General features: G+C 50.5%; 1 protein-coding gene and 5 long non-coding RNA genes across 19 annotated transcripts; 2 read left to right on the top strand and 4 right to left on the bottom strand.

Moving 5' to 3' along the window:
• The first annotated feature begins 19,878 nt into the window (after positions 1-19,878).
• LOC111771446 (uncharacterized) lies at positions 19,879-39,243 on the top strand. 2 transcript variants are annotated; one of them, XR_011439674.1, is made up of 4 exons: positions 19,879-20,001; positions 34,417-34,519; positions 36,984-37,044; positions 37,249-39,243. It is a non-coding gene; the product is annotated as an uncharacterized lncRNA (long non-coding RNA). The 2 variants fall into 2 exon arrangements; XR_002805307.2 differs by lacking the exon at positions 19,879-20,001 and having other exon boundaries at positions 34,405-34,519; positions 37,249-37,387.
• LOC138924647 (uncharacterized) lies at positions 20,935-35,532 on the bottom strand. The gene is made up of 5 exons (XR_011439675.1): positions 35,364-35,532; positions 31,442-31,537; positions 30,284-30,391; positions 24,283-24,445; positions 20,935-23,864 (listed from the first exon to the last, which is right to left on the bottom strand). It is a non-coding gene; the product is annotated as an uncharacterized lncRNA (long non-coding RNA).
• Positions 39,244-99,319: 60,076 nt separating the features above from the next.
• Positions 99,320-102,249, bottom strand: LOC138924643 (uncharacterized). Its single transcript, XR_011439672.1, has 2 exons — positions 101,860-102,249; positions 99,320-101,126 (listed from the first exon to the last, which is right to left on the bottom strand). It is a non-coding gene; the product is annotated as an uncharacterized lncRNA (long non-coding RNA).
• CORO2B (coronin 2B) lies at positions 101,306-239,206 on the top strand. 10 transcript variants are annotated; one of them, XM_070269795.1, is made up of 12 exons: positions 101,306-101,439; positions 170,934-171,134; positions 212,194-212,310; positions 224,984-225,133; positions 225,812-225,976; positions 228,194-228,310; positions 228,446-228,550; positions 229,116-229,212; positions 232,676-232,788; positions 233,141-233,231; positions 233,436-233,575; positions 237,205-239,206. In XM_070269795.1, exons 2-12 carry the CDS (start codon positions 170,934-170,936, stop codon positions 237,334-237,336), a joined length of 1,428 nt encoding a protein of 475 aa, XP_070125896.1. In that variant the 5' UTR covers positions 101,306-101,439; the 3' UTR covers positions 237,337-239,206. The 10 variants fall into 10 exon arrangements, with proteins under 10 accessions (XP_070125896.1, XP_023510630.1, XP_070125873.1 ...); XM_023654862.2 differs by lacking the exon at positions 101,306-101,439 and adding an exon at positions 102,473-102,691; XM_070269772.1 differs by lacking the exon at positions 101,306-101,439 and adding an exon at positions 102,984-103,151.
• On the bottom strand, positions 174,001-178,905 carry LOC138924646 (uncharacterized). Its single transcript, XR_011439673.1, has 3 exons — positions 178,806-178,905; positions 178,533-178,614; positions 174,001-174,114 (listed from the first exon to the last, which is right to left on the bottom strand). It is a non-coding gene; the product is annotated as an uncharacterized lncRNA (long non-coding RNA).
• Positions 205,158-217,616, bottom strand: LOC138924642 (uncharacterized). 4 transcript variants are annotated; one of them, XR_011439668.1, is made up of 4 exons: positions 217,165-217,559; positions 216,770-216,865; positions 205,807-205,858; positions 205,333-205,458 (listed from the first exon to the last, which is right to left on the bottom strand). It is a non-coding gene; the product is annotated as an uncharacterized lncRNA (long non-coding RNA). The 4 variants fall into 4 exon arrangements; XR_011439666.1 differs by lacking the exon at positions 205,807-205,858 and having other exon boundaries at positions 205,158-205,458; XR_011439667.1 differs by lacking the exon at positions 205,333-205,458 and having other exon boundaries at positions 205,722-205,858.
• Positions 239,207-266,791: the final 27,585 nt, after the last annotated feature.

Here is a 266,791-nt window from a genome sequence, read left to right as displayed (position 1 = left end):
CCTATTCCACGTGCTGCCCGGCCTTACCAGGCAGAAGTGGGGATTCTGGGCCACGGGCAGTGAGGAGCTGTCAATCTGCAGAGGAGGCAGCCGGGGCAAGGTCCTTGCAAATACTCAGAGGGATCAGAGAGTGGGGAGGCAAGGAGGGAGGAAAGAAAAGGAAGGAATTCTACAGCCAGTCAACCAAGGAAATTTTAGAGCACTGGATGGAAGGAGCCCACCTGCTCTGCTACTGTGTAAAGAGACTCTTGTGTTCTGGGATGTGGAAAACCATCTAGTGGAGGGGCCAGGCTGACTTAAGTCTGCCCGTTTCTCAGCAGCATGGAGTCCTTCTCTGGCAAGTGAGGTGAGGATGGTCTTTTCTGGGAGCCAACTCTGCCTATTTCTCCAGGAGCCAAGGAGAGTGAGATGAGCTGGCATTTACCTGTTTTTCCCTTGAGAGGTCACAGTCTCGCTGGTCAGACGGGACTGACCATGGGAAGTGGTTACCAATGAGACAGGGTGTAAGGAGCTGCCAGGATGGGTGTTAGAGACCGAATGAGCTGCAGGGTATGCCAATGGTTAGAGCAAGGCTCCAGGCTCACACAGTCAGCTCTACCACTGACAAGCCATGTAACCTTGAGCAAGTTGCTTAAACTCCACACCCTTGTATCCTCCTTCCCTTCAAAATAGGCAAAAGATAGTACCCGCTGGGGAGCGATACTGCACCTAGGATTTACACGAGGTGATCTCTTCCCATAGCACTTGGCTTGTACTAAACCTCGATAAATGTTAGTTACTATAATAATAAACATTATTAGCATCCTTCTTCAGAGAAGGGAGAGAGGGCTGGAAAAGCCTAGATAAGCTTCATGGAGCAGGCAGGATTACTCCCTCAAAAGAAGAGTAAAAATTGGGTACATGGAAAGGATGGTGGCAGTGGGGAAAACTGAGGCAGGCAATAGAGGAGTGGGTGGAGCTGGTGGTGAGGAGCCCTCTGGGCTGGAGCACAGAGATGGAGCTGGGGAGTCTCGAGGGGTAAGGAAGGAGAGTGGGTGGGACCTGTTGGGGGTGAGCGTGGGCCTTGAACCTCCGTCGACGGAGCTCTTAGCACCTTAAGAGAGGCAAGGACCCTGTGACCTGCTGAAGGGCTCCCTGGAAGTGGCACCCCTCGCTTCCTGAGGTCACCTAGTCACCTGCGATGAATTCAGGAGGCAGCTGCTATTTTGGAAAGACCAAAATATTTTGGAAATATTTTGGAAAGACCTGGTTCATGTGGAGAACAAGGAGACTCAAGTTCAGGTCCTACCTCTGTCTCTAACCGGAGGAGAAAGAAGAGACGATACCGTGCTGGTCACCCCCTCCCTGCGTCCTCAGTTTCCTTATTTGCAAGATGGTGATGGGGGAAATACCTGATCTCTGAAGTTCCTGCTTCTTTGTGATCTCTGCAAAAAACCCACCCAACTCTAAGCTTGTATTGCTGTTTCAAAGATTTGGGGGACAAACCTCCAGATATTTTATTTGGTTGGAGTTCGTGGAGAGGCTGCTGTGAGCTGACACTTACAGTCTCGCTTACTCGTAAGTCTGGAAATCAGCAAGCAACTGTTGTCTCTGGTTCTGAATTTCAGGACTAATGTTATTTTAAAAACCTCTTTAAATGCAAATTGGCTCCTGCCGAACCCACACGGCCAGCCGGCAGTGGGGTGGTGGAAGAAACCTCCGTCCTGGGGTTGCGGATGTGGCTGGGGCGCTGGCTCAGCCGCTCACCATCTACTTGGTCTTAGTCAGAATCTTAACCTCCCTGGGCCTCTGCCTTCTTGTGTCTCAAATAGGGTTGCGGGTCCCTTTCTCACAAGGTGAAGGCCCATGGGATGTCCTCATCCGCATTGTATCCTTGTCTTGTTTTTCTTCAAAATGTGGAACTTTGGCCACCACAATAGTCTTGCGAGGCAGAGCAGATACTATTGTCTCCATTTCCAGGTTGGGAAACTGAGGCTCAGAAAAGGGAAGTGGATTTTCCAAAGCCACACAGCAATGGCAGAGCTAGAGTTAGAAAGCCATTTCTTGTTTCCTTTGTACTGTGGCAGCACCCACAATTTCACGGCCCCTTTGAATGAATTGTAAGTCTCCATTCACAGTGGTCGTGAAAATCCTTGTCTTGTCGACCCAGGGGAGGCCAGGCTAATCTTGGCAGTGGGTCGCAGAAGAAATGTTCTCTGACATCTGCGCGGCTGGGGCAACCCTGGCAGGGCCTTCCTGAGAGCATCTCTCCAGCCTGGGCAGGGGCAAGAGCCCTCCCCAAATCAGAGATGACCATGACCCAGGGAGGAGAGGCAGGACCATGTGGCTGTCAACCACAATCACCAGCAGGGCCCTGATTCCAGTAGCTGTCCCGGAAGCTGCAACCCATGCCTATAATTTCCAGGCTGGGCCTGGACCAAGACCAACCCCACTGCTGAATCAGTCACTCGATCATCCTATCTTATTATTTCTTGGCTCTCTGGTGGAGCAGCTTTGCCTCCAGGGAGTGGCACCCAGGAGCCTGCCTTCTGCTTGGCTTGCCTGGGGCTCTGGCCCGCTTCATTCTGGCCTCCTCGCCATCTCTGTCCTGCTCCTAAGAGCTCTCTAGCCTGGAGGAATCCATGCTCCCCACTCCTCACCCCTCACCCCCCAGTCTGCCTCTGGCCTCCCTCATCCATCGCAAACCTTTCTGGCTCCATCCTACTGGCTGAATCATGCATTTCTTCTCCCCAAAGGGCCCCAGCTGGGATTTCTTCCAGACAATCTGACAATCTGTGCAGATAACTGCAGGGCACTTTCCCACAAAAAATGGGAAAATGGCCCAGAAATTAGAGAACTTGCCTCCTTTCTTCACCCTCCCCCATGCCTCCACCATTTTGCAAAATGCCTGAGTTAAGCTGAAGAGGAGACGGTTCTTCGGAGGACAAAGCAGGGACTTCTTGCTACCTCCAGGTGCCTGTTTTGTTCTCTGGACCCCAATGCCCTGCAGAGGAAGCTGAGGACTCGGGCTGGTACAGGCCTGGTATTCGTTCCTAAAAGACCTTGGCGTCTGTCACCATCACCTCTGATGGTGATGGCTCTGGACCGTGCCCTCACCTCTCAGCAGGGTTCGCTGCAAAAAGGTAGGGTCAGCGGAAACAACAAACTGTGGAAACAGATCCTCAAAGACTCCACGTGCTGGCATTAGTAGACAGAAAAACTAGGTTTAATACGTTTAAAGAAATAGAAAATATCTTATAAATATGAACAAGAAACAAGCAGGTTTGAAACAGAGTCAAGTAGATTGAGAACTGCTAGCCATTAGCTGCTAAGCTCCGGGGTCTGGAGGAGGGGAGCCGAGAGAATCTGGGTGGGGCTGGTCAGCCTTCATCTCTTTCCCACAAGGCAGCCAGACTCCCTTCTCTGAAATGTAAAGTGCTATGACTTCTCTGTGTCTATCGATGCTCCGTACTGCTTTTGGGGAATTGTCACTGTCACACCTCTGAATCCCTGCCTGGTCAGCCTGCTTATCCTCCAGTTTCTCTCAGGCCTCATTTTGCCTCCATCACTACCCAGGCCACGCTCTCTCTCACCACAGGACCCTCGTACATGCTGTTCCTTCTGCCTGAGTGCTCCGTCACCTGACAACACCTGCTTATCCTCAGACTTCAGTCCATGTGTCCCCAAGGCCAGCTCAATCGCAGTCCTTCAGGGTCCCCCCTCACCATACCATGGGTCTCCTCAGCACAGCAGAGTCATGGTACAATTGCACGTTTGTCTTTGAGGTGATTTGGTCTGTGTCTGTTTCTTCCATGAGAGCAGGGAACTCACCTACTTTTGCTCACTCCTGCATCCCCAGTGCCTAGCACCCTGATTGGCACAGGGCAAGTGCCCATCAATATTTGCAGAGTTGGGGAAGCAAGTGCTCAGTCTTTCTGGTGCCAAACTCCTGTGGCCCGGGAGCTCTTGACGGAGGTCACACAGGGCTCGGGGAAAAAGACACAGCAGAGTTGAGGGCTATGGATGGTTTAGCCCCTTTGTAAGTGTGGAAAGATGTGTGTGCATCCTTAGAAAGTGTGTGTGTGCGTTCACATCCAGTGTAGTTGTGTGTAGGCATAACCCTGTGGCCCAAACTCCTATCAGGGCAGAAGTCCCTCTACCACATGGCTGACAGAGGGTCACCAGCCTCAGACTGGACGTTCCTGTGACAGGCGCAAGTCATATTTAAAAACATAGACCCTGAGGTCAGACAGGCCTGGGTTGGAATCTCAGCTTCCTCACTGAAAAAGCCATTTAACAATTGGGAGCCTTGGTTTCCTTCCTTGAAAAACAGATGATGACTTCCACCTTATAGGAGTGCGGTGAAAATTAAACGTAATACTGCATTTACTGTACTTACCACAGTGCTTGCCACACAGTAGGAGCTTCCTCGCGTGTAGCTATTGGTATCGCTAAACCTGCATTTGGCTCTTCTCCTGTGAACAATCCTTGGTTTTATATCCGGTCAGTCTTGATCAGGAATCAAGACTTTATCATGTCTCTCAAACGTGAGTTCACTGCCCAGAGCATTGGTGAAAACCACAAAGCTTAATGGAGAGTTTGAGGAGGGACGAAAGTGGGTTGTGTGTCATACTCCGGCACGCAACAGTGAAAGCCCCCAGACATCTTCCCGTCAGGTTCGCTCTCCTCAAGGCTGCCATCCCCCATTCTGCAGGGCTGCCCTTCCTCCACCTTCTCCTTACGCACTCAGCTACGCTGTCCAGCAGTTCAGCTCCGGCCCAAACTCGCCTTCGCCACGCAGGAAGATGAAAGCTCATGGTTTCACAGACCTGCCCCCACCAGCAGTGATTTAACAGTGGGATCCCATACTGGGATGGAAGCTTTCCCTTTGGTGGTTCATTCCTCTCTTAAGCCCAGCTGCTGTTCACTATTCCTCTTTCTAGCCTCACAGTGCGCTTTCTCTAAGAGGGAATTATCGTAAATATAATATTCTCTAATTTTTAAGCAAATCACGAGCCCAGTCCACTGCAGGGTGAGTCTGTGATAAAGTTCTTTCTTATGCTGAGCTGGGGTCCATCTCCCTGTACCTTCTACACCCAGGAACAGCTCCTCTGAAGTCCACACTCTCCTTCAGAGGGCAAGTCCTCAAATCCTCACACAATTTCCTCTAAGAAACGTCCCTCAGTTTATTCTGGTCTTCAGCTCTGTCAAGAATTCCACATGGCGCCTTTGCATTTGTTCTTGCCTGTATGTCTGTCTGTCCTCTCAGCTTTCATCTATGCCCTTTTCCAGCTGTGGCTCATGGAGGGTCTGATGCCGCCATATTGGGTTTGTTGACCAACTCCCTTTAACCTCCTTTGCATCAGGTCCTATCTGACCACATTCAGCTGAATTTTTTATTTCCTGTAATAAACTCTAAGATACATTCTCTCAAAATGAGATGTGAGAGCCACTTGCCTCCGGGCTGTCTGCGGAGATTATTAAAAATGCAGATTCTGGGCTTCATCCCAGACCTACTAAAACCAAGCCTCTGGGGATAGGGTCCAGGAATAGCGTTTTAAACAAACTCCCCAGGAGTTATGATGCACAGTCAAAATTGCAAACCACAACTCTAAAGAAACCAGAGATGCACCTAGCAAAATTGGGACCCTTGCACATTCTATTGCTGTTACTCCCCAAGTAGGTTTGTCTAAAAAAGGATGGAATTCTTGATGGAGCTGGTGGTGAGGAGGAGAGAAGTGGGTTTTTCTTCTTTAATGAGGGGAGGTTGTTTACCATGTAATAGAATGTTCCCTTCCTGGGGCTTTAATAAGATCATTTCTGGAACTACTAGGGTTTCCAAAAATGCTCTAGAAGCTGATGAATTGAGCTGGTTCCAAATCCATTGGCTAGTTGCTCAACCATATTTTGCAGTTATTTGTGTTCAGTAATATTTGTTGAGTGCCTACCTCGTGCCTGGCACTGGGGATACTTTGGTGAACAAAATAGACAAATATCCTAGCCTCATAGAGCTTACTTTCTAGTGGAGAAGGAACAAACCCACGGGGACAAAGAAGAAGAAAGGAGACAACAGCAGCAGGTGAGTGATGTTAGCTCTCCTTTGGGGGAAGAAAATGCAATGAGCTGTGGGGTTGAGACATACCTGATAGAGGTGACCCGTGAGGAGGACATAAAGGAGATACCCAGCAGTAGAGGAGGGATGGGGGAAGTGAGGCACTCTGAAGGTGATCAGAAACTGTTCCAAGATGATACTGGATCTTATGCCAGCTAGAAGGGGCCAGGGCCTATGCAGTAGACTGACAACCTATAGACAGGTAGTAGCCATAGCTGGGGAGCTGGGAAGGCAGAGAGGGAAGGGACTGTCAGAGTGAAGAGGTGTGAGCCTGATGTTCAGGAAAGTGAGCCATAAAGCTGGGTATACAGGGGAGACAAGGTTTCAGTATGGGTGCAGGCAACCTGGACAGGGCTGGGGATCCTCCAAGCAGATAGTTTGTAGGTTTGGCTCATCCTTATGTAGTTCTGTATCTACTGAACATGGTGCACTGGCCCCTTTCCTGACATATGGGACAGGACAGAGGGGAGGGCCTGGCTCCAGGGCTCACCAAAGGCACAAGTGAAATGTGCATTCTGAACACCTGTCAGGGGAAAGGGACGTCGCACAGACTCACAGGTGTGTGCACACACACTCATGCACAACATGTGTACACAGTCACCCTCCTTCCTTTGTCACACTGAGATTGTTAAGTACGGGGTGGGGATTAGATCCGGGCTAGAAAGGCGGCTGGTGGGGTTGGTTGGGACAGCTGAAGTGCAGAGGTTAAAGGAGGGAAGAGTATGGGCTGTTTTCTGACCTCTGAGCAGAAGATCTTTGACGATCTCATTCCAGTCCAGCTCTCCACTCCTCCTAGTCTGCAATCGAACTTTTCACAGTGAGTCAGTAATGACAGCATCAACAAAGGAGAGAGCTCTTCAAGTAGCACCAAACTGGCGTTTGTCCTCCTGAAGAGTGGAAAACACATTTTTGAGGTCAGATTTTTTATAGTTGGGAAGTTGTTTTAACCAAAGCAACTAGCTTAGTGATGTGTCATTTTCACAATACAATTTTATGTTAATTATATTTACACAGTATCTTCTTTCCCTCCACCCTTCAATAAATATTGATCTTGTACTATGATGTCCCAGGCATGGTCCTAAACGCTCAATGGGAATGAGGACCAGCCCCGACCCTCCTGGAGTTCATCCCCTGATCTAAGATCAGACCTGGGGAGCACAGAGGCTTTGAGGTGTCCAGAAGGGCTAGAAGCCTGTGCTGAGCCCTCTGTGGACTTTCTGAATGTGCAGCCTTCCCTCTGCCCTCCCAGGAGATGCTGCTGGGCCGGTGCCATCATCACTCGCAGAGAATGAGGTCCTGACAATGCTGGGTCAGGGAGGCCCCAGGGCTGCTGAGAGGTGAGCTGTGTGACAGAGCTTGGAGTCCAACGCCGTCTGCTCCTAAAGACCAGACAATGCTGCTTCCCTCACCCACTCTCTCTCCTCGGGAGAGTTCTCTCTGCTTCCTCCACTCTGATTCCCAATAGTCCTGGGGGCAGAGTGGAGAGAGATCCACTTTGGCTGTGGCCAGCTTCCTGTGGAGCCTCAGAAACCACAGTCACAGGAGTCTGGGTGTGTCTCTAAGGTGAATGCTGCAGTCTCCATTCTACCTCCTTCACAGGCTCCTTCAGAACACAGCCTCTCAGTCTGCCTGCCCTGGGTTCTTCTGCTCACCCAGCTCCGCTCAACGCTGACTCCAGCTGTGTGCTGAGCAGTGTGATGGGCACTGGGGACACAGAAACAGATGTACCAACATGCCCAGTGTGCATAGAACAGACACTTGATGGTTTGATGGAGTAAGAGCAGGGGCCCGAGGAGGCCAAGGTCAGGGACACTGAACTCTGAGAGGAGATGTGCCCAGACTTACACTGATGCCATCTTCCCTCTGAGGAAGCTCCCCCAGGGCAGGTCCATTATGTACCCCATTGCCTAGCACAGAGCCTGGCACATAGAAGATGCTTGATAACTATTTATTGAGTAAATGATTAAATACAGCCAGGCAGTAAATGTGAGTGAGACCATTGGTCTTGCCGCTCTCTCGTGCCCGGGTTATATGATCAAGCTGTAGTTTCCCCTCCAGAGGGAGCTCCCGAGAGGTGCAGCAACTGCCTCTGGCTCTGTGTGAAGGATCTCATTGTCAGTGACCTCAGAGGAGCAGAAGGGATTACTCACGAGCCTGGGTTCCAGAGATGGAGCTGGTGAGGCTGAAGCTTCAGGGCCTTTCTCTTGTACTGGCCCTTCCAAGGCTGGGCATTCCCTGTGGGGGTGCAGGGCCTCTGTATTAACCTATGCCCCAGTGGTGTCAGCACCACCCCACAACCGCAGAGCTCCCCAACCCCTGGGGGATGTCACTGAGCGTGCAGGCCTGCCTTTAAAGCCCACGGAGAAGAATCTGAAGGCGACACCACTAAGATCCAGGCTGTACCGTCATGCTGCTCCTCGGGACCTGTCTGGCAGGTGCAGCTGAGCTGGGCCAGGTGCCCAGGTATGACCCCTGGGCACAAAGCACTCGCTGAGCAAGAAACTGCAGGGGAAGTTACGTGTGTGATATTACCGGAAACAAGCCGCGGAGCCGACTTTTTCCAACTATCAACTACACAGAACACATTTTGATCACCCATGCCCAAGGGAAGACTGAATTCTCTCTTTCTTTGTTATCTCTCTAACTCCCTCTTTCTTGAGGATTTTATAAAAGTCCTTCTTATGTAAAGGGGTGATCAAAAAAGATGCAGTTAGAAATGTTAAAATATAGGGAGAAAAAAGTATCAGTATGATTGTGGTCTGTTAGGTTGTCAATTATTAATAATAAAAATATTTTGGTAATCTGGATTTTGTGATGTTTGTGTTATTTGTCGTATTTTTTTAATTTTGCAATTTGAATTTAAATTTTGCAAATTAGAATTTCTAATTCTAAATAAATATTCACTTTTACACCTGATTTTATATTTATATTTTATATATTTTTTTCTTGGAGGGTCTCCCCTCCCCAAAATTGTACAACATGGGACCTGCACAGCATGGATATGTCTGTATGGTTCATGACAGACATTCATCATTGCTGTGGTCACTGCTTATTTTTTAGTGTAGGTATTTAATAAACACCCTTGAACCCACCACTCAATACCAAGAAACAGAACCCTGGGAAATTATTTCTCCCATCCCATCTTCCTGCCTCCTTCTGCTGAGATAACCACTGTCCTGAATCTTCTGTTCATCATTCCGCTACTTTAAAAACATGCTTGCCAAATACGCGCATTTAGTTTCAGCGTGTTTTTGTTTTTAATCTTTATAAAAGTGGCATTGTGCCATTTGTGTATCTGTGTTTGTGTTTGTGGATTGAAGACTCAACACGGTAAAGATGTTAATTCTCCCAAGATCGACATATATGTTTAACGCAATTCCTATCAAAATCCCAGTAAGATACTTTGCAGATATAGGCAAGATCATTCTAAACTTTATGTGGACAGACAAAAGAACTAGAATACTAAAATCATCTTGACAAAGAACAATAAATTGGGGGCAATCAATCCACCAATTTCAAGACTTACTAAATAGCTACAGCAATCAAGATTATGGTACGTGTTGGTGACAGGATAGACGCGCAGAACAATAGCACAGAATAGAGAACTCAGAAACAGACCCACACAAATATGCCAAACATTTTTGACAAAGGCGAAAAAGCAATTCAAGAGAGAAAGGATAGTGTTTTCAACAAATGGTGCTGGAGTAACGGAACAACCACAGGCAGGAAAATGAACCTCCATCCAAATCTCTCACCTTAGAGAAAAATTAATTCAAAATGAAATTACAGACTTAAATGTAAAGCACAAAACTATAAAACTTTTGGAAAAAAACATATGGGAAAATCTTTGTGATCTAGGGCTGGGCCAGCAGTTCTGAGACTCGACTCCAAAAGCATGAGTCATAAAAGGAAACGTGTAAGTTGGACCTCATCAAAATTAAAACTTTATTCTGAAAAATACCTTGCTTCACCATATGGTGAAAAACAAGCTACAGACTGAGGGAAAATATTTGCAAGCCGCATGACTGATAAAGGACTAGTATTTAGAATATCTAAAGAGTTCTCAAAACTCAACAGTAAAAAATCCAAACAATCCAGTTAGGAAAAAGACAAAGGATGTGCACAGACATTTCACCAGAGAAGATATGCAGAGGGCAAATAAGGACACAAAGAGATGTCCATCATCCTCAGCCATTGAGGTAGCACGAATTCAAACTACAATGAGATATCACTGCTCTTGGGGTGGCTGAAATAAAAAACAGCGACAGTGTGGAGAGACCGGATCACTCATGTATTGCCAGTGAGAACGTCAAATGGTACAGCTTCTCTGGAAAACAGTTTGGCCATTTCTTTTAAAACTAAACATGCAACTACCATATGACCCAGCAATTGCACTCCTGGGCACTGATTCCAGAGAAAGGAAGACTTACGCTCACACGGAAATCTGTACATGAATGCTTACAACAATTTTATTTGTGATAGCCAAAAACTGGAAACAATTCAGATGTCCTTTAACAGGTAAATGGTTAAACAAACTGCGGTACCTCCACACCATGGAATGCTATTCAGCAATAAAAAGGAATAAACTATTGACACATGCAACAACTGCGCTGAATTTCCAGAGAACTAGGCTGAGTGAAAAATGCCAATTCCAAAAGGTTACACGTCGTATGATTCCATTTATCTAACATTCTTTAAATGACAAAGTTACAGAAATAGAGAACATGTGTCTCCCCTGCGGTTGTCAGGGGTTAAGGAGGAGATGGGGACAGGAAAGAAGTAGATGTGGCTATAAAAGGGCGTTGTGGGAGATCCTGGTGGTTGGAAACGTTGTGTCTTCCCGGCTGTATCAATGTCAGTATCCTGGTTGTGATACTGTACTAGAGTTTTACAAGATGTTACCACTGGCGGAAACTAGGTGAAAGACAGGTGGGATCTCTATGTTGTTTCTCACAAGCGCTTGTGAATCTACAACTAAACTACATGTCTCTCACTTTTCTGGGGATAAGGGAAAAGAGAGCATTAGTCGAAGTAATTTGAAAAGTCAATGGTGTTCTACAGATATAACAGCTGCTATGGCTGCTGATGTTGACCATGCTGGTACCTCTAGTGTGACTAAAGACTGTGGATCACAGCTCTGCTTTAAAGTAAGCAACCCTCAGCGTCAAGATGGGAGATTGGGTTCAAATCCCAACCTTACTCTTACTAAGCCCTTGACCTCTGGCAAGTCGCTCATGGCTCAGTTTCTTGGTCTACCGTCATCCTCTTCTACATTCCCTTTGGTTCAGATGGGGCTGAAGTGTCCTTCTGGCCAGGCGTAGGCACAGAGCTGAGGTCTGGCCATTCAAAGATTCATCAACCTAGCCAAAATGGTTGGTTCTGGGATTAGACTGTGATCAAGGCAGGACAAATTAGAGTCTTTCTCAAGCCTTGTTTTTCTTCTTCCTCCTCCTCCTCCCCTTTTCTTCTTCTTCCTTCCCCTTCTCCTTCCCCAAGAGCTATCAGAAAGGTCATTCTCTTTCTCCTCTGGGACCATGAGTGTAAGAATGACATGAGAACTACTTGAGATCTTCTTCCCAGCCACATGGAAGAAGCAAAAAGTTGATATTATCAGAGTTCCCAGACCTAGCCAGGCAATAAATATCTGTTTTTACTGATGCTAGTTTGATCAAGGCTTCTGTCACTGGCACTTGGTACTATGATTATTATTTCCTTTAACTACTTTGAGCCTGTTTTATTATCTCTAAAATAGATATAATAATAATAATCTCATTGGATTATTGTACTCAAATAGATCACACATATAAATCTTTGTTCCTTCCTCCTCCCCCCAACAGTTGATTAACTTGGGCCCAGGTGCAGGGAAGATGACGGCACAAAAGACTAACAGGTTGGAGGGGCTTAAAGATCATCTAGAGCACGCATCCAATACTTGACTCTTTCCTACTCTCCCATTCAGCTTTCTTGAGTCTTATTTTTTTATAATGAGGATAATAACCACTTTTTTATAGCACATGGTATGGTTTGGAGGATCAAACGGCTTGATGCGTATCAAAGCATTTTGCATAAAATGTAAGAAAATAGTTATCATCTTACGAGGAGCTTGCAGTCTGGCAACAGAGATAAGTAATACTCCAAGAACCCTGCAGGCAGAGGTTCTTAAAATACAGTGTGCATATGAATAACTTGAGGAGTACGGCAGGCTTTCGAGATGCACATCTCTTCCTTCTTACAAACACCCAGGTCATTCTGGTGTCACACTCTGAGAATCTTGCCCTAGTGACTAGAAAATAGGACAAGAACATGTGGAAAGGGAGCATTAAATGCTTGCTGCAGACAATCAGAGCAAGGTTCATCAGGAAAGTGCAGAAAAGGCAGCTGGTCTGGAGTTAGGATGGGCTCCTGGAGGGCTGCATAGGTAGGATTCTCCCAGAAGCAGACCCGGAGCCAAGGAGTCAAGTGCAGTGGATTGGTTAAGGGCGTGCTCTGACAGAAAACTGGAAAGGAGTGGGTGAAGCAGGACACGCCAGGGGAAGAAGCCAAGCCGGTGCACCTGCAGGTGAAGTGCCCCACTCAGCCTGATCCCAGGGGAGCTCTGAAGTGTGAATGACAACCCCATCCTTCCACGTGGCCAGTCATCAGCTGTAGGGTGGATGGGTGGGGAGCAATTCCTGCCATGTCCAGCTTTCCCTGCAGAGAGGCTGTTCTAGTGTCCAAGAGCAATGCACTGAGAGTCACGGGTACCAGCCATTAGCAACAGAGGCCCTAGAAGCTGGAGGACCGGAGCTGAGAGAATCTGGGCGGAGTATGGATGTGTCTGTTACTGAAGCCTGGGATAGCACCTTGAGGCTGGATGCACGAGCTAGGAAAGAGGAGGACATTTCAGCATCCAGGACTGATGGCACTGTTGGGTGGATTCAATGTGGCCAGGCTGCCACTCTTCTGTTTTTAAGTCTGGTATTCCCAGCAAAACACAGATAAAAATCCAGAGCCTTTGGGAATGTGTCTCAGCTTCCCACAGCTCCCCACCCCTTTGCCCCCCACCACACACATGAAAATGAAATATTTTTAGCCGTGCTCATTTGCTGTCTGTCTCTCCAGACAGGGTTACATAAGAAGGGGCTGTTTTCCTCCCGGCGGGCTTGCAAGGGGATGGTTAAGCTGCTCATGGATGGTAAAGCCATTTACACGTGGAGAAGCAGCCAGTGTGGCTTTGAGGGGTTGGCAGGTCTCAAACCTCTCAGTACATAAAGAGAAAACCTGACAAATGCCAGGGGGGTGAGGTGACTTCATACAGGAACTGATTTACCGCAACGATTGACACACAAGCCCTCCCACTGCCCCTGCCTGTTTGAATTTTGGGGATCAGAAAATGTTATAGCTGTGCAAGCACGTGATGTGGCCAGAACTGGTCATTCTAAAGACAAGAAAACTGCGGCCTCAGAGTGGGAAGGGAAGGGGACGAATACTTGTGACATAGAGTCACCATGGAGCCCAGGCACTGTGTTGGACACTTTTCTGGATTGTTCTGTCTTAGCCTGGGAAAGGCACTGTAGGGTAGGACTATGAACATCAGTTTAATAAGCAGCATACAAACTCAGAGCAACAGCATAGACTTCCCTAAGTCTCACAGCTAAGCGGGGAGGTGAGCTTAGAACCCAGGCCCGCCTGGTGCCCAGACAGGGCCCTTGTTTGTTTTTCTCAATCTTCAGGGGCAGTTGGGGACCGACTTCCTAGCCAGCCGTGAAAGAGCCTGTGCCTGCAGCTTCTCACTCAGCTGTCAGTACCACAACGCAGGGCCGCCATCTCTTCTGTTTACTTCTACATCCCAGTGCCTAGAACGGGGCCTGTAGGTGCTCAGGAAACATCCATTAAACGAGCCAACGAAGCGAACAAGCATTTCTTGCACACCCCCTTCATGCAGCTACCTGTCCCGTGAGAGAAGAAATAGCGCTGGCCCTTGGGGTACTCATGCTACAGTTGATAGGACAAGATGTCCACATGGAAAATGCTAGACACAGACGCACATAGGAGGTGATGTTGTTCAGATGGATCTGAGTTCATGGCAGCTTGTAGGGGGGCGAGGTGTATTTCACCACTGCTCTACCGTCCTCCACTCCACCTATGCTCTGGCCAAAAGGAGCTATTCCTCATGCCTTCCCAACCAGGGCCTTGGCCTGAAATAGGACCCCTTGATTCCCCATGTCCAGGTCCCACCAGCCTTCAAAGCTTGGTCATCTCCCACAGGGGGCCTTTCCTGATATTTCCAGTCAGAGAGGATTTCTCCCATCTCTGAGTTCCCATGACACTTGGCCAGTTCCTCCCTTGTGGCACATGCCTTATCTCCTCTACTGACCCACAAGACGGGTGTCAGGTTCTCTACCATAGCCTCAAACACCTAACAAAGAGCCTGCACACACTGGTGCTCCCCAGGTGTATGATGAGTAAGCAAACAGAGGAAAGGATGGAGAGATGGGTACCGGGCAGACAGGGGGCCTGATGCGTTTTGGAGAAGACAGTTGTCTCCATGGTATGATTCGAGGAGTGAAGGATCCAGCTCCCCTGGATCAAACCCACCCCCTGCCCCTGCCAGCCTGAGGCTGCCCTTCACATCCACCATTAGCCATTTCCGGCTTTGAGTTAGGATAGAGGTAGGAAGCCCCTCTCCCCTGGCTAAATGAAGCCCTTGGCTTCATTTCAACTCACGTATGGAGCAAGTAGCAACAAGTGACGACCCTACTGGATGCTTAGAGTTGCAAAAAAGGCAACATGGTTGTAAACATCCTTGGTATAATATCCTGGAGAAGTGGTTCTCAAACTGTGCTCTGAGCTACCCCTGGGACTCCATAAACAGCTTGCTTCTTATTGGTTCTTATCTCTCTCATTAGTTTTATGTTTCTCCCATTCCAGTTGTTTGAATGAATTTCACATTAAGAAGTCTACAGATCCATAAGACGGAACTATCACACCCTGTGTCTCATCCGCCTGTCTTTCTCTGTGTGTGTGGGTTCCCCAGCCGCCATGGGTGCCGGACCTGCACAGTGCTCAGAAAGCTGCCTCAAAGCGCGCACTTGCTTCTCACCAGACTGCAAGCTCTGAGGACAGGGACTGTCCTTGCTCACTGCATGTCCCCCAGCATCTAGCCCACTGCCTGCTCCCAGTAGGGGTTGAGTATTTCTTCTTTAGTTTTTTCACACAAGATGGGGAAAAGTAGAATGGATGGATTAGAGAGTTTGAGGAATTGGAGCATTTGGTAAAATTATTGATGAACATTTGACAGGTATCTTGGAACACTGTGGGGAAATGACTATGGGAATATAGAAAAGCAAGTAAATGGAGGTATTTGGGGGGACAGGAAGAAAGCCGTTATTAAGTCTAATCCTGCTCCTGGCAAGAGGACAAGTCCAGCTCCCTGGCTGAGGCCTGCCCTGCATCCTGCCACAAGGGGGGCCTTGTGCACATGTGTGTGGCCACGCCAGCCTTCATGTCCAAGTTCCAGCCACACTCCTTCAGAGACCATCCACCTCTTGGCCACCCCTAGGGCCTAGGGGTGTGCACTTGGCAGTGTGGACGCTCCTTGGGAGAGATGGTTCTAGAGAGGACTCCCTGGACATGGTTTTGGGGCCATTTGACCAGGGAATTCTGGGGTGCCAGGATCGCACAGCATGGTCAAGAAGGGAAGGGTGTAGGCCCAGAAAGGGACATCCCTTTGGCCTTGTGAAGTCCTCAGTCCTTCCAGAGAGATGCAGTCAGCAGAGGGCCAGTGTGGGGCCCACGGCAGGAACCTCAGGTCTAATGGGGGTGAACTTCAGGAGGAAAACAGAGTTAGGTGCCAAAGGGAGCAAACACAGTCCCCACATGACCCATCAGGAACAATTTCTTTCTTTCTTTTGTTTTTTTGAGGAAGATTAGCCCTGAGCTAACTACTGCCAATCCTCCTCTTTTTGCTGAGGAAGAGTGGCCCTGAGCTCACATCCATGCCCATCTTCCTCTACTTTATATGTGGGACACCTACCACAGCATGGCTTGTCAAGCGGTGTCATGTCCGCACCTGAGATCCGAACTGGCGAACCCCGGGCCACCGAAGCAGAACGTGTGCACTTAACCACTGCACCACCAGGCCAGCTCCAGGAACAATTTCTCCATAGGTATAATAACATGAACCCTGCTGACTGATTAACTGAAAGTCGTGCTTTGGGAAACAGGGGAGTAAGGAAGCGGGAGGTTCGTCGGTAAACGTGTTAGATCTCAAACTCTCATGACAGGAAGCCAAGAGATTCTGCCAAAAGCCCACAGGCCAAGAAACAGCAGTATAAACACATATATATTTCTTTTTAAAAATCTGAAAGTCAAAACCAGAAGGAAGAGCTAAAAGAATTGAAAGTTGGTGGCACTAGGGAGAGGACTCAAGGGTAAGGGGCAGAGGACTACAGTTTCTCATCAGTTTTTAGCACTATTTTTAAAAGTAATGTGTATGTGGTACTTTGATTAAATACAAATTGAAAAATAAAAGATGGCTTTGGTGGCCCTGTTGAGTATGGATGCAGGCAATGAGACTAGAGGCAAGGAGGCCTGGAGGCCGGGTGGGAGGGGCACAGGACAGGGCCTGGGGAGGCAGCTTTCCAGGGGAGGGGTGCCAGGGCGGGGCCCGAGTGAGCAGCTGCAGGTGTGGGGCCCCAGAAGGCTCCAGCGTTGGGGGACCCAGGGTCAGCTGAGGACAGGAATACCACAGGGCCGGCGAGGCAGGCGTCCTGGGCTGGCCTCGGAGTGAGGCGTGGAGTGTGGAATCTCAGTCCTGCGCTGGCTGCGGCTGCGGCGGGGGCCTTTGAGCCCCTCCGTCACCTCCCTGACTGTCATGCAGGCACTTTCATAACAGCTGGGAGGGGGCTTAGGGTTCCCACGGCAACGGGCCAAAGAATCCCAAGAAGGGAGAAGGAAAATGATGAAATCGAATCTGGCTCTGAAATAAAAATAGCCAGTAGTTGAGATTTTTAAGAAAGAGAAAAAACAAAAACAGCGTTTGGTACATGAGTCACCCCAGCTTCTTCCAATTACCAGCTTTTAGGCTCCAAAGAAAGCTTCCAACGGAGGAGCCTTGGAATGTCGGTGGTGGCAAGGACGTGAGCTCCGATCCCGCCTGCCGACTCTATGTTCGGCTCTTTGCAGTGAAATCGTCAGCCTGCCTGCCCAGAGCCGAACGCCTCCTCTGGCAGCTGGGTGCCCGAGAAAGACCAGTAGACAGGCTGCCAGGAGAACTGGTGCAAGTCACACCCCTCTTGGGGCCTCAGTTTCCCCCTCTGCAAGTGAGGAGGCGGGACTGAGTGGTCTCAAGGCCCTGTCCGGCTGGATATGCTCTGCTGCGCTTCCGTGTGGCACAAGCAGCAGGGGTTGTGGTGACCATGCCCCCGGCCCTCAGACCATTCTGCTACATTCTAGGGGTGTATTCTTTGTCAACAGACCACAGAGACAAGGCTGATCCCTGGCAGGGGCTCCTATTCAAAACACTGCATGGAACTTTGGGGAAAAACCCATCCTTCCTCTGAGTTTGGAGCAGGGAGAGAAAACAGTCAGTGGGCTCAGGTGGGCTGGCCAGGGAGCCTTCTTGAGGCGGTTTCAAGCTTGGAGAATCAGATGGATGACCACTTGCTTGGGCTGGTTCAGGAAGGGAACCCAGATGCAGGGGGACGGACCAGACGACCTCTACAGAACTCCCTGCCCCACCCATGACTTCAAGGCGAGCCTGGTATGGCGTAATCTTCCCTTGCCCCGAGGTCTGCGCCATCTTGCTACGTCAACACACACCCTCTCCCTATAAAGCTCGGTCTTCATAACTTTTCCGGGGATTAAAGGCACCCACACTCCCAAGACTGGGGGTGGGAGAGAGTTCAAGTGGTGCAGGCTTTGAGTCCTGGCTCTGCTTCTTGCTAGATGAGTGACCCTGAGCAGGGCCTCGCAGGAAACAGCTCCTCACAGGGTTCAACTGAGCAGAATTTGCAGAAGGAGTTATTCACAGAGGTGCACACAGGGGTGAGGGGTCCCTCAAAGGCTGGGGCAGCCCCGGGGATTCCTACACAGGAGGTCGCCCTGCTCCTGGGCCTCACCCCTGGGGTAAGAAGAGGGAGTGTGTGACGGGAAGTGGTGAGAGCTGTGGCCCTGGGATAGGCGCTGAGGTCTGGAGACGCGGCCAGAAGAGGAAACCATGCCCTGCAGAGAAGGAGCTGGGCAAGCACGTCGACCCCCCTGTCCTCCTGCCAGGGCCCCCACTGGCCGAACGCAACTAGAAGCCAGAGGACAAGGGAGCGAGAGAAGCTGACTGTGAATCAGCCTCTCAGGGCACAGAGCAGCGGGGCAAAAGCTGGAGGGTGGATCTGGAGGAGCAAAGGCCAGCACCCAGGACCACCGTCATTTGTAAAACGGTGATGATAATGACATCTGTGTCATAGGGCTGTTGTCAGAACTAAAGGAATAAATCTCTACGTCTATATCTAGTGCTTAGAACAGTGCCTGGCACATAATACATGCTGTGTGTTTACTATTCCCATATTGTTACCAGGCCCCCCCCAAACATGCTCCCATCCTCTAGGCACCCAAGTTTCCGTCCTCCCTTTTACCAAATCTGTTCCCTGCCAGCTGGCTCTGGAGAGGGCCTATGAATGGTTCCTACTAAGGTGTACACAGCTGCTCACAGCTCCAGGAGTCACCTCTGCCTGGGGGCACTGCATGTTACTAGGAACCATTGCACCTGCCTGAGTGTGAAGCTACGATAGTGGGGCCTTAGGTCTTCTGCTGCTGCTGCAATTGCAGGTGAGTGGTCTCCTCTTCCTACGCTAAACCGCAGTAACCAGCGGGAGACGCTGGGGAGGATGGAGGCTTCTTGTGGCCCCTTCCCTGGGGACTGAGCTCTGAGAATCTGACAGGCGGAGGTGGTTGAGCTCCACCTGTTGGCCACTTGCCAACACCCGAGAAGTCAGCCCTGACCCTGAGCTGGCAGAGTCCTCTGAGTGAGGCCCTTCAAAGCTGGGAGAGCACCTCCAGTGCCCAGAAAGGGGTGACCTACCCCCATCGCCCTGGAGGCTGATGGTGAGGCAGGATTTGAACCACGAGTCCTGACCCCCAGGCTTAGGTCCTTCCTTCACACCCACTGTGGGCTTTCAAGTCCACGCCCTGGAGTGGCTGGAGACATCCCTAGGCGCCGTCTGAACTCACCAGTTGGCCCTTGAACAGCTCAGACTTTCAGCCAGAGGGGAATGTGTGACCCAGAGATACTTCAAGTGTGACTCAAGCTGAGAGTGTAGACTCTTCGGGGTGCTGAAGGCCCCCTGTTCTCAGCTCTATCTGGCAGTTGTGACCTCTATCCTGGGCATGTGGCCTTGGCAAAGACTCTCTCCCTGTTCTCACCTATAGAGGTGCCCCCCAAGTGAGGCTCCTATTGACCCCAAAATGCCCCTCCTTCCACCACCTCCATCCAGGCCATGGGTCACATGCTCTGGGACGATGTGAGCTGATTGTTTATGCAGTGTTTGCTCACAATAGCAACAAGCACCCCTTCTTCTGCATCCCTTTGATAGCAAAATGCCGTCACACTAGGAGGGGCTAGAAAGTAGCTGGCAGCAGATAGCATCCAAAAAACAAGCCTAGGCTCATGAAAGCATCTGGAAAACAAGCTCGCACTCAAGAGAGCATCCAAGAAAACCCAACTTGGGCTTGAGCTCTCTCCCCAGCTCCTGACTCATTTGCACCGCCCTGCGCCTTGCTCCGTGGTGACAGGGTTGGTCTTCCTCTTCTGCATTTCAGCGCTGTGAACCTTCACGACCCCTGAGCCAGCATCATTCACATCCAGACTCCAAGGCTGAGAAGAGGAGGCCATGCGTCATCAAGGGTCTTAGAAGATGAAATCTCAAGGCATTAAGGTTGGAAGGTTCTTAATTTTGCGTGTATGTGCAGTTTTCTTGTGGTCCAAGCTTTCATCAGATCCCCAAAGGGGCCCCGTATTAGTCAGGATAGACTAGGTAACGCCATGGTAACAAATAATCCCCAAATCTCAGTGGCTGACGCCCACAGCAAATTTTCAGAGAGCTCTGAGTGGAGGCTATTTCCTGTCCCTAATCTCCTTCCCTAACATCCAGCTGCCCACCTGTGTGAGAACAAATGAAACAACAAAAGACAAACCGTAACCAAATTGTTTTGCTAGATTATCCTTCGTGTGGGAGGCATACAAGGGACCAGTGTTTTATGGAGTGCTACCTCATTTGATCTTAGAAGGCAAAGGAGGAAACAGGCTCACAGAGGGGAAGTGACTTGTCCTAGGTCACCAGCTAGTTGTCTAGCCCAAAGCTGGACTGAGATTTGAACCCAAGCCCACCCTAGTAGCTACAGCAACTGAATCCAACCACGTGTAGCCCTCCCAACCACAATGCTACGAGTCTTGGCATCTGTATTGTGCTCTCAAGTTTATGTTGCATCTCCCTTCGTTTGGAGAATATCTACTGAGTACCTCCATGAGCTGGGCACTGTTCTAGGTGCTAGGGTTCTGGGGGTGAATAACTTTGACACAGGGCACAGGCAAGGGGAGAGAATGGATTGGGACTGGTAGGGAGAGAGAAACAACCAGTGACTGATTTGGAGACAAAGACTGGAAGGGATGGTGCCCAGTGGGGGATTCAGGCTCTGTACATATTGGCCAGAGCATTCACCAGCCTTCCACAGTAAACCATCACCCTGCCTCCAGCACAGGGGTGCAGCTGTCTGGAAGGAATTCTAGGGACATCCCTGCACCACTGCACTTCTTTCTTTTAATTGTGAAATCACATTCATCATTTTGTCTCCAACAGCAAGGGATCTGGTTTAGAGAAGATGTTCCCCAAATGTTTATTGAATGAATGAATGACAAGTGAATGAATGAATGATGACTTACAGTAGGCAAGCACCTTCTATTCTCTGAGCTTCAGTTTCCCCATCTGTCCACCAAGATGTTGTCTAAGGGCCCCTTCACTGCCAGCATCTGATGACTAATGTGACAGCAGCATGCCTGTGTGGTTGGAAGACTGTTTTGCCGTATCTGCCCAAATGGGGCCTGTGTGGCAGTCCCCAAAGCTATGGCTGGGTGATTTTGCCCCAGAGACAGCTGCTTACGCTGTTAATATGGGGCTAAGGTCCAGCGGCGCTGTTGTGCAGTCAGTGAGGATTCCCCAGGGCCAGGGGAGGTGGACTCAAGGACCCTGTGGCCAGGGTTCACAGCCAGATGGGTGTGACTCCAGAGCACAGACAGAAATTGTCTTTCCCAAATACCTCTTCTGCTGGTGCCTGAAATGCTACCATTTGTGATTTATTTCACTGGATTCAGGATTGTTCTGTGTGTGTGTGGGGGGGGGGGGGGGTCCTCTTTATAAACGCTAAAAACCTTGGCAGCATGAGGGAGCTTTTAAAAAAATTTAATTCTGATTGCCTTTTATGTGCTAGCCTCTAGGGGGGTGGGATTGGGGTGGATACACAGGTAATAATCGTGACATTAATGTGACTACTGTTTATTGAGCATTTACTATCTGACACGCTCTGCGTGTATTCCTTACTTAAGCCCTTACTCCAATCCTGTGAACATGAATTTTTGGCCTCATTTTAATAAGGGATATAAGATAAGGGAATTTAGTCACCGAGAGGCTAAGACATTGTCTAACGTAACATAACTGGGTTGGTCCTGCCTGTTTAACTGCTACACTACAAACCGCCTGGCTTGTGGGGGTCATATGCAGTGGGGAGAAAGATGTGGAAGTTGGGCAGAATCAATGTTAAGTAGAGGGACAGATAGTGTGCCACGGAGGGAGCCATGCAAGGGTGATGAAAAAGGCTGAGGAGGTTTTGTTCCACATGGTTCTTGAAGGATAAGAAGGGTTTTCAAAGGCTGAGAAGGAAAAGAGGGCAATGAAGCCTTGGAGAGTTGCAAGGCCCTCTGCCCACCCACTGAAGGGGGCGTCGGTCTCCTGCCGTCCGACTGACCTCACAGCGCTGGTTGTCCTGGTCCTCAGGCTTTCAGATTTGGACAGCTGAGCCACACCCAGGGCTGTCTGTTGGTTGGCAGTGGGATGGTTGGAGAATACAATGGATGGAATAGGAGGGTGAGTAGTGTGGGCCAGGTCATGGAAGGCCGTGGAATTTGGCAATGGGGAGCCATTGAAGGTTTTTGCAGAGCGAGATTGCATGAGGTCTGCTTTAAAATACTCTCTTTCCTGAGAAACTATCACAGACCAGAGGGTGCTAAGGAGGCCTGATACCTAAATGCAATGAGGCATCCTGGATGGGCACCTGGAACAGAAGAAGAACATTAGGGACAAACTAACGACATCCAAATGTGCGTGGAGTTTAGTGAAGAGCAACGTACCAGCGTTGGTTCATTAGTTGTGAGAAGTGTATCATAGGATGTTAACATAGGGGAAACTGGGTGAGAGGTATAAGGGAACTCTTTATACTACCTTTGCAACTTTTCTGTAAATCTAAAACTATTCTCAAAAAGTTTATTTAAAGGGGCCGGCCCCATGGCCGAGTGGTTGGGTTCGCGCGCTCTGCTGCAGGCGGCCCAGTGTTTCATTGGTTCGAATCCTGGGTGCAGATATGGCACTGCTCATCAAGCCACGCTGAGGCGGCGTCCCACATGCCACAACTAGAAGGACCCACAATGAAGAATATACAACTATGTACTGGGGGGCTTTGGGGAGAAAAAAGAAAAAAATAAAATCTCTAAAAAAAAAAGTTTATTTAAATAAATTAAAAACAACTCCCCTGCAGGCAGCGTGGAGGATGGAGTTGAGTGGGGAGGGCCAAGGCATCCTTGTGGTGGTGAGATCTGTACTTTGCTGGTGGCAGAGGGGCCTGAGGGAAGGCGGCAGGAACAAGGGACACACAGGTGGTAGCTGAGACAGGGCTTGACAACTGGTTGGACGTGAGGGCTGAGCTGGAGGCAGAGTCAGAGGTGACGACCCAGTCCTGAGCCCAGTGCCAGGCATGGAGGAGACCTCAGGAAAGGCAGGGTGAGGTTGCAATAGGCCGACCTGGGCGTCTGAGGACAGGGGAGGTACACTGACCCCAATGCCACTCTGAACATCTCCGTGTTCTGATCATGATGTTGGGTTCTGGGTAGCTAAATTCTTTACAACAGTGCTCCCCAAACTACTGGTGGTGAAGGACCATCAGTTTGAAGCCAGGTTTTTGGCGTTTGGTTTTTGTTTTTTAAACGTATTTCCAGTTCAACTAAGATCAATATTTTGGTCTACACTCTGCTTACATGCTTGGATGTCAGGAAATTTCAAAGTGCTATAAATGTTTCTGAACACTTGCCCTCTGTTTCTATTTTTATCTTGCTGCAGACTAGTAAAAACGTAGTTTATGAATGGGTGCTGTCCACTTAAAACCTCACAACAACCCAACCGTTGGGCACTTTGATTCTCCATTTACAGATGAGAAAACTGAGACTCAAAGAGGTTTATAACCTACCCGGGCCCACACCAAACTAGCAGGTTGCAGACAGCAGAGGTTCACTCTGTCTCTAAAAGCAATGTCCCATCTCGCTCGTGTCATATGACCTCATCAGTTACTCCGGCAGCCTTGTTGCCCTGCGTCTTTTCCTTGTGCCCTTCAGGCTGTTTTCAATGCTCTTCTCCACTCCTCTTCCCTGGAGGCCAGATCACTGGTTGCTTTGACTCGAGGAAAGGAGGATGTGGACGGGAGTGCCTTTGCCGGAGGTGACCTCACAGACAGCTCCCCAGGGCCCAGCAGCCGGAGCCTGCAGAGAGCTCAGAGCCAGTGCAGAACTCGCTTTCGTGGCCGGGTGCACCGACCCTGACACGGGCATCATTCTCAGGGCTCTGCTGCCAGCTGGCTGGAAAGGAGGGAAAGTCCTACCTCGTCCCACCCAAGGACGGCCTGTTTAGTGACCCCAGGTGGCACTGGGCAGCGGCTACTAATACCAACAGGAAGGTTGGAGCACCCGTTGCGTGCCCCGCACAGGGCTGAGTGCAGAGATGTTACTTTTGCTCTGTGGAAGAATCGGGAGAATGAGATCTCCTTGGGATTTTAGATCTTTCCCACTCGGAGGCTGGAGCTGGGCTTTGGGCCCCCCTCCCCAGAGATGTCTGCAGGGAGAAAGAGAAGTGAATCTGAAATAGTGTTCTTTGCAGGCTTCTGAGAAAGCCCAAGCTTACCGAGGAGATGGTGCCAGAAAAGAGGACAGGCAGCGACGATGGGGCAGCGAGGCGGCAGCAGATGGTGGAGACTCCCATCTCTCTGGGAAGGGCTGGAAGTCGGTGGGTTTGCCGGCAGGGGGACCCGAGGTCCACTCCCCGGGGCAACGGCTGGACTACAGGCCTAGGGAGATTAATTCATTCACTCACGAGATATTCCCCGAAACCCACCATGTCCACGCCCATCTAGGTTCCAGGGACACTGTGGTAAATAAGACAGACTTTAAGAAAATAACGACACACTCCATTTTGTAGAGTGAGAGTCTCTCCTCCAGCTCCTGGCCCTGATTCTTCCCCCTCCCTGAGTTCCCTGCTCCTGCCTCTGCTTGCTCATCCTGTCCAACAGCAGAGCGATGCTCTCTTGCTCAAAACCTTGATATCCGGTGGCTTCATTTCAGCAAAAGCTAAAGTACATACTCGCTGGCAGAGCGTGCCATTACAGTGGGATAAATGAGGTCTCCTTGGGACCACCGGTCCCACACACTCCTTGGCACCCACACGTGCACATTTCCCTCACCCTCTGTATCCGGGCTAGGCTCCTTCCCTCCCAGCCTCATTCCCAGCACATCCTTTCCATATGGTTCATGCTCTGGCAACACACAACCACTCCTTACAATTCACTTTCAGGTCTCTGCTCCCTTCCTTATACTGTTTCCTCTGCCCCAAATGATTTGGGGATTTTCCATTCCTCAGTGTATTGAAATTTTATCCATTTCCCAAGGCCCAGCTCACATGCCACCTCCACTGGGAAGCTTTCTTTGATGAGAATGGTCAGAATGAATGCTGACTGCTCTCTGTTCCTGGGCAGCCTGAGTCACACACCTCATTACGCCCGCCTCACTTTCCAGCCAACACCTTCCATTCTCCTGCAGAGCGTGCCACAGTAGGCTGCTCTCTAGTTGGTTCTCGCACTGGGCTCCCAGCAGTGTGGACTCCACTCACCAAGTGAGTTGTTCTCCAACCTGTTCACCTCACTTATTCTTCTCATTTCCCAGGATGACAGATCTACCCAGGCTCAGGGAGTAACCAGCTAGGACTGGAGCAGGAGGACAGGGGTTCCAAAAGGGATGGCTCAGAAAGGAAGAGCCTAGGCTCACAAAGGGGATTGAACTCACTGGAGAAATAGTTTCAACCAAAAGTTAAGGGCTGAATTAATCATAGGTTCATGGAAAATAAACAGACGAGAGGGGAAAAGCAATTGTCAACTCCAGGAAGAGAACAAAAGCTACTCAAAAGAAAATGTAATCATAGTACACTATATGTGCTGTGTGTATTAGTCACATAATTATAATCGTGTCAACATTGAATAGAGATTTGAGTAAAAATTGTGATACCACAGTATTGAAAGGATGGGAGTTTGGGAAGTGTGTGTGCACATGTGTGTGTGTTAGAGCTGGGAGAGAAGTATAAGACAGCTCAGCTGCCATCTTTGACGGTTAATGGCTAATGTCTAAAATTGAAAAATCAGGAATCAGAATTATAAGCTTGTTCTACAGAAACACACAAGTAAATGCACTCCAGAAAGTGTTGGAAACAGTCCCCTCATATTCAAAATCAGGATACTGTGTTTTTGTTATAAATTTATGGTACTTATTGACTTTTTAAAGCTAAGCACATATATTGCTTCAACTAGAATTACAATCTCAATTAAAAACATTTGAAGGTAGGTAGAAGACAAGTCGACTGCTGTTACTCCCGCAGAGCAGACACTGACCTCCACACCCCCTAGTCCTGGGAGCAGCGGTGGAGCAGGGCTGGAGGGAGCCGCCTGCCCTCCGCCCCCTGGGGCCGTCCATCCCTCGGGAAGGGTGTCAGGGGAATCTGCCAGGACACAGCTGCTGAGTCTGGTCGAGCGTTATGTTCACGCCTCAGAAGCACAGGGTAAACCAGACCCTCATTCAACGGCGCGCCTCCTGTTAGGTGGGGCATGGTGGGCAGCATTAGGGGCAAGGATGTTCAGGAAACACTTGCAAGCCAGGGTTAGGGTGTTTGTTTTCCCTTTGAGACCCAGACACTTCTGGTAACCATTGTTCCCAAGTGTGGTTTTTTGAAAACTTATTCTTTTCAAATTCCATGGGCAACCCAGACTGATTCGTCCGTCTAGGAATTTGAGGAGCCAAAAGCAGAAATAACATTTTATGGGAGAAGGGGGATCAAAGCCAGCAGGCTTTCTGCAGAATCCACCCAGGTCTCGCACTTTCAGGATCACACCTCATCAATGTCCCCCCACCCCGCCGCCTCACCGGGTTGGTTTTTAACAAGCTGCCCTTCAGCGTGCTCTGGCGTTTTGTCAACATTTTCCAGGCAAACTGGTGTTTCTCCTGGTGCTAGGAGAAGTCTCCAGTGATCCTGAAGCAGGACCCAGACCCCACCATACAAGGGATCTTGTGCTTTGTCTGTCAATATATAGGTCTTCTTTCTCAATGTTCTTTTTGCCCTTAAAGCAACTGCTTAGATTTCTCTAATGCTTTATAGTGTATAAGGCACCTCAGCTGATCTGTGTAATATCAACATGGGATGGGCGAGGACTGTTTCCATTTTACAGTTACGGAAACAGAGGGCCAAGTTAAGGGACTTGTCTGTGATCACACAGCTAGAAAGGGCAGAGTTGGGAATTGAACCCAGGTCTCCTGAGGCCTCAGCCAGAACTCTGCCCAACACCAGGCGCCTCTGAAGGTGCCAGCTCCCAGCCCTGATGCATCGTCACCATGGCAGAGCACCTGGGCTAGCTCGCCTGCCTGCCTTCCTCAGGTAGATCCAAGGCCCCAGGCCTCTTGAGCTCCTGTCTCCTCCCCAGCCTTAACCTCTTTCCTGGAGCCGAGGTTTCAGCTATGACCAGCAGTTGGACAGTGTGAAGCTAACTCACTCTAAAGGGTGAATGGATGCCACTCAGTCCCTCCCAAATCAGAGCAGACAGAGCCCAGGATTTGACGTTAAGTACAAATCCCAGCTCTGCCACTCGACTGCTGTGGCCTTGAGCAACCTTAAAGCACTCTGGGCCTCGGGGTCCTCTTCTCTGAAATGGAGGCCGTAAATCCTACCCCTGTAGGGTGTTATAGGTCAGACAACCGAAACCATTTATCGACAGCACAAAAGAAAGGCATCATTAATATCAGCAATGATTATAACTGTCTTAGACCCAACACGTTTTCTAGGAATGGTGTGTCATTCTCCGCACTGCACAGATGGGAATACTAGCACCCAGAGACAGGACTGGACTCGTCCCCAGGGTCACACAGGGAGTTAGCAGGAGTGTCAGGTCTAGATCTTAGCTCTGCTCATTCCCAGTTCCGTGTTCTTCCACTCGCCAGAAGTCAAACATCTGCCTCCCCACGTAAACACCCATCTTGTGTCTGGGTCAGTCCACATGTCTCTGTTTTCAGAGGGTTGCTAAAAATTTCTTTCATTAAAAACTGTCTTGTGTATTAGGATACTTTTGGCAGCAAGTAATAATTCATAAATAAAATACAAGGAAAATATATGACATCACACAACCAGCAGCCCAGCGGCCCCAGAGCTGGTGAATTCGGGGCTCGATGCCACCACCAGCGAGTGGCAGGGCGGATGCAGCAGTTCCAGGGGCTGCACACAGGCAGGATGGAGCTCAGGGAAGGAGAGGGGTGTTTCCTGCCCAGGGTCTCTGCTTATCAGTAAGGAAGATTTTCCAGAAGCTTCCCCTTCTCCCGGAGCAGAATTCCCCTTATTTCTCATTGGTCAGGGCTGCATCACAGGCCCAGACTAAATGCATCACTGGCAAGGAATAGGGAATTACTGAGTGGCTTAGGCTCATCCACACCCACCCCTGGGTGGGCCTGGGCCTGGGTGTCACCTTCCAGAATACGTGGGAAGGTGAGCACCTAAGCAAAATCTGGGCTCTGGCAAGAACCTAGAGCGGTGCTATCCAGTAGAACATTCTGCAATAATGGAAATGTTCTCTGTCTGTGCTCCATGATTTGAAAGAGTATGCCTGCAGTATTGGGCTTGGCTGCTCCAGAGAGGGTACGTGAGTGTGCGGGTGTGCATGCGTGGGCGTGTGTGTGTCTGTCCATTGGCTAGGTAACCAAGGGGCTGCCACAGAGCTCTGCTTTCGTGGGAACACTTCTATTCTCTTTCCCCCAGAATGGAAAGAGAGGCTTATTACAGGCCATATACTGGTGGGTAGAGGTGGGAGATAAAAAGCCCCCAGCAGCCCCAGGTCAAATAGCAGATGAGGAGCGCCTCTGGCCCATAACTTTGGAGGAGAAGCCCCCACCCAGAGGCCGTGGATGCCCCCTGGGGCCCGCCACCAGGACCCCAGGACAGACGACAGGCCCAGACCCAGAAGACCCGCCCTCCCAGTGTTCTTTCGGGCTGCTCCCCCTCCGCCCCCATTCTCCCTTCTATTACTACCACCCCTCTCTCCGTCCTCTCCTTCTCCTTTCTCTTCCCTTCTTAGCCCATCTCCTTGTTCTCAGCCTCTCTGCCTTCTTCTTTCCCCTCACTTCTCATCCCTTCCTTCCTGCTCCCTTTCTTACTTCCACTCCCCTCTTCTTGACTTCTCATCATCCTGCTAGGCTTTAAAGTCTGGTCAGAAACTTTCTCCAAACCCTTTCTCTTTCCTGAGTGTGCCTCATCCTCCCAGGCCCTGTCTCCATTGCCGGGGTCCCTGCCCCTGCCTCTCCCCTCCCTTTCCTGACATGTCGTGCCTCCTTGGAAGGTGAGCCTTCTGGAGACAGTCCCTGAACCACAAGTTGTGAATCTGACTGTGGAAACACCTGGCCCCACAGCAGGCCCATGGCAGGGGGTGGGGTAACCGTTTGGGAAAGGAAAGAGGTCTCCTTCTCCTGGAGCCCCTCAAACCGCTCTGAGCAGTAGGAGGTGGACAGCTGGGGGCACGCCCTGGTGAGGACAGCATGCTGGAGATCTCCCATCTCTCTGCATTGCCTGGATTCTCGGGCAGCCTGTGGGCACACGAGATCAGCTGGGGCCTTAAATCCGGGCCTGGGTGGCAACCCATGGTTCTCAGTAAGGAGAGTAGAGGCTGCTTGACACTTCTGCATGTCCCACCCCTCGCTGGCCTGAAGGGGTTTCAGCAGAGGGCCCAGCGTCAACACAAGGCCTTAGAGCACGCCTGGCTCACCGGCATGTCCCCTCTGCAGCTGGAGCTCCTGGCCAGACAGGAGAGAGATGGGCCCGGCACGCGTGGGCAAGAGCCTGGAGGTCTTCTCCCCGCTTCCAACAGGCGGGCCTGGAGCCAGGGCGCCAGGGGCCCCCTGGCCTGGAGGGCGGCTGCTGCTCACTGGAATTGCCCCCTCTGGGGACTTCCTGAGTTTCAGAACCTGGGAGTCCCGTCAAGGCCCAGGCAGCTCTCCGCAAGGAGGAGTGACTTCATCAGAGTTCTTTCCAGGTTCTGGTCTTCCCTGTATTTTAGAGGGCAAAATGCCATCACCCAGACCCTTTCCAAAAGCTCAAATAGCTTTCAAATGGGACAGAAAGGGGCTTCTGCTCTCCAGGAAAATCCTCTATCCCAAGCTGTAAACAGCCTGGTAACCCTACCCCAGAGCCCCGGCTGTCAATGCTGGCTTTGTGCACGAAGGGGCCTGGGGGAGGTATGAGTCTGAGCGGAGTGATTGCTTTCCCTCCTGGGGTCTCTGTGGGCGGGGACGCCAGCGATCCTGTGCCAAGCAGCGCAGCCCACCCAGGTGGTGGTAGACAGGGCTGTGACTCCCATGGGCCCTGAACACACAGAGACGGGGTGGCGGGGACCATGGCCGAGGCGGCAGGGCTTTATTGTAAACACTGCCCGTTCAGCTACCAGGCAGCCCACCTCCCGGAGCAAACAGTTCCCCATTTCTGGGGGCTCCTGCCGGGCGCTCTGGGCTCCCCCCTCATTCCCTTCCTCTTCCCCCTCCCCCCAGGGCCTCTCTCCCTCCGTCCCAGCACTGACCCTCTGATCACATGCCCATTTCCCACCCCTCCTTACCTCCTTGTTTCTACTTAGAATGCCTCCTTCTCATCCGGCTACACAGTCCTGGGCTTCTATCAAGGTCCAGGTCAAAAGCTGCCTCTTCCTTGACGCTCTTCCAGATTTCTGCCAGAATTGAACAATTTCCTCTCTGTCTCTGGCCACATATGTGTGAGGTCCGTTAGCCAGAATCAGTCTGCCTTGCTTCAGCATTGATCGTACATATCTGTTATCCCACCCACATCTCTCGGGGTCTAACGCCCTTCCTGCACCCCCACCCAGTGCCAAGCACAGCGTCTCGTTTGAAGTGGGTTCTCAGTGTCCTTGTTGAAGATTGACTCTCTTTCAAGACTTTGCATCAGTGTAATACTAAGAGCTAGCATTTACTGAGTGCTTACTGTGTGCCTGGCCAAAGTCTAAGTATTTTATGAGCACTAACTCACGTACCCTTATAACAGCCCTATGAAGTAGGTACTAAGATTACCCCATTTTACAGATGAGCAAGCTAAGGCACAGAGATGTTAATTAACCTGCTCAGAGCCACACAGCCAGTAAGTGGCAAACCCCGGATTTAACTCTGGACAGTTTGGGTGCAGAGTCTGTGCCCTTCACCCTCCCGCTCCCCTTCTCAAAGTGGTTGTGAACATGGGGTCTGACTGGTGGGTTTGAAGCAGGGCTCCGCCTTGCCTAACTGTGTGACTTGGATGAGGTCACTTTCGTCTCCTCATGTGTGCAATAGGAGCCACAACAGTACCCATATCGCAGTGTCGTTATGAGAGGTCAGTGAAAAAACGTGTGCAAAAAGGGTCTGCACGGTACTTGACATATAAAGACTGTGCTCAGAAACGCTCACTGTGTTAACTACTCCTACTGTGACCACTTGGCTTAAAGAAAGATCCCGGCCAGCAGCTCGCAGGCCCAGGCACTGAGAGCCTGGCCCAGGGAAGTGCCTGGGGAAGGACCATGCGTAAGGGCCACCAGTGTCCAGGACCCTGGAAAGGCCTTTCTGTGTGGCACGGGCCTGGGGAAGGTCAGGGCCAGAGCTGCCACCTGGCACCTCCCAGTCACACCCGTCTCAGCACCCCAGAAACTCTCATCCTCATGGAGACACACAGCAAAATCCCAACATCAGAAAACAAATGAACCCAAAAGACACCCTGGAAACAGTAGGCTTGCCGTCAGAGGCCCAGAGTGACGAGATTCCTTTATACGGCTTATGGAAGGAGTCAGCCACAGCATCCCCAGGTTAACCGCCGTCTTTCAGGGTCGTCCCTGCAGACAAGAAAAGTGTGCTATTGGCTGTAACTGCCTCCTAAGACACATGGGTGAGGACAAGGCCTGGAGGGAACAAGCAAGAGTAAAAAGAGTTGTTTTGTTAGGTGTGGCATAGAGGGATATGTCTGTATTTCCAGATCATTCTCCAATGGCATTGTTATGTCCCCACACCCCCCATTAAAAAACACTGGAAGTAAATAATGTTGTTGCAGACACATTTGCTGTGTTTGCCTGGGTAGCACCTTTTCCACTGTCTTCCGGGCAAATAATATCCCTCTCCGCACTCCCAGGCCATGGAGTTCTGGGGTTCTGATTCCAGGCTGGGAGCCAACACTGGCCCTTTAGAGCATCAGACACTCTCAGCCACAGCGGGCGGCTCGGAGGTGAGCATATGACCCCAGGTAGCCCAGTGAGACTCATTTCCCGGGCTTTTGTTTGAACTGTGGGGCTGGGTAAGCCTCGAGCTGCTGGCGGCCACATGGAGACACCTGAGGCTGAGCCAGCACCAGGAGCCCGCTGAGAGCCAGCGAGGAGAGCGGGGTGCTGGTGAAGGCGCCGGAGCCTCTGGATGCAGGCGTACCTGAAGGGAAGGGAGTTCTTCTGGGATTTTCTGGGGTGGAGGCAGGGTGGGGGTTAAGGACGTGGGCTGTGGAGGCAGCCTGCCCAGGCCAGACCTTGGCTCTACCGCTCGCCAGCAGTGGGGCCTGGGGTGAGTCTGCTCCGCCTGGCAGTCCTCATCTGTTATGGGGATGAAATACCTACCTCCAGGTCACTGTGAGGATTACGTGAGTTAATCTACCTGAAGCAAGCGCACACTCTAGAGAAGCTTTGGTTATTATCCACATTGCGCTGGGTTTCTGTCACCTGCAGCTGAGAGTCCTCACTGCTTCGTGGTGCCATGGTGGGGAGTGTTTCCTAAGGCTGGCATGGGAGAAAGCCAGACAACTGGCCCCGCCGTGACGGAACTGTCCACAGGGCCGGACACTATGGCTCTCGGTCTCTTCTCTGCTCGAGCATAGCCCCACAGGCACCCCCACGCATAACGTGAGCCAGTTCTGACGAACAGTGTATCCTCCAGGACCCTCACTCACCGGGCAAGAACTGAAACTAGGCAACCTGGGCGTCCCAGGGGCCTGGCGAGCCTGGATGCAGATATGTCCATTGACCGGGCCTCAGCTTCTTTCTTTCCCGACCCATTGGTCTCGCTTGGAACAGGGGCCACTGACTCACTGTTCTGGCTGGCCCTGCAGTGCCCTGTGCTAGCAACACCTGCCCTCTCAGCCTGTGGCAGCCTCAGACTTAGTGATGGACTCTGTCCACACATACTAGGCTTGCTCCAAACAGCTGAACCTTCCGGAACTTGCAGAAACCTGACACCTTCTCACCAAAGAAAATCCCCAGCGGGGCCAAAACCAAGAAAATAGCACAGTCAGCTATAGCAACAGCCACTACTCATTGAGCATGGGACAAGGGTTCCTTGACCACACAGGGGTGACACAAAGCTGGGCCCTGGCCAGGGACACGCCCCACCAGCTCAGCCAGGGCCCTCCCTCTGCAGAGGCTGCTGCCCTTACCCAGAAGCAAGGGTCTCCCTCCTGCCAGTCGTGCCTACAGGCCTGTGAGTAAAGTCTCCCCCATCCCTGCCACCCTGGCTGGCAGCTGGCAGTGCTGTCCCAGAGCTCCCCATTGGCCCAGGAGCCCCTGTATTAGCTACCTATTGCTGCATGACAAATCACCCCAAAGCTTAGCAGCTTAAAACAACCAACATCTGTCGCCTCACACAGTTTCTGAGGGGCAGGAATCTGGGAGCAGCTTAGTGGTGGTTCTGGTTCAGGGTCTCATGAGGCTGCCGTCAAGCTGTCGGCCGGGGCTGGAGCCATCCGAGGCTTCACTGTGGCTGGAGGACCCACTTCCGGGTTCACTCTTATGGCTGCTGGAGGCCTCAGTTCCTCAGAGCTGCTCATGACATGGCAGCTGGCTTCCCCCAGAGTGAGTGATGAGAGAGAGAAAGAGCTAGCAGAGAGAAGGAGAAAGAGAAAGAGAGAGAGAGGAGCCCCCAAGGCAGAAGCTGTAGTGTCTCTTAGTCTTTTGAGACTGAATCCCGAAAGTGGCTTGCCCTCGCTTCTGCCATATTCTATTGTCCACACTGACCATCCCTGGCACCAAGTGGGAGGAGGCTACACAGATGTGAACACTAGGAGGCCATCTTGGAGGTGAACACTAGGAGGCCATCTTGGGGGATGGCTACTGTAGCCCCCCAGGTGGATTTGGAGTCAAAAAGGGGGGCAGGGGAAGAGTGCCATTCAGAGTTAAAGAGAAGTTGGAACTGAGGACAGTGACAGCAGTACTTCAGTTTGGCTGGGTACTCACCCAAGAGACTGAGACCCTAGGAACCTCACTGGATCACAGCACCCCTGAACTGGGCTAACATTTCGGCAGGAACAGGATGAAGAGAGCGATTCTGCAGAGGGAGGCGGGGGCTGTTTGAGGATTCGAATAAACAGAATCCACAGATTTGAGAATAAAGTGGGTTTGCCCCTGAGACGCCTCTGGGCTGGGTAAGTGCTCGCTGGGCTGAGCGCGGACCTGTGGGCTGCGTGTGGTGACCGGTCAGAGGGGCCGCTGAGGAGGGTCTGAGGAAAGACAGGTCTCGCCACCAAAGGGAAGATGTTGAGCAGTGCCTTGAAGGAGGGGAAGGGTTCTGTCAGACAGGGCAGCGAGGAGTTTTCATTTCTCTTTTCCAGGTAGATGCTAATGTCTGCTCTGAGCCTCTGGAGCCGGTCCAGACCTCAGAGGTCTCACCCCCCTCCCCCCCCACCACCCCAGCTCACTCTCCCTGAAGCAGCCTCTCACCAGCCCTTCTTCTTCATCCTCAGCTGCCCCACAGCTGGCCTGCTTCTGCTGGAAATTCCATCCACAAGGAAGCAGGGGGAGTGGGCTGCTCGAGAGCCAGCCAGCAAATTCCTGAAGCGTTAACAGGTTAGTTTTCATCAAAAGACTCAAAAGTTCTGGACAGCCAGACACGTCTCTTCAGGGTAATGACATTTGCAGGCCCCGAGGCCTGTCTTTCAGCTCCTGTGCACGGCAGCTCTGCCTCCTGACAGCCATCACTTTGGGGTCCCAGAATCCCCGAGCCAGTCTTTCTGAAGGCTTCTTCACCCTCCTAGAAACCTCTAGGGCCTGGGGTCTCACTGGATGGGGCAAATCCAATTATTATACACTAGGCAAAGACAGGAGGTAGCAGGGACCCCAGGCTCCAGCCCCGGCAAGTGCAGCCCAGCCCTGGGCTTGATCTCTGGCATGGCCAGCACCCTACTTCACTTTCTGCCCTTGGGGCTCCTGGGGTACCATTCCTGCCTTCCCACCCCACAAGGCTGCTGAGAAAATGAACTGATGAGATTATGTAATTGTCAGAGTCACACGCTGCTGTCCCCACTATTTGCAGGAGTCTGTGCTTCTTTGGTTCAAGGTTCCCCATGATCTCGTTTTTTCCTTTGTACAGAATTTGGTTCAGGCCACCCCCTCAGTACCTCCCACCAAGTAATTTAAAGGGAATGATGCTTCTAGATCCGGAGGAATAATCAGTTCTCCCTATGGTTATCTGCACTGACATTTGCAGTGCCATGGAGGAGTGCCAACGTCCTCAGGCAAACCCACGTGGGAAGTTGATGAGGGGGCAGGCCGGCTTCTCCCGTGTTCCCAATACCCCCTCACTCCCACAGGTGATGGCAATGGGACTAACTCATGGTTTCTAAATGAGAACCATGTCAAAGGGATTTGCTTTTCCCCCCTTTTCCCTCCCACCTCCTCCCGCCCACCTCACCTTTGACACTGCTGAGGAAGCTCTCGGACAAGGAGTCAGGTGACTGTCGCGGGGTGCTGGGGTGCAGCTCTTCCCCTCTCCTCTGAACGTAGGACCTGTGCAGACGGGATCGTTGGAGCTGGGTCTGCAGCACTGGCTGCAGCCTCCGGTGGATTTGCAGGAGGCCGATGTGGGGGCGAGCATGCAGCCTTCGCCTTGGCATCCTCTGCTCCTGGGTTGCTGCTGGGAAGGACTGGTTTGAAGTCACAGGAGAGGCTCTGTGACCACTACTGTCTCCTCCTTTCAAACTAAGACTCCTCCATGGTGCTAAATGGCTGTGATCTGGCAGACACTTTCAGATCCAGGCAGGTCACCAAGGCAAGAAGGAGCAAGCAGGTACAGATGGCGCAGGATCCATCAACTCATGACATCAGCCTTCATTCGTTCAAACACTATTTTATGCACTGTGTGCCACCCTGGGATGGAATGGTGAGTCTGCTGTTATGGTCCTGCTCCCGTGGAGCTCACATTCTGGTGGGGGAGTAGGCAGGTGGACCAGCACTGGCAACGCAGTGGACGAGTGCTGCTGTGCTGTGGGAGCCAATGAGAAGGCACTGCTATGGACTGAATTGTGCCCCCCAAAAAGGTATGTTAAAGTCCTAACTCCTGGTACCTGTGAATGTGCACTTACTTGGGAAGAGGGTCTTTGCAAATGCAACCAAGATGAGGTCATTAGAGAGGCCCTAGTCTGTTATGACTGGTGTCCTTAGAAGAAAAGAAGAGCCACAGACACAGAGACGCTTAGGGAGGACGCCATGTGACCAGGGAGGCAAAGACTGGATTGACGCTTCTACACCAAGAACTGCAGGCAACACCAGAGGCTAAATAAAAGGCATGAGATAGCTTCTTCCCGGAGCCTTCAAAGAGAGCGTGGCCCTGCTGACGCCTTGATTTCGGACGTCAAGCCTCCAGAACTGTGAGAGAGAAAATTGCTGTTCCTTAAAGCCACCTGGTTTATGGTCCTTTGTTACAGCAGCTCTAGGAAATGAACAGAGGCACATCACCTCTCTGGAGACACTAGTTTGGAAGTCTTTCACCTAGAAAGAGTAAGGGAAGCCATGGGCGTGATGCTCGGGGAGCATATGCTTAGAGGGAAATGAGAAAATGGCCTCGGACAGACCCTGAGGAGCATCGCGCTGGGAGGCCTGATGAGAGGAGAGAAATCTGTGGAGGGGACTGGGAAGCAGTGGCTGGAGAAGGAGGGGGGAAGCCGAGGGAGAGACGTCATGGAAGCCACGCAGAACATTCGACAAGGTGGAAATGGCCAGCAGTGTCAAATGCTGTCTAGAAGTCAAGAAAGATGAGGAAACAAATATATGCCCCCAATTTATTGACAAGGAAGTCATTGGCAATCTTGGCAGAAGCCGTTTCATCGCCAGAGGTGGGGGCAAACACCAGGTTGTGGTGGGGGCTGGGGGGTGAGCACTGTGCATGAGGGGACTCTCGCCAGAAATTGGGCTAGAGAGGGAACTGGGAGAGAGGGAGTTCCTAGATGGGGAGAATGGGGAATGGGGGGATGTCTAGTCGCTCCTTTCTCATCTCTGAGATGGGAATGACATCAACATGTTGCATCCCCAACAGAACAAAGAGGAGAGGTGGAGAAAGGAGGGCAGGATACGAGAAGTTGCCAGTCCTCACTAAGGTAAGAGGGGCCGGGACCCAGAGCCCACAGAGGAGGAGCCCACGGAGGAAGAAGGGGAGGAAGAGAGGGGGGCAAGGCGGTTCTGCTGGTCAAGGGACAGCCCCATGGCGGAACTGAGCGCAGGGCTGCGGGAGCACTGAGGTCTTAAAAGATGCTCAATACCAGCATCCCCCAGCTTTCTTCTTCCTCTTTCTCACCTTTTAGCCCTGCAGAATGTCACCTCATCCTTCAGAGATCTGCCCAAATGTCACATCTTCAGGAAAGCCATCCAAGCCTTCCGAGAGGGACACAGTACTGGCGACATACACTCTCCTAGCAATCCACACTTCTCCTTCCAAGCACTTTCCCATAAAAACTTAATTACAGAGAGTTGAGAAAATTATTCTCTTGGATTCATGGGATTCTGACATCATCATTCCATGCCAGGTCCCTGTGGTAGGCAGAATAATGGCCCCCCGAAGACGTCCATGCCCTGGTCCCAGGCACCTGTGAGTATGTCACCTCACATGGTGAAACAGACTTTGCAGATGTGATTAAGAAAAGGATTTTGAGATCAGGAGACAGTCCTGGATTATCTGGGAGGGCCCAGTGTAATCACAAGGGGCCACATAAGTGGGAGACATTTCTACCTGTCAAGGGCAGAGTCAGTGAAAGCGATGTGATGATGGCAGCAGTCGGTGAAGGAGATTTAAAGATGCTCGCTGCTGCTCTATGGATGGAGGAAGGGGCCATGAGTCAAGGAAGGTAGGCAGCCGGAAAGAAAACAGGCTCTGCCCAGGAGCCTCCAGAAGGAACATGCCCTGCGGGCACCCTGACTTTCGCTGTGAGACTGATTTTGGACTCCGGACCTTCAGCACTGTAAGATAAGAAACTTGCGTTGTTGTAAGCCACTACGTTTGCAGAAATGTGTTACCAGCAGTAGGAAATGAATACAACCCTGTTTTGTTTTACTTTTTGCTTTCATCCCCCAAACTAGTCTAGTTCCCCTCCCTCACGTTGGCCCCCGCTCCAATGTATGTCCTCTATGTCTTTAGATATGTGCGTATCTTGGGGAAACATACAGGGCTCTTTTATGTGTACATGTTTTGAATTTACATAAATATTATTGTGCTTTAGCTCTCACACTTCCTTACATTTTTTATGTCAATGCTGGTTTTCTGTGTGTATGAGAAAGACTCGCCCTGAGCTAACATCTGTGCAGTCTTCCTCTATTTTGTATGTGGAATGCTGCCACAGCATGGCTTGACGAGTGGTGTAGGTCCCCACCCAGGATCTGAACCTGCGAACCTCGGCTGCCAAAGCAGAGCACACAGACTTGACCACTGTGCCACAGTGCTGGCCCCTGTCAATGCTAAACTTTTAAAAACCTATCCCTATTGCTAAGTGTACGTGCAATGCATTGTGTCTGCCTATTACACAGGTTCCACAGTACACATGGACAACAATTGACTTGGAACACTAAGATTTCTGCCAAGGCTCTGCTGCTACCAGCATTTCTGGGGTGAACATCCTCACATCTTCTTCAGGGATCTGTGAGAGAGTTTCTCTGGTTTGTCTACTCAGTAGTGGGATTGTTGGTCCATGAGCAGCACACAAAGTCCATTCACTAGGTACAGCCAGGTTGCTCTTCAGAATAGATGCTCCCACCTGTGTAAGTGGCCCCTGCTCCCCCATCTCGCCAACACAATTTGGTGTTATTCAACTGTCTAATTTTTGCCAGGATTATGAGTGTAAGGAGGCATGTCATGGTGGTCTGAATTTGCATTTCTCTGAGGGTCATGAGCTTGTGTCTCCCTTCATATGCTTCTCAGTCATTTGGCATTTTTCTTCTGTGAATTGCTTATTTACCTCCTACGCCAATTTATCAATTGGCATTGGCTTGTATATCTTAACTTGTTGATTTGCAAGAGCTCGTTAAGTATCTTTCTGTATCCATCCTCTATTTTAGTCATTGAAAATATTTCCTCCCAGGTTATCATTTGTTTAACTTTGTGCATTGTATTCTTTATTGAACAAAAATTGTTAATTTTGATGTAGACAAATCATCACTTTTCCCTTTTAAGGTTTGTACATTTGGGGCCTTGCATAAGAAATCATTCTCTCCCCAGATGAAAGATACTGTTCTTACATGTCTTCTGTAAGTTTTTAGATTTACCTTTACATCCAGCTGGTGCTTACCTTTCTTAAAAAGTTTTACAATTTGATCCACAAATGTCTTACTAATTTTTCGCTTGGTTAATCCCTAGATGACTTGTAAATTTGTTGCTATCATGAATAGAGGTTTATTTTCTACTACATTTTCTAATGGGATTATTGGTATTTTAGAGGAATGTTCGTGAATTTTGTAGATTGATCTTATATCCAGCCATCTTGAAGAACTATTTATTTTTGTCCTATTAGTTTGCCTGCTGGATGTTACTTTTTATTTGAAGATAATCATGTTGTCTATAACTGATAGTTTCCTCTTTTCCATTACAGTAGTTGTATTATTATCCTCATTCCTTTTTCTTATTTTATTGCATTGGCCAGGCCTGCCAGTACTATACTGAATAATAGCTGTCAATGTGGGAATCCCTGTCTTGTGCCTTAACATAAGAAGAACGTATCTAAATTTTAAAAAAATTTCTTGTAAGTATATTTGCTGTAGGATTTTAGCAGAGAATCTTTCTAAAGTTAAAGAAGTTACCTTCTAATTTTAGTCTCTAAGAATTTTTATCATGATGAAATTTCCAAATACTTTTTATGCATCTGTTGAGACATCATGTGATTTTTCTCCCTTAGTTTATTAATGTGGTAGAATACATGGATAGATTTCCTGATATTGGACCATCCTTCCACTCCTGGGATGAACCCCTCTTAGTCACGGTGTGCTATTTTTAAAACAATTTGATGATGTTTTATGAGGAATTACAACTATGGCAATAAGTGAATGGTCTGTAATTTCTTTTTCTTGTGCTGTCCTTCTAACGTTTTGAAAGCAATATTATAGTGGCCTCATAAAAAGAGTTAGGCAGGTTTCTCTCTTTCTGTTGGGGTGGACTGTAGTGCTGCCCAGGCCTAGAGCTGGTGGCTGAGACAAGCTCCCCTTGTGTTTTCCTCAAATCAAGGTTTTTCCTCCAAGAATACTGGTTACATATGTGTTTATAGAGATGACCCTGTCCCCCCTCCCAGCCCTCCGGGAGTCGAAGTATTCTCCAGTGAAGACGTGCTGGGTGGCCCCACCTGCCCCTCTTACTTGCATGAGCAATGACATGGGCTCCAGATCTGGTTGTTCCAGGGTCAGGCTGGCCAGGGCGCAATAGGCCAGTCTGGAGCTGGGGTTAGAGGTCAGTCAGTGGTCAGTAAGTGGTTAGTTCATGGAAGTTAGGAGCAGCCCTTGAGGGTTGGGGTCAATATTTAAGTATGATTAATGCTCAGAGTCAGTTTCTAGGTGGGGTAACTCTGTGGCTGGGATCACAGTCAGCCTGTGACTGAGGTTTGGAGCCAGTTTGTGCCTGGCTTTAGGGGTCTGTGTGTGGCCAGGGTTGAGATCAGTCCTGGCTAGGGTTAGGAGTCAGTATGTGACTGGAGCCATGGACCAGAGAGCAGCCCCCATGGGGCCTGGGCTGACTTTGGCCCGTGAGCAGCTCTCATTACCCTATGCACTGCAGAAGCCCAGGCCTTACCCCTTTGACCAAACGGCCTCTGCTCTGGGCTGTACAGTGTGTGCTCTGGCCAGATCCTCCTTAGCCTCCTGGACCAGGGCCAATCTTGTCCCCTTCCCCTCACAGGAGCTCCACTCAGCCCTGGGGTGGCCTTTCACTCTGCTTCCAACACATCCAGGTAACACTGCTGTGAGATGGGCCTGCCCTGCTCCCCGAGCCAGGCCTCCAGCCCACCCTCCCCCAGAGAGGCTGTAGGCTAACCTAGAAAGGCAGGAACAGGCCTTGGAGGAAAATGCATCTGCTGAAGGCAAGCCTGAAGGTGCCCTAACGTGCTCCCCAGGGGCCCTGCTGTGTGGGTGGAAGGGTCCTGCTTCTCCCACCATGGAGTGAGCTATTTTGGGTAAGTCATCACTCTCTCCCAACTTCAGTTTTCTTGTTTGTAAAATGTGAATGGGAATTTCTGTGAGGATGAGGTGAGATAGAATGTTGAAATTGGTAGTCCAAACTGTAAAGTGCTATTGCAAAGTAGGGGATGGTGATGGTGATGATAATGACAACAGAGCATGAGAACTATTTATTCTCCTGGAGTCTCCTGGCAGGACACAGAGTGTTTGCTCCTGCAGATACAGAGAGAGAAGCACCAGCTTTGGAGGCACACAATCTTCAAGTCCAGGCTCGACCTCTTACTGGACTTGTGTCCACGGGCCAAGCCCGTTGCCTCTCTGAGCCTCATCGTCTGTAAAGGGAAACACTCAGAATGGCCAACATTTTTGGAGTATTTATTACGTGTTAAGTGCCACGCACGGAATCACTCATTCCAATCCTCACAACATTGCACAGGTGAGGATACTGAGGCCCAAAGAGGTCAATAAACCGTCCAAAGTCACACAGTCAGGAGACACATCCTGGTCAGATGGCCCCTGAGTCCTGGCTCCTGGCCTCCATACTCCACTGACCTCTAGGCTGCCCTCTCTACCCTCCATCACAGGGTCATCCTGGGGATTAGCGCCAGAGTGGATACCAAAGGAGCGCTGGGCAGGTGAAGTGCTGACAGGGATGGGTCCAGGAAAAGAGCAGCAGGAGGAGGCCCCTCGTGGTGTCATCCGATGCTGCCATCAGTATGCACCAGGAGAGCAGGTTATTTCACAGCCATGCAGCAAACGCTCCTGTCTTTTTATTAACCTCTGTGAACCTTTCTATTTATTTAAATCAAATTACAAATAAAAGCGAATTAAAGACAGGTATGTAAAAACAAAAAGCTCGTCACCCAGTATCTGGCACAGAGTGCATGCTCACTAAATGGCAGCTTTCTTCATTACTAGTATTTAAGCCTAAAGATCCCAGGAGAAATGTCAGTGGGATGTACGGGTTCGGGCTACTGAATCTGTGCCCCAGCCCTCTGTCCTGAAACAGCTGTCCACATTTGACAAAGCCCTGCTGCACACAAGATTGCATCTGCTCCTCACCGCCCCTCCCTGCTGGGAGGTATGTGAGCCAGGAGAAGCTGGAAATGCCAAGAGTACAAGTCATCCCCCTCACCTTGGCAATTTGTCACAGCAAAGGCTTTCTTCTCCCTCATGTCCGGTTCAACGCAGGTTGGGTGGTGTTGCTCTGGGTCATGCCTCAGGGACCCAGGCCCCGTCCACTCTGTCTCCTCAGAGGGAGAAAATAGGGCTGTGAGAACCCGTGAATGTTTTCAAGGCCCAGGGCTGGAAAAGCTTACATGACTTCCACCTACATTCCACTGGGAAGAACTGTTACCGGGCCCTCGATGGACCTGTGAAGAGCTGGGACATGTGGTTCCACTGTGAACCCGGCAAAGGAAATGGGATGGTGAACACAGAGCGTTGTCTCAGCCACGGAAGATACTGTATCCCCGTTTTACAGCTGAGGATTCTGAGCCCTGAAGATTACATGATCTACCCATGATCGAATGACTCAGGGGATCTCTGACTCCTGTTTTGGCGCTTGCACCATGACACGGGCTGCCTCAGCATGGCGTGTTCCTGAGGGCTGCCTCCTCGTCCTTCTCCAGCAACATTCCCCTGTGGTCTGTGTCCCACACAACGATAAATGAGAGCAACACTTGACCGAGTGCTTGCTGTTCACCAGGCTCTGCGCTAAATTCTTAGACACCTCATTTCCTTTCGTCCTCATGACGATCTTTAAAAGTGGGGTCTATTTAGGCCTAAAGATCCCGGGAGAAAATGTTATGGATGAAGAAACTGAGGCTCAGAGAGCAGGAGTGACTCGCCAGTAAGTGGCTGAACTTGGCCGGGTCTAGGAATCAGACATCTGCCTTCTGGACCTTACGTGGCCTGCCAGCAACACCTTTGTCTCACTTTGAAATTAAAAACTCCCACTAGGCCCACCTCTGGGGGAGTAGTTGAGGATCAAATGAACGGAAGAATATATTAAAAAGGTCAAATTGTTGCATAAGTGGAAGAGCTTTTTAATACCCTCCACGCTCTTTGCTTTTCTCCACTTCTCCTTTCCGATGTCTTCGTGACTCTTCAGTAGCAGAGTCAGGACAGAGTGATGATTATCTGGGGGCATAATCAGGGTCTGTCCCTTGGAAAAGCCTCTCCTCCCAGCCTCCTGGGGGTTTTCCAGTTTTCAGGCTGTTCCAACGACCCCAAGAAGACCGCCACCATCTCCCTCAGCAGTGATGGAAATAATGAGCTCCTTCTTCCTATTTGGACTGTCATGCCGAGTTGGGCTCCTAAATATGATCTTTGTTTGCAGTGCATTTTCAGCCCCTCACAGGTTCTATTTTTACTTCTCTAGCCAGAGGAGCTCTGAGAAGGCAATTCCGGCACAAAGGGCCCTAATTAATTTCCCCTGCCTTTAAATATTTTTTCAAAGTACGTGTTTGAAAAGGACATTTAAAAAAATTCCATGACTCTGGAGGCGGATTTCAGCATATTTCTCACCGCTTTCCACTTGGAAAGCAGCCTCCCCTGCCAGCGGTGGCCTGGCTGCCGGTTCTGTTTTGCAGCTGGTAGCGCTGCTCCTCCTCCTCACAGAATGGATGGACTGCCTTCTCCATTGATCTCTCCCACCGCTGAGGGCCCGTCTCTCAGGCCACAAGCCTCTTTCAGTTCCAGAGTCTGAGGGCCCGGGGAGGAGACGGGCCTGGCTAAGGGCCGGGCAGGGGCAAAGGGGGCCTCTGAGGGCCAGAGCACGAAAGCACAGCACCCGGCCTTTGGAAAAACCATTAGGGCAGATTCCTTCGCCCTGAATCCCCATTCCCAGAAGGGCCACCGAGCCAAACCATACATGTTGGACAGTGATTTATTATGGATCTTGCTGTCTCGGCTTTGAAATGACATTCCTCACGCTGCCTGTGTCCTCCGGCGGCCACGGGGAGACGGAGCACACGCTCCCGGGGGAGAGAGAAGTTCCTGTGATCTAGAACACGTCCTCCGCTTGGTGGGGAGGCCGTTTTATTCTTTGGGAGTGATTCTGGTTTTCAAGTTCCTCCCTGAAAAGAAGTTGTTTTGAAAGAGCAGAAACTTTTTGAAAACGCACAAGAAAAGCTTATCCCATTTCCAGCTCTCGGTCACCGGGTCAGGCTCCAGCTTCCTGGGATGAATCCTAAACCTAGACAGGGAATTAGGGGCCTCTGAGCCTGTGGGGAGTCTCCTGCGTTTGAGAGCCCTGAAATCCCACCGTGAGCGCTGCCTGCTTGGGATGGTAGGCACCATCGCTAGCAAAATGCAAAGCCTTTTTAGCCGGCACCTGAAAGGTGTGGGTGGCAGCGACCTAGGAACAGGCCCCTCTCCTCTGTGGTTCCTCTCCTCTCTGCCCTCTCCTGCTTCCCCTCAGCTTCTTTCCCCCCCTGGCCTCATTCCCTCCCGCTGACTTGCCCACTCACACCCCCATTTTCCGCTCTCTCCCCATTTCCTTGTCTCTTCTCTCCCCCTGCCTTGGGGCTCTCCTCCCCAGGAGGCGGCCTGCAGTCCCCTTTCCACAGGACTCCAATCGGCAGCATTGCAGTCGTGCTGCTAGAATCGGGACCCTCTGAGCCTGTACTTCAGCTGCAGCTGGAGAAACACACTCCGGGCTGCTCTCCACCCTAGGGCTTCCCGGGGGTTCCCTGGTGACCCTGTGATGGTCTTTCTTGCTCCCTTCAGATGGAGCGGGGGTGGGCGCTGGCTGAAGAAAACAGAGATCTTCTCTCTGGAGCTGTAAACACTGAAAGGTCAAGCGGCCTTATAGACACAGAGCAAGGCAGATGTGCCTGGTCCAGAGCCTTGATTCAGTGCCCCGGAAGGATCTCCAGTTTAGGAGGAGCTTGGGTGGGCTTCTGCTGATTTCAGGTCGCTGATTTCAGACAACATGACCCGGCTGTCCAGCTCCGGGCGCAAGCCTGCCAGTACAGGAAGAAAAGCAGAGCACACAGGGCCCCAGGAGCTCAACACACCTGGGGAGGCCCCGACCGGGCTGTGCATCGTGCATGTGTGCACAGAGGCCACTGCTGCAAGACAGCCTCAGCTGCGCCTGTGCCCCACCCCACCCACCCCAGGACAGAGGATGTGTCCCGCAGAGGGTAACTCGAGAGAACCCAATTCCAGAAGCCTGCAGAGAATGTGGCCAGGGCAGACAAGGCCAAGGAGATCTGACTCTTTAGAAAGTGTGCAAATGCACAAAAGCACACATTCATAAATGTGTGAGGTTGGAGTCTCAGAGAAAAATGAGGAAATGGGGCAAAAGCCATATTTGAACAGACAGTGGCCAAGAATTTTCCAAAATTGTCAGGCAGGTTAATTCTACCTTATTAACTCTACATTGTTAATTTATTCCATTTTCTTTTTTCTCAGGCTTATTGAGATATAATTGACATACAACATTGTGGAAGTTTAAGGTGCATAATGTGTTGATTTGGTACATTTATGTGTCGTAAAATGATTACCACCATAGCGTTAGCTAACACCTGCATCACATCCCATAATTCCCATTTCTTTTTTGTGGTGAGAACATTTAAGATTTACTCTCTCAGCAACATTCAAGTATAATAGGGTATTGTTAACTATGGCCACCACGCTGGACATTACATCCCCAGGACTTATGCATCTATAATGGAAGTTTGTCCCCTTTGACCAGCATCTCACTTCCCCCACCCTCTAGCCCTTGACAACCGCTATTCTAGTGTCTGCTTCTATGAGTTTGGCTTTTTTAGATTCCACTTATAAGTGATATCATACAGTTTCTGTCTTTCTCTGTTTGACTTAGCATAATGCCCTCAATGTCCATCCATGTTGTTGCAAATGGCAGGATGCTCCTTCTTCTCATGGCTGAAATATTCCATTGTAGCATATACACCTTCTTCTGTTATCCATTCATCTGTTGATGAACACTTACGTTGTTTCCATATCTTGGCTATTGTGAATAATTTTAATTCTATTTTATTTTTATTTATTATTATTATTTGATGAGGAAGATTGGCCCTGAGCTAACACTGTGCCAGTCTTCCTCTATTTTGTATGTGGGAGGCCACCACAGAATGGCTTGATGAGCAGTGCTAGGTCTGGGCCCAGGATCTGAACCTGCGAACCCTGGGCTGCTGAAGCAGAGCACGTGAACTTAACCACTACACCACTGGACTGGCCCCTTATTAATTCTATTTTAAACCCCAAAGACCTAAGGCAGTCTGGTTTTAGAGGCTGCACTCTTAACCTCTCTGTGATATGGTCGGCATAAATCCATTATGAATATTTCTCTTTTCATTACTGGTAGTGGTAGTTTGTGCCCTCTCTCTTTGTTCCTTGATTAGTCTTTCTAGAGGTTTATCAATTTCATTAGTCTTTCAGACAACCAAGTTTTGACTTTATTGATTTTCCTTTATTGTTTATATTCTATTTTTAATATTTGCTCTTATATCTATTATTTCCTTCCTACTATTTTTTTTGGAATATATTCTTTGGAATATAATTCTTTGGAAGAATTTATAATTCTTCTTCTGATTTCTTGAGATGGATGCTTACATAAGCGATTTTCAGCCTTTGTCCTTTTCTAATAAATGAATTTAAGGCTATACATTTCTCTCTAAGTATATCTTTAGGTGTATCTTCAGATGAATACTAGATAAATTGATTTCAGCCCTTCTTTTCTGACATGGACATAGTTAAGGTTACACATTTTCCTTTAAGCATAGCTTTAGCTTCATAAGCTTTGATATGTCATATTTATCATATCATTCAGTTGAAATTATTTTCTAATTTCTATTGTGATTTTTTCATCTGTGTATTACGTGAAATATAGTGTTCAGTTTTCAAACATCTAGGAACTTTCTGTTTATCTTTTTTCTTATTGATTTCTAGATTTAATCCACTATGATCCAAGAATACACTTTGAATCATTCCTGCCATTTGAAATTTGTTGAGACTTGCTTTATGGGCCAGCACGTGATCAACATCCATCAATGTTTCGTGTGCACTTGATATGAGCGTGCTTCCTACTAACGTTAGGTGCAGTTTCTGCGTATGCTGATTAGGTGAATTTTGTCAGTTGCATTGTTCAGATCTATAACCTTATAGATTTTTTGTTGCTTGTTTCATCAGTTACTAAAAGAGATGTATTAGAGTCTCTCCTTGTCTTTGTGATTTTGCCTATTTCTTCTGTCAGTTTTGTTGATTTTTGCTTTATATATTTTGAAACTATGCCATTAGGTGCATAAAAATTTAGGAGAGTTGTATCTTTTGATACATTGGCGCTTTTATCATTAAGAAATGTCTCTCTTTGACTCTAGAAATGCTTCTTGGCTTAAACTCTACTTTCTCTTGGTTACTGTTCATACAGCATATTTTTTCTTTTTATTTTCAGCTTCACTGTGCCATCATTTTAGGTTAAATAACGTGAAACTGCCATTTTCATAAGTCAAAAGTGGCTGAATATTGGCACTTTCATATGATTTAACTTAATATTTGAGGTGAGTCTCTTGTAAGCTGCATATAGATTTTTTAAATCTAGTCTGAAAATCTTTGTCTTTTTTTTTTTTTTTTTGAGGAAGATTAGCCCTGAGCTAACATCTGCTGCCAATCCTCCTCTTTTTGCTGAGGAAGACTGGCCCTGAGCTAATACCCATGCCCATCTTCCTCTCCTGAGCTAACATCCATGCCCGTCTTCCTCTACTTCATAGGTGGGATGCCTACCACAGCATGGCCTGACAGGTGGTGTGCAGGTCCACGCCCAGGATCTGAACCAGCAAACCCCGGGCTGCTGAAGCAGAACGTGTGAACTTAACCGCTGTACCACTAGGCTGGCCGCTGAAAATCTTTGCCTTTTAAATGGAGTATTTAGTCCATGCTCCATATGTCTTTTACCTCTTTTCAGTACTTTTCTTTTTTACATTTAATCAGAGTATTTAGTTTTTTGGCTGACACATTTGGTTTTCTATCTACTGTCTTTACTATCTGTTTTCTATCTTTCTACCTGTTTTATGTCTTGTTTTTCTTTTCTTGCCTTCTTTTATATTAATAAAATATTTCTCATTATTCCATCTACCCCATTAGCTTGTCAGTTTTACGTTGTTTTACTATCATTTTAGAGCTTGCCCCATGACTTACCTTCTTGGATTCCAATGTAAAGTGGTGCTTTTGTAAGTCTTTAGCTAACGCTAGAAGCTGGGAACACTTAGCTCCGTTTACTGCCCTCCTATTTGCATGTCAATTCTCTGTCTATTTGAAACTTCATGTTACATGTCATCGTAAAGTCAATGTTCATTTAGACTTGCTCGCACATTCGCCCTTTCTTTTGTCCTTCATTCCTTCTTACGTGTCCTTTTTTTCCATCTTGGATCTTTTTACTTCTGCCTGAAGAACTCGCTTCGGTGTTTATTTTAGTGCAAGTCTACTGGTGCTGGATTCCCCTGCTTCTTGTCTGTCTGGAAATAACCTTATTTTGCCTACATTTTTGGAAGATTTTTTCACTGGGTATAGAATTCTAATCTGTCTCTTCTTCTTATTATTATTTTAGCAATTTGAAGATATCATTCCATGTTCTCCTGCCTTTCATCTTATTATTGTGCTTTTGAAAATATGCATCTTTTTACCCTGAACACTTTTAAGACTATTCTCTTCATCTTTGATGTTCAGAGATCCATTATGATATTCCTGGGTGCAATTTTCTCTTCAGTTATCCTGCATGAATGTTGTGGTGCTTCTTGAATCTCTAGCTTGATAGCTTGTCATTTTGGAATATTCTTGGTCACTGTTTCTTTAAACACCACTCTTCTCTCTTCCACTTTTGGGACTTCAATCATATGTGTATTTGAATGTATATTTCAACTTTCCATCATGTCTCATATGCGTCTTATGCTCTTTGCAGTATTTTTTTGCTCTTGGACTTCTGACTGGCTATTTCTGATGACTTGCGTATGGCTTAGCTAACCTCCACCGCTGCTCCAATCTGCTGTTGGACCATCTATTGAATTCTTAATTTCATGAATTACATTTTTCAGTTTTAGCATTTGTTTGATTCCTTTTTTATAGATTGCATTCTCAAGTAAAATTCTCCATCTTGTTATATCTTTTTTTATGATCATTAGTCACAGTTCTTTTAAAGTTCGTGTCTATCACCCTAGTATCTAGGTTCTCTGTGGGTTTGTTTTTCCTGTCTGGTTTTCATCTCTTTTATCTCTTGGTCTCGTGACTTGGCACACCCAGCATTTTTCATAGGACACTGGAGAGCTTATACCAAAGTGTGTGGACACTTTGCATGATGCCATCTTCTTCTACAGAGGACTCCCCCTCTCCTCCGGCGAGCAGCTGCAGTCGGGGCTGTCTGTCCATCTCCTTCGGTGAAGGGCTGACCCGACTGGAGGCCCAGTTTCGGTCTTTGGAAGACTTGGCCTTCCTCTGGTTGATCTTTCCTCTCAGACTGTAGCTCTCCAGCAGTCCCAGCTGAGAACCTGAGGTAATTCTTGGATCCTTCATCCTTGGCAAAGCCTAAATTCAAAGTCTTGTCTCCCAAGGACTGTGGAAATTTTTCAGCCACCTTTACTTGGCTTCTTAGCTTCTTACCCTGCGTAGCTAAGAATCGGAAAATGTCTCAAGGAGAAAAATGGCCCCTGCCAGGCTGACTGCTCTGGGCTTCCATCGTCTCTGGGATCTTGACTCCTCAAGTACTGGCTGTCTTGGAAGCCCAGACCGGTGCTTTTTGTTTCTCTGCCCTGTGAAACAGCCTGAAGCTCTGCTGGGTAATTTCTGTCAGGCCCTCTGCCTCTCACCCTCCACCAAATGTCCCTAGGGAAAAAATGATGACCAAATGTTGGGATCTTTCCAAGAGCTTTCTCTTCTTCTCTGAAATCTTGGTCCCTTGAATAGTGGCCGCCTTGGGAGTCCAACAACTCTTCAAAGAAATTTAAAAAAACACTTTATCCAGCCCTTTCAGTTGATCTCAGTGACAACTTTGATCTGACACAAGCTCCTCCATCATAGCCAGAAGTAGAACTATACTTCTTCATCTTTTAAAATCGCTTCAATGATTTTCAGGTTAATTGAAACCATTATTTTCCCTAATCCCTTTTTGCTAATCTATGAGGACATAAACAAATAAATCATAAATATTTTTATGCAATTTTTTTGCTGAGTTGTCTAGGCTTCTCTCTCCAATCATGTTCTAGTAAACGAACTTTACAGTTTTATTGCATTTATATTTCATAAACTGACATTCTAAGCATTATCTTTTTTGAGCCTCACCCCAATCTTGTGGAGTAAATAGGGATACTTTTTCCTAAGTTGAAAATAATGACACTAAAGCTCACTAAAATTCATTTAACAAAGAAGTTTAAATGAATTCTTGAATGAATGATGCTAATTAAGTGGAGGAATCCTCACTAAAATCTAATTATCCTAGGGGCCAGCCCAGCGGCATAGTGGTTAAGTTCACACACTCTGCTTTGGCAGCCTGGAGTTCATAGGTTCAGATCCCGGGGGGGGAGTTACACGACTCATCAAGCCGTGCTGTGGTGGCAACCAACATACGAAATAGAGGAAGATTGGTACAGATGTTAGCTCAGGGTCAATCTTCCTCACGAAAAGAAAAAAAAAATTATTCTAGTTCAAAGTCTAGCTGCCATTCATGCTTCTTTTTGTTGTAGGCTTCCTGAAGCCAGAACCTTCTTCTGAATATTCCATCAGGCTCACCAAAGGTCTGAGCACACAACAGACACTCTAGAAATGCTTGCTGAGTTGATTTACATGGTGTCACAGCAGCTAATCAGAGGTGGAGGCTCCTCGCCTGACATTGGCCTTTAACTATTGCATCAGATTTTATTTGGAAAGGCTCTGAGAATAATAAATTAAATTCTGGTGCCAAAAGAAACCCACAGGAATTTATGAGAAATACAGCATAAATTCACTAAAACTCTTACTCAGTATTTATTCTCCTCTATCTTATATTTAGGCGCATCTGGGTATAACTAAATCAGACAAATCTGCCCCTTTCAGACAGGCAGCTTCACCCACAAAAAACCCACCAAAACCCCAAAATAAACAAACTGACATCATTTAACAGTTAATGGGACCTATTATGGTCCAAAATGACAAGCATGTAAATTGAAGCCATTTCTGAAATAAGTCATTCAAAATTCCGGGGGAGAAGGGAATACAGCCTTTATTTTCAAAGTAAATTCTGAAGCATTTTGAAAAGAAAAGAAGAGCTGTTTGTGAGACATTGCTGAGAAAGTCAGGAGGGACTGCAGATGTTCTGAAGCAAATTGCTGGTGAGCTTGTCAAAATTTCGAAAAGGACAGCTTCCCCCCATTCTGGGTCATGGGAGGATTCAGCAAGGCTTCAGGAGTTACCAAGCTGAAATGAACTTGACTCTCCACAGACGCCTTTTGCAGGGTTTGGGGGAAATACTTTTCATTCGTTAAAAAGTAGAAATGCAATTTCTGTTACTCACTCAGTGAAAATCTCCAAACTCCTGTCTCAAATTTAGCCTAATTCACATCTGTCCCAAGCACAGAAACCACAATCCATGAAGAAGGTCAAAATTGTAAACACTGTTTATAGAATGGGTTGCTGGGCTGAGAGTCAAATTTAGCTTGCTGGATTTTTGAAATTCTTTTAATCAACTTTATTGAGGTACTGTTTATATATGCACACACACATGTGGTGTCTACGTTGTATATACAGTAAAACGCACCCATTTAAAATGCACAGTGCAAAGAGTTTTAACGCGTGTATACATTCGTGTAAACAACATCAAAATAAAGATATAGAACACTTCTTTCACCCCTAAAAGCTCGCTGGTGCCCGGTCCCAGGCAATCACTCTGACAGGCAGCCCTAGGCAACCAACTGATCGGCTTTTTGTCACTGGAGCATAGATTTGCTGTTTCTAGAGTTTCCAGAGTTTCAAATGAACGGAATCCTAAGTATGGCTTCTTTCATGCAGCATAATTATTTTGAGGTTCATCCATGTGGTTGCGCGTATCAATAGTCATTCCTTTTTATTGTTGAGAAGTATGCTCTTGTATGCATGTACCACAATTTATTTATCCACTCACTAGTTTATGGACATTTTGGTTATTTTTAGCTTTTGGCTCTTATTAAGCTGCTAATAGACATTTATGTGTGGGTCTTTTGTGGACATATGTTTTCACCTCTCTTGGGCACATTTCTCTTGGCCTAGGAATAGAATTGCTGGGTCATATGATAAATGTCTATTTAATGTCATAAAAACTGCCAACATTTTCTGAAGGGGTTACACCATTTTACACTATCCCCAACAATGTTCCACATCCTCCCAATTCTTGGAATTGCCAGTTTTTAAATATTAACCATTCTAATAAGTGTGTAGTCATATTTCATTACGGTTTTTAATTTTTATTTCCCCGATGACTAATGATGTTGGGCATCTTTTCATGTGTTTATTATCCATTTACATGTCTTCTTTTGTGAAGTATCTCTTTGAATCTATTGAACATATTTTAGTTGGGTTTTCTGTTATTATTGAGTTCTAAGAGTTCTTCATATATTCAGGATATAAGTCCTTTGTCAGATATATGTAAAGTGAATATTTTCTCCCAGTCTATGGCTTGTCCTTTTATTTATTAAAATGTTTTTCAAAGGGCAGATGGGTTTTTTTTTGGTGAGGAAGATTGTCCCTGAGCTAACATCTGTGCCAATCTTCCTCTATTTTCTGTTTGTGGGACACTGCCACAGCATGGCTTGATGAGCAGCACGTAAGTCTGTGCCTGGGATCCAAACCTGTGAACTCTGGGCCACCAAAGCACAGAGCTTGAACTTAACCACTATGTTGCTGGGCCAGTGCCTCAAAGAGCAGAAGTTTTTAGTTTTGATGAAGACTGTTACGGACTGTGTGTCCCTGCTAAAATTCATAGGTTGAAGCCCTAGTCCCCAGTGTGACTGTATTTAGTGACAGGGCCTTTAAGGAGGTGATTAAGCTTAAATGAGGTCATAAGGGTGAGGCTCTAATCCAGTAGAAATGGTACCTTATAAAAAGAGGAGATGTGCGTGTGCAGAGAAAAGGCTGCGTGAGGACACTGTAAGAAGGCAGCCATCTGCAAGCCAAGGAGAGGTCTCACTAGAAACCAGCCTGCTGGCACCTTGGTCATGGATTCATAGTCTCCAGAACTGGTAGAAAATCAGTTTCTGTTGCTGGAGCCGCGCAGTCTGTAGTATGCTTTCATGGGAGCCCTCGCGGACTAATACAGAGAACAAGCTGTCAATTTTTCTTCTGAGGTCTTACTTTTTCTTTCCTAGCTAACAAATCCTTGCCCACCTCAAAGTTGCAAAGATTTTCTCCTATGTGTTTTCTATAGGTTTTATAGTTTTATCTTTTACCTTTAGGTCTCTTAGCTATTTTGAGTTCATTTTTATGTGTGGTGTTTGGTAGAGATGGAGGTTCATTTTTTTCCCATGTGGACATCTAGTTATTCTAGCACCATGTGTTAAAAGAATGTCCTTCCCTTTACTGAAATATGTCAAACATCAGTCGACCATGTCTGAGTTATTTTGGACTCTTTATTCTGTTCCGTTGATCTGTATGACTACTTTGATGCCAGTATCACACTGTCCTGTGCTTTATAGTAAGTATTGTTGAACTCAAGTAATATAAGTATTCCAACATTTTTTTAAAGATTTTTCTGGTTATTTTAAGTCTTTTGCATTTGCATATAAATTTTAGAACACAATTGTCAACTTCTTTTAAAAAAATGCCTTTTGGAATTTCATTGTGAGTGCTTTGAATCTGTTGGTCACTGCAGAGTGGATTAACATCTTAATGATATTCCAATCCACGAACATAGTATAGCTCTTCATTCATTTAGGTCTTCTTTAATTTTTCTCAGCAATGTTTTGTAGTTTTTAAAGTACACGTCTTGCATATATTTTGTCAAATGTATCCCTAAGTATTTCCTATTATTTGATACTACTGTAAAGGGCATTTCATTAAATTTTGATTTATAGTTGTTGTTGCTAACAGAAAAACAGTTGACTTTTGTGTACTGGGCTTGCATCCTATCACCTTGTTAAAGTCACTTATTAATGCTAGTAGATTTTTTAAAAAAATTTCTTAGTATTTTCTATGTGCACAATCACGCTGTCTGTGAATGAAGTCAGTTTTACTTCTTCCTTTCCGATTCAGATGCCTTTTATTTATTTTTCTTGCCTTATTGCACTGGGTAGGATCTCCAAGCAATGTTGCATAGAAGTGGTAAAAGCAGACACTTTTCTCGTTTCTCACCCTAGAAGGGAAACAAACAGTCTTCCATCATTAGCTGATCCTCTTTATTAGGTTGTAGATTTTCATGGATCCTCTTTATCAGATTGAGGAAGGTCCTTTGTAATCCTGGTTTATTGAGAATTTTTATCACAAATTCCTGTTGAATTTTCTCAAATACTTTCTTTGCATCTATTGAGGTGGTTATATGCCTTTTATTCTTCATTTTATTCATGTCGTGCTTTACATTGAGTGATTTTTGAGTATTAAAGCAGCCTTGTGTTCCTGGGATAAGTCCTACCTTTGTATCGTGTAGTATGCCTTAAAGCATTGCTAGTTCTATTTGCTTATATTTTGTAAGGATTTTTGAGAATGCATTCATGTGTAATATTGATCTGTAGTTTTCCTTCTTTCTTTTTTGATAATGTCTTGACATAATTTTAGTATTGGGGTATGATGGCCTTGTAAAGAGTTGGAACATATTTTCTCCTCCTTTTTCTGAATGTTTATCTCTTTCTTAAATGTTGGAATTCACTAGTGAAGCTATCTGGATTTGGGGTGTTTTGTTTCTGGAGGAACCTTTTAAATTGTTAATTTGATTTCTTTAATGAATATATGTTTTGTTTGAGTTTCCAATTTCAGTTTCAATTTTACTCAGATTTTAGCAAAAACTATATGCAGAAGAAGAACTAAGAAACCTTGAGCTTGAATAAATTTGAACAATTATTTCCTTTAAAAGCTAAGTGGCTAAAGCAAACTTAAAAAGTGCTTATGGGATAGACAGTCTGAATCCCTGAATTGGTCAGACTTTCTCTTTGCCTCCACTGCTATCAGGTGTCCTCTGATCTCCGGCATTCCCATATTTCTTGGAGAGACACAAGGAGCCAAGCACATGGGTTGCTCAATGAGAAGTAGCTTAATGATGGTGTGGCAGACGGGGGTTTTACTCCCTGCCCCTCTCTGGGTGTGCCCTTACTGTGACTGATCAGAAGATACCATATTTTTCATCAGTATGCTTCCATATTTAATGTTTTGGTAAGCAAAACTCTATTTACTGCTTTTTGCTCTATATGTCTTTATCAATTTACGAGTAACCAGCCAAAGCATTTTATTTGCTCATGTTCTTTAACGTTATGCAAGTCATATTAATCAAAGCAGATCACAATAGGTTATACAAACAACTCTGATAAGAGGATGGGGTATCATTCACAAGGTTCAAGAGACATATTCATAGCACATATAAGACTATTTAGGTTTTTAATTTCTTCTTAAGTAAATTATATCTTTAAGCAATCGGCCATTTCATCCAAGTTGTTGATCATATTGGAATAAAGTTATTCATTAAATTCCCTTACTGTGTGGTTGTTGTTTCTAGAATCTGTAGTTATACCTTCTCTTTCATTCATTATGTTAGTAATTTGTATCCCCCCCATGATGAATCTTGGCATAAGTTTTTGAATTTACTGATGTTTTCAAAGGTCAGCTTTTGGTTTTGTTGACTCTTCAATTATTTGTCCATTTTCTATTTCTGTTCCTTATTATTTCTTCCCACTGTCTTTGGGTGTAATTTGCTCTTCTTTCTCTAATTTATTTAAGAATGAAGCTAGAATGTCAATAAATACCTTTCTAAAATAAGAATTTAAAGCCAGAAATTTTTCATTGAGCAGTATCCCACAAATTTTATGTTGAGTTTTCATTTAGTTAAAATATTTTAAAAATATCCCTTGTGATTGACTCTAAGGAACCAAGGGTTATTTAGAAGTATGTTGTTTAGTTTCCACATATTTTGGGGTTTTAGATATGTCTCTGTTATTGAATTGTGGTTTAACTCCATTTTGATGGAATCAAACATACTTTGTTTTAAATCCTTCAAAATATATTGAGATTTTTTTTATGGCACAGAAAATGGTCTATCTTGATACATGTCCCATGTGCACTTGAAAAAAATTTAATTAAGTTTTAATTAATAAATGTCAATTAGGTCAAATTGGCTGAAAGTATTGTTCAAATCTACTACTTGTTCTACTTTCTAACTACTTGTTCCATCAATAATTGAGAGAAAAGTATTGAAATCTCCAACAATAATGTGGATCTGTCTATTTATCTTTGCAGTTCTAGAAGTTTTGCTTCATGCATCTTAAATCTGTACTAGTAGAAGTATACATATTTAGGATTTTGCGTCCTCCTGATGAATTGTGTTTTATTATAATTAAATATTCATTTTTATCTCTGGTAATATTCCTTTTTCTGATACTGATATCATCACGAGTTTTCTTATGCTTACTGTTTTCATGGTGTATCTGATTCTATCCTCTTACTTGGAAACTATCTCCGCCTTTATATTTAAAGTGGGCTTCTGGTAGACAGCATATGGTTGGATCTGCCTTTTTATTCTATCTGATAGTGTCTGATTTTTAAATTGGCGTGTGTAGACCATTTACAGTTAATGTAATTTTTGGTATGAATCTACCATCTTCCTGTTGGTTTCCTATTTGTTCCTTTGGCTCTTTGCTTCTTTTTTTTCCTGCCTTCTTTTGGATTAATTGAATTTTGTTTTAATTCCATTCAGTCTCCTCTATTGACTAATTAGGTACACCTGTTTGTTTTATTTTTTAGTCATTGTTCTACTACTTACAATATGCATCTTTAGCTCATCACAGTCCACCTTTGAATAAAATTCTATCCTTTCGTGCACAGTCTTTGACCCTCAAACGCTATACTTCTATTTCCTCCTCCTATCCTTCATACTGTTATGTCATGCATTTATTCAATTATCTTCTAAAGAACTTACAAAATGAGAAAAAATACTCACGTATTTACTATTTTTGATACTCTTTATTCCTGTAATAACATGATGTGGTGTCAGAACCTTAGTTTGTGTGAGGTGTGACTGTGAAACCTTGGTATATTAAAGATCACTGGCTGTCTTTTAATATTCTTCCTTGGTTTTAGACCACCTGAATTTTAGCTGGGCACATGGCCACCTGAAATAAAAACTAAATTTCTCATCCTCTCTTGCATTTAGATTTGTCATTGTGACTAAGCTCTGGCCAATGATATGTAAGCAGAAGTGGCACACACACTTTCAGGAAATGTTCATTTATGGAGGGGCTATGCCTTTCATCCACCCATCCTCCTTCCTGTGGCTGGAATACGGACTGGGCTCCAGTAGCCACCTTGAACCATAAAATGACCTTGGCAGGAAAGCCAGGAATGATGGAGCAACAAGATGGAAGGAGTCTGAGCTCCAGACACTAGGAGTGCCATCTTAACTTTACATGATATGAGAGAAAATTCAACTGCCTCATTTAAGCAAGCCAAATCCATTGTTTTATTCCAAAGAACAATACGTGATTCTGAAGGCTTGGTTTCTGTTATTCTGGCATCATGGCCTATAAGTATGATTCAGATACCTTGGTGTGCTGGATTATCTGTTGCCAACTGAGCATCATTGCCACCCTCTTGAAGAGGAGAAGCCAAGAATTATGTTTCCCAGAATTCCATTTAGTAGTTTCTGGATGAGAATTTGCCTGTGAGGGGCACTGACATGAGATTTGGAACGTGGAAGAGGAGAGACCATTAGTCTCCAGAGACAGTAATAAGCACCAGCATGGGTGGACTCTGGGATGCCTTAGAGCCAAGGTTAGCAAACTATAGCACACGGGCCAAACTGGCCCACTACTTGTTTTTGTAAATAAAGTTTTATCGGAACACAGCCATGTTTACATATTTACATATAGCTGCTTTTATACACAGCAGAGTTGAGCAGTTGCTGTAGGAACTATACACATGTGACCTGCCATGCCTAAAATATTTACTATCTGGCCCTGGAGAGAAAAAGTTTACCAATTCCTGCTATCTGGCGCATGGTTGTAGTTCAGTAACTTCAATTAAATAAGTATGTATTGAATATGAGATCTCTGCTGTGGGGAAGGGGAGAGTCTTGGTGATAGAATGGTTATCATTTAAGGGAGCAGTCAAGTATGTCAAGGTAGCAAGGCCTCAAACTTTCTTACGGTGCCTGCAGATGTTCAGAGAAAGGTATAAGTTTATTTTTCTTCTCCAATAATTGATCTGATCCGCTTTGAGTCTCCATCTGTTAGGTAACAGAGGCAAGAAACACTATGATTAGTCTTTAAAGCAATGCTTGGTTTCATCAGGTAAAATATACAGGATGTGGCAGTGGGGGAGAGATGGGTCTTTGGATTCATGAAGCATCCTCTGGAATTGCCCACCTCAGCAGCAGAGGGGCTGGTCCTGAGTACTCCCGGGGCTGGTGACTGTGAGGAGGTCCTGGGTGTGGCCCGGCGTCCACTGCTAAAGTCTCTGGTTGCTGTAACTTCTGAACCACGCTCCCTTTCCCTCTGCATGCTCAGAGCCCACATCGCTCCAGCTTATTTAGCCCCACTTTTGTTCCTGATGTCTGTTATTTCAAATAAAGCCTGGTCTTCAAGTTCTCTCTAAATGAATAGATCTTTACCTAGAGAAAGGAAACTCACGAGTTTATGACTACAACAAAAAGTCAGCTTTATTATCATCTCCCAACCTCCCTTCGACCCAGTGGGAGAGAAGAAGAGGGTTCTGGACACATTAGGGCTTCCAGCACTCTCGGCAGGGTATGGAGTCCCCCCAGGGAGGGGACTAGGAGTCATTTTGGCTGCCTGCAGGTTCTCACAGATCTGGGTCTCACCCTGTCTCTTCAGGGAAGGAGAGGTGGCTGGGGGTCCTCATTTCCGTGGGGTGAGCTGACAAAAGTCCTGAAGCATTGATGGTTTGTAAAACCATTAATCCTTTTAAATTATTGTATCATAGAATGGCAATCACTCATCTTTCACTTATAGTACGTACATTCAAATTTTGGCATTATTTTTGAATTGTATTATGCTATTTAACATCCATGCTTCTAGAACATGGGAGACAGTTCAGTATCAAAGAGAAAATTTCTCAAAGAGAAAGTTCAGTCACAGTGTAACAGAGCTGGGCATTACAGAAGCCTGAACCGCAGGAGGCTGCCAAGAGAACACTGAACCAGAGAGGAAGCCCCTTCCTCCCACAAGGTCTCTCTAGCACCCTCTACTGACAAAACTGAACACTGTGGAAGCTGGAAAAGAAAAAAATATTTAAAGGGCCCAGTTCCATTTTTGCAGAGCAGGCAGTGAAGGGTGAATTTAGAACTGAGAGTCAGTAAATTGATAACTGACACACATGGGCTATGTGTATCCACAATTATCATACTAGAAAAACTGAGAAATTTTAAAAATATTTATTAATTAAAAATTTTAAATAATAAACTCATTATGTATTAACATATAGCATTTTTATGAAACAACTGCATTTTCTAAAACAAATAAAATTAGTAAAGAGAGTGGCATCATTTTATATTTTTGGGGATCTCTTTGATGTTTGACTTAATAGAAGACAGCTGGATTCTCCTATTGGCTTAGGAAGTCAATCTATTGTGATATGTTGTTTTGGTTGAAATACATGAAGAAAATCTGCTTTTCACCACAGACACACACAAAATTCTAACTGTGTGATGTGATGGATATGTTAATTAGATTGATTGTAGTGATCTTTTCACAATGTATATATATATCAAAATATCAAGTTGTACACCTTAAGTATATACAATTTTTACATGTCAATGATGTCTCAATAAGCTGTTTTTAAAAGTTAAAAAAAAGGGAAAATCTGGGGCTAGCCCCATGGCCAAGGGGTTAAGTTTGTGTGCTCCACGTTGGTGGCCCAGTGTTTCACTGGTTCAGATCCTGGGCACAGATATGGCACCGCTCATCAAGCCATGCTGAGGCGGCGTCCCACACAGCACAATCAGAAGGATCTACAACTAGAATATACAACTACGTAATAGAAGGAAAAATAAACTCTTTAAAAAGAAATCTGGCTTCACACAGATGTGTAGTTGGAAAAGCGAGGAGTATTTTAATACTTTAAAAATACTAGTATTTTTAAAGATGACTGAGTGAGCGGTCTTCTTTGACAGTGCACGAAAGCTCACCAAGTGGTAGTTTCTTAAAGGTTAGTTGCTACTCTATCACATCAAAATCCGCTTGTCAACCTCGCACTTTAAATGGATCTTTTGCTTGTGCGTGATTTTGAAACATCAGACATGGATCATTTGGAAAATATTGGTCCACTGAGTTAGCTAGATCTTCCAAATGTTGATGCATTATATACAGTATAAAAAGATAACATGCCTTAATATCACAACCTGTCGCAATGTATTGGGAAGCTGTCCCTCTGACAGTGGCAAACACATGCTTTCCAAAATTCTGATTTACACTTGAAAGCTTGAATTTTTAATTGGCAACAATTATTGTCAACTATTTTTCCTTGAAGTGGTAGGCTCATTTCATTCATTTTCAAGATTCTATCTGCCAAATACCCAAGTCAGAAAACTATACTTTGTCTGTCTGTCAAGCAAAAGTGGGGTTCCATGATAAAAGTGCCTAGTTTAGCCGACAACTCAACCGCCCAAATGCTTCTCCTCAGATAACCCTCACACTTTGGTATGGAACAGAACTGCTGCATTTTCCTCATTTTGTCACACAGAGTCAGAAATTAAAAAGGCATGTACTCAAGGATCAGGATTGAATAAAATAATTTTTACTGCTTCATCAAAGACATTCTTAAGTGAAACTAGCTTTTTTTTTGTTTTTACTGCAAATGCGTGGTGGTGAAACACAGTCAGCGGCCACGAGGCCAGCCGGGTGCCGCTACCCCAAGTCATTCTAAAGTATCAGCAGTTTTACCCACTTTTGCTTTTCGCCATCAACGCAAATTTCAACACAGTAAAAGGGGAAAATAGTGTCTAAGTATTGTTATGAAAATAGTTTTGACTTTGTAGACCCCCCGAAAGTTCTCAGGAACCTCCACAGTTCTGTGGCCGACACTTTAAAAACCGTGGATCTACTTAAACATTTTATAACAAAGTATCATCACGTGATTTCAGAGCCCTAATTTCCGTTTGAATTAAGAGTCCCTGTTGCCACCTAGTAGTACTGTTTTATTTTTAAGAGCTAGTGAGACTAGGAGGAGGCGTAGCACACAGACGATGAATTCACACCAAGCAATGTCAAACTATGTGAACAAACGTTTTATAGTAGTTTGGAGACAGGAAAAAGTGATGGGAGAGTTGGCTCATTACACAGGAAAATGATATGCTGAACCCAAAGGAATCTGTGTCGTTGCAGTCAGTACCATAATCACAGTGCCAGTGGTGATTGACTTTCATCAAAATAACATCATGTAGAGCTAATTATCCCCACTACTGAAGCAAGACCCTTCACGGGCTTCGCCCGGGGCCCTGTGAATTACGAGGGTGTTCAGTCCGGCCCGAGAACAAGCGTTATTCCTGGCCCTGTGTCAGCCTCTGCCGCTGTTCCCTCTGATCCTTCCGGACGGTTCTTCTCCTGGCTCATGTGGTTTCCTCACACGTGTGTGCTTCTCCGTATTCTGCTGAAGACTTGAGGGGGCCTCTCTGTGGACCGCTGGAGTTCTTTCTCTGTGGGGCCCTCCCATCTCCAGGGCTGTGCCCCGTGATTTCTAGCCACCTTGGTCTCCCTGGATTCAGTTCTGCCTCCTCAACTCAGGAGGTCTGCTGGGCTCTGCCTGTGCTCCTTCTCACTGCCCTGCGGCCTGGAGACTCTCCAGGCAGCCGGAGGCAGCGATGGCAGGGCTCGTCTCATGGGTTTGTCTCCGGGATCACTGATCTTTGTTGCCTGAGGTCCAGTGTCTTGAACAGCCATTGTTTCATATTTTAAGTTGTTTCAGTTAGGCCAGTGAATCCAGTCCCTTACTTGTTCTTAGCTGGGATTGGAAGACCCCGAATGTCAGATCTCATCCTGTCATAGGCACCCATGTATTAGGCTGACCCATCCTTAACCACACACTTTCTGAGCTCATCCATTTTTTGCGGTACCTTGCCAACGACAGCCAACATAAAGCAAATCACATTATTAACTTTCTGTCTTCAAACTTCTTTCCCTAGGGTACATTCCAAGTAACCACAGGCAATAGTTTCACCAAATGCTTCTCCCCTGCATGGAACAGCATCTTGCCAGCCTCCAACAGCAGCGTCATCACTGCCTGCCACTGAACCTCGAAGAGAAGCCCACATCATTTAGTTTTTTGTTTCAATAGCACCCCACTTCCAAATACAAATGTCTGTGTTGGTCAGAATAGGATAGGCTAAGCTATGCTAGCAACCACCCCCAAATGAACAAGAGTTTATTTCTGGCTCACACTATGTGTCCACTGTGGACCAGAAGGAAGGGGACCTCACTCATGGTAGTCACTCAGCAACCAGGCCATCCAAGGTTGCATCTTGACACCTGCTTTCATAGTTGGTGAACAGGAAGGGGACATGGCCAAAATTGTGCACTGGCTCTTAAAGCTTCCCCAAAGTGTCATACATCACTTCTGCTCACGTTTCACAGATCAGGGCAAATCGTATGGCTTCACTGAACTTCCAAAGAGAGCAAAGACATGCAGTCCTACCATGTGCCGAGGAGGGAAAAGGAGATATTTTCAACCACCCTAATGCCTATTCATATGTTGCGTATGCGCCCTCTTTGATCGTCCATGGTCGATAAGTGATTTGTTGAATAACACTCTGCTACCAGGAATATTTAACAAGAACTCCTTTGTTCCAGACTTCTCCTGTGTTGTCAGAATTTGTTGTCGAACAAAGGAAACTCTTAACCGCCAAGGTGAGGCAAATCCAAAAGGCATCAGGCTGGACCAGAAGCCTTCCACCAGGCGGAGGCAGCATGAGCCAGGAATGCTCGCAATCGCAGTGACCCTGGGCTTAGGTCCCACGGAGGCATTCTCCAACACTGTCTCTGCCACTGACGGGCCATGTGACCTTGCACAAGTCATGTCCCCTCTGTAGCCCTCAGCTTTCTCCCCTCTACAAGGGGGATAATGTGAGTGGAAATTCCCAGAACAGTGGCTGGCTTGTTGCCTTCCTCCTGGCTGAGAAATCTCTCTCTCTTCTGGACCAGAGCCTGGCCTGATTCATAGTCATTATCGGCATCATTCTTTGGCCTGGGCCAGGTCAACGAGTTGTTTATCTTGGTGTCTGAGCCCATTCCTGATGGTGCAGAGACAGGGAGACTAAAGGCATCCGAGGGGCTGGTGGATCCCCGCCCCCACCCTTCCGCCCTCTCCCCTCCTTCCTCCACCACCCCAGGGGCTTGTGGGAATAGCTGAAATACGACTGGAAGGCCAGCAAGGCCAACTTCCCAGGGGCAGAATCGACGGCTCCTATGGCGACCTCCCGTTTGCTTTCAAGGAGCCTTCCCTTTTAATGACTGTTGAATTTAGGCCTCCTTGCCAGCCCCTGTGCCTGTCTCTGAACTCGGGGCTTCCATTCCTCCCCCTCAAAGACAGCTGTAGAAATCTCCCATCCGCCTCCTGACCTAGTCTCTCCCCACGTTCCTCATCCACCCAGCTTGTGACAGCCAATGCAGGCTTCCCAGCTTCACCTTTGCAGTGTCCTGCTCAGCGGCCTCCAACAGCTGCCCAGGTGAGGAGATGGAGCCCCACTGCGACTCTGGGTCCTTCCCTTACCTCTCCCAGCCATATTCAGACAACGAGTCTGCTGGACAAGCCACACGCTTTCCTCCTGGAATATCCTCCCCATCCCTTTCTCTGATTGTCTAAGAGGCATCTCAGACCCCACCTGGTGACCACACGCCCACCCCGAGCTCTTACGGCCCCCTCTGTAGACAGCCAACTGTGTAGGGTAGCGGTTGAGAGCAGAGGCACTGGCACCCGACTGCAGGATCCACATTCTGGCTCTACTTGTGCTGAGCAAGTGCCTATATCTCTCTGTGGCTCAATTTCCCCATCCGTAAAAGGGAGATGCTGGTACCTTCCTCAGAAGGTTACTGAGAGGAGTAACTGAGAGACAACATGGAACAATATGCAGTGTGTGTGTGTGTGTGTGTGTGTGTGTGTGTGTGTGAGTGTGACTAGCAGCCTGTGGCACTAGTCATCATTTAATCCATCTATTGACCCATCCATCTGGCACACATGTACTGAGTCTCTTGTTTGTGCCAGTCTCTGAGCTCACTGCTGGGGACACAGAGATGCCCAGGGCTCAGTCCATGCCCTCAAGGAGCTCTCCTTCAACGAGGGCAGCACAACCACGGAGGACATCCCGTCAGCCAACCGCGAACCTCAGACTTCACCAAGGGCCTGTTTTCCTCCAGCTGTTCCTGGAAGGCTCACAGAGGATGGACTCCCGGATGGGGAACTCGGGTGTCCCACCTTCAGCTCTGCCTTGCACCGTGGTCATCAACTTTCCTCAGATCAAGAGTGGGCAGTACAAGTAGTGAACGCACCACATGTGACCTCGACTGGTTTTTCTAAGTTATTTTGTACATTTTTCTGCAGCGAAACCCACTGAGCCTTCACCTTCACCCCATTTCTTGCAGGGAAAGAGCCTTTATACAATTGGAAACATTTTGGTTGTTTCCTCATTAAGAATTTTAACCATCTTCTGTATTATTTCTACAATAATTTGTAGAACATACTTATTGCTACAATATATTTCTTTTTCCTGCGGAGATAGCCGGGTGAACAGTTGTCTGTCCAGCACTGTGTCCATGCACTGGGGGCAGAGAACAGGGAGTGGTCCTTCTGCCTGGGGGAGAAGACCTGAGCCAGCATCAAGGTGGACAAGGGGGAGGGCTCCACACCCCGACTTGACCCTAAACTCTTAGAGGATGGGGACACACCCCGGACACCTCTGTGCTCCCCCAGTGCCTGGCCCCACACACTGCAGGAGTGGGGCCATGCTCAAGGTATGGGTAAGGCATGGAGAGGTTAAGTAACCTACTAGTTTTGTAACTGTTCTGTGCCTCATTTTCTTCATCTATGAAATGGTGGAAATGATGGTTCCTTCTCCGTGGGATTGTGAGGACTGAAGGAGTAATGATAAATAAAATTTAATATGCCTAGCACATACGGTTTACTCAACAAACGAGGAAGGTACAAATATATGAAAATCCTGCCTCTGAGCCTTCCTGGGTTGTTCCCTGACTTTTCAGTCTGGGGATTTGATTCCCTTATTTTCAATTTTTCAGTGCATTGCTATGGAAAGGCATCTGCTGCTGTAAATGTTAGGTCTCAGGTTTACATGACTCCACAGTTTGTGGCCTTCCTACCGCATACATTGGATGGTAAATTGAATTGTGTGAATTGAATTGCATCGCCTGTGTGTGTGGCTGCTCCCACATTACAAAGTTCTTGAGATAAAGAATGGCCTTTCCCACCGTTCCAGAATCTCCCTGAGGTGAAGGCCCAGTCACGTGCCCTCCCCTACTTGGAGTCCTGCCTGGAACAGGGAGAAGGGGTGGCAATACTGGGAGAGGGGCTCAGAGCAACAGTCAGGGTGGGTGTTCGAAGGAGCCAAAGAGGCTTCCCTTTCCGTAGGTCCTGGCAGAAACGTACTTTTCTGGAGAGAGAAAAATCCCACATCCAATGCAGTAGGGTAAAGAGCCAGGGTAAATGGGGCCTGTCTGGGAGGCTGCAGGCAGCCCTATGGCAGTGGTGGGCGCTGAGGTCACCTCCTGGGCCCAGGCCCAGATGTCCCCAGCCCCCAGCCCCAAGGTTGTGGTTAGGAAAGTGGCGCAGAGCTGTGCCAGGGCCCAGAAAGCCAGTCAGGGCCAGTGGCCACCCAGAGACTTGGCATTTCCTCCAAAAAGGTCTCATTTCCCCAGCACAGAGTCTCCTAAAGCCCCAGAGCTCACCCCACTCTGCTCTCCCTCTTTTGCCAACTCACGTCACTTACTTTCCGGGGCACAACACCAACTGCAAGTTGTGCCTGCCACCCTCAGTTCTCTGGGCAAAACATGGACCCGAGGCTCCCTCCTGAACACAGAGCCGCTCTCTTGTTGATTGTCCATTATACCCCAGGCCGCTCCCCCTCACTTTTCCTGCCAGGAGGCTGACCAGACAGGGAAGCGTTGTTCCTCTTGCAAATGAAGAAACCCATCTCAGAGACGTGGAATGATGTGCTCCGATACTCCCCAGCACCTGGTTGAAGAGTCTGCCATTCTGCACTGTTTCTGTTTCCTCATTTCCAACAGCATGCACGGCTGCGGGCTGCGTGCGGAAGGGGCTTCTGTAAACTGGACCCTGGCTCAGCTACCCCAAGGACTTCCAAGCTTTCCAGGGACCTGCAGGGAGTCCTGTTGGAGTGGGAGCGATCAGCTGCCTCAGCCCAGCTCCCCTGGCTGCCGGTGGTGTTTTGCCCAAGCTGGGTTTTGATAACTCTAGAGCCTGGGGTGTCTGGATGGGCCCCCAGGAGCTGCTGCCGGCCTCCCGCCTGGCCTGTTTACTGCCCGGTGCTGTGCGCTTTCTTCATCCCCTGCAGTCTGCCTGCCTTGGACTCAGTGCCTGGCGCCCAATAGTCATTGAATGAATGAATGAATGAATGAATGAGTGAATGAACAAACGAATGTTGTGTTGTTACATTCTTGATACTGCCTTGCTCCTGCCCCTCTCTGGTCTTATACTGACTTTCCCCTCCAGTGACTTGGGCCTTAGCTAGTATTTGAACTTAGCTAGTATTTGCAACCCTCTGTCCTCTCTATCCCCTGATCCCTAAGGTCAGGCCAAAAGAAAGCTACTAATATGAGCTAACATTTTAGGCAAGCACTCAGGATACTTTCTCCCTCTCTTGGATCCTGTCTTATCTATTTACTGGATTTCAAAGATAAATTAATTTATAACCAGCCTCATTCCAGAAACAACTCAAAGTGGTTTATAAATTTAAATATAAAATGAAATGAAGTAAATTATAAAACAAACAAATGCAGAAATCACAGCAAGGGGAAAGTGATGGTAAGAAAGAGAATGTAAAATAAAGAATGAGGTAAAGGCAAACTGGGAGGTCCAGTATAATTGCTAAAGATAGGCTGAATATCTGCTGCCGAGCTTCCTAGCAGCCAGTGCAAAGAGGGCAACCTGGTTAGTTACAGGATTCCTTAGTGTCTGTAAGATAAAGATAAATCAGGTAGAGAAACCCAGCTGTTCCTGGAATTATGCCTCTGCATAAACAGTCTGTGTGAATCAACTGCATCCATATTTACAGCCTCAGTAACCATAAATAGAGCAAGAAAGTTCACAGCACTGCTGCCTTTATTTTAAAAATATAGAAAATACAGAGACTGTCACAAACTTGTGCAGCCCCACCACCTACAAGGACAGTTGTGAATATTTTGTCCAAATTAATAAATAAAGGAAACAAAACACCTCCGATAAGCCGTCCAGCTCCTTCCTCTCACCTTCCTCTTCCCAAAGGCAGCTGCCATGATGAATTTGGTGTTTATCTTCCCAGTCCGCTTCAAATACAGACATAGGTTCCATAAATGATACCAAATATCGTTTTTAATCTACATAGCAGTATCCTACTAAACATTTCATTCAGTCACTTGGTTTTTCTAGATCACCAGTATGTTTTTAGATCAGTCTGTGTTGATATATAAATCTAATTCTTTTCTTTTGACCTCTGTACACTGTGTCGTAGAAGAAGCATACCACATCTCATTCATCTACTTTCCCGTTAATGGACATGTGATTAGCCAACGTCTTTCTATTAAAATCAAAGCTGCAAAAAACAAACTTGAGGGGTGAGCTGGTAAACGTCTAACCACCAGCTCTCTGATAAAAAGAGCCCCATAGGTCGTGTCTGCTTGTCCCCGTGGTATGAATGCTCCCACCATGACTGATGTCAAGCAACCAACTCGGTGTCACTGAATGCGAAGTTGGGGAGAGTTGAACCTCGTTGGGTCGTGCGTGCTGGCACCCGTTGGCCCCCGCACACCCCTGCAGAGAGGCCCCCCTGTGCGCATAGAGGAGCATTTCTCCAGGGCTATAGCTCAAAACGGAGCTGCTGCGGGCGTTCTCAAGTTCACCACTTATGGCCAAATTTCTCTCCGAAGTGGCCTCACTCATTTACACGCCTCCAGCGCCATAAGAGAGTATTTGTGTCTCCACAGCTTTACTGATACTCAAGACTTCCAGACTTTTCCATTTGACCAATAGAATGAATGAGAAATCGTACAACCGGTGAGGTTGAACAACTTCTCACATGTTTATTACGACTTGGATTTCCTCTTCTACAAATTGCTTATTCCTATTCTTAGCCCTTTTTTATCTTGGGTTATTTATCTTTTTCTTAACGATTGATAGGAGTCCTTCCTACATCATATTCTTGTCCCTTTTCTGGTACATGAACAGCAAATGTCTTTAGTCTAACCTACTAATCTTTTCCTTATTGGTTTATGCTTTTTGTAGTTTTCTTAGGAAATTCTTCCTCCCCTTCCTCAAATCACAAACATACTCTCTTCCTTGCTTCCTCTTTACAAATAACTTTTTTTCTTATTACAGAGCAATACAAATTCTTTGCAGAAAAATGAGAAAATACATATAATTGAGAAGCAGAAAAATCACTTACAATCCTACTACCCAGAAATAACCGCTGTCATTATGTTGACATATCACCTTCTGGTCTTTGTACGTATAGGACTGTTTGCACTGTCCTTCGAAGAAGGCAGGGATGTCACACCACTGAGGGCATCATGCCGTGTGGCATGCAGCTCTCTGAGAATTAGGTTTAGCACTTTTTAATCTGTCAGACTTCCTTCCTGGCATTTTAGATCTGGACCTTCTATCTTGGTTTTTGTCTTTTAATTGGTTGGTTGGTTGGTTGGTTGTTTTAATGTGTTTGCTCTTGTGGTCCCAAAACTGCTGTCTTGAGCAAAGACTTCCAGCTCCTTTCCTCCTTCTCACCCTCTGGCCCTTGGCTGGCCTCTGGCTGAACCAGCTCCGGGCATCTGGGGGCAGGGGGAAGGGGCCACAGGGAGCTGGAATGGGAAAAGCCCTGAGCTGGCCATGGGATGGCTCCATTCTAGTCCCAGCTCCTCCAGGAAGCAGCTGGTGACCACGTGCGGTCTTCGTGAGCTTCTTGCTTCCTGCTTCCTGGAGGGTGCAAACTACGCTCAGGAGGTTTTTCAGACCTGGGAGAAGGTAGAGTGGGCCAAGAGGGGGTAGGAGTGATGCCAGGCCCCAAGGAGTCCGGAAGCGGGGGGCTCTCTAGGGAGAAACCTGCTTGGCTGAGGCAGGTTTGAAGCTGCTCCCTTCTTGCCAGCTGCTCAGACAAGCCCCAGAAGCAAGCTCCGTGGAGGCCCCTGGGACGTAATGCTCCTTCAAGTTATTTAGGCCCTTTCCCAGCTTTGTCATTGACTTGCCATGTGGCCTTAGCAAGTCCCTCAGCCTGGGCCTCGGGACCCCTCATGAAAACTCCCCTTCAGAGGGCTAGTTAGTGACATGAGGGGCTATGGAGTCAGAATAGCAGCCTTGAATTTCACCTCCACTACTGACCAATTTAGGCCAGTCACTTAATCTCGCTGAAGCTCAGTGTCATAATCTGTAAAATTAGAACACAGTAGCACCTATCTCATATAGTTTATTGTAATATTTTAACGAAATGATCCAGGCGCAAATTAAGACTCATCAGTTACTTTTAACAATCATTTTCACGTCGCCGCGGAGTTTTGGGATTCTGGGGTCGCCCCAGAAAGGATGAGCGTCATTCTCAGAGTGGCCAGCAGGTGGTGCTGTCTCAGAACAAATCTCCCCGCCGCTCCGTGGGCAGGTTTTCTCCGGCGGCAGGGAGGTCCCTGCGGAGCCAGAGTGCGCTGAGATGGAAGTGCCTCTGGAGAGCCCAGCTCCCGCATTTCCCAGAGGGGGACCCTGACACTAAAGAGAGCATGCTGCTTTCCTGCACTCATGACAGAGCCAGGGCTCGAATCCAGGCCCCATGCCTCCCAGAGGGAAACACTTTACTTTCTCCACACCTGCAGCGTCCCTCCCACCTGCGGGCCACCCTCCCCCATGGGTGCCGGCTGTTTGGTGGGCAGAGGTTGCTCAAAGAGCTTGGGCCACCGGCTTCCCACAGCGTGCTGGGTGTGTGTCTGGATGGAGAGGCAGGTGCTGACTCCCCACGGGAGGGGGGCCCAGGCTGCCCACCCCTTGGATGACCTTGAATGGAGTTTCCTGCTCAACCTTTGCCAACTGTCATATCTGGAGGTGGGCAGAGAGGGTTGCAGTTGGGAGAAACTAAGGCATGACTCGAAAGAGGCAGCTGAGAGGACACAGAGCCAGGATGCTCTCGGGGGACTCATTCTGTGTGAGTGCCCAACCTCCAGTCCAGTGCACCCAGGTACCTCACTCTCAGGGGGCTGGGGGCTGGGAAAACCAGTGAATGGGCCCCAGGGATTCTCTCTGCAGGCTCAAGGTGTATCCTAGGGGTTGCTCAGCTCATCTTGGAGATCCTTAGCCCCCAGATCCCTACATGGGCTGTGCACAAGGCCATGTGGCTCGAGGCTCTTGTTCTCAGCAGCTCTCCAGGAGTAGAGGGAGCAGAGGTGGCCTGGGGTGCCCCTCCTCCAGCAATGCTTCCTTAGCCTCTTCTCCTTAACACTGGTCCCCTAGTGTCTCATTGACCGGCTACCTCATTCTCTCTGAAGGTCCTGTGTCCTCTCCCTTCTTCCACAGAAGGGCAGCCCAGACTCCCAGAGCCCCTGGAAGGGACACTGAGCAGCTAGGCCCCTGGGACCAGGGATCCAGGGCCCTCGTGGGTGGACAGACGTCTGGACCACTTCCATTTCTTTAGACCAAGGTATACTTGAAAAATGAAAAATGGAAAATAGAGTTACAAAGACTGCAGCTTATTTTAAATGTTTAAGATTATGGATTAATGCTTTTCACTTATAAAACATGATGGTGACTATAACTGTATGACATCTAAAGTCTAGATTTGGGGCCTTTCATGAATGTGAGGCCCAGCACCAAGTGGCCTTCCTTCTGCCTCCCCCTGGGGACCAAGGCCAGATGCTGTGGGCAGGGGGTGTAGAGTGCAGAGAGCTGGCTGGAACGTGGGGCCTGGGGTCTGCTCTGTCTTTGCCCCTGAGGTTCCGGAATCACAGAATGTCAGACCCAGAAGGGACCTTGGCCTTCAGCTTGCCCAAACCATCCTCTCACAGACGGGGAAACTGAGAACCAGGGGGGAGGACACTCAGCGAGTGAGAGGCAGATCCAGGACGTGCTCCAGGTCTCCGGACCCCCAGGCTGGTGCGCTTCCTGCTTCACGTAGTGAAATGGAAAAGGGAAACACTCAGGAAAGATTGAGGCTGAAACACCCCCTTGTTCCCCTCCTCTCACCTAGGCCACCTGCGCCCTCCTCTCTCCTGATGCCAAATCCACAACCCCGACCGCAACAATCACAAAGCAGCCCCTTTCATCTGCTACCCTTGGTGTTTGGCCACAGAGGGAACCTGGTTCCATCTAAACACTGGAGCAATCTGGAAAGGGCACGAAGCTCTTAAGGGGCAGAAATGGCCATAGGGGGAATGGGGGAGGCAGGGCCTTGTTGCTGGGCAACCAGCTCCATGTGTTGCCTCGGTGACAGCCCCATCAGAGGGAGGCTGCGTGCAAAGTGTGTGCCTATGAGTCTCCAGTCTTTTCAGCACCAGCTGGCTGGAGCCACCTCCTCCCCCATTGCATCCTGCCTCCTGCACACATTTGAGGCCCCCCAGACATGGTGAAGACCCTTTCCTGCCTCATTTCCTGCCTTCTCACCCACCCCAAGTTGTCAGTCTCTCCGATTGCAACATCCTCGATCTCACCTCCAGACTTTTGCTCAAGCAGTTTCCCCAACCTAGTGGCTTGCTGGGGTCACTGCCTCCTAGGGACAGACAGCAGGGAACAGGGAGGTTTGCCACCAGTCCAGGATGCTGGGCGGTTGCAGAGGCTACCCCTGAGCTGGGCTCCCTGCTGTCGGCCTTTGGGTGACTGAAGAAGCCAGAGAGGTAGCCATCCATTCATTGACCAATCATTCAGTGAGCACGTCTCACACGCCAGGCCCCATGTCAGGCCTCGGGAATGTGGGGGTGCATGGGACAGCACAGCTCCTGCAGCTCAGGTGCACAGGGGAGTCAGACAAGCAAACTAAGCGTTGAACGCAGGTGGAGGTGCTGCAGGCAAGAGGCCATCCCAGGAGCTGTGTGGGCAGAGGAGAACGACAGCTCATCCACGGCTGGTTGCGGGGGGTGGGCTGAAGAGTGGCCCCCAAAGATGTCTGTGTCCCAATCTCCAGAACCCGTGAACGTCACCTTATGTTGCAAATGTTTATAGATTGATGGAGTTAAGGCTCTTGAGATTGGAAGCTTCTCCTGGATTAGCTGAGTAGCCCAGTGTGATCACAGGCCCTTCTAAGAGGGTGACGGGAGGGTCAGAGGAGACATGAGGACAGAAGCAAGAGGCTGGAGGGATGCGAGGAAGGGGCCACAAAGCCAGGAAAGCAGGCAGCCTCAGAAGCCGAAACAGGCAGAGATCAGATCCTCCCCTGAACACTCCAGAAGGAACACAGCCCTGCCAACATCTAAGTTTTAGTCCTATAAGGCTCATTTTGGACTTCTGGCCTCCAGGACTGTAAGAGAGTAAATTTGTGTTGTTTTAATCTGCTAAGTTTGTGGTAATTTGTTAAGTCAGCCACAAGACTCTAATAGGAAGGTGAAGGCTGCTTGGAGGAGGTGATGTCTAGCAGAGTTTTAAAAAGTTAGTAGAAGTGAGTCCAGCAAAGGGGCAGGGGAATCAGCCTGGGCAAAGCCCAGAGAGCAAGAGAGAGCTCCTGGCACAAAAGTGGTGGCAGTGGTGCTGTGAGGATTGTGGGGGGAGCGGGCTGTCAGAGGTGAGGAGGGAAACCAGGGCAGCGGCCAGACCATGCAGGGCCTTGCAAGCCATGGAAAGGAGTTTGGACGTCTCCCTGAGAGCAATGGGGAGCCATTGAGGGTTCTAAGCAGGGGGTGTCTGGATCACATTGAAATCCTAGAAAGGTCACTCTGGCTTCCAAAGGGAGAAAGGATTGCAGGGGACAAAAGGATGTGGAGAGAGCAAGTTGAAAGCTGGGCAGTCATCCAGGGGGAAGACGAGCATGGCAGCGACAGACTGGAGAGGCAGTGCCAGGTGGAAGGAGCTCAGCAGGTGGACTGATCTGGCCTGCTGTGCTATCGGGATATGGGGAGAAGGAGAAAGAAGAGTCAAGTAACACAGAGATTTCAGCTTTGCCAGTAGGTGGTGCCATCGGTCACATTTGGGGAGCCTAGGTGAGCGCCTGGAGGAGGTCAAAGACACTGGACTCAGAGGCAACTGTTGGCAGGACCATCCAGGGGCTCGTGCCTTGGGACTTGGAGCAGGTAGATGCAATCCTGAGCAGAAATCCCATCTGAGCTCTGCCAAGGGCCCCAAGCAAAACGCTCAAGAGGCCAGGAGATGCCTCCCGGAGAACATGTGGCTGCCAGGGCCTGAACAGATCCTTACCGCCTCCCTCAGGCAGCCCTCCAGCCGAGGCCCCTCCCTCCTCGTACACCTAGAGGAAGAAGTGTGCCAGTTCTAAGATCCCACGGCTGCCACTGCTGCAGCTGGGGCGTTGGCTCAGTTCCTGGTGAAACGACCCTGCTCTTTTACCCCTTTATTCCAAATTCCCGTTCAAGCACATGCAGAGGCAGGCCTGGGCTTGCGGGAGGCAGGTGCTCTGAACTGCTGAATTCCCAGAGCGGTGGTGCCCCCACTGTCAGGAGGAGTTGGGGCTAGAGTGTCCCCTTCGCACCCTGTGTGACCCTGGCCTTGGGTTAGGGGCTATGAAGGCTCCAAAAACAAATGATAGGAACCAGATGGAAAATGACGCTCACCGTTATGAGAAATCAAAGAAATGACTATTAAACTGCGCAACATCCTCTTATCCACTGACGGCTAGTGTGTGCCAGACACTGGGGAGAGAGCGGGTCTCTCCACTGACGGCCAGTGTGTGCAGGACGCTGGGGAGAGAGCGGGTCAACAGGTCAGGAAAGCAACTTGAGAAACAGCTTACCAAATGCTCATACGCCTTCACCCAGTAATTTCTCTTCTGGGAATGCGCCCTGAGGAAACGAGCAGAGACATGACAAGGAAGATTTACGTACAAAGATGTATCTCATGGCAGGGTTTGTAATTGGGAAAATGGAAACAATCTTCAACAGGCAATGGTTATGGAATTTAGGGCCCGTCATAGAGAAGGAATATTCTGAGGCCTTAAAAAGAAGCTGTTTCAAAAAAAATTTAATGATGTGGGAAAATACTCATAAAATACTTATATCATGCAAAATTGTCTTAATGGTATAAACTCAACTCTGCCAAGAAAATCTCAAAGAAAGAAATTTAAAGGCAATATGCCACAGTGAAACCTTGACTGCCTATAAATTTGGTGCTTTGGGTTTTTTTGTTTTGTTTTTGTTATTTTGTTTTTTCTTTTTTTGCTTCTTTATAATTTTCTGAATTTTCTACATTTTCTGTGATATACAGATACCAATTTTTCAAATAGAAAAAAGCGTCATAAATGAAAAAATCTACTTGGAAGTCAGGAGCTGGTCTGCCTCACAAGGCTGGGGCTTTCCCCGAACAGATGGGTCTGCGCCTCCCCTGCCCCCCTGAGCCCCAGTGGGGGTGCGAGTGAGGGTGAGCTCCCGTGAGAAGACGGAGCACCTACACATCGGTCACCTGGGCGCTCCAGCCTCTGACCAGTGCCCCGAGTGAGAGCTGAAGTCCCGTCCTCCTCGTCTACGGACATCAGGGGCCACCAGCGGCCCGCCATTCGCTGCCAGCACTCCACCTGCAGCCCTCGGTCTGACCTTCTCATCCGCTCTATGAAAAAGGTGCTATTCCCCCTCTGTAGATGAGGAAACTGAGGCTCAGAGAGGCTAGTAAGCTGATAGATAAGTTGTCCAAAGTCCTAGAGCCAGGAAGGGGGCCCCAGTGTTTGGGGCCAAGGTCAGACAAGGTCACCCTTCACAGCCAGTCAATGGCAGAGCTGGGATTTGAACCCAGGCCTTTCTGACTCTGAAGCACATGATACCAAATCTAGGGGCATCTCCAGTGAAAGGATCGGATTGGATGACATGGCGCTTCCCAGCCTGGGTGCACATTAGAGTCACCTGGGAAGTTTTTTAAAAATACAGATGTTGAGACCTCTCCCCCAAGCCACTTAAAACAGGCTCTCTGGGGCAGGGCCTGGGCACCTGCATTTTAAGTCCCCAGGTGGTGTCACTGTGCACCCAGGAATGAGAACCATGGGGCTGGATTCTCTCTAAAGTCCCTTCCAACTTGAAGACTCCCGGGTGCTGTCTTGTCCCAGGTCCACAGCTAGTCGGAGGTGGCATGAGAAAGCGGGCCTGGAGCCCTGCCCTCCCAGCGCGGCTCTGTCTGCTCCCTGCCCACTCTGGGGCCGGCTCGGAGGAGCCAGAGCCCTATGCTGTTTCCAGAGCCATGGGGTGGCTGTCTGGGCTTGTCCTCCAGCAATTCCCAGGTGGGCCTCTGCCAGTGCCGGCCCCCCAGGCTATTGTTTCCCTCTGCTTCTCCACCCACGTGAAGTCCTGCAGGGCCCTGCTCCTCAGCTTCCCACTCCCCGTCCTGGCGGGCCACCCATTCCCTGAGCCCCAATCCACCATTTGGGAAACTGGGCCCTCCCACCAGCCCTGCTTCCTCCCTGGGTCGTTGGGGGCGGGGGTCAGAGTGCATGAAGTGCTTTGCAGAAATGCAACAGCCCTAAAAATAGATGTCATGCTCAGCTTGTAAGAACACCCGGAGGAGTCACTGAGAAGCAGAAAGAACGCACCTATCGGCCAAACAGAGCCCGAGTTTAACCCCAGCGGCAGGACCTCCAGGCTGGGCAACTAGACCCTGGAGTAGGAACACCTCCAGGTGCCAGGAGTCAGGCCTGAGGGAGGCTTGACCCTCCCATCTTGTCCCACCCCAGACCTGCTGTCCACAAACGCTGCTCCTTTCCTTCTCCCACCTTTCCCCTCCCTCCAGAACTGGAGAAGGTTCTAGTCCCGGCCCCTCTTTTTGCAAATGAACAAACTGAGAGACTGAGAGAAAGAGCTCCCTACTCGGGGTGACCCACGCCATTTAAAAACCATCAGGACAGAACTCACAGTTCCTAACTCCCAGATCAGGGCTGAGGGGCTGGGCAGGGGGGAGGGGAGGCAGTGGCAGCCCCGGGTGGTTCTGGAACTCACTCCCTCGACAGCCCCATCCTGCGACACCCCCATCCTGTGTCTGGGTGCAGGAGTCTGTGAGCACGATGTTGGGGGAGGGGCCCAGATTACTTGGTTGTGGGCCGAAGAGATTTTTGTTTTCCATCTTGATGAAATTTGTATGATATCACATTGCTACAGAAGAAAACAACTGTGCTCACGGTTTGGGTCACATTCCAGAGGATTTCTCCAGCTCTGAGAAGTCAGGGGAGGGGGACGTGGCCTTCCATCTCTGAGGCTTCTCTGATGACACGAGGCAGAGTCTGGGAGGGGGAGCTGGGTTCCCACACAAGGGTATGTGCTGGGAGCCAGGGTTTGTGGTGAGTCTGGTCAGGTTCATCGGGCCCCTCTGTCGGTGTGACCTGAGAGTTGGGGGGCAGAGGATCTGGAACTGTTATAAGTGGAAGGGTTAAAGGTTGGTGCGGAGGGGAGTGGGGTTCAGAAAAGGGAAGAGCAGAGCATACCCCTCTCTGAGCTCTGAGGGAATGAGGGTGGCAGGGCTCGCCCAGGCTTCCGGAAGCAGTGGGGAGGGGTCAGTGCTGGGAGGATGGCCCCCCTTCCCAAACTAAGCACTGGACCCTCCCCCCACCCCCGGCCTGTCAAGTGTTCCCTTTTTGACATAAGTGGAGTATTTAGGGGGGTCGGCTTTCCATCTAGAAGGACCACCATGCTCACGAAATCCCCAGATGTAAAGTGAATAAAACCAGGACCCACATGGCTCAGGCCAGAGATGGGGGGGTCAAAAGGACCCCAGAGCAGCCCCACAGAGCTCAGGTGCTTTGCCCGGGCAGCAGGGCGAACCCCAGTCCATAACCTTGGAGTGTCTGAATTGTACTTTATTCTCATAAAATCATCTTCACTCTGCAGAGAGCTCATCCCACCAGATTGTTGAGAAAGTCCACGTGGCTACAATTAGGGGTCTTCTCTCCCTCCCAGGATGGCACCAGAACCTGAAACATTTATTCTGTGGCAATGGCTGCTGACGTCCTCACTGTCCAAGCCCATGGGATCCTGGGAGCGAGCCGTCCCATGGAGACCTGCCCACGTCCTGGACTCCTCCTGGTGGGACCCATGGGCCTCTCTCTCATCTTGGTGGGGAGGGGATTCAGGAAAATCTTCTCCCCTTCTTTCTTCCTCTCAGAATCAGCCCTCTGCTGACGTCTCAAGGCCTCTTGTCATAGCTACTCCTTCTAACAGGCTTCCAGCTGTGGAGACAAAAGCCAGAGGCAGGTAGGCTCTTGCTGGCAAGTCTTGCTTGGTCTGGCTGTGAGCATGCCTGAGGGTGGGAGATGCAAGGCCTGCTGCTCACTGAAATGAGGCAATGGGACCACACAGCTCCACACACCATCTTGTCCCACTTACACTTTCTTCAACACTCTGAACGGGATACACAGAGAATGATAATACAGAGTCTAATCCTGGACAGAAACCTGGGAGGGTTGCAGATGAGGAAGCTGGGGTTCAGGGCTAATCTATCCAAGGGCAGACACCTGGGAAACGGCAATGCAGGGAGGGGAACTCAGACCCGCACTTTGCACGCAGCATCATAACCACAGCAGCATCTTCTCCGAGGGCTTTCGGCAGGCCAGGCCCTGGTCTAGGTTTTTACATGTAACCCTGTGACATAGGGACCATTATTTTCATTATCACTTTGAAGCACAGAAAAGTTAAGTAATTGTCCAAGGTCACAGAGCTGGCAGGTGGCAAGGCCGGGACTTGAACCCAAGTTCTGCTGGGCACTACCCAGCAGGCAGCCAGTCTGCCATCAGGGTCTGCACTGCCAACCAGGCCTCCACAGGCTCGAGTCCTGGTCGTCCAGGAGTTAAGCAAGGACAGGGGTGCAGTGAATGACGGCCGTGAAACACACGCCTCCCACGTAAGGTATTACCTCTGGAAGACCCCAAAGACACACCGCAAGGGGGGCATTTCAGCATTGTGGTGGCCCTTGGGGGGTGTCTTGGCAGTTGAGGGATGCCTTAACCCTGTGGCAGGCAGGGCAGCCCAATGGTGACTTGTGGGCACCTCCCGGAATGGAATGGTAGGGATGGGAGTGTGGGCGCAGGGGCTTCCACAGAGGCCAGTCAGCTGGGGCCGGCGAAGGCCTGAGGGAGGGCAGATGAGAAGCTAACGGGCCAGGGTGGCTCCTGACCCACCGGACCTGCTGCAAGGATACACTGTGGGGCTCCATGGGGACCCCCAATGCATAATGCATCTTTGGGCTAAACCCAGCCTCTCAGGAAGCTGTCTCCTGCTGCCACTGCTTGGCAGGCCCACAATCATGCTAGAACTCCATATGGCTGGGGGGGAGGGGGAGCAAACGTGCTTCCCCTGGACTCCAGACAGGATGTGGTCTGCAAGATAAAGGGGGAGGGCAGATATGGGGCCACCAGCCTCCTTCCTAGGTCCTGGTTGATAGCTGCAGGAGAAGTGCGAGGAGCGGGACACGGCTCTTTGAGCAAATCCCAGCTCTGTCTTGACCTGCTGTGTGACATTGGACAAGTTAATTCCCCTCTCTGAGCCCCAGTCCCCTTGTCTCCAGGTCTGGAAACTCACCCCATGGAGATGTGGTGAGGAATCAAATGAGATAAGGGATGAGGCAACCACGCGTGCAGGCCTCGTAGGAGTGAGCGTGGTTCTCTTTTGCTGCCTATCATCTTCAATTTTAATCAGTAAATATTTACGGAGCACGTGTTATGTAAAGGAGGGGCTGGGTAGCAGATGCGCATAAGACGTGACTGTGCTTTACCAGAAGAGCAGAGCACCACAGAGGCAAGGAGCGATTGTAATTCCGCAACATCAGCGCTAGTTCAAAGGGAAGGGTGTTTCATTAATACTTTAATGTAGAAATTATCCTGTGCTTTGTCTTGCCTGGAGCAACCGCAGAAGAAAAAATAACAAAGGCGTAAATTTCCCCTGCCCACTGGCAGGAGGAGGGGCAGCCTTCTGGGGAGTTTGGAACTCCTTTGCCTAGGGGCGAATCCACAGCCTTTGATGAACTCACTCACAGGCGTTCATTTTAGAAATTCTGGTCCATCTTTCTCAAAGTGTGGTCAGAAGACCACCTGAATCTGAATAACTCAAAGCGCTTATTTAAGCAGATTCCCAGCCCCCACTCCTGCTCTACTGAAGCAGTAACTCTGGGAACAGAGCCCAGAAACCTGCATTTTAGCAAGCTGCCCACAGGATTTGGAGCATACAGGGGTCTGCGCGGCCATCGGTGGGACTGGGTGGGGTTGCACAAACTGTGGGATTGGCCCTGTGGGCGTTGAGGGCTGGAATGGGCAGTAGCCCTGCCTGGGGAGGTCAGAGGTCAGGCCACACGGAGCCCCTGAGGAGCCAGGACCTCAGAGGGGGTGGCCTCAGTGAGCGCTGTGGGACAAGCCATGAGCCAGGAGGGCTCGCAGCCTGAGGGAGGGCCCCACTGTGGGGCCATGCCTGGGAGGGCGTCTCTGCTCTATGCAGCCCTTCACGGGAGTGGCAGTGCCCAGCCGGGAGCCAGGGGCAGCGCGAGGCAGTGACCGTCTACAGCTGAAGTCCTTTGTGAAGTGAGAGATGAAACGAAGAAAATTCCCCATCCTCGTATTAAACCATCCGCAGACCAAGCAAAAACGTCTTCCTTACTTGCCCCGGGAATGTTAATGTCACGGCACAAAGGGCGTTCTCTTGCCCGAGCGCATAAACAAGCCAACTAATTACAGCGACAGCCTTTGGGGAAAGAGATCCACTTTATTCTGCGAGATGGATCTGCAGGAGACAGGGGGCATGTGCCCTCAGATCTGTCTCCCTGATTCAGGATTTGGGGCAAAATTTAAGAGGTTAAGGAGAACACGCTGGCACGTGGAAATGCTGGCAGGACAGGCTTTGATTGGTGGCTGCAGGCATTTATAGTGAGGTTCCGAACATTTATAGTGAGGTTCTGAACTTTTACAATAGGGTTCTAAACATTGACGATGAGATGGGGGAGGAATTTTAACACTGGCCCTTCCTGAATGAGGGACCCCTCGCTTCTGATAAGAGTCCAACTTTTAGGTTCCGGTCGTGACCCATCCTTTGGTTCCGTGGGGAGGAGAATCTTTGGTTCCACAGTCATTTCAGGTCAAGATTTCTTCTTCTGTGCATGCTCTGGCTACATGACTTTGCAGATTTTCTTAATTACTCTGTTGATAAGATGGGGTCTGTTGAACTGGTCCTGGAGGGTTACATTAAGACTGTGGGCTCTAATCAACCGTTCACTTACAACCAGCTCGTCCAGTCTCACTTCCAGATCCTCACATGCCTGAGCCCTCCAACCCAAAGCTCTGTACGTTTCCCCAGTCCCACCCAGCTCCCCAGGCGTGGGCCCATCAGCCTCCTCCCTGATTTCCCGTTTTGAGACGTGGCTGAGAGCCTCTCCAGGTGCATGCTCCCTTCCTGCCAGAGGCCTCAGCGACTTTGCTGACTGGATCAGCAGTTTCCTGGCGTCTTTGGGGAGTCCGTGGGCAACTTCCCGCCAACAACCTTGGTTGGTGCCTTTGGTAATCAGAAATATATATGGTCTTGGTCCTGGATTTCTGGCACAGAGCTCCTAAAACCCTTGGAGTTTCCCAAGTATTAAGAGTGTCTCGTCATTCATTAGCAGTCCCCTTTGAGCACGCCTGAGTTTATGCTAATGAGGTGACTCTGGAGGGGGCTGGTCACCAGAAAGACCAAGTGATTAGAGGGTGGGAACTTCCAGACCCACCACCCCTCTCTGGGAAGGGGTGGGCGGGGGGGCCTACAGATTAAGCTCTATAAAAACCCTTCAACAACAAGAGTGGATGAGCTTCCTGGCTGGTGAACACGTGGCGACTCAGGCAGAGTGAGGCGCCCAGAGAGCTCGGAAGCTCTGCGCCCCTTCCCACGTCCCTTGCCCTGTGTGTCTCTTCCATCTGGCCGTTCCTGAGTTATATCCTTTTATAATAAACTGGTAAACGTAAGTAAATGTTTCTCTGAGTTCTGCCATCTGCTCTAGCAAATTAATCAGACCTGAGAAGGGGTCATGGGAACCTCGGATCTACCGCCAATTCCTTGGTCAGAAGCACAGGTGACAACCTGGACTTTGACTGGCCTCGGAAGGGTTGGGGGTGGCAATCTTGTAGGACTGGGCCCTTCCGCTGTGGGATCTGATGCCATCTCTAGGGAGATAATGTCAGAATTGAGTTAAATTTATGGGACGCCTGGTCACCATCTGCTGAGACTGGAGAGCTGCTTGGTGGTGTGGGGAAAAAATACAGATTGGAGGCCTCGATGGAGGTCAATTTGGCTTAGGAAAATAAAGCCCTGTCCCCTTTCGCACACTGTGAAAGCATGGATTGAACCTTACCTGCTGAAGAGTGGCCTGAATCGGTGGGCTGAATAAAGACCCACACCCCAGCCCCGCCCATCCAAAAATGTCCGAGTCCTGATCCCAGGAACTGTGGACACATTAGGTCGCAGGGTTGAAAAAGCCTTTGCAGATGGGATTAAATTAAGGATCTTGAGATGGGGAGATTGTTCTGGATTATCTGGGTGGGTCCAGAGTCCTCGTAAGGAGGCAGGAGGGTCAGAGGCAGGAAAAGCGCTATGATGATGGAGCAGAAGTCAGTGATCCTATCGTGGAGGAGGCCAGTGGAAGCAGGCGGCCTCCAGAAACTGGAAAAGGGAAGACTCTCCCTAGAGCCTCCGGCAGGAACCACCCCTGCTGACCCCTCAACGTAGCCCAGTGAGACTGAATCTGGCTGCTGGCCTCCAGCACCGGAAGATAATAAACGTGCATTGTTGATAAGCCACTAGGTTTGTGGTCACTTGTTACAGCAGCAACAAGAAATTTTGACACCTGCCATATGGGAGGCAAGCTCAGTCCACGTGGAAGAAATAGCCTCACCTGGGCTGGAGGATGTGGGACTTCTGCAGTTTTCGGGTGCTCGGCGACAACTGGGTGGGGAATGAGCCAGAAGGGAGGGTGGGTGGGCAGGGACCACAGTGCAGAGGGCCTTGCAGCCTGAGGTGCCATGTGGGCTCTAGGCCAGAAAGAAATGGGGTCTGACTTGTGCTTCAGGAAGGTCACCTGGCTGCGGAGAGGTGGATGGACCAAGGGGCTTGGGGACAGGCTGTCACAGTGGTCCTGGGGAGGGGGATGAAGGCCAGTGTAGGAAAGGATGCATGGGTGGGATCGGCTACCAGGGGAGGAGATAGGGGCAAGGTGGATAGTACCAGAGCTGGGGCCCACAAGAAGAGCTGAAGGGCTAGGATGCAGGGCAGAGGAAATAACCTTAGTGGTGACAAGATGTCCCCCAAGGGCTTTTCTGTTTTTAATCCTTGCCCTCTCTCGGCCTCAGTTTCCCCGTTGGCACAGTGATCTTTGAAGTTCTCACAGGGAACAGTCTATGAGCCTGAGTCGGCAAAGAGAACCTTTCCTCTTTCCCATCTCGGCCTCCCGTTTCGGAGGTGTCGTTCCACGGAGTGTCCACCAGAGGGCGAGGCGGCCCGCATCCTCCTCCATAACTCCAGGGCTCAAAGAGGAACCCAGGTTCCCCCAAACGCCACGCGCGCGCGCGCGCACGCACGGACGACTGTGGCTCTTGGCATCTGTGTCAGTTTGGGTCCTCTGTTAAGCAGACAATGAGACGGAATTAGGAGTGCAAGAGGCTTGTTGAAGCTCAAACTTGTGAAAGATAGGGAGGGAGGAAGCAGGACTGGCAGGGAAAGCCTCAGACCATGATGCAGATCCGCCAAAGTCTGTCCACCCCCTGCCCCCAGCAGGGAACTCTGGAGCTGGACTGCCTTCCGAGGAGTCCCGCGATGGGCTGCAACCCCAGCAGGCGGGGCCCTGAAACTCGCTGTGCTCAGTCACTGGCTGAGGACTGTTTGGGAAGATAGGGCTTCACGTTCCACGGACAGAAGGTGCTGGAAGCTGTCCGCTAACTGCGCTCCTTGCCGCTGATCTGCAAGTTCTTTCTTGATGAGGGAGCAGAGCAGCATGCAGCCTGCTCCCTCGCAAAGCACGGTCCTTCACAATCCATTTCCCTGTCTCTGCTTCCTGCTGGGCGGGGTCCTCTCTAGCTGCTTTCCCCAAACCCCTCCCGTTCAGGTCTGCCTTTTAGGACCCGAAGGGCAGGGCCAGGCGTACGCAGGGCCTCTTACTAATGGATTAGACGTGAGGGGAGAGCCCAGCCCTCCTCACCAAGCTGTGGGGTTTGCACACATTAGCAGCCGCTCTTCTGGGTTTCCCACGGCAGAGTAACCTTCCCCACCGGCCCCCAGGAAGAGGATCCTAAATGGGAGTGTGGGAAGGGCCACATTCCCCCAAAGGGATGGCACACAAAGGAGGCCAGAGCCTGGAGGGTTTTAAGGGGTTTGTGCCTCACCCACACCCCCAGCACAAGGCCATCCCTCAGTGCTGGTTGGGTTCCGGGAAAAGGAGCTTTGAGAGGAGTTTTCCGGAATCAGTCAGATCTGAGGGTGCTCAGGGAGATAAAGGGGGTGGGGGGCGGGGGGCGGTAGAGGTTCTCCTGCATATGGCACACTGGGCTGCCCCTCCTCCCAGTTCCTCTCAGGCACCGCGATGCCCATCTGCCGTTTTGGAGTACTTGGACAGTGCCTGCAGCTCACTCTCAGGTCCAGATGGTCATCCCACTCCTCCCCGCCCCCACTCTCCTCACTGCCCTCAGCCCCACTCAGAGCAAGGGACTGGGCAAAATCAACCGTGCCTCCCAGCACCTTCTCCTTCCAGGGCAGAGAGTGCCTGGTTGTCCTGGAGACCAGCCCTGCCCAACCTCCCTCAGCCTTCCTGCAGGGAGGGAGGCAGACAGCTGGGGTGTGAGAGTGGAGGAGGACGCTCATCCAGATAGAGGTAGCAGGGGAAAATGCTCACACACACACACACACACGCACACACACACATCCAGAGCCTGAGAGGACAAGCAGAGTACATGAGGTTTGTTGTGACTTTGGTCTGTGTTTCCTTATATGCAGGGTTGAGAGAGTGTAGACAAGTATGCAGATGCATGCAGGGCTATGTGTCTGTGTGAGTGGAGCATGTGCCAGTGGGTATGAGTGTACAAGACCATGTTTATCCCGCTAGTGTGATTGGTGGGCCTGTGTGTATGGTAATGCACGGGGATGGGTATAAAGGTGTGCCTGTGGGCGTGAACAGGAGTGCGTGTCATGAGTTTGTGCACACGCCTAGGAATGTGGATGACTGGAGGGGGTTGTGAGTGCCCTGTTCTCCCACAGACCTTGTCTCCAAAAGCAGGCTGGCTGAGACACCCCAGCTCCTACCCACTGGGTTTAAAGGTGGACTTTCGATGCTGGCACTGGGTGGACAGTGAAGTGTAGATGGGGGAAATTTGGGAGACCCAGGAGGAGCAGGGACGGTGACAGGAAGGCATGCGTGGCTCGCCCCCTTACCTTCATGGGAAGACCGTGCCATGTCTCCCCTTCTCCCTTCTCCTCAGATTGTAAGCTCCCTGTACAGGGATTGTGTTTCCTCCTTGAACTGGGAGCCTCTCCAGGGTGGGCCCTGATTTCCCCCTTAGATCAGAAGATCTCAGAGTGCAGGGCCTATGTCTTTATATTCTTATTAGAATAGGGTTCTAGGATAAACTATAGGATACCTAGTCAAATTTGAATTTCAGATGGAAAACAAATTTTTTTAGTATAAATGCACCTCAAATATTGCATGGAATATACTTACACTAAAAAAATTACTTATTGTGTCTTGAAATTCAAATCTAACTGGGTGTCCTATATTTTTATTTGCTAAATCTAGCAGTGCTATGCTGGAAGCCCCTGAAAACGCAAATAGGTTGAAAGTGAAAGGATGGAAAAAGATATTCCATGTAAGTAGTAACCAAAATAGAGCTGGGCTGGCTATACTAATATTGGACAAAAGAGATTTTAAGTCAAATGTTGTAAGAGACAAAGAAGGACATTGTATATTCATAGAAGGGTCAATTCATCAAGAAGATATACACAATTATAAACAAATATGAATCTAACAATAGAGTCCCAAAATATATGAAGACAGAACTGAAGGGAGAAATACACATTTCTACAATAGTAGTTGGCGATTTCAATACCCCACTTTCAGTAATGCATAGAACAACTAGGAAGAAGATCAGTAAGGAAATGGAGGACTTGAACAGAACCATAAACCAGCCTGTAAACTGAACTATAAACCGATAGGCACATACAGAACATTCCACCCAACAACAGAATAGATGTTCTTCTGGTGTGCACATGGAGCATTCTCCAGGATCGACCATATGTCAGCCACAAAGCAAGTCCCAATAAGTTTAAAAAATTAAAATCATCCAAAGTATCTTCTCTGACCACAACGGAATGAAACTAGAAACCAACAACAGAAGGAAAACTGGAAAATTCACAAATATTTGGAAATTAAACAGCACAAGCTTAAACCACCAATGGGTCAAAGAAGAAATCCCAAAGGAAATGAGAAAATTAGAAAATACTTTGAGACAATGACAACAGAAACACAATATACCAAACCTTCTAGGATTCAGCAAAAACAGTACTTAGAGGGAACTTTATAGCTGTAAATATTTGTATTATAAAAGAAGAAAGATCTCAAATCAATAGCCTAACTTTACATCTTAAGAAACCAGAAAAATAAGAAGAAACTGAACCCAAAGCTGGTAGAAGGAAGGAAATAATAACGATTAGAGCAGAGATCAATGGAATAAAGAATAGAAAAATAATAGAGAAAACAATGAAACCAAAAGTAGTTTCTTCAAAAAGATCAACAAAATTGACATACACCATTAGCTAGATTGAGTAAGAAAAAAAGAGTTAAGACTCACCTTACTAAAATCAGAAATGAAATTGGGGACATCACTACCAACTTTACAGAAATAAAAAAAAGACTGTAAGAATATGAACGTGCCACAAAACTGGATAACCTAAGTGAAATGGACAAATTCCTAGAAACACACAAACCACCAAAACTGACTCAAGAAGAAATAGAAAATCTGAACAGATTTACGAGAAGCGAAGAGATTGAATCAATAACGAAAAACCTCCCAACAAAGAAAAGCCCAGGACCCAATGGCTTCACTGGTGAATTCCACCAAACGTTTAAAGAAAAATCAACACCAATCCTTCTCAAACTCTCCCAAAAATAGAAGAGGAGAGAATACTTCCTAACTAATTCTGCGAGGGCGGCATTACTCTCATACCAAATCCGGACAAAGACGTTACAAGAAAAGAAAACTACAGGCCAAGGTCCCTTACGAACGTTAGGTGGTGTAGGTGCTAGGTAATTGCTGTGCTGTGTTTATTGTTGAATGTGTGTCGGGGGGAAGGCATGTGCTGTAAGTTACCACTTTTTATTACTTACCCTTTAATAAACATCGTTTCCAACAAGCAAGTCCATTTGGAGAACTCCCAATTATACAGCGGGCCTTGACACACCTAAACTAAGCTTCTATACAGAATTGTTTAGAGAACAATTTAATTACAGTGAAATCTTTCAGACTTTCTTCTGGCGTAGTTCGTGTCTCAGAAGATTCGAAATTATCAATGACTACAGAGCCATTGTAAAGATGGGGAATAGAATTTGAGTGCCTCCATTGTCATCCTTCTAAAGCAGTGGGTCAGATCACGTCGATGTTCTCTTTCAGCCATTTTTTCTATTTTTGGAGAAGAAAAACTTCAGAAGGTTTTACCAGAGCGAGTGAAAAAAATTTCTGGTGAAGATATTTTACTGTAAATTTTCGACTCTAAGAAACATTTGACAACCACTATAATCAATACTAAAGAAACAAAGATATAAACAAGCATTGCAATTTCTGGAATTTGTGTGAAATGGGATTTTTAGAATCTCTACTAAATCTATCCTTATGTTTAAGACTTTTCCTAACTATTTATTCATCTGTTACTTCTTGTGAAAGTAAGTTTTCAAAGTTGAAATTAATAAAAAGTGTATTTAATGAATTACAAGCAAAAATAGGTGGACAAATATGGCTTTACTGTCCAGTGAATATGAATTCGAGAAGATCAATTTGGACATTGTCATTCACAGATCTGCAGAAGCTGTAATGTCATTATTTGCCACTGTGACAGACTAATATAGAGATAGAAGTTTTTCTTGGTTTTCAAAAACACATTAATGTAATTAAAAAGTATTAATCCATTACTATTTTTCTTTTTTGTGTTATTATTTTTAGATTTTTTTTATTGGCATGAATATATATATGAAGTTACAAAAAAAGCATTTTCACTGTCTGATTTCTTTTCCAGCCATTTTTATGATTTCTTTCATTGCAGGACTATAACTGAAAGTGTCTGTCATATGGGGGAAGGGATGACCCCCACTCTGGATGTCAGATGCACAAGGAGGACCACCAAGTGGGAGAGGCATTTGTTCTGCCCTGAGGAGCAGGCCTGCCTCATGCTCCATGGCCGCCTCGCTCCTTTCTGGAGCCTTCTTGTGCAGCTAGAATAATACCCTCTCGGCCTCCGCTGGGGCACCCCAGCCTTAGCGGATGGTTCCACCACATCCCCCTCACCCCCCTGTCTGTCTGCTTCCCCTGCCATGTGGCTCCAGGCCCCCAGCCAGCAGGGAGGCAGAGCAGGGTGAGAGCAGAAGGGAGCCTCACAGTGTTAATTGGTGCTAACGAATTCCTGCAGCCCCATCCTTCCTCCACCTCTGTGGGGAGGCAGCTGAGAACAATGCCGGCTTTGCTCTTGGTATCCTAGAGTCAAGCCGCCCCCTCCTCATGCCCCAGGTGCCCTGCCTGGACAAGAAGGGGTCGGGAGAAAGAGGATGTTAACAATGAAGACGGTCAGCACTTTCTCGGGCCCAGGATCCTTCCTAAGCACTTTTCATGTATGTTACTCATTTAACCTTCATAACAAGGCAGGTACTATTAGAAATCTCATTTTACAGCTGAAAAGCAGCTAATGCGATCTGAGTCCTTACTCTGTGCCAGTTCCTGTCCCAGGCCAGGTAGAGACTTTGCCCTTTGAGGTGGCTGCCATCATTATCCCCATTTGACAGAGGAGGAAACTGGGTCCAAGAGAGGCTGAGTAATTCGACCAAGGCCACACAGCCAGGGAGCAGAGAGAAAGGATTTGGACTCAGATCTGGCTGGTTCTAAAGTCTTATGTTTCCGATAAGCACACCACACCTCTAAGAGGCTCCCACTTAAAACCAGGTCTCTGATCCTGTGGGTACCAAGAGGAGGTGGCTGCAGGGGTACTGGCCCCTCCTCTCCCTGGGTCACACCTGCTGGGAGGCAGGACAGAGGGGATGTACTTATGGGCCCTCCATGCTTTCCTTCCCTGGACTCCTGTCTGTCCCCTCCCCAGGCCCTGGCCCATTCCTGCTCCACAGGCCTCTTCCATGGGAAGGGGGAAATTAGACTCCATGCTCCTGACTTTCTTTCCCAAGCCTGGAATCTGGGAACAAAAAGTCCTTCTGGGTGTGGAAGAGGCCTGCACTGCCGGGTGCTCCTGGGGGGCACACAGCAGGAGACAGAGCTCTGAGGCCCAGGTGTGGCCTCCTTCTGCCGTTGATCTGGTGGGTCCCAAAAGGAAGGGTTGCAGCAACAGTATAGCACAGTGTGCATTACACACACACATACACTCACTTGCTCACTCACACCTGAGGTGACCCAGGGAGGAGGCAGAATGTCCAGTAAAGGAGTCGGGCCAGCTGGTCCCCACACTCCCACTTGGGTCTGACGTTTTCTGTTCCTTGAGTTCCATGCTTCAGTATACTCATCTGTGAGATGGGCACGATAATAGTACCTACTTGCGGAGTTATTGTAAGAATTAAGTGAGATAGTGCATGTCACAAGCTGAAGAATAGTCCTGGCTCATACAAGTCCTATAGAAATGTTGGCTGTGATCATCATTTGTTAATATGAAGCCAGGCCCCAGTGATCAGGCAATGGGACCACCCCCTGGGTTGCCCTCCAGGGTCAGCCTGGGAGGCACAAGGTGAAGCTGGAGGTTGAGTACAAGCACTGGGTCTTCCAAAACACACTGACCAGCTGTGTTACCCAGGGCAAGGTGCCTATCCCCACACCGCCTCCTGCTCCCCATGTCCCCCAGCCCCATGCTGCAATTTTCTCATCTGAAAACTCAGGATGGTTGCAAGGATTACATGAGATCGTGTGTAGAGAGTGCTTGACACAGTGCTAGACATAAATGGTGGCTCCCTTAGTCATCATTACTGCCACTCGCTCTCTGAGAGGTTGTCGTGGGGACGGGAACAAAGAGCAAGGATTATTGTCCCGGTTTGCAGGTGAGGACACTGGGACCCAAGAAATCAAAATCACCGACCTGAACTCCCAGATTGTGCAGATTGTTGGCACAACTGGGACTTAAAAACATAACAGTTCCGATGCCTGATATCAACAAACCAACTTGCCGTCTACAAACTGTCTCTACAGGCGTTAGCTTGTTTACCCCAGCCTGAGACCACTGGGTGGTTTTGCCCCCATTTTTTAAAATTTTATTTTTTAGAGCAGTTTTAGGTTCAGCAGAAAGTATAGAAGAGTTGCCATGTCCCCCTCCCCCACACAGACACAGCCTCCCCAACTCTCAGCATCTGGCACCAGAGGGGTACCTTTGCTACAATCTGTGAACCCTCACTGACACCTCATTATCACCCAAAGTCCATAGCGGACGTTAGGGTTCAGTCTTGGTGTCAGTAGGTTCCATGGGTTTTGACAAATGCATATTGTCTTGTATCCACCATTATAGTATCACACAGAATAATTTCACTGCCCCAAAAGCCTCTGGCTCTGCCTGTTCATCCCTCCCCTCCTCCTAACCCCTGGCAACCACTGATCTTTCTACTGTCTCCACAGCTTTGCCTTTTCCAGGATGTCTTATCGTTGGACTCATACAGTATGTAGCCTTTCCAGGTTGGCTTCTTTCACTTAGCCATGTGCATTAAGTTTCCCCCATGCCTATTCACGGCTTGATGGCTCATTTCTTTTTAATGCTGAGTAATATTCCATTATCTGGATGTGCCACAGGTTACTATCCACTCGCCTGCTGAAGGACATCTGGGTTGCTTCCAGGTTTTGGCCATTCTGAATAAGCTACCGCAGGTGAGGAAGACAAATCTTCGACCCTCTGTAGGTCCTTCTGGCTGGCCTACGAATTAGATCGATATGAGCCAGAATAACAGGAGAAAATCAACCAAAGCTCTATAACATGCATACCTGGGAGAAACCCAGGAAAGCTGAGTAACTCGCCAAAATGGCCAAAGCTGCCAGCTTAAATACCATCTTCAGCTAAAGACAAAGGAGGATGTTGGGAGTGGTGGTTTGGGGTTTCAAAGGGGAGCAAGGCAGTTTACATGGAAATGGGAGCAAATGTTTGGTAAACAGAACTTTGATAAGAAAGGGCTTAGCAAGGACCCTCCCAGTCTACCCATACCCAGAGTTATCCTAGGGACAGGGCTTTATCTTAAATTTCTTTTAGGCAGTTAGGTGGGGAGGTCAAAGTTTCTTTCAGAGTCTTTTGTTCTTAAAAATAATCAAGGTAAGGCAAAGAGACACATTTTGGGGTGGCCAATTCTGATCCCCCATACTACGATAAACCTCTGTGTGTAGGTTTTTGTGTGGACATAAGTTTTCAACTCATTCAGGTAAAGACCAAGGAGAGCAATTGCCAGACTACATGGTAAGAGCACGTTTGGTTTTGTAAGAAACCACCGGAACTGTCTTCCCAAGCGGCGGCACCATTTTGCATTCCCGCCAGCAGTGAACGAGAGCGCCCGTCGTCCACATCCTCCCCAGTGTTTGGTGTTGAGAATGTTTTGGAGTTTTGCCCTCATTTTGCAGATGAGAAGACTAAGGTGCAGAGAGTGAAGGCTCCCCCCAGGCATTGACAGACAGCCCTCTGGCTCTACCTTCTTCCTCCACACGTCACTCACAGTGTCCAGGCTGATGGGTATTCTTTGGCTGAGGAGTTGTTTTCCAGTGGGTCTGTCCTTCCCAGCAGGCTTTGGGAAGGGTCTCACCTACAGGAAGAGGCTACTCCGGTGAGACACCTGGACAAGAAGAGGTGGTACCGGAACAAGGGGGCAAACCTGCGGGGTCAGCTTTTTCTCTTTCCCTCTGCGGATGGCTGGGCAGTGTGGCAGAAGAGCCGTGCTTGGAATCCCAGCTCTGCCGCTCACGAGCTGTGATGCACAGAAATCACCTAGACTCTCCAAGCCGTAGCTTTCCCACCTGAAAAATGCGTGCAACTTCCTGGGGTTGTTGGAGGATCACAGAGGACTCTGCGTGTGAAGTGCCTGCATGCAAACGCAGCAGTTACCTGGAACTCAGACCATCTATATTCATAAGGGGTATTGGTCTGTAGTTTTCCTTTCTTAGGATGTCTTTGTCTGGATTGGGTGTCAGGGTAATTGTGGCCCCACAGAGTGAGTTGGGGGCTATTCTGCATCTTGATCATGATATTGTAAGCCATCGGGGGAAACTTCTGGGTGGTGCCCCATAAGCTGGTGTCTTCACATTGAGACAAGCCCGGGGGCTGAGATGTTGGGAACAAAAAAAGTGCCCCCAAAGGAGGGCTGATCTGAGGGCCTGGGGAACCGCCAGTAGGAAAGGAGGGGTGCTTTTGAGCTCTCCTTTTGTTCTCCCCCGGGCTCAGTGAAGACTGTGGGAGCTGCACTTGTCCCAGCTGTGCTGAGGGGAGCACAAGGGAGGGACCTATGTCCCCACAGGCAGAGATCCGTGTGGTGAGGCAGAAAGAGCCCAGGTTGGAGCCAGGCCGACCCAGGTCGAGTCTTGTCTCCATCACGGCCTCTTGGGATGACTTTGGGCTCTAGCTCTCTGTGCCTCAATTTCCTCATCTGTAAATGGGGATAAGGCCCCCGAGGACTGTGGTGAAGACGGATTCAGACAGTGGACCTACAGCAGCCAGCACAGGGAAGGCTCCCGAATTCTCAATCTTGGGTCCTGATTTCTGATGATGGCAGAAAACACTTAATCTTCCCACGTCGAGGGGTGCCCGGTAGGATTTTGTTCTTTTGGAAGGAAGTCTGAGGACGAGGAGGGGCGGTAATGGATAGCTGGCTTCTGAAAGCCGTGCCCAGGCTGTGGAAGAGTTTGAGGGTAGAGATCTGATGGCTCATGTCTCTCTGAAGAGCTGCCCAAGAATGTTTAAACTGGCTTCTTTGTAAGCTTCTGACGGATTGGTCGCAGAATCCTTCTCTCTCATTCTGTCCACCCACACGGGCCTCCACCAGGATATTTAGGCTCATACCATCCCTCCACCTGGGCTCCTTGTCCCCAGACCCCTGCAGGAACCCTGTCCTGTCCTCCTTAAGGCTCTGCCATGTCACTGTATTAATCAGGCCTCCCCTGACCACCCCAGAAATGCCCCCAGCCCATCTCTTTACCTCTCATCTTGCATCACACTTAGCACCCCTGACATGTATTTACTCGTAATTTGCTCATTGTCTGTATCCCAGGCCCGATACACCCCCACAGAACAAAAGCTTATGGGGGGCAAGAACTTGGCTTTGGTCCCACCTATATCCCCAGCCCCCAGCACAGTGGCTGGTACAGAGTAGGAGCCTGTTAAGTATTTGTCAAATGAATCATCTAATTAATGCTATTATCCTGGTGGAAGGAGCAGCAATGGAAGAGAGACAGCCCCAAGGGGAAGGGAAGATTCGGGGGGCAGGAGGCTAGGCCACATGGCCACATGGTCCAGCCGCCAGCGTCTTCCTGTCACAAGCCCTCCCAGGGCTAACCGTGGGTGGGGGGGACTCTTACACAAGCTCACGTGGCTGCTAAGTAGCTGGGGAGGCTCAGCTCCTCTCACCCACAGCCCCGCGTTCTCTCCACCACTCAAGTCACCCTCACTGTTCTTTCTGAAAGCAGGTGTCGCCTGCCTTGGAGGCAAGCCCAGACCTGAGGGGAGCTTTGCTGCTCCCTGTGGTCTGCAGACCAGTAGCGCCAGCAGCATCCGGGAGCTCTAAGAGATGCAGAGTGTGGGTCCAGTCCCAGCCCCACCGAATCAGAATCTGCACGGGAACAAGATGCCCAGGGGACTCATTAAACTTGAGAAGCGCTACCTCACAGCGTGGTTTGCAGGAGGAGACTCTGCAGCTGGCCTTTACCTGCGTGAGCCCGTCCACAAGTAATTATTGGGCACAGAAGGTCAAGGCAGGGAGGGATGGAAAGAAGTACAAAGCAAAGTCCTTCCTAGGAGGGTAAAGATCTCCAGGGTGATACTGCTCACACCTCATGGGCCCTCACAGTGGAGTGCCTTTTTCAAAACCTCTTAAGTTCCCCTCCAGTACTGGGACCTTCTGGGGCGTATAGTGCCACCTATGCAAGGTGCCTGGGAGCCTGGCCTGGATCCTGTCTGGGTCTCAGCCCCCCATTTCTCTCCTTTGGGTGCTCTCTGATCTTTACTCTAGGCAGGGGGTTGGCTAGATAATGCCCCACTAGGAGCTCGGGACTCACGCGTGGGGAGCTGTCCCAGAGCCGGGCGGCCAGGTCCCATTTCCAACACGTGGTCTGGGAGCAGATTGTTCCACATGCAGGCTGGGATCATATCACTTTCGCAGGATCGAGATCGTGAGAGACTGGGCCACCAGAATGGTGCTGACATGCTGATTTTGAGTGACTGCCACGTGGGACTCAGGACAAGTTCAGGCCTCTGAGCCACCATCAGTCCCCTGCTGACCCTTGGGCTTGAGCCCTGTGTGTGGGTCTGTGTGGTGGCTCTTGCCCATCCATGTCTGATCATGGTGTCACCTCTGGTCTAAGCACCAAGAGTGGTAGGAATGGCAGCAAGCATCTTTTACCCTGGTGCCAATCTCCATCGGCACCCAGGTGTCCCCCTTCCCCCCTGCGGTCTTCCATGGCCTAAAGTGTCTGCCATTTACACTCTAACATTCTGAATGGTCAATTTATGACCAGAAAACAAAGGATCCTTCTCATTCTCCTGCACACTGGGTAAGACTTGTGTTTATGCCCATCATCAGGGAAGCACACGAAAACCCTTTGAGAGAGTCACTGGAAGCCGGTATTCATGGGCGACACGATGGATGACGCAGCACCATGAGTAATGATGCGGCCAGCTTTAAATAAAAGGGGGACTGCAGAGGCAAGAAGACCCATATTGTTTCGATACAAACAGGTCCCTGTGAGCCATGGCATTGTGAATAACAGTGTTGTCACCTTTTTCTCTTGGTGGGAGATAAGAAATTAACCAGGGAGGCTGGCCCCGTGGCCAAGTGGTTAAGTTCGCGTGCTCCGCTGCAGGCGGCCCAGTGTTTCGTTGGTTCGAATCCTGGGCGCGGACATGGCACTGCTCATCAAACCACGCTGAGGCAGCATCCCACATGCCACAACTAGAAGGACCCACAATGAAGAATATACAACTATGTACTGGGGGGCTTTGGGGAGAAAAAGGAAAAAAATAAAATCTTTAAAAAAAATAAAGAAATTAACCAGGAATGACATATTTAACAATAAAGAACATGAAGAGATGGTTCCTGGACCTGAACAGGAAAAGATGGCTCTTGGACGCCACGAAGAATCTTCAGGCGCACTGTTTGGACAATGATCAAAAATGTGAGCGCCCTTTCTCCACCCACCTTACATCTTCATCAGTAAATCACAATACCTCATATAGGCTGAGTTTTGCATTGCATTTTAAAATCAAATTGTTTATGTAGACATGGGTCCCCCACACGCACAGATTTACCCAAGGCCCTGCACACACTAAGGGCAGCCCCGACTCAGGGAGACAAGCCTTGTTCTTGTGAACTAAGTTCGGAACATCTTGCAGCAGGCAGACAAGTCCTTGGCAACCATCTGGTCTAAAGCCTGCTCTTTACAGACGATAAGGGACTGAAACGCAGCAATGACAGATGCCTCGGGGTATTCAACATGGACAAGCCGGTAAGTGCCCGAGTGCAGTGGAGGGAGAGGACAGAGTGTCTGGGAGTTGGGAAGGGGTCTCCCTGGAATGAGAGGGTTTTCTGCTGAGCCCTGAAGTGTAGCCGGATCTGGCCAGCCTGGAGGAGAATGGAGCAGAGCATTCCTGGGGCGTGGGGGCTGGGCACAGAGGGACAGGAGCGATCAGGACCTGTGGGGGCACTGGCAGGGACTGGTCTGGTTGAGAGGCACCCGGAAAAGTCCACTGGGCTGTAAGTGGATCTTGGACACCTTTCTCCCAGTCTCTGAGGCCCCATCCTTGCTCTCCAAATTGAGAAGCGTTTGTCTCCCAGGAGGCGGTCAGGATACTGGCCACTCCCACTGCTGGGGGCATCTTGAGGTTCAGCCCCAGATTGGTGAGTGGGGCTAAACCAGGACAGTCCCTGGAACCGCTGAGTTCGTACACAATTTCAAGCCAAAGCAGGAACCGTCAAACCTGGGGCCCCTTGCCGGAGCTGTTTCAGGCCACCTCCCTTCATCCTTCTGCTCCCTGCCATGCTTGTAATCTGCCTGTCTTCAGAGGAAAGATTCTAAAATCCTCCGGTTAAGATATTGAAGCCCAAATTAAAATCCAACTACGCTACCTAGGAGAAGGACAGAGAAACAACTCCTTCCGATAGGTTTTGCATAGTCTATAAAGCACTTTCTCACCTGTTATCGCTCACCATACCTTCTGATGTAAATCAGTGGCTCTCACCATCCCCGAGAGGGCTCTTTAAACAGACTGCTGGACCCCACCTCCAGAGTTCTGAATCAATGAGCCTGGCGTGGGGCCCAAGCATCTGCATTTATGACAAGCTCCCAGGCGAAGCCGATGCTGGTTTGGGACCCACACTTGGAGAACCACTGACGTAGGTGTGACGCAGATGCTAAAGGATCTCAAGGTTCCCTGGTCCCAGTGGCTCTGTCCAAGGGACCGCTCACGCCCTCTGTTGAAGGTTGGCGGCATGGCAGGCTTTTTTTTCTTTTTTTCCCCAACGTTTTTCATCTTAAAATAAACAAAAAATTTCATCTTAAATAAAATGTTTACCAATCGATAGTTCTGTGGCCCCATTGTATACCGAGCGAACCATGGCTTGGCTAGGCTCTGGGGCTGTGGCAAGCTCCATGCTCATATGCAGCGAATGTCGAGCTGGACCTCAGGCGTCCTGCTGCCCTTCCCTGTGCCGGGAGGAGCCCTAATCCACAAGCCGCTCAGGCGGACGCTCGGCGTTATGGAAAGTGCAGGAGGGGTAGTCAGCCCTGGGCCCTGGGCCCACTCTGCTGCATGTTAGCCGTGAGCCTGGGCAAGCCGCATGGTCTTGCCCAGCCTCAGGTTCCTTTTCTGAGAGATGGGGATGACAACAGTTGTTCATTTTACCTTGACTAGAATATTATGAGGACCCAACAGAAAGCAGAGGATTGAATGATGGGAACGCTGTTGATTTCTAACAGTAACAGCAGGATTCGTGGAGTGGAAGCACTAGTTGAGTGCTTTCTCTCACTGAGATCTCATAACAGCTCTCAAGCAACTGTCCTGATCACACGGATAGCGTGTGGAGGAGCCGGGATTGGGATTCAGGTATTACAGCTCAAGAGCCGGGCACTCAACCACTGCACTATGTGACAGCAGACGATGCTTCTGGAGCACAGCTGTCATGTGCAGTGTCTGACAGGGCGCCCTACCAGGGCGTGCCTCTGCCCTCGCTGTGGCTGAACTTGCCTGTCTGCCGTCATGGCCGCAGAGAGAGCTGGGGGAGCAGACCTCTGGGAGAAGGCTGACCCGGGCTTCCCTCTCTGAATCCAGATCTGCGGCTCCCCACTCCATCATCCATTTGCATACATCCCACAGACTCGCAGCACACATACGGACACCCACAATCCCACATACACTCACGCAAGCTCACAGAGTGGGTCACGGACGGAGAGGCTGCTGCCCAGGTGATGGCATCTCTGGTTGAGGACACAGCTCTCAGAGGCCCAGATGTGCCTGCTCCCAGGCGGCTCACCCATCCACACCCCTCAGATATGGAAGGAAAGATGACACCCCCGGGGCAGGGTCCCACCTGGCCCAGCACTCCCTCATGCCCAAGTCAGCACTGTGTGCGCTGTACAGAGGCCACGGGGAAAGGGGGAGGGGGATGAAGGATGAGTGAGACAGAGAAGAGAGGCAGAGCCACAGAGACAGGCAGAAGGAGACGGAAACACACAGAGAGATGAGAAGGCAGGAGGAACAGAGAAGCAGACGCAGTGGGAGGACAGCTGGAAGAGAGAAACCATGAAAGTCAAGAGGAGAGAGGGGGAGAGGACCCAGGCATGAGGAGCAGTGGACATGGTGTGGGGAGGGGAGGGGGGCAGAGTGGGAAAGGCAGGCCGTAGGGGTGCCTGTTGGTGAAGACGTGTTGGGAGGACACAGACACGGAGATTCGAAGCACGGAAAGGTGGACACAACAGAGAAGCAGGGGTGGGGAGAAGCTGGGAGCGTAGACATGGGGGAGAGAGGTTGGGAAGACAATAAAAAGAGACAGAGAGGGAGAAATGGGAACCAGGAGAATTACAGAGCAGGAAGGGGGCTGAGCAAGGCACTTGCTGTGTGCTGGAACTGCCAAGAGAAAGAGTGGTCCCTATCCTCACGCAGCTCATCCTCCAGGAGGATGTCAAACCCACAAACAGGAAATGATAAAACAATGCACAAGGGCAGAGAGAAGGGGACTCAGGGAGTGGTGTAAAGTAGCACAGAGGCTGGGCATCTAAATCAGGCTGGTCATCGTCTAGGAGGGCTTCCTGGAGGAGGCAACATCCAAGGAAAGAATAAGGAAGAGTCTGGTAGGTGCTGAGGGGGAGAGAAGGGCAAGAGTGTGATGGGAAGGGAAACCTGGAGACTGAAGGCAGGTCTCCGACAACCATGTTTGGGCCTCACCCTGAAGGCAGCAGAGGGCCCCTGATGGGTTTCGAGGAGGCAGATCTGTGTGTGTTTGACAAGGGGTGCGTGAGCTGCTCAGTGGAGAACGGATTGGTGGGCACAAGATAGGAAGCAGGAGGGCCAGTCAGTCAGAGTGGCCTGTGCCAAATATAACGCTGCGTGAGGGCAGTATGAGTGGAGATGGACAAGAGGGGAGGGTTGGAGGGGCGGTGGGATCTGCGGGGCTTGAAGACTGAGTCCCTGAGGGCAGGTGGAATGGGGTGTGTGACCTGGGGTGGCATGAACGAGGCAGCCACGAGGACTGGAGGACCTCCCTCCCACGGGCTCCCTGGCTCTGGGACTCTCCCTCTGGCCCTGGCTACAGTGCAGCATCCACCCATGTCTGGGCATCTTTCCTAGGAGACGGCAGACTTCTTGCAGGCTGGGACCAAGCCCCCCTCACTCTGTACAGTGGCACCCGACAGAGGGCCTGGGCAGATGCTGGGCAAGTGAGCACACTAGGTGGGGCAAAGCTTAGTGTCGGGAGGCCCGATGCCTCATTATGCAGTGCTGGGACTTGAGCCAAGGAGTTACTAAAGTAGAAGCTAAAGGTGCCCATGGCAGCCTTATTGGATTGCTTGAGCATTACCCAGCATCTCCTATGCGTCAGCTACTCCTTGTGATCAAAAACAGAGAGAGTGAGAACACATGGTCACAGCCTATCAAAAGAGACAGGAGAGATATATTTAATCATGATAATTACAACACAGTGTGAATCAGGCCACTGTGGAGGTAGTGTCAGGAAAGCTACATAGAGGAGGGGACATTTGAGCTGGATTTTGAAGGATGAATAGGAGTTTGCCATGCAGAGAAAGAGGTGTAAAGGCATTCAAGTCAGAGGAGAGAGTGTGGTCTAAAGCACTGAGGCATGAAAGAGTCTAGAGGAAACCAGAGCTACTACTGCAAACTCTTATTTATTCCACAATTTATAGCACATTCCCTTGGCCTTCCCCTGGTTTCATCTGCGCCTCAGCGGATGGTCTGGGAGCTTAGACCTGAGCTGACAGCATCCCACTTCAAGTAAGAGCTGGGAGTCTTTCGGCTTTCTGCCCCAGGGCATTCTCCAAGCTGAAGTAATGCCCTCAGGGGCAGCTCTCCAACACTGGGGAAGAGGCGCTGAGGACGGATGCCTGGAGGCAATTCCGGACACAGCCCCGAGGTCTCGGGGAAAGCGGGCCCCTTGCCTTCAGCAGGGGCCCTGAGAACATGCGATAGAAAGTTCAGCTTTCCATGGGCTTCTCCTTCCTGATCTCACTGCTTACCTCCACCTGCTTATCCACTTCTGCCTCCTGGGATCTCCTTCCCACCAAACCACCTGCACCCAACTCTTTTCTCAGCTTCTGCTTCAGGGAGGATCCAGACTAAGATGGGCCACACTGCTGGGGACCCAGGCGGCAGGTGCTGTGGTGTAGACAACCACACCACAGAAAACACACACGTTTCTGAGCATCCCCTACGAGCTAAGCCCTGGACCTGACGAGGGGTGCAGAGTTCCTGCAGAGGGCCCTTGCTCTCCAGCCCTCCCCTCTGACGCGGGAGATGTGACAGAGGGCCCAGCCCACAGCGCGGGAGGGATAAAAAACGGTTTCTTTCTGCCTTTGGAGCACGTCACGTGGTTGTGGGCAGCAGATTGATGTTCCTAATTACATTTGGCTCAAGCTGATATTAAGTATTTGTCTCATTCCCAGAGTCCACAGCGCTGACGGATGGCGGGGAAGGTGCCAAGAGGCATGCTGGGTAGCTGAGGATGACAATCTGGGATCCCAAACATCCGTGAGAGATAAAAGTGGACAAGTCACAGCCATGGGGGAAGGGTGACTAGTGTTCTTGAGTTGCCCTTTAACGGCTTCCAAGGGCTGGAGGGGCCTTGGAAAGGTTTTGAGGTCCATGCTCCTGTCTTGAGGCTGACCTACCCGAGACAGTTCAGGCAGAACGTGACCCTTCTGCCGCTGTACAGCTCGCTGGGAGGATGTACTTTCGCCGGTCCACCATAAATTTCTTCTGCTTCAGGTTGAAGGTTTATTTTGCTTGATTTGTTCTTGGCAGCATTAAGTATTCGCTGAGCACCTGCTGCATGCCCGGGGTACACAGGAAGAGAAGGCACACCCTTTTTCTCAGGACGCTGGTCGGCTCACCGTCTACACCACAGGAAGCTCATGGAAGCAAGACCAGACACTCAGACCCAAATGCAATAGGGGGACCCGCGGGGGCCGGATGGGGCGTCAGGGACATGTGGAGGAGATCGGGCTGTGAGCGCAGGCAGGGTTTGCAGTAGCGCAGAATGAGGAGGGCGTTCTCGGCAGGCAAGCAGCGTGTCAGAGGCAGGAGGTCCAACCCAGGAACACGCCTATACGGGGCTGCACGAAGGAGATGCTTAGGCCTGCAGCCACAGCGATCTGCTCCTCAGGAGATGTAGTCAGTGACTCAAACTCCTGGCCTGTGAAACCAGGCCTGACAACCCTCCGTCTGCCTCCCAAGACAGGTGTGAAGCTCAAATAAGGCAGCAGGTACGAGGGGCCCTGGCATTCACAGATCCAAAGCACAGGGCTGTGCTTGATTCAAAAAGACTTCTGTTGAAGTTCTGACTCCGTCACTGTGTGATCTTGGGCGGGTCTCCTCTCTCTCTGAGTCTGTTCACGCATCAGCAAAGTGAGGATGGTAATTCCTTCCTCCTGCTGTTGCATTTAGGAGTGCAGGAGAAACTGTAAATCAGAATAGCATGATCATCCACAAAGCGCTCTCCAGACGCTGATTGCTCCATCATTATTGCTCTAAACAGCGGGCTCCTTGAAGGCAGGCGCCCCGTCTCCTCTCTATCCCCCAGCACAGGTGCTCACGTGCCACCCCGTCGGCGACGTGACCCTGGTTAATTGCACTGCGTATTCGCGGCGGAGCAGGAAGCCAGCACTTCCGGGCTAGCCGGGCTATGGCGTTGCGCGGCAGGTCCCTCCGCCTCCATCTCCGCTAACCCCACCCTCCTCAGTCTCAGCATCTGCCGAAACCGGTTCTGCTCAGGTACTCCCGAGGAGGACTCCCTTCTCGAGACTTGCGGGGTCACCTACAGGTGGACATCCCTCCAGTTTCGGCAGCAGCTCCAGGATATGGTGTGACCCGGGTCACGTTAGTGCACCACAGAGAATGCACCTGTGTTCCCTCCGGAGCAGCGCTGCGCCCACCGGCGGTGTAGACACACCTAGCGCGGGGCCCGTCAGGTCTCTAGAAGGCGGGTTTCATAAGGAGGGGTTCCTAGAGAGCTTGCGGCGACGTGGAAAGAGCGGGCGCCAGGAGGAACGCCTGGGGCCAGTACAGCTGGCTGTGTGCCCTTGGCTAAGTCACTCCCCACTCTGGTCCTCAGTTTCCTCCCCTGTAAAATGGACTACGATCCACTCTGGGCCAGCTAATCTCTGCGGGAATTAGAATTAAACGATTGCTTACACAACCCTGTGCCCAGGGGTCTGCGCGGGGCAGGGGAGCAGGCAGAACTCCGGGCTTGCGGCCGCCACGCTCCTCTCCGCCCGCCGCGCCGCACTCACGGCCCGCGGGCCGACTTTGCGAACCTCCAGGGGGCGAGCCCGCGGTCCTCTCGGCCTAACGCGGCGCCTGGGCCTCCAGCGTGTGACTTCACCAGCGTCCCAGGGCCAACAGGGCACCGAGAGCCCAAGTCGCCGCCCACTCCCCCGGCCGGCAGGTGCCAGGACCCAGCCTCGCCCAGCCGCGTGGCGCCCGCGGGCCCGAAGGGGTTAAGGCCGCGGGCCTGGGCGCCTGCCGGGGGCTCCGGGAGCGGCGGTGCCCGGCGGCCGGCCATCGAGCCCGGAGGCGAGGGGCACGGCGGCAGGCGGGCGTGCGCTTCCTCCTCCTCCTCCTCCTCCCCCCTGCGCCTCCTCCTTTGTAGCGAGTTCCCGGGCCCTCTTCCTCCCCCCGCCCGCAGCCCGGGCCCTCTCCCTCTCTCCCTTTCTTCCTGCCTCGCCTTCCTGCGGCGAAGGAGGCTCATCTATTATAAATGCACATTCGGGGCTGACATCAGCGCCGGGCGGCGGGCGAGCGCCAACGAGCGGTCCCCGCGCGCTGCCAGCCCGGAGCGCGGCCCCAGCTCGGCGGAGCCTCCCGCGGGGCGCGGGGCGCGGGGCGCGGGGAGCCCGCCGAGAGCCGCCCGGGCCGCGAGCGCGCCCGCCGCGCCGGACCCCTTCCCGCCGGACCCCGGCCGCCGCCCCGCACGCCGCGCCGCGCCCCCGCCCCGCCCCGGAGTTTCTGCATGACTGTCACAAAGGTAAGCGCCGCTCGCCCGCCGCTCCGGGGACCCGCCGGCACCGGCAGCCCCCCGCCTCGGCTGCGGGGGGCGCGGGAGTGTGGGTGTGGGAGGGGGCGCTGGGGCCGGGAAGGTGCGGCGGGCGCCTCTCTTGCTCCCCCAGTCGCTGGAGTCGCTCGGGCCCCCAAGGACTGCGGAGGGAACGGGGAGGATGCCGCTGTGATCTGGACAACATCCCTCCGCACCGGCCCAACCCCGGGACTGCATTTTTAACCCGTGTTTAGGATGCTGCATTTTTAACCCCTGGAGAGCAGCATCGGGCAGCTCCTTGGTGTCCCCCGTTGGAGCGCGCCGCGGGGACCGTCGCTGGCAGGGACTGGCCCTGGGCAGTGGGCTTGGGATGGGCTTGCCGCCCCGAGGAGGCCAGCTGAGGGAAAGCCCACCTCACCTGCCGGCTTCTCCCCGCTCATCACCCATTGCGGTAACTCTGGGGTCCTCTCCAGAGCCAGTCAGCGGAGAAGGCGCTCCCCAGTCCCGGGAGCTGCTACCAGGCATAGGAAAGGTCTGCGGTGACCGACTTGAAGATTTGGGGAGGGCAAGGGGCGGTGAGCGTTCTGACAGCCCGCATGTTGGAGGAGAGTTCTTGCACTTTGCCACGGGGGCGCAGGTTATCGGAGAGACTTGGGCCTTCCCTGTTAGGAGGAGGAAAGAGTTAAGAGGAAAGCGGCCGGGCTGGTGGAAAGTGTCCAGGACTGCGAGACCTGAGTTCACTCCCCTTCTCTACCCCACACGCCCTGGGTGACCTTGGCTGGGCCCTTTTGCTTTGGGCCTCAGTTTCCTCTTGTGGAGTCTGAGGAGAGTAGCCTGGATTCTGGGGATGGTGGTGGGCAGCTGAAGAACCTGTAAGATGTAGGGTGTGAACCCACACTTTCAGAGAGCTCTGTGGGTAAGAGCTCACAGCCTGGCCTGGGCCTTGGGTTTGGCGATCCACACACCCAGGGCCAGCCTCCACCAGCTGCCCAGCCAGCTCTCTGGATTGGAGCGTTGGAGGCCCAAGTGGGAAGGGCAGCCCGTTTGTGGTCAGAGCAGTGGGCCAGATGAAGGGTCACGGTGGAGGGGATGGGAGGGGCGGTTCTGGCTCCTTCCGCCAAGCCGGGGGCTTCCCATGCCCCCATGAAATCTGCCATAAGGCAGCGTGTTTGTTCAGGGTCTTTGGGCTCAATTCCAAAACTAGGGCTTGGAAACATTGGGGGAAGAAGAATTTGGGGGCTCAGGGCTACCTCAGTTCTGGCCACTGCCGGCAGGGCTGCTGTGACCCACAGAGGGGAGGAGGCTTAGTGTTTTGAGATGATGCAAATGCCATTCAGCTGGGAAGGATTATTTTCATTAAGGTTATTAATGTCAAAGACGCAAGCACGCCGGGGCAGAAGAGTAATGGATGAACCTGGATGAGAGATAAAGGATGTGGGATTTGTAATAATAATGCTGAGATTTGATTCAATGCCTCCCCTGTGTCTCCTTATGTACATGAGCCCAGGCAACCTTCCTTCCCAGGAGGCCTGCAAGGAAGGTGTGTTCAGTCCCCTTTAACAGAGGAAGAAACTGAGGCTCAGAGAGGTAAAGTGACTTGCCTAAGGTCACACAGTGAGGAAGTCGCAGAGCTGGGGTTTGCCCTCAGCACTGTCTCAGTCTATGGCCTGTGATCTTTCCATTGCTCTGCACTGTTGAGGACCCTGGAGACTGGGTTATTCCCATGGCAGAGGGGCGCTACTTGGAGGTCTGGGGCCCAGGGTAGGGAGTCCATGAAGGTGGGTACTTGTCTGTTAAACCCATTGGCAGGCCTGGCCCCTTGGGATCTAGTGATTATTCACTAATGCTCCCCCTTTCTCCCCTCCCCCTCCAAACCCCTCTGTGTCTCTGTCCTCCTCCTCTAACCAGTGTGGCATCAGTTTAAGCCAGCTCAGAGGATTACATGAAATCCCCATCTTAACCCTGTCTTCTCTCCCCTTGCCAGCCCTTCACCTACTAGTCGTGTTTCTGTAGGGGGAGCTGGAGGAGTGGGAGCAATGCGGGGTGGGGGGGGGGGCCTGGGCGCTGCTGCTGTCTGAAAGCCTGCTGGAAGAGGCTCCGTCACAAGTTCTAGAAGGAACCGCGGTGCTCTGGGAGTCTGAAGGCCTGGCCTCTAGTCCTAAGTCGGCCACTACCAGGCTGTGTGACCTTGGACCAGTCACTCCCATCTGTGAGATGCAGGAATTGGTTTTGATGATCTCTGGGGTCCCTTCCTCTGGGCCTCGGGAGAGCTTCAGCTCTGGCAAGGAGTCAGTTCTGATGGAGCCTGGGGCCTCTTTGTTCTCTGCAAGGGAGGTCTGGTTACAAGACAGATATGAAGAAGAACCCTAAAAGGAGCCACTGCTCACAAACTGGAGGTGGAGGTCTGGGGGCAGAGTCAGTGCTCACAAACCGGAGTTGTGTTGGGGGACAATAGATGAGACGGTGGACCCCAGGGCTTGCTGCTCCTCCTCCAGGCAAAGGGTCACCCCTTTCAGGCGAGCCCCAGCTTTCTGTCCCTTGGACACCTGCCCTGAGCCTTTGTGTCAGGCCCCCTGAGCGCGGAGTCCTTGGCCAGGGTCAGGGGTGAGTTGGCAGAGCTGCTCTGGTTAGCTCCAGAGCCTGGAAAGTGGAGAAGAGGAAGTCAGATGGCAAGTTGCTAGACGCTCAGTGGCAGTTCCTCTGAGGAGGTGGGCCTCAGTTTCCATCCATCACCCTCCCTCTCATGCACACCCGAGCCCCCTGCATGGGGGCTACCGCTGGTGCAGCTGCCTATGAAGCCTGGGGGTTCTGGAGGGACTCCTGCCCTGAGAGCCCTAGGGCTGGAGCCGTGCAGATCTCTGGATTGTAACCTTCCAGCCCGACGGCATCGTCCTCGTTATGACGTCTGAATCCCTATTTGATGGTGTGTATTTTAGTAGGCCGACTTCGTTTCTTTATGTAACGACGAGGAGAACAAAGGAATGAAAAAGGAAGAGAGAGCAGAGGGAAAGACCAGATGCAGCTTCCCAGACCGCAAACATCCCCGGGAGGTCAAGGCCCCTCCTCCTCCCAGTTTAGTCCAATATGCTCACATGGGGCAGGTCGGGGAGAGGGAGTGAAGGCTGCTTCCTAGCGACGAGATGATCTTATGCCAGATGACTTTGTTCTTGAAGTTCCCGCGCCTGCGTTTTGTACTCTTTCTCTGTCTCGTCCGTTTCAGTCGTGCGCCAGGCTGGCAGGGCTGCTCCACTTCTAAATATCCATTTCTAAACTGCCACCAACTGGGAACACAGAACAAAATACATTAGAATTGTGTGTCAAGTACAAGTCAATGGGGTATAAGAGAAGTCTTGAGCTTTCATGTTGGACTTTGCAACTCCTTTTTGCTGCTCAGAGGACTTTGCAGTGATTTCCTGGCTTTTGTCTGTGATGTGACCAGGGATGGGGCTCCTAAGGTAGGAAGGTGGTGGCTGACGGTGACTGGGCTTCCTCGTTCCCAGGCGTGCCTTGTCAGGTTAGGTGCCGGTGAGCTCAGTGCCATCCAAGTTCCCGAGGCTGCCCCAGAGGCCCTGCGGTCCAAGAACAGAGTACCTTCAGCAGCAGGAGTGGTACCTCAGAAGGACTTAAGAGGAGGAAGGTGGGCAGAGAAGACCCTGGATGTCAGCATCCTCTTCTCCACTGAGCAGTTGACGCCCTGTCTGCAAGCAGCATCGTCAGCCACGCCAGAGCCCCTCTTTTTGCAGGTCAGCTTTCTCTCTCCTGCTGCCCTCCCGGCAGAGCTCAGCTCACAATGGGAGCCCCTGGCTCCCGCTGAATGTGAAGGAGTGAGGATGGTGTTGCTCTGCCCAGGAAGTTAATACCAGTTAATTGTTTGGCAAAGATCACGTGTCTCTAGGGCCCCTATAGAGTGGCTCGTAGGAGAATAGAATGTTTGAACAGTCACGTCACTCAACCATCTTCCTTGACAAATGGGGGAAGTCAGGCCCAGGGAGCAGATCGTAACTTGCCTGAAGTCACTCAGGAAGTTGGAGGCTGGAGGGGCTGGAACTGGGTCCTCCTGACGGCTGGTCAGTGCTCTTCCCACCTGGCTGCCCTGTGGGGGCTCCTGAGCAGGGGCAGGTGTTTCAGCTCCGTTCTAGTTACTCCACTGCGTCACCCCAGCCTGTACTGTAGTATCTGGGTTTCCCTCTGCTGGGCAGCCTCTTCCATTTTGGGGTCGAGGTGTGTGGAAGCCCTTGCTACAACCAGGGTCAGGATGGAGAGGAGGGGGTTGCAAGGTCCCTCCGCCTCTGACTCACTGACCCAGCATCTGGACCCGTGGACATTCCTCTTCCCAGCACTTCTTTCCTGTCTGCCTCTTCCTGGGAGAAGAGATGAGAGAGCCAGAGTTAACAGAGCCTCAGTTAAAAGGCTGAGAGGTGCCTGCACACACCCAGCTCCCAGATACTAGGAGGTGGGTGAGGGTTCTGCCTTCTCGGCTCCACACCCTCATTACACCTCCTCCTTCCAGATGTTGAGCATTCTCGTGCAGAAGGGATGCGGCTAACATTCACTCACCCTCGGAGCTCCTCCTCTGGGCGGGGCCCCATGTTAGGCATTGGGGTCACAGAATGCATGAGCCACATCTCCTGCTGGCTAAGACTTTCAAGGAGATGCATGTGGAAGGTCCAGGGGACGCGAGCCAGGAGAGGTCTGTCTTGCCTGCGTACTCTAAGTGCTCAATAAATGCAGGCTCTTTCCTTCCTTACTGTGTCAAGGTGCTGGCACTCACTCGCAGGAGAGCTCTGGCGAGTTCCCTTCTTCCCGAGTGTGCCCAGATGCCCTGTGCTCTCTTGCCTGGGGGCATTGCCTCCTTGGCACTTATGGCAGCACTTAGAGGCATCTGGGCAGAATTGTGGGGCTCCTAGGGCTCCAGAATCACCCCACAACTGGCCTACCCTATGGAGTCAGCAAAGATGTGAGCTTGGCCGGTTTGGGAATGTGGACGCTGGCTGGACCAACGGCCTGGCAGCATCAGACCTTGGCAGCTCCGCAATAGAGTGAGTTTTTCCATTCTTCCAGGTTGGCTGGAGATGGAGCAGACATGGCCTCAGCCATCGCCGGCTTCTGGCACCGGGGCGGCCCAGATTCTGATTTGGATGTGCTGGCCACAGCATTTGTCTGGTGTCTAGGAGATGAGAAAATGTGCAGATTCCCTCTGTGCCCAGCTGCCTCTCCTTCCCTCCTCTCCTGATCAGCTTGTTTGTCCCCCTTCCTTTCTTTGCTTGTGGACCTGCAGGCTCAGGCCTGGGCCAGAGCCGCCTGCAGCCTGGGAAGCTGGGAGCAGCTGGCAGGGAGCGGGCCCTGCCAGAGAAGGACAGATGCAAATCCAGTGGCTTCCACATGAAAAGAAGCTGTTTAGAATGAGCCTCTCCTTTGTGGGCCTGGAGTGTGGGACCAGCTGCGAAGGAGGCTCAAGTGCGTGTGGAGAGGGAGTGGGGGAGGGGCCGCCACTGTCTTCCTCTCCTCCTCCCCTCCCCCCGCAGAGGCCCCTGGAGGGACTTTATAATTGGTTTCTGGCTGGCACCCTCCTTCCGATTAATTAACACAGCGATGGGAGGCACCCGGGTTTGCTCAGGACTGTCCCGTTTCCAGAACACAAACATGGGCTCCTGTGCTGAATCCCTTCCAGCATCCGAGGGTCTCTCGGTGGTGGAGCCGGTTCCCCCTCTTTGCAGATGAATAAACGGAGTCTCTGAGTGGAGAGAGGGCCACGCCCTAGTCACAGAGCTCGTGTGGGTCAGAGCTGGGGTGCACATCCAGATCTGTGACTTGGCGCCAGAACCTTCTCAATCCGATCACGTCGTGGCCCACGTCCTGTGAAGATTAATCATCGTCGTCCCGAGAATCACAGTTATTACGCAGGCACTGGGCGCGCATGATCAGCCATGAGGTCGGCTCTGTCATCAGAGGATCCCGCTTTCCAGAGGAGGAGATGGAGGCTCAGCGAGGGTAGGTAAGCTGCTCGAGGTTGCAGGTTTAGTGGATGGGGGAGCGAGCATCTGCCTGGGCTGGCTGACCCGAGCACATGTTCCTCTAATTCCCAGGCCTCTGGGGCTGGTGCTCCATCCTACTCTGCCCCTGCCCCCACCCCCAGGCGGAGGGCTCCTCTCTGTGTGTCTGCGGCCCTGGCACCAGGGTGTGCTGGGCAAATGCTGCTTGCCTTGAGGGTGACACTCGTGATGTATCCTGCTTAGACTTCCCTCTGGCCTTCACTGGAGCGGGGAGCCACGTAAATAATTTGGGGAAGGGTGCTGGGTGAGGAGGGCATCCTGCATGTGGTTTCTGACATCAGATAGGGCTACTTGAGCAGGGCAGCCAGCCCAGGGGTAGAACAAGTGTGACAGGAGTAGGACCACCGTCTCCGTTTCCGTGAAGCTAGCTTTGTGTAGGGAATGCAGGTCTGTGGTCCAGGCCTGCAACCCTTATCAGAAGTGGCTGTCTCTCGAGATGGCCCCTGATGACCACCAGGGTGCCAGCGGCTAAGAATGCCAGCTTCAGAGTCAGACAGATGGCACTGTATCATTTACTTGCTGTGTGTTCTTGGGCAAGTTGCCTAACCTCTCTGAACATCTGTTTCCCTATCCATTAATTGGGATTGATAATGGTAGTATTTAAAATGATTATTATAAAGATTAAATGAGCTGATCCGTGTGAAGCACTTGCCACATGCCTGGCAGTTAGTGTCAGCTATTAACATCGGGAAGACAGAAAATTAAACAAATGGTTACAATGAGTGTCCTGGGGGTTATGAAATGAGAAGCATAGGGAACTCTGGGAATAATCGCAGGGGGCCTGATCTAGCCAGGGGCGGTTAGGAAGTGACTTTTAAGCTGAATCACAAGGATGAGTGGGAGGTAGCAGGGGAGGGAGGGGAGCTGAGGAGAGGAGAATAGACAGAGGGAAGAGCATGGGCGAATGTCTGGAGACAAAAGCAGCTCACAGGATTGCTTCCTGCCGGCCAGCCTTGGGGAGAGCTCGGTATGTGTCTGGGCTCATTTAATCCTCCGAGTGATTTCACAGTGTAGGTTACTGTGGTTATCCCCACTTTATGGGTGAAGAAACAGGCACAGAGAGGCCAAGTAAGCTGCAAAAGGTTGCCCAGCGAGGCAGAGTAGAGGCTGGTCCAGACTGGAGCCTCCTGACTCCGGCACGCTTTCCTTCCTCCTTCCTGTGGCTTGACGCTCATAGGGAGGATGGCTTGTCCCTGGGCCACTTCTTAAACTGACCCCACCAAGAGGGGTGTGGAAGTGCCTCGTTCAGTTGTGCAGCCCTCTGCCGCCCCTCACAGAGCCTCCTGGGCTGCGGGAGGGAGGGCAGGGGCCCTCTTGGCTCCAAGGCAGCCCCAGGAAGGGGGCATGTATTTTTCCAAAAGGAAACTTTGCTCTGGCAGGAAAATTTCCGTCTTACATTCTTATTGAGCCCAATTATGACTATTTTTGTTCTTTAAATCTTTCTGATTCTTGGATTGGGCCTTGGTCTTGAAAGTAAAACTGCAGGGACATATAGGTGATTTTTAATGTCACGAGCCCATTAGGTGCCCGCCCTGCTCAAGCTTGAGTTTGACTCGGAGTCCACGCCACAGGCTTCAGCTTCCCAGCCCCTGCGTGAGGCCGACGGCAACACCGTTGGAGGCCTGGCTGCCCGCGGGGGGCACGTGGGGAGGCTGGCTCTGGCGGGTGCTCGCACTGATCCCTGGGGAGAAGCCCCCGTGTTCAGTGTTTGACTCTGGAGCCGTCTGGGGCTGGCTGGGCCAGCCCTCTGCCTCCTTGGCACTCCGCACTTTCCAGGAACACGAGAATGACTCCTGATCCTAACTTAGATTAGTTTAGTAAATACTGATTGATTAGTAGGCTGTCCCCAGCTTTGGACCAGGTATTAGGCCCCTGCTTTCAGGGGGCCGATGGCGTAATCGACAACAGCAACAGAAGCAGCCTACCCTTCCGGAGCGTTAGTCTGTGCCAGGCACCTAGGGAGTGTCTCACACGTATGTGCTCGTTCCTCTCGTGACCACCTATGAGGTAGGTCTGTGATCTGAGTGTGCCCTTTCTATAGTTGCAGGCCCAGAGGCCCAGAGAAGGAAGGGAGGTAACTTATTAAGGTCATAAAGCTGGTTAGGGGCTGAGCCTGCCTCCCAGGCCTTCTGTCTTACCAGTCTGTCAGGCTGGAATGACCTCGAAACGTGAGGCCAGAGAAGGGGTCCCGGAGGCAGAAGACCTAAGTCTTGCTCTTGCCTCTGCTCCTTACTGTGTGACCTTGGGCCAGTCTTCAAGGTCTCTGAGCCTCTCTTTTCTCATCTGTGAAAATGGAATTAGTTCTCAACCTCACGGGGTGCTGTGATGGTAAGTAAGGCACTTACAGCTGTCACGGAGAGAGTGGCTTGTTGTCATAGAGTCTAATTCACACCCTCCGGCCCCCTCCCGCCACTAGAGTTAGGCGCTTCCGTCCAACAGCCAACCCGCGTCCCCCGCTGTAGTCTTGACTTCAGAATTGGTTCATTCTCTGTTGGTGGAGGAGACGAGGTCGCCTCTTCCAAACAGCCTCGGTCTCTTTTTGCTCTGTCAGGCTAGTTTGGTGCAGATGAAAAGTTGCTTTTCTCTCTTCCCGTTCTGTCTATTTGGGCTGTTTTAATATGCTTGGGACAAATAACCTGGCTACAAAAATTGAGTGTCCTGCTTTCATTGGAAAAATGAGCCAAATAAAGCATCTAGGCCTTGCTCCTTATCTTCCTGGCTCCCCTCAGGCTCAGCTCCCAGTGGAAGGGGGCATGGGTCCCAGAGCACAGTCCCACCGGGTGGGTCTCTGAGACACCCGGCCCCACTGGCACATGGCCTTGACCTTTCTCCTGACACCCTGGGGGCTCAGACCTACTTTTCCTCTGGGTTCCCGGAAAGGAACATCCTCTACGAGCTTGAGGCATTTGTGGCAAACATTTCAGAACTAATAGCTTTATGATCTGGGATCTGGGGGAATTTCCAGGACGTGGAGCAACTGATGAAAAGAAAGGTGTTGGTGGAAGGGGACAAAAGAGTTTAATTCCTGAGTGTTTTGTTTGACTTCGTAAAGAAAATGCTGCTTATGCCTGCCCCGCTGACCTCCCGTGAAAGATGAGTTTGCAGGAATGCCTGGGGGAATTTGGGATTCTGAGAAATTTGGAATTCTGGGAATGGGGATTTCTGTGTACCTGAGGGTCCATCCGATAACTTTTTATTATCAAAACTGTCCTCCCAGGCGCTGGGCCTGCCTTGCTGCCATAGTCATTACCACATCTGAGAACAAACTCAAGTTGTTACGGATGGAGGCCATTTCAGGGCCCGAACTGCCCGGAGAAACTGGCCTTGTCAGGGTCCCATCAGTGGTAATTTCTCGGTCCTCAGAGCTCCTGTTGCCTCCAGGCTCCACTGTACCTGCCGCAGGTAAAGGCCGAGCTTGTCACGTTCCAGTTGTAAAGACACAAAATTGGGCAGGATTTGGAGCAAGCCTGAACTGTTCCCTGGCTGTTGCTGCTTGGGCCGAATCCTTACTCCTGTGGGTCCATGGCTGCTAGAGCTGCGAGGGACGCTAAGGAGATGTAGTGGCGTCCCTCCTTTTGCAGAGGAGAAACCTTGAGGCCCCAGAAGCTTTATCCAAGGGGGTACAAGCAGCGAACGGGAACCGGGGCCCCCTTCAGGTGGTGGCCGGATCACTTTGGGCGAGTTTCGGTTCAGTGGGTTTTTCTAGGCTTCCGGTAGAAATCAGGACTGATTCAAAAGTGGGGGTGGGGGAAAGTTCCAGAAAGGAGACTTTGAGGACTTAGCCTAGGCAGCTGGGGACCCCTGAATGGAGGGGCCTGGCTCCCCAGGTGACCAGCAAGGAGTGCCCCACCCTGGGGCCTGGACGTGGCCATGGCAGAGGCAGGAGGAGCGACTTCTGAGGCGCTGTCTGCTCGGCTGCGGGGCTGTGATTGCCGAGGTCTGGCAGCGCATGCCCTCCGTGCCAGGCCGCCACCCTGGCCTCCACCATGGCTTGCAAACCGCCCTCTCCCTCCTGGAAGCCGGCCCACCTGGCACCACGCGGGGCCGTGGGCAATCTTTCCCTGCTTTGTTTCTCAGAAACCATTAGAAGGGCCTCTGGGTTGGGAGCCTGGGTTGCTAAGAGCTTTCCTCTGGCCAGACCTTATCACTGGCTTGAGAAGTCTCCAGGCAGAGTTTTCCCTGGAACTCCGGCTTGGAGAGAAGGAGGGAGGGAGGAGGGAAGAGTGGGTGGAGAGGAGGAGAGGGGGGCTCCGGAGCCACAGAGAGGCCGCCCCCTGCAGTCCCTGGAGACCCAGGGCGCTGGAGCTGGCCGTGGGAGCTGCAGGCCCTCGGGCCTCTGCTTTAGGAAAGCAGCAGTCACACGGGCTCCCCTGAGCCTGCCCCCCACGCACCCCTACAACTCTGCTCTTATCCCTGCTTTATGGAGGGGGAACCTGAGCCAGCACTTGCCCGGGCACACACAGTGGGGAAGAGTGAACTGGGCCCTGCCCGGGGTGGGTCTCATGGCACAGTCTCAGGGACCTGCAGGAGCTCAGTATTCCTCTGGCCTGGCAGTGATGGCTGACCACACTGTGATTTATTTTTTAAGAATGCCCTCCCGATCAGGGTGCCCAGAACCCACCAGAGAATTTAGTTCCTTTGGGCCTTTTAGATGTTATTAAAATACATATTCTCGTGGGAGGGGTAAGGCCTTAAGTGGTTGCCGTTGACTGGGTCCAGCCTGCTGACAGCAAGCCCCTAGAATGATGGGGCTCAGGAGAGCTCCCTGAGGAGGAAGGGGAGCAGGAGGGGAGAGCTGGTGAGCGTGAGCCAGTTTTGCTAGGGAAATGGGGGTGGAGGGGCCGGCTATCGTGCAGAGTCCCTCTGCACCCTGGCTGCCTTGCTCTCCTGACCCTGACCACCTCTCCCCTCCCCACTCCCCACCGCCTCCCCTGCAAATAAAATGAGGCCCTAGATTCATTCAGAAAACCTTTGCCCAGCGCTTGCGTGCTGGGCCCAAAGCACGTGGCACTGAGTTGCAGGGCAGGACCCCAGCAGGCCCCTCCCCAGGGGCTCCCAGGCTAGGGAGTGAGACAGGCCGCTCAGAAGGATGCAGGGCTGCAGCCATGACGGGCGGGGAGGCTGCGAGCTGGGGTGTGGGAGGACAGTGACAGAGATGTGTGCACAGAACTCTGAAGCCTGGGGACGGGGTGGGGAGGCCAAGGGGGTCTCTGGAGGAAGAGATCTTGGCCCCGGCTTCATGGAGGAGTAGGCAGAGTTGGGTGAAGAGGAGGGAAAGGCATTCCAGGGAGACGGGTGTCGTGAGCAAAGGCGTGGCAGGGGGCCACGGTCTGGCTTATTCCAAGGAGGCAGGATTGCGGCTGCCGGCCGGGAGGGCTGGGACGGTGACTGGTGAATGAGGCTGGAAGGCAGGCAGGAGCCGGGGCCGTGGCTGGTCAAGGACCCTAGCTTCTCCCTGCAGAGGCGTGGGAGCGGGGGGATTTTAAGCAGAGGAGTGACACAGTCTAACTCGCACTGCACGTTGGCTGCCCCAGCCCCAGTGGCCCTAGAGGCCGAGATGTGAGCGGATGTTCCCAGTCTGGGTGCAGTGAGGTGGGAGCAGGGGCTTCAGGGCCCCCGGCCCGGACTTCCTGCAGACTCTCCCTGTGCCTGAAGGTGAACCCGTCCCCCAGGGAGAGCCCTGGTGGGACCACTGTGCCGTACTGCCTTTCCCACCTGCCTGATTGCCAGAAAGGTTGGATCTGGGCGTTGAGAAGACAGAAGGAGTGGGCAGAGGGCCATAAGTGTCCTTCTGGTGAGGCTTGGCCGTGGCATGCTGAGGAGACCACTGCCGCTGGGTTTGGAGGCTCCTGCCGAAACCCCACCTCTGACCCTGGGGGGCTGTGTGCTTGGGGTCAGTCCCCTCCCTCCTGGTTGGGACTCAGTTTCCTCAGCTGTCTTAGGATAATTTCACCCGTTCGAGGCTGGGTGCAGGAATGAGTTTATGGGCGTGCTTATGCCAAGAGCTTAAGCCCTGTTGCGGCCCAGCCTTGGATCCTGCCCAGCCTCCTCCCTCCCCCAGCTTCCCCAGACACTGCAGCGAGAGTCTCCTGAGCTGTGTCCTCCAGCACGTACACACTCACTGCAGACCACCAAGGCTGTGAAAAGTTCACGAAACTTGGAGGTTGGGGAGCAGAGTTCGAGTCTCGGCCCGGCCACCAGCGCTTCCTGTGACTCTGAGCACGGCAGTCCAGCCTGTCTGAGGCCTTCTGCCGTTTCCCTCCCATTTGGCATAAACGTCAGCCCTTCACACACGGAAGGGGATTTATGAGTCAGTCTCCTCCATACGCCCCCCGACCCCGATTCTGCCTCCTTCAGCCAGAGAGCCCTTCCTGGTGAAAATTCTAGCTAGTTTTCAATGGCGACCTGGGTTGGAGCTGGGATGTAGTGTTAACTGGGATGGGGCGCGAGAGAACCTTCTGGAGTGATGGTGGTAGGTGAATGTGTGCATGTGTAAAAATTTTTCAAGCTGAACACAAGATTCATGCACTATAGGCTTGTCAGATATATTTATATGTAGTAATATTAAAATAGTAATATTTTATTTTATTATATAAAATCTATTTATTAATAATAATATATTAATATTTAATATATCTATATTTGATTTTAAATACAAATGGGAAAAACATTCTTCCCAGCTTTCAGCTCAAGTTCCATCTCTCTCCGTCCACTCATGTATTCACTCTACAAATATTTGTTTGGGCTTCAGGCAGCCCAGGCATGCAGAGGTGAAGGAGACACAGATGCGTGTACTGTCGTGGGAGCTCCGTGGTGCAGAACCTTCGGTGGCTTCCCATTACCATTAGTGGTGGTTCTCAACTCCAGCTGCAAATCCCCTGGGGAGGTTTAAGTGCTTGTCTGCAGGGCCGGCTTCATGGGTGTGGAACCTGTGCAATGCTTGATTTAGTGTTCTGCTGACACTGTCTTGAAATTCTTCATAATTTTTGATCAAGGGGCCCTACAAATTATGTGGTTGGTCCTGCCTCCCCCGCTTCCTCCAGAGCAGTAGAATCATGATCTCCGGTAGGAGGGCCCAGGCACCAGCTCTTCTTCAAAGCTGAGCTCCGCTCTGGAGCAGCCCTGTCCAGACGCAGCTCTCATCCTTAGACACTGGGCTGCAACAGAAGCTGGAGCCTGGCGCTCTAGACGCTTGTAACTGAGTTGGAATGATAAGCCCTCACATGTGAGAGTGTTGCAGGAGCAGTTCCATGTGGCAGTGGTGGCAGCGGTCCATGAGGGAGCTCAGGGAGGAGAGGGGGATCGCTGTGGGGTGGGATGGTCAAGGAAGGCTTCATGGAGGCGGTGGTGCATGTGCCATCCTGAGAAGGGCAGGAGAAAAGAATGGGAGAGGAGAAAAGGCAAAGGCAGGCCAGCAATTAGGAAAGGGCAGGACTCGCGGGGTTAGGGGCGCAGGCTGACTGGAGTGCAGAGTGGGACTGGAGCAGAGAGATGTGGCTGGGAAGCTGGGGTGGGGCGAGATTGGAAGCACAGGAAATGACAGTCTGAGAAGGCAGAACCCTGTCGGCAATGGGGAGCCGCTGAATGTTCCGGATCCAAGAATAATGTGCTCCGTGAACATCTGATGAATAAACAAAAGGAATGTTTGTGGGAGACTTGGGGGAGTGGCCGGCTAAGCTGCCGAGGTTTCCAGCAGAACTCGGTCCACCTGCTCTTGGAGGCTCTGCGCCCTCTTCCCGTGGGCGCTGCCCGTCTGCAGGAGCCTCGAGTCCCCTGCCGGGTGGTCTCAGGCAGGAGTGATTGAAGTGTCCCCAAGAACGCTGAGCAGACCGTGCTCTCCCGTTTCTAGGAACGGCGAGCAGTGTGGGGAGGCTCTGATCTCCAGCTCCCCCAGGTTCCCAGCCCTGGTGAACAGCCCCTGCAAGAAGGTCGCCGTCCCTGCCATCTTGTATTTCCCTCGGCCTGGGGGACGCGGCAGCGCCTGGGGAGGGGGGAGAGGCCCGCCTGGGATGGAGGAGCCCCCATTTCTGAGTAGCCAGCAGCGGATCAAACTCAGATCTGTTTGCTTCTTAGTCTCCTGAAATATTTATGCAGGAAGATGAGAAAGGGGCTCTGTTTATTGAACGCATCCTCCAGGGAAGAAGCCACAGGGAACGGGCTGCTTCCCGTGTTGGGGAGCCAGTGCGCAGACATGGAATTTCTTTGGGTTTGAAGCCAGGCAGAGCCTGTGTGCTTGCAGAAGGAAGGGGGTGGGATATCTGGAGGGGGCAGAAAGCCCTCTAAACCTCCTGCTTCCAGTCCCAGGAAACCTTTTTAGCACATGCCTTCCTGGTGACTCCCAATAATAGCAACTGAAATCTCAGCCTAGTTTCTATTCTTGGCTCTGCCTCCAACATGCTGTGTGACCTCTGGCGAATTGCTTAACCTCTCTGGGTCTTTGTTTCCAACTCTGAAAAGAGGGAGGTATCAATCCAGTTCTGCCTGCCCCTTGATAGTGTTTGGAGTGTCAGATGAGCTGTGGCGTGGGTTTGCTCTGAAGCAGTGGAGGGGTAGGAAGAGGTGTAGGGAGCATTGTACCATGCAGAAGTCCCAGCTATGCAGTGTTTAAGTCCAGAGAACTGGCTGGAAGCAGGACTGAGTGGCCGGCCCAGCCGGCAGCCTCGACTGTGGCCTGTGGGGCCAGGCAGAGGGAGTGCTTCTGCGACCCAGGCCTACCCTGGGGCCCCTTCCCTCCTTCCTCCTTCAGCTGAGCCCCGCCCTCCCATGTCCCTGAGAACGCTGGCAGGATTTCCTCCCAGGAAGGGGCCGTGGGTGTCCGGTTTACATCCCCTGGGAGTTGCAGGCGCTGGGGAGCAAGGCAGCACTTCCCCCTGATGCTGGGACCGGCCTCGTCTGCAGATGTGAAAGTCTGGCTCCACGCCACCAGCCCGTGGCAGGCCTCAGATCACCTGCTATCCACGGCCAGGGGCCGGGACCCCCTGCCCTCAGCTTGGTCCCTGAGGCAGGGCTTCAGGGGCTCCTCCCAGGGCTGGGGTCCTGTTCCCCGCTCCATCACTGGCTTGCTGTCCCGGTCTCCCATAGTGGGCTCTGTAAGACGTAATAGTTCATGATGGTTGTTAGCATTAGAGCCATCTGAATCTTCATACAGACTACCGTGCGCCAAGCACCTGCTCCCTGCCAGGCACGGCGCTGGCTCAGGGGACACACAGGGAAACCCATTCCCCGACCTGTAAGGAAGTTGAGTTCTGTCTGGGAGGCAGACACAGACACCGATGAAGTGATGGAGCAGCGCTGACCCTAAAGGCCCCAAAGGCCCGGAGCACGGGGAGACGGGCCAGGCCTCCAAGGGGTGGGGGTGTTTGCCGCTGACTGTGAAGGGTGCGTGGGTTGGGACGGGGTGGAGCAGGGGTGCAGCGTGAGTAGAGGTGAGGGCAGCGGGCTCCTGGCGTGTCCCAGGGTTTCCAGGTTGACCAGGGAGGTTTGAATGTGGAGAGTCAGGGGCTGGGAAGGTGGGGAGGGGAATGGAGGGGGAGCCAGAGGGGCGGTGAAGACGGAGGCCAGGCTAGTCGTGCGTGAGTCAGTGAAGGGCTCTTTGCAGGAGACCTGGCTCATTCATTAGACTCCACGACAGTCAGTGTTCATTCAGCGCATGCAGTGCCAGCCCCTGTTCTAGGTGACGGGATGTGTCGACATCAGTGACCTGGACAGAAGCCCCTGTCCTCGGGAGACTGGCCCTGGAGGGTAGGCGACAGGATAGAACGCAAACACATAAACGTTAGCGTGTCAGGGTATGGTAAATGCCATGAAGAAAAGTGCAGCGGGGTCTAGGGGTAGAGCCGTGGGAGGAGCTGTTTCAGACAGGTTGGCTCTGAAAAGGGGACATCGGGGCCCAGAGTGGAATGAGGGGAGAGATGGAGCCACGTGGAATCTGGGAAGATCCTTCTGGCTGAGGGAGCAGCAAGCTGAAGACTCCTAGGAGGAGGCGGCCTCCCTTTCCAGGCACAGTGTGAGGCCCGGGTCTGCGGAGTGTGAGGGGAGAGGTCAGAAAGGAGGGGGAAGCTGGTCTGGGTCATAGTGAGTCCTTCTGCCTCCCATAAGCTGGCACTTGCTTCCCACTCACTAATGTTTGTTGACTGACTGTTTGAGAATGACCACTCAGGGAGCTCGGGGGAAGACAGACTGGAGAGGAAAGAGGCTGGAGGCCTGTAGCCCGGTGGCTACGTTGAGCTGGTGAGAGTCTGAGCCAGGGGAGAGGCAGTGGGCACAGGGAAAAGGAATCTCCAGGCCTTGGTGACTGGATGGGAAAAAAGGAGGACAACAGCTAGGGTGCTCCTGGAGCTCCCCGGAGCACAGCAGATCCTGGAATCCACGGGACGTTGCTGCAGCGGGCTTCCCACGCCCCCTCCACAGGCCACCTGAGCCGGTCCGGCCCCCACCCCACCTCCGCCTGCGGGGCAAAGCCAAGCCTCTGGTTCCTCTGCCCTCTCGAGGATGCTCCACCCTGGGCTGGGTCCCCCTGCTGGGCCGGCGGGGCTGGCGGAAGTCCCCAGGGGCCGCCCTGCCCTGCCAGCCTCACCTCGCGTCCAACCTCATTAGTATTTTGAGCAGAAGCATATTTCTTTTTTCCTGCAGGGAATCGGTGCCCTGCTCATTTCAAATTGAGTAAAACCAAAGAGCAATTAAGAGGCACAGCCTTCTCAGGTCAAGGAGAAATGACAGAGGGAAGCAATGTGGCTGCCTTGCTGGCTGCTGGCACATCTGTTCTGGGCTGGCTGGCGTTTGAGCGCCAAGGAGGGAGGTGCTGTAGGATTGGAATTCGCCAGTAACAAAATACTAACCATTACTGTGTATTGAGCGCTGACCGTGTTCCAGGGACTTGCTGTCTCGCATGCATCTCGAGGCGTTCTTTCAACAGCCTTGAGGCATGGGGGGGGCGGCGGGGAGGTGCTACTCTTATGTCCATTTTATGGATGAGGAAACTGAGGCTCAGAGGGGTTGGAACATGCCCAAGGTCACACAGCTGGTTAACTGAGATGGAGCCAGGCTTCTGTCCCAGCCCCGACACACTCTGAAGCCCGTGCCCTAATTGGCTGTTTTGTCCCTTAAAAGCAGTGCGTTCAACCAATAGCTTCTCCCTAATTTTTGTTTCCCTCCTGTCAAAAATAAAGACCAAACAAACGAAAAGCCCTCATTGCTGTGGAATGCAGAGGCTTCACCGGAGTTGCAGAGAGAAACCAGAGCAGAGAGGGCCACAGGCCAAAGTCCCGGGGGCTGTGAGCCATCCCTGTGCCTTTCCTGGGGGCCGGCACGGTCAGAGCACTGCTCTCGGTGGGCATAGGGGCAGCAAACCTGTTGGGGGCCATTGTGGTGGTCCAGGCAAGGGGCCTGAGTTGGCTGGGAGAAAACAGGATGCAGGGTGACGTTTTGGAGGTTGATGGGTTGATGAGAGGGGAGGCGAGTACTGGCGAAGAAGGCGTCTCTGGTCAGTGGCCGTGTTCCAGACCAGCCCCGCCCCCTCAGCCTGACCATCTGCTTCGTTCCACACACTTGGCTCTGAGTGCATTTTCAGTTTTGGAAATCAGATCCTGCAGAGGCTGAGGCTGGGTACCTTGGGCTCCGTAGGCCCCTGGAGAAGAGGGGTGACAGCCGACTGGAATCGGGGTGTCCTGGCTCCCGGGGAACTAAGCTGAGTTCCCCGCCTGAGAGAGAGAGAGAGAGAGAACATACGGGAAGTTTTACTGTCTCTGCTCCTCTATCACGCAGGGTCAGTGGTTTTTGTTAATAGCAACCTCCTGGAAAAAAATTGATCCAAGGATGGTAATCCAATTTTCTCAGTGGAGTAGGCTTGCCTTCTAAAAAGCCGAGACCTTGGAGAAGTCAGGGGGAGGGTGGTGCCCCGGAGAGGCCAGCCCTGTGCCGTTCTTCCCCGGGACCGCCAGGCCGGGTGTCCCCTCTGCAGCAGCCTTCTCTCCCCAGCTCCCGACTTCCCACTTTTAACTCTACACAAACCTTGGCTCTCCTCCTCCCGTCCCCTCCCTTCACCGGGATCTGTGCTGGGCACCAGCAGCTAATCTGTAAACTGGGCTGTGTTGGGACGCCTGGGGGTTTGTGCAGGAGCATTGCCAGCAGGAAGTTTCTATTCTGACAGGAACTTCTGGAAGAGTGATGTTACCCGAGGGAAGCTGGTGGGGCTGGGAGCTGGGCAGCTAGCCTGTCCTGGGCTCGGGCCCAAGGTGGGCCAGGGCTGCCCTCGGTTAGGGGAATTAGGGGGTGGGATCCTACCAGCGTGTACTCCTGGAGCCCATTGGCCACCTGGGTGGCCGTATTCTTTGGCTTCCCACTGTCCAGGCCACTTAGCTGGGCGTTCAAAGCCTTCCCTCTCTGGCCACCGTTTCCTTCCTTGGCCCCTGCCCAGACCCTGCCCTCCAGCCACACTGGTCTGCTTGCTGCCCCCAAACTCAACCTGTGCTTTTATGCTCCTTCTCTACTCCGAAGGCCTCCTGATCCCTGCTTTCAAGCCCAGCCCAAATGCCACCTCCTCCGTGGAGCCTTCTCTGATCTCTCCTGACTCCAAACTCCATCGTTCTCATGACACTGCTGTGTTGAGATGACTAAAGCTGAACATGTCCTGTCTCCCCTGCCAGAGGGCAAGCCCTGTGCCCTTCGTGGGAGGGAGTGTGCGATGCCACGGGTCCCATGGTGTGTTCCCTTGTTCCTGGCCCTGTGGATGTCCAAGTAGAGATTTTTGAATGACATATTTGTACTTTTTGCATGGAGAGAAGAATCTATTCTGTGTGTGCAGCATAGCTGAGATGCGTTTGCTGGAGAATTCATCCAAGGGTGCAGAATAAAGCCTCCGGACCCTGTCCCCAGCAGGGCCTGGGACAGATGGAGGGGGCTTATTCTCCCTTCCTCCCATCCCCCACGCTGCTCAGACAGAGGCCGTGCTGCCCTTGAAGAATTCTAAAGGAGGGGAAGTGCTCCCTAGGGCCTTCCAGACCTTCCGCCCAAGAGAGGCGGGTGGCCTGGTGACCTCGTGACAGCAGGGTACTCTCCCGGGGCTCTGCTGTCCCCTGGGAGGCTGCCATATGCATTCCGGATGTCCGGGTCTCATTATGCTCCAACTCAGAAATTCATCTTGTCTAATTGTGCTTGAGGCCTGAGTGAATTCAGGGACTATTAGCCGGCCCTGTGGGCCTGGAGTCTCCATGGCAACAGAGGATGCGTCCTGATGAACTGTGTCCTTGGAGACTGGCTTGGGGTTCCCCCGCCCACCCCTCCACGTGGACTGCTGCTGCTGTCCCTACTGCTTGGTGGAGGCCCCATCCAGGGGGACCTGGGGCTGGGGAGAGAGGATGGAGGCAGCCTCCACAGCAGCCACCAAGACCCCTGGGGTGTAGCTCACAATTCCTCCCAGCGCTGCAGCAATAAAAGATACTCACAGATGATCCCATAACCTCATTGCTGGCCGGGGAGTTTCCCTTCTGCCACAATCAATCCATCAAACAAACACCCCTTCGTCTAAAACACACACGCGCACACACCACCAAAATCCAGTGGTTTAAGTGCTATTTGTTTTGCAAATCTTTCTAAAATATGGAAGCTGCACTCTTCCTTGGAGGCCTGGCTCAAATGCCACCTCCTCTAGGAAGCCTTCCTGGAATGTTTGTCTCTCTTCCAGCTTCATTTTGCCACTGTGCTTGGTCTGTGCCTCGGGGATGTTTTTCAGCACAGTCTGCTCAGGAGTGGACTTTGCCAAGAGCATACCAGGTTTGCTTCACACCAGGTGACAAGCTCCTACAACACAGGTAGTCCCCTGCCTTCCTTTCTGGAGCCCCAGACCTAGGCTCCCATGGGGCTCAGTCAGAAGGGGAAAGCGGTCTTGGCTAAGCAGCCTCTCTCTGGGCCCAGACCTGGGAGCTTCTCCACCGACGTGGCTCCTGGGGCCTTCAGAGACACTCCTGCTTCCCATGACTGTGGGCGATGGCCAGGGCGCTGGCGCTTTGCCTTCTCCTCTTGAGGAAAAGGGGGTGCCCTAAAACCAGGCCTTTGGGGAAGGAGTGGAAAGGAAATGAAAACAGTAAGCTGGGGACAGCCCTGGCCCAGCCCCCAGCCTCCTGGTGGCCAGGCCCCCAGGCCCCTGGCCCTTCATTGCCTCAGCCTCGTCACCCACAGGAAGACGGTATAGCGTGGGAGGAGGGTTGGAAGGGAGAGATGCAACCCCAGCAATTTCTCCACATCCACCACACCTCCTTCTCAGCTGTCCTGCTGAGTCTCAGTTTCCAGAAATGACCTGGAGAGAGAGGAATGAGTAGGGAGGAGGCCGCCTTCGTGACTTTTAATTAGAAGGGACAGGATGCCTCCCGGCCAGCTTAACAGTGGCATTCTGAGACATGTGTGTCTCCACGGAGGGGTGGAGTGGTGTGCAGATGTTCAGGTGTGTGAATGGCTAACTGACAGAAGCAGAGATTTGAAAATCCATCCAGAAAGCTGAGTTCTCTGCTCGTTCCTTCACACCCCCTCCCGTTAATGCGGCAAACATTTCTCGAGCCCCCACTGTGCACCAGGCCCTGTGCCAGGAGATGCAGAGATGGAGGAGAGACTGCCCTGGCCGGCCTCCAGGGCAGGGGGCAGGGCAGGCCCTGAGTGGCTGAGGGTCCTGCCCGTCCCCAGGCCTTCTCCGAGCCGACATCCCCGGATAAAGTGGTGAGGGCGGCAGAGGTTCCTCTTGTGTGGAGCTTACAGCCGAGGGCCGCACCTGCTGCAGAGCTGCGCGAGGACGGTGCCAGGATGAGGGAGTGTGCGGGGCCCGGAGGAGGAGCAGCCCGCGCAGGCTCGGGGACGAGAAGGCTTGCCTGAGGAAGGGGCCCTGAAGCAGAGACCTGAAGGAAGAGGAGGGTTTGGCCAAGTGGACACTTGGGAAGAGAGACCGAGGTAGAGGAAACAGCAGCGTGTGCAAGTCCCGGAAAGGAGAAACAGACTTTGAGGAAGAGAAAGACGTTGAGCACACTGGGAGCACAGCTGTGCCGTGGTGGGGCTCAGGCCAAGGAGGGCCATCATTCTCCAGTGTGTAAGGACCACAGACAGGATCCTGAGGTCGGGGAGGGAACCGTTTAGTGGCTTTATGCAGGGGAATGACACTAGATTTAGGTTTTAAAAAGACCACTCTAGTATGGACTTTTTTATGATTAAAAAATAAAAATATTCTCAGGTTTTCATTTAAAAATCTGAGAACGTTTTCATTCCGCTGCTGGGGCTGTGGAAGGGAACAAGTGAGAGGCAAGGAGGGTGTTACAGAGATTGGGATATTTGGCCCAAATTAGGGTCTGGTCCTGGACATACACACACACATTTTACCTCGATGCTTTAATTCACCTTGATATGGAAACTTCAGGCCACTAGGAGAGAGATGAGCAAAGAGGCTCTCACTGCCCTTTATAATATGTGCCCTTAATGCCTATCTCTATCCCGTACCAAGTTACACAGGGTCTGGCTCTCATCTCCAGGCGCCCGGGGCTCTGATAGCCCTGGTTGGTGGGGGTCCCGTGGTTTTGCCTCCTCCTGTTGCCCTGCTCCTCGCCAGGGCAAGGACGGTAGCCGTGTGTTTTGTGCTTCTCTGCTTCTACGGAGGGAGGTTCAGGGAGATAAGCAGTGCTCACCTTCTTCCTCTCCGAGAACAGCGAGAGGCGGTTCTTTTCTGTTTTCTAATAGAAATATTTCCTGGAAGCAAACCTGTTTCCCAGGCACAAAGGGACTGCTTATACGAATTTTGCAAGCACACACTTGTTTCTCTTGTTGGGACATGCCTAATTTTATTTTCTGGGGGGCAATACACAGCTTTGTAATCCCTTGCCTAGATACAGCTGCCCCACTGGATTCACACCGTCTGTTTCCCTGAGCAGGAGGGTGATAAAGAGCCCCCTGCCAGGTGTGGGTTTGTCAAGGGTCTGTTAGGACGGGAGGTGAGAGACGGCAGGTGGCCCGGGGTTAGGGAGCGCATCAGGGAGACAGAAGTGGGCAGGTTGGCCATTAGGATGCAGAATCGTCACTGTGTTTTGTGCACTGTGGATGTCCCAGGGCTGACACCGTCCCTGGCTTCTAATAGGTGCTTACTAAACTGGTTGTTGGACAGCTGAGTGGCTGACCAAATGAATGAATGAGTTGAATGAATGAATTGGAGAGTATGCATAGATGAGTGAAAGTTGGCCTGTAGCTTCCAAATAATCATCATCTAGTAAGGAAAAGCATGCTTGTTGATAATGCTGATGTGAGGCCTGATGACAGAGGAGCTTTCTTGGAGGAGGAGCTGTGGGGACAGTGCAGGGTCATCTGGCAGATCCAGGAGTCTGCATTTCTCAGAGCAGAGTTAGGTTGACTCAGTGTTATGGACTGATTGCCCCCTCCATTCATATGTTGAAGCCTTAACCCCCAATGTATTTGGAGATAGGGCCTGTAAGGAGATAATTAAAGTTAAACTAGGTCATAAGGGTAGGGCCCTAATCCTATAGGACCAATGTCCCTGTGAGAAGAGGAAGAGAGCAGGAGTGTGCAGGACACAGGGAAAAGGCCGTGTGAGCACATGGCAAGAAGGGGCCATCTGCAAGCCAGGAAGAGAGGTCTCACCAGAAACCAGCCCTGCTGGCCCCTTGACCTTGAACTTCCAGCCTCCAGAACTGTGAGGTTGTATAAGCTGTCCAGTTATGGCAGCCCTAGCTGACTAGTGCACACGGGATGCTGGATCTCAGCGGGGAGTCAAGGTGGATGGACTGCAGGGGCAGGAGAGCCGAGTCATAGGATTCAGAAGGGCAGCTGGTCTCCTTCGGGGGCTCCTGCTAGGACACCTGCACCCAGGAGACTCAGAATCAGAGCCCGGGCTGTGGAGTCACACTGCCTGAGTCCAGATCCTGGCCCTTTCCACCCTGTAGCTGTGAGGTCCCAGGCAAGTTTAAACCCTCCGTTTCCTCACCTGTAAGTGGTGATAATAATATTAGTTACTGTTCTAACTCCTGGTCGTACAGGTAGCATTGTGAGCATTACATTGATTTTATATGTGGAAAGCGCTTAGCACAGACCCTGGCACATGGTAAGTCCTCAATAAACAGGAGCTCCATCGTCCTTCTTCATCTTTGTTGGTTTCCTGTCAGTGTCATCACTCTGGGGACCCCCTTCTCTCAACACATATTCTGGGGGCTCCGGCCATTGTTCAGGACATTTTGGGACCACCTTGAGAGCAGCTTTCAGTACCAGCTTCTAAGGTCAGGAAATCAGTTTGGTGCTTCTTGGCCAGAGTCCCCCCAACCCCCAAACCATTTTCCTGGCCTTGAAAGGAGCCAGGTTGTATCTGAATGACTCTGGGTTACGGCTAAAGAGAGGAACCCTCTTAATAAAGATATGCCCGCATTGAAGACATCCCTAGCCAGTCCTAAGTGGGATTTCACAAAAGGAGTTTAAAAAGTGATTTTTTTGGTTAAAAAAAAGAGGTGATTTAATCTCAACAATGACTAGAATATGTGCCTGTTCTTCCCAGAGGACTGCTCCAGAAAGGCCGGGGTCCTCTCTCTGTGTAAGTCGTAATTTAAAGCGATAGCCTCACTTCTGTGTAGATTCTGCCGGGGTCTTTATCCTAGCATTTTGACAGTCAGAAATCATGTCTCTGAGAACCCATGGAAAGGTGGCATTATAGGGGCTTTTGTGTTACTCGGTTATACACTTCTGTGTTTGCCTTTCTGTGTTATGCATTTATTACTTTGATAATTAAGAGAAAATTATGCAAACTTTTAAGAAGGCTTTTGAAAAAGAGAAAAACTCCAAACTCCCAGCTGCCAGCACTGTCTAAGGTCCCGTAGAGTCCTATTCTAACATTGTATAAGCCATTTATCAAAGACACATACAAATAAAAGAGTATCACCCTTTTGGAGTGCAATTTGGCAACGTGCATCACAAGCCATAAAAATGGCCATATCCTGTGACCTAGTAATCCCACTTCTGGGAATCTGTCCAAAGGAAATAATCCGAAGGCGGTGAAAGGCTCTATGCATCAAGATGCTCATCGCAGCATTATTTATAACAACTAAAAATTGGAAGCAAAATAAAGACCTAACAGTATGGGACTTGCTAAGTAAATTAGGCAGCATTCATTCAATGGAACACTCTGCAGCCGTTAAAAATTATAATACCAAAATGATACGGCAATGTGGAAACATGTGCGTGCTAAGTGAGGGAGGCAGATGCAAAGTTTTACACACGTCATGATTATAACTGTGCAAAAATTCTTTGGGTAATACAGATGTTCTGAGACTGAAAAGTGAGGGGAGAACTGACAGGACCCAGGGTGGGCTGGGGGAGAGAGAAAGGGGGATTTACAGATGCCTCTCAGGTTTGTGGGATGAGCAGCTGGGTGGATGAGAGTCCCGTTTCCTGGGAGTCACGGTGGTAGAGGAGGAGCAGATGGGGTGGGGAGGTCAGTAGTCCCCGATATATTAGGTCAGAGATGTCTGGGAGAATCCAAATGGATGGATCTGAAGCTCAGGAAAGAGGCGCTGGCCTGGGTGGAAATTTAGGAGCCATCAGTTTGTCCATTGGGCTTAAATCCCTGTGTGTGGAAGACCTCAGGCAGGGAGGAGTTGGGACAGTGGGTCTCATCCATGGATGCTGTTAGTGTCCCCTGGATCGCTCCAGGCAAGTAAGTCAGAATCTCTGGGGTTGGGTTGGCACCAGCATTTATTCGAAGCTCCTAGGTAATTTAACTGGTGGGAGCGGTTGGGTTAAATGAAAGAGCAGTGGCTGGGTTTGAACCTGGAGCTCTTCATGGCTGAGACTAAGGAGGGGAAGAGCCTTGGGAGGTGACTGAGAAGTTGTGGCCAAGGGACGAGGAGGAGGGAGTGGTCCTCTGCACCAAGTGCCGTCCAGAGGGCAAGCATGAGGAAGCCTTGGCCTCTGGATTTTGCAGTGTGGATGGGCCCTTCCAGCTCTGGGATTCCTGAATCGAGAACAGCAGCGATGGGCCCCGAAGTGCCCAGCACAGCGCCTTCCATACAGGCTGCAGGCTGTAAGCGTCCATTCTGTTGCACTGAACAAAACACTTGTTGGTCAGCAGCTCTCCTCAAAGTAAACATTTTCCATACCCTGAATTCTGGCATATGGTCTGCAAGATTTCTGAGCTGCTTCTGGGTGGAAGAGGTCATGTAGAAAATGCAATTTGGATATGGAAACATGGAAAGGACAGGGCTGTTTTGATAGCTCATGGGTCCAGCAGGGCAGAATATTTGAAACTGGGACAGGCACAGAAAAATCTGGAGCATAACTGAGCAGAGTTACATCTCCCCTCATGTCTCCAGTTAGCCTCTGAGGGCTCCAGATAGAGGGTAAGTTTCTTGAGCACAGAGGGCTGGGCATGGAAGGCATTGTTAGCATCCCCTGGAGCTGCTGGCGGGGGCCAGGTACTTTGTAAGTGCTCAGTACCTCCTGCATTAGCTGTGGATTGATTTGGAGCCGTGGAAGGGGTCTCCCAAGCTGGAAAGAAGCTGCCTGCGAAACCCCCAGTCTCCGCTGGCTTTCTCCCTGGCTCACCAGGGTGGAGACATGTGTCCAGCTTTTGGAGAAGGTGGAGGGGTTACTGGGGCCTCATGGATTCTGTGGGTCAGACATTCAGACAGGGCACACAGGCGTAGCTTGTCTCTGTTCTACAACGTCTGGGGTCTGGGCCAGCTGGGACTGGGGCCGGGAGCATCTACATATGACGTCTTGGTGTGGCTTGGGCTTCCTCCTGGCATGGCAGCATCAGAGTAGCCAGATTTCTTACATGACGACTCAGGGAGCCAGCGTTCCCGCAAACGAGACAGAAGATGCATGACCTCTTCTGACCCACTCAGAGTCGCACAGTGTCACTTCCATGCCCAGATTCAAGGGGAGAGGCCTTGGAACCTCCCTCGGAGTGCTTTTCAGAAAGAACTCTGGTTCTCACTTCTAGCCCCTCTCTAAGGTAGTGGGTGTCCGGGAACAGATGCCATCCCACGTTCATGTCCCCGGGTTTCCCAGACCCCAGGTCTTTATCACTTTTCAGTCAAAACCAGATGCCCTCAGGCATAGCACCTCATGAAGTGGGGGCTTGGGAGTGAGGGATCCCGTGTGCCCAGCTGCCGCCCCTGGGCTCAGCTGGGCCTCCTGGCCTACAGCTTTGTCGAGGCTTTGCAGACTGAAATGCTGCCCTTGAGAGAGGACTTACCGTGCTTTTCCTGAGACCCACCTCTGGGCAAGCATTTCCTTTCCCTTGGCCCTAGGCAACCAGAATGAGACCTGGTGGCCTCACCAGGGTCCCTGCAGGCCCAGAGCCGGAAATCAGAGGCTGTCTTCCTCTGACATCGGCTGGGCAGTGCCCGGGTGAAGTGATCAAGGTTGGGCCTCTTGTGGCTGGCTGCCCATAGCCAGACCCAAGGGGTGGTGGTTACGGTTCCCAGGCCTCCTGGGAAAAGAGCCAGCAAGGCAGTTTCTCCCCCCACCCCTCCATGCTCTGGCCCCCGCAGGGCTGCAGCCTTGAGAACAGCTCCCGTGGTCAGGCCAATCCGTGTAGGCTGACCTGCTGGCTGGCTGGGGGCCCAGCTCTCTCCACCTTCGTGTGAGTGTGTGTGTGTGTGTGTGTGTGTTGGGGGTGCATTTCTGTTTTTCAAGGATTTGACTCTTTGTGCAGTGAAGGGCTTTGTTGGAGAATGGTGGGAGAATGGATGTCAGGGACATACTCCCCTCTTCTTCCCGGTTCCTCCTCTCCTAGGGAGTGAGTGCCCCAAGGAACCAGAATTCCTGAATCTTCAGTGGCCGCAGCCTCAAGGCATTGTTCTCTGCCACTTCCTGCCAGACGCCCCAGTGCCCTTTCTCAGGCCCCTCGTAGCTGGACTGATGGGGCTCCAGGAGGGGACTTGGAATTCTTCATTGTCATTTTCTTTGTCATCATCATCTGCCTCCCCTGTGTCCACTATTCCAGCCCTCCATTCACCCATTCAACAAGTATTGGTGACAAGTATTTACCAAAACCCTATAAGTATTTACTAAAACTCTACTCAGTGCCAGGCGCAGAGAGAGAGAATCGAACTCAGACCTGTCCTTGAGGGGCAGCAAAGAGAAAGCTGATGTGCCCTAGCAGCTGTGCCCCGCCAGAAGTGCCCAGGGCCCCAGGGTGTAGGCACAGGGTGCCGGGCAAGCAGAGCAGCGTTCGTGGAGGAGCAGCATTGACCTGGGCCTCCAGGGGTGGCTGGGGTTCCAACCAGCAGGTGGGGCAGGGAGAGGGAGAGGGACTCCTGGTGACAGGAACGGCATGGGCGTGGGGCCTTGTCAGGACCGGGGGCAGCCGCACTGCAAGGGCTTGTTTACTACATCCAGAGAGTTTGTCCTCATCCTCCAGCATTCCCCCTCTCGAGCCTTTTCTGGCAGAGGGAAGAGGATCTGGTGAACTGGGTCACACCAGGGCCTTAGGAATGGTCTTCCCTCCTTCTCCTCTGGGGTCTGCGTTGAAGAGGGCCCTGGCTGTGTGGGCTTTGGACAGGGGCTCAGCTTGTGGCCCATTGCAGCATCTAGGTGTGCGGTAACGAGGGCCTGGACCAGAGCAGGGTCAGTGGAGAGGAAAAGGAAGGAAAGCCTCAGAACTCCAGCCGGGCCTTGCGTCCCACATGGCCTGCCTGACCCAGGAGGTGCTCAGTGGGCGCTTGCTGGGGTGTCTTTGTGGAAGGTTTCCTTGGAGTTCGGGGGGGGGGGTGACTGAGGTCTCCATCTTCTCTCTGCAGCTGGCCTCAGGCTCCTTCCTGTGCCAGGCCTGAGCTGTTCTCCTGGCCCTTGCTTCCTTCTCCTGTTCTTTTCCCAGAGAGTCCCATGACTTACCCGGAGGCATAAAAGCTACCGGTGGAAAGATGCTGCTCTGGCTGTGCAGGGGTGAGCCGGGGTCAGCCAGTGAGGACATGGGACTGGAGAGCTGCTTCTCACCACAAACCCATGTGGATGCGCCTTCTGGGCCCCGTCACTAGCTATGATGGCAGACAGGATGGAATGGGGTGGGGGAGGGCCAAGAGGTCTCCTTCAGTCCGCTGGCTTGACCTGGAACCAGCATGAATCATCCAGATTGGCCAGCTAGCCCATCCCCAGGGGCCCTGAAATTGTGCAACCAGCCTCTCCCCTCCACCCCCCAGTTCTCTTGGTAGAAACCTGGCCACAGACTCAGGCACAGAGAGAAAATGGATGTGGTAATAATTCCATTTGTTATTCAGAATTAACTGGGTGAATATTTCTTCAGCACCTCGTAGGAGGTGGGCATTGAAGGTCTGTGAGAAATGGGCCCTGTCCTCAGGGAGCCTGTCGTCCTCTGGCACCAGCTCCAGCAGTCCTCATTAAACGTGGATGGATGCAGCCTAGAAGCAGAACCAGGACTCCACAGGATGGCGTGGGGTCCCAAGTGCCTGGTTTACAAAGTGAGTGGTGAGCCACCACTCTGCCCTGAAGTCCGGCGTTTTCCTCATGCCCCATGGAGGAAGAGCTGGGGGCTGGCTGACGTCCTGGGTGCACCCCTTCACTACCTAATCTTGATTTAACATCCAAGACCCCTTGCTGCCTGGCCCCACCCATCTTCCCAGGCTTGCCTCCTGCACAGATCTCTAGACCCTCTTGTTCCAGCAACAACAGACTCTTTTCTCTTTCTCGAATGGCCCATGTACTTGACCCTCTCTCCATTCATGTCTCTATGCTGTTTCCTCTACCTGAAATGCCAATGCCATTTCTCCGGTCCCTTGCCCTTGGTTCTGCACTCCCAATCTGGAATCTGAGTCAAGCTGCAGGCGGATTCCCATGCCGGCTTTTCCTCGACTCCTTCCCCATTTCTCTGTTGAGGTCAATCAGGCATTGTTCTGCCTCCTGCTCGGTATTGCAGTTAGTTGTCTAACCCAGGCACTTATAGGATTGTGAGTTCTTTGAAGGCAAAAATGGTGCTTTTTTTCCTAGAGGGAAGATGAGGCATAGTGGGTTAACTTGGCTGAGGCTCTTAACTCAACCACCTACCATTTTGACCTTGGGCAGGCGATCTAACAGGTCTGAGCTTCAGTTTTGTTGTCTGTATAACGGGGGAAAATAATACCTGCCTCCTAGGATTGTCACTAATGGTAGGGTAGCTCGGTGCCTGATGAGTATGGTCTGTAAATGTGTTTCCCTCCTCCCATTCTGCTTTGCAGTTCCTGTGGTCCTAATCTGCGCCTTGCACAGATAATATGTTCATTGTTGGATGAATAAAATGAGTGAGTTGAGCTCAGAAATAAACCTGAGCATATATGGTTAACTGATTTTCTACAAGGGCGCCAAGAATGCACAATGGGGAAAGCATAGTGTGCTCAATAAATTGTGCTAGGGAAACTGGATATCCACGTGCAAAAGAATGAAATTGGACCCTTATCTTACAGCATACACAAAAACAACTCAAAATGGATTAAAGACTTAAATGTAAGACATGAAACCATAAAACTCTGAGAAGAAAACATAGGGGAAAATGCTCCTTAACACTGGTCTGGGTGATAATTTTTTGGATATGACTTCAAAAGCTCAGGCAACAAAAGCAAAAATAAACAAGTGAGACTATATCAAACTAGAAAGTTCTGCACAGCAAAGGAAACCAAGAAAATGAAAAGGCAACCTGTGATTTGGAGAAAATATTTGCAAAGCATATATCCAATAAGGGGTTAATAGTCAAAATATAAAAGGAACTCATACAATGCAATAGCAAAAAAGAAAAATTCCAATTAAAAAATGGGCAAAGTATCTGCTAGACATTTTCCATACAAATGGCCAACAGGCGCATGAAAAGATGCTCACCATCACTAATCATCAGGGAAACGCACATCAAAACCACATGAGATATCACCTCATGCCTGTTGGGATGGCTATCAAAAAGACGAGATAACAAGTGTTGGTGAGGATGTGGAGAAAAAGGAACACTTGTGCGCTGTGGGTGGGAATGTGAATTGGGGCGGCCATATGGAAAACAGTATGGAGATTCCTCAAAAAATTAAAAGTAGAACTACCATATAATCCAGCAATTCCTCTTCTGCATATATATCCAAAGGAAATGAAATCAGTACCTTGAAGAGATATCTGTACCACCATGTTCACTGCAAGATTATTCACAATAGCCAAGGTATGGAAACAACCTAAGTGTCCATTGAAGGATAAAGGGGTAAAGAAAATGTGGTATATAGAGACAATGGAATATTATTCGGCCTTAAAAAAGAGGAGATCCTGCCATTTGCAACAACATAGATGAAACTAGAGATGAAATTATGTTCGGTGAAATGAAGCAGACAGAGAAAGAAAAAAACATGACATCACTTATACTTTAAAAGCTGGATACGTAGAAGCAAAGAGCAGCAGGGCCGTTAGCAGGGACGGGAAGGTGGGGAGATGGGGAGACGTTGGTCAAAGGGGACGAAGTTGCAGCTCCGTAGGATGAGTAGGTCTGGAGGTCTGACGTGCAGCATGATGACGACCCTTAATAATACTGTACTGAAGACGGGAAACTTGCTGAGAGTAGATTTCAGGTGCTCTCACCACACACACACGAGGCGAGGAGCTGGATGTTAACTAGCTTGGCTGTAGTAATCATCTCACTATGTATATGTATATCAAGTCATCATGTTCACCTTAAATATAGACATTATTATTTTAAAAATAAAATAAAAATTTTTAAATGAGTGGCTTGACTGGGTTGCGTCTATTCTGGAATCATCAGATGTCCAAATCGCGAGGGACCTTAAAGATGACTTAGTTTAGGCTTCCATGTTCTATTTCCTGACCCTGAACACTGGAGGGCACGTGATGTACCACAGGTTACCTGAAAGAGTCACGATGCAAACCTCGGTCTCCTGGTCCTAGGCCAAGCTCCCGACCATTCCTGACATGTTGGCTGGCCCCTTGGGGCTGCTGGGCGTGGGCATGACCAGGGGACGGCCTGACGGGGATGAATTCTTTGTGAGAATCCTGCATCTTCATGTCCTTCTGCTCACTGCCTCCCCTTTTTCCTACTGCTACAAATACCCCTAGGGAGAGTGGCACGGCATCCAAAGATGGCCGAGACGCGTCATTTCCCTGGCCCTGCAGGACAGCAGGTGTCAACTCCAGCTCGCTGCTCTCCCTGGAGAAGCTTGTCTCCCACGCCCCAGGTCTCCTCATTTGTTCCCTTTCCTTTAGTGTCACATCCTTCTGCATTTTCCTTCAGGTCCCCTCTCCCGTACATCCGCTCCTACTCTCCCATCCCTTCCTTCCCCCTCCCCGCTGGACCTTTAAGTTCTGTTTGTGGAAACGTGGTCTCAGACTGGATCCTATGTCCACCTCTATAGCTGAGGGTACGTGTATCCCAGGGGCTCATCTCTTGAGGAACTGATGTCATTTCACTTATTAAATTGGCTTATCACCTTGCAGAGAACAATACTCTACCCCCCCATTGCATTTCAGCTTCTGTGAGGCAAGTTTGGGAGGCCAACAGGGCATCTGGCCAGTCCAGAAAGTTCACGTATAGAAACAGAGGATCAGAGTGAAAAATGGACCTTAGGCACCACCCTGTCCCTTGACTCCAACTCACAGAGACAACAACTAACCTCAGAGATGGCAGGTCACAACGTCCACTCCACACCCCGGAAGTGGCCAAGAAAGTAACCCGAGAGGGAGAATAAAAGAAGCACTTTGCACAAAGCTTTATTTGTGTTAGCAAAAGATTGGGAAACATTCCATGTACTGAACAACTACGCTAAGCCAAGTGCGCTTCTTCAGCTCGAGGGCACGCGCCCCGGCCACTGAGTGGGGCTCGTGGCACCGACTCTCCGTGTGGGCGTGCGCATGCTCACCGTGATTTTACTTGCCCATTGTATTCTTTTTTATACGTATTTTTAAAATAGTATCTTTGTCAGATTATAAAATGGTATATGTTCTTTCTGCAAATTTGGAAAATCAGAACAGTGTGAAAATGGAAGTAAACTCTCACCCTTTCTCCACCCTCCTAAGGGACCATCTTTTGCATTTTGTAGCTTTTCCTTTCCCTTGTTGTTTTTCCTAATATGAGTATATCTTACCTTTTGCCTTTAATATTATAACATTGTGTCAGGAGCAGTTCCCCATGCTACTATTTATGCTATATTTCATTGATTATAGTATTTTGCATTTTTGTGATCTCCGAAATTGGAATATACCTTCTTCACTTGATAGCATGTCATTGTTAATTACTACTTGGTTTTCTTTCTTAGAAGAACATAACATAATGCTCAGTCCTACAGTTAATTGAATTTGATTTGATGAAATGTGGTATATGCTTCAGAAGCATGATTTTTAATGCTTGTATGTTAGTCTGTCACTTGAACATAAACATAATTGATTTTATCAGCCTCTTAGTATCGGACATTTAGGTGGGTCTAGCTTTCTACTTTTAAGAAATATCCTGATACGTGAAATGTGTCCACATTGCTCGGTATTTATTGGAGTGAATTCCCAGGAATAGGTATAATGAGACAAAGTGAATGAGGGTCTTAAAGGCGCTTGATGCAGACACGTGGTGTTTGTTGACAAGGACCAAAAGTGATGTCGAGGAATGAAGTTGGGATTACACTTACAAGTTTTTATTATCTCTGAAGTTCTTTGTGCGTAGACTTTGAAATGATGATCATAAAGACAGATCAGCAGTGAGTAACTCCATTATTTACCAGGTTGTGTGTGTGTGTGACAGAGAGAGAGAACGGGAGAGACTGAGAAATGCCCAGCCCTGCAGGGGAACCCTCAGGTACTGGAATGGAAGATGTAGGAGTGAGCGCTCTGAGGTCTGGGTGGGCAGGAGAGCTGCTGGGGGAGGAAAGGTTGTTTGGTAAGATCTTGCATACCCCTAAGTTCCTGGGAGCAGGGCTGTTCCAGCAGTTGGAGCACAAAGTCTAGAAAGAGCATGGAACTGGCTGGGGTGGGAGACCTGGGTTCAAGCCTTGGCCTGCTGCTAACTTGCTCTCTGACTGACCTTGAACACATAACTTCCCCTCCTCACACCTCAGTTTTCTCCTCTCTAAATGAGGTAGTGGGATTAGATGATCTTTAGGATTCTTCCAGCTCTGCAGATCTATGGCTTGGGAGTTTCCACCATTTCATGAGAGACAGATGGCAGTGGCTGGTTTATAACTGATCCTAGCCCTCCTCCTCTTGGTTTTTTGGGACCTGGGCCCGTTTGCTCCCTGAGGCCTAGAAGAACTTTCTTGGCATCCCTTGCCCAGGTGGAACATCAGAGCCATCAACTGTCCCTGGGATTGCACAGGGATGGCCAGGTTAAGCATGACATGGGACTCCCTTCCCTAGCTTCACCAAAACTCCTGATGACCCTTCAGAGAAGCCGCCTACTTTCTCCTCTTCCCCAGGAGTTCCAGAAGGGGCAGGTGATAGAAGCCTTTAGTCTTAGCTTGTGTATTTTATCTTAACTGGCCTCTCAAAATCAGAGGTCAGATCCCTTCCCCGGGCCCTCCCCAGGGTCATGAAAGAGTGAGAAATGGGAGTTAGAAACAGTGCTTCAGTTAGGACATGGTTTGGGCTGCTCTACAAAAGACCCAAAGTGGCATAAACAAAACTGAAGTTTATTTTTCTCTCACATCAGTCTAGATGTAAGTGTTGAGGCTGTTAAGGTGGCTGTTCTTTTCAAAGTGGTCAGCGGCCCAGGTTCCTTCTCTCTTGTTGCTCTGTCATCTAAAATGGCTCACCCCCATGTCTGCATTTCTGCCTGCTAGATAAGGGAAGAGAGAGGATGGCTCCCACTTCCTTTACAGAGGATGGCCTGGAGCTGCCTCATGATACTTTTGTTCACATCCTATTGGCCAGAAGTTCATCACGTGACCACACACTCAGTTGCAAAGGTAGCTGGGAAATGTAGTTTTTTTCCCTGCTAAAAATTGAGACTGTCACTATGAGAATAGGAGGACAGAATCTGGGGGACGTGAGCAACCTCTGCAAAAAAACAGATCTTAAAGCTCAGAATTTCAGAGCTCCAAACAGCTGCATGATGGCAGTGGCAGCTTATTAAAATGGCTTACCAAATTGAGATTTATCAAAATAGACTGATCCTTTCTCTTCACAACCCTCACATGCCTTCCCTCCTTTCTCTCTCTGTGGCAAGTCTTGAAGAACCAGTCTTCAGTCCTCTGATGGATGGCAAGGCTCTCCCTGAAAGGTTGAGAACAGATTCAGAATTGCAAGCCCTTCCTTGGATTTAAGAGCCAATAAAGCACAATTCAGTAGATTTTATTTTATTATATACCAAAAACTGCTTACAGATAGCCTCCTGTATCAAACAAGGGTTATCAAACCATGGTATTTGTAAACCAAAATTAGTATACCCTTGGAGTTTGTTGGGCCCTTGAAATCAGTATTCTGTGAAGGTGGCCGGTGCCCTAGCAGTCCTTGGCAAAGCTCCTACTGTGTGCACCTGTATAGACAGCTGGAACTCCCAAAATTCTCAGGAAGGACATTTTGCCCTCATTGTCATCTTGAGTTGGCTCCAATGTCCAATTGCTGCTATTCCTGCTTTTTAATTATAAATTGCTGTGAGTTTAGCTCCATGATTATTGATTTAGTTTGTTGTGGGTTGTTTAGTGAACCACCAGCGTGTGGTACTTATTTGAGTGTTTGAAACCTATAATTTCTCATTAACCACTGTGTCTTAAAGTGTCACCTGTGGACCACCTGCGTTGGAATCTCTTAGGTGCTTGTCAAAATGCAGATTCCTTGGCTCTCACCCTGAATCTGTGCGAGTGGGCCCTAGGACAAGCTGTGCCCGCAAGAGCCTCTGAACACGCCTTTGGTGTGTTTGCATGATGAGTCAAAATGAATCTCTCCAACTCTTATTGCTAAAGCAGCTGTACATGCAATTCCCCAGTTCTGCTTATGTTGAGATGGGTTGCATGTGGATTTGTCTACCTAAATATTCTGCAAGAGAAAGGGTGCTATTTTAGCACATAAAATTGTGCATAGCCTCTTTTAGGAAGTGTGTTGGAGGTGATTCATAATGCCTCTCTCTTATTCTGTTATCTCCATGTTGTTTTCCCACTGACATGTAGGTGAGGGGCCTCTGGGCCAGCCAAGATCAAGGAGCCCAGGACCCCAAGGAGCATACTAGATCCTGATGGGTGGCATCACCTGCTGGGAAAACTCTTTTAAAAAAGTCACACGGGGCCCGAGACAAGGAGGGGCCTTGGATGGCTCTCTCTGGCTTGCACGGGGGAAACAGCTAAGCCTGTGAGTCGAGGATGTGGCTGGAGGGTGCACTGGAAAGTGGCTGGGAGGGTTTCAGGACACACGCGCACACACCCTCCCCAGGGCTTTCTGGGGACTGCCTTCCTCTCCACCCTGCAGAGTGCACTGGGGGAGGGGCCAGTTCCAGGGCCCCAGCAGGCCCTTTATCCACTGCCCTCAGCTCTGACTGGAGCGCATTGTGTCCTGGCTGTGCCCCTCACAGCCTCTTAGTGACGGGCTTGTTGTCCAAGATGGGCCCGAGGCTGGTCCGGGCCTGCGCCCATGTATTATGCATCAGCAGCTCAGACAAAGCTTCTGTGTGTGGGAGCCGGGTTGGGTAGGGGCTTGACCCCCCACAGAGTTCTGTTTACCAGGCACTGGATGCCCAGAAGCTGGGATGGGGGGGTTGCTGCATACAGGAGATGGGTTTTGCAGTGGGGCCTCTGAGAGGAGACAGGTGAGGCGTCATGGGTGCTGCTGCAGGCCTTCCTGGCTGAAGAGGGAGTGATGGCTAACTTCAAGCTCAGGGCAACCAGTGACACCGTCCCTCCACTTCCCAGGGCTCCCAGGCCTGCTCGGAATGCACTGTTTGGTCATTCACAGATGCTCTCTGGCCAGCTCTGGCCCCAAACAGCCAGGAATTCCCTGACGCACCTGTGGTGTGGCCTGAGACACTCAGGAGACAGGACTAATGTGGACCTTCCTACTCAGAGTGGACAGAGAATCAGCCACTCCCCCTGGACTGGGGGCCTTAGGAAGGGTGCAGGCGGGTCTTGCTCTTCTCTCTCTTCCCTAATTGGGGGCCTGGTGCAGGGCAGCCACACAGTAGATGTTTGTGGAATGAGGAAGGGTTTTTGAGCGTTTGCGATGGGTTCGTTCCTGAGCCAGGGGCTGGGGCTCAGGCTCAGAGAAGCAGAAGGAAGACGGGCAGCCCTCCCTCCTTGATGCTTACTGCCTGTGGAAGACATCAACTTCGCCGGGGGTGGCGGGGAACGGCTGCCGTTTATAGAGCCCCTCCTGCAGGCCAGACCTGCTGGGAGGTTGACCCACAGGACTCACTCCCCTCTCCCAGCAGCCCTGTCCAGGGAGCCCTTCTCTCCACCCTGTGCCGGAAGAGCCCTGTGTCCACCACCCTCAGCTCTGCCTGGAGCGCACGGTGTCCTGCCTCAGACTGGTGAAGCTCAGGTTGATTAAGCGTTGCATCCTGGCTTAGGGCGCTCGAGGAGTGATTCTACGGTTGTGCTTTGGTCGTGAAAAGTATACTGATGGGTAAAACTGGGCTGCTGTTGAGGACGTGACTAATCAGACTTCTCTTGGGAGCCTGTTCTAAATAAGACGCATGCCTCTTCTCTACCTCCCCAGATTCTGATAGACGTTTGTCAGAGGGAGGAGGGTTAAGAATCTTGGGCAGGATGCATGTAGCTGGAAAAAGCTCTCTGGTTGTCCTAGTTCCTTCTCAGACAGGTATTTAGCCTTATTTTTGGTCTTATTTATAGATTTCAGAGTTTTACTGTGACTCCAATGGAAAGGCAAAGCTTTGCTCAAGGTCACCCAGCCTCCACCAGGGTCTCTGGCCGCCTGGCCTGCTGGCCTGTCTGGCATGCCACACTCCCTTAAAAGCGGGCGGCTGCCCTGGATCCAGGTTCACACCACCTGCTGGCTGGCGTGGGCAATTGTGCGAGTCTTCCAGGCCGTGCGAATGATTCTAACAGGCCACAAGTGCGGCCGTGTCAGCACGCGGGCTGCAACACGTGTGGGGAATCCCACGTTCCAGTCATCGGTGAGGTCACCATGGGCCAGGGGCTGGCCCTACCCGGGGGCCTGCGATCTATGTCTTGCCTCCTGGGCACTCGCGGTCTCCCGGGAAAGATAGGCAGGCGTACCAGGAGTGATTACGTAGTGTGCTGAAGTGCATTTGGTTCCAGAACCAAACTCATACAGGCCGACGAATTCCAACTGCATGGGCCTGACAAAGCTTTCAGAATCGGGATTTTTGAAAGGTGGATATGAGGAAGGCAAGTCTGAGAGGAGAGTGCCCTGTGTGTGTGTGTGTGTGTGCATGCGTGTATATGTGTAGAAGTGTGTGCTTATGTGTGTGCATGCTCATTCTCAGCAAACTGTGATCCCAGGTGACAGGTGACTGGTCCATCCCATTGATGGACAAGAGGGCTAAAAGAGGTAAAGAAAAGGTCCCAGTCATGAAGGATTTTGAGAGCTGGGCTAGGAGTTTGGACTTGTAGGGACATTGAAGGTGTTAGAGCAGAAGAGGATATGGTCAGAAGTGTTTTGTTTTTACTTGGAAGAAATCTCTGAGGATGAAAATAAAGGGTTTCAAGGGAGAGAGAAGGGAGGGAACTAACGTTTGCACACACCTACCAGGTGCTTAACTGACCTGGTCTCGTTTAATCCTCCTGAGAACCTGAAGTAGAGAGCAGGAACAGTGGTTACCAAATGAGGAGCCAGGGCTCTGAGGGGTAGGAATAGGGCCCAGGGGTTGTTGGGACTGAGTTACAGCCGTCTGTCTGTCTCCAGGCCGGTGCTTTCCAGTGACATCAGCTCCCTCGGTTCTACAAAGCAGGACAGGGTGCTATCCTGGCACAGGTGGCCCTGGGGGACTGGCAGCTGGGGATGGGCAGGAACCTAGAGGCAGCGCAGGAGGAGACAGGCATGTCGGCCACTGTGGCCTCTAGCTCTGCAGATCCTGGAGCTGGACATGACATCACCTCTCACTCTGGGAAGGGACCTTCTGGGTTTTTCTAAGCATTTTCTGTTTAATGTATCATTTATTGTGTCTTCACTCTTGGTCTAGGAACCAAGAGACTTGGTTCTAGTCCCAGCTCTGCCACTAACCAGCTGTGTGACCTTGAGCAAGTCACTTGCCCTCACTGGGCCCCCACGTCCCCACCTATGAAATGAAGAGTAACATGTCTACATGTCTGTGAGTATATATGCGTGTATGTGTGTGAGTGTGCATGCATGTATGTGTGTGTAAGTGTGTGCTTGTGTCTGTTCCTTCTCAGCAAACTCTGGGCCTTTCTTCACCATGGTCTCTTCCGTGGGGTGGGAGACGAAGGTAGAGTCTTGGGAGTTGGGTAAGTGGGGACTAACCATATTGTTCTTTTCCACCCACACTCAACAACCTTGATTTTGGAATCCCCACTGGATGGCTGCCACCCTGCTGAGTGGGTCTTGTCATTGCGTGGGGTCCTCAGAAGTTGTGGCTGGACATGGGTGTTTGTACCTGAATCTTGGGCACCTGGAATGCCCTAGTAAACACACTCTCTGGTCCTAGATTTTCAGTTCACTTCACTAAGTGTTTTTTGAGTGCCTACTATGTGCAAGGCTCTGTTGCTAAGTGCTAGAGACACAGTGGCGGACCTGACTTGATCTGTGCCCTCCAGGAACCCACAGTTAATACTGTGGCTTTCAGACATATTTTGGCTGCAACTCCTAATAAGCAAATCATTTTATGTTGTGACCAAGCACATTCACAAATATATATTACGTATACAAAACCAAATCAAAAGTCATACCATGCACTGTGGTATTTTGTAGTCTTTTCTACTCTGTCTCTTTTTTTTAAGTGCTGGCAGCAGCCTACCACTTGGATTTCATCACCTCCTAGTAGGAGGTGACCCTCCAGGGTGAGAAACACCGGTTGAGTGTTGCATAGATTGCATAGATTGTATTGCACATAAATTATGTGCTGTGGGAAAAGAGAGCAAGGAATGGGTTCTTTTGATTGGGAGATCAGGGAAGGCCCCCTGTTCAAGTGGCACTTGAACTAGGTCTGGATGATCAGGATTTCAGTCAACAGAGAAAGGGAGGAGGAGCCAGGCTGAAGCATTGACACGAGCACAGGCCAGGAGAGATGAGAATGCGCTGCGGAAGAGCTCCCATTGATGCGCCTGGCAGGGGAGCAGCACTGCTCCTGGGTTGCCACATTCAGGTCTCATAATAATCCTAGGAGACAAGAACTTTTTATGTCTTCATGTTACAGATGAGCAAACTGAGACTCAGAGAAGTTTTGTAACTTGCCCAAGGTCACATGGCTACTACGTGGTAGAGCCAAGATTTGAACTCAGGCAGTTCCACTGAGATCTAAATATGAGGTACCAAGAGATGTGACCCTAAAGATATTTTGGGGCTAGTTCATAGAGATGCATGAATGCAAGCCTGAAATTTTTAATTTCATTTGGGAAGTAAAAGGAAAACATTATATATTTTTGTATATGATCAAAATTTTATTTTGGGGGAAGATCACGGTGGCATCAGCATAGGAGATGGGTTTTAGGAGAGGCAGGGACACCTGTCAGGAGACAAGAGCAGCATCTTTCTGCCCAGATCAGCAGCCCCAGAGACCCATTACATTATATTTATCTTAGGGATGTAGTTGAGGACTTTGTTCATGTATCAAATGCTGATGAGAACGAATCATGTTTTCCCTTTTTACTTTGGCTGCTAGGGAGCTCAGAGCTCCAATCTGTGGTACTCTTCCAGGGAGCATTTGAGAGTTCCAGTAAGGCTTTTATGCCTCATTTTGTCTTGCCTCATTTCTCCTACCCTCACTTTCCTTTAATCTGAATTTCATCACCCACTTAATTTTTCATCTTGCTGTAATATATACATTTTGGTACAATGCCTTAGAGCAAGTTTTAAATTAAATACAGGTAAAACACACTGAAGTAATTGGAGAGCATTTTTTCACAGACAAGATTGGAAGCTCCTGGAGAGTGAGGATTGTCTTACCATCTCCTGGGGCTCTGTCCCCGGGCTGGGTGCCAGATGAGTGCATCGTGTGAGTGTAAACCTTGGGCTGTTGGAGCTGGAAAGAGCCTGAAGGGTCTTCTCTCTTTCTCTCTGTTTCTCAAAGAATGGATGTGGATCAGCAGTGGCACACAGAATGGTTTCAGGGGGCCTGGAGGATTACGGTTTGGTTTAATCATCACGTATTTATTTGATGTGTATTAGAAAAAAAATGTAGCTAACACATCAAACCGGTTGTGTCGTGGTTAAAATTGCTTAGAATGAGGCTCAAGCAGATATTTAAATTTTAAAAAGAGTCCATTTAAACAAAATTTTAAGATAAATGTGGTTCAGGTGATTTGTAGCGATGGCAGCGTGTTGGCAGTGGTACACAGAGTATGGAGTTTGGAAAACACTGACCCGGTTCAACCCCTCAGCTGTCAAATGACAAAACTGAGGCCCAGAAAGCACCTTGTCCGTGCGGCTCGGAGGTGATTTTAAGCCACAGGAATGAAGAGAGCCCTCCTCTTCCAACCTCATCTGGCCCCGCCTCTTGCTTTTGAATGATTTTTATATTTCCAAGGCGCCTTCTGCCTTTTACTCACCTGTTCCCTTTTACTCCAGCCCTATAAGGCAGGCAGAGCTGGGGTTGCTGTTTCTCCTGTCTTGTGGATGAACGAACTGAGGCCCAGAGTCGGATGGGCCTGCCATCACCCAGCCAGCGGTGGCGGGACCAGGGTTAGAGCATTTCCAGTCCTTCCCACTGTGTGTGTTGGGCAGGGCCGAGCAAGGAGCCGGTGTCTGTGATGAAATCAGAGAGAGTCTGCTGGCCGGGCTCCGCCTGGGAGCTGCGTGAACAATGCATCGCTGACTCCACACCAGTCCACTTCCAGGAAGTTACTGCTTTCTGAAGGAGCCGCAGATGTTCTCCTCGCCGGCTTGCTAATGGGCTTGTCACTCGGCTCCGTGTGGACGGATGATGTCAGCGGTGAACGTTCCCAAGTATGTGACCCCCCACAAACTCTGCCAGCGCCGTGTATGGGGACCTTCCTGGGCATCAGGAATGAAATCACAGCATTCGTCGGGCATCTTTGGGTGCCCAGCCCTGTGCTCACAGATGGACTCTCACATTGAGTGAGACACTGCCTTGGCCCCAAGGGACTCAGTCTGGCGAGGGAGGCAGACACATAAACAACTAGTCAGAGGACAACGCAGTAAATGCTGGAATGGAGGAATGGACCACATGTTATGGAGGGAGCACGAGTTCTCCCTTGCAAGGATCAGAGAGGCTTCACGGAGCAGGAGACATCTGAGCTGTACTTGTGCTGTTGAGTAGGATTTGCTGGGAGAAGAGGAGAGGCGTTCCTGACAAGGGACTGGCTGAGCAAAGGCCCAGAGGTAACCAGGAAGGGTCCAGTTTGGCTGGGATGTAGGGTTTAGGCAGGAGGTAGGAAAAACGAGCTACAAAGGTGGGTTGGAACCACTTGCAAGCTGGGGTCCATGTGCTGCTCACGCCCAAGCAGGAGTCCACAGTTGGCTGGGGTTCCATCCTTGCATGAACCTGGAGACCAGCGCACATGCACCCAAGGGGAGATTGTGCCTTTTGCTTCACGACTCTGCCTTGCCCATGGAGCTGGTCGCCCAGGTGGCTCCACCATCCCTCAAGGTTGGGCTGATGGCTGGGCTGGACGCCGCCTTGTGAGACCCAGCTGGGCTCGCTTTGTCTGCTTGTCGGTTTGTGTTAGGGAGGCAGTGTGGCCCAAGAGGGCAGGCTCTAGAGTGAGACAGAGCTGGGTTCAAAGCCCAGCTCTGCTGCCACCAGCCATGTGACCTTGGGCAGTCATTTCACCTTCTGACCTTAGTTTTCCACCTTTAAGATGTGGATAATGAGCCCCTCCTCTTAGGAGTGAGAATTAAATGAGATCAAGTTGGAGGAGGGGTTGGCCCAAAGCCTGGTTTGTAGCAAGTGCTCAGTGCATTAGCTGCCACTGTTGTTAGTGATGATGGTGGCAGCTGCTCAGTGAGTGGCTGTGTATGCAAAGTGGGGTAAGTGTGCCTGGCCATGAGCATGTTTTTGAGACCAGCTGTCTGGGTGGAGTATGTGCCCGCAGTGTGAGGATGCGAGAGGGTTGGTTTTACATTCCCTTGAGCGTGAGGTGACCAGACTTGACTGAGGGCTGCTGGTGGCTGGAAGGAGTTGAGATGGGAGGGGTGAGCCTGTCATTCACCCTGAGCTGGAAAGGACTCTGGAGGCATCGTCTAGTTCAGCCTGAGCGTGATGTGTAAGACCATCTCTGACGCCTGTGCCAAGTGACCTTCCAGTTTCTTTGATTGCCTCCAGTGATGGGGAACTTGCTATTTCCCAACACAATCCATTCTGTCGTTGGACATCACCGATTACTCATTGGAAACAAGAGCAGCTCACCTCAATGGAATATCTTCAGTCACAAGAACATCCCCACACTCCACTCATTCCTTTGTTCATTCATTCACTCATTCATTCATTCATTCATAGACATTTGCTGAGCACCTACCATAGCCAGGAATTATTCTAGATCCTGGAGATGCATTAGGGGACAAGGCAGACATAGACTCTGTCCTCGTGGAGTTTGCAGTTTTGTTTTCCTTATCTCACTACAGCCCGGTGAGGTCGGCGTGGCAGGGATTAGGATTATTCCCTTTTAACGGACTGGGAAACTGAGGATGGTGGTGGCAATGGCGATAGCTAAAATTTATAGAGGCCTTTATGTACTTTATGGAGTCTAATCTTCACATCAACCCTATGAAGCAAGCACTGTTAATATCATCTCCATTTTATGGGTGGGGAAGCAGGCTCAGAGAAGTCATGTTACTTGCTTGGGGTGACACAGCGAGGGAGTGGCCCAGCTCTTTTCACCTCCACCCTGTATTGCCTCTGAAATTGAGGCCCTGGGACTTGCCAGAGCGGTAGAGCTGGGGCCAGAGCTGAAGCAGCTGGAGCGAGACTCTGGGCCCTTTGCACCACCACTGGAATGTCCTGCGGGAACCCTGGCAGTATCCAACATGTGCAAGCTGACATGAGTGACCTCCAGCCCTCCCCACCCACAGCCATGTTTACCCCATCTCCTCAGCCCCACCCTATCCCATCCCAAAGGGACAGAGTGGGTGAGGCCAGCCTCTCCCAGTGGCAATGTCAACTGAGGCCATCCTGGGCAATGTCCAGGAGTCATCTCAGGCAGTGCGGGTTACTTGGTGGGAGAAGGCAAGGGCGGTCTTCAGCTTCCTTTGCTCTGGAAATCCTGCCGGGCTTCTCCATGCCAGCACCCAGGAGCCTGGTCCCCTGGGGAGCGGCAGAGGTGGGTGAGTGGGCTGGGTGCGATTCCTGCGTGCTGGATCACAGCCCCCTGGTGAATCCAGTTTGTACCACTTGCTAGGCAAGTGAGATTGGAGGTGGGCGCCTTGAGCAGCCCCCACTCCCCAATGCTGACATGGATTCCAGCAGCCACTTGGAGACTGGGCACAGGGAGCACAAACAGGTTTCGTGATGGCTGGGTTGAGGAAACCCTTTCTGATTCCTCCCTCTCCCCAGCCCTCCTCAGTTCAGCCTCTAGTGGGAAGGAGAATTTCGAGCCCCAGGGGCAGGATGATGGACTCAAAGGATGGGGGCCGTGGATCCTGGCCCCTGCCCCATCTTGGCAGGTGACCTGACCTCTCTCTCTGATTCCGTTTCCTCCTCCAACCAACAAGGGTAACAAAAGCCCCCAGCTGCCTGGCTTCCATGGGGTATTCATGGCAGGGGGCTTTGCAAGCCTGAAGCGCCCCACCAAGGTTAGATATTAGAATCAACAGTGAACGCAGTTACTGACGCAGATAACAATAGTGATGTGCACATCATCGGTCTTTGAAAGGTACCATTCAGTGTTTTCCCCAGTCTGGAATTCATGTTTTGAACCACTATCTTTGGGCCTAAAACCAAGAGATGATGTATCTCCAATATTAATTGTGCATTGGAACCGCCTGAGGCGCTTTGCAAACATCACTCCGACAGGTTCCTGGGGTCCACCCCCAGAGATTCTGATTCCGTGGGTCGGGGATGGGGCCGGGGAAGGTCTCTGTTTTTAACTTCGATGCCGGTGAGGGAAGGCCACACCTGCCCACAGTGGGGACCTTAGGGGACGAGCGGCAGCATTCCCACAGACCTTTCCTCTACGCCACACTAAGGTTCCTTGCAGTGGGTGCCCAGAGCATGCCAGCGTGTGGGTGAAGGGACTCAGGTCTCCTCATCCATCAGACGAGGCCTCGAATCTCTGCTCTGGAAGCTCACCACAGTTTCTGGTGTGCAGCTTTCTGTACCAAGGACGAGGGCGAAAATTCCTTGAGGTGATTTGCTTAAAAGTCATGTTTCTTGAGGTATAACTGACATGCAGTAATAGTCATCCTTTTTAGCGTACAGTTCTGTGTGTTTCAAGAAGTGCCTACAGTTGTGTAACCACCGTGACAGTCACGATAGAGAACTTTTCCATCACTCCCCCACAGCAGTCCCTCCTGCCCCTTTGTGGTCGCCCCCTCCTCCCAGCACCAGGCCTGGCCACTGATCTGTTTCCTGCCTTTATAGTTTTGTCTTTTCCAGAATGTCGTATCAATGGAGTGATCCGTGCAGCCCTTCTGTCTGGCTCGCTTCACGCAGCATAATGTATCTGAGACTCGTCCGTGGTGTCGGGGGTTTCGGTAGTTTATCCCTTTTTGTTGCTGAGTTGTGTTCCATCGTATGGATGTGCCACAGTTGGTCTTCCTGGGGTAGTTTAATTGTCCCTAGCTTTCATCCAGAAATGCTATCTAGCAAGAAAGGCAGTTTGTTTGACTCGCATGTGGATCTTTCTGCACTGGCTGCTTCAAAAATTACCTACTGCGTGCCCCTCGCAGGGCACATAGTTCCAGTGTGTGCCAGACTCAGACAAGAGCCTCAATGAGGGAGGTGGCTGGGCCTTCCCTGGAGCAGCCCCTCCCCTCTGGGGTGCAGCAGTGGGAACGTGGGCCCAGATCTTCTGATTTCTGGTTTTTCAAGAAAAGAAAGAATTCTGGATTTTTATGTGAAGTATCCTGATTTTTTTAATGTTGGCAACTAATGCAGAACAGTTTTAATCACTGTGCCAGCCCTCACATCTGCAGGCCAGATTGAATCTGTGGATCTCTGTCTCATGGCCTGCAGCTGAAACTGCTCTAAGTGCTGGGGATGCAAAGAGGAAGGATTCGTGCCCCTGAGTTGGTCATATTCTAGTGGGAGGAACCAGCCTTGTAGAACAGAAACTGCACATGGGGTAAGGGCTCCCTGAGCCGTGCAAAACGGTATTTTGAGAAGATAGTACTATACCTCGTACCTAGGACTATCAGGAAAGGCTCCCCAGATGAGATGACCTTGAGGTGGGCCTTGACGCATGAGTAGGAGTTTGCCCATCAGACAGGACATTGCCATTCGGAAGGATCAGCATGAGCAAGGGATATGGGCGTGGAGGAGGCCGGACTCGGTGGAGAATGACGGGTCAGCGGGTCTGGGCGGGCACTTTGGGCACAGTGGTTGATTCATTATCAATTCCTTTCACGGACTTGACCCTGAGATGCTCTAGTTTCAGATTAGGAAGTCGGCACTGCCCCGGGATTGTTTTGTTCTCGTAATCTACTCTACCAAAGCCCTAACTCTCCCTCGTCCTAGGAGCCTTGCTACGCCCTTTGGGGGTCAAGTTGTGGCCCTGTCTCCAGCAGCTCACCTGTCCCTTGGGGGCCCAGGGCTCTGGGGCTCTCTGCCCTCACCATCAGATGTGCTTGGCGGACTGAATGTGCATAAGGGCCCTGCAAGTAAAATCATCAAAGCCGGCTCCCAAGAAGAATGGAAGACCGTTGCACAAACATATAAATAATGGAAAAACAGCACCCGTCACCAGGCAGTTGGGACTGTGTCATTAAGCCTTAAGGATGGAAATACTGAGAAGGGAACGTTCAGTGTCCTCGAGAAAGTGAAAGAAACTCTTGAGACTACTCCAGACCACATTCATACTCCCAGAGGCCCCCTCCGGCTGCATGTCAGTGGGTCTGGGGCCATGACTGGGTTGAGTTCTGCTCTTTTGGCCTGCTCTGGGCCTTCTGGGGAGGAGTGATGTGGACAGAAAGGAGAAGACAGCAGCCTGGATGACACCGCTGCAGAACTCCCAGCCTCTGAGTGAGGGGAGGAGGTAGCAAGTCAGAGCCAGGGAGCCCACGGGAATCACTGCCTTTAGAGCCACCATGGGGAGCTCTTCAAAATACTGATGCCCAGGCCTCGTCATCAATTCTGGCTCTTTGGCCGGGGTGGCCCAGGTGTCCGTACTTATGAAAAAAGATCCCTCCCGATCAATTTAAGGTGCTGCAAGGGCTGAGAACACGGCTTAAGAGAGTGGCCGGGACATGTGGCCAGAGGCGGGGCCCAGCCGCGCCTCTCCAGCCCTGCCTCCCTGCCAGCCTCCCTGCACAGAGTGTGGATTTGGAGAGCAGGTAAGAGACCACGTACCACTGAGCCACTGAGCAATTACTGACGGGGGTGCAGTGCCCGGCTCTGAGTGCAGACTCCCGAGTTTAGCTGCCAGTCCCACCACTGTTAACCGCAGGACCTTAGCAGGATACTTACGGTCTCTCTGCCTCCATTCTTGTATCTGCAAAATGGGCACGATAATGTCAGCCTCATAAGGATAATAAGGACTAAATTAGTTAATTCATGTAAACTGCTTCTAACAGTGCCTGGCACACAGTAGGCACTAAGTGTTATTTGTTAAATTACTTAGTACTTATTACGTTTCATTTTTGCATGGTTGTTTGTTTTACTTTAATTGTGTGTATTGATCATTTTCCCCTGGGTGGGTTTCGTAGGGGGGATTTGAAGATGACTGGGACATCATCCTAACCCACAGGGAATTCCTCCACGGGGAGGAAAGACCTGAATGTGGGAAAAGCAAGGCACCAAAGCAGGGCGACCACAGCCCTGTGAAGAGACCTTAAGTGTGTGCAGGCCCCAGGAGGAAGGAGCGTGTGGGTGGGGTTGCCTGGGAAGGTGTGTGTTGCGGGGAGGGCACTGGGGCTGTGCGGGAGAGACAGGTAGGATTCCAGGACCCCGAGAGGAGAGGGCAAGTGTCCCCTTGGACCATTTTGGAGTTGGGGGGGGAGGTGAGCAGCGCCTGAAACAACGAGCTGAGTCTGATTGCAGCACATGGAGTCAGTGAGAGAGGAGACCCAGGGTGATGATTGGCCGAGAAGCACTGTGACAAGTCTGGTCTTTGTCTGTGGGGCAGGGTAGGGTGACATGAGCAGGAGAGGCTCCTGGACAGACCTGGGCTGCGTTCCGGCCTGAGGGGATGACTGGGTGCTCGCCGAAGCCAGGGCCAGGGAAGGAACGGTGGCCTGGGGCGTGGTGCTACCCTCCTCCTGGTGAGGCAGAGCCCTCGTCCTCAGTGGGAAGGAGCCGCAGCCTCCCCCATGGTCTCTCCACATTCAGCTGAGCCCTCGTGGTGTTTACCTCCCAGGCCCACTCTGAGGTCTCACCAACCACATTGCAGCCCTGCAGTGATGAGGGCGCAGAAGAGAGAGGCCCGAAGTGGGCGGGAACTGTGCCTCATTCACTCACTATTTACTCAACAGGCATTCCCTAAGCCTCGACTGTTTGAAAGGCCCTGTAGGGGAGATAGGTAATGCAGATCTGGTCCCTGCTCTCCTGGAGCCTATAGTCAGAGTCATTTGGCCTCTTTGTGATGTGTATCTAAAATAAAGTAGGTATAATATAGGCAGGGCAGGGCTAGAAAGATAAAGTGTTCTGGGAGCAGAGGGGAAGAAGGGGTTGATGACTGGGAGATCTAGAAAGACTTCCTGGAGGAAGTGAGCCTCAGAGATGGTATTCGGTGGCTCAGTCATTTGCTGAGTTGAATCTTGCAGGACAGCCTGGTCTCTCTCCATCTGCTTCCTCACCCCGCAGACCCCCAGGCTCATGGGGATGGCTTCCTTTCTGCCCTGGGCCCCAGTGCTTACCCTCATCTCCCAGCCTCTCCCGACTGTCGCCAGCATGATTTGCTGTGTGTCAGATGTACCCCCAGTCCGCGAGGCTCTGTGCTGAGGGAGTTGTCTGCCCTCTCCTTTGTACCGGAAATCTTCTCTCCCTGCCCACACACTGGGACCCAGCAGGAAGCCTTCTACACAGAGGGCCAAGGCTCCTGCCCACCACCACAACGCAGACCATCAGCGCGGGAGGGAGGGAGAAAGAGAAAGAGGGGCAGCTTGATTTCGGTGGGCACTCTGCATATATTAGTAATAACGATGATGAACGTTCAACAATAACCAGGCATTAACATAACGACCACGTGTGGAATGTCTTCGTGTCAAACACTTTGCCTGCATTATCTCATTTAACCCCCACAACAGCCATTGAGGAGCCCCAGAGGCTGCTTGTCAAGGACACACCCAGTGGAGCTGGAAAGCCTGGCTTCAAATCCCTCCTCTGCCTCTTCCCTAGGTGACCTTAACCTCTGCACCTACCTCATTGGGTTGCTATGAGGATCAAGTTAATATTTTCAAGAAGCTTAGAACGGTACCTGACACACAGCAGGTACAACTCTAAGCGTCAAATACATTGAAGTATGCAATATATTGCTTTATCCATGTTATAAACAAGGAAACAAGAGGAGTGCAGTCAAAGACTTGACAGTAGCTACTGTATTAAGCACACAGCGTGCCAGGTGATGTCATGAGCATTTTACATGCATTTTCTCATTTACTCCCCACATCAAATCCATGACGAAGCACCACTCTTAGCCCCATTGGACAGACACGGCCCTGAGGAGTAAAGCAACTGTCCGAGACAGGAGCTGGTTAGTGGTAGAGAAAGGCCTCTAACCAGGGGATGAGAACATAGGAGGGAGGGTCCCCCGTGTCTCCAGGGACAGCTGTGTGATTCCCCTCCAGATGGGGCAGGGAAGAATGAATTGGAATTGGGCGGCAGAGGAGTTATGACTGTAACTAGGGTTAGCAGAGAAGAGCCCGGGAGATGAGACCTGCAAGGAGCTGCTGGGTGAGCCATGGGACTATGCTGAGGAGGACAAAGTAGGTCTTGGGGTTTTATAAAGTTGTTGCCCCTTGAGCTGGGCTGCTTCACATTGGAAGTTCCGGAGCAGTCAATAACCGAGAGTAGCATTTAGGTCAGAGATACAGGAGAGTAATTGGAAAGGCTCCCTGCATGGCCGCCATGTACAGTTGTACGAGTTGTGCCCTGTACAAGGGCGCCTGGCAGAGGAGCAAGTAGGGGCTGAAATCCAGCCCATGCTCCACTCACCAAGCTGTGGGCTCCGATCTGGAGCTGCATCTGCCCAGAGGAAGGGGCACCTTTTTCTGTGTTTACAAAAGTGCCCTACAGACTGGGGTGGTCCTGACTCTATGGAGGGGTTGAACAGAGAGACTTTACCTGCAGAGGTAAGCCTGCAGAGGTGAGTCTGCAGAGGCCAGATGATGCCAATGGGTTGGCACTTAGGGAACTGCAGCTTTGACTTTCACAGTGACCAGGGGGGCCTGAAGCAAGAGCACAGCCGGGACCAGGACTGGGATGCAATGATGTGTACGGAAAGGCTGAGCACTGAGCAACTTCAGGGCCTTCGCAATGCGCTTGTGAAATAGACAGGGGACCAGCAGAAGGGTGAGTGACAGGAGCAGCCTCTGTGGGGACCAGATCAGCAAGATTTGGATGGGCCTGAAGAAGATGCTAATTGAGAACCCTGGCCCCATGACCATGACCCCAGCTCACTAGAGTCAGGGGGGGTGGGCTCTTGAGTCAGCTGTGTGTGTGTGTGCATGTGTGTGTGTGTGTGTGTGTGTGTGTGAATACCATGAGGGAAGGGAGAAAGAGTACTCCAAAAAGCAAGAATCCCGGAAGGACCGTGGGAGGGTACCTGCAGAGGCACCGCCACCCTCCAGGAGCTGCCCAGCGGCCATGTTTTGTCACCTGCATTGCTGTTACATTGGAAGGGAAGAGGGAGGGTGTCTCTTTGCTCAGTGCCCACTAGGCACTGGGCCAGACATTTTACACGCATTACCTCGTTTCCATCTCCACCCCTCCTCCACGGTTTCCGTAGTAGTGACAGCATTCAGGGGAATCAATAAAGAGAGGGGGAATCTCCTTCCAAGTCTTGACGGTGTTGCTGGACCCTAGAGGGGCCATGTGGGTGGCTGTGTAGCAGCAGACAGTATGAATCTCATTATTGCTTTTTCCCCCAATGGTCATCATTATTACCCCCCGAGCTGTGCAACTTTTCCAGCAACCGCACAGGAGGCAGAGGCGGCCGTGTCAGCCCACCCTGAGGGACTCTGCTGAGAGACACCAGGAAAGCTGGGAAGGGAATGGAGGGGCCCTTGGTTTTCTTGGCCTTCTGGCGGGGGCAGGCTTGCTGGGCATGGGCAGGCCTGTGTGGGCTCTAGGCCTCCTCATGATGGCTGGGGTTTTGGCTGTGGGGGCAGGGCCTCTGAGACACGGAGACCTCGTGGACACAGGTCATGGGCAGTGTCCAAAGAGTCAGACGTTTGCCACCTCCTGCCCTCTCTTCTTCATCTCTCGTCAGTTGGGATGATTTTGGCTGCAAGTAACAAAAATGTCAACCAAGAATGACTCAAGCTGTGGGCATGTTTATGGCTTATTGGACAAGAGGCCCAAGGAGGAGCTCCTGGCGTTGGTTTTGTGGCTCAACAGTGTCATTAACGATGTAGGCTTTGTCTGTCCTTCTGTTTGCCTCTTCCTCATTTTGGCTTTTGATCATGGACTTATCATCTCATGGGCCCAAGATGCCACAGTTCCAGGCCTTACATTCTCAAACACAAACAAAGGCAGGAAGCAGTGCATCCACCGGTATATCAAGAAAGAGCTTTTTTTTTTTTTATGATTCTCTCTTCTTTTATTAATAAGAAAAAAGCTTTCTCAGAAGTCCCCCAGCACAAAACTGGGTCATAGGGCCTCTCCTAAGTGTGAGGGATGCTGGGAGAGTAAGCATCCTTCCTGCGGTGGGTGGAAGGGGGTGGGAAGGGCTGGCATGTAGCCAGTCAGCAGCATCTGCCACACCTCCCGTTTCCAGGCACTTGTCCCACTGCTCCCAGGGAACATCCAGATGGCAGAATCATGGAACAGTCCTGAAGCTGTGCTTGACTCCCTCCCCCACATCCCAAAAAAGCCAGTCGCTTACCCAACGATTGGCTGCTGAGTGTGTGTGCAGGGCACCCTGAGGGAGACCAAAAGGATGGGAACTGCCCTGAGAAGTAGGCACTGTTATCCTCCCTTTTTAAGATGAGAATGCAAGTTCCAAAAACCTGCTGAACTTGTCCAAAGTCTGGGTGGGACCTACCTAGTAAGTGGCGCCACTAGAATTTAAAGCTAGGTCTATCTGATTTCTTAGTTCCTGCTCTTTCCAACCTTCAGAACTTGCATGTGGGCCAGCTTAGAGCCTTCTAGAGCCTTCTCTGTACATGTGAACAGAGCCAGTCAAACCGTGAAGTGCACACCAGGTGCCCCCTGGAGCTGCAGCCAGGAAGCGCTGCAGGTGCTCAGGAAAGGCAAGTCCCCAGGGATAGGGTGGTCAGAGACCCATGGGGTCAGTGCATTAGCCTCTTGACACAAGCAACCACACGGAAGAAAGTCCTGACACACCTGCACGAGGAGAGCCCCTTCTCTTGAGCTGCCAGGGATCAGATGCTTCCACTTGCCAGTATAGACACTTGGCAGTGTAGACTGGCTGCTGGAATGGCTCAGGACTGCTGCCCAGGGAAGGCCACATGTCGTCCCTCCTCATCATTCAAGTGGGTTCTGTGTTGGTTGCTAGAAACAGACTCCGTCTGTCTACTGTTAGTAATGGGAGGCAGGAGAGTGGCCAGCGGGCAGGCTTCACGGGCTCCCGGGGGTAGCCACACGACCAGACATCAGAAGCCTGCAGTGATGTTTCAGAGCTCCCAGGGCTCGGGATCCCCCGGTTATCTTGTTGTCTGCTCAAGACGCTGCGATGGTAATGAGAGCTCTCTTACTCCACTCTTGCTTCTGCAGCCACTTCTTCCTTGTGATGGGATTTGCAGGGCCCATGCACACAGCCATCACGGCCTTACCTGGAGGCCCTGACAACTTGGATGTGCAAAGAAGATGCAGATTCTTTATTTTCCCCGAAGCTGGTGTGAGCTCATTAGGGAGCCCCACCTCGCAGGGTCACTCTGATACAACACGTGCGGCCCGCCCAGTGGCGTCAGTCTGATTCGGTAATTTCAACAGTCTTGTGATGTAAAGGTCAGCCTCTTTGGGATAATTTGCCTTCAGCTTGAATGACTGCAAGGGCTCATCTTTCAGAGCTCCTCCTCTGGCTTTTTTTCAAAATGGCATCTGGGGATATAGACAGCTGGGGCCTATGTGACCTCAGGTGTCCGTGGAAGGGAGACCTCTGGCTCTGAGCTGGTCCTTAGACATTCCTGGCTTACCTCCACTGATGTGTGGCTAGTCTCTTCCATCCCAGGGCATTCTTTGGGCATCTGCCACTGCAGTCTGCAGCTGACAAACTCATGGTCCATTTCTTCTTGGCCCCGATGGCGGGGTCCATCCCCAGCTGGGTCTTTGTCTCACTATCCATCTTGCCCCAGGCCTGGACTGTCTCCTCACAGCCTCTGATGCAGTTGGCTTGTCCTCACCATGGCAACCTCTTGGTGGCCTGTGGCTCTTGGGCTTTCCATGTCCTCCCTCGGGGCTGCGGGAACTGCCTGCTGGGTTCTCTCCACCAGTCTCAAGCGGGGGGAGGCTCAAGAGTGCCCGCCTGGCCCTCTGTCTGGCTGTCCTGTTGGCCATCTTCATTCTGTGAGGCCACATATTGTTTGGCCCAGGGCCATCCTGAATAGTGGTCTCTCTCCTTCCAGAATCCTAACCAAGTAGTTGGAGAGAAACCCCTCTACCCTCTGCCCTCGGCGCCACCCTCACCCTACCGAGCACATTTCCTGAGATTTTGCCCCAGAGTCTGGAAAGTCAGGACACACTTGTGAACATGCCCTTCCCTCCCTGCGCCCCCTCCTTCTCAGCCTTCCCGTCTGCACGGGTGGCATTCCCCTTACCCTGCTGTCTGCCCAGGACCTCTCTGGGGTCCAGTCAGCCAGGCGGGACTCCTCGTCTGCTAACAGGGGGAAATGAGAGGCCAGAAAAGCTTCGCAAGGCTGGCTCTTAAGACTGTTGCTTAGCTGCACAATCCTATTTTGGATGGCAGAGCCTGGATTTTTTGGATTCCTGCTTTCACAGTCCAAACTCTCGCCGGGTGAGTAGATGCGATGAAGAAGAAGAGAGGGAGGGTCGCAGTCAGGCAGCACAAAGGAGTAAGCACACCAACACACCTCAGAAGTGACCACGACCCTCTTCACACTTCCCTCTGTTCTCCTCTCCGTGCCTCCTCTCAGTGCAGGGCTGCTGCCTGTGCGGCCAGCGCTGCCTGCACCTGGCTCACATTTAAACCTCCCGAGGGAGGAGGGGGTGATTGAGCCAGTCACCACAGAGGGGGTCATCCCTACTGGTAGAGCTCCGGAGCGGAGCGGGATGTCACGTGGGACACAGCAGGGCCATCTAGATGAGGCTGCGTCCCTTGTGAGTTTAAGGAGCCGAGGCTGCCCTAGGGGAATTGTTGGCCAAAGATCCAGGAAGACCCTCCTTTCCTTGCTGGTCCTAAATTACCTGTAGACTCGTTTTATAGGCAGTGAGTGAAAGGTAGAGCACGTCAGGAGACAGCCACCAGCCAGGAGGCTTTTTAAACAAAGCCGTTGTATTTTCTCAGTAACATTAAGTTGAATCAAAAAGTTCCTGTCTAGTTTCTAGACCCTCAGCTGGTGAGGCCCCTTGAATTGTTTCCAAAGTCCAGGAGGAAATGGTGATTCCTATGCACGCATGCGCGCGCGCACGCGCGCACACACACACACACACACACACACACACCCCACAGAGACACAGGCACACACACACAGGCACCACACATAGACACACACGCACACATGCACCTACACCACGTAGACACATGCACACACCCCACACACATACACAGGTACCACACAAACACACACACATACCACACAGACACATGCACACACCCCCCCACACACAGGCACCACACATACACGCACACACACACTCCACACAGACACATGCACACACACAGGCACCACACATGCACACACACCACATAGACACATGCACACACGCCCCACACACAGGCACCACACATGCACACACACATACCACATAGACACATGCACACACACCCCACACACAGGCACCACACATGCACACACACCACATAGACACATGCACACACCCCACACACGTAGGCACCACACATGCACACACACCACATAGACACATGCACACACCCCACACACACAGACACCACACATACACGCACACATACCACATAGACACATGCACACAGCCCCCACACACAGGCACCACACATACACGCACACACGCACTCCACATAGACACATGCACACACCCCCATACACATACACAGGCACCACACACACACACACGTGCACAAACCACCCCCCACACACACATGCACACACACCCACACCACACATACACACACACCACATGCAGACACACCATACACCTATACACACGCAGACACACCATATGCACATACACACACCACACACACACACACACACATCTCTTGGGGGCAGTGGAGGGTAAGCAATGCAAGGAGTTTATTTCTGTGGGCAGGTCGATAACCGCACTCTCTTATACCCCAGATGATCACGGTAATGTAAGGATTTTCCTCCTTCCCTTTCTCAGCCGGGGCTCTGAGGGATGGGCCGGCTTCCTCTGGTCTCTGACAGAGACACTACACCAGCGCACAGGCCATGCTTCTCCTCCCTGCCGTCCCTGGTGGCCGTTTAGAGAAATTGTCTCTTGGGAAGAGGAAGGCCCTAGCCGCTTACCACGTTCCCCCAGGGACAGCTTATCAGCCCATCTTTTCCTGCAGTGCCAGGTGACAGGGAGCCAAGCTCTTGATCTGTAAGGCAGGTGGTCTGAGGGTTCCCTGGCTACCGTGTAGGGTCCCTCTGCAGGGCTGGGGGGAAGCCCATGGGACTCCACCCCACGGGCAGCTGTGTTCCCCCGTGCCCAGCAGGCATACGCAACACGTTGTTTTAGGAGCGTTAGTAGATGGGGAGCAGCGTCAGCCCGAGCTCGATCTGACTATAAACATGTGAACCCCAAACAGCCCTGGCTTGGGGGTGCCTGCACAGTAAGGCAGAGCTGGAGGACCCCTGCATCGAGGGCACGCCCGCCGTGTGCCGGGGCCTGGGCCGGGCGCTCTGAAGACGGGGTGCCCAGTCATCCCCGGAGTCAGGCGGGCATTTCACAGCTGAGGGGCCCTGGGGGTGCCCGGCATCTGCCAGCTCAGCCTTAGCCTCGGCTATCAAACAATCTTTTTTTAAAAAAGTTGCTTGGCCTGTCCTACCAAGAGGCCGAGGGGCCACGAAGGAGAGTGTGAGGAGTAGAGGCCGCAGTGGAAAGAGAATGGAGCTGAGATGAGAAATCCCGGGTTGCATTCCCGCAGCCCTTGTGGAGCACTTGCCGCACAGCCGGTCTTGTGCTCGGCAGTCCAGGAATGCAGAAGGCCCTCGAGGAACACATGAGGCCTGGCTCTTTGACTGACCTCACTGTACAGCAGGGTGGCTGTGACAGGCAAATGAGAGCACCTCAAAGACTTGTTAAGGTACAACTTGATTTTCATAATAGTGTCTTATAGCAGTCCACAAAGCACTTTCACACCCTTTATTTCATTGGAGCCTCACAGCTGTCCTAGGAAAAAGCTATGAATTATATCCATTGTACAGATGGAGAAACAAATTCAGAGAGGCCAGCGACTTATGAAAGGTCACGAGCTAGGGCTTCAGAGGACACAATGCTGCTTGCATTACAGCTCAGGGACTTAAGTAGCTTCAGCATCACCTGGCAACTCGTTAGAAATGCTCATTTTTGGGCCCTGCCCCAGACTTCCTGAGTCAGAAACCCAGGGTGTGGGCAGCCATCTGGGTTTTCACAAGCCCCCAGGTGGTTCGGATGCAAGCTCAAGTTTGAGAAGTGCTGAAGACTGGCCGTGCTCCCCAGCTTTAACACTCCTGCGAATCACCTGGGATCTTCTTCAATGGTAGATTCTGCTTCAGTCCCTGGTGGGCCTGCGATTCTGCATTTCTAACCAGTGTTCTTGGTTATCACCTGGGAGCTTGGTTCAAATGCAGATTCCCCAGCCCGCTCCCAGAGGGTGCGATCCTGCTGGCAGAGGTGGGGCCCAGGAACCTGAATTTCCACAAATCCTCCAGGTTGCCAGGGCCTCACACTCTGAGGATCTCTTCTCTAGAGTTCAGGCTTGCAGATACCCACCCTAGCCTCATTTTCAAAGGTTTTCCTCCTCCACACCCCATCTCCACTGGCCTTGAACCACCCATCTGATTTCCTGCCAAACTGTGGGTTAAGGGGTATGAGTGGGAGGCCATCCCTGAGCCAGTGGGGCCCTCAGTTCCTCAAAATAGGTCAGGAGTCTGGCACAGACCAGACTCGGTGGCTGCAAATAGAAACCATCTGTTGGGCCTGTGCTTTGAATTCCACCGCCCCTGCTGCACTGTGCAGAGAAACACAGAACTCAGAACCCCCGTGGGGGGTGGGTGCTTCCCAGGATGGGGCCTCCCTGCCTCAGACACTCCACTCTGGGTTGGCCTCAGGGAAGAGGTGGCAGCACCATGTCCCACCACCTCCCGGAAAGGAGGCTTGCAATGGGGACTGGTCATCAGGTGACCTTGCTGTGTGACCTTGGACAAGTCACTTCCCCTCTCTGGCCCTCAGTCTGTGAAATGAGAGGTTGGATTTTAGTGGACCCAAGGGTCCTTTTCAGATCCGGCAGGGTATGGTTCTGTGAAAGCCTTTTTGTTTCAAGACTACATGTAGGAAAAGTCAGGCCCATAGGGAGGCAGACATTTCCTTCTCCCGGCTTTCTGCCCAGGCCGCATCTTACAAGGATCTGGTCCTGCAGATAAGTGGATGGACGAGGTTTATATCTGGGAGTACCACAGGGGCTTTTAGAGACTTTGAGAGGAAGAGTCAGGGTCACGCTTCCTTATCCCTGTCCTGTTCCTTCACTCATTCGTGTATTCAGTAAACATTTACTCAGCCCAGTGGTAAGTCCTGGAAAAATAAGTCAGAGTGAGACTCAGTCCCTGCCCTCATAACATCCAGCGTGGCTGAGGACCTGGTGTCAGGTCTGAGCTCAGATCCCAGCTCGCCCACTTAAGTGATGTTGGGCAAGCCCATTTGCATCTGTAAATGGGAATAATGGTGGTCCTTGGGGTTGTCATAAGGATTACAGGATATAATGAATGTAAAATTCTTGGCTCACAGTGAGCACTCGATAAATGTTGGCTGTTGTTATTAGTGTGATGAGCCAGGAAAAGGGGATCACAGGACAGAATCTGGGGGCTTCAGGAAACACTTCCCAGCTCAGGGGCCATCTCAGGGGGAGGTGGCAAGCTCTCCGGAAGAGCGTGGAGCAGAGGAGGCCGGCAGCCTTCTCTTCACATGTCCGGTGCTCTCAGCAGAGCGGGAAAGGCAGCGGGGATTCAGGGCAGAGGCTGCTCCAGGAACAGACTCTGTGTCTGGCTGGACTTGTGTTGGGGGATGGGCAGAGTGCAGCATCCACACAGGCTGGATCTTACCCTCCCTTCAGCAGACTGTTGAGAAGGCGCCATCCCAGCCTTGTTCATTCCCACTTGACTTTGATCTGCTGCTTGATAGCGTAAGGGAGGCCGAACAGAGCTCGGTGGAGGGGAGGAATCTCCATTTCGTGGTTGAGAAGACTGAGGGCCCACCCGAGAGGCTCTGAGGGTTCTTAGGAGAGCTGCCCTGGAACCCGGGCAGTCCACATTTGCGGGGGATGGAGAGAAAGTCATTGGGGTGACTCCAGGTCATGGCTTTCCTTGGTCCATGTGCATCCCAGCCAGGAACTCCCAGGTGTGGAGGTTCAGTTTGGTTCTTTCTTCTAGGATGTGACCTTTGGGGGGCTAATTAATATTCTACCAGTGCTGTCCAATAGAATTGTTTGCAGTGATGGAAATGCTCTGTAATCTGTGCTGTTCAATATGGTAGCCACTAGTCACATGTGGCTAGTGAGCCCTCAAAATGTAACGCTTAGTCTGAGGAGCCGAATTTTTTATCTGGTTTAACTTCAGTGACTCTGAATGTAAACACTGGCATGTGGCTGGTAGCTGCCGTGTGGGACGGTCCAGCTTTGGCCTGTTCTTAGGTGGATGGGCTAGAGCAGATATTCTCTGACACTAGTGTCTACAGGTAGTGCCTTCCTAACATGCTCCTCAGTCGACTCCGATGCATAGCCAGGTTAGGGGATCACCAGACCAGGGCTCTGAGAGATGCTGTCCTGGGGGAAGTCGTAAAAACCATACAGTTCATGTGATCTTCCATTCGCTGTCTATCTCAGTGGCACCTACCTCTTTTCCTGTCATCTTATTTCCATTGCAGTTTAACTCTAGCCCAACGACACATGCAGTGATGCCACATGGGGACCTTGAAATAGCCGTGGTGAGAGTACTTACACCATGGAAATTGGCCAACACTGTATCAGGGCTCCCGTCTGCCTCAGAGAGCTGGTTGTTAACCACTCACCAGCACACCACTGCCCTAGACCCATGGCAGGTACGTTCTTCTAGCATTTACCATGCACCAAATACTGTTGGTAGGCCTTGCTGATACAGCAGGAAGCAGAAGAGACAGGAAGCCCTGCCCTCCTGGAGCTGACGTTCTGGGGGAGGAGGGCATGACCAGAGTAGTGAAATATGTCGCGTGTTGATAATGACATGCTCAGGGAAGGTCTCACTGAGAGGTCGCTTTTGAGCAAAGACCTGCAGGAAGTGAGAAAAGAAGAATTCCAAGAAGGGGGATGGCACCCTCGCGAGGAGGTCATGCTATGGATACAGCGAACTGAGTCTCAGGGAGGTCGGCCTGGGGGAGGTGGAGCAGGACTGGCACACGGGTCACTGGCCACGGAGTCCACTCTCCTGACCCTGCGAGCTCTTGGCCTGAAGGTGGGACGGGGTCAGTGAGGCAGCCTCCTCTGCCCTGCGCCCCTGCGAAAACTGGCCGTGCCGTAGGGTGCGGAGAACTCAGACAGAAGGTATGTGGCTTCTTCATGCTGGGGTTCTCCTGAGTTCTGGAAGCCAGTGAGAACCAGGAAGACCATGCAATGGCAGAGCTGGAGGGTAGGGTGATGGCCCAAACGCCTGTGGGGGAAGAACCGGGATCTGCCTGAGGGTCCCCAGCAAGTTAGTGGCTGAGCCAGCTGGAAGGCAGGTTTCTGGCATCTTTCCTCACACCAGAGGTTCTCAAATTGGGTTCCGTGTGGGCCCCGGGTTCCACAGGGCAGTCCCAGGACCATGGCTTGAAGGTGCTGCCAGCTTCCTGCTAGACTTGAACGCAAATAGCTCTGACTTTGCTCATTTTACCTTTGGAGTTCTGAGTAATATTTATTGCTAAAAAGGTAAGATCATAGCCTTTCATTTTACAGAGGAGGAAACTGAAGATTAGCGTCCATCTCCGTAGTTACCGCCTGGCCCTGGAGCTTCTCGGGCTGCGGCAGATTCACTGCTGCTCCCTCCAGTTTGGGATCATGCACTGTCCCTCCTGTGTGCCCAGCCCTGGGCTCGGGAAAGCAGAACTGGTTCAGAGATGCGGGAGGAACAAGTGACCGGCTGTCGCTCAGGGACCCAGAATGTCGAAGGCGAATGCGACGAAGATGTCGAGAGTATATCTGCCGTCCTGAGAGCCGCACACCATTTGCAAAGCCCCTCCCCCGGGTTCTCCTCTCCCATCTTCAGAGGGATTCCAGGACGCAGGTGCAGTTGATACCCACATTTCACCCAAGAGGACACTGAGCCTGGAGAGGGAAGGTGGCTTGTCCCGGGTCACACAGCTAGTGACCCAAACCAGACTGAAAACGCCAGCCCTTCTCCGACAGCAGTGGGACAAAGAGAGGTTCTGCCACAGATCCGGATGGGCAGCCGCCTGGGAACAAGTGCCCAGCAGTCGCCAGGGCAGATCCCGGGGGCTCCTGGGCTCCCTCAGCTGACAGCTCTCCCCCAAGTACATTGCCTTGAGCTGCCCCCTCACCTGAGCTGGAGACAAGAGAAAAACTGCCCTGGTACGTTTTTCCATTCCAGTTAAAGGACTGAATTTTAGCCATCATCGTCTAGAAACTGCGCCTGCTGGCCGCAATAAATCATTCTCGGGACCCGAGGACAGGATACAATTTGCTTCCATGTGTGAGTGTACGTAGTGATTATCTCAGAGGAGCAAAAAGCCAGCCTCCATTTCTTAAGAGTCTATAAGGGCCATTCAGCTGTGAAATGAATACTCTTCATTCCGACCCTCCCATCTCGAGGGAAACCAGGTTGGCCCTGGGCCTGGGGAGAGGCCGCCAGGGAGCGGGCCAGCAGCTGGGCACATCTGGAGGCCAGAGCCTGCCCTCCCTCCTCCTGACCCTTGGCCCAGCCCAGCCGGCCCCCTCCTCCTCCTGGCAGAGCCTGGCCTCCCCAAGTAAATACTTAATTCAGGTCAGAGCCTCTCCCTTGCAGGAGAAGGGGAGAGGGTGGAGCTAGTGGGTGGTACCCACCCTGGGCCAGACACCTTGCCAGGCACTTTGCATTTGGTCACTCCATTGCATCCAGTGAGCTGGGCAACGGACACTGTTCCCATTTTACAAGTAAAGAAACTGATGCTCAGAAAGGTTGAGTAACTAGTCTAAAGTCACACAGCTAACAAATGGCAGAAGCAAGATAGAAACCTTTGGATTCTTTCTGACTCTAAAAACCCTGACTACTATAGAGTTTCTTTACACTTCTGTGTAGTGTCCTTCAGTATATGGAGCAAGGGTGGAGGGTAAGAGTTTGAGTAGAGAGCCCAGAGGAGGAGAAGATGTGTATTAGATTGGAATAAACAGTAGATCAGGAGTCAGAAGTTCTTGGCTGAAGTCTTGGCTCTGCCGCTTTTACAGCTTGTGACTTTGGGCTAGTTTCTTAACCGCTCTGAGCCTCAAATTAGTCGTATATATAGGCTATATTTTCAATGGGATTATAGTGTCTGCCCAGCTCCGCCCACTGGTCAGCTGGGGGGTTGGTGAATGAGGTGGTGTCTGCAGAGGGTCACAGCTGTGGCTGTGGGTGGGCTTTTAGGGACAGTTCCACAGCCACTGGTCCCCTTACCGATTCTGTGCTGTCGGCCACAGAGACTCTCTCAGCCCCAGCCTGAGAGCTGTGCTGAATTCAGAGGCCTTGTGTCCTGGTGACAAGGAGCCCAAGGAGATGGGGCTGCATGATGAGAAGAACACACAATGGAGAGGAAGAGCTTTGACCCAGAAGCACTAATGGGGGGAGGCAGGGGACAGACCGCATCCTTTGGGCAGGGCTGGAGCATCCCCCTGAAAATGGACCTCAGCATCTCAGCAGGCTGAGTTACAGCCCTGGGTGAGCTCTGAGGGAGACCAGCCTGGCGTCCAGGGAAGCAGGCATGAACCTGACCTTGGCTCTTGCCCTCCTGCCGACCTGACAGAGTACTCAGGCAGAGCCACTCAGAGGCTCCTGCCAGACAGGAACCTGGACCCGGCCTGGGCCCGTGGGGCTGTGCAGGGCGGTGGGGCTGTGCAGGGCCAGAAGGAGTTGGATGATCTGATAACTTACAATCCGGTAACCAAAGAGAGAAAACATACAATACCTAAAGCTGGAAGCAAGTGGCAAAGCATAATCTCCTCTGTGGGATGCCCTAGGGGGAGATGGCACTTGTCACCGGAGCCCTTGTCTTTCAGGGTCACTGCTACCCAGTGGGAGTGGGAGGCATTATGATCCCTGTTTTACAGAGAAGCAAGGTCCCCGGCCAGGGTGGCAGACCCAGGATGGCTGCTGGTATGCTCCCACCCCAACGCTCCTCTCTGTTGCAACAAGGTGTCTTTAATAAAGTAGAGGAACTCTCTTATCTGGGGGCTGGGAGCCCATCTAGTCCCATCCTTTCTTCCCTGTTGCCCTTGACCAGAGGTCACTCACTGAAATCTTGAACGCCTCCAGTGTTGGGAAGCTCATTATCTGTCAAGGCAGCTTCTTTTTCCATCTCAGGCAGCTCTAACCATTAAGAAAGTCCTTCCTTTGGGGGAGCTCAAATGTGTCTCAATCTTGTGCTCATTGCTCTTGAAAGGTTCAGAGAGAGAGAGAGTGTCCTCCCCTCAGTAGAACTAGCTGGTGGGAAATCCACCAGGATCTAGGCTGGCCGTGGGGGTGAGGGGCAAAGGGCAAAGGGCCACATTTTCAGGTCCCCTCTTGGCTGCCCACTCTGACTTCCCTTGAGGCCTGGGCAGCTCCTCTAGTGCCAGCCTCGGTGTGGCCTCCTCCCCCGGGCGGCATAGGGAGGAGTCTTTTCTGCTTCCTGCCCGCGCCCCCAAGTGTGTGACCTCAGACTGAAGTCAGCCTCTTAGTAACCTCGGGCGGAAAGGTCAGACCTCCAGGGCCTGCAGACGCCCTGCTTTGGCCCACACTGTGCGCCTGTGCCTGATCTAGCCTCCCGAGCCTTCCAGGCTTCTGTGCACCAACCTCCAGAACAAACCCTCAGCACTGGCCAGCTGGGCCCCTCACTGCCGCCACCGAGAGCAGGCGCATGTTCACATGCTCTGCCCTCTCCTCCCTATCCTCACCCCCACCAAAGCCAAGCGAGTAGTAACAGGGGCATCCTTAACCCGAATCAAACCAAGGCTTTACACCTGACTCCTCAGGGTTACAGGGGATACAGGAATGACTTAGAAGATGTCACAGAGCAACGTGAGACAAATCACTGGAACATTTTATAAGAGAACGGACTTGATGTCTTCAAAAGATCAATGTCACTAAAAAAAAAAAGGTGAAGGGAGTGTTCTGGATTTAAAGGAGGCGCAAGAGGTGTCACAACCAAATGAAAACACTTGGGAGCAACGTGGCTCCCAATCCTAGTTCAAAATATGGAATAGCTGTAAAAGGCATTTTGGAGAATTTTGAGTATGGGCTAGGTATTGGATGGTATCAAGGAATTGTGAATTTTCTTAGGTGCGATCATGGTGCTGTCCTAACATAGGAAATTGGCTTCCTTTGTGGGAAATGCGTGCTGATGTAATGAGGGCAGGAGTCATGATGTTTGCAACTTCCTTTCAAATGATTGCACAAAAGAAAGAAAAGAAATAAGTAGCTACACACACACATGCACACAGAAAAAGAAATATGGTAAAATGTTAATGATAATTAACCTAGGTGGTGGGTGATGATTGTACCATTCTCCCAACTATTTTTATATGTTAAAATATTTCATAATAAAAAGTTGGAGAAGGGGCTGGCCTGGTAGCATAGTGGTTAAGTTTGTGCACTCCACTTTGGCGGCCCAGGGTTTGTGGGTTCCGATCCCAGGCACGAACCTGTACACCACTCATCAAGCCACGCTGTGGTGGCATCCCACATACAAAATAGAGGAAGATTGGAACAGATGTTAGCTCAAGGCCAATCTTCCTCACCAAAAAGACAAAAAAAACAGTTGGAAGGAACACAATATGGACTGCAGAGTCACGACAGGTTCAAGTCAACCCTGGGCTTGCTAACTGTCTGAACTTGGGCTGAGTCTGTTTCCCACCCTGTACAACAAGGATGGTCCAACCTTCTTGGGAGTTATGAGACTAACCATGTGTGCCCAGTGCCTGGTGCTGTCTCAGTTCATGGCCCCCTCCTCCATGAAGCCTGCCCTGATCCGCCCGCTTCCCTGACCTCTCATTCCTGTAGCACTCACTCTCTCTATAGTCTGCTTGCCACCAAGCCTCTGTCTGATTCCCGTAAACTTCTCAGGCATCGGTTTCATTCCCTGCAGTGGCCTGTAAGAGACTCGAAAGCAGGGTCTGCGTCTGGTGTTTTCCAGGGCGCCTCTCATTAGGCTGGGCCCACGGGAACAGCAGTGATATTTTATCTTGAATAGGGCCTTGCGCCTGAGTAATCTCATTTGATTCTTAAAACAACCACATAAAGTCAGAAATTATGGATCTCATTTTAGAGATGGAGCACCTCAGGGAGACGAAGTGTCTTCCCCAAGGTTAGTAGGAGTCCGAGCGGGTGTGGAAGCCCAGGACGCAGACTCCCGGTTCAGCGCTCGGCCCTGCAGGCTTGCTGGGGGTTCGTGTGGGGTGAAGCTGCAGGCCCAGTGACGAGGAACCACAGCTCATCAAGGGCCCCCTGGTCTCCCTCCCCCAGTCTTTCCAAAGGCCCAGCAAGAGAGTCTCTATCGGGACCCAGCCCCGGACTACCAGCCAATGGGGAGAGGCCAGTGCCCTGGATGCTGAGAACAAAGGTTTTGGGAAGACATTCTCCGTTTTTCCCAAGAGAGAGGACTATATCATCCTAGGCCCTGCCGGGAAGCCCCACTGCCACGCTCATGGGAAGAATGTGCCTGCTGAGTGCAGGCCCTGGTCCTCCAGGACGTAGCATCCAGCTCGGGAAAGCCAGATGGGCTGCGAGGGGCCACCGGACTGTGTGCAAGAAGGCTGCCAGGGTGCCCGCCAGGAGCCTCAGCCACCAGGGCCTCTTTGCTATGTCTGCTCCCCTAGGACTGGGGAGCTGGGGAGAGGACGGAGAGAGGGAGAAAGGGCCGAAAGAGCAAAAGGAGGAAGGAGGGAGAGGAGGAAGAGGTGAGGTCAGATGGGAAAACAGCCAGGGGTGGCTGGCTCCTCCCAGGCAACATGGGTACTGTGTGGAGGGCAGTGGAGAGCCAGCCGGGCCAGCTCACACAGATGTCTCGGAGCTCTGGGACAGCACGTTTCCCAGGAGGCCTGTGTCAATCCCTCAGCCATGTTGGACCCAGGCCCCTCCTCTCAGCCTGCAGGGCTTTGGAGGGTTCCACATGGACTGGGGGTGGGCAGCACAGAGCCCAGCCCTTCCTCTCCTGCCTCGTATTCTGCTCTGTTAAGTGATCATCCCGAGAGGGGCCAGGCCGTGCTGTACACATCTTGGCAGCTTGGGACTGACTCCTCCGCACACTTGGAGGTAGTGGGGATTATTAGCTTCCTTTGTATAAGAGCAGATGGAGGTGGCACAGAGAGGTCAAGCGGATTGCCCAAGTCACACAGCTAGGCAGCAGCAGAAGCAGCACTGGCGTCTAGGTCTGCGTGGCTCCCAGTCCAGTTCTTATTACCCTTCCCCTCACAGCCGCCCTGAGACCCTGCAGTGAAGTCTGCACCTGGGAAGAGCACAAAGCTGGGCCATTATCAACAGGCCTTGTTCGGCCCCTCCCAGGTACCCAGCCACGGGCTGTGCTGGGGGTGGAGAGAAATTGAGATCCTGCTCACGGATGTGGGCTAGGAAGCGACTCCCTGGGCCTTGTGTTCTGCTGGAGGCTGAACTGCTCCCGTCTGTCTCCCACCAGGCTGGGCTCCCTCCAAGGAGGGGCTGGCCGGTCACAGGACTGGGTGCCCAGCAGGGCTCCCCACGGCATCTGGGACCCATCTGAGGTGCCCAGGAAGATCACAGACCAGTCTGCAGTCCTGCTCAGAGGCCCTGGGGTCACTGCCTGCCTTCACAGAGCTGAGACCTGCCTTCGCGACGAGAGAGCCTCTGACAATGTCTAGACCAGGAGCCGAGGGAGATGTGCTGGCTCTCCAGTTCTGAGGAGGTCGCCGCGCGCTGTGCCGGCAGAGTTGAGTCCAGCCCCGAAGGCTGAGGTTGGGCTGGGCAGAGGAGGGGGGCAAAGGCATTCCAGGCCAGAGCTGTACCACCAAGGAACAACAGGTTGGAATGAGCAAGTGTGCCACCTCCTTTCTCTTCTGTGGGAACTGTGGGATCTGGAATCTTCTAGAATGTTCTAAAATGTTCTGGAAGAGACAGAGCGATTCCCAGCACTCCTGTATCAGATTGAATTTTTGCCAGGCCCATGAACCACCTATACTATATTTTTCATGCTGTATTTTTCTTTTAATTGATTCATTATTTTTTAACTTAGCCTTATTAGCAATAATATGTGTGAAATGATGGATTTTGCATGCAAGTTATATTTTTTCTGATGCAAAGTAAAATAAACACTAACTACTAAAATTTAAAACTTCATCTCTGTACCACGTAAAGGAACCGTGAATGACGCCCCCGGAGCTCCACTCTGGGGATCGATGATGTAATCCAGATGAGGAGTCAGAAACCAGAGAGCGGAAGGGGCTTGCCTGGGGTCACACAGCCAGGAGTGACCAGCCAGGCTCCCGGCCGGCCAGTGCGCGCCGCCCTCTCCAGCAGACTTTGTCCTGAACAGCCTTAGGCAGAACTTGGCAGAGAGAGGAGAAGGCAGGCGGGAATGGGGTACAGCGTGGGCAGGGGGGGCGGCGTAGGGAGGAGTGGAGAGTGACCTGGGGGAGAGGAGAAGAGCTCGGGGTGGGGGCCCCAGAGAGCTGGGGAAGAGGGGTTGCCTGAAGGTGAGGAGCCTTCCCTGGGATTCTCCTCATTGGAGCTGAACTTGTTCCTTCAAGAAAAGCCTTTGTAGCTGAGCTCTCGGCTTTATTTAAATCAAATGCAAAGTTTTGTTTTCAGTCAAATTCTCTCGGTGGGTTTCCTGATTCTGTGTGGTGGTGGCTCCTTTTGTTTTCTTCCCCTCGGAAATTTCATGTGAAGAAATGAGCTTGTCCCTTTCTGCCCTGAGATGGGGTGGGAGACTCAAGGCACATCAGGAGATTTGGCAGGAAGGAGAGAGGATAGATGATGGTGAAGCTGGGTCAGAAGCATGTTCGTTTTACAGAGCACTTATTGAGCGCCTGTTGTATGCCACACCCCTGGCTGGGGACATGCGTGTGGCTCGTTGCACTTGCATACGTGTCTGCCAGGAGAACACCTGTGGGGCTCCATGTGCCATGCTGCCCATCTTTGGGGCTTCCCCATAGGAAGGTGCCACCTTTCAGCGACGCTGGACTCCATTGTGGGCAGCCCATCCATTGTCCCCCACCCCCTCGTGCACACCCATGTTCTCTGCTGTGCATAGCATGGGACAGGCATGTGGTAGGAGCTGGTTTGTTGGTTGGTTTGAGCCTGAGTCACTGATGGTGGGTGGGGAAGGTTGGGGAGTGGACCACTCATTCCATTCGCTAGAACAGGGGCTCCCAAACTTCCGTGTGCTTCTGGCCCCCTGAGAGTGGAGGGGGGAAGCTGGATTAAGTGCTAATCTCTGGACCCCATCCCCAAATATTGGATTCAGGAGGTCTGGATTGGGACCCAGGAATCAGCATTTCTAACAAGTGATGTGGGAGGCTCAGAAACCTCTTCCACCCCAGACGATTTTGATACAGGTGATCTGTGGGCCACACACTGAGAAACCTGGCTACAAAGGGTAGTCTGGCATAGGAAAAAGTCTCAGATTTCCAGTCAGGAGACCTGTGTTCACGGCCCTACTCCTTAGCTGTGTGTCCTTGGAGAAGTCACTTACCCTCTCTGTGCCTAGTGATGATGATGATATATAGGACTAAGAGGTTTCTGAGGGTGCACTTGTGGATTAGAAGTCCTAGAGAGAACCAGAGGAGGGTATGACAATGGGTGGTCCTTTGCCTCCTTGCACATAGAGGGGCACATCTTCTTCCCCTGCCCCCTGGTCATCAGCAGTGTTCTCTCCATCTGTGAACACCCAGCTCCTCCCTCTGCCTCCCTACTGAATTGAGCAGTTTCTGGCATGCAGGAGGCAGCCCATGCATGTTGTTGGGTGGATGGTCTGCTCTATCAGGTGGTACCTCCCTTGGAAGGGAAAGGACCCCGCATCCTTTCTGGAAAGTGGGATGGGAGTGTGGACCAACAGCAGGAAATGTGTGAGTGCCCTCATGCCACTCTTTGCCCCTGTAGGACTTTATTGAAAGAGCACGTCCTCCAGCGCAGGACCGGGCACGCAATTCTTGGAGGCTCCTTGTCCTCTCCCTGCTCCCTGAGCGGGGTCACCAGGGCTCGCTCTCCTCCTGCATCCCTGGGGAGCAGCGTCCCCTCCCCAGTCTCCAGCCCAGCCCCTTCAGGAAGCAGTGACCAGCCTGACCCTTGTCCCTCCTGGCCCCTCACAGATGTCCTGGCGTCCGCAATACCGCAGCTCGAAGTTCCGGAACGTCTATGGGAAAGTGGCCAACCGGGAGCACTGCTTCGACGGGATCCCCATCACCAAGAATGTGCATGATAACCACTTCTGTGCTGTCAACGCCCGCTTCCTGGCCATCGTCACGGAGAGCGCGGGAGGAGGCTCCTTTCTCGTCATCCCCCTGGAGCAGGTAGGCACCTTGCACGTCCCTCGCCAGGGCTGCAGCCCCAGGGCGGGGAGAACCTCACTGTTGGGACTCTTGCCCCTATTTCTCTCTGCCCCTTCCCCCGTCTTTTACTTCCTCATCCTGTGTCAGTGGCTGTGCCTTCTCTACGGTTTTCCTGAGATTCACCAGAACAAGTGCAGGCCGGGATACAGGAGACCCGAGATCTGTTTCCAGAACTCCCCAAAAGTGTGCATTTGGACAAGTCCCTTCCCTCGGGGGACATGTGGTTCCTTAACCCGAGGAATTGGGACCTCTGATCTCCAAGGCCGGTTCAGCGCTACAGTTCTCAGTCCTGATGTCCTTTTGGTTTGGAGCTGGAAGGGATGAGCACCCAGCCATAGACACATTGGGCATGTGCAAAAATGACACGCATTAAAAAACCATGTGAGCTCTCCAATGAGAGGCTGGAAATAATCTACCTTCTCCCTCATCCCCCACCTCCTGTCTAAAGGTTTCCCCCTCTGTGGCTGCCTCCGTGAATATAGCAAATTAAATCTGCCAAGCCTGGATCATGAAATTTTGAAGCTCTGCCATTCAGGCAGAGTCCCCAAGGCCCCTGGGAGGTCACGCGCCTCAGGGAAAGTGCTTGCTGTCAGTCCCGCTTGTTTATGGCTGAGCTCTCCCTTCCCGGCCTGACTCATCTCCACTCCCAGCGTCCGCCAAGCCCCTCAGGGGAAGGAGGAGGCGCGTGCAGAAGGAAGCCGTGGTTCCTGAAATCCACTGTCAGCTAGTGGTGGAGGATGGATTTTTCCAGTCTCTCCTACCCACAATGAGGGAGCACAAATTTGGGAAAGGCTAGGTCAGATCCTCCCTTCCACTGAAGGGGGCAGCTGCACAGACACTGAGGACAGAGCCTGAGGCACAGAGAGGGGAGCCATGGACTTGGTGGCAGGAGGTCTGGGTTCTAGTTGGGCTCTGCCACTTGCCGGCTGTGTGACCTCAGGCATGTCATTTAACCTCCTTGCACCTTATTCTCCTGTGACAGTAAAATGGGCATCCTAAATTCTCCTCTCCCTGCATCTGTGATGTTGGTATCGAGTCAGGTAATGGACATAAAAGCTCCTGGTGAACCACACAGCATGTTAAGGGTGTTTTGGCATTTTCTTAGGTACGTCGTCAGCTCTGCTTGCTCACGTTGCAGATGCCCACCACAACTGTGACACACTCAGAAGGATTCTGAAATGTAGCTTGCTTCCCTTCCCAAACCAGATGGGCTCAGATATCTGTCTACCTCGGGGACCAGCCAAGCTCCTGCCATAGCAGACCTGCGGGTCCCCAGCACGTGTGGGCTGGTGCTTACTGGGGCTTGAGCCCATTGCTGGCACCCTGCCAGACCCCACTGATGGTTTACAAGGGTCAACAGTCAGCGCCTCACACTGCAACGAAATTAATTCCCCGTGGGTTAAAGATCTAAACATTAAAAAAAGAAGAAAAAGAAAAGGAAAGGAAAGCTACAAATGTATTAGCGGAAGACGGAGAGCATTTTAAAAATCATGTGATGGGGAAAGTCTTCCTAAGCAGGACGAGAATCCTCCAAGCCGTAAAGGAAACAATTAATAGATTAGAATAAATTTTTTAAAAAGGTAAAGTTTCTGTACTACAATGAGACACGTGAGCAAAATTAGAGGCAAGCCACGTAATTGAGTACAATATTTGCAAAGAGACAAAAGTCCGGAAAATATAAAGTTTCCAGAAAAATCAATAAGAAAAAGAACTCAGAAAATGGGCAAAGGATATGAATAAGCAATTCACAGAAGACAGAATGTTTCTTTTAACCTACTAAATAGGAAAAGATTCAAAACAGTAATTATCTTTGGTATTGCCAAAGGAGTGAGAGAGCAGGCACTCAAATACACTCTTGGTGCATTTGGTGAATTTACAGCTCACTCTTGGTGAAAGGTAGATAAAGGCGACTTTGCAATATCTCTTAAAGTTTAAAGATGCATGTCCACCTGCCCAGCAATTCCGCTTCTAGGATCTATCCCACAGAAATATTCTCAAGGATATATTTAGGAAAAAGGGTTTGCAGCATTTTTTACTACTCTATTTTTTTTTTTACAAACATCAATTTTTTATTATTTCCTGCAGAAATAAAATTTTTCTCTCAAACTGCTTAAAAGCTTCTAAATCTCCCTCTCAATTTCTGGTACCAAAGAGTTTTATACCATCAGTAGCACTGGTCTAGAGTATGCTCAGATTTTGTAAACACTTCATAAAAAACACTGCAGGAGAAAAAGTACTCTTTACAGAGTGTAAGTCCGTCTCTCTAAAATATACATTGTGTCTGTACATGTATATACATACTCAGTGTATGCATACCTTTCAACTTTCTTTGTTCACATTCTGTGATACCTTTTGTTTAAGTTGATTAATGATAGACTGATAGTGATGGCTCAGCCTACCAGTTGGTTTCTATTGTTGTCTCTAATTTCAAGAAGTTTTCACTTTATATAAGTACTTGATTTGTGCAGCACATTTCTAAGTGAAAATTGGAAGCAACTTGCAAGTCCATCAATAAAGAAATGGGGGAACAAAGTAGGAAACACCCAAGCATTCATTCTCAGTTGTTCAGCCTCAGAATCACTTTACACTCTTAAAAGTTATTGAGGACCCCCAAGGAGCTTTTGCTTATATTGGCTATCTCTATCAATATTTAGTGTATTCAAAATAAAAATGAAGGAATTTCAAAAATATGTATTTGTTAATTAACTTAAAATAACGATAATAAACCCATTCCATCTTCTCCTAAAAAACGTTTATGAAAAATAACTATATTTTCCAAAACAAAAAACATTAGATGAATGGCACTGTTTTACACCTTTGCAAATCTCTTTAAATTGGTCCAGATTAACAGAAGACATCTGACTTGGCAAACCTGGTTCTGCACTCAGCCTGTTGCCGTATCACACATCACGCAGCCTCTGGAAAACTCCACTGTATGCTCCTGAAAGAATGAGAGTGAAAAGGCAAATAATGCCTTAGCACTATTATGAAAATAGTTTTAACCCAACAGAGTCCCTGAAAAAGTCTTGGGGATCCTCCACCGATGCAGGGGGATATTTAACGAGAGAAAATGTTATGACATACTGTTAAGTGAAAAAAAAGATAAAATATGATTAATCCCATTAAAAAATATCCATCATGGCTGGCCCAGTGGTGTGGTGGTTAAATTCGTGCGCTCCATTTTAGCGGCCTGGGGTTCGCAGGTTTGGATCCCAGGCATGGAGATAGCACCACTCGTCAAGCCATGCTGTGGCAGTGTCGTCCCACGTTAAAAAAAAAATGGAGGAAGATGGGCACAGATGTTAGCTCAGCAACAATCTTCCTCAAGCAAAAGAAAAAAACCAACATCTATCTATCCATCTACCCATCTAGAAAAGACTGGGAGAATATACATCTAATGTTAAAAGTGGTTCTCTCTGAATATTGGAATCACGAGTGCTCTCATTTTCTTCTTTTTTCCTTAGCTATATTTTCTAAACTTTTTTTAGATGAACACAACATTTCGTGCTTTAGAGAAAAAAACAATAGAAGCAGTTTGTTGACGTGAAGAGGGAGCCCCTGAAGTTTCAGAGGCCGTGCCGCCCAGTGCTGGAGCTCAATTCTGCTCTCCTTTATGTGTGTTGCAAGTGTTTTCTCCCAGAGTAACATGCTGATGAGCTCGCTGGAGAAAATGCGAACAAGATGGAAGTACCTGTGCTGAGGGCCAGGGGTGGTGGCGGCAGGTGGCGGTGCCCGTGATCTAGGGGTCTCTGTGGTCTGAGGCAGGAGCCTGGGGTCTGAGACTTTGTGGAGCAGGGTCCTGCCCTGAAGACGGGCGGCTTAGCAGTGAGGGCAGCCTGCTTCCTGCCCTGCAGCCCCTGTGGAGGCCGTCAGTGTCCCACCCGCAGTGATCAGGGCTGAGCCCGCAGGCGAGGGCCGGGCTGGGCTGGGGCGACGGGGAGGCAGGGCTGACAACTAACAATGACAATAATGCCAAGTCCAGGACGCCTCGTGACGGGGCAGCAGTAGAGATGAGCTGCTCCACATCCGTCACTTTTCTAGGAAGGAGAAACTTATGTTATTTTAGCTCTGGGTTTTTCCCCTCAGTTTGATAGAAATCTCTTACAAACAGTTTCTTACATCATTCAATACCGACACAGAAAAGATTTTGGCCATTTCTCAGCGAATGCTAATCGTCGCCTGAGGCACTGAAGATGAGCTGTGCTCTCACGTGGCACGCTTTTGCCCCTCCACTGAAGGGCCCCAGACTTTTCCTGAGCAGCCAGAAGGCCGCAGACCGTCGTGTTTTTGCAGTTCTTCTCGGAAATTTTCCGGCGGCTGTCCGGTGTCCTTCCCGTTCCTGTCTTGCTTCTCTGAGAGGCTGCAGCCCGATGAGAAGAGAGCAGCGCTAACCGGGACCCCGAACCCCTCCCGAGGCCGCCCTGCCTTCTGAGGGGGGTGTGGGGGCCTCTCCCTTTGTTCAGATTCGCCCAGAGCCCGCTTGCTGGGGATGTCCATATTTGCGATTAAAAACGTTTCTCAGGGTTGGAAGCCACGTGCACAACAGCTACAAACAACAGCGATGACGACGCCTTGCCTCTGAGCAGCACCCTCGTCCAGCCGACAAACTGTCTTTGCCCGTCCTCTTGGGTGGGAGGCGGAGCCGGCCCCATCCTGCGGCTGGGGAGACGGAGGCTGCAGAGACGGCAGACGGCTGCTCAGGGCAGGAGCCGGCCCTGAAACCAGCTCGCTTACTTCTGAAGGCGCAACTCCCTCCACTGCCCAGAGCTTGGTGACCAGCGCAGTTCTGGGTGGCTGGCAGATCCCGAAGGAGCGGATTTGTCTCCCCGGCTCTTGTTCAGGCTGCTGTTGTGAAGGCCAGACCCTGTTTTTCCCTAGTTAACATTCAGCCGCCAGCTCTCCTTTCTGGAGTGGAATGTTAAGCTGCAGATGGGGGAGCGATCAGCACCCTGATTGCCTGGCACAGCTGGAGGGGCCTTATGAATATTCCAGAGACCGGGCACTGTGCCCAGCGGCCTGATTAATGGCTCGGGGCTCCCCAGGTGCGCTGCCCTTTCCTGCTGCTCTCCACAGGGGCCGCCTGCCGCCTCCACATCCAGGCCACAAGGAGGCCACGGCTGGAAGCAGAGTCCTACGAGCCCAAGCTTTAGCCACTTACCTGGCACCCCAACTGGCACCTGATAGAAAGGAAAGAAACCTGGCCTGGGCATGAGGAGTCTTGGTTCTCCCTGTAACCGGCAGTTCTCAGCCCTGGCTGCACGCTAGGACCACCTGGGGAGCCTTTGAGGGTCTGACATACCTGCTCTTTTTGAATCTCACCTCAAGTCCCATGATGAAAGTACAGTTATCCTCCCCATTTTACAGATGAAGAAACAGAGGCTCCCAGAAGTCAAGCAACTCCTTCAAGACTGCACAGCACACAAGTGGCAGAATTTAAACCCAGGGCTCTCCCAGCCACGTGCCTGCCCACCTCACAGAGGGTTGAGGAGAGGCATGTCTGTAGATGTGCCTTGTGTTATTATTACTGTCATTTGAATGTCTCCAGGGACTTCCTTGAGCATTAATTCAGCCAATACTTGATGAGCTCCTCTGACGTGCGACAACGCGTGCCCACGTCTTCTGGAAGCCAGGAGAGCAGGCATTTCCCAGACCCTTTGGGGAGCTTCCTTTCTGAAGGACTGAAGCAGCGATTTGGGGCGGCAAGGAGAGGCAGAGAGAGGAGTGCTGGAGCAGGGGACCAGACGAGGTGGTGTCATTCCTTTAGTCCTGGGGTGTGGACTGGACACTGGGCACCGTGCTGGGCACTGGGGGCCTAAGTAATGTCAGGCCTGGTCTCTGAGAGGCCTGGGGACATCCCGTTGGTGACCTGGCAGGTGGGGGTGTCCTGACAGGGTCCTGTCCACGTCCTGCTCAAGGACCCGTCTCCATGGTATGTGGAGGGAGCTCTTGAACACCTGCTTCTTACCTGCCCCGCCAGCAGGTAAAAATCACGGGGCACCGTCGCATTCTCCAGAAACTGGAGTCCCTGGTTAATTTACGTTCAGATTTAGCTGCATGTAATGAAAATAATCCGATTCTAGGATTGGGGCGCTGGGCTTTGTCTGCAGGTGGGGGTCATTCCTGCCCCTTGTCCAAGCCCTCTGGCCTCCCCTCCTCCCCCACACCTTGCTCAGTCTCAACGGCCTGGAGGCAGGACACTGCCCCCTTGTTCTCTGGGGCTGAGCTCTGGGTGCTGCATTCTCCTTCCCCAACCCACTCAGTGTGGCCTCCTCTTGCACACTCTTGCTTCTTCTCCTGTCTCCGCTGTTCAAGGGTGGGAGGCCTAACCAATTCCTCTGCTTCTCCCCAGCCCTGCAGGAGTGGGTGGTGGAGGTGGGCTGGGGCAGGAGAGGTAGCAAAAATCCACAGGGCATCTCAGTGAGGAGAGCAGAGCCCTGGAGCAGGAGAACAGCACAGGACAGGGCTAAAAGATCAGGCTCTAGAAGCAGACAGACCTTACTTGAATCCCTGCCTTGCCACTTAGTTGCTCTGTGACCTTAGGTGAGTTACTTAACCTTCCTGTGCCCTACTTTTCCCTTCTGCAAAATGATGGAGTTGGACCACATGATCTTTAGAGTTCAATTTAGCCCTCACATTCTGTTCCCTTCTAACATGTTTTTATTCAAATGTGTCCTCACGGGTGTCCTGGTAGGTATTGTGCAGAATACGAGAATGAATCTTTCTCACCCCTCAAGGCCCAACTCAAATGGGGCCAGCTCCATGAAGCTTTCTCCATCCCAGTACCCATCCAGAGGCGTTTTGTATCTATAGAGATTGGAGTACTTCCTACATGCCTCCTTATTATATAGGTGGTTAGTCCATCCATCCACCCATACATCCTTCCTTCTACCCATCCATCCATCCATCCATCCATCCCTCCGTCCATCCCCCAATTGGTCCACCTATCCATCCATTCATCCATCGACCACCCACCTATCCATCCAACAAGTGTTTATTGAGCACCTACTATGTTCTAGTCACACTTTCGGGACTAAGGATGCAGCAGTAAACAAGACCAGATCCCTGTCAGCATGGAGTTTGCAGTCCAGTTAACTGCTTCGATTGGACTGATAGCCCCCGGGAGTAGAGACCATGTCTGATTTGTACAGGGCCTGCACACAGTAGGTCCTCAGCAAGGGGGCATTGGACTGACCGGAGGCCAAGTCCCAGGGGCTCTGTGTCCCATCTCCCCCTGGCTCTTTGGTGGTCCTGGGACCCCCTCCCTGCCAGGCCCCCGGGAGAATGTGGTGCCCTGCAGGGGCTGCCCAGACCAAAGCGGGGCTCTGAGAGCTCCCCTTAAAGCTCTTAGAACAGTGTCACCTCATCCAGCTGCTCCTGCTCTGGAACTGAACGTGGAAGTTGGCAGACCAGTTCTCTCCATGGCTCACAGCATGTCTGAGGCCTAATATTAAAAGAAGGGGGAAGAAAAGTGCCCGGCTCAGTGCTGAAGACTGGAATAAAATCAGACCTTTTTGCTCACCCGAAGCCTTTGCTTCTGTTCCGATTTCTGTAACACTCCCCCGCCCCCCATCACTCCCCACAACCAGCATCGAGTCCTCCATCCTCCTTTCCCGGAAAACCCCAAATCTTCACCACTGGGCCTGTCTGCAGAGAGGTCTCCCCCTCCGGGAATTCAGACTGTTCCCCATCCATTTTTCAGATCTTTCCTCAATTGGTCTTTGTTCTTCAAGCTGCCTTCCGCAGGCTCGCTGTAATTTGCATCTCAAAGCATGTGACAGCCTGAATGCGCAGTGACTTTGGGGGGGAACTGTGCTGGAAGAGAGAGAGAGAAGTCGCAACTTTATTCCATTTGTCTGAGGCCCGAGATTGACAGCTGTGCTCTGTGTTTTTCCCTTTTTTGGAAGAATGACTGCTTATTTTCAGAAAAGTGCAGGCAAGCTCTGCAGAAATGGAAGGGTTGCTCCCTCACTTTATTTCACAGGTACGGGTTGGGGAACTCTCTGGATTTGAGGTGCAGGGGCCTGGATGCAGCCTGGCTGGTGGTGTCCGGGGAGGTCAAAGAACCCCTCCCTCTGCCTCGGGCCAGGGCCTCCACTGGCTGTCTTGGAGCTTCATTCCCCTCAGTCCTCACAGAGCCACTGAGGCAGGAATAATAGGGTCTGGTTAACCAGGACACTGTGAACTGGCCACGGGCCCTACCTGCCCAGAGGCACCGGCCTGGAGCATCCCACGCCTTTTGAAATCATAGCTTCATCCCTTAGCCATGAAACCCTAGATGCATAACCTCTCTGTGCCTCATTGTCTCTGTGTGTGAAATGATAACTGCGTGTCCTGGTTTCTCAAGGGCCATAATGATGAGTTAAGGTGCTGTATAAAGCTCTTAGCGTACAGCCGGGCACATGGTATCTGCTCAGTACTAGGAGCCATGTGATGCCAAGGGCTCTCCACCATCCAGTCGGCTTCCTCAGTCCCCCAGGCCCAAGGGCTCCCTGCCTGCAGCCAGCAAGTGGGAGGCTTGTCTTCAGCCTTCTCACTACTGTCTCGGTTGTCCGGTACTGTCCCTGAGCGTTCCTAGCAGTGAGGCCCACCCTACCTACGGGGCAAGGCACCCAGAGCCCAAAAGGGAACAGGCACCCAACAGGGAATGGGGGGGTGGTGCAGGGTCTCCAGGGGGCACGCCAAGGGCTGTACAGGCTGAGTGCTGGAGGGAGGGGGCTCTGGGGAGGCGCCTGGGCCTGCCCCTCTGACGTCAGCCTGCCTGCTTCTCCGGACTCTGCCTGCCTGCCAGGGTTATGGGAGGTCAGGCGTGTGAAGCTTTACCATAGTATCTGGTATACAGCAGGTGCTCAGTAACCTGAGCTATGCTGCCCCTTTTATTATAACTACTGTAATGAGCTCCAGGTTCAGGGGGGACAGGGTGCTGGGAATTGGGGACAAGGGCTCTCTGGAATCTGGCTGGCCCAGATCCGAGGCACGGGGTGGGGGTGGGGGGGCAGGTGGGAAGGGGGGTGGTGTGAGTTTGAGATTCTATGCTCTGAGCTGGCCCGAGGCCACGCAGCCCTCACAGCCCATAGCCCTCCCTAGCCCACCTCCCGGGTGCCCCAGTTCCAGTCTGACATTGACACAATGCCAGAGTCAGAGGGGACTCCAGCCATCACATGTTCCGAGCGACTTCTTGTACCCATAAGAAATCCTGGTCCCAAAGAGAAGTGTCTTATCCAAGGTGGCACACATGGCATGCCTGGACACCCTCTGTGTGTTTTCCCAGGAATCTTTGCAATCACCCACTTCTGAGTCCAAAATCAGACCTACTGAGGTGTTGGTGATGGTAGTGACTGCTCCTTCACGCGGGAATTTGCTCTTGGTTAAGGTTCGGGTGAGGCCCAAAGGAATGTTGCTAAGAGTGGGATTTCAGACCGAGGGTGATCCGCTCAGCGGGGCAGCCATCCCAAGCCCTCGGGAGACGAGAGACGCAGCTCCTGACACGCCCTCCTCTCCTGTCCATGGACTCCCAACACTGCAGGGGACAAAAGTGATACAGGGTGCAGGAGGGGCTGGGGAGTGGAACTTAGGTGGCCTGGCTTGAAACAGAGCATCGCCCTAGGGGCCAAGGGGGCCCTGAGGCTTTGGCCAAGACCCCTACTAACTGGCCCTTCTCACGCAGCTTCCAGAACAATGAGTATGTGTTTTTCTTGCCTGAGAATCTCCAGACTTGATTTAGTTCTTAGGGCAGTTTCCTTTTCAGGATGGCCCTTCCTCCTGTCCCTGTCCCCACCCCCATCCCAAGGCTCTTAAAGGGCCAGGTCACCCTGATTGCAGGGGTGAGGGGGTTGGTCACAGCATTCAGCCTCTTAAAACAAGAGACGTTGCTGTGGCATCAGTATTGCCTGGTGCTAGCCTGTCCTCCTCCCTTTCCATTCCACTCAGACGAGACCTTGATTTTAGTTGCTAAGCAACCTATGCCTAAGTTTCAGAGTGGGTCCTCAGGTGAACAAGGGAGGGAGAAGGCAGCGTTGGCAGTGCTTAGAACCCTGCATTTTATAGGTGGAGACACTGAAGCCCAGAGAAGGCAAGGGATTTGGTCAAGGTTGCTCAGCTAGTTAGTGCCCTATGTATCAGATAATTAGTTGGGCCGCAAACCCTTCAGGATCTCTTTCCCCCGACCTCACCTTAGGATCTTTCTGTAGGAGGCTTCCATCTACCCAGATAGGGAGGCAGGATGCCCAGTGATGAGGCACAAAGGCTCTGGCATCGGTTGGCCTGGATTCAAATCCCCCATCCACCATTTACTAGCCATGTGCTTTGAGCAAGTTACCTAACTCTTCTGTGCCTCAGTTTCCTCAGCTGCAAAATGGGAGAAATCCTAGTCCCAACGCCAAGGCTGTTCTGAGGATTCAGTGGGTGTTATGCAAAGCCTGGAGGGATGCCTGGTACAGGCGTGCGTGTGGGCTCCCCTCCTAGGGCACCAGCACCCACCCTGGTCCCCCGGGCTTACTTGTTCATCTCAAGGGAGTTCCACCCCAATCTTATCAGTCTTATGAGGTTACAGATGTAGTACACAAGTATTCAGACTTCAGTTTTTAACACTGGAACATGTTGTTCAAATAAAATAGGTTCCTAACTTTGGGGAGGTGGGGGGTAGACCCTTTTGGCAATCTGGAAAAGCTCATGGACCCCTTCAAAGAATAAAGTTTTTTAAGTACATAAAATAAAATAAGTAGGATTACAAAAGAAACCAATTATATTGAAATATAGTTATCAAAGCGTCTATCAGAATTGTGATATGGTAGCATCTGTGCTTTATATTAACGCATTCAATAACACGACCAGGTGGAAGGCCCGACAAGTGCATGAACCATGCTTTGAGATGGCAGTGACAGGGTCATGGGATCTGGAGGTGTCTGTGATGTCTATTGAAAAAGTTACAGGTTCAGCCAATACTACTGGGTTTTATAGCCTGCACTTATAAACAAAGGAAATATTAAATTTCAGTTAGAGGCTAGTGAAAATATAGATGCAATTTTTCTCCTCTCCAGGCTCACATACCTCCTACACGGTCTATGGACCCAGGTTAAAGACCCCTGAAACAGCATCGCAGACGGATTTTCACTGTGTAAAATCAGGCCAAGCAGAACCGCTCTGGCTGAACCCTGGTAGGCAGGGGGCCATGCCACCTGCATGAGCACCCTTCACCCCTGTGGGGCACCCCCAAATCCTAAGCTTTGCTGGCAGTGAGGAAGCCTGACTTCTCTGGTTCTTTGTGACCTTGGACAAGTCCCTTTGCCTTTTCAAGCCTCAGTTTCCCCAGCTGTAAAATGAGACGTTGGCCCCGTTGTCCTCTGAGGTCTTGTCCAGCTCTGATGTCTCAGGAGTCCGTGTTTCTCCTCCCCTGGAGACAAGGGCCTCAGAGCGTGGGTCTGCAGGAACCCTGGACCAAGGAGAGGGAACAGCTGGGGCCGGGCTGGCCAGCTCCCAATTGTTCAAGGAGGAGGAGGAGGAGTTGCGTGGTGCTCTCCAAAGTGACAGCTGGGGGAGCCTGGCTGGGGGCCTCGTCCTCGCCTGCCATCTGTGCCTCCTTCCTGCAGTCCACAGGCGGGGGCAGGTGGGGGCTGCCGGTGGGGCCCCGGGCCAGACAGCAACCTGGGTGGGGGGGGGAAGGGCTGCCGAGAAAGTGCCAGGGAAGAGCCTGGTTCACTGATGGTGGGTGCTTGACTCTTTCCACCACCTTTTCCCACCCCAGTCTTCCAGGGTTCTGGAGAGGGCAGGATACACAGCCCTGGGTCCAGCTAGGCTACTTAAAGGCTATGTGACCCTGGGCAAATTACGTAACCACTCTGAGCTTCACTTTCCTCCTCTGTCCAATAGACATCATTCCTAAGACAGCCCCTTGGGGTGGGAACAAGTGTAGATAAAGTAAGTACCCAACACAGTGCTGACAGTGGTAGGCACTTCCCCCGGCTCAGTGCTACAGGCCATCCCGAGAGGACTTACCCCTGGGACAGTGAAAGCCCCTGCTGGTTGGAATGGACACTGAGGCCGTGGTGAGACCCTGGACAAAGGCCTGTAAAATGCTCTCACTGCCCCCAGGCATGGGGGCCTTCCCCTCCTCCAAGCCTGAGCTCCAGCTCTCGTCTCCTCTGGACGGCCCTTAGTCGCTGATACCCAGGCGTAGAAAGTCTTCCCCATTTAGAATAACATCTATTTATAAGGAAGTATTTATCTTCAGATAGTAAAACTTTCACACAGTTTGAACTTTAAAAGCAATCAAAGGACACACAGTGAAAAGTCGGCCCCTCATACTAGCTTCTGGTGACTCAGTTCTTTTACCGGGAGGCAACCAGTGTTCAGAGTTCTCAAGTGTCTTCTCTGAAATTTTATATATATCCAAAGATAGATGTATCTCTCTACACAAGGATAGCACACTGCTTGCATTGTTCTCTCTGTATCTTGCTGTCTTCTGTGTAATTATAGATCTCGGAGATCTTTCCACATCAAATACAGAAAGTGTCCTCACCCTTGTTTACAGCTACACAGGATCCACCGTTTTGACAGACCATTATTCGTTGAGCCACATATTGCCTACCAACGGGCATCTAGATGGTTTCCAAACTTTCGCTATCACAAACGGTGCTGCAGAGAATAACTATGGACGTGCCTTGTTTCATGTATCTGTAGAAAAAATTCCTAGAAGTTGAACTGATGGTTCAAGAAGTACATGTTTTCTCCCAGGAGACACACACACCCAGAGGAGCATTTCTCCCTGACATTGTAGCAGGCAGATTGTTTAACAGGACACAGGAAACAATGATTATAAAAACAACAGACAAATTGGACTTTTTCAAAATTAAAAACTTTTGCTCATCAAAAGATAAACATTAAGAAGGTGAAACGACGACCCACAGACTGAGGCGACATTTGCGATGCCTCTATCGGACACAGGGCCGGCATCCACAATACACGACGGAGTTTTCAAATTGGCAAAAGTAAAAAGGCAAGATTTAAACTGGCATCTCGTAAAAGAGGATATCCCAGTGGCGAGTATGCCTATGAAGAGGTGCTGCTTTCTCAGCGTAGTTTCAGTTAGCAATTTTATTAAGACTAAGGCTAAAAAAATCTTTCTATGTTCAAGACCTCTTTGTACTTCATTTTTGTGTGAATTGTTTATCTACATGCTGTGCCCATGAATACTCACTAGGAAAATGAAATTAAAACCATGAGTCAGGGGCCAGCCCCGTGGCTGAGTGATTAAGTTTGCACGCTCCACTTCAGTGGCCTGGGGTTCACCAGTTCAGATCCTGGGAGCAGATCTACATACCGCTCATCAAGCCATGTTGTGGCAGCATCCCACATAGAAGAACTAGAATGATTTACAAGGAGGATATACAACTATGTCCTGGGGCTTTGGGGAGAGAAAAAAAGAGGAAGATAGGCAACAGATGGTAGCTCAGGGCCAAGCTTCCTCACCAAAAAGAAGAAGAAGAAGTACAGATTCCTGGCCCAATTAATTAAAGTCTCTGGAGTAAGACCCAGAAACCTGCTTATAAAAAAAACAAAAACCACGAGTTACTACTATACACCCACCAGAATGACCAAAATTTTAAAAACTGACAATCAAGTGTTGATGAGGATAAGGAGCAACTGGAACTCTCTTACTTTGCTGGTGGGAGTGTAAAATGTTACAGCCACTTAGGAAAACTGTTCTCCAGTGTCTAATAAAGTTAAACAAATGTCTATCCTATGACTGAACAATCCCACTCATAGGTTAATACCCAAGAAAAAGGAGTGTGTATATCCACCAAAAAGACTTGTAAAAGAATACACATACCAGCTTTATTCATAATAGCCCCAAAGTGGAAACAACCCAGACATCTCTCAGCAGTGTAAATACATTGTGGTACATTCATAAAATGGAATAGTATGCAGCAGTGAAAAAAGAATAACCACCCACACCCACAGCAGCATGAGGATCTTTAAAACACGTTGAGCAGAAGAATCCAGATGTAAAGTAGTACACACTATGTGATTCTACTTATTCGAAGTTCAAGAACGTGCAAAATTGATCTGTGGGGACAGAAGTCAGAATAGTCATTGTGTGTTGTATTGGCAGGAGAAAACCTTTAGGGTGATAGAAACGTTCTGTATCTGGAACATGGTAGTAGTTACATGACTGCATACATAGGTAAAAATTCAAGGAGCTGTGCAGCTAAGATCTCTGTATTTTATTGGCTAAAAATACACCTTAGTTAAAAATTTCAAATTAGAGAGGAAAGGGTATGTGCTTTTGATAGATATTGACAAAATCATCTTCCCTTGAAGTTATAATAATTTACATACCCACCGGCAAAGGATAAGTGGGGCTGTTTCTTTATCCCTCTGAAAATGGAGTGTTACCATACTTTCAAAATTTTTGCTAAGATGATGTGTGGGAAACTTTCTGAGTAGTTTCAAGTATCATTTTTATTAAAAGTGAGGTTGAGGGGCCAGCCCAGTGGAGTAGTGGTAGAGTTCATGCGCTCCACTTCAGTGGCCCAGGGTTCACTGGTTCGGATCCCGGGCATGGACCTACACACTGCTTATCAAGCCATGCTGTGGCAGTCATCCCACATATAAAATAGAGGAAGATGAACACAGATGTTAGCTCAGGGCCAGTCTTACTCAGCAAAAAGAGGAGGATTGGTGGTAGATGTTAGCACAGGGCTAATCTTCCTCAAAAGAAAAAAGAGGTTGAAATATCTTTATATGTTTAAAATCTATTTGCGTTTCCTTTTTGTGTGAATTGTCTATCCATATCTTTACCCATTTTTCTACAGGGTCATTAATTCTTTTCTTATTGGTTTAATCATTATATATTAGGGAAATTAGCCCTTTGTTTAGGATTTGAGTTGCAAATATACCTTTCAAATGGTTCTTTTTGCAATGCAGATGTCTTCTTTTAAATTTCAAGAAGTTTAATTTGCCTGTCTTTTCTTTTACGGCTCTGGATCCTGGGCCGAGGTTAGAAAAGCTGTCCCTTCTCCCTTGTTATGAACTAGCCCTTCCCACCAGGCTTCCAGTACTTTTATAATTTCAGTTTTATGTTTAAATCTTTTATATATTTGAAATTTGTCTTAGTGTAATGTATAAGGTATAGTTTCAACTTAATTTTTTTTCCAGCTGGCTGTCCGGTTGTCTTAACCACTTAGTGAGTGATCCATCTTTCCTCCTCTGATTTGAGATGCTGTTTCTGCTGCATGCTACATTTCTGTGTGGATTTGTGGACTGTCCATTCTTTTCCACCGATCTGTCTCTATGCACCTACCAGACCTCAGTGCTGTTACTACGGCTTTATCATATGTTTTAATATCAATACTAGTCATCATTCATCATTGTCTTTGCTCAAACGTTAGCTGCCTCTTCCTGCTTGTTTAGTGTTTAATTTCAGAACTGGGATTATATTAAATTCATGGAATAAATTAAAGAGAGTGGACAACCTGATGATGTTGAATCTATCTTTGAACATTGTTTACTTGTTCTTGCCTTTTGTGTCCTTTCGTAATGTGTCAAAAATTTCCTTCCCATAGGAACTTACACATTTCTCGTTACATGTATTTACCCTCTTTTGTTGCTATTGTATATAGAGACCTTTTCCCATTGTATCTGCTAATTGGTGATTATATATTTAAAAGCCATTGTTTTCTACAGGTTAACTTTTATCCCACCATGTTACTAAATTCACTGATTATTTGTAGTGGTTTTCAGTGCTTTCTTTTAGATTTTCCAAGGTTACTATCTTATCATTTGCAAGTAGTGATAATTTTACCTCTTTACTTAGAATTGTTGTACCTCTAGTATCTCTTTCTTTTCTCACTGCCTTGGATGGTACCTCGGGGAAAGTGGTGTCTTATCCCAACTCTGATGGCAATACGTCAAGTGTTTCCCCAATAACTACTTTGCATTGAGAAAGATAGCTTTTTTCCACCAACATTTCATTATGAAACTTTTCAAACATACCTCAGTGTTTAAATAGTTTTGCAGAGAATACCGCCTGGGTTCTACCGTTAACAGCTTACTGTACTTGCCAATAGTGGGCGCCCCATTTGACGTGGGGAAGGGGCTTCAGATGGAGAATTTCTTGGGGACACTCTGTGTAGCCGGCACAGGACCTGGCATGTGCTGAGTCATCAGATGATGCTCAGATGTACAAATACTGACAGTGAGGCTCCAGGCAGTTTAGCGCCCTGCCCAAGGTGTCACGTGGGTTTCAGAAGTAGAGGGAAGCTGAGATGTTGGGACATGATGTGAGTGGGGTGATGCTCCCATGAAAGGAGGCAAAGGATGACAGCCACCCCCACCCCTCAGTGTCCTGAACTTCTGCAGGACCCCGGGAGGGGATGATAGCGGCTCGGAGAGAGTCTCTTTCCTGACAGCTGGTGGGAATTTCCTCTCTTCCTTTCTCTCTCTGTCTTCTGCTCCTGCCCAGCCGGCCCCTCCTGGCAGAGCCCCATCAAAGAAAGGGAAGTGGCCTTCGAAGGTGCTTCCCTCCCCTGAATGAGCTCTTCCTGGACAGCTGGAGCAGGGCAGCAGGGCGGGGTGTGAGGAGTGCGAGCTGGGGGATGGGTAAGGATGGGGCCAGAGGAGCTCTGTGTCTCTCTCAACGCCGTGGTGGACAGGGGGCCTCTGCATTGTCATTTTTTATTTATGCTGTTGCAATCACCTCCTTGAGTTTAAAAAAAAAAAGATCTGAAAGAAGGTACACAGTTTGATAGTCAGGCAGACTTGGGTTCAAATCTTGGCGCTGCCAGAAACTAGCTGTGTGACCTTGGTCACGGCTCTCAACTCCTCCTTGGGTGGCGGGTGGATCTGCAATCGCATGGAAGCGCCAGTCTGCGCCAGTCAGAGGAAGGCCCTTGGCAAACGGGCCCTGGGTGTCCCTCTCCCCAGCCTCGCCCCTCCCGAATCTCCCCTCACTCTCCCAGGGCCCCCCTATTCTGAGTACTCCCCAGGCGTCCCCTCCCTTTCCCCTTTCCGGATGAAGTCCACGCCTACCCTGGCTCCATGAGTCTCCCACCCACCCCTCCTTGGGGAGTCACCCTGCCCTCCACCCCAGCCCTGAGCCAGTCCTGGTCCTCCCACCTCCTTGCCCTTCTCCCTCCTCTTTCACTGCCTTCCTCCCCCGCACAGCTCCAGCGCACCGCCTCAGGGGAGCCTCCTGGGGCCACCGGGCTTGTAGGTCTGCCACCAGGTTCTGCTCCCACCCATCCCCGCCATTGGCGGAGGTGGGGGGGTGAGGGAGGGCAGGTGTCTCTGTCTGTCTTCACACCTGTTCCTGCTACTACTTTCTGGCCTCCTTAAGGCCAGGGACGATGCCCACTCATCCTTCTACTCCCAACAGCCAGGGTTCTGCCAGGATGCTGGACCAGGGTCCCTTTGGATGGGGAAATGTTTTGAGGCTCAGGGTGGTGACGAGTCTTGGCCAAAGCCCCACCCACATCTGCCTGGCTGCAGAGCTTTGAAGTTAAGACTCTGGGTGAGGGATGCGATGGGCGAGGCCCCATGGACAAGACAGCGGCTTCCAGCACATGCCACCCAGCCGCTCGCAGCCGTTCCCCCATGTGGAGAAGCCGCCTGCTCGAGCGTCTGGGAGCAGTATCCGGGAAGCTTAGAGTCAAGAAACCAGGTTGGCTTCTCTCCTCACTCACCGGCCCTTCTCAGCCTCAGTTTCCCCCTCTGTGAGGCGGGAGAGTGTGTGAAGTCTGGGGCACTGTGGGTGTCGCCTCCCGCTCAGGAATACAGAAACAGTTAGTTCTGTATTAGTGGGGAGGGAGTTGCTGGAAAGGGAGAGAGCTTCAGACCCCTTGGCTCATCTCTGAAAAGAACTAGAATGTGTGTCTGTGAAGTCATGAGCTTCGGGGCTGAGAATCCTGATCAGCGACCTCCCAGCTGAGCTATTGGACCCTGCCTTGGTTTCCCTGTTTCCAGACGAGGTCGTAAAGCCTGCCTCTCAGGGCTGTTAGGACGACAGTGATCACTCACCCCTGTGGAGCACGTGCACTGGCCCGGGGACTGCTCCTTGCCTCACTGAATGCTCACGGCACCCCTGTGAGACAGGGGCTGCCCCATTTTACCAAGGAGGAAACTGAGGCACAGGAAAGTTAGGTAAAATTACCCAAGGTCACACAGCTGGAAAGTGGCAGAACCAGAAGAAAACTGGCTGATGTGGGCCAAGAGGGGACGGAGGACTCGGCACGTAGCTGGCCTCAGTCGGCAAGATGGCCTGGGTCGTCTGCGGTTGCCACTTGGCCATCTGGAGGCAGGATTGGGGAAGGGAGGGGGAGGGAGAGCAGCAAGGAGAGCTACAGGAGGTCAGAGAACATTCTAGATCATGTAGACAACACAGACAAGGTGTACAGACAAGGTCCCTGTTCTCAGGAGCCGTGTGGGCCAGTCAAGGAGATAAACGGTAAAGAAGCAAACAAACCGGTCATGAAGATTGTTTCAGATAGCGATAGAGCTGTGAAAAAAAACCCAACTCAGTAATGTAACAGAGGCTCCGGAGGGCTCTGTTAGATAAGATGGTCAAGAAAGATCTCTCTGGGGGCCAGCCCGGTGGCACAGCAGTTAAGTTCGCACACTCTGCTTCGGCGGCCTGGGGTTTCCCAGTTTTGATCCCAGGTGCAGATCTACACAATGTTTGTCAAGCCATGTTGTGGTAGGCGTCCCACATATAAAGTAGAGGAAGATGGGCACGGATGTTAGCTCAGGGCCAGTCTTCCTCAGCAAAAAAGAGGAGGATTGGTGGCAGATGTTAGCTCAGGGCTAATCTTCCTCAAAGAAAAAAAAGAAAAAAAAGAGAAAGACCTCTCTGAAAACTTAGATGGGAAGGAGGCAGTCATGTAAAGACCACAGGGAAGAGTGTCTTAGCAAGAGGGAACAGCATGTGCTAAGGCCGAGGCAAAAAAGAAGGCCAACATAGGGGAAGAACTGTGGGTGAGCAGGAGAGCAGTGGGAGAGGCAGTTGGAGAGACCAGCAGGGGCTAGATTACCCAGAAGTGTGGAGATCGTCCCAAGGAGCTTGAATTTTCACTAGTTGCTGTGGGAAGCCGCTGGAGGATTTCAAGCTCAAGAGTGCCTCTTACTGGAACTGAACAAAGAAATACACATCGTAATACATCCCTTAGAAAGCCTGAGACTGGATGGGCCTTGAGAAGCAGGGCACCTTGTTACACTTGGACTTGGCTTATTTGCATCTTTGCAATTTGCATATTTGAAATCTGCACGGGCGCCTTTGCCAGCCTGTGAGTGGGCAGGCTCCCCGCTGGGATCCAAACAGGGCCTCTCTCTGGCCACAGTAAAGTGGGTGTGGGTGTGAAGAGTGCAGCAGATCTTTCTGGCCCAGTGGGTAGGACATGTTCTCTGAAAGAAATTGCAATGCTTTGCATAAAGACAGGAGTGGGCCGGGGCCACGAGAGCCAACAAGAGGAACCCGTGCCCGAGACTGCCCTGACTTTTGGTGTATCACTGGGCGGCCCCACTTCCTCTGGGGGCAATGAGTGGGGCCATCCCTGAGCCAGCTCTGATTTTACGCCTTTGGGCCAGAAATAAATCTGAACTTTCTGAAGAAATCATTCCAAGGGTGGTTTTAGGGCTCGATGAAGAAATCCTTGACACTTTCCTGCTAATAAAAGGATTGTTTATAGATGACCAACTAATTGGAGAACTAGATAAGGACCAAGAAGCCAAAGTAGAAATATTTAGAGTCGTTAGTCTTTGTAGATGGATCAAAACTAAAAAGGGACAATAAATGTGGTAAAGAATTAATACAGAGAGTTAATATCTCTAATATACAGAGAGCTCTTATAAATCATTAAGAAAAAGATAAACATCTCATTAGAAAAAAATTGAGTACCTCATTTAATGAGCTAATTCACAAGCAAAGAAATGCAGATGTCCAATAAGTAAATGAGGACACAATCAGCCTTACTAGGCACCAAAGACTTGCAAATGAAAACAATAGGTCTTATTATGCATCTAAAAATAAGCAAATTAAAAATACTGTAGTATCCTGTGCTGTCGGGGGTGTGGGGAAATGGCCATTCTCTTGAGCTGCTGATGGGAATACAAATTAGTTCAACCTTTTTGAAGGGCATTTCAAAATTCATAACAAAAGCATTTTTTTAGTGCAGTCCTGTTAACCCAGCATTTTCACTTATAGGAATTTGTCCTTTAAAAAAAAAATCACAAATATGTGCAAAGATTCAGCTATATTTACCACAACCTTTTTAAAGTATTGGAAATTATAAACCACTTATGGGTCCAAAAGCAGGGGGTTGCATAATAGACCGTGAGAAGCCATCCTATGAAATACAATGCAGCCATTAAAAATTATGTCAATGAATATTTAATGGCACAGGAAAAACAAAGCAAACTCTCTCCAGCTGGGTGTAAAATGGAGCTGATATTCCCCAGGACATCGTAACAGTTATCCCTTCACTATATTTCTCAACTTTCCTATCCTTCTTTTTTTTACGACTTTTTTAAAAAGTGAGGAGGGAGCCTCTGAAATGTCAGGGGTTGGAGCCCATACTGGGGACCCAGAAAAGTTCACGCACCAGGTCCACTCCCCACCTGCTGTGGACCCACATGTAGGTGAAAGTCTCACCCGCAGGGCTTACCTGCTGTGGGCCTCAGTTTCTCACATCGAAATCTGACATATGCCTCTTCTGCCTCCCTCACAACAAATGGAAAATATGTCGGTATTAGTTTTCTATTGTTGCATAACAAATTACCCCAAAACTGAGCTGGGTAGTTCTGGCTCAGAATCTCTCGTGAGGTTGCTGTTAGACTGTCCCCTGGGGCTGCAGTCAGCTGAAGGCTCGACTAGGGGAACTTATACTTCCAGGCTCGCTGACATGGTGACTGGCAGGTGGCCTTGGTTCCCCACCTCCTGGGCCTCTCCGTAAGCTAAGCGTCCTCACTCATGGCAGCTGGTCTCCCCCGAGGGGCGATCCTAGAGAGGAAGGGAGCCCGTGGAAGAAGCCACAAGCTTTTATAGCTCTCGCCACGTTCTGTTAGCGTCACAGACCAGCCCCGGCACGATGTGGGAGGGGGCTACACAAGGGTGAAGATTGCAGGGGCCATCCTGGAGGCTGCCTGCCACCACATCCCAGGGGTCAGGTGCTTCACAGGGGGCAGTGGGGGCTGCGTCAGCTCACAAGATTCTAACTATGCTCGACTTTTTTGGAAGCCCTGGAGTTGGGGTGATGGGGAGCCCACAGGGATAGTGAACAGGAATGAAAGGACCCTACTCCACCTGTTCACTGAGTGCAGCTGAGGGAAGACTTAGACCAAAACTAATAGTATTATCCCTGGGGAGAGGGCTAAAACAACTTGGTAATTCGGAGTAGGGGTGTTTGTGTGTGTGTGTACTTTTTAGGTGTTTTTCAAATTGTCTTCTTTGCGTATGCCTAACTTTTGAAATTAAAACAAAAATGTCCGAGGACAGGGTGTTCATCTGACTCTCAAAAGAAACCACAGATGATGCAGTGGCCCAGCTCTGGAAGTGAGAAGAAAAGTCCCCACGAGAACCAGGAAGAATCCTGGTCCAGGACAGAGAGGCTGGGGGAGGTGGAAAGCAAATACGACCAATCAGGGCACCTCCAGGTTAGGAGGTGGGGGCCTGCCCCCATGACCCTCTCCTCCCCACTCCCCACCAGGAGGCCAGGCCCTATGGGACCACAGGTGCAAGGGCGCGAGCCAGGGGGTGAGCCAGGGGGTGACTGCGAGCACCCCCCCACAGGGCCCTGGGGACGGATGCACTTGGTGGAAGGTGTCATGGCGGCCTGGGCTGAGGACGGGCTCCAGCGGAAGTGAGTGTGAGCCTGCAGCAGCCAGGAGAACCCAAACCCCAGGGGAAAGGTCTAAGAACGGGCTTAGCTTGGAGGTGCCGTAAAGGAGGACCTGGGAGCTAGAACCCTGGGCCAAGAGTGAGGGGTGCAGAGTGTCCCCCCTTCTGCCCTCAGTGGTAACTGTGAAAGGGATGTCATTTGGAATGTCAGAGTGAGAAGGAGCTTAGAATTTATCAGGGTCCAGCCCATTGTCTTATAGGTAAGAAATAAAGACTGAGAGAAGCAAAGTGTCTTGCCCAAAGTCACACAGCACTATGGGTGGCCAACTAAGAAAGGGGTTCCAGCTCCCAACAGCTGGCAAATAAAAAAGGGGTTGACTTTTTCAGTGTGGCCCCAGGAGCAGAGCTAAGTGCTTATGGTGAGAATTACAAGGAGGCGGACTTCCATCTCCATGTACAGAATCTTCTAGTGAGTGGAGCACAGTCCTGAGCTGGAGTGGCCTGGAAGCGACCAAGCCAAGGCTGGAGCGTGCCTCAGGAACCCCAGCCTGGGAGGAGCTGGCCAGCTGTCTCCAGCCGCCTGGGCCACTGTCTGGACCTGCGGAGATCAGCGCAGCCGTCGCCCTCTGCTGGCGGAACGTGGGCAGCACGGCTCCCCTCCCTGGCCGCTATGCTGTCCTCCGCCGGGCCAGGCTTTCCAGAAGGGAGGCAACCCTTCCGGCTCTGAGAGCTCGCATGGTGGGCTTCAGAGAAGGGGGTGAGGGTATCCTCTGCACACATGTTGCAGGAAGGCAGGCGAGACCGGCGAAATGCCCCACCAGTGTCTGTAGACGGGAGTGAAGCCAGATGGGAACTGCCCTCTGGTGACTGGTGTGTGCCCTCTGTCCTCCAAGGTGACCTTACTGCCCCTTCCTGTGAGCAGGGCCTCCAGAACTGACAGGGCCAGCACTCGGCACTGACCTGGGTCTCTGCAAACCTGGGTGTGGCCCTGAGCATAGCCATCGACTCCTTGTTCACTGGGTGACCTTGAACAAGTGCCCTCCCCTCTCTGGTCCTCACATTGTTGGTGGGGTGGGGGTGCAGGAGCTCTGACTGCCAGAGAGGATCATGGGTAGGAGCTCCTCTGTGGGACAGTGTGCAGAACACCAAACTCAGTGACACCCAATGACTTCTTCAGGCACAGGCTGAAGCTGAGAGTTTGCACTGACCTCAGCCACCTATTCTTTTATTTTTGTTTTTGCTGAGGAAGATTTGCCCTGAGCTAACATCCACTGCCAGGCTTCCTCTATTTTGTATGTAGGCCACCACCACAGCACGGCCACTGACAGACAAGTAGTGTAGGTCCGCGCCGGGAAACTGGACCCAGGCCATTGAAGCACAGTGTGCCAAATTTAACCACTTGGCCCCTGGGGCTGGCCCTTAATCGCCTTATTCTTTCTTTCGTATTTTCCCCTCTCCACCCTTTCCACCAGTGCCCTCCTGCTCTGTCTCCTCAGATCCACCCCTAGGAGAGTTCCTAAAGCTCGTTCAGAAGGAGTGGCAGTGACCAACAACATTTTCCACCACTATGCCCTCCTCAGTAGTATGTACATTTTAAGAGCTGCAAGGTGTACCACCAAAGGAATGATGGAATCTCAGATATAAGTCAACTGGAGAGTCAGAGATCCTTCTATGAGGTGGCAAGATCTTAGAATCAGAAAGGAGGAAATCTTTCCCCTCCCTTTTGTGCGGGTCAGACCACAGGCTGGAAGTACAGTATTGTTCTCAGCTCCGTGAGCCATACTTTAATTGGGAAATAGGGCAGAAGGTAATCTGAAGAAGGAGCCATGATGGTGAAAATTCTTCTGATCCAGCGTGAATTAAGGTGATTGTCCCCGCTTCAGCGAGCTCTGGGGGTCCTCTTTCAGCGTGCATTTTCCGCTCTGCCGTCGGTCCTTTGCGTGGATTTCACGAGGGCTGTGGGGAAACAAGCTTGCGTTCACTTCCCTGCCTGAGTCAGTTCAGCCTCCGCTTGGGCCTGCAGATCAGTCCCTTCTTCTTCACAGGAAAAGCGTAAGCTGCTGCAGGCAGGAACAGCATCTTCTAGACACAGGAGGGGTAGCCTGGGGTCTGGAAAGAATGGGGACGTCAGGGGAAGGTGTGAAGTCCTAGGTTCTAGTTTCAGGTCTGTCACTTTTTTGCTGTGTGACCTTGAGCAAGTCAATTCACCCTTCTGAGCCTCAGTTCTTTCATCTCTAAAATTAGGGAAATAATATCTGGGGAGTGGTGGAGCGGGGAGTGGTGAGACTCAAGAAAGATGTTTATAAACATGTTTGTAAACCATAAAAGTAAGGTCACTAATAGAGTATACACACTGCCAGGCCCTGCGAGACAGCTTTGAACTGCCTCTCCCCGATGTGACCTTGGGCAAGTCATAAAATGGAGATAATAATAGGTTAATACATATTTAAAGTGCTTAGAAAACACTAACACATAGTAGGTTCTCAGTAAATATTAGCCATTATCACATCACCTGGGAGAGAGACTTCATTCACTCACCAGTTTTTACTGAGCACCGCCTATGGGCCAGGCACTGTGGGGAGCACTGGGGACCCAGCAGAGAACAAAACAGGCAAATATCCTGGCCTTCGGGGGGCCTACATTCTAGTATGGGAGACAGACAATTAAGTAAATCACAGAGTATAACAGAAGCTAGTTAATGCTGGGAAGAGAAAAATTAGGGAAGGGGACAGGGATGTGGGAGGAGAGAGGGTAGTTACAACTTTAAACAGGTTGTCAGGGAATCTGACTGGCTTACATGTGAATTAGATGCTCATCCTGGTCCAATGGGCTGTGTGTATGTGTGTGGGACCGAGGATCAGGAATCTGATTGGCTCAGCTTGAATTCGACGTTCGTTCTGATCCAATCAGCTTAACATGTGCGTCGGGGTGGTTACCTTGGCTGTCAGCCTGGCGACTGTGGGTCAGAGCCGTAGTTAGGGAGTCGTTGTGAGCTGCGCAGACACTGGAAGGCACCCTGAATTCAGGCAGACCCTCCCTCCTCCTCCTGGCCCACCTTGGCCTTCAACTTCCCAGGACCATTCCAGCCAAAGGTCGTTTTCTTCACCTGTCAGGACTGAGGCGACAGAGGGTGGGGGGCTGCACTGACAGCGAGGAGAACCCACTGACTAAACCCACCAGATGCCGGCACATCCACACACTGTCTCTGGTTCCTTGCAAGACGGGCTATATTCCCAGAGAGCCGCAGAGGCAGGCCTCGAACCCAGGGCCATGAGACTCCTGAGCTGGTGCTCAGGCCGCTGCAGCAGTGGCTCCCACAGCCTGCTGCCGCCTCGGTGCTGGTCTGGGACATCGGAGCCACTTGGGGAGCGTGTTTAAAATGCTGCTTCCCCAGAGACCCTGACTCGGTAGATGTGGAGGAGGCCCGGATCTGTCTTTGGACAGTGCCTCTGGGGCCGCCATCCCGGCCAGGCCTGGAGCCCTGCGCGCACACCCTCCCGCTCTTCTGGGCCACCTGTCAGGGTCCCGCCCCTGCTACGCCTCAGCCCTGCTGCCCGTGTCCCCTCACTTCTGATCCCGCTGCTGTATTTACCCACGCGTCACTGTTCACCTCCACTGAATCTGAGTCCACGAGTCAGAAAATTCCAGAACCTCAGAGGTCTCCCAGCGCAAAGCCCCATTGTACAGATGGTACACATGAGGCCCAGCCAGGGACAGGGTGGCTCAAGGCCGCACAGCAGTGGGGGCGCTGAGACCTTCCTGCCAGGGGACGCGGAGGAGCAGGGCTCTTTCTGCTGCAGAGAAGGCATTTCCTTGGGCGGCTGGGAGGTGGGTTTTCCAGGTGGCCCAGCAGGATGGGATGAGGCTGTGACCAGAGGTTTCAAGGGTTTGCTTGGAGAGGCAAAGGTTATTTGGGAGCTGGAAGTCAAGGCCTCCATGAGCAGAAAGGAAATAGCTGCTCTTGCTACCCACAGGCCTCGGTCGGTGACTGTGTGTTGGGAGATTGCCCGCTTGGGCCACCCCATCCCCCTCGCTAGTGAAACAGACCTGCTGGGTCAGAGGCATCACTCTCCCGCTGCCCAGCCCCCTTCCGTGCGTGTCCTTCCCCCTCCCCCACCACCTCTCTCTCCTCTCTCCTGCACCAGCGGCTGGGTGGGCAGGTTCCCTCTACTGTCCTGTCAAGAACAGATCCGCATCCCCTGGCTCAGCTGGCCACAGGTTCTCCACACCTGCAGAAAGATGGGAGGCTGGATGGGGCTGGGGGCTGCCTTCCCCTCCCAAGCGGAGACCAGGCCTCAGGGAGATGCCCTGCCTGCCCTCCCGTAATTGACAACAGAAGAGGCTGACCCTGCCCTCTGTAATTGACAGCAGCCCCTTTGTGCACCTAAGGCTACAGTCCTTTTCTAAGGCCTAAGGTGCACTTAGCATCCCAGGAGAGCGGCTCAGCACCCCTGCCGCTGGCTGCCAGCTCATCCTGCAACCGCGGGTGGGTTAAGAGCCCCCGCCCCAACCCAGACTGGGGAAACCGCTGAGCCTGGTGCTGCCCTGGCGAGGAGCCAGGCAGAATGGCGGGGCTCTACGGCTTGGAGTATGGGCTCTGGAACACGAGGAAGCCCCAGTTTCCATGCACATGGAAGCCCTGTCTGCCCTCTCTCGACAGAGCCTCCAGAAGGTGGCTGCGGGGCTACGGGGCAGGAGGGGAAGAGGCAGCGGCTGCGTGGTCCCAGGGATGGACAGGTGGGGCAGGCAGGGCCCGCTCGGAGGAGCTGCCCACATTGTCTCCCGTGCGGAGCGATGGATGCACAGGCGCTGCCCAAGCAACCTCCAGCCTTCAGGGCTGCATCCCCCAGTGCTCAACGTGGGCTCACGTCTGGTTTATCGGTGGAGGATTAGAGTGGCCCCAGGTCACTGAAAGATAATGGATCTGCCTGGAGGCCAGGTGACAGGGTCTGAGGGAGGCGTTCCCCTCCCTGCCCTCTCTGACAGCCCAGCTCTGCCTGACAGTGGGAGCCAGTCCTGCCCTGGCCCTGGGCGGGTGAGGGAGGGTGTGGGATGCCTGGAAATGTCACCTGCTTCTCACCCACGCACTCATTAGATAGACATTTATTAAGAGTTTCCTGTGCGCCTGGCCCTGTGTAGGTGTCGGGGATACAGCAGGGACCAGACAGACAGATTGTCATGGAGCTGACTTTGAAGGAGGGGTTCATCTCTAGGGGCCAACTCCCAGCCCAGAGAGGGTCCTTGTCTGCGTTTGGTAGGCGGAGGGGTGGAGGGTCAGTGTATAACCACAGGCTGTCAGAGCCAGAGGGGCCCTGGTGTTTCGCTTCTGTTCGGCAGAGGCTTCTGAGCACGTGTGCCAGGGGCTGCGCTGGGTGTGGGGGAGCGAAGATGGGTAGATGCATGCCCGAGAGCTCACCGTCAGGTAAGGGACGGAGCCGCGAGACACTGAGCACGGCAAGGGGAGGGCGTGTGCGGAGCACAGGGCAGAGGGGACCGAACCCTCATTTTGCAACGAGAATGATGACTGCCATTTGCTCAGCTTGTTTGGCGCCAGGCGCCGTGTGGAGTGAGCGTCCGTTTATTGTCTCACGAGGAGACTGAAGCCCAGGCAGCAGGGAGCTCGCTCATCACCCAGCCGTGTGAGCAGAGCCAAAACTGGAGCCCAGATCCTAGGAGCTTGGAGGGCACCAGGTTCCTTCTCCGGGCCCCAGCCCCTGAGCAGCACCCCCAGCAGGTTGAGCAGGGGGACGGCTTGGGGCAGGTACAGCATCCAAGGACTGAGCTGCTCTTTTTCCATTTAAAGGGCGTTTTCAAGGCCATTGAGGTCCCAGGGCCATTGCCTGGGAGGTGGGGCAGCCCCTTCTCTGGCCTCTTAGATGTCCCTGATGGAGCAGGGCTGGGGGTCGGAGCCACAGGTCCTCTGCCCTGCCCACTGATTCCACAGCTTCCATGTGGGCAGTGGCGGCCCAGGGCTGAGTCTTGGTGGTGTCTAGTCAGGGATTATGGCAGGCAGTGGGCCCCTGCAGAGTCTGCATGCTCCTGATGGATGGTGGGTTCTATCAGTGGATAATCCCAAAGAGGCAAGGCAGAGGAGTGGCCCCGCTCGGGGGAGCCTGGATAGTGCCCTGTGATCCACTCCCACGGCTGAGCAAAGCAGCATCTGTGTGACTGGCGCCATGTGGTTGGGGGATCATTAGATCCTGAATATAGACTTGACATTGTGTTTGGAGCCAGAGGGCATAAGAAGCATGTCTTATGCTTCTTAGATTTCACTTGCATCCCATTCTGCTGGGAATCCTGCATGATTATCTTATTTAAGATGAAGGTGCTGATAATCTCTTGGGGAAGGCAACCAAGAGCCTGAAATAAGGCAAACAATACAAGGCAATGCTAAGTTGAGAAGCAGGGCAGCATCCTGGTTATGCCCAGAGCACCAAAGAAGGCTGCATACCATGTGACTGGTACCCCTCTTCCTTGAGTTGTGCAGTGTACAACCCTTGCAACTGTACAGGGGATCTGATTATGTCTACAGTTTATGGCATCATTAATTCCTTCAACAAAAATGTGCTGAGAGCCTACCATCACTCAGGCATGATTCCACACACTGGGATTACAGCAGAACAAGACAAAGCACCACCCCTTATGTAGCTGACATTCTAGTTCAGAAGTCAGACTGAGGCTTGAGTCCTGGCTTTGCCGCTGTATTAACTGATATCGCTGAGCTTCAGTATCCTCATCTATAAAATGGACACAATGACATGTAGTTCGTAAGGTGATTGTAGTGAGTCATTGAAATAACACTTGGTTTCAGGTCTGACACATGGGCCCGTAGCAAGTGATAGCCAGTGTTATCACAGATGGTGGGTTATGGGGAGACAGGCTTGTGAAAGTTGGAGGAAAAGGGAGATCACAAGACGTGGAGGAGGAGGAGACGTCTGAGCAGGAGCAGGTGCCGGGGGCTCTTGAATGACGGCTATGCTTGCAGAGGCCTGGAGGAGCAGGTCCTTCCGAGGATGGGTGTCGTGAGGAAGGTGGGGAGGGGGAGGATGCTGTCGGGGACGATGAGGAACACCCTGATTTGAGGACCATATTTTCCGAAACCAAGGGTTAGGACACACGTGATCTGGCAGAGAAGTTCTGTGTTTCTTCTGGATGTGAGGAGCAGTCTGAGAAACTGTGTGGTCAGCAAAGTATTAGGATTTGGGGAGATTTGAGTATTTATTAGGACCTGAGGCATAACAGTTAAAATTGGGTCTGTCTCTTGACAGTCTAAGAAGTGTGGCCCCAATAGGGTGAGCAAACTGACCGGTGGGGCTGGAGCAGTTGGGGGCGGAAACAGGGTGTGTGGGCCCGCGCAAGGCCAAGAAGACGAGCTGGATCTGCGGAGGTGGGGACAAGGGAGCTCCTCCATCAGGGTTCTGGGTTGCCAACAACAGCAGCAGCAGTCACCGAGGCCTCTTAAGCAGAGAGGGATGGGGGCCTTCACAGATTCCAGGGGCTGGGGGCAGTGGAGAGCCCGAGTCAGAACGCAGGTGAGCACCGGGTCAGCTCCTGGGGGCCGGAGCAGGAAGGTAAGTCAGTCTGTGGCCGCGCTGCGTGGGAGGGTCTGATTGGTCAAGTTCCATGCACGTGTGCCCCTCCTCAGCCAGCAGAGGACCCCAGGTGGGAGGAGCCCCTGCCCTAGCTCTGGTGATGGAAGGTGACGCCCTGCATCCCATCAGGACAGCAGACAGTCCCCCAAATCAGGAAGGAGGCTTGATTGCCCAACCACCAAAACCCCTACAAATGGTTACAACCACGGAAGATTCTGGAGGAGCTGCACAGTGAAAGTGCTAATTATGGAATGCCAGTCTCTCCCTGGTGTTTGAGAACAGACGAGCACCGAGCCCACCAGTTGGAGCGCTGGGGTGGGGGCGGGTGGGCCTGGAGAGGAGGGGCAGCTGTGAAGGCATTTGTGAGGATTAACTTACCGGAGGCTTCTGGGAATCCGCTCTGAATGTGGAGACATCGCGGAGTCTCTGAGGCTTAGCAAACAGCTGTCAGAGCTCTCGGGGCTCACGTGGCCCCGGGCAGCCTGTCAGCCTCCATCTCATTTGCTCACTCTGATCTTTGGGAAGGATTGTGGGATGCAGTGAGTGACCGGCCGTGCCTGGTGTAGAGAGGGAGACCCGAGGGTGGCAGGTGTACCCCATGTTTGGTATCTCCGTCCCTCTAGAATGTCTCCACTTTCCAGAGGGAGAGACTGAGGCCCAGAGAGGCAGAGACTTGTCCCAGGCCGTCCAGCCAGGGAGCCGCAGGGCTGAGAAGAGCCAGGTGCCCTGACTCTGGGGCTGTTGCCTTGTCCACTGGAACAGAAGTTTGGTGATGCTCCGGGAACCCCCGGCGGGCGGGGCAGAAGTAGCCCAGAACGAGTTCCTTTCACCTGCAGGAGGCCTGAAGGGCTTCTGGGGGCGGGTCCCCCTTCCTCCCTCCTTCCCTGGGCCAGTCAGCAAACGGAAGGAGGGATTTTTTATACTCTAGGCAGCAGCCCCTGAAAAACACGACAGGGTCTGCTGGGGCCTCTCTTAAGATGGCCCTTAATACAGCAGAGGTCCAGACCTCTGGGCCAAAAAACAGAGGGCTGACCTGTGTTGACGAAAATAATCCATAACCAACCTATAAATGAAAATTTGGGTGAGTTGATTGAGCTAAAATGTGAGGACCATGGCCCAGGAAGAAAAGGCACCCAAGAAGTGGGGTGCACAGAGTGGTTATATACCCCCAAAGAGGATATTTCACTTAGGATTGAAATGTCCCTTTTACAATAGTCGGGAGACTGCTCTGTCAGCACAGTGATTGATGGACACGGCAGGTAGGTCTGCTGTCTCTGTGGACACAGCAGGGTGGCAGGTCTGTTGTCTCGAGCTGGGTGGTCCACAGGTAAGCTAGGTGGTCAAAGGTGAGCACAGAAATCAGTTCCTAGCCTAGGGAGAGATGCTTATCCTTAAGGAAATGCCAATGTGGGGGGAAGTTGCACCTTTATCTTAAGGGCATTTGTTCTTGCCACAGTAAATGTTTAAAGCAGATACACAATGCGTGCTCAACAGCCATGTCAGGCCCTTTTGGAAAAAACAAAGTCAGGCCGAATTAGTTTTACCAAATGGCTTCCTCATGTACTCCAGTATATCCAATCGCTTGCCATTTCTGTTTGTCACCTGGGAACTGCTCCTGACCTTGACCTGGTTCCACCTCAGGGTCACGCATGCCTCCGTCCCCCCCTGGGTCACCCACATTTGGGGTGGGTTTCCACTGGGCCCTCTCCGGGACAGGGCCTCAGGGAGAAGCACCGGGCTCTGGGGGGAGCATGAAGGACAAGGCCTGCTTGGGGCCCAGAAACGGGGAGACACTGGAGAGCACTGGGACCCCATGTCCCCCGCGCTGCCCGCCTCCTGGGAGGCCTTGCTCTGTGGCAGGAGGAGGCCAGTGCTGGTGTGGACGGCCCATGGTGGTGCAAGCACTCTCTTTTTCTTCTGATTTTCTGCCTGAACCAGAAATTTGCTTTTCTGCTCGTTATAGAACAAACGAAACTAAGGCTTTCCCCACAATTTGCATAGATGCTGTCATGTATTTTTTGCCAATTCTTTCACGTTTCCAACAGTTACAGATTTTTGCCCACCCCCCCTCCTTCCTTCTGCTGGTCTCCCCCTTCATCATACTCAGGCCTCTGATGCCCGGAAACCTGCTCCCTGGGTTGGGGCCCCTCCTGCCCTCCCTCAGGCCCCTGGGTTCCCTGAACATCATTCTCACAGTGTAGTAATTGCCTGGTGCAATTATGGATCCCACTGCAGTCCATTCCCCTGCATTAAACCATCAGTGGCTCCCCATTGCCATGGGGTATAAAGCCTAGACTCCTTCACGAGGCCAGTGAGTTCCTGAACCGTCTGGTCTGGGCCTTCCTCTGTGGCCTCGTCTCTCTCCGCGTACTTGGTTTTCCCAAATGCGCCTGGGCCTCTGCAGGTGCAGATCCTGTTGTCTCAGGCACTCCCCGTGCCATCCCTGGCTGCGTGCTATCACGAGCCCCCGGCACCTCCCCCGGGGAGGTGCTGCCTGATTTCAGAATCTGCAGTACTTGCCTCCCCTCTGTGCTCCCACAGCCCCCACCGTGCGCTTCAATTGTCTGGCTCTTTGTCTGGCTCCCCCGCTAGACTGTCAGCAGCCGGGGTGGAGGTTCACACTTCCAGGACACCCCGTCAGAAACCCCACCCCAGGCAGCTCTGTCAGGCCCGGGTTTGGAGTTCCTTTCTTGTATGTGTTTCACGGGGTTTTATAGAAAGGGCCAGTAATCAGGAAACCTGAGGTCCCAGGCAGCCCCTCCCTAACACACACACACACACACACGCCCCCAACTGTCACTCAACATCTTCCCATGTCTGGCTCAGGGAGCCTCTTATCTCTCCTCCTGGGGCCTAGGACCAAGGACAAGGTGGTCCGTGCCCTCTCTTCCTGGAGCCTGGAGAACCAGTTCCTCTCCAAGAAATAGAATTCCTTACTGCTCTTCCCCAGACAAAGCCCCCTCCCCAGCACAGGCACTGCCAGGGGCTCTAACCTGAAAAACCAGCAAACCCTTTCCATCTGAAAGACACAAAGACGAAGAAGGAGCGAGGGGAAGTCAAAACAGGAAGTGAGGAGGCTTGCTGAGGTCTCACCTGAACTTCTCTCAAACTTCAGTGTGTTCGCCAGCTTTATTACACTCTGCCCTCTGACTGCCCTCCACCCCCATCAGCCCAGATCTAGAATTTCTCAAGCCAGAAGAGCAGGATCCAGAATCATCTCCCAGCAAGGAGAAGGGAGAGAGCGTCTGTCTGTTCGCTGGATGATGTTTCCTGGGTGCTGAGGATGGATGTGCACAGAGAAGGGAAGAGGGGTCTGAGCTGGAGGAGCTGTGTCAGCAAAGGCCCAGAGGTGGGGACAGGGTGACATTTGTTCACCCAGCTTGAGATCTTCCTGTGAGCTGGGCACTGAAGGAGGCCCCTGGAGACGCCTTGGTCAAGGTCACCATCCTGATGGTGCTTAGCCTAGGGCAGGGACGAACCAGGAACCAAAGCTCATCCAGGCGGTGGGAGCATTGCAGGCTGGGGTGTGGAGGGGAGTGTGTAGTCATGTGTATGGCACAGGCAGTGGGGTGAGGGATGGTGTCAGCAGGATCAAGCCAGTACTACAACAGCTCTGATGTCTGGACAAGGAGTTTGGCTTTTAAAGTCTCGGCAGTAGGGAGCCATTGAAGATTTGGGAGGGAGAGAGTTATTGCAGCAGAGCTGTACTCTAGAAAAATTAGGCAACAGTATGTAAGATGGATTGGAGAGAGAATTGAAGAGGGCAGACACAGAGGCTCGGTGACAGACCAGCAGACCTGCTTTGGAAATCCTGCAGAACAGTCCCGTGAGCCCCTCCAGCCAAGAGAGCCCTCCCAGCAGACTGCCCGAGAGCCTGCACAGCCAGGAGGGCCCGCCTCGGGGCCAAAAGGCTCCCTCGAAAAGGCGCCTGTCCCCATGGACACAGATGACCTGCGAGGAGAAAGGGACTTGCCGGTTATCCCCTGCCGGTTATCCCCTGGCGGCCTCCTTAGCAGGGTTCTTTTGTTGGATTAACTGGCTGAAAAGAACAGGGTCCCGCACTATGGGACGTGAGACCAGTAAGTTATGGGACGGAGGAAGGGAACACAGAGCCAGCGGCGTGGGCAGGAATGGCCATGGAGAGGAGCTGGCATAGGGGGGTGGTGTATAAATGTGTGAGTGTGTGTGCAAGAGTGTGGGGGACAGTCACTGGCAAATGGGGCACACTCAGGGGTGGGGGCACCCGCACTGTGGATGAAGGGCACACAATTTTTAGGAGCATGAGACCTGGCCCCCACCCCTGCCGAGAAGGCCATGGTTGGACCCAGAGCTCTGAACCTGCACAACCTCTGGCTGTTGCTGCCAGGTGGGCTGGCCAGAGGCAAGTTTCCTGGTCTCTTGACTCACACCTTCCCTGGGCAATATCAATTAAGATTGTGTATGTGTAAGAGCTTTGTGAAGTGTCGAGTGCTGTGAGTTGGCGGCAAGGTCTCCTTCAGGCCCAGGAGGCTGAGACTCCAGGGGCCTGACCTTTGCCCAGGGCTCTGGGGAGAAGGACTACGGTGCCCATTTTATAATGACTCTCATTTAATACCAACTTCCATCCAGAGAAGAGAGGGCAGAGAAGACTGCACGCAGGCTGACCAGATGGTCTAGGGTGCGGGGGGCAGGACGTGGAGGAGGGAGTCTGATGACCCGGGTGGCCCATCCAAAAAGGTCTCCCCCACTGAAGCTTGGGATTCCAGCATTAGACACCCATCTCCTGGCTCAACATTCTCCATTGCCCCGGGTCTTCCTTTCAATCGTGCATCACCTGATGATGTGACTGTTATCTTGCTCTTCTCTTTATCTGTGGTCTCCACAAATGAGCCTGTATTAAATGTGCAATAAGGTTCTTTGCTGTCTCACTGCCCCCCACGCCCGCATCAGCCCTCTTGGACCCTGTCTCAGGATGCATGTGCACTGCAGGTGCTTCCCTGAGCCCCTAGCAGAAGATGGAGCTTCGAGGGTAGCAGGTCCCAAACTTCACTGCCTTTGGAGTCACTTGGGGATCTTTAAAAAATACAGATGCCTGGCTCCCTGCTCGCAGACATTGTGATTAAATTGGTACAGAGTGTGGGCCAGCCCCGTGGCCGAGTAGTTAAGTTCGCGCGCTCGCCCTTCAGCAGCCCAGCGTTTCCCCGGTTCGGATCCTGGGCACGGACATGGCATTGCTCACCAAGCCATGGTGAGGGGGTGTCCCACACAGCACAACCATGAAGGACCTGCAACTAGAATATACAGCTGTGTATTAAATGGGCGCTTTAGGAAGCAGAAGAAGAAAAAGATTTAAAAAGTTGATACGGAGTGCAACCCGGGCGCTGGGATTTTTTTAAACATCCTACGTGATTCTAAAATGTTGCAGTTTGGGAACCACTGGAGGGAGGGGAGAGTCTCCAAGAGAAGGTTAAGGGGCTCCACAACGGAGGTGCCAGCTGGCTCCTTTGAGAACCCCACTAGAAATTCTGAGGTCCTACTTCTGATTTGTGACAACTTTCCCCCTAATTTAGCAAGTGTCCCACCTACATTCAGAAGTAGGAGGCGGCATAGCCGAGGTGCCTCGCAGCCAGATGGCGCCCAGTCCACACGGCAGCTCCTCACTGCCAGCTGCATCACCCTTCACAGGTCATGTCCCAGAGCTCAGTTTTCTCATCCATAAAATGGATTGTTACAGGAGAGTTATAAACACTTAATACAATTTTATAGGGTTGTTTCAAGAATTAAATGAAGTATATAAATTGCTTAGCAGAAGGACTAGCGCTTTGTAAGCTCTTGTCAAATGGTCTCTGATTACCGTCCTTGTCTTTTCCATTGTCATCATTAGTATTGCCATCCCATGACTTGACGTGGATCCCCGCATTCTGAGCTGGGAGGCCACAAGCAAGGCACTCTGGTTGCTGGCGTGCCTTGTTTCATCAAATAAAAAGCGGAGCCACAAAGAAGCAGAAAGGGCTTTATCCCAGGGTCTGGGAATCTGGGAAACCCAGAGAGGCCGGGGGCCATGTTCAAAGTCACTCAGCTGGTGACATGACTGCCAGGACTGAGCTTAGAAACCCTGCCTCCTGCTCAAAGTCTGTTCCTTCTGCCTCGCTAAGCTGATTCCCCAGGTGAGAAAACATTGTGCTTCTCTCTACAAAACTCAGCTTTGCAGCAATGGGAGGTTCTAGGACGCTGAAGCTGCAATGCGGGTTGTTTTGAAAATATCTTGTCCTCAGTCAGTTCACTGGGTTCAGATAAAGCCTGGACTGAGGCCTGAGCACCCGCCACTCCCCGGGGCAGCCTGCTGGGTGAGCTGCACCCGCCAGCCTTTCCAAGGGCGGGCCTGGGCTCTGCTGCCTGCATGGACGCCTCACACACATGCACACACACACACACACACTCTGAAACCCACTTTCAATTAATTATACAATTTTATTCAATTTCAAGGATCTTATTTTCCCCCAAACCATGCGTGTGGTAACAGGGGAGTAGAGAAGCCTGTATAGCAAACACATTTACGTTCCACAAAAGCTTCTGAGATGTGTGAATCTGGTAGACAGCAGCTGCATCTCATTTCCTTAAGGTCTTTTTGACCAAAACCAGAGAGGAATGGTTTTCGATCAAATCTATGGGGGGGGTGGGGGGGGGGTGTAGGGTGTTGTTAATAACATCTGCCTTTTTAATAGAAATCTTAAATGTTCATTGCGGAAGAATTGGAAACCAGAGAGTGCCACTATTAACATTTTGATGTTTTTTCTTACCAACTGGGTATTTTTTAATAGATTGGCATCATTTTAATGTGTATATAAGTTGATTCTGTTTCGCTAAACATTAGGTCTTGAGAAATTCCCATGACATTGGATATTCTTTGGAAATATGATTTTAGACAGCTTCCCAGTGTCCCCTCACATTGGTGGCCTGTAACGCCCTCTGGCAATACCGTCCGGGCATGTGCTCCATTCTTCCCTCTTCGAAACCACCCAGCAGTGAGTGCTCTGTGCTCCTCTGTTTTCCCTGGGGCAGAGTCCCAAAGCACAGTTACTGGTCGCAGGCTCTGAGCCTTTCACAAGTCTCTGAGAGACCCTTTCAAAGGGGCCTGCGGGGAGAGTTGCCCTCCTCCATGCTCCCCCGCCCTGGAGAGGCCTGCCTGCGTCCCAGCGCCTCCCAGCTCTGTCTTTGGGCAGGTGGGGTGCATCTGAGATACAGCCTGGTCCTCAGCGCCGGGCTCCGCCTTGAGGAGACGCAGCGCCTGCAGCAGCTGCCCTCCAACATTTGATGCTGAAGGTCCACCCAGTGAAGGGGGCTGGATGGTCCTTTGAGGCCTCAGGATAAGGCCACACGGACTGCAACCTTGTGAAGGACTCCCTAGTGACTACAGACTCCAAGTAACAGGCTCCCCCACCCCGCCCCGTGCAGCGGGGGCTCTGCCCCAGCCCTGTTGATGCTGGGGCTCTCTTTGCAGTTCAAGGACCAGATGGCAGGTTAGACCCCAGGACCCCTGGGAACCCTACCATCAGGACACTTCTGTGAGCTGACCATCTGAATGTTATTCTACGGTTAGGAAATGTCGCAAAACCTCGACTCCGCTCCGGAGAAGCTCTCTAAACCTCTGTGTTCTCAGCTGTTAGATGGGCTGTTAGGAGGACTGAGTTGATTGTTTTCATATAATGTTATGTTAATAGTAGCTATTAGTGTTGGTGTGGGTTGGTAGGAGTGTGAGTACGAGTATGAGAAGGCAGTATTGTGTAGCAGGTAGGAATCGGATCTGGGGCTGGTCTCCAGCCACACCCCCTCGCAGAACTTGGAACAGAAAACAGAGGCATTTGTGGGGTCCGAGGAGAGGATTATTCACATTTTTAAAAAATTCAGGTCAAGCATCCTTTAGAACACTTGGCACATGCATTTTAGTTGTTTGTTCTTTAATTTTTATGTCTGTCCAAGTAATAATTGAGCAGAGTTCATAAAGGCTAATAGGGCCGCGAGGCCCGTGGCACTGCAAGTGACGCGCTGGAGCCGGCCGGCGCTGGCTCGTGAGAGCCTATGGTTAAATTTTTAGGAGTTTTGCAAACCAGTTGTTAAACATGGCCATTATTAAAAATTAAGTTATGCAAACTTTTGATTAAGTAAATTATATTAAAAACAGAGGTAGTAAATATTAAAAACTCAATGCTTCCTGCTTATTGGATTACTCTCCGTGTTCTTGCAATTATTTGTATCTATTATATGTGTATGGTAGAAATATTATATAATGATGGTGAGTCGCTAACTCTACTTTTGGTGATTTCACCTCGGTAACTTGAAGTCAGCCATGGTGGGAATATTACACCTTGGAAATTGGTGAATGCTAAACGAGGGCCTTTTTTACCTGGAGAACCAGTTGTTAAGCATTTACCAGCATACCACCACCTATAACCTTCCTCCCTGTCCCACTTTGATACAACCCCCCATTTCCTACCCCCTAAATGTAGCTGCTTTCATTGCTTTTAGCTATTTCTTTTTGCACTTATCCCTGTATTTCTTAATTACATGCTTTTACTACCATGGCTAGATTTTTTAAATCTTAGACATTGTCTGCTGACTTCCTATTATGGACGATGAGGATCTCGCTTTCTTCCAGCTCTGTCTCCCCTCTTACCACACACACACACACACACACACACGCCTTTCCCTACCTCTGTCCTGCCAGTCAGTGTATTATGGCACAACTCTTGTTTAAATAAATATGCAGGATTTACATTATTATAACTATGTAAATATTGTGCATAAATCATTATCACTATGATTACATTAGCTTTCTTATACAAGTTTTCCTAGAGTTAATAATTGTATTTTAATTTGCTTGATTTCTCCATAGAACAATGGTTTTCAAATTTTTCTTCTTAGCAATGGAACTTGTCTTTCAAACAAAATTTTGGAACCCTACTATATACGACAGAAAAATCAGAGCTGCCAGGTTGAAAGGGGGTCCCTCCCTCCAGGGCTGTTGGGTCTAGCCAAGCAGGTTGTGCACTGCACAACCCTAGGGCTCACTGTTCACGCAAACAACAATGTGATTCAGTCACGAAAATCATACTCACCCGCTGCATTGGGGATGCATCCATTGTGTAAAGAGAGGTCCACCTGGCAGGATACCTGACTTGGGGATCACACTCTGCTTGAGAAGGACTTACTCCCTTCCCGGCGCACGGCTCTGACCTCTCCCCGTCTGACTAGGTTCCAGTGGTGTTGCTGCATTGTCCCTCCACTGCACCCCCCACAGGCTGCTGGCCGGAAGCTGCTGGTAGCTGAGGGCCACCTACTGACTGACTTGGCACCCCTCAGCTTTGCCTGGGCTGGGCTGGGTGCCAGAAGTTCAGTGCAGACTGCTTTGCTCAGGGGTGGCTCCAGTGCAGCCTTTGGGATCAGACGTAAGGAATGGCTCTGTCAGAGAGTAAGTGAGCCGTGGAAGCAGACAATGCAGGGCCTGTCTGCGTGGCAGTCAGAGCTGGAGGGGGGAGCTGGCCAACAATGAGCAGTGGGGTTCAGAAAGCTCAGCTTTGAGAGTCACCCCTGAGTGGGAATCCCAGCTTTGCTTTCAGCTGGGTAACCTTGAGCAACTTGCTTAGCCTTTCTGGGCCTTAATTTCCTCCTGCCTAATCCACAAGGTGGTTGTGAGAATTAGGGAAGATCAGGTGTAACCCTGCTAAATCCCAGGGTCACATGTGGCTCAGTCTCTGCTCAGAGGCTCATTTAAAGAAACATAATCTGACAGCCCAAAAGTAACTGGAAAAGATATTCCAATTGGAATGGCCTCCCTCATAGAATGTTGAAGGGGATTCCATTTCTACCTGGTAGCAATACTCCCCAAGCCCTTTTCCTCCATTCTTTAGTTTCCCCACAACATACAGTGCCAGTGAAGTTCTCCTGGGTGCAACCTCGGAGGCAGTTGCCCCTCTTTCTTTCTCTGCCTCGTTCCTCACCCTCCACACCACTGCCATTTTCTCTAGGTCTCTTTTTTCTCTACTTATCTCACCATTGCTGTGTCACAAAAAATCAAAGGCTCTGGAAATGAGCTGGTAGAGACGCAGGCAGGAAGTGGGTGGGAAAGAGGTCGGACAGGACACACCCTCTGAAACAGCTCTTGCCCATCACGCTGGTGAACTCTACAGCGTGTAGCAAGGGTTTGGCAGAAACTGGTTCTCTTCCTTCTTATTCTGTCAAGGAACCAAAAGGAGAGTGAGGGGTGACCTGCCCAAGGTGCCTCTGACCCCCAGCACTATTAGCAGATGGCAGTGACCGGAAAACCTTGTTCCCCCCACACCCACCAAAAGCTGGCATCAGAAAGACTTTGGGATGGAGACACAGCTTCTGCCTACAATCTTCCTTCCCTTTCCTGCCACCTTTATAGGCACCAAACATGGGCCTACCCTTCCCTCCTCACACCCTCACCTCCCTTGTTCCATCTTTTGGGGACTCCGTTCCCCTCACAGGATGTCTTTCAGATCATGTGCTGAGCACCTACTGTGTGCCAGGCTTGTAAGGAGCTGGAGGTTCAGAGATGAGGAAGATGCAGACGCTGTCCTCAGTTGCTCACAGACAAATAAAAACAGACTGCAATTCCGCATAGTGATGCCTGTACTAGAGTGAAGCACAGAATGCTGTGAGAGCACAGAGGAGGAGCTCTTAACCCACTGAGGGATCAGGAAGACTTCCTGGAGGAGATGTCACCTAGCATGTACCATAATAATAACTACTGTCTATACTGAGTGTTCACTATGATGATCATCTGCACATTAAGCACTTTGCTAAGCACATTAGCTCATTTAATCTTCACGACAATGCTAAGTAGCTGTTGCTATCCCCATTTTAGAAGTGAGGAAACTGAGGCTCAGAGAAAGTCATCGACTTTCCCAAGGCCACATAGCTAAAAAGTGGCAGAGCTGTGATTCAAACACAGGCCTGTGTGACTCCAAAGACTATGCTTTCAACCACAGGGCACTATGTACAGGAGTTTAAGATGCACACTGAACAAGGATGCTACATCTGGGAGCAGCACTGTTCACATCATGGGCAGGATAACTTACATGGGAGTGTGTAGGTGGACCCAGTGGTTCAGGCCTCTCTACTGAGTCCTGGAGCAGCAGCAAAGAGCCTCCTCCTGATGTGGACCCAATGGCGGCACCTCCCTGGGCATGGGGGAAGTGGGTACTGGGGTGAGCATGAGCACCCCATGTCTGGGTGTGTGCACTGCCGGGGCCACCGACTGCCAGGCTTTGGTCACTCAGGCAGAGGGGAACATCTTGACTTTAAACGTTTCTATTGAGGAAGAGGCACCTTTTCCTAACTTGCTCAGAGGCCACGTCTGGACCAACAGCGGCCCTGCCCCCCACGGTGCTGTGTGGCCCTCTCCATCGCAGTGGGTGTTGGGGAGGACGCAGCCACAGAGCACTTTGGCCCAGCCTGTGGCAGGGACCTGAAGACGAATAAGACATCGGTGGATCCTCGAGGACTTTCCAGTCCAGTTGAGAAGCCCAGAATAAGGGCCGTCCTTTCAGGGCCACCCCAGGACCTTCAAACTAATCTCCTTCTCTTTCTGTCTCCTCGGCAGACAGGCAGGATTGAACCCAACTACCCCAAGGTCTGTGGTCACCAGGGTAACGTGCTGGACATCAAGTGGAACCCCTTCATCGACAACATCATCGCCTCATGCTCGGAGGACACGTCGGTGAGCAGGGGGGCGCTCCCCAAGGCGGGGGGCCCACGGGGGCTCCTCTCTGCTTCCTCCTGGAAGCCTCCCGCCTCCTCTCCCTTCTTTGCCCTTCTTCTCTCTTCCTTGCCTCTTTCCAGCTAGCCCCGGGCTGGGGAGGGAGTTAGGAAAAGGCCCCAGAGATCGAATCCATGAACTATTTGGCAGCTCTTGTGCCTTTAGCCTGATTTCGCTTGGAGGTGTTGATTTTGTAGGTGAGAATTAGAGCAAAAAGATTAAGTATGTGATTCAGCACCCGTCTGTGGTCTGAAAAGGAGAGGGGCCGGGGGAAGACGATGGACAAGGAGGAAGGGAAAAGGAAGGCAATGCATGAGCCGTGGGGAAGGAGCCCCTTCTTGCAGGCTGGGCGGGGCGAACGCACCATCTGCTTTTGTCCTCTGTGAGCCATGGTTTTAGGGAAGGACACTGGCTAAGAACCGTCATGAATTGTCCCACAACGGTGGCCCAGAATTTGAAGTCCATGTGTCCCACCACTTAATGGGAAGACAGAAAAAATAGGAGCAGGGAAATGAGGAGGAGGGAGCCTGGAGGAAAGGGAGGGAAGGGGAAGAGAGAACAGACAGGAGAGATGGGGATGGGAGGAAGGAAGAAAGGAGAGAGATTTTGCAGAGGGGAGATCAAGAATCCAGGGAGAGTAAAATTTGAAGCTGCTCTCTGACCACCCTGTCCCCGGGCTCTGCTGATTTTCACAGTGCAGGTGGGGTCAGGTGTTGGCAGTGGCCTCCGTGTTTCTGGAGAGGGGCCCCATGCCTTTCCTCACACCGCCCTGAGCAACATCAACACACCAGCTTGGAAGCAAGAGGGGATTTCAGGGCCTCAGCTGAGCTGGCGTGGAGGGCTGCCTGCACCCCAAGTGTCCCGGGTGGAGGAAGATCAGCCTTGCTGTCAGGCCACAAGTATCTACCTAGTGCTCACTGGCAGAGCCTGGGGACAGATCATAGGCTCCCAGGAGATTGGAAATGGAAGGAACTTTGGAGCTCATGTCTCCTGGCTTCCCAGACTAGACTGTGAGCCCCTGAGAGTAGAGACCATGGCCTGTTTGGTTCTGAATCCCAAGCATCCAGCACAGAGCCTAGTACCTAGGAAATGCTTAGTAGGTACTAGATGGGATGGATGGATGGATGGATGGATGGATGGATGGGTGAGTGGGTGGGTGGGTGGTTGGTGGGTGGATGGGTGCCTGGATAGATGGATAAATGGGTGGATGCCTGGATAGATGGATGGATGCATGCCTGCATGCATGCCTGGACAGAAGGCTAAATGGATGGATAGATGAATGGATTGTTGCATGGATGACTACACTGATGGATAGAGAGATGCCTGAATGGACAGAAAATGGATAGACGAACAGAAGGAGGAAAGGATGACTCGATGAATGGATGACTGGATGAAGATGAATGGATAGATGGAAGAATGGAAAGATAAACAAATGGATGCATGAGTGAATGAATATAGCCCAACTAACTAATTATCCAAAGAAAGAGAGAGATTCACAGTAAATAGTCCCCGTTGGTTAATAAAGTTGGGAGGAGGTCAGCTGGCACAGTACCTAGTAAATGGGAGTGCTGAGGAGGGGGCTAAGAGAGCGGAATGGGCTTGACCACCTCCTGAAGGTCAAAACCCTAAGTCAACCCAAGAGGATTCCTGAGAGCAGCAACAGTGAGAGCAGGGTCTGTGTGAGCGGAGAGAGCAGGAACTTGTGCTGAATATGGTTCTCAGGTTTGGTTACTTTCTTTAGCAAAATGGAGACAGTGACCAGGGGTCAGAGGACAGGCAGGCCAGAGGATGGGCATGAGGTGATGGATCCCAGGACAAATGAGGAAGCCTGGGGAGAACAAGGTCACTGGTTGCTTCCTGGGTTGTGAAGGAGGCAGATGGAGTTGGTGGGGGCAGAGAGCTCAGTGGTCAGTGCGGGTAAGGACTGGGCTCAGTGGGAGAGAGGGCAGGTGGGGTGCTGCCCATTCTTCTCTTCTGGGTTCAGGAAGCCCAAGAAGGAGTGCCAGTGAGCACTGTCATCAGCCATCAGGGAGCAAACACCCCTGAAACTTGGGGCTACCTTATACCCAGCTCCTCCACCCACTCTAGGCTAGACACTTTGCTCACAGTTAGCCCCCACCCTGAGAGACAGGCACTGACGCCCCCAAACCAAGAGTTGGGGGCAGGTCACAAGCTAGGAAGCAGAGGAGGGCTGCTAGCCCCATAGCCCGTGCTCTTTCTGTTCTGTGAAGTCTCATCATGACACGAATCCAGAGTCTGGGCCGCAAGCCTCAGGCCCCTCTTGGTGTCGCGTGTCGCCAGGGGAGCCAGCTGGGAAAGAGAAGAGCAGTGTCCAGGGACGATGAGGGAGGGACGGTCAGGCCGGGGCTCTCAGAGTCCCTACCACTCTGGCTCTGCCTCAGGGCCAAACTTCTGCAGAAACAGGGGCGAGGGTGGGAGGGGACACTGGCCCTATTGGCCCTGGCCGGTTCTGGTTCAGCACGTGTTTCACCTGAGATGTGCCTCATGCTCTGGGACCCGTGCTAAGAAACCAGACATCCATGCGGTGTGTTCAAGACGAGCACAAGGCCCCTGCCCTGGCCACACAGGCCAAGCAGCTCTCTTCAGTTTCGCACACTGACGGAAGGACCACCGTGTGACCCCTGCTCTGGGTGCTGGGCTTCAAAGCAGTTCGACCGTGGAATCTGGTGGACCCGGGATTGAACTTCAGCCTCACCGTTTACCAGCAGGGCGTGTTCCTCACTCTCTCTGAGCCTCAGTTTGCTCATGATGATATGTCCCTTCGGCAGTTGCTATGGGGATGAAAGGAGATCTAGCCAGCACTATGCCTGCTGGTCTCAGCCCTGCCCTGGAAACCTTGCCAGTAGGACAGGATCCTACCCACTCACCAAGAAGGAATGCAGAATGACGTCACTGCAGCCACCGAAGTCACGCAGAGAGCTGTGTGCATGGGCAGGAGAGAGGGATTCATTTTGAGCGAGGTGCAGGCAGGGCAGAGGGTTTAGAGAGAGCTGGGCCCTGGAGAAGGAGGACTTTGATGGCAGAGAAAGGGTTGAAGGAGGCCCAGGAAGAGGGCGCAGGCAAAGCCCTGGAGGAGTGTGTCCTAGTCTGCTCGGGCTGCTAGATACAAAATACCAGGCTTATAAGCAACAGAAATTTATTGCTCACAGTTCTGAGGCTAGAAAGTCCAAGATCAGGTGCCAGCAAGGTCAGGAAGGTCCTCTTCTCATTGGGTCCTCACCCAGTGGAAGTGCTAGGAGCTCTCCGGAGCCTCTTTCATAAGGGCGCTAATCCCATTCATGAGGGCTCCACCCCCATGATCTAATCATCTCCCAAAGATCCCACCTACTAATATCCTCACCTTTGAGGGTAGGATTTCAGTATGGGAATTCGTAGGCAACACAAACATTCAGACCACAGCAGAGTTCATATGGTGTGTTTGGAAAACCGAGTCCTCTGGTGGGGCTGGAGTCCTGGGATGGTGGCCAGGGAGGAGAGTGGGCAGGAGAGGAGGCTACCAAGGGAGGTTGGGACCAGAGAGAGAAGGCTCAGGATGCCAGGGTGAGCGGCTGGACTTTGAAGTGAGACCTGTGCTTCTCCAGCCATCCCGCAAGAGGCGGGACGCCCCACCTGCACTGTGTGGGAGACACCACACACTGCGGGGGATCAGGGAAGGGGAGCCAGTCCGGCTGGAGGGATCATGGCCAGCTTTGTGGAGGAGGTGGGGCCCAAACAAGCTGAACAAGTGCTGGAATGTGGCTGAGCACAGAGAAGGGGAGCACCCAGGGGAGGGGCGTGGTTGGGGGATGTGTAAAAAGAAAAGACGCTGGGCTTGGGGGCACAGGGAGGGAGGGGCTGGCCTGGGGCTGCTGATCTAGAGAGAAGGAGATTAAGAAGGAGGCCAGAGAGGAACTAAGCTCTTGTGTTACGCCTGCCAGTCCAACTGCCCCAGAAGCAGGCTCGGGCCGACTTTGCCCCTCAGGTCTCCGCCCCTCCCCAGCCTCAGGGCCCGGGATCTTGGCGGGGGAGCCAGGTCTCCTGACTCCCCGGCCAGCGCTCTGAGCACCTCCCCAGCAACCCTAGTTTTACAGGTGAGGAAGCTGAGGCTCAGAGCCGTGAAGGGCTGACAGTTCCGACCCGTCAAGCACTCAATATCTACATCTCGGGGTCCTCTCTGTGCAGAGCTGTGCGGGGTACCAGGGGCACGCGGAGCAGAGGCATCCTCAGCCAGCCCTGGGAGGGATGAGATGTGCAGGCGATGGAGGCTGCAGCTCCCAGGGTGGGCTGAGGAGGCCGGCAGCACTGCGGGGCTGTTCTGACTGCCCTTCCTGACTCCATCAAAGCACCACGGTGGCAGGGGGTGGGGCAGGCCCCTGAGCCACCCTTCCTCCACCCACTCCAGCCCAAGTGGTCAACGTACTGTGCAGCAGACGTGGCGTCCAGAACCAGGTCTAAGAGGTCAGTCAGAAAGCCTGCTACATGCCAGACACTGCTGCACACCAGGGCTGGGGGGAACCTGCCGGAAGGGCCCCAGGAAGACGCTGTTCCAGCAGGTCTGGCCCACGTCTCCTGGCAATGCCTGTGTACCTACTCCCAGCCCGCCCACCCTCTACTTGTCTCAGAAGATTCAGAGGACCCTGAGGGGGTCCAGCAAGCCTCCACCCGCCTCCCAGCTCCTTTCCCATTTGCCCACCCCTTGAAAACTCTCCGCTCAAGCCCATTGCCCGTGCCGCTCTGGATCATCCTCCCCTCCTGCAGTGTGGTGGGGTCCTCAGGAGTGTAGCCCCATCCCTCCAGGGGGCCAGTGGAACATACCCGAGCCCTTTTCCAAGGGCTGCTGTCCTGAGGGAGGGGTGGGGGCTGTAACTCTCCTGGCATCTGGCAGAATCCAGTTCTTTCCGCCGCTGGGTGATGTCACCTATTGTTGAAGGGCTGTGCTTTTTATAGCCCCTGCCGCAGCTGAGGAGAGCGGCTGGCAGGCGGCAGGGAAGGGCGCTGTGAGTCTCCAGGCCTCGTGCTCCCGGCCCTTCTCGGCAGCAGCCGCCGAGAGAGAGAGGTCGCTGACATCTCAAGGAGAGGAGAGAGTGATCCCAGGAGAGAGGTGGAGGAACGAGAGGCAGGCCCCTCTGCCCGGTGGGCCCAGCTCAGCATCTTTTCTCTGCCTTCTATTCCTTTGCTCCTTCATCCAGCGGCTGCCCTCACCCCACCCCCTTCCCAGGAGAGATGCTGCCTCTCCTGGAGGAGCTGGGGGTGGGATGGGGCAGGATGTCAGCGCTGCTGGAAGCAGCCAGAAGCCACCCACCACCCAGCCCTCCTACACACGCGCGCACACACACACACACACACGCGCAAGCTCGAGAACCAATACCTCTTGAAGCTGGAAGGGAGCAACACACTCCTTTTAGAGATGGAAGGACAGCAGCCCCAAGAGGCCTCACCAGCGCACCTGGCAGAGAAGCTAGCAGGGTGGCAGTGTGGCTCAATCGTTAAGCAGCCAGACTCAGGAGGCCATAGGCCTAGGTTCAGATCCTGCCTCTGCCACTTCCCAGATCTCTGACCTCAGGCTAGCTTCTTTACCTCTCTGCTGTAAAATGGTGATCACATTGGACTTGTATGAGAACTAAATGGATGTAAAAGTGTGTCTTAGCTACTAAGAACTCCATAAACATTAACTGCTACTTTCTTGCTACTTTCTTGCCCTAAGTGGGGACCAAAGCAAATAAGTGGCCCCAGTGAGGGGTGGCCAGAGGGCTGGGAGTCAGAGACCCAGTGCTCTTTCCACCGTATCTCACTCTGTGCTCATTGAGCCCCAGATAGGCCTACCATCACTGGTATCCAAGAAGGACTAAGAGCTGAGCCTCAAAACCCAGGAAAGAAACGCCCCGCTAGGTCCCCCTTGCAATCCAGGACTATCTACCCAGCTCACCGCTAGCCAGAGTAAGAGCCAGCCTGCGCCCCTCGGATCGGGGGCTGAGTCATTGCTGAACCTGCTGATGGCAGAAAGGTGTCTGGGTTTCTTGGGTTCTTCCATTGGTTCATTCTTTCAACAAGTATGTCTTGGATGCCTATCTTGTGCCGGGCACTGTTGCTTGCCTCGGAGATAGGGCAGTGAATTAAAAGACCCCACCCCTCTATGGAGGAGTTGACCATCCAATGGGTGGCCTGGCAGGTTGTCTGTGCCCCAAGAAGGGTGACTTCTAGATCCTTGGAGTCAGGGAGCTGCATCTCTTTCCTGGAATAGATGGGCAGAAGGACAGACTATGCCCTCTCCAGGTTGTCAGATTCCATCCAGGGGAGAAGAAAGGGATGGGGCAGGGGCAGGGCTTCAGAAGAAAGGAACTGGATAGTTTGCCTGATTCAAATCCTGAGTTTGAGTCCCAGCTCCTCGCTTCCTAGCTGTGTGACCTGAGCAAGTTTCCTACCCTCTCTGTACTTCATTTCCTTATCTGTGTAAGGATAATTATCAAAATAATAATAGTAGTAGTATTAGGTAGCACGTATCCTTTTATGTGTCCAGCCCCACATTTACTCATTTCCTTAAGTTCTCTCGCAGCCGCCTCACAGGACTCAGCAGTAGATGCTCAGCCATGCTCCCTCCTGGGGCCTCAGGCAGCCTCTCTTACCTCCCTGGGTTTGGAGGGATTTGTTTCCCATGGTGGCAAACAGTGAGGTGGTCAGAAGATCTCAACATTAAGGTAGACTTTGAGATTCTACCTCTTGTTTAGGTGAGTGACAATAAACTCAGTTTCTAGGAGTAAACAGAATAATTGGCAAGAAATGGGGAGGTGAGAGTTCCAGGAGCCTCCTGGCTCTGGGCAAGACCCTCACCATTGAGCTCATCTCACTGCAGAAGACGTGAAAGTTGCTGTGATCCTGGCTCCAAGCAATGTATCTGTGGAGGGGTTGGATGGAAACCCTAAGGCCGATGACTCTGTAGTGTAGTACAGCTAAATTGGATGCTTCCAGAGCGTGGAACCCATGTCTTATACTTTCCTGTTCCGCCCCACACTACTCAAAACAGAGTTGCTTTTTAAGTAAATACTAAGGAGTTGGAATCCATATCTTCTCCCAGCTACTTAGGGCCACTGGGAACTCCACTTTTTCCTCTGAGCTCCTATACCAAGATACAGACAATAAATAGTGTCCGTTTGCTGTAGCTGTATAACAAGCAGATCCCCTAAATGGAGCATTCTTTCCCTTGGGAGCAGTGTTGTCAGAGGGGCTCAGCAGGTCTTCACAGGGCCCTGACACTCAGTCACTAATGGCCACGACTCTTAGTGTGTCGCAAAGCGGAGAGACCCAACCAGACACCTTCATAATCACATAATAATTTTAAAGAGGAAATTTATGCTGCATTCCATAAAATGGAGACAAACTTCATACTACATACGTTGACTAGACAGGGGGCAACAAAATGCACATGAAAAATATAAATCACATCTAAAATTTGATCTCTATAAAACTTGTATATAATCCGTAATTAATATTAAGCAAGCATTGTTAAGTATTGTTAAGTGCTTGGTAACCTGCTTGATAGGGTATATGTTTTTATCTTTATTTAGTCTTCATAGCAACTACAATTATGGGTGTAATTATTCTTACAGGTGAGAAGACTGAGGCTCAGAGACGCTAAGTAATTTGGCTAAAGTCTCACAGCCAATAAGGTCAGAGCCTGGATTTGAACTGAGCTTGTCTCACCCCAAAGCTCTCACCTGGTTGGCCAGTGGCTCCCTCCCCCGGACACAGGGACACTTGGTTTTGTAGCCTTATTAACCGTGCTTGTCAGCCACCTTTCCTTAGCCTTGGCCGCAGGTGTCTGCTCTCCCCACCACAGTGCTGTGAGCCACTTGAGACCAAGGACTGTCCCCCGTGTCTAACGTGTGTGACACAGGGAGGGGCTGAGCATATTTTGTTGGATTGAATGTAACTGAGTTAAACAGGGCTCTGACCCCAGGACCTGTGGAGGGGACAGTCCCGGGCACAGCTGGCTCATTGGAGAGAGTGCTTTTGCCACTTTCCCCCTCCCCTTCCTTCCAGAAATCCGGTTTGGCAGACCCTATTGGATTTCCTGTTGAATTAAAGCACCCTCCCAGAGCGACCTCCCGGCAGGTCCACAGCGCTCCTCCCACCCATCCACTCTTTGTTTCCAACAAATCCCTTGAATACTGAGGGATTAGAATTCTTTTTCCAGCTACTTAGGCCCACTGTGAACTCCAGCTCCTCCTCTGCACTCCTATAGCTTGTGGTACCCACTCTTTGCTGTAAGGACAGATCAAGCAGAGCCATTGCCCCACCCTCCACCCCATGATGTATTCAGTGATGTCAAAAGCAGAGAAGTGTGAAAGGTTAACTAATACCTTGTCAATGTGCAGCTGAGAAAACCAGGGCCCAGGGAGGAAGTGGCTGCTATCTAGTGGAGATAAGGCAAGGCTCTTTCTCCTTCTCTGTGGGACATTTTTCACCTGGGTTCCCCAAACCCTGCCCAGGACCCTACATCTCACAGTTATTGGTAAAAACAGCTCTTGGCTTCCCCCTGCCACCCTTGGCTCCCCAGGACTTGGATCCAGTCCAGGGGCTGAGCTGGGGACAGACACTACCCGCCTTCCCTGTCCCCTTGGCTTAGCCCCTAGCTTCTCACGCAGAGCTGTCACACCAACAAATCAGCTTGTGGCTGGAAAGGCTCACACTTACAAGGACTCTGAAGCCCAGCTGGTTTAATGCACACCCCTCTAAAGGTGCACACGTCCCAGTTGATCTTCTAGACGAGGAGCCTGAGCCCCAGAGAGGTTAACTGGCTGGTCCAAGATCACATAGCCGGTCAGTGAGATAGGAGCCCGGGTGCAGCCTCACCACACAGCTCTGCGTACCACTGCCTCCATCTGGCCCCTGAGGCACCCAGGGAAACCTCAACTGGCTGCTCAGGAATTAGACTATTCTGGGCCAGGGTCTTTCTGAAACTCCACCCAAGCAGGGCTTCTTTGGGCCCTGGTGACCAGGTGTAACACACATGGCCTCCGGCCTCCGCTGTTCCCTGCCAGCCTGCTCCACACCAGCCAGGCCAGCTGCCTGCAATTGCCCCACTCACTGTCCCCAAACCCACACACCCCGGTCGTTTGTGTGTCTCTTCACCCTTCCCCACATTCCCAGTCTGTTTTCAAACATGGGTCAACATGCCCTCTTCTAACCTGCTCCTCCCAGACCATCCCACCCTGTCACCCCCAAGACTGCATTCGAGGCTCCCCTCAATCTGTGCTCCTGTGGGTTCTCAGCCTTGCCAGCCCCACTGTGTGCTGCTCAAGAGCAGGCACGGGGCCAGCTCTGCACCCATCCCATGACTGGCAAGGGCCTGGCTCTTAAGAGGTGTGTGTGGAATGAATGAGGCTCAACTTTCTGTTTCAAAGATCTTTCTCAAAGCCCAGAGGCCACTCCCCTGCCTCAGTCAACACTTACGCGTTGAATGACTTGGCATCCGTGCATGTGCATACTTGTCCGCTGTCCTCAAGATGCTGTATGAGGTATCTATAGACACGGTCCTCTGCCCCCAAACGCCTCCACACCAGCCTGACATTCGGCCCCTTGAACTCTCATCTCCTTGAGTCTGAAAGCTTCTTGAGCTTCCTACTCAAGTGCAAACAAGGGTGGCCAGTGAGCATGGAAGAAGGTGCCCAGTATTTCTAGGAATCAAAGAAATGCAAATCCAGACAGAAGGCATTTCATCCGAGGGGCACATCCATGTTTGAAGATACAGTTTTAGAGAGACAGGGAAAGCAGCACCCTCAGACTCTGTTGGGGAAAACTGGGACAGCCTTTGGGGACAATTTCATAGTAACTATAAAAAAATGAAACACTGCCAGGCAGTTGTCCTACAGGAATACTCACACCCATGCACAAACCACATTACAGGGCTAATCACCATAAATGAATTGTACGGTGCAAAGGGGGCAGGACTCAGACGTCCGTGGATGAAGGGTGATTAAACCCATCATGGCACAGGCATACAACAGATGTCCCTCTGGTCACTTAAAAAGATAAGGCAGGGGGCCAGCCCTGAGGCTGAATGGTTAAGCCCATGTGCAGCGGCCCAGGGTTTCGCCGGTTCGGATCCTGGGCGCAGACATGGCACTGCTCGTCAGCCACGTTGAGGCAGCGTCCCACATGCCACAAATAGAAGGACCTGCAACTAGAATATACAACTATGTAGGGGGGCTTTGGGGAGAAGAAGAGAAAGAAAAAAAAAGATTGGCAACAGATGTTAGCTCAGGTGCCCATCTTTAAAAAAAGAAAGAAAGAAAGAAAGAAAAAAGATAAGGTACATCTGCGTGTAGTGGTGCGGAAAGATGCCCTCTCTGCTGTTACGTGAGAGAAGAAAGTTGCAGAAGCACGAGTATAATAGCATCCCTTGGGTAAAAACAAATGTGTGTCTGTGTGTGTGAGAGGAGTGTGTCGGGGTGTCGTGTGTGTGTGGGGTGTGGTATGTGTGTATGTGTAGTGTGGTGGGGGTATGTGGTATGTGGGGGGGTGAGGGGATGTTGTAGTTGGGTGTGTGCGTGGTGTGATGTGTATTGGGGTGTGGTATGGTGTGATGTGTATGTGGTGTGTGTGTGCCTAACCCAAGCATTAGTCTCCTCTCTTCAAGGATCACTTCCTCTAGTACATTTGGGGACAAGAGGACTGTGTGTCTTACTGGTGACTACTGAGTCATCTACCTCGGTCCCTACTCTGCCCTCCCTGCCATTTCCAGATCAGACCTCATCTTGGAATGCCCTTGCACTGGGCCTGTCCAGGACAGATCGTGGGGCATGCTGGATGCCCTTTATGTCACCTCCCTCTCCAAGGCCCCATCACCTTGCAGGGCTGTGTGGGAGGGCTTTACTGAGAGCTGGAGCAAGCAAAGGAGATTACAGTGGGGATGGGAAAACATTCAACTGTCCCCTAATTATAAACTTTTCTCAAGTGTGTCCTTAAACTGAGAATGGTGCACCTAAAGGTGACCCCAAATCCTTGATGGGACCCGCCTTCCTTACCCTGAAGCCTCCCGTGTCTACAGGCACAGAGCTGGGTCTTTGGGAGACACACGTGTGGGGAATCCTCCTTCCTATAGTCTGAGAGCAAAGTGCCAAGGAGGGACACCCGCCAAGGGAGTTCCCTCAGGGGCACCCCCAGTTCCCAGCCTTGCTGCCCCTCCCTGGGACGGCCTTTGGCTTTCTTTCACATACTTCCCCTGTTTCTTCATAGCCTTCAGAATTACAGTCAAATGGCTAAGATTCCATGTTGATAGGACATGTGAAATGGTTCTCCTAATGTTGGTCCCTTAGTGTTTCTGCATTTGCCGTGTTGCAACGAACATCTCCACGTGTGGAGGTTTTTGTCTATACTGGATTTAGGAGTGAAATTACTAGGTCAAAGAACATAATACAGATGTCTTTATGATTCCTGCTAAAGATTGCCAAATGGCTTCTAAAAGATTACCTTGATCGGTAATACTACCAACCCTGATTGAATCTACGAGTGGCAGTATGATCTTGCCGACACTGGTTCTTTTTTTTTTTCCAGTTGGCTATTTTAAAAGATCATGAATGGTATCTCAAAGCTGTTTTTCCTGTTTTTCTCCTTACTAGCAAGGGTGGAGTTCAGATTTTCAAAACGTTTGTTTTAAAGATGTCCTCAGTTGTAGTCACGTGTGTTCTTTCCTCTCCTTCCAGTTAGATCATAACAAATAGCATTAATGATGATAATAACAACAACTGTAACAAGAATGTCAATTCCTTAGGTATTTAGAGCACTTTACAATTTACAAATTTCATAACCAGTAGCTTATTTTATTCTACCTGTAGGCAAGGCAAAGATTTTTTTCCCCATTTATAGATGAAACGGCTAAAACTACGCAGAGCTTGTTTGGCTAGAGAAACAGAGGCCCACCAGGCTGATGCAAATGACCAGGGGGTTATTCAAGGATTGCAGAGAAACTGAGTCTCTCTCTCTCTGGGGCCACATGGTCTCCTCTCTCTGCTTCTCTGTGTGTCTCGTCCTCCTCTCTGCAGATCCTCTCTTTCTGCTTCTTCATCAGCATCCGTACGTCTGAAAATAGCAGCTGCGTCCAGGCTCTGCCCGTCCTTTCGGCTTGGGCCCCACATTTCCTCAGTCTCTGCCCCTTAGTTCATCATCTCTCAGGAGAGACTCAGGGCCTCCCAGCCTCCCAGATGGGTTTCCCTCTGCTCAGGTGTCCACCCTGGGTTGGGGAGAGGGTGGGGGACAAGGCCACGTGGTCAAACAGAGGAGCTGGGGCTGAAGGCACATCTCTAGAAGGGTGTGGGAAGGGAAGCAGAGATAGGCTTCTGACACAGCCCTTGCTGAAAGCTGCTCGGGGTGTGGTCCTCTGGGCCTGGTTAGACCATAACAATAACAACATGCCAGTAATAATAGTTGCCGAGGTCTGCAGAGACTTCTCGGAGAAAACCCTCCCAAAAGTAAAGAGGAGATGTTCTCTTTCCTTTCTGACCACACCCTGGAACCTCCCCCAGGCCTCGGTCAGGCTCTGCCCACTGCCCTGCCAGGGAGGTGCCTCACCAGGCAGACCTCGGAAAGCTTCTCCTGGGCCTGCCCACCCAACCTAGGCCCTCTGTCGCCCCTGCAGGTGCGGATCTGGGAGATCCCCGAGGGCGGGCTGAAGCGGAACATGACAGAGGCTCTCCTGGAGCTGCACGGGCACAGCCGGCGCGTGGGGCTGGTCGAGTGGCACCCCACCACCAACAACATCCTGTTCAGTGCTGGCTACGACTACAAGGTGGGCAACTGGGGGGGGGGGGCAGCTGTGGCCAGAGCCAACTCAGTGGGGAGGGGCAGGGAGAGAGAAGGGCATCTTTGGGGGGCCTGTAGGGAGCACTATTACTTTCCTGAGCATGTTAACCAATACTGTCTCATCCATTCATTCATTCACTACACATGACTGAGCATCTTCTCTGCACCCCATCATTCCTGGGCTCCACAGAGGCTGGAGGCATCTCTGTTGCCTTTTCTGGCACTGATGGACTGGAGGAGAATGCCAACCCTCTCTGCCTGGCCACTTCTTAACTAAGAAGTGGATGCTGCCCTCCTGGTAGGAAAAAGGAGCAACTGAAGCTGCTAGAGGGAAGAGAAAAGAGCCCAGCCCCTACCCGCAGGGAGGCCCTCAAAAGAGGAGTGCCAGCTGCTCAGACTTGGCGAGGAATGTTTATCCTTCTTGCTAGTTGCAGAAACTGAGCCCAGGCTGGGTCTGGGATTGGCCCAAGGATATTCGTGGATTTGTGTGACCGGGACACATCAGCCTATGATGCAGAACCCAATGACACCGTCCTGCATCCCAGGACACCTGGGGCTCTGCACAGGGTGTCTCTCCCAGAGCCAGTTGGTGCAGACCAGGGACAGGCGCCCCATGACAGCAGCAGCAGCAGTGACCCCACTTCCTGCATGTCCACCCTCCCAGGTCCTCATCTGGAACCTGGACGTGGGTGAGCCAGTCAAGATGATCGACTGCCACTCGGACGTGATCCTCTGCATGTCCTTCAACACCGACGGGAGCCTGCTCACCACCACATGCAAGGACAAGAAACTGCGCGTGATCGAGCCCCGCTCCGGCCGCGTTCTGCAGGTAAAGCCCCACATTTTTTCGCGGGGAAGGGAAGATATTGGGACCTGGGGTTCTGCTTTCAGCCAGACCTGGAGAAAAAGGCTGTGCCAGCTCTCCTTCTCTCATGCACCGGTCCTGCACCTGTTGACCAGCTTGTCTGTTCTGGGCCCTTCTCAGCTCATAGGAACCCTGCCTTGTTCTGGGTGGCGAGGGACCTCAGTACCCTTTCTCGTCAGCCCTGGGTTTCTTCTGGCCTGCTCTGGGGGCCCAGCTGGTGAAATCCTTCAACATATAAATCCCTGGGTTTTGACCGAACCCAATCATGGGCACAGGAGGAGGGGCCTTTGGACTCACTGCCCAGCCATCTTCATGGGATGAGCCTGGCAGAAATGGCTCAGGGTGCCAGCTCACCTCCAAGTGGGGAGGTTGATTGTGAACGTAGCTCCAGCTTTAGTCTTTGAGTCTCCTGTGTCTTGACTGTGAGGAAGGGATTATATGCCATTTGGGAGTAAGAAATTAACATTTCTTGAGCACCTACTGTGTGCCAGTCATGGAGCTAGGTGGGATGGAAAATTTAGATGAAATTTGAGGTTTACCTCCTACACTAGAAAGGACTGATGCATGACCTGGTTGTGTTTATCTTGAAAGAGTCCAATATTGCAAGACCAGAAAGTCATCTGGGGCTGGCCTGGTGGCGCAGCAGTTAAGTTCGCACGTTCCACTTCGACGGCCTGGGGTTCGCTGGTTCGGATCCCGGGTGCGGACATGGCACCGCTTGGCAAGCCATGCTGTAGTAGGCATCCCACATGTAAAGTAGAGGAAGATGGGCACGGATGTTAGCTCAGGGCCAGTCTTCCTCAGCAAAAAGAGGAAGGTTGGCCGCAGATGTTAGCTGGGGGCTAATCTTCCTCAAAAAAAAAAAAAAAAAGGCATGTACTGATACTACTATAAATACTAATAATCATGGTTATTAGCAGCATCAGTACTCACCAGCATTGACTCAGAGCTCGCTGTGTGGCACACACTACGCCAAGAGCTCCACCTCAGTCAGTACTCAGAACAATCCCTCTGAGGGGCTGCTGTTACCCTCCCATTTCACGCATGGGAACACTGAGCCTTGGAGAGCGTCGGAGACTTGAATCTCAGTTACAGGAGGAGCTAGAATTCAAACCCGGCGCCGATGCCGAGCAGAAAAGACGTTAGAGGGCAGAGAATCCAGCCTCCACCTCACAGACATGGACGCAGGCCCAGAAGGGGTGAGGGACTCCTCCCAGGTTACACTTTTTTGACAGAACGTGGAACTAAAATCCAGAGCAAGTGACACCAGCCTGGGTCTTTGCACGGCTCCACCAGCCTCTGGTCTCTGGCCTGATGCTGACTCATCCTGGCAAAGAACCGTGTGGGTCAGGAGGAAAAGGAGGTGTCACGAGCTGAGAGGCAGGAGAGGAGGCAGAGGATGGCCCAGCTCAGATGGAGCCCCTGGCAAGGGGAAGTGTTGCTCAGGGAACCGGCTGAGTCCAGCTGAGTCCGGGTCCTCCTGCACCTCTGGGTCCTCCCCTTGGAGCTTCCTCCCGGTAGGGATGGTTGTGAGGTATTGTGGCGAGAGCGCTTGCAGTTCTGGTGCTGCTGGACTTGGTCAGTGTTAGCTGCCTGCCTCCCGGGTGGCTCTGTGATGTGCAGAGAGACCTCTGTCCTGGTCCCGGGGCTCAGTGCTCCACATCACCCGTATTCGTGTCATGGGGCTACCACAACAAATACCACAAATGGGGCGGCTTACAACAACAGAAAGGGATCCTCTCACAGTCTGGAGTCCAGAAGTCGGATGTCAAGGTGTGGCAGAGCCGCACTCCCTCCGGAGGCTCCTGGGGAGAACCCGTCCTGGCCTCTTCCAGCTTCCAGTGGCTGCTGGCTTCCTTAGCTTGTGGCCGCATCACTCTGGTCTCTGTCTCCGCAGTCACGTCACCTTCTCCTCCGTGTGTCTATGGGATCTGCCTTTGCTTGTCTCTCATAAGGACACTCATGATGGCACTGAGGGCCCACTTGGATAATCCAGGGCCATCTCCCATCTCAGGATCCTTAACTTAAAATTACATCTGCAAAGACTCTTTTCCAAATAAGGAAACATTCACACTTCCGGGGATTAAGACATGGACATATCTTTTGGGGCCGCCATCCAGCCCACCACAGTCCCCTGGTGTCTGGGGGCCCTGGCTCACCAGCTGTCTCTGTCCCCGTCAGGAGGCGAACTGCAAAAACCACAGAGTGAACCGGGTGGTGTTCCTGGGAAACATGAAGCGGCTGCTCACCACCGGGGTCTCCAGGTGGAACACAAGACAGATCGCCCTCTGGGACCAGGTCAGCCGCAGGGAGGCTGAGTGGTAACAGAAAAGGATGTTTCATGTTAACTCTGGGGGCTCTGCTGGGGTTTGGGAAGGTGAGGAGCCGTCCTGCCTGGACATCGGCTGACGCTGGCCCCGCTCCGGTCCACAGGAGGACCTGTCCATGCCCCTGATAGAGGAGGAAATTGATGGGCTCTCCGGCCTCCTGTTCCCCTTCTATGACGCTGACACCCACATGCTCTACCTGGCTGGAAAGGTACTAGAAGGTTGGGGTGGGGGGGGGTACTGGGGCAGCCTGTGAGAGACCCTGCCCTGCCCCTGTTCCCGCCCTGCTCCCCTAAGAAGAGCCAGCCTGACCTCTCTGGCCTTCCCCTGACCCAGCCTGGGTCTCACTCTCTTCCATCGAAACCTACCCTCAAGTTGGACACTCATTCTCACTGAAATTCAATCACAAAGAATTTCTTCAGAGGTGGGCTGGAGAGGGTTTTATGTTGGAATAAGATCAGAGCCTGAAGTGCAGAGGACAATGACTAGTGATGGAATGTGAGGAACCTGCCAGGAGATCTTTGACAAATATGGCCTTGTTTGTTAGAAAGGCTGTCCATAGTCACATGCGCGTGCGCATACACACTCACACACACACACACACACCCAGCAAGTCCCCTGTGGCAGACCCACCGGGGGTCTAGAGGCCAGGTCTCCCTGGTCTTTTGACCACCTCTGGGGCACAGCAGAGGCTCTCTTCAGCAGACCTCAGGGACCAGAGCCTGCTCAGCCCTCGCCTCCCCCTGCCTTCCTCACCTCCCTCTCCTTGCCCCCAGGGAGATGGAAACATCCGGTACTACGAGATCAGCACTGAGAAGCCCTACCTGAGTTACCTCATGGAGTTCCGCTCCCCAGCCCCGCAGAAAGGCCTCGGTAAGGGGGTCCAGAGGCTGCCGTGGCTGTTAGGCTATGGAAGAAGAGCCTGGACATTTGGCTCATGGGATACCTCTCCCCGCCAAATGAAAACTCAGACGCAGAAGGCCACAGCTCATGGGCAAGTCAGAGTTGAACCTACAGGTGTTGCCCCTATGAAGGCCAGCCTGCCCTCCTCCAGCCAGCCTGTCACCACCCACTTGACCGGCTCCATCATTCCGTGATGCTGGCATCCTCCGCCACCTCTGGTTATCAGCAGCCCACACCGTATCTTCATCCCCATTGCAGAGGGGGAAGCTGAAGCCCAGCCTGGTTCTGACACTGGGGGGAGGTGGTTCAGCAGCCAAAGGTCAGAGCAGGGGCTAGACGCAGGCCCCTTCTGGAAGCCTCTGAGAAGCCAGGATTCCTGGTCCCCAGGAACAGCTCTATCCTTGCCTGAGAGGAAGGAGGAAGTTCCAGGTTGTCCCCATCACTGCATCCCCAGGACCCCCAGGTTCTCAGGCAAATCCTAGAGAGGACCCAGGATTGACGGAGTGTAGTGAGTCAGGGTGAGGGGCGAGACATTCTGGACACCCCACACTCTCCCGCCACGAAAATCTTACAGTGAAATTGTCATTCTTATTAACTAACCCTGGCAGTGCACACTATTCAGCTGTTCCCCATTTGGGGTCCAAATCACCCAATAGAAGAAATCTCTTCAGAGGCTCTGTTCCCACCCTCCTTAGGACTTGAGTCTGGCTTGTTCCCTCAGAGGATCTGGTATTATGGACAGGGCCTGAGGGCCAGCTTCAAAGACATCAGGGCTAGAAGCCCGGCCCAGTGACCAACAGGAAAATGGAGGCCCAGACGTATGCCCAAGGTCCTAACAACCCCTGCGGTCCTAATGGCCGTTCCATTGACTTCACCCTTCCCCAGCTCTCTGTCATCCTCAGCTTCCTCACTGTCATCTCTTTATCAGATAGTATAAAAAGCAGCCTGGACTTTGGAGCCCGAACTAGGTTTATTTTCGGATTCAACTGCATACTTACCCCTCTGAGTCTCGGTTTTCCTCATCTGTAAAATAGGGATAATCAAACCTACCTTGAGGGGCTCTTGTGAAGCTTAGAAGCCGTGTGTACAATGCACCTGGCAGAGCACCTGCTCCTTCATGTAGTTGTTCAACAAACATTTAATGCGTGCCAGCCAGGTGCCAGACGCTGCACTAGGTCCAAGGATGCAGTGATAAATAAAACAGAACACGGCCTTACTCACTTTCCACTGAGGGGCAGACAGACCATAAACAAAGAAGGAAGGAAAATATTGATGGTAGTAAGTTCTAAGCAGAGAATCAAATGGGGTGATAGGACACAGAGTGACTGGCGGTGATTTTAGACCAGGTGGTCAGAGAAGGCCTCACTGTGGAGGTGGCATTTTAAGATAAGCTCTGAAAGGCAGGAAGGGGCAAAAGGGAAGACAGCAGGAAGACCAGTTAGTTCAAAGAATGAGCCTGGCATGTTCTAGGAATGGAAGGGCGATCAACATGGCTAAGCACGGAGTAGACTCTGACATAGCGCAAGATGGAGAGAGCGTCAAGAGACTGAGCTGGAGAGGTGGGCAGGGGCCAGATCCGGGGGGGTGCATTAGACAGGGTGTATTAGGGTTCTCCAGAGAAACAACCAAATGTATGTAGAAGGGGATTTATGAGGAATTGGCTCCCATGATTATGGCGGCTGAGAAGTCCCACAGTCTGCCATCTGTAAGCTGGAGAATGACGCCAGGAAAGCCAGTGGTGTAATTCAGTCTGAGTCTGAAGGCCTGAGAACCAGGGGAGACGATGGCGTAAATCCCAGTCTGAGGGCAGAAGATGAGAGGAGACGTCCCAGCTCAAGCAGGGAGGCAGAATAAAAGAGGCCCCTCCCCCCTCCTCCGCCTTTTGTTCCACTCAGGCCCTCAACTGATTGGGTGATGCCCACCCCCCTCGAGGAGGGCAGTCTGCTTTACCGAGTCCACCAGCATGTGAAATTAACCATCACACGGGGGAAGGGTTTGGATTTTTGGGGAACTCACTGGAAGGTCTTCTTTTTCTTGGGGGTGACGGGCGTTGGAGATGGGGCAATGCTATGTGACCTAAAAGGTTAATTTAAGATTGCTCTTGCTTCTGTAGGGAGATTGGATTGGGAGAATGGATTTTGAAAGGGCAGGAGGGAGGCAGAGAGGCCAGTTAGAGGCTTTTGTGAACTTCTAGGCAAGAGAGGATGGTAGCTTGGGGGATGGCCTGAAGACAGGGAGGAGAAGATAAGCCCAGAAGATGTGTGGACAGTAGTGTCAGCAGGACTTAGGGAGGAGAGGGAGGAGCCGAGGATAACAATTTCTACTCATCCTCCTCACCTGTGGCGACTACTGAGCATTTACCATGAGCCAGGCACTTCCTGTAGATTCAAAGTGCCTAAGGAGCTCACCACAGGCAGGTCACGTAAGTGGCAGAGCCAGAACTCAAACCCAAGTCCAGTGGCTTCAAATTCCACTTGGGTACCATTAGGCCACTTCTCTCCAGTGCCTGGAATTCCCTTATCTGGAAGAACAGCCCTCCATTCCAGTCGAGAAGAGGTAGAACCTTAACTCATACTCACATCGTGAGGAAAGAACTAGTGTTACCTGTGCTCATCACGGTGCTGGGTAGTTACTGAGCATCTTTGTGCTCAGTCCCCTGACCCCCTCACGAGGGCACCACGGCCCTCCACTAAGCAGCCAAGGGACCCGAAGCTCCGAGGAGTAGTGATTTGCCCAAGGGCTCCCAGCCAGGAAGAGGGGCAGAGTCAGGATTCAGACCCAGGTCTGTACAACCCCAAAGCTTGTGCTCTCAACACCACACTGCACAACTCCCCCAGTGAGTGTCCAGTCCGTGCAGCTCCTAGGCACACCGTGGCTAGTGCACACACGCGGACAATATACACACACGCTGTTGGTCCTGGAAGACGTATGAGAGAACAGCTGTCTTTGGCTGCGTTTAAATTCCTGGGGTGCGCGGGGGAAGGTTTCTCCCTCCTTCTTTCTCTCTGAGGACCAGTGACACAGAGGCTTAGGGAAGCCAGTTCATTTCAGAAGGCTCTGTGGCTTATGCTGTGACAACACTCTGTGACCCTGGGCAAGCCTCTTCCCTTCTGACCCTCATGAGTCTCATCTGTAGACAGAATGGACTAGATTCAAATATTTCTGCAGCACCGTCCAGTTCTGAAAGGCCCCGATCCTAAAGTGTGCACCTTCCTGAGGCAGGTCTAGCCCACGGGGCTTATTTGAGAAGCTACCACCCAGAGACAGGCCCGATTCAAGAAGCCCCCAGCCCACCTGCTCCCCTCTCCCTGGATCGTTGCCTACACACCTAGTGCCCACACCCTGGGCCTTTCCCCTGGCCAAGGACCTCAGGGAGGAGGGGCATGGAGGGGGAATCCCAGGCCCCCCTGGAGCCGTGTGTGCCTGTCCACAGGGGTCATGCCCAAGCACGGGCTGGATGTGTCGGCCTGCGAGGTGTTCCGCTTCTACAAGCTGGTGACTCTCAAGGGCCTGATCGAGCCCATCTCCATGATCGTGCCCCGGAGGGTGAGTGAGGCTGGGCCCGCCTCCAAGGGCCCCCTGCATTGAATCCTAGCTCACTCGCCACTGACTGTAAGCCTGGGGAAGCCCAGAAGAAGACATAAGTTATGGGTCCTGTGGACTAGGGTCTTCAGGCCCAATTTGGGGTGGGGGTGGGGGTGATTCTGAGGTGGGGACAGTTTGGCTTGCTCACGTATGCAGGGTGGGAATTCCAGGGGGGAGACACTGAGTGCAAAGCCTTGGAGGCAGCAAAGCAGGTAGCACGGTTGGAGGTCGGCAAGGAGAAGCGTCTGGCTGGAGAACAGGGCTTCTCTCAGCAGCCCCCCATCTGTCCACTCTTCTGTTCCCCTCATTGCAGTCGGATTCCTACCAGGAAGACATTTACCCCATGACGCCAGGCACGGAGCCAGCTCTGACCCCTGATGAATGGCTGGGAGGCATTGACCGAGGTACTGCAAGGGGTGGGCTTCACGGAAGAGGCGCAGGGACTGCAGCCTTCGCCTGCGGTCTAGCTTGCCCCATTTTCCTTGCACATCCTCCTGTTTGAACTTCCCCTCACAATGGCCAACTGTCAAGCATGGTGTCAGTGAGAGACACCGTCACCTGACAGTCCATCGAATGATCAGTGAGAATATGTTCCTTGCCTTTCCTAGATCCTGTGTTGATGTCACTGAAAGAAGGCTATAAGAAGTCCTCAAAAATGGTATTTAAGGCTCCCATCAAAGAAAAGAAGAGTGTTGTGGTCAATGGAATAGATTTATTAGAAAATGTCCCACCTCGGACAGAGAACGAGGTAAGGAAATAAGTTATTACCTCCACAGGCCCTGGAGGAGTGAGACCTTACATTTCAATTATGGGCTTCAGGCCTTTAAGCCAGCTCCATTCTGAGGCATTTTTCTTTTGGTGACAAATACCATAAGTAACCTGCTATTGGCTTCCATTGCCTCTGACCCCAATAAATAGAGGCTGGCATATGGAACGGATATTGATGCCCCTCCCCCTACCTCAAATTCACTAAACCACAGAGTTATGTGTCTCCTCGTGAATCCATTTCAGAATGTCACTGTCTTTGGTGTTACGGGCGTTATAAAGTCCTGACTCACAGGGAACAGCCGGCCTCGTGCATTACAGCACTGCCTTCCCCCTGGTGTTGCATGGCCATGGGGTCTGACAATTTCCTGTTTTTGTGGAAGAGGCTGAGTGTTTATGAAAGTATTCTTTGTGCCGTTAGAATGGGAGCAGCTCAGTCAGGGGCAACCATAGCTAGGCCTTGTCCGTGTCCCCCAAAGGCTTCTCCTTCCAACCACACCCTCACTCCCTGGTGCCAATACAGTTCAGCTCAGCCGTGATCTGCAGAATGCCTTCCCTGTGCCAGGCACTTGGCTTGATGCAGCTGAAGTAGAGATGGCTGCATGGACCCACCTGCATTTGAATCCCGGCTCTGCCATTTCCTGGCTGTGCCTCAGCAAGTTTCCTGACTTTTCTAAGTCCATTTCCTCATGGTAAAATGGAGATATGAAATGCTGTGAGCATTAAAAAGATAATCCCTAAGTGTCTACCAGTCTTCCTGGCTCATATCAAGTGCTCAAAGTGGCTAACCATATTAGCTAACTATTGCCATGTAACAAATTAGCCCCAAAACTGAGTGACTTAAACCCACAAACATTTATCTCATCGTTTCTTTGGGTGCCTGTGGCTCAAAGTCTTCATGAGGGTGTAAACTGTCAACTGAGGCCGCAGCCACATCTGAAGGCTCAGCCGTGGAAGGATCTCCTTCCAAGTTCACTCACATGGTTGTTGGCAGGACTCGTTTCCTCACAGGCTGTTGGGCTGAGGGTCTCAGTTCCTCATGGGTTGTTGGCCAGAAACCTCCCTCAGGTCCTTGCCAAATGGACCTCTCCAGAGGGCAGCTCAAAACATGGCAGCTGGCATCCCTCAGGGTGAGTGAGCAAGAGAGGGTGTCCACGATGGAAGCCACAGTCTTTTTGTGACCTAACCTTGGAAATGATATCCCATCACTTCTGCCATATTCTATTCATTGAAATAAGTGACTAGGTCCAGTCCACCATTGAGGGGAGGGGAGAACGTGGTGTGGGGGAATCTTAGAGGCTTCTTGTCACACCAACTTACAATTACCATTATGATTCATAAAAATAAAATGATTCCTGACCTCTGGGACTTCACAGTTCTGAGTCATATAGACAAGTCTATAAGAGGGATGTTCAGATTTCTAGGGCTGGATGAAATTATGTGATAAATAGGATTTGTTTCAAAATAATCCCCCAGGGGGGTGTGCAGGAGAAGTGGGTAGGAGTAGATACAAAGCAAAAATGGTCACATGTTATCTGTTGAAGCTAGCTGATGAGTACCTGAAGGTTCATGAGGCTATTCTTTATACTTTTGCATATATTTGGCATTTTCCATTTAAAAAAAATATATTTTTAAGTATCCTGAGAAGATAGAGATACCTGAGTTGCCACAGTAGCCCAGGTGGGCGTGAGTCAGAACAAGAGCCTGAATCCAGTTCTAGTATCGAGTGTGGAGAAGGCAGAGCGGAAGAGTAGTCACACTGAGTAACATCTAGCTATAGGCTTGTCTATATGAATCAGAACTGAGGACGTGGAGGACAATTTTAAAGGGTCTCTGAGCCAACAACACAGATGCCACAGTCTCTCTACATTAAAGCTTGTGCGCCTCTTCGTTAGGAAGAAATTCGCTTAGAGCCTGCTAACTCTGGTTTACCCGCAATTTTAATCATCAGAGCAGATCAGAAGCAACTAATTAGAAAATGGGGCTGTAGGTGCTGGACACATTGGTCTGTGTGAAGAGACAATTGGTAGCTTGACCCAGGGGAGGAGTTTAATGGTTGCATAACTGTAACTTTACTAAATATCACTGAATTGTACACTTAAAACGAGTGAACTTTATTGTATGTGAATTATGCCTCAATAAAGCTGTTTTTGTGGAAAAAGCTAACCAATAAATTATGCAAAGAAATTTCAAGAACTTGGAAGGCACAAGACTGCATGGAATCATTTGGTGTGGGCAAAAAGCTTATCAGCCCCCTGAAGACACGTAACCAGGGCTGGTTTGTTGGTTAATTTTTTTTAAAGTCAATTAAAGGAAAGAATCACAAAAATGATATATACACTCTTTAAACCATTTATTTTCATTTAAAACAAAAACATAGATTCCTCCAACATATTTTGATGCAGCATCAAGGTCTTTTCTTTGAGGCCTCCCCCGGCTGGGGTCAGCTATGTCCCTCTCACATATATCGCACTTTAACTCCAATTTCCAGTTTCAGTTTCTTTTAGGTGGAACAGGAACTTAATGTCAATCTGAAAACAAAGCCCTAGTTTTCTCGGAGTTTTCCGCATTTTTTTTTAAGACTGGTTATTGAGGTCTAATTTACCTATGGTAAAATTCACTCTTCATAATGCATAGTTCCACGAGTTTTAACAAATGCATACAGCTGTGTAACCACTACCCCACAGTCGAGATGTAGAATATTCCCCAATCTTCTATGGTGACGTCATCCACACCTAGCTCAGCAGCAAGGTTTTTAGCATCACCTCTATCAAGACTTTCTAATGCATTCAACTTAGTTTTTATAGAAACAGCAACTTCTCTTTCTTGTGTTTATATCAGATTTAATTAAATTATGCAATTATAAGAACAAATTCGACTCACACCAGGAAATTTGAGGACAAACACAACTGCTTGTTGGTAACGTTCAACTTAAACATGTTGGAGTCCTCAAGTAGCCGCCTGCCTTCCAGGGCTCAGTGTTTTGTGAGCATCTGCCGATCTGTTTTAAGCAAGAAATGGAGAGACTGGTTGATCCAGGGACTCATCTCCAGGAAGGGCTGTCAGGATACCTGTGCTTTGCCTGCACCCATGGCCACAAATGCATCACTGCCCAGTGCAAACTGCGGTATCCCCTTGGTAGTCCCATGTCAGCAGGAAAAAAGCTAGATTCCATTTCTGTACCCTAAGCTTTCTTAAGAAGAGAAGGATGTAAAACATTTTAGAAAGGTTTCCATCCAGAATGGTAAATAAATTTGTTAGATTTGGACCCCTAAAAAGGTACGCTTAGGATGTTTGGAAAACTGGCCCGTGTGGACTCCCCCTTCCTCGGTGACCCTGAGCCGCTGCCTGAGGCAGCTCTGCACAGGCCACAGCTTTCTTTTTTTCCCACCTCACAGGGGAAAGTAGGGGCTATGAGCTGAGCCCGGAGAAAGGAGAGCTGCAGTGACATGAGTCACCTGGGACGCTAAAGTGGGGGGGCACTGGAAGGCCTGGGGGGAGAAGGGCAGAGGCTGCCGTGGGGAGGGCGGGGCGGGGGTCTGGACTCAGGAAGTCACTTCTCACCTGCTCTCTCCCTGGCCCTCCACGGCCCCCTCTCTTCGTCCACCCCAGCTTCTCCGAATGTTCTTCCGGCAGCAGGATGAGATTCGGCGGTTGAAAGAGGAGCTGGCGCAGAAGGACATCCGCATTCGGCAGCTACAGCTGGAACTGAAAAACTTGCGCAACAGCCCCAAGAACTGTTAGCTCCCCGGCTGGGCTGCTTTCTAAGCCGATCTCTCCGTTGTTTCTACTCATCCCTTAACTTTCCCTTATCTGGTGATCCCAGAGACAGAGCCAGGACTGGAGCTGGGGGAGAGCCTGAGGACCTCACCTGCCACCTCAAGAACTGGAAGCTGACCTTTGACCTCTTGAACTCATGCTAATACAAGTCCCCAGCCTCCCCTGGAGACCCACCGCTGCCAGCCCCTTTACCTGCCACCCCAGGAGTCTCGGCTTCTCCTTGGCCAGGCAAAGACCACGGACTCCCTGAGGGGTGCTGTCAATGGACCAGGGAGCAGAAGGGGAAGCCAGGATCCCAGTAGACTTAGAACTTGACCTTTTCCCCTGCAAAGGGAGCTGGCAGGACATCTCAGCATTCCCTGCTGCAGCTCGCAACGTCCCTGATGGACCACACCGTAAGGGCCGGATTGCAGGTGTCAGCCATTCCCCCTTGCCTCCTCCCACCTCCCTCTATTCCCCTGAAGCCCTGCAAGCCTGATTCTCCTGACAAGGGTTGCAAGCAGCCCAGCTCCTTTCTGTCTCTTGCCCTCTCTTTCTTGTCTTCAGGGAATTAAGAGGATTGCTCGCCAAGGCCATAATGACCCCTTGCCTTCCCATGATTCTCTTCGAAGCTCTTGCAACACCCTTTTCCCATTTAATTCGTGAGGCAGGGAGGGTAGGGAAAAGTGTCCCCATTTTACAAATGACAGAACCGAGGGTTGCAATGGGGAAGTGACTTACAAAGTCACCCAGCGGGTCAACAGTGGACACAGGACCAGGACCTACGGTATCCAGACCCCAAGGCCAGGGCCCTTCCCACTGCATCAAGATGCCAATTCCATGGGGGCTTCGCCAGTGCCCGAGTCTCTGTGGAGATTGAGAACTGGAAGCTACTTCTACCGTCTGCCCCACACCAGTAGTGCCAATGTGTCACACTGCCCAGTTGAGGCCCCTCACACTCAGTGCCCCTACATTCCCCTGGCCCCCGCCCTTGGCTCTCACCCCTCCGGGGACTCCCTCTGAGATGAGGCCTCTTCCTCCTGGAAGATGAGGCTGAGGAGGGTGGAGCTCGGCCCTGGGGAAGGCAGAGCAGGGTCTGATTGCTTCAAGAGAGGCTCTGCATGTCTCTCGCCACTGCGATCTCAGCCACTCTCAGCCTTACACTAGCAGGATGACCACAGCCCCTCACGTCAGTATGCACTTTAAAGTTTACGCAGTTCTTTGACACGTAAGATATCACGGAGCCTCACATCCACTCCGGGAGGTAGGGCTCATTCTCTCCGTTTTACAGATGAAGAAACCAAGAAGTGGCCCGAGGTCACGGGACTCTCAACCACCACATTTCATTCGGTCTTCTACACATTTTCTTTTTCTCCTCCTTTTCTCCCTTCATTTCCCACCACCCATAGAGTCCATAAACACTGTTCTTCTCAGAAAAGTCACGGTTTGGAGGTGAGAGCTGGCCTGGGGATCAAGAAATGGGTGTCCACTCTTCTCTCTCATTAGCTAGGATCAACTAGATGCATTATACTCCTCACCTGCTCGTCCCATGGCCACCCTGCAGGACATCCATCGAGAGGCCAGAGCTCCCTCGGCCCCTCCAGGTGACCTGGGCAGGGAAAGCCCCCCATTCCTTGGGCTTTCCCTCCAATAACCTTCCCCCCCGCCCCCGGCCTGCTAAAGCAGGGTCTCCTCACCGCCCACTCCCTGCAGCTAGACAGTGTCCGCTCTCATCTGTTCTTCCGCACACTTCTCAAGCTTTTCTTTCTTCCCCATTGACCTTTGCGGTCTTCTGTGATTATTTATGCTGCCTCCCAAGGATAGAACTGAAATAAAATGTTTTCAACTTATCAAAGCTGGGCATGGCCATCTCATTTAACCCCACTGGGTTCCTGCTCTTGGCCACCATGGTATCTTGATGGTCAACTCCCCAGTCATGGTTCCTTCTGGAACAACAAGCCACGTCTGTATCTACAGATATAATCTCACGCTTTCGTTCACCTCAGCAAGGCTTCTGAACCTCAGCACGATTGACATTTGGGGCCAGATAATTTTTTGCTGTGAGGGCTGTCCCGTGCACTGTAAGATGTTTAGCAGCATCCCTGGCCTCTGCAATAAGATGCCATAGCAACCCTACCCAGTTGTGTCAAATAAACGTGTCTCTAGATATCATCCAATGTCCCCTAGGGTGTCAAAATCGCCCCCAGTTGAGAACCTGTGTCCTACAGTGATTCAGCAGGCATCTGCTCTATACCCAGCCCTGTGTCGGGACCTGGGGGACACCAGCATTTCACAGTGGAATTATGCTTTGCAGTTTACAAAGCACTATTCCGCGTCCTTGACTCTTTTGATCTTCACAGCAGCTCTGGGTGGTGTGTTCTAACGTTATCCCTATTTTTAAGAAGAGCAGTCAGGTCTAGAGTGGTGACATGCTGTAGGTCACTCTGCTGATGTAGTGAGGGAGACACACGGGGACACGGATCTTCTGAGCCCAGAGCCAGAGAATGTACATGCTCACAGCCCCCAGCCAGGCTCAGAGCTGGGCGCAGTCTGTTCTGGGGGGGGTGGCCATCATGAGACAAGGGATGTTGGGCAGGGACGGCCAGGCCACCAGGACACCCTCACTCTCTCACCAAGCCAGGACAGTCATGGAGCAGAGTTGTCAGGCTGCAAAGTAGACAGGCAAGTAGCAGTGTGGACACCTCAGGAGACTTGGAAGGGCCAGAGGAAAGCAATGAAAGTCCTGGAAAAGATGGCTGGAGAGGAAAAGATAAAGAGCAGCAGAGGAGCAGTGGGCAGGACACCGGAGACTGGGCCTCCGACTGGTTATGCAACATTGAGTAATTCACGTCTCCTCTCTGGACCTTACTTTCTCTATCTATCACATGAGGGCACAGAACAATTTCTAGGGTCCCTTCCTGGTCTAATATCTAATATTATCCCAGCAGTTGGGAGAAAGGGACAAATCCCCAAGACCATCCATTGTCTAGCATGAGTGGTGCCAACAGGAAATATGTCAGGAGAAGGGAAGCAGTAGGATGGCTTCCTGCAAGGGCTTGGGTGCAGAAAAGTACTTTTGCTGAAGGTGAATTTGAACAAAGACACCCCTGGAGTTTTTGCCCTAGGTCAGTTCACAAAGTCCTGTGCTTGAAAGAAATGCTCAAGTCATTGAGAATCTTGTTTTCATAAGCTCCTTCTCCAGGGATGCTGAGGAAGATGATGCTGGTTGCCCGCCCGAGGCCTCCCCTGCCTGGGCCCAGAGCAGGTGAACAGATAAGGTGATGTCTCCTGTGTGCCTCTCTCCCACCAAATCCCTAATTCTGAGCCCAACTGGACAGCTCTTTAATCATTTCTTATTGTGGCCAATTGTCCAAGGTCAAGGTTGAACTGGACTTCCCCCCACAAGTAGCCCATTTTTCCAGCTGCATTTGTTGAAAGGCCATGAATTCCTCATCCTGCCTGGTTGTCCTCGTGTCCTCTATTAGGATGTACTCTCCTGCTGGTTGCGGCCTATCCCACCACACTGCTTTGATCATTGTCAGGATGTAGGAGAGCAAGCCTCTCCTGGCACTTTGAACCCATTCCCACTGCCATGCCCCCACCAGGTGCTTGCTCCCCTCTTTTCTCCAGGTAAGGGCACCTTAAGCTAAACTCCAGACCCTTCTCTGCTGTGGAGAGGTCCCTCCTGGGCATGCCTAGAACTCCTTATCCCACCCCCAACGCCTACTTGGATTTTCAACTCAGTCTAAAACACTGAGTAGCTGGATCTACTCAGTACTGGGCACTGAAAACCCAGAGATGGGGGGAAAAAACAGGCCTGTCCTTGAGGGGCTCCGGCCAGTGGCCACTCTATGGGCATAATGTCACCCAGCGGGACGCAGAGCCCCTGGAGACTGGAATGAGCTCCACTCCCTGCTGGGTGCGGTGGTTTTGGGGTTTGCTGACTCCTGGCTTCTCTTCCAGACAGCCTCCTGAGATCCCAAGATGGGCTTGGGCATTTTTAGACTCTCTCCTGGTGCTGGGCAAACATCCCAGACTACCAGTGGACCGTGCAGAACGTGGCTGCTTCTTTACTGTGGGAAATGACTTCATATTGAAAACACCCCCACCCTAGGGCCCCCGCCCCTCAGCCTCCCTGCTTGGAAGGGCTGCCTGGAGCAGGAGCAGACACTTACTTCGACCACAGGAAGCAATACCAGACCCTCTCCTCCCCCGAGTCGGCCAGCCGGGACTGCCAGCCTGTGGAGCAGGGAGGGGAAGAGGGCCCTGTCTGGGATGTTGGCAGGAGCTCCTTGTTCTCTGTGCATGTGTGTTTCTATTTGGGAACAACCTGCAGCCTGTCTTCCCTTGGAATTTTAATTCGGTAACAAACACAAATGGGTCAGCCTTACTTAGAGAAGGTAAGTGTCTACAGGGTAGGGTCTTAGGAGTTCCAGGAAGCTCCTGTCCCAGAGCCCCTCCCTTATACCTGGACTGTCACACTGCCTGGAATCCCCCCATTAGCACACAGTCCCTTTGGGTTAAGCATTGGCCTTGTCAGAGCCCTCTTCATGTACAAATCCCCTGGCACTGGGATGCTAATGTGAACGGGGTTAACAGACTGAGGGAAGGAACCTGGAGACAATGAAAAAGGACGGGTCTCCAGTGGGAGGAGGGAGGTGGGGACACTGAGGACAGAGATCTTGGCTTTCAAGGTCACAGTGATCAAGGCAAGATTCAAAGACCAGGAAGAGTTTGGTAGGAGCTTAAATCCAGCCAGCAGATGGCAGATTACCGTCTTCCTATCAAGCCCATTTTTCCTGAGCTGGATCCCTTCTGCCACTTCCCACTCCACCCCAGAATTAACGACCCAACCAGAGGCACCAGGGCGTTGTGGCAAGGCAGGCACACAGAACAGCCAGGATCTGAAACAGCCCAAGTATCGGAGAGAAGGGATGCTCAAAAGGAGGCAGCCAGACCCTCCCACTGCCCCAGGTCAGCTGTCTCCAAGGACCGGCCAGAGGAGGGCGCTCCCCTCACCTTCTTCCTGTGAGGCTGCCTGCCCTGAAGAGCTGGAAAGAGACTGGGATCTGGATTCCTGTCCCAGCCCAGCCCCTGTCCTGCTCTTTGACCTTGAGCAGATTCCCGGCAGGGACAATGACAGGGAGGGGCCCTTTCTGCCTGGAGAGTCTACAATCGATGAAGCTTGGGACTGAGGAGGTAGCAGAAAGTAGAGCCGTGAATATGAAGGGGAGGGAAGAAAACAAGGGGAGGCACGGGAGGGGTCCTGGCTAGACCTCTGCAGCCCGGTGGTCACAGCCCATCCGGGCCCCGGGGCCCCCCAGCTCCAGCCACTCCGTCTCCAGGAAGTTACTGATGAGAGAAACAGGAGCGGCGTCCCAGGCACGGATACAGCCCGGGGGCAGAGGAAGAGGGGTCGCGGCCAGACCGTGGAAGCCTGGAATCCTTGCCCCAGGGGGCTGGACTCCACAACGAGGAGCCATGGAAGGGCTCGAAGCAGGAATGGACACCTCCCTCTGGCTGCTGCGAGGGGAAAGGATGCGAGGGCAGCACTGAAGCAGGGAGCCAGGCTGGGGCTGGCGAGCTAGTGATCCCGGGGGAAGCTGGGGGTGGGGCGTGGGGTGGCTGGCTCAGTGGTCAAGGCAGACTTGAGAATGGATATCTTTGGTCAGGAGGGGAGACTGGGTTGGGGGTGGGAGGAGGTGGGGAAGAGGCAAAGGGAGGGGACGCGTTAGGACACCTCCCAGGAAGGGAGCCAGAGCTGGGATGGGAGACGAGCCAACTCCTGCCATCAGATAGGACACTGCGCAGAGGTAGGCACGGCATTTTATACCTCTCATAACCCAGCACCACCCCAAAAGGAACCTAGGACAGTGCTGGCTGCACCCTGCTTCGCAGGTGTCCTTTCCACCAGCTGACAGAGGCAGGGCTTTTCTTAGAAACCTGTCGGGTTCTTTCATGACTAAAAGACCTGGCTGTCTCTGGGGCTGCCTGGCACTGTCATGTGAAAGCCCCCATGCGCCCTAGGGTCTCTCACCCTAACTTGTCCCCCACCAACCTCTCAGGATGCCCGAAATTCACACATATGTCCATCCTTCGGCTAAGGCATTTGTAACGATAATGAAAATAGGTTATTTTTCTCTCTTTCTTTGCCTACTGGGAGATTAGAAACAGTTTTCATTCAAAAACTATGTTATCAAATATCTATCAAGCACCTTGTCTGCATCGAGTGATATCCTAGGTGCTGGGACTAAAGAAATGAACAAGACATGGTTCTTGCTCTCAAAGAGGTTCCAGTCTAATTTATAACTGAAATTCATATGCAGTGCAGAGAAAATGACTGGAGGAACTGAGGTGGTTAACAGTGATTGTCTCACGGCCATGGGATAAAGGATTAATTCTATTCGTTTTGAATATCTGCATTTTTCTACAAGAATCATTTTTTTCCAATAAGAGAGGGAGGTATTTTTTAGCTTTAAAGATATTTTAAACGCAAGTAACACCTTAGGATTTGCCACCAACTGTGTCCCTGGGGATGAAACTTCAGGCTTGTTCCATTCAGTTCGCCAGGTATGGGTTGTGGGGCTTTTGCTCCCACATTAGCACTGCCCCCCTGGACCAGAAGAGATTGCCCACATGAGTAGTCGGATGGTGGGAACAGACTCAGGTCTGGCCAGGTGTTACTTCTGTTGGACACTTGACAGGCAGGGTCCTGACAGGAAGCCCCCAGCAACCTGCCACTGAGATGCACAGCTCACATCCCTGCACAGGCAAAGATGCCCACCGGGCCTTGGCTCAGCCTTGCCTGCATCCTCTTGTTGCTGACTTGGCCTTCCCGGATCCCTCTGGTTCTGGTCCACCCACTGACCTCATCCCCTTCCACCCCAGGTGGCCGTACCCCTAATCTTCCTGGTACACTGGCTCTTCACCCAGCCCCTTCACAATCTATCGTTTGAGGCATGAACCCTATAACCCACTTCCTTTGGCGTGGAGCCCTTTCTTCTCTTCAAATCAAAACTCTTGGCCTTCAAGACTATTTTATTGTCTCAACCACGAAATTTTGAAAATCTGTTTGGAAACTCAAAGTCTGAGTATTGAGTATTTATTTGTTGGCTTGTTTATGCGTTCCCACTATCAGAATCCTGATCCTCCCTGGAGCAAAGAATACCTCTGTCCAGGGTGGGGAGAAGGCACATCAGGGACTACAGGATCTACAACTGCTATCTTTCCAAAATCCACCCTCTCCACTGACCCGCCTACCACATGCATGTGCACACACACAGACACACACACACATATATAAGTGGATCATTAAAATGGCCAGAGAGAGTAATACTACATAGAATAGTAGACATTGAGTTAATGATATGGAACTGGAGAATAGTGTTCTTTTACTAATTTTCAATTAACATCTAGACAATGACATTACATTAAGTGCCAGGGACATAAAATCAATTCAGATACACAAGTCGCTGGCCTTGGGGTTATTGAGGGATGCAGACATTGAATCAGTAACTACAATTCATTGTAATAAGTCCTATATCAGAACCATGTATAGGAGCAATCAAAACATGGAAGACAGAAGAAGACCTCATTGTGATAGATAATCTGAGTTCTATTTGTTATTTATTGAAATATGATTGACATATAACATTGTGTAAGTTTAAGGTGTACAATATTGTTGATTTGATACATTTATACATTGCAACGTGATTACCGCTGTAGCGTTAGCTAACATCTCTATCATGGCACATAATTACCATTTCTTTTTTGTGGTGAGAACTTTTAAGATCTAGTCTCTTAGCAACTTTCAAGTATATAATACAGTATTGTTAACTATAGTCAACATGCTGTACATTAGATCCCCAGAACTTATTCATCTTCTGACTGCAAGTTTTACCCTTTGATCAACTTCTCTCTATTCCACTCCCCCTCCCCCCGCCCCCAGCCCAGCCCTGGAACCACCATTCTTCTCTTGGCTTTTTTAGATTCCGCATAGAAGTGATATCGTACAGTATTTGTCTTTCTCTCTCTGGCTTATCTCACTAAGCATAATGCCCTCAAGGTCCACCCTTGTTGTCACAAATGGCAGGATTTCCTTCTTTCTAATAATCTGAGTTCTTGAAGTGAAAGCAGTTTTCCACCAGAGAAGAGAGAGAGGCATTCCAGTCAGGGAACAGCATGTGCAAAGTCAAGGAGAAAGGAAACAGCTGGCATTTGGGGTGGTCAGAAAGGGCCTTGAGTTGCTGAAGCCAAAGAGAAGGCTGGCAAGTGGACAGTCTGCAAAGGACCTTATACTCAGGCTATTTATTTGGAATGCACTTTTATGCAATGGAAAGCCTCAGAAGGTTTTTAAGCATGGGAATGATCAGATGAAATTTGCATTTAAGAAAAATCAATAGGAAGGATGGAAAAGAGAGAGACCAATGGCTGGAGGCTAGTGAGGAGCTTCTGGGAGTACCCAGGTGAAATGTGAAGGGAACCCCCCCCACCAACTTGAGAATCAGGAGCAGTAGGGAGGGGTGGGAGGTGGGCTGCAATATATAATAAAATATCACACTCTACACTGCAGAGAGATTAATGGAATAACGATTCTTAGTAGGTCATGAAGTCAATTTAGTGGGTCTCAACCAGCATTTTTTAGTAGAATAGAATAGAATTAAGTAGAACAGAAAAGAAATATTAGTGTGCATCTCACAAAATAAGGGTAAATATCTGTGCATGAAACTTTGTTCAGTAGTATGCATGTTTGCATTGCTCTGTGTGTGTGAGAGAGAAAGAGAGAAGGCAAGAGAAAGAGGGAGAGGGTGGTGTGGTGTGTGTACTGAGATGCAAGGTAAAATATGTGTTATTCACTGTGGGTCAAAATCTAGTTTGAAAGCCACTGGTCTAGAATACACTAATGGTGCAAAGCAGAGAGTAACTGCCAATGGGATTCCCAGGAGAGAGAGATTCAGTCCACGTGTAGCTGTCCGGGATGGCTTCCCAGAGGATGTTCAGAAGTGGGAAGTGGGGAGCTGGCCGGGTGGCGCAGCGGTTAAGTGCGCATAGTCCATTTTGGTGGCCCGGAGTTTTCCAGTTCAGATCCCGGGTGCGGGCATGGCACCGCTTGGCAAGCCATGCTGTGGTTGGCGTCCCACGTAGAAAGTAGAGGAAGATGAGCACAGATGTTAGCTCAGGGCTAATCTTCCTCAAAAAAAAGAAGTGGGAAGTGGGCCTTGAAGAGTTGGGTAAGGATTAGGAGAGAGGAGAGGGAAATGCGTCCACGGAGAGAGAAGGCCTTGAGAGATGAGTCCCAAGCAACCCTGCCAGATTCCGCCCTAGCCTGACCTGTTCCTAAAAGCCTCAAGATGGTTATCTTGGGGGGATAATATTTCAGTCTCAACACAGAAATGCATCTGCTGACAGCTTATCTTTTCTTCTAGCACTTATGTAAAACCTGTCTGCCAAATAACTCATATCTCTTTTGACCTTCTAAACAGGGGCATCAAGCTCATTCTTGAAACAGCTCACCGGATGAACAAACAAGGGACATTTTCTATTTTCATGAAAACTCTCAAGGGAAAGAAAATTGAATGAGCTGAGATCCGGGTTCAAGTCCTAGCTCAGAAGCTCACTCATCCAGTCACCGGCCATTTCCAAACCCCATTTTTGCCCATCACAAAATGGGCTAAACAGAACTACCCAGGCTTTATCCCAAACTGGTGAACATCAGATCAAATGACACCATGAGTGCAAACCTAAATTACTGGGACTGCAGACCAGTTACTCTTCCCATTGGCCAGAAGGCCCAACTAATATCAGATCTCCCCAAGAAGAAACATGATTTGGCAACCTTGTCGTTGTAGCAGATGAGACAAGTTATTATTTTATCAGCTGGCACCAGAGTTCCTTTTAGGAAAGGAAGTGTGTTTGTTTAGGAAAATACTTTGATAGACCCCTTGGGGGTAGAAGGTGAGGCCCTGAGGACGTGGGTGGGGAGGAAAAAACAAAGATAGCTAAATAGATCTGCCCAAAAAGTGAACAAGAATTTGGGTACTAGGAAGAACAGAGGAAAAAGGAAAACTAAGCAATATGATCATGAAGCCGGTACCTGAAGGTTACTGTAAATATTCAACAAGAACATGATTACCCTTCCACCTTGTTCCCAGCACAGACACACGTGAAAAGGAGTTACCTTGTTAATTAGCTGTTTTCTTGTTTAACCTGAGGGGTGACTTAAGGGTCACAAGGATTTATGAGCTTGTTTTGCAGAAGAGAAAGAATGCCTTTAAGGAAGTTGTGATCACCAGATACCCAGCCCCCAGCTGGCACTGATGCCTAGAAGTTTGATTGCCCAAGGGCTTATCTGGAGTAAAAGAAACACAGATTTCCCCCTTTGTTTCTCCAAAACTCCTCCTCCCAAGCCTCTTAGCTCTATAAAGACCCCCTGCTTTCTTCTTTTGCTAAGGTGGATTTGAGAGAACCTATCCTCCCACCTTCTTGTTCTGGCCAATTAGAATAAATCTTTCTCCATCTCCAAGCACAGGTGTCTCAGTGATTGGGTTATTGCACATCAGGCATATGAACTTGAAATTTAGAGGTTCAGTATCAGTCAGAGACTAAAGCCATGGCTGGTGGGAAATTGGGGAAGCTTTTTAAGAACAGAGAGAACTCTTGACTGAAATTCTGCAATCCAACCCTCCCTGCAATGTAATCCATTCCCCAAAACTCCAGTACATGTCTAGTACACAAGCTACCTCATGGGAGCAGGGTTAGTGGGCATCAAAGAGAAGAGGCTGTATTCAACTTTGGGGGAAATTCTGAGATAGAGATAAAGGTGTGGCCACAAAACAGCAAAGAGGGAAATTTAGAGCCAGAGATGACACTGAGAAACAAATCCAGGGGATTTGCTGACATCTTGGACAAAGCTTGGATTTACTCTAGCTTGTGAGATGAAATTTAAACCAGCCACTTGTACAGTTGAAGTGTTAGGATTATCCCAGTAGATATCTGAAACCATCGGCCATCCAATTCTTGTCTATTATCACAATAAACATTTTTCCAGGCTTCTTTAGCTGAAGTCAATATTATTTGGCTATTATTGGTTAAACTTCAGTCATAATTTAAGAATCAACCAGACAAGATAGAGTACATCAGCTTTTTTCTTCTCTTTTCTGACTGCATCCTGACCAATATATGCTGGGGGCAGTGCTAATCTAATGCAGACAGGTAATTCCTTTATGATAATCATCTGTTGCATCTGCATGCTATTTAAATTTTCTTCACCATTTTGTCTCATTGAATACGGGGTGTTCAAAACAACCCTGTGACGCAGGAAAGGCATAGATTATCAACTCCACGTTAACAAGGAGGAGACCAAGGCCCAAAGAATCAAAATATTAAATTTGGATTTGGTACGAGAGAGAATCTCAGATCTTAAGGAATGTTGGAGAGACAAGATAGAAATGCATGAAATGTCAAATAACACCGTTAAAGAAATAGGAATAAAAATAAGTGTCTTAAGGAGGAGCATGATTAATTGTTCAAGAGTAATAGAGATCACAATGTGTCCAAAATCAAAGTCGGGCCAGCTCAGCCTTCTCATGATACCACCCACTTCTTTCCACCTTCATGACCACTCAAGGCATCATTATCTACACCGGGATTATCATAATAACTTCCTTGCTAGTCTCTCTGACTCCAGGCTTGGGCCTCTAATCAGTTCTCAAACAGAGTGATCTTTATAACATGCAAATCTCATCCCTGTCACTCCCTTACTTCAACCCTTAGTGGCTTCCCACTGCCCTAATCTAAAGTTGAAATTCTTTAACTTCATCAACAAGTCTTTCTTGATCTGGTCCTCTTGTCTCTCAGGCCTCATCTCTTGCCATTTCCTGCCTGAAACTCTCTGCTCCCTACAGACTGCTGTATAATAAAATAAACATTTGGTCTCTGTCCCTTTTCCTGGCACAGAGTTCCTAAAACCCTTGGGATTTGCTGAGTGATGAGTGTCTTTTGTTGTTCCTAGGAATTCCCTTTCCATCACATCTGAATTTATACTAACGAGATGACTTAGGATGGGGTCCCTGGATAGCTTCAGGATGGGACTGGCCACCAGAATGACCAAATGATTAGAGCGTAGGAACTTCCAGCCCCGCCCACTGACCTTCTGGGAGTTGAGAAGAGGAGGCTGGAGGTTGAGGTCTATAAAAACTCTTGAACAACAAGATTCCAAGATTTTCAGAGTTGGTGAACACATCTGCATGCTGGGAAGGTGGTGCACCCCAACTTCATGGAGACAGAAGTTCCTCTGCTGGGACCCTTCCCAACCTCTCCCTATGTACCTCTTCACCCGGCTGTTCATTTGTATCCTTTATAATAAACAGGCAAATGTAAGTAAAGTGTCTGCCTGAGTTCTGTGAGCTGTTCTAGCAAATCATCAAATCCAAGGAGTGGGTTATGGGAGCCCCCAATTTATAGTTGGTCAGTCAGAAGTACAGGAGGCCTGAGACTTGCAATTGGCATCTGAAGTGGGGGTACTCCTGTGGGACTGAGCCTGTATGCAGTCGGGTCTGTGTTAACTCTGGGTAGTTAGTTTCCGAGTTGAATTGTTGAACACTCCACTGGTGTTGGAGAATTGGCTGGTGTCAGAAAACATCTCAGATGGATACTTTTTGTTTTCCTGATTTCCTGAGCTGTTTTTGGAGGCACTCTCTTGCCTCCTGACTTTTGTATACCATATCCCTTCTGCTTGCATCACTCCCGCCCACTCTCCTGGTCTAGCTAATTTCCTCTTATCCTTCCGGTCTCAACTTCACTGCCACCTCCCAAGGGAGGTCCTTACTATCACTGGAAGGGGTTAGAATCTACACCCTGCTGCTCCCATAGCATCCTTGACTTCCTCATCTCAACACTCATCACACTTCACACTTGTTAGTTATAGAATTGTCTTCTCCAAGAGTGAAGATAGCTCTGCAAGCTCATTGACAGATGAACCACGTCTGTCTTTCTCCCCATCATATCCAGCATCTGGCATAGTGCTGACTGTGTCATAGATACTCAATAAGTGTATTAGGTTCAGAATGAATGAATGCTGTTCCTTTTTTTTTTCTTTCAGCAGGAAAAAAAGATCAGTTTAGACTGAGGTGGTCAGGAAAGAGGTAGGCTAGGACTTGAATGACAAGTGGAGAAGCTTCCACAGTCACCCAGTATATCAGTGACAAACCATGGCTCTGTACCTCCAACCCAGGAAGCAGCTACAGTACAGAGGAAAGAGCACTGAACTATGAGACAAGAGCAGGCTCTAGTCCTGCTTCTGTGCCTCACTGCGTGACTCTGAGCGTGCCATTTAACTTCTCTGAGCCTGAGTTTCCTCACCTATATAAAATGGGGCTTCTACAACCTACCTAGAGGGCTTTCTGTGAGGTCTGGTGAGGTCCTGAATGTGGAAGTTCCAGCACAAAGGGGACCTGACCAAATGCCTGTGGCACTGTTTTCAGCCACACAGGCTCCCCTTCCAAGGTTTCCCAAAGCTCTGGCTGAAAGCTAGCATAGAGGAGACTGCACCTCTCTACACCCAGCTCCCGGGCCCCAAGCAAACCCACTCTGCCCAGTCTGATCACCAACAGGAGCTGGGCCATCCGGTCCATCCACCCAGATAACAGCAGACGGTACCCAGAGCCTTCCTCACACCAAGTTCTGATGAGTACCACCAGCCAGAGCCACTGACTCAAAGGCATTTACCTCCCACAAGAAGGCAATGTCTCTTCCCCCATCAATTTTTGAGTAAAGAATATTTTAACTCTTCTCTTTAATCCTCTGTGTTAGACAGTGGGACTCCCAAGTTCCCCCTGTAACAGAATTTATTAGATGCCCACAGTGTCAGGACTGAGCAGTAGCCCCACTCCTCAAGGACATTCCAAACTAGTTGGGGGCAGAGTGGTAGGTCAAATCATGGGCCCCCAAAGACGTCCATGCACTTAGCCCTGAAACCTGTCAATGTGTTCTATTACGTGACTAAAGGGACTTTGCAGATATAATTAAGGTTTGGGGTTTTGGGAGGTTTTTTTGGTGAGGAAGATTGTCCCTGAGCTAACATCTGTGCAAATATTCCTCTATTTTGTATGTGGGTCGCCACCACAGCATGGCCATTGATGAGTGGTGTAGGTCCACGCCTGGGAACTGAACCCGGGCTGCCAAAGCAGAGCACAAGAAACTTAAGGGTTTTGGATCTTAAGATGATAGGGAGATATCCTGTGTTACCTGGGTGGGGCCAATCTAATCACATGAGCCCTTAAAAGTAGAGCACTTTCCCTAGCCAGAATCAGAGAGAGGAGGCAGAAGAGAAAGTCAGAGCATGAGGGCAACTGACTATTTCTTGAGGAGTGGAGGGGGGTGCACATGGAAAGCAGCGGAAGGAATGAGGGCAGCGACTAGGAGCAAAGACCAGCCCCTGACTGACAGTCAGGGAACAGGGACTTCAGTCCTACAACCACAAGCAACTGAATTCAACCAGCAACCTGAAGGAGCCTGGAAGCAGATTCGCCCCCAGAGCCTCAAGACCAGAGCTCGGTCCTGCTGACACCTTGATTTCAGCCGTATAGAAACCACAAAGCAGAGCAGTCAGCCAAGCTTGCCTGGACTTCCAACCCACAGAACAATAAATGCGTGTTGTTTTAAGCCACTACATTTGTGGTGATTTGTTACTACAGCAACAGAAAACTAATACAGGGAGATGGGGCTGATGTCTTGGAGTTCCTTGACTAAGAGCTTAGCCTTAAGCTGCCGCAGCTATAAATTCCCATGTATCCGAGCGTGTCTGGAAGGTTGAGGGGGGCGGGGTGCAGGCCACAGACAAGAAGGCTGGAAAAGGAGAATCATTTTCCATGAAGGTCAGAGAGCCTCTCTCAGAAGAAAGACCCAGCCCTGGAGCAGGGAACAGGAGGAGAGCCCCACCACACATGGAGGGTATTTAGATCAGATGGAGCACAGGATGGGGGGGTCTTCCCTGTGGAACATCCGGCCAGTGACCTTTGACCCACAGAAGGACAAATGGGAGAAGGGACACCTACTGAGTAAGGGCCAGGAGGATTCATTGGGAAGGACATGTGAGGCCCCCCCCCCCCCCCCCGGGTATTCCCTAAACTGGTTGGGAGGGATTGGAGAAGCTCTGGGACTCTGCAATCCCTTGGGTAGAGGCTGAGTCAGAAAATGTTGTTTTATTCATGTTATTTATGAAACAGTTATACTCTGTCCCCCAAGCTGGTGTGGCCTAGAGAAACTGTGCCCAAAGGTCTATCAACCTCCAAGGGCAAAATAAGAGGCTTTAAAGGGTCAGACAGATGGAGCATGCGGAATGGGAAGGGACATGGAAAGAGGATGGAGAGTCGGACACAAGTGGGTGCAAGCCCTTCCTCCAACTGCTTGCACGAGTTACTGTACCTTTCTCAGCTTTAGTTTCCAAACATAAAAAATAGAGACGATAATATGACCTACATCACAAAAGGTTATGAAGAAACAATAGGCAGGTTATTGATCATCACACCACGTGAGGAAAAACATATTCCATGCTATACTTCTCCAATTCAAAGACCTCCATTTCCCCCCTTTTAACATCTCTGGTATTGGGACGTGTCTCATAACCATATTAGCCACACAGCATCTTTAGGTAGTTTTATTGCCTATGCTTCCAAAATCAGTGTCAGGGGTTAGGAAGAAAATTCCAAAGATTAGAGTGAAGGTCCATTTAAGAAACACTGCCTCCTCAGCCTCCTCGTGGCGCGGAGGACGACCTTGTGTAGAAAAACACAGACGTTGCTGGTGCCGAGCCCTGGTGCTTCACGAGAGCCAGACTCTAAATGTGGACAAGTTTAGGAATGCCCAAACCAATTTATTTTGCTTATATTTTCTTTTTTATGTGTGTATAAGAGAGATGTATGATAAAGGAAAATCTATGTCTAAATAAGTCTAAAACAGCACTTTGAATAAATACAACATAAAAAAATTCTAAGTGATAAAAAAGTACTGCTGAAATATGGGGATTATTTGTGATGCCCCACTGACTTCTAGGGAAATGAGGGCCTAGAGAACATTTACAGCAAATAGCAACACTGAGAAATGAGGGAAACAGTCTCAGGCCTACCACACACGCCTGTTTGGTGTGGCTGGCATCTACCAGCTAAACCCCAAATCCTTCACAGGGAGTCTGAGAAGCACACCTTCGGCCCATCAGAGATATGACACTTCAATTTCACCACTGAGTGTGTGCGCACACACGAGATTCAGAAGAGAAGAGTTGGTTGAGAAATGCAAAAAAAAAAAAAAAAAAAAAAAAAAAACTAGAAAGAATAATATCCTGAAAAAAGATAGTCACTTGCATTTGTCCCTCCAGAGCAAAACATTATAAAAGACTTGGGCAGGTTGGACTGCAGAACGTTCTAAGACTGGGGTTATTTATTTTAAACCAGCTCTATTGAGGCACAACTGACATACAAAGAATTACACATATTTAATGTGTACGATTTTATGAGTTTGGACATATGCACACACTTCTGATACCTTCACCATAAACAAGGTAACAGACGCATCCACCACCTCCTAAAATTTCCTCCTGTTCTTTTTTGTTTGTTTGTTTGTGAAAAGAACGCTTAACACCCTCTTAACAAATTTTGAGGTGCACGGTTAGTCCCTGATTACGGAATCAGGGACTAAAGTCAGGGGCTGATTTCCAAGTAACCTGTAGATGACAAGGACAAGATTGAATGGGGAAGTTGGTTCCCTGGGCCCAGTGAGATGCTCAACTCCAGGAAGTGCTGTAATCCGGGAAGTTACCTACTTCACCTAGGGACTCGCTCCAGGAAGCGGCGCGTTCATTCCAGTTGAAGGCACGGGAGGCTGACTTTCTTGCTGAGACTCTGCACAGGGAGCTTCCTGAGCAAAGAGCTCAGGGTAAGATGCAGAGCTCTGCAGGAGAAGTGAGAGCTGAGGAGAAAGGAGGAGGAAGACAGAACTGGACGCGTCACCCCTGGGGAGGCGGCGAGCCCTGAGGAAGGCTCTATCAACAAGTCTGTTCTTGAGATGACACACGACCAGGAAGCAGGTTTCGTCCAGGCTCCACATTTACCCTCATTCATCATGAGGGAAGAACAGTTGACAAGAATAGACATTTGAATACTTCTGTGAAGCAGAAGGCAATCCAGACAACATTTTAGTTAAATAAGGAAAATAAAGAACAGGAGAGGGAAAGGAAAAGCAGCACAAACACCAAAGTGCCAGTAGCAAAAGTCCACCAGTGAGGATGAGCACCGACGGGAAAGATCTCAAGGAAGATGGCAAAGTCCGTCCCTTTCTGCTGTAAAGCCCTGCCTACGCCTTCCCCACCAGGGCCAGAGACTGCAGATTCCTCTGGCTTCTGGACACAAAGGGAATTTACAAGTTCAGGAACCCTCTCAGTTCAAGAAACCCCTTCCAGTCACCTCCAACACACCAGGGCAGGATAATAAATGGGAAAGTGAGTCACAGGACAGTAGAACAGGGTCCCCAAGATACAGCAAACATCGTATTTTAAGATGCACAAGAAAGGAGGCAGAACCAAGAATCTTTCTCCTAAAAAAGATTCCAAATGCCCTATACTCCAGAAAACTCTCAGTAGAATAGTGCAAAAACAAAACAAAACAAAACAAAAAACTGCTAAGGGGAAGGAGGAAGGCAGGCTGACGACCTCATGAAGTCTGAGAAGGGTGATACAAAGGGGAATAGGCTTGGGAAATTAGGATGCTCTGTCGGGGACTTTATCCAGAGCCTGAAGCTAGAGGGCAACAACTTTGTCCTCAGAGGGCCGGGTGTTCTAAAGTAGATGCTTCCTGCACTCGAGTTCAGTAGAGGACGAAACTGCAGAGCCTCTCTTCTCGGCTTTCCTGGGAGAGAACCAATTCCTGAAAAATTCCCGTTAAATGATTTCAAATGACTTTCTCCAAACATCAAGCCATCACTCGTCATTGATGCTCCTCCTTCCTTGAGAGCAAGTCTCTTCCCAAGAAGCCGTGAGCTGGTCATGCATCCCACTCCGTGAGTGGGCGGGGCAGGGTTCCTTCATAGGCTGGGCTGTCGGGGCGAGACTGCCTCCCTCTCCGGGCAGCTGCGCCTTGCTCACCTGAATCATCAATGACTTTCCCCTCGCCGCTGTGCCCAGGCCTCCTCCACCACCTCAGCCGAGATGGGACCTTCAAAAAAGAGATTCCCTTCAGGATCGCTCACAGACGCCTTGCACGTCCTGGTGTAAAATATCTTACATTTTACTTTAAGGGGTAGGTGTTTAGAGAGAGATTACAGCAGCTTGGGAAGATTCTAGGGAATAAAAAGAACTTAGAAATGGAGGAAACAGTACTAAAAATACTAAAGAAAACTGGACCATCTTTTAAAGACTTAAAGAATATCGGTATTTGATAAGCGACTTTGGTAGATGAGCACGCTGCATCGTTTCCAGGGAGCGCGGCGCAGCTCAGTGCTGTTTCTCTCGGAGTCTAAGTTGGTTCTCTTTCGTTAACTCACAGGGTCCATAGTGCTATTTTACATCCTATCACTTTTGCTGTTTCTGATGACATTGGTGCAGGGATGAAGTAAAATTTTAGGAGTCTGGAATTAAATGCCCTCTTAATAACAACAAAAACCTCAGGACAAGAACACGCTCGTCATTAAAGAGAATCAAACCTTCCCTACCACTCTCTCACATCCAGGGGGATGTGGAGTGAATCTCCTTAATTGTTTAATTATTCTTCCAGAACTTTTAATATGTGTCTATCTATCTATCTGATTGATACATCACATACTCACATGTATCGAGATGTACTCATGCTGTGCAGACCGCCCTGCAGCCTCCTTTTTTATTTTTTATTTTACTTATTTTTATTATTTATTTTTAATCTATTTTACTGAGGTCATATTGGCTTTTAACATTGTATAAATGTCAGGTGTACATTATTATATTTCAGTTTCTGTATAGACTGCATTGTGTTCACCACCAATAGTCTAGTTTTAATCTGTCACCACACGCATGGGTCCCTTTACCCTTTTTGCCCCACCCCCGACTCTCTTCCCCTCTGGTAACCACTAATCTGTTCTCCTTATCTATGTGTTTGTTTATCTTCCACATGTGAATGAAATCATGTGGTAGTTGTCTTTCTCTGTCTGGTTTATCTCGCTTAGCATAATACCCTCAAGGTCCATTCATGTTGTCGCAAATGGCACGATTTTGTCTGTTTTTATGGCTGAATAGTATTCCATTGTATAAATATACCACATCTTCCTTATCCATTCATCCATTGATGGGCACTTGGGTTGCTTCCATGTCTTGGCTATTGTGAATAATGCTGCAATGAACACAGGGGTGCATAAATTTTTTTGAATTGTTGATTTCAAGTTCTTGGGATAAATATCCAGTAGTGGAATAGCTGGATCATATGGTATTTCTATTTTTAGTTTTATGAGAAGTCTCCATACTGTTTTCCATAGTGGCTGCACCAGTTTGCATCCACACCAGCAGTATATGAGGGTTCCCTTTTCTCCACAACCTCTCCAACACTTGTTATTTCTTGTCTTATTAATTAGAGCCATTCTGACAGGTGTGAGGTGATATCTCATGGCAGCTTTGATTTGCATTTCCCTAATAATTAGTGACATTGAACATCTTTTCATGTACCTGTTGGCCATCTGTATATCTTTGGGAAAATGTCTGTTCAGATCCTCTGCCCATTTTTTGATTGGGCTCTTCATTTTTTTTTTTTTTCTGCTTTATCTCCCCAAACCCCTCCTGTACACAGTTGTATATCTTAGTTGCACGTCCTTCTAGTTGTGGGATGTGGGACGCCGCCTCAACGTGGCCTGACGAGCGGTGCCATGTCCGTGCCCAGGATCCGAACCCTGGGCCGCCGCAGCAGAGCGTGCGAACTTAACCACTCGGCCACGGAGCCGGCCCCTTCATTTTTTTCTTGAGTTGTATGAGTTCTTTATATATTTCGGAAATTAACCCCTTGTCAGATATATGATTTGCAAATATTTTCTCCCAGTTGGTGGGTTGTCTTTTCATTTTGTTCATGGTTTCCTTTGCCTTGCAGAAACTTTTTGGTCTGATGTAGTCCCATTTGTTTATTTTTTCTTTTGTTTCCCTTGCCTGGGTAGACATGGTATTCAAAAAGATATTGCTAAGACTGATGTCAAAGAGTCTACTGCCTATATTTTCTTCAAGGAATTTTATGGTTTCATGTCCTACTTATTACGTTCAAGTCTTTAATCCAATTTGAGTTAATTTTTGTATGGTGTAGGACAATGGTCTACTTTCATTCTTTTGCACGTGGCTGTCCAGTTTTCCCAGCACTGTTTATTGAAGAGATTTTCCTTTCTCTATTGTATGTTCTTGGCTCCTTTGCCAAAGATTAGCTGTCCGTAGATGTGTGGTTTTATTTTAGGGCTCTCAATTCTGTTCCATTGATCCGTGTGTCTGTTATTCTGCCAGTACCATACTGTTTTGATTGCTGTAGCTTTGTAGTATAATTTGAATTCAGGGAGTGTGATTCCTCCAATTTTGTTCTTTTTTCTTAGGATTCCTTTGGCTATTCAGGGTCTTTTTTTTGTTGTTGTTCTATGTAAATTTTAGGATCCTTTGTTCTATTTCCATGAAGAATGTCATTGGGATTCTGATTGGGATTGCATGGAATCTGTAGATTGCTTTAGGTAGTATGGAGATTTTAACTATGTTTATTCTTCCAATCCATGAGCATGGAGTATCTTTCCATTTCTTTATGTGTTCTTTGATTTCTTTCAATAATGTATTACGTTTTTCAGTGTATAGGTCTTTCACCTCCTTGGTTAAATTTATTCCTAGGTATTTTATTTATTTATTTTTTTAGGAAGCTGTGAGCTAACATCCACTGCCAATCCTCCTCTTTTTGCTGAGGAAGATTGGCCCTGAGCTAACATCCATGCCCATCTTCCTTTACTTTATATGTGGGACACCTATCACAGCATGGCTTGATAAGCGATGCATAGGTCCATGCCTGGGATCTGAACCAGTGAACCCCAGGCCACCAAAGCAGATCATGCGAACTTAACCACTATGCCACCAGGCTGGCCCTGGTATTTTATTCTTTTTGTTGTGATTGTAAATGGGATTGTATTCTTGACTTCTCTTTGCTAGTTTGCAATTAGTGTATAGAAATGCAACTGATTTCTGTATGCTCATTCTGTATCTTGCAACTTTGTTTGTTGATTACTTCTAATAGTTTTTTGGTGAGTTCTTTAGGGTTTTCTACGTATAGAATCATATCATCTGCAAATAGTGAGAGTTTCACTGCTTCTTTTCCAATTTAGATCTCTTTGATTTCTTTTTCTCGCCTAATTGCTCTGCCTAAAACTTCCAGTACCATGTTGAATAAGAGTGGTGAGAGTGGGCACCCTTGTCTCGTTTCTGTTCTCAGAGGAATGGCTTTCAGTTTTTCCTCATTGAGTATGATGTTGGCTGTGGGTTTGTCATATATGGCCTTTATTATGTTGAGGTACTTTCCTTCTATACCCATTTTGTTTACAGTTTTTATCATAAATGGTTGTTGGATCTTGTCAAATGCTTTCTCTGCATCTATTGAGATGATCATGTGATTTTTATTCTTCATTTTGTTAATGTGGTGTATCACACTGATTGATTTGCGGATGTTGAACCATCCCTACATCCTTGGAATAAATCCCACTTGAGTATGGTGTATGATCCATTAAATGTATTGTTGTATTGGATTTGCTAATGTTTTGTTGAGGATTTTTGCATCTATATTCATTAGAGATAGCGGCCTATAATTTTTCTTCTTTGTGTTGTCCTTGTCTGGTTTTGGTATCAGGGTAATGTTGGCCTTGTAGAATGAGTTAGGAAGTGTCCTGTCCTCTTCAATTTTTCAGAATAGTTTGAGAAGGGTAGGAATTAAACTTTCTTTGAATGTTGAGTAGAAGTCACCAGAGAAGCTGTCTGGTCCTGCACTTTTGTTTTTTTGGGAGGTTTTTGATTGCTGTTTCAGTCTCTTTGCTTGTGATTGGTCTATTTAGATTCTCTATTTCTTCTTCATTCAGTTTTGGGAGGTTGTATAATTCTGAGAATGTATCCATTTCTTCTAAGTTATCCAGTTTGTTAGCATATAGCTTTTCACAGTATTCTCTTATAATCCTTTGTATTTCTGTGGTGTCCATTGTAATTTCTCCTCTTTCATTTCTCATTTTATTTATTCGAGTCTTCTCTCTTTTTTTCTTAGTGAGTTTGGCAAAGGGTTAGTTAATTTTGTTTATCTTCTCAAAGATCCAGCTCTTAGTTTCATTGATCCTTTCTATTGTTTTTTTCAGTCTCTATTTTGTTTATTTCTGCTCTGGTTTTTATTATTTTCTTCCTTTTACTGACTTTGAGCTTTGTGTGTTATTCTTTTTCTAGTTCTTTTAGGTAAGGAGTAAGCTTTTTTATTGGAGATTTTTCTTGTTTCTTGAGGTAGGCCTGTATGACTATAAATTTCCTTCTTAGTACTGCTTTTGCTATACCCCATAAGTTTTGTTATGTTGTGTTTTCATTTTCATTTGTCTCCAGGTATTTTTTTATTTCTCCTTTGATTTCTTCATTGATCCAATAGTTGTTCAGTAGCATGTTGCTTAATCTCCACGTATTTGTGAGTTTCCCAGGGTTTTTTTTTTTGTATTTGATTTCTAGTTTCATAGCATTGTGGTTGGAAAAGATGCTTGATATGATTTCAATCTTCTTAAATTTATTGAGGCCTGCTTTGTTTCCCAACATATGGTCTATCTTTGGGAATGTTCTCTGTGCACTGGAGAAGAATGTGTATTCTGCTGTTGTTGGATGGAATGTTCTCCCTATGTATCTATTAAGTCCATCGGGTCTAGTGTTTCATATAAGGCTACTGTTTCCTTGTTGACTTTCTGTCTGGATGATCTATCCATTGACACAAGTAGGGTGTTAAGGCCCCCTACTATTATTGCTGCTGTCAATTTCTCCCTTTAGGTCTGTTAATAGTTGCTTTATATACTTTGGTGCTTCTGTATTAGTTGCATTTATATTAATAAGTGTTATGTCTTCTTGGTGGAATGTCCTTTTTGTCATTGTATAATGGCCATTTTTGTCTCTCATTGTCTTTTTTATCTTGAAGTCTGCTTTGTCTGATATAAGTATGGTTATACTCGCTTTCTTCTTCTTACCATCTTCCATCCCTTCACTCTGAGCCTATGCTTGTCTTTAGAGCTGAGATCCATTTCCTAGAGGCAGCATATTGTTGGTTCTTGTTTTTTAATCCATCCAGCCACTCTGTGTCTTTTGGTTGGTGAATTCAATCCATTTACATTTAGAGTGATTATTGATATATGAGGGCTTAATATTGCCATTTTATCTTTTGTTTTCCAGTTGTTCTATATTTCCATTGTTTCTTTTCCCTTGTATTTCTGTCTGCCATTTCAGTTTCTTGGTTTGCCATGATGATTTTCTCTTTATATATTTGTGACTCTGCTCTGATTTTTTTGTGTTTGGTTACCGTGAGGTTTGTATAAAAGATCTCAAAGATGAGATAGTCCATTTTTCTGAAAGCCTCTTATCTCCATTAGCCTATGCAGGTTCTATCCCTTCCCTCTTCCCTTTCTATGTTTTTGTTGTCACAAATTCTTTTTTTTTGTGCTGTGAGTTTGTGGCCAAATTGAAGTGGTTATAGTTATTTTTAATGCTTTCTTTCCCTTTATCTTTCATTTTATAATTAAATGTTTATTAACCTATTCTGATATGGAGCTGCAACTTTCTGATTTTGTCTATTTATCTCCTTGCTCAAAGCTTTGTAAATCTTTGCCTTTTTATTTCAGGTAAGAGGGCTCCCTTCATCATTTCTTGTAAGGCAAGTCTAGTGGTGATGAACTCCCTCAGCTTTTGTTTGTCTGGGAAAGCTTTTATTTCTCCATCATATCTTTTTTTTAAATTCTATTTATTTATTTATTTATTTAGTATTTTTGAGAAAGATCAGCCCTGAGCTAACATCTGCTGCCAATCCTCCTCTTTTTGCTGAGGAAGACTGGTGCTGAGCTAACATCTGTGCCCATCTCCCTCTAGTTTATATGTGGGATGCCTGCCACAGCATGGCTTGCCAAGCAGTGCCATGTCCATACCTGGGATCTGAAGCGGTGAACCTCGGGCTGCCAAAGCAGAACATGTGCACTTAACTGCTGCGCCACTGGGCTGGGCCTATCATATCTTTTTTTGATGAGGAAGATTGGTCTTGAGCTAACATCTGTTGCCAATCTTCCTCTCTTTTTTTTTTTTGACTTTTGACACTTTTAAGATTACATGCCTTAGAGAAGGTCTTTGTGCATTGACGTAATTGCGAGTTCTGTTAGCTTCATGTCCTTGCATGTCCAGTTTGTTCCTCAGGTTTGAGAATTTCTCAGCTATTATTTCTTTGAATAAGCTCTCCACTTCTTTCTCCCTCTCTCTCCCTCTGGGATACCTATAATCCTTATATTATTTTTCCCAACTGAGTTGGGTATTTCTCGAAGAATTTCTTCATTTTTAAAAAATCTTACTTCTCTCTCCTCCTCCACCTGCATCATTTCTAGGTTTCTATCTTTGAGCTCACTGATCCTCTCCTCTATAAGATCTGCTCTATTTTTTATGCTTTCTACATTATTTTTTATCCATTAATTGTGCTCTTTATATCCAGAATTTCTGCTTGGTTTTTTTTAGAGCTTCAATCTCTTTGGTGAAGTATTCCTTTTGTTCATTAATTTTATTCCTGAGCTCATTGAACTGTCTGAGTTTTCTTGTAACTCATTGTTTCTTTATGACAACCATTTTGAATTCTCTGTCAGTCAAATTGTAATCTTCTGTGACTTCAAGTTTGGCTTCTGGAGTGCTGTCATTATCCTTCTGTTCTGCTGGGTTACTGTAGCTCGTTATGACGTTTGATGAGTTGATCCTCTGCTGGCACATTTGTGGTAGTAACCAGCTTTCTTATTTGGGTACAGCTTTGGTTATTTTGGTCCTGAGCTGCTTCTGGTTGTATTTGAGAGCCTGCACTTCCTACCATCCATTGCCTCTGTTAGAGGTATTTCAGTGCCCTCTTTGTGCCACTTGTGCCTCTGAGGTTGCTGGTGCCTTGCTGCTTTTGATGTCACTGCAGACACAGGTGATGCCACTGGGCTCACCAAGTTATGAGCACTTCCACTACTTCTGGGGCCACCTGGGTCTCATGTTCCTCCACTTGCTCTCCATGGGCTCTCTATGGGCTTGGTTACTGCTTCCCCATGCACCACCTATGCTGCTGCTTCTGGGTTATCTGGAGGTGCTGGCAGCACCATTGGCAGGGGTGCTGGGTACACAGGTGTCACTATGGTGTCAGGGGTCCAGGTTCTTATATGTAGCCCCCCTTGCTAGTAGAGCCGATGTTGGGGGTGCCTCCACTGGGGCAGGATCTCAGGTTCTGCTGTGGTTACTGAAGTCTCAGGTCACAGATGCTACCTGTCACTGCTAGGGGAGGAGTGGGGGCTAAGTGGCAAGTGTTGTTGCTGGCCCTGAAGTCTCTGGTCACTAACACCTGCCAATGTGCTTTTTGAGATCTCAAGTCAGGGCACCCTACTCCTGCCAGTGAAACCTCAACTTTAGTTGCTGTCCTCACTTCTGGAGAGACCAGTGCCACTGTCAGGGGAGGCAGAGGCCACATCGCTAGCTTCACTGTGTCCTAGAGCCTCAAGACTTGTGTGCCACTTGCCACCACTGGGGAGGGCAGGGGCCAAATCATGAGTGCGGTGTTTGCCCTTGTAGCCTGTGGTCACTGGTGTGCACACCAGTGTGAAGATCCACGTTTTGGATCGCCACCACGGGAGGAGAGGCAGGGGGATGCTCCCTACCTCACTGCCTCCCGGAGGTCCAGTCCACCCACCTTCAGCTGTACAGATGCATGGATCACTCAGGCGTTCTGCTGTGCTGTGTAGGGAGTCCTTTGATGGTAGCTGGATGTCTGACTGGTTGCAACTTAGAGGGGAGAGACAAAGGGAAAGACTCACTCTGCCATGATGCTGACGTCACTCTCCTTTTTATTTTTTTAATGACAATACATTATGTTCATATGTTGCAGTTGCTGTATAAAGATTTACTTCATTCTTTATCATCATTGCATTGTTTCCCACAGTGTGTTTTTTTAATAATATTAACTAACTCATTTTGGGACATTTAGGCTTCTCAAATATTTTTTTACTTTTTCGAAATAGTTATTTGTATAATGCTTAAGAGCACAGACTTGTGTCAGGCTTCTTGAGCCCAGTCTTCCCTCTGTAGCCTATGAGCTTTATCCTCTCTGTGCCCCAAGTCTCCATTCTGTAAAGCTGGGATGGTAGCCCCTCCAGTAATGCTGAGAGGATTAGTGAGTTCATATCTGTACAGCCCTTTGCACTGTGTCTGCCACATTGTAAGTGCTTGCTATTATTATTACATATGTCTTTGCAACTTGTACTAATATTTCTGTAAAATTGTTTTCTAGAAGTAGAATTTAACAGATATGCCAAAATGCCTTTCAAAAAGTCTAACCGATTTATGTGGCCAGAGTAACGTATGAGAATGTACTTTCTCCGGTGCCTGTGGGGTGGGACTCTGCTATTCAGCTCTCCTCTTAGATTAGGTGGGTCCTTTTCAAACATTCTTGATCCATGATTTTCTCCCTTTCAAGTAGCCTGGCAATTTAAACTTGAGCTTGGAATACCTGCCAAAATTTCAAATACGTATGCTCTTCGACCCAGCATTGCCAATTCTGGGAATTTATCCTACAGATATACTGGCAGACTTGCAAAATGACATGTCTACAAGGTTATTCATTGCGGTATTGTTTGTAACAGCAATAGACTGGAAACTAATAGAGGACTAGTTAAATAATTTATGGCTCATCCACACAATGGATTACTACATAGTCATTTAAAAAAAAAAAAGAAGAAGAAGCTCCCATTGTACCAATACAGAGCAATATCCGAGAGGTATTTTTAAGTGAAAATAGGAGTGTAATAGCTAACAGTTGTATCCCATATTTCATCAATTCTAAGATGTGCCTTTTTTCACTTTGTAACATTTTTGAAATGAGGATGTGTTGTAGTCAAAGACATGCCATAATTTAATTGGAATGGTTTTTCTTTCCTAGTCCATAAAATAATGATGTGTCTTACAATCCATGGCACCTTGGATTTGATGAAATACAGTAGTGCTTACCAAGTGCGAGGCACCATCCGTTTCAATCTCACAACAACTCTGGGAGGGTAAGTACTATTATTTTGTACATTTTACAGGTAAGGACATGTGATTTGACCTTGGGCAGTCTCGCTCCAGAGCCCGTGCTCTTAGACTCCTGACACCACCTCTCCCTGTGATGACAGCACCACAGACCACATAGACAGGGCTCCCTGGGGGCCAGTCCCTGTCCTCAGTGCTTCATACATATATTAGCTCATCTAATCCTCAAATAACCATGTGAGAGGGATGCTGTTATTACCTCATTATGCAGATGAGGAAATCGAAGTGCTACGAGGTTATGAAAATTGCTTGAAGTCCCACAGCCAATCAGTGGGAGAACTGAGGTTAAAACATTGGCAATCTTGCTTCAGAGATCACACCTTTAATGCTCCTTATGCAAATCTTTTGTATAAAGAAAGGAGGGAATTATAATGATGTATGCCTATTTGCAAAATGGAATCGTAGAAGGAATAAAAAAATTAATGCAAAAAAATGGATAAAAAATACAATGTAAGAGTATCAGTAGGGTCGTGGGTAGGAACTGAGTAACTGGAGGGAGGTGGGAATGAAAGTTTTTATTGGACACCTTTTTGTTATTTGAGTTTTGATCCGTGTGAATGTATTACCTATTTAAACTAAAACAAAACAACAATTTTAACTTTGCCTCGAATTCATATACCGGTGGTGTGAGAGAAGTGGTCCTAAGTATTCAGTTAACGAGATTTCTGTACCCACTTGCTGTTTTAATATTTATCTTTTAAGCCTCAGAAGGATTTTGTTTTATCATTTTTAAAGTAGCAACGGATAACAGATGCAAACCTCCATTAATCCTGATAAACAAATACCATGATTTCAAGGCTTGAATCCTGCCGTAACCCCGTATATGTGGCTCTGCTAGATCATGCCGACACAAGAAGGGTGACGTATAACCCACGCATAATCCACCATTCTCTTTGACCACTGTGCTGTCTCGGGCCGTTGGCTCCGGGGAGTGAACAGGGAAGCAGCATGACCATCAGTTGTGTTATGTATTGATTTTTTGTCTTTTAACTCACTATCATGTTCAATTTAGCAACGCCATTGACTCTCTCGGCATTTTCCTCCATCATAATTTGGAGGAGCTGAATCTCTTGAATATCTAGATTCCCCCCAAAATCCTATCTTTCCTGAAGGCTTGGATTGCCGGTATTTATATTATACAGTTGTGACGTCAGCTTTCAAGTAAATTTAGAGAAAGTTTTGGCTTCCCTGAACAGATGGTAAAATGTCTACTTTTAGTTTGTATATAGTTTGCGAAGCTCCCCTGCTATTATTTACAGGAAGGACATGATGTGGTACCTTTTGGTTTTGTTAAACGGTTTATTCGAGTTTGCAGGTCAGCATCCCAGCCTGATGCTTCGTGGGGATGAGGAGAAAGCAGCCATCTAAGTGCTGATTCTTCCAGGGTGCTCTTCCAGCGCAAGGGGAAAATACCCGGATTCTGTTTCTTTCTAGATAAAGGCCTAAGTAGTCAGCTAATATGAATCCAGTCATCCTAAATCAGGGCATACTGTATTCAAAGGACTCAGGGCCCACTGTAGACCCCCTGAACCATCAAAAGCGACCTCGGCTAAGGCCAGTTTTTAAGATTCCTGATAAGTTATAAAATGATGAGATGCCCAAATGGGGCCACCAAAATTTTAAGTATTTTCAATATCTACATTTTTAAAATTGGCCTTTTTGAGACAAAACCCAGAGATAACAAAATTCACTATATTTGTGCTTATCAGAAGATAATTACAGAATTGGCAAAAATATTAATTCACAGGGGCTGGCCCCGTGGCCGAGTGGTTAAGTTCCCGCGCTCCGCTGCAGGCGGCCCAGTGTTTTGTTGGTTTCAATCCTGGGTGCGGACATGGCACTGCTCATCAGACCACACTGAGGCAGCGTCCCACATGCCACAACTGGAAGAACCCACAACGAAGAATATACAACTATGTACTGGGGGGCTTTGGGGAGAAAAAGGAAAAAATAAAATCTTAAAAAAAAAATATTAATTCACAGCACATGAGCAGCAGCATGGTCCAGTAATGGGCCAAAAGTTTAAAGTTGTAGGGTAAACATCTTCTTTCAGCTTTGTTATAGTGTCTCTCTGGTTATATGTATAATTTCATTTGGAAATAAGATTAAACTTCT

The sequence above is a fragment of the Equus caballus genome, chromosome 1, assembly GCF_041296265.1.
Source record: "Equus caballus isolate H_3958 breed thoroughbred chromosome 1, TB-T2T, whole genome shotgun sequence".
In the NCBI taxonomy this organism is placed as follows: Eukaryota; Metazoa; Chordata; class Mammalia; order Perissodactyla; family Equidae; genus Equus; species Equus caballus.
This window is presented reverse-complemented; position numbering and strand designations above follow the sequence as displayed.

Bases quoted from the DNA above. Each gene is read 5' to 3' on its own strand.
- CORO2B (XM_070269765.1), top strand. From the start codon at position 161,369: ATGCCACATGGGGACCTTGAAATAGCCGTGGTGAGAGTACTTACACCA. The intron at 229,213-232,675 runs GTAAGGGGGTCC...GCCTGTCCACAG, and splicing joins AGCCCCGCAGAAAGGCCTCG to GGGTCATGCCCAAGCACGGG. The intron at 232,789-233,140 runs GTGAGTGAGGCT...CCCTCATTGCAG, and splicing joins CCATGATCGTGCCCCGGAGG to TCGGATTCCTACCAGGAAGA.